This window comes from Phacochoerus africanus, chromosome 7, assembly GCF_016906955.1.
Source record: "Phacochoerus africanus isolate WHEZ1 chromosome 7, ROS_Pafr_v1, whole genome shotgun sequence".
Classification (NCBI taxonomy): Eukaryota; Metazoa; Chordata; class Mammalia; order Artiodactyla; family Suidae; genus Phacochoerus; species Phacochoerus africanus.
In genome coordinates, this window is record NC_062550.1 from 55,813,449 (window position 1) to 56,019,236 (window position 205,788).

Sequence of the window (205,788 nt, forward strand, 5' to 3'; positions counted from 1 at the left end):
AGAATAAATGAACTGCTCTGAAGTTCTCACTGTTGGTTCCTGCGGGAGGTTAAACATAGTTCAACTCTTAAAACTCACTGGTAGAAGGAACATCATCCTTCCCTATCCTTAACCAAGCAATCTAAGATTTTACCTTTTGGAAGCAAATTATTCATAGACACATGAATCAAGGCAAAGCAATACTATGGATTGTTCTCTAAGAAGTTGTTCCCGTTGACAATTTTGATCTCAACGATAAATTTCTACAGTATATAGAGTTGCTCGCCACTTTGTAAAAATAAACCACCATTTTCTCCCCAGTTTCCAGCAAATAACATCTGTGAAGACTGAATTAAATATTCCCAATCTAATTTGTAAAAATTATTTTTACGATATTCAAATTATTGCAGTATATACTATTTTACATTATTTTACTATTTACTATTACCTTCGCTGTCTAATATAATCCTTCCCCCGGGGGTTGTATTATAATATTAAGAAGGTGCTATTTCTCTAAATGGCTCATTCCAAAACTGGGAATTATCAGTCCCCCTTTAATTCTTTAAATTCTGGAAATAACCAGGCTGTATAACAGGAAAACCTAATACATCTAATTACAGATATTTACTGATATCCCTAATAATGATTGTGTTTTGATTTAATAAGTTAAATAGTAGGCAGTTAAATAAGCAACTCTAATTCCTGTTACTAGCTTAGGCAACCAAACAATGCATTTCTAGGAGGAGGAGAATGTACTTTAAACCTGTATAGATTGAGTCTTGTTTACTTCTCTTACCTCTGTTTTCACTGGATCCCATTCATCTCACTGTGCTTTAGCTAGAACCATGCTTGCAGCTTCCAGGATACGGTATGTTCTTTCTTTTCTGAGCATTTGCACATAACTCTTTCTTTAATGCTCTTTCCCAATGGGTTTTCCCTAGCTAATTCCCCGCTGACCTTTGGTTCAACCAGCCATGACCTCCCTTAAGAAGCTTTATCTAATGTCTTTAAGACTGAGGCAGGTATCCTCTCTGTGTTCCAATAGTCCCTTGTCATCCCCTGAATTCAGAGTTAAAACACTTTTTTTTAATCTGTTGTGGGTCTGATTCCCCCCCCCCAACCACAAACTCCTTAATCTCAGGGATTATTACTTTTCCCTCTCTGTATCTTCAGACCAGTTTGTTGCTAAATATTATGGTGTATGCCTTTGGAGTCTGGAGTAGACAAGGTCAGCTTCAGAGAAGGCAGGATTTATACTGAATCTCCAAGGCCCAGTAGCCTTTGGATGGGTTCAGAGGAGCGATCTGGCCACCCAACAGGAAATATCTCAACTACCAAAAGTTTCATGGCAGAAGTGAGTACAGGAAATATAGGAGATGGCAAAAAGAAAGAGGGAAAAAAAAGTAGTTTAGGAATAATCTGGAAAAATTGAAGGGAATTAAACTCTCTTTGTCTTGCTACTTCTACTTAACTTTTTTTTTTAAAAAAGGTCATCTCTGACTTTTAAACTATTAAGTGAAAACCTAGCTTCCAATTCTTTACCAAGCTGATTACAGAAATATCTAAAATAAGAGAATTTAGATTAATTTATGGAGCTGACTGAAAATTGGGAAAGAACAATGAAATTTCATGCAATAGTTAATGATTTAGAATCAGATGACCTGTAGTCAAGTATGGTGCTAGCATTTCCTTAATTATGTGATCTTTAGTGAGTTACTTCCCCACCTAAGCCTTAGTTTCCTTGTTTGCAAAGTGGCTGTAAGATCTACTTTGTGGAGTTGTTTTGAGGTATAGATGAGATAACGTATTTAAGCTTTCTAGCTGGGTGGGGTCAATGGCTAAGGTGTCTGCTCCTGGGAGGTTGAACAGTCTGTATATCTTGGAGTAAAATATTTTATAGACATTCCTTTTATTTTTTTTTTATTTTATTTTTTTTAGGGCCACACCCGGGGCATATGGAGGTTCCCGGTCTAGGGGTCCAATCAGAGCTGTAGCCGCCGGCCTACGCCACAGCCATGGCAACATGGGATCCAAGCCATTTCTGCGATCTACACCACAGCTCATGGCAGCGCCAGATCCTTAACCCACTGAGCTCAGGGAGGCCAGGGATTGAACCTGAGTCCTCCTGGATGCTAGTCAGGTTCATTAATTGCTGAGCCACAACAGGAACTCCTTTATTGACATTCTTAACTGAAATGAGTGTAAAATGCTTTTCACTCTCAGATGTCTGTTTTTCATATCATTACTCTGACTCTTCGAACATGAAATTTCTGAAGCTTCCTGGATATCTTCCAAGGTTACCCAAGTCTCCACAAATTCATCATGAATCTAAACCAAATTTATCTTCCTCCCAAATCTCTTCTTTGTTTTTGTTTTATTGAACAAGCTGAAGTAGGGAACAAGCAAAAGAGAAGTCTTCTTTCTCAGCACTTGTCCTGTGAACATATTTTTCTCATCCTTTAAATTAAATCTTTGTTTGGCCTCAAAGCTTCTGATCATTCCTGGGTGATTAAAAACAAAGTCCAGTGCTGCTTGTTATTAAAACTCCAGATTCTCATCCAATTACAACTTTTTTTTTTTTTATTTTATTTTTTTAGGGCCACACCCGGGGCATATGGAGGTTCCCGGTCTAGGGGTCCAATCAGAGCTGTAGCCGCCGGCCTACGCCACAGCCATGGCAACATGGGATCCAAGCCATTTCTGCAGGCAGTCAAGGTTGGCAGCTCTTCTCCCACCTGGTAGCTGATGTTTTAAGCTGCTTTAAAATTGGAAGGTGGGCAAGGAATGAGGGAAGGAAAGATCTTACTTTACTGGTTTAGCTATGAATCAGTGGTGTGCTAGAGCCACTGTCCTATGAGAGCTGACTTTTACATTACAGGAATTGTATGAGCTGACTGCTAACTCACCCACTGTTAAATGCTAAATTATATAAGTGTATAATTAAATAAACTCTATTAAAACAAAGGTAATAAATGCTCAAAGCTCATCATTTCCTAATTATTTTACTATTACATATTTTTGAGGTTATTCACATCTCTTTTATCCATATGGTGAAAATATCGTGTAATGCTGTACTACTGCCCATTCGGTGATGTCACATCGATTGCTTCAAACTGGCCCTAATGGGAGTTATTTACACCATGGAAAATGGCAATATATCCAAATCAGGGATTGTTTTAGTGCATTGTTTGATTGTCTAGACTTAAGAAAGTCGGAGTTCCCTTCCCTGGCACAGCGGAAATGAATCCGACTAGGAACGATAAGGTTGTGGGATCGATCCCTGGCCTCGCTCAGTGGGTTAAGGATCCGGCGTTGCCGTGAGCTGTGGTGTAAGCTGGCGGCTGTAGCTCAGATTGGACCTCTAGCCTGGGAACCTCCATGTACTCAGAGTGTGGCCCTAATAAGCAAAAAAAAAAAAAAAAAAGTGAGGGGGAAAAAGTATTAATAATGCAATTAAATGAAAAATGAGTTGTGTCTATTGGGATAGATTGTGGTATATTGTGAGTAGCACAGAAAATCAAGAAAAAATATTATTTTGGTAGTTCAAAACCTACTATTCAATTCAGCAAAGACATCATTGATGTCATAGATAAACAAGTGGAGTTTGACCTACATCTTTGTTGTTCATTTTCACCTTACCAGTTAACTTAAATGGAAATATCAACTGAAGTTAAATTACACTCATTAGGGAGTTCTCATCATGGCGCAGTGGTTAATGAATCCGAGTAGGAACCATGAGGTTGCGGGTTCGATCCCTGCCCTTGCTCAGTGGGTTAACAATCCGGCATTGCTGTGAGCTGTGGTGTAGATCACAAATGTGGCTCGGATCCTGCGTTGCTGTGGCTTTGGCGTAGGCTGGCAGCTACAGCTCCGATTAGACCCCTAGCCTGGGAACCTCCATATGCCGTGAGAGCGGCCCAAGAAATGGCAAAAAGACAAAAAATAAATAAATAAATAAATTACACTCATTAATCAATTGGTATTATAAATTGACTTGGGAGCAAGAATTCTGCAAAAATTGATGAAAGTATTCTGAGAGGATCAGTTGGCTATATGGAATTTACAGTTGAGAGTATTGCATATTTATTATATTTTTAAAATTTAAAATATGTGCTATTCATCTTTATATCAGTAAAATTTACTTCACATATATATATAAACTTTCTTAGATATATGTGTATGTGTATGTGTGTGTGTGTGTGTGTTTTTCCGAGAGCCAGTTGTTAAACAGTGACAAGCACACCACTGGCTATAATCTAGCACTGGCACCTTTCTGGTGACACTGATGATTATGAATGCTGATTCTATCTCTTTCTGGCTGCTTTATGGGCCTGTCAAAATTCCCACATCACTGGGGATCTTTCACCTGCATTTTCGGTGTCATCCCTTTTCCAGATTCACTCCTTCTTGAGATGACATAGGGTTTACAGTGGGCTCTTGGGAAATGCACTCTTTTTTTTCCAGCAAACCCTGAAAGTACACACTAACCCATCACAGAATCTCTCCTCTCTCTGCTCTCAGACCATCTAGGTAGCCACACCTCCTCTCTTTTAGATAATGAAATGCCAGATCCAATGTCCTTCAGATTGTGGGGGATACCTGTAAAGCCCTCGAAACAGCTCTTTTGAAGACTTTCTTATGCCTGGGACAGGGAATGGAGGGTGAGGTTAAGCATCCTCACTTCCGCTTCTGTGTGTGCAGTGGGCTGGAGCTGAGGTGGGGGTTGTTGTTTCCCACAGGATCCCTACAACTCACTTCAAAAGAAATCTTATTGTAGCCTTCTGCAAGTCATCAAAGAATTTTTTACATTCTCTTACATAGCCTCAAGCAATATGACGGGCTAATGCTAGCAATCCCAATTTTACCATCTTTTTAGCATGCTCCTACTTTATAAACTTTAACATGGTCATGTACCTTAAAGGCATTGGGATACTTGGTACCTACTATATTGTCCTTTAGCTCTGGGAGTTGAATTAACCAAAAAAAAAATTTGCATTTAACTCCATGAGATGCTAACTTTGTTTTTATAAATATCAGAATCATGTCTTTAGAGACATAAATTGGAGGCATTTCTTACATTATCCTTCTTGAGCCTGCACATTCAGTTTATCAAGTCCAGCCAACTTGATTGTAACCACCCTGTCTTAGGCCTTCTTCTCCCACTTTTAAAAGAGGCTCCTCAGGGGTCTTTCTTCCTCCATTTCTGCTTCTAACTGATCCTCTCTGCTGCCATAAGAGTTATCTTACTAAAAGGAAATGTGGCTGCTCTCTCTCTCCCCACCACCTATCTTCAGGCCCATTCCAAGATTTTCTTTCTCCTCCATCCCAGGCTTCCTTGTCCCACTGATAGAAATCTGTGAATCTATGAAGGGCAGCCTCAAATGCTACCTTCCCCACCATACAAAGGCAGAAATAGCCATGCCTATAGTACTTTATTGCATTTGACAATGTTTATTGTGTTAGAGTTGGGTGTGTGCCTATTGGACTTACTCTTTGAGGAAAGGGAGTATATTTTACACACTTTTGATTTTCTTGCCTGTGCTCCTAATCCTAGCACTTAGCATAATGACCTGGGTATCGTGTACTCAGTAACTGTTTTTTGAGGAGTCAGAATTAGCAGTGTAGACCTGCTCTTATAAAGACTGAGCCCTCATAGTATGGTTAGACTCCTCCACTGTGAGGGATGAATCTGCCTTATGAATTATTACTATTCTTTCTTAAATAGTTGGCTGTAGTATTTTTAGATCAAGTTGTTCTGGGTAGTTAGGTTGTGATGGTCATCCTACAGTATCAGGATGGAACCTCCACCCCAAATTTGTCAAGATTTGGTGATCACACACACACACACACACACACACACACACACACACACACACACCATGACTAAATGAAAGGGTTTATTACTCCCATAATGAGGTTTTCTGGACTTTTTGGGGAGGCCAGGGCAGGCTCTATATGATAGATTTTTAAAATTTCCAAGTTCTTCTCAAGCTGTGCAATGGAGTTTCATAGTTCAATTTCAATTTCATTCTACATCACCAGAAATATTCCCATTAAATTTATAAGCACAAGGAAATATCTAAGTCAAATGTAAATTTGTTATTCACCTTTTTTTCTACTATAGAAAATTAGGAATTTTTTTTAGTCTTTTAAACTTTTTGAGTCATGATTAAAATTTCTAAAAGATGGAGTACCCATTATGTCTCAGCAGGTTAAGGACCCGACGTTGTCTCTGTGAGGATGTGGCTTCAATCCCTGGCCTTGCTCAGTGGGTTAAGGATCTAGTATTGCCACAAGTTGTGGTGTAGGTCACAGATGCGGCTCGGATCTGGTGTTGTGGTGGCTGTGGTGTAGGCCCCAGTTCAGCTCTGATTCGACCCCTGGCCTGGGAACTTCTGTATGCACATGTGCGGCCATAAAAAGAAAAACAAAAATAAAAAGCCACTTCTAAAAGATGTCCTTCATAGTGTGAAAAATGTTGTTATAACACAATTTGCTTATCCTTTTCTGTATACTATATAAATAAAGAATATTAGGTTTGGACCTTAGAGCTTTCATGCTATTTTTGAATAAAACATTTCTATTTACATTTCATAGCATTTAATTGTTTATTTCTATGTTTTCCACATATTAAATTTCTGTGACAGCACTTGAAAGAATTATTATTTAATTATCTTGATGTTTAATTATTTTCCATTTTAATATGTAAGGCAACATTTTAACATTAGCTACAGTGAAGATAAGAGAAATACTGATTGCTTTCTCAAAAATCAATGGGTCACTTTGCCGTACAGCAGAAATTGACAGAACATTGTAAATCAACTGTAAGAAAAAAAAGTCTTAAACATGAAAATACAATAAAATACTTTCTACAGCCAATTGTTAAACTAAGGGAATAAAACTTTATATTTATACTTTTTGTTTACTGAAACCACCTGTATTTCCCATAAATAAATGAAGTTATAAAGAAGGTAAAGCATATTTTTTCCTCCAAATGAGAAAAAAAAATGTTAAATTATGCTAGCAAATGGATGTGACTAATTTACTTCAGCTGATATTATACTGAAATTGGAAATTAGGATATATCTCTTAATAAATTTTTTTTTTTGGTCTTTTTTCCTTTTAGGGCCGCACCCGTGCCATATGGAGGTTCCCAGGGTCCAACTGGAGCTACAGCTGCCAGCCTAACGCCAGAGCCACAAGAATGCCAGATCCCAGCCGCACATGCGACCTACACCACAGCTCAAGGCAACGCCGGGTCCTTAACCCACTGAGCAAGGCCAGGGATCAAACTTGAAACCTCATGGTTCCTAGTGGAATTCATTTCCACTGTGCCACGATGGAAACTCCTTTCAATAAATTTTATCTGTTTTTAAAAGGAAAAGAAAAAAATCTTCTGTTGTTTAAATGATACTGCAAATACCACATTATCCATTTATAATTTTGTTTTGTTTTGTTTTGCTTTGCTTTTTAGGGCTGCACTTATGGCATGTGGAAATTCCCAGGCTAGGGGTCAAAATGGAGCTACAGCTGCTGTCCTAAGCCACAGCCACAGCAACATGGGATCTCAGCCGTGTCTGCAACCTACATCACACACAGCTCACAGCACTGCCAGATCTTGGACCTACTGAATGAGGCCAGGGATCGAACACACATCCTCATGGATACTTGTTGGATTCTTTTCTGGTGCACCACAATGGGAACTCCCTCCATTCATAATATTATCCCAAGATGGATTTATGTGAAGTTTAAATAAATTTCTCCTTTTTAGTCTTGGACTTATTTTCAGGTTTATATGAGACTAGGATTTTAGCTGTCAGGATGATCTTTAATAGAATTCATATGTGGTAACAACAATGATCACGCTGGGCATGCTTGCCTCCGTACATCAGGCTGACAATGGAAAGGAATTCTCATCATGAGACTTTGGAGATATAAACCAACGAGGTTTTGGTTTGGTTATAAAGGACATTTTAAGAACAGTTGTATTAAAAATATTTTATAACACCAAAAATTGTTCTTATTGTGGCTGTGAAATGTACTCATAGAGGAAAAACGTTTTTCCTCAAGAAGATGAAGCATTTGTTTAAAGAGACACATCAACTGGCTGCACATAATTCATTTTTGCCACCTTTGAAGTAATCTAAAGTTTTATCAGTTGGAATAGGTACAGCATCTGGTGTTTGCAGAGATAAATTGGACACCCATTTATTCCCTCCTTTCTTTTGCCCTAGGAACCTATACTACCTTTTTCTGTATTTGTCAATGCTCCCATTGAAAAGGAATGTTAATGTCCATTGTCAGATGGCCATGACTTATGGAATCATAATGTAACTACCTTCCTCACATTCCAAGGTAGTTTAGAAATGTGTCAAAACATTTTACAAATGTAATAAATTTGCAAAACTCCAATAACTCTTTTAACAATATTCCTATTTTCCTTTTACTCCTCTAAGTCCTTTTTCCCTCTTTACTATGATGATCCACGTTCTTTTGCCTACCCCTAAATGCACTGTTTCTGAGAACTCTATACACTATGAAGTTCTCTCCCCTTTCTAAACTGCCTTTATCAGCACATCTGTTCCTAGTTGCCTTTGGAATATACATTCTTTCTTAGGAACAGAACCTCAATTAGTTTGAATTGACAATGTGCTACCAGACTCTCTTGTAGCTGATTAGTGGGGAGCACAGTTCTGAACAATGAGTAAGTGGAAGTCAGCCAAGGATGTTGGGAAAGCCTTTGTTCTCCTGAAACAGGTATGACTAGTTTCTTCTTTCCTCTTCGTCCTTGTTCCTATCTGTATCATTTGCCAAGCCAAATAAATTGCTTTTAGTTCAAAAGAGTTCACTGATTTACTGTGACATTCCTCACTATGATTTATCTCCAAAATTTTGCTGTAGGCATGATGTAATTTATAACTGGGGGACCTTGCTGACAGTTTGATTTCCATACACCATTCCTGACCACACTGATGTCAATTCATGTTAATCACTCCTGCAAATCCGGTCTAAATTAACCTTTTTGTAACTTTACTTTGAGAGAGGACATGGCATATTTTATCAAACCTGGATTTCTGTTTGTTACCCTTTCTACACTGAGACTGATTAGCAGGGAGCAGGGAGCAGGGAGCAGGCACCGAACAGACTAACTTACATCTAGATCTATATCTGCATATCTCTATGTACATCTAGAACTGATTGGGATATCAAAGAGTTATATAAATATAACTGTTTCCAAGACAGTGGCTTTGTTTACTTCCCAATGATTGTGAATTTGATTTAATGATTTAATGTGGTAAATTTCTAAATCTGAGTCTATGTCTTCAGTTCCATAAATTTGTATTAACCAAAATTACCCAAATATGCTCAATAAGTATGGTCTATTTTTGTAATAAAAACATAATAAAATGAATTAAGAGAAGTGGATTATGGTACACAAATGCTAATCAGTATGACCATTCTAGTGTCCTTTGAAAGTCTTTCAACTTCTACATTTATTCATTCATCAGATATTTACTGGGCACCTGCTACATGTCAGACGTTGTTCCAGGCACTCAGGATATATCAGTGAATAAAAGACAAAAACTTCTGTCCCACCATGAAAAGACAGATAATAAAATAAATTTTAAAAAGAGAATAAATAGGTCTGTATATTTTAAAGTGCTAATTGTATTGGGAATAATTAGATCAAGCAAAGTGAGATGATAATCTGTGTGGAGGTGCGCTGTTTAGAATTTTAATGAAGGTCAATAGGTAGGTCTCATTGAAAAGATATTTGAAATTCCCATTGTGGCTCAGTGGGTTAAGAAGCTGACTAGTATCCATGAGGATGCAGGTTTGAGCCCTGGCCTCTATCAGTGGGTTAAGGATCTGGCATTGCTGTAAGCTGCTGTGTAGATCTCAGTTGTGGCTTATATCCCACTTTGCTGTGGCTGTAGCATAGACTGACAGCTGCAGCTCCAAGTAGACCCCTATCCCAGGAACTTCCATATGCCACAGATTTGGCCCTAAAAATACAGAAAGAAGAAGAAGAAAAATACAGAGAGAAAGAGAGAGAGAGAGAGAGAGAGAGAGAGAGAGAGAGAGAGAGAGAGAGAGAGAGAGAGAGAAAGAAAGAAAGAAAGAAAGAAAGAAAGAAAGAAAGAAAGAAAGAAAGAAAGAAAGAAAGAAAAAAGAAAAGAAAAGAAAGGGAAGGAAAGGGAAGGAAAGGAAAGAAGATATTTGCACTAAGACATGAGGAGGTGAGAGGACCAGGTGGATGCCTGGGAGAAGAGCATCATAAACAATGGGGCAATAAGTGTGAAGACCCTAAAATGAACTCTCAATGTCTGGCATGAACAGAACATTTCCAGGAGGCCAATCTGGCTGGAGCAAAGTACTCGAGGGGTAAAGAGGTAAGATTGAAGGAGAGAGAGGATCAGGGAAGGGGTGGACAGATTAAGTGGAGCTTTCCGTATTGTTCTAACCATGTTGCAAACGTAAGAATTCTGTCCGCACTTTTCTCAACCTGATTGATATCCGTTGATGTGGAAGCAACACTAGGTATTAATTGAGGACTCTCCCTTCAACAAGGAGGAAGTCCCTTCAACAAGGAGGACTCTCTTCTTCAGCAAGGAGGAAGTCCAGTGCCACTCAGTTGTTAAGTACCATATGGGCAAGTCTATCCAGTGATTTCCTTAATAAAGTCCTGTCCAGATTCCTTGGCCATAGTTGTAAGAGTAGTGATAATGTTTTTTTGCTACCGCCTTTTTATAGATCCTGTGACACCTTCTCAGGTTTGATTAATTTTCTAGAGTGGCTTATTGAACTCAAGAACTTATTTTTACCACTTTATTAAAGGATAAGATAAAGGACACAGATGCTAACAACCAGAGCAAGAGATACATAGGGTGAGATCTGGGAGAGTCTCAAGTATAGGAAGCTTCTGATCTCTTGGGATTGGGGTGTGTCATCCTCCTGGTGTGATGTGTTCCCCAACTTGGAAGTTCTTGGGACCCCTGCTACTGGGCTTTTATGAAGGTTTCCCCGGGTAGGCACGATCAGTTAATAAGTCCACTCTAGCCCATCTCTCTACTCTGGAAGGTGAAGGGTAGGGGTAAAAATTCTGAGCTTCTCCTCATGTGTTGGTATTTCAGGTGACCAGTGCCCATGTAGGAGCCCTCCCAGAGTCGCCTCAATAGAATAAAGATGCTCCTAGTGCTCTTATCATTTCGGGAGCTCTTTGCCATGAACCGGGGGCAGAATCAATATATATTTTTTATTGTCTCATAAATCCATATGCTTATCAAAGGGAAAGTAGATGACTTAACTGTGGTACATTCACCCAATGGAGTTTTATGCAGCCATAAAAACAAATTAACTTTGATGATAAAGTATGCAACAAAATGGATGAACCATAGCAATAGGGAAAAGGACCAGTGGATAAATGTTGCTGTCATTATTATCAGATGATAGAAAACAGGGGGGCTTCTTAAGAGAAAAGAAATGTTGGAATTTCCATTTCCACTCTGGATGAGGGGACAGGAAGGATCAGAGATTTCCTGTCCCCCCACCCTGTGCCCCCTGCCCCCGTTCCTTCTTTTGAGGAAGTTACCAGATTTTTCCCACAGGAGGGCAGACATTTTTGTTTCCATCCTGCCTCAAACGACTTAAACAAGACAGAAATCTCACTTTCAGAGCCTGAGAAGCAGTTCAAGTAATATCCAAGGATTACTAAATAATTATTTGGATAGAAAAAATGTTCTAACAGATCCGGTCATTCAGTATTCACACACACACACACACCCCCACACCCCTTACACCTTTTACAATATATTTATTAAATAGGCCTAGTTAAGGGAAAAGTTTTCCTCTTTGTCTTATATGTTGACTTATTTATTTTCTTCCTTCCTTTAATCCAAACTAACAAAGTAGAAATCTCAGCAACTCTGTGTGATAGGTGCTGTAATTATCCCATAGCAGAGATTAAAAGACTGAGGCTAATGGACTTGTCCAGGATCAGGACTCCTCAGCAGCACTTTTAAGCATTCCAGAGCATTCATATCAATGAATGCTGTTTCCCCTGTTAACATATCAATCCAAACGCTGCTTTGCTTGTCAACTCCAATTCCACCTGGATATGACCACCTCAGCGCCTGACACAGTCTCATTTTACTCATTCAATCCAGCTAGCATATTGCTGATAGATTAATTGGTAAACATTGATTTTCTGACATCAGCCCACTGTTCAAACTTGTTGGTACCACTCTGTAGAAATGCATATTCCTGTCTACAGCAACTCTAGATTTCCAAGTTTAGTCCTGTTTTGGTATCATCTTTTCTTACTTTATCCAGTCACACAGGAAATTGAACTCATTGTGTTCTATTGATAAGCATATAAGTTTACTGAAGGAGTAAATCAGTAATTCTTTGATTTACAGACTTGTTAAAGCACAAAAGAGAAAACTGAGAACATTGAGACTCAGCAAGTTAAGTAACTCGAACTCATTCACCATACTTGCTGAGTTTTTCTGTGGTCTCTCAACACAATGTCACAGTCAGAGCCCTGGCCACAGAAGGGTTAAGTGTTAAGAAGGCAAAACAAAACCAAAAAAAAAAAAAACAGTAAGGAGGAGCCTCTGGTTCCAAGTGACTAATCTTTTCTGTAACCTGTTTTATTGCCACCCTCAGAGCCAAAGAAACTTTATCAAAGGATTAAAACTTACGTAAACAAAGATCCCTTTATTTACAACTCTCATTCTCTGGAGAGCAAGAAGTTCCAGCTCACATGTGTGCAGAGATTGATTCATACAAACCTCAGTACGTAAGTTTTTAAAAAATCTGGTTATCTTACAGTATAGAAGCAGCAATGAATGAAGATGATGGTGAACGCTAAGGTAAAAGGAGTTCATTTCTTTGGGTTGTGGTGGGTGGCAATTCAGTCACTTCTACATGGGAAAAAAATGAAATAGATTTAATACTCAGAAATATAAGACTCTTTTAGGTTTTCTAATTACCTTGTCTATAGTTTCCTGATAGTGACAATAATTCTATTTAATGCAAGGTCATGTAATCTATTGCTTAGTCACAGAAAAACATCTATTTTGATTTTGACACATTTTGATTTTTTTTTTTTTCAATATGTAGTTGCTAGTGGTTTGGAATATTCGAAGTGAGTCTAAATGTTCCAGATAAAGTTTCCCTTCTGCATTCTCCATGGCCTGAAAAGCCTCCCTTTGTGTATCCAGTTCTTCCAAGTCTATCCCTCAAGTTTTGATCAAGCCCCGTGTTCTCCATATCCCTCTCTCCCTCCCCTGAAATCATAGAGCAGTATTTGCTACAACACACACTTCATTGGAGTGTTCTTTCAAATTCAAAAGCGAAGATTTTTTCTTAAAAAACAGATTGCACAAAAGTATGAAAAGACAAAGTCAACTTGGTGCATATTCTTTTTCCTTTCCATGCTCATGTAAACAAATATATAGAACATATATAATTGTTTGTATATATTTACATAAGCTCTCCCCTACTGTTATTCATGGGAATGGGATCGTCATTATGTAACTGACTTGACTTGTTGCTATGTTCACTTAACTGTGTACCATGTCTGTTCCTCTAGGTCAGCACATATATTTTAATCATTCTTGGTGTATTTTTTCTTAGAAAGGAGTATGTCTATTTCTATAGAATAGATTTCCAAAAGTGAAATGATAAAAACAATGTGTACTGGAGTTCACAGCCCTACCATTTCTCTATCCCATTCCATTGACTATTATAAATTTTAAAATTTTGTTAATTTGTTATATAAAAAATTTTCAGTATAATATTCAACAGTATTCAACACTATTGTGTTGTTTTGAATTGCATCTCCCTGGGTGCTAGTGAGACTTTGCGTCTTTTATAAAAACGTTTTAATAATTTTTTTGTTTATTTGAAATTCTTCTTTTATAAACTCCTGTTCATACCCATATTTATTTTTCTCTTATCTATTTATAGGAGTCTGTTATTTTTTTTACATTGGATATATAAATCCCTGCCTCATATATATTTTAAACATTTTCTGCTTTTTTATCTTACTCTTTTTTATTTTATTTATATATTTTTTGCCTTTGTATAATTTGTATTATGGTGAAATCAATGCTGCAAATTTTTTCTATTATAGTTTCTTTCTTTCTTTCTTGGTGTTTCTGAAGAAGTTTTTCTTGGCACTAACATTTTTCTAAGTGTTTTCAAATATATATATATATAAAATAAATATATATATATTTTACATTAAAATCTTTAATCCATTGCTCTTTTAATTTTACGTGATATTAGGCAGGGCTAGTTTTCTTTCCAGATGGAAATTGAATTATAATATCAATATAATTTATTAAATAAACTCTATTTTTTCCTGATTAACTATTATTAAAATGTTTTATCATATGTAACATTTTCATTTTTCCTGGGTCTAACAATGGACTCAGTTTTGTACCAGTGAACTATTTGCTTTTTTTTTTTTTTGCTCAGGACATGCTGTTTTAATCAGACTAGTGTTATAGAAGGTTTTAGCATCTCTCCTGGCAGGTGCCTACCACCTTTTTATTTAAAAAAAATTATTATGGTTGATTTACACTGTTCTGTCAATTTCTGCTGTACAGCAAAGTGACCCAGTTATACATATATATACATTCCTTTTCTCATATTGTCTTCTATCATGTTCTATCACCAATGATTGGATACAGTTCCCTGTGCTATACAGCAGGACAGCCACCTTTTTCAATTTCAGGGGAGGTTGGGGTGGTCTTTCGACCTCAAGCCCAGCCAACGCCACTTTAAGAAGTTGGCTCAGAGTACTTTATATTTGTCCCTGGCAGTTTGAAGGACACAGGGGACTGCTGTTGGACTCCTGCTTAAGAAGCTTAAAAGGCAAAAGACTGTGGGTGGATCTGCCTGCCAGGAGGTGAAAAGAAGGGAGGGCTACGTTTGGAAAGAAGCAGCATCCCAGTCAATGGTGGGTCAACCAGAGCTACTCTGGGGGTAACTTAGGTCTGAACTGATGGATTATATGGAGTAGTGATGAGACCTCAGTAGTAAGAGGCTAAAAATGTCTGCCTTACATCTAAATTTGAAGGAGAAATTGTGCCTGACCAGTCGGAGGAGGTGCATTTCCCCTGCCAAGGACACTGCAGGTGAGAGATGGTGAATGAAGGGTGGGAGGTCCCTACACCCCAAATGTGGCCTGGAGAGAGAGTCAGTCTATATATCTGTCCTGGCCAAAGGAGGCAGGGATGACATTTCCTGCATGGTTAACTCCTCCCCCACGATTTTAACTCTGGAGGAGGCAGAAGCAGCCTTGTTCTACTCTGGAGGAGGAGATGAGTATGTGGGGGCAGGAAGAGGTCAGGAGCAGATGGTATAGAAAAGAGAAACAACCTGGACCCTTTTCCCTAATGGTGGGATTGGGTTATGTTGTAGTGGGAGGAAAGAAGCTTTAATGTAAATGAAATTCAAAGTGAACTAGATATATTCAATCAGTACTGAGCCTTTCTTGGGGACTAAACATGGCCAGAGGGCTTTATATAAATATATATTTGTAAGTTACCAGAAAGTAGCCTGACTGGTCTCAGATTCCACTTAGTGTCTAGAAAAGAACTGACCCAGTGAAAACAATCTGATAAGCATTGGAGGGGAAAAGACTAAGGCTGCTTTCTGCTATTACCACATAAATCCCATTTGTTCAAGGCTCTTGCTTTTGGAGTCCATTTCTAATGTAAATATTGTTTGGGAGCTCAAGAGTGGATTATTTTAATTTTAAAGTCTTTTTTTCAGTAATGCATCCTTTTGGGAAACAACAGCTTTCTCATAAAGACACCAGAATATTGTTTCTAGTTTTTCTACTTGAATATTTTCTGCAAATGCGTGATATTTTTCCATTTAACCTAATAGATTTAGCTTTAGAAGCATGTTATCCATTCCATAGGACAGAAATTGGTAAGGAACGTCAAAGCATGGAAGTCTAATCTGGGCCACTCTATGAAAGGAAATTTTTAGAGTAGAAGTTATTTGCAATAATGATAAGCATTTCAGAAGTGTGCATAACATTTTCAATCTTCAAAATAGCCATTTATTTCTTATTAAGTCAGAAAATAAATAAGATTACAGATCTCATATTTGAAATGAGGACAAAAAGCAGAAAATGTCTTAGGAGTTAAAACAGCTGCATAGAGGCAGGATGAGGATAAAATGAAACTCAAGCTTGATAACTTTTCAGTTATTTTGTCTAAAAATAGAGGCAGCGGGAGACACCAATTGTTGAAACTTACAATACATCAGTTTCTCAGACAGGCATTTTACATCAATTACCTCATTTTTTGCTGTATTACCTCCTTGTGGAAGTCTAATAATTTTAGGATCCAGCAAGAAAAGATTTAGATATATCCTATGTAGTTAATTCTAGGAAGATGAACAAGATAGATCATTTGGGTTTCAATGTTATAATTAATTCAGATGTGGCAGCAACACCTGGGATGTTCTCAAATGTCATCCAAAGATATATGAATGGTCAATCAGGAAAAAAGTGTGGGAGAACTCAGCTTGGTTCACCAACATTTTTGTCTTACAATGAGAAATTTTTTGACAGTAGCAATCTGTGATTTCACCTACTTTTATGAGAATGTAATATAGTGATCCAGTAAAACAGTATAAATTTTATTTGCATTCTAAAATGGAAAAACAGGATATGAAACAGGACTCTGAAAAGGGTCTTTTTTATGTTCAGATACACTCTAGAAGACGATTCCTGCACTTGCAGATTTTACCAGTTGTAGCTATTAGATATTCCTATACATCTTGACCTGGGTTTCATTTTTTCTTATTTTTTACTCAGAAGTCTGAGAATCAAAACAGGGCCAAATGTGAAAGTAATGAAGTTGTATAGTTTTTTTTTTATAATACCACATACTTTGGTCAAAATCAAATCCTAGGATTTAGTTAATAATAATCACAGCTAGTATGTGCTAAATGTGGGGGAACCAGGTATGATTAATTATATTTTGAGTGCTCTTCATGTGTTATCTTATCCTGATATTTCTGCCAAGAAGATATGTGTGTGTGTGTGTGTGTGTGTTTTGAAAAAGAGCCCAGATCTAACAAGGTTGGTTGTCCTGATTCCCAAAACCCTGGTGCTCCCATTATATCTGTGGCCTGACTATATAGTACCTTTCAGTGTCCTATTGGTTTTTTGCTCTTCAGTATCACAGTAGGCAATTTTTAAAATGCTTAACGTTAGTATTATGATATTTGAACACATTTTGACAATTTCTTCTGATACAGATAATAACCCCAAACTTAAATAAAACCCCAGAAACTCAGTTTGAATTTCTTGGAACTCAAAAGGTTTGGTTCTGCCTCATAGCATCTTTACTTTCCAATGTCCGTTCTGCATGATGGGTTCTGGAAGTAGAGAGTTCCTAAGGATCCAGTACTGTCTGAGGAAGCGTGATGAAGTTTCAGAGAAACACTTGGTTTCCACTGTTGTTGTTTTGTGTGTGTGTGTGTGTGTGTGTGTGTGTGTTTTGTCCTGCTAGCCTTTTCTAACTGGTCGACCCAGGTTAACGTTTAGAATCTTTATAACCAGACTACAATTGGTGATTTAAATCCTAATCCTAGCTGTTTGCAGGAAAATGGTTGCAAATATGAGTAGGCCCCAAAATTTGAACACCGAAATTGTAAGGAGATTAAGACTCCTTTAAGCTCCCCACCATTCTCCTACTTCCTCTCTCTTTTCCTTACAGCTCACCTTCCCTCTTTTCTCATCATTTTTCCTGTCTCCAGGTGCCTATTCCATCCTCCCAGGCCTTTGTTTTCAGCCCACTGTAAGTAGCTTTAACTGGGGTGTCAGTGATAGCCATGAGGATTTCCCCATCAAGAGTGATTTATCTGTTTTTAATGAGGGGCTCTTGAACTGAAAAGTTTTTAAAATGCGAAAGGATGAATTTTGAATTATAGAACGTTTGGGAGCTTCACTGGAGACAGGAGTTCTGCTCAAGGCCTGTAGCTTGTTCAAATAATCCATATTTCAAAAGTAGAGGCACATATTCAATAAATGTTGGGGAAAAGTGACTCTGGCTCAGAGCATCAATGTCGGAAAATAAGGCGCATGAACACAGGGAGATCTTGACAAGGCTCTCTACTTCTGCAGATGGATGCGAGTACTCAAAAAATGTGTGGGAAAGAGGGAAGACCTCCTCCCCCCATATATCCCTAATGCAGGTGGCATATCTTTCCCCTTCCCATTGGCCAGGTCAGGGTGAACATTCTTCTTGGTTGGCTAATTTGAAAGAAATTGTTACTGGGAGAAGAGGGAAAGAGGGGGGTGGAGGAGGGTGTCTCAGACGAAGCAGGAACAAAATGGAGTAACCAAGACTTTCTTTGATAGAAAAGACATATGTTAATTCTCACATAAAGGAAGCGAAATATCACGAACCCGAATTCACTTGTATCACAGTTATAGCTTGTGTGGGACTACAGCCTCCTAGCCTTCATGTGGACTCACAGTAATTATTTCATCATTTCAGTTACATAGGCTTCGTGTTCACATGTTTATAGGATAATCAGGGCATTATACCCCCTTGTGGCTCAGCGGGTTAAGAACCTGACATAGTATCTAAGATGTGGGTTTGATCCCTGGCCTCACTCAGTGGGTTAAAGATCCTGCTTTGTGAAAGCTGTGGTGTAGTCTGGCAGCTGTAGCTACTATTTGACCCCTAGCCTGGGAACTTACATATGCCATGGTGCAGCCGTTAAAAAAAAAAAAAACAAAAAAAAAAACAAAAAAAACAACTAAACTAAATAAATAAAATAAAATAAATCTCCAAATTTTAGCTCAGTTCAATCACAATAGTTTTTGTTTTAATTGAAACGTAGTTGATTTACAATATCATATTAGTTTCAGGTGTATAGCACAGTGATTCAGTTATATGCATTTTTTCAGATTATTTTCCATTACAGGTTATTACAAGACATTGAATATAATTTCCTGTGCTATACAGTAAATCCTTATTGCTTCAGAAGAGATTTTTTTCACGTAAGTCTACCATTTTTGATTAATTTTCCTTCTTATAATGCCTGTCTATGACTTTAATTTTTAAAATATTGAATTTGACATATAATTTATTATATGAGTGGTGACATTTCCAGCTACATAAATTCTATCCTTTTAGAAATATTAAAATTTGCTCTCACTCTTCTAGTTTTCTTGCAACTCAGGTGAACTTTAGCAGATGTGCTATTACCTGCTATTTCATCTTTAGAATTTGTATGCCACTTCTTACTGATCCTAACATTGTTCTAAATAACAAAAGGAATGTTCCCACAAGGAAGAAAGGGGGTGGATTTTCAGAATCTGCATCTTGTATGGTTCTGTCAAAATGCTGGTAATTCTAGATGTGATTGTACAGGACATGTGCATTTGCACCATTGGTTATTGGAGCAGGAAAGGTATCCAGTGATACAAATCCTCTTTAGGGTTGGAGTAGATTGTTGTCATTATCCAATTTCTCCTTTTGTTTCCTTGAACCTTTTCCCACATTGCTTTGCACCCACTTTTGTCACACCTTTATCTTCCCTCCCTTTTTAAATCCTTCTGATTTACTATTAATAACAAAAGTACCCAATGTAATACCAGATAACTCCTTTGTTCAAGTACAATTATCATGGCTATAATAACTACTACTGACTGACCACCAAAGATGTGCCATGTACTTTGCCTATTTCCTCCCTGGTCTTTAATAAAACCCTATCACTATTATCCTTGTTTTAGAAAGGGAGTGTAAGATGTCAGACTCTATCAACTTCATCACACTCTAGGATATGACTTTGTATTAAAGTTTACTCCTTCATTTGCTTCCTCATTATTCATAGAAGACATTTGTGAACTTCCTGCCGTGGTGTAGCAGGATGGATGATGTCTCTGCAGCGGCAAGGACTTGAGTTCAATCCCTCTCCCGTTGCAGAGGGATAAGGATCCAGCATTGCCACAGCTGCAGTGTAGGTTGCAATTACAGCTCAGATCTGATCCTTGGGCCAAGAACTCCTATGCTGCGGAGTGGCCAAAAAAAAAAAAAAAAATTTTTTTCACCCAGTACTTACTGAGCACCTGTTATGTGCAAGGACTGGATTTAAACATTGTTGAGTATTACAGAGGTAGCACACACATCCTTGTCCTGGATTACAGGCTAGATAAGGACATGATACCTGTGCATACACAACCAAATTACAGGGTAAATCTATAAACTTCTTCATGTTGTACTCTAAATCCCACCCACTAAAATAGTATCAGATACCAGTGTGAGCTCAATAGACATTTGTTGAATGTCTGAATAAACTGGTGTCAGAAAATATAGATAAAAATCTATGTAAGTTCAGACAAGTTCCTTGCAGAATGTGGCATTTGAGTAGAACCTGGGTGTAGATGCCCAGAGGGTGAGGGGCTAATGGGTAGAAAAAGAAAATATTCTCCTACTTTACATGAAAAGCTCTCTCTGCACTCAGCCTAAGGAGCTTTAGACTCACAGGCTTTTCTACTCTTAACCAAAAGGTATTCTTTATCTAAGCATATTTCATGAAGTAATGATATTCAACCCTTCAGCGAAGTATGAGGCTTATTGCAGAATGTCGTCTCACAATGATCAGGAGAATTTCTAGTTGTTTTCTTTTCTTTTTTTTTAAGGGCCACACCCATGGCATATGGTGGTTCCCAGGCTAGGGGTCAAATCAGAGCTGTACCGCCAGCCTACACCACAGCCACAGCAATGTCAGATCTGAGCCATGTCTGCAATCTACCCAACAGCAATGCCAGATCCTGAACCCACTGAGCAAAGCCAGGGATGGAACCTGCATCTTCACGGATGCCAGTCTGATTCGTTTCCGCTGAGCCATGATGGGAACTCCCTTTGTCTTTTTTTTTTAAGGGCCCTAGAAATTTTAAACACAGTATTAATTAATAAATTATTTGTCCTGAGTCTGTATTGCAACATGGGAGATAGAAGAATCATTTGTGTTTCTAAAACTTCAATAAAATATAATTTGTAGCATGTACATAAGTATTTGGAAGATTATCCAAGGGTTCCTATGATTTCATGCATGGTAGATACAATGAGAAAAGATGGGATGAAATTAGCCACCAAAACTTACTGTTGCTATCTCCAGTTATATCAATAAAGAAAAGCTCATTATTATTTCACAAGGTAATTATGAGAAACCAGGGAAAGTATTTGGGGCACTCCATGGCAGTCTCGCATTCCCAAGGTTCATATACTTAGATTCCTACTGGCCTAGGAATATCAACTGAGAAAATAATTCTGATTTTGTTTACGTTTCACTTTGATAATAAGTTTAATGAATAAACTTTAGAATAATATCTACTATTAATACCTATTTTATCAAGGTAATAACTTCTTTCCTTCTCAAGTCTCCTGGTTGGAATAAGTTTCATAGTAACAGGAAATCACTAGGGTATTTATGTATAAATACATAAAAATTTCCCCTTATGAAGTATGCCTTAAGATTACCAAATTATAAAGTTTGTTGTTTTTGCTTTTTTGCTGTACTTGCTGGTACAGCACTCTGTATAAGAATATGACAAAGATTTGCTGAAAGCCACTTAAATAGAATAAAAGGCATATACATTTAATAAAAGCTCACTGTTGATGAAACACAGTGAAATCCTCATGGACACAAATTGGGTTTTATATTTTTAAGTAAACTCTTAGTATCAGCAAGTACAACAAAAACCAGAGTTTTAAAAAATATTTTGACTGAGTCAGGAGCAGTCTTTATTTTTTTTTAAACAACATTTTATCTCATTTCATAAATTGAATGCAAAAGAGATTGCTTATCAAGGATACTAATAATTGCTGATTTTCTAATGTTCAGCATCATAACTTTACTATTAGCTGTTTACAGTTTACCAAGTTGCCAACGACCATTTCCTCTTTTGTTGGAAAACTCAGGTCATAAATACACAGGCAAAAATAAATGACTTTTAAAAATTTTTTTTTTAAATAAAAAACTACAGGAAGAATATTTCATTTGTAAAGACTTTGCCTTTTTATTAAGGGATCTTGATTAAGTATTAAATTTAAAACAATTCTCAGCACAGCAGTTTATATGTACTGGCAGCAAACATGGGACACACAGATTCACATATTCACTTTAGAAATGAAAAAGGTACTGTTAAATTATACAGGAAATCACTAGGGTATTTATACATAAAGCAATAAGAACTTTAGAGGTGCGTTGACCTCTAAAGGGGTAAGTAATTCAATGGTTCTTTCATTAAAATCTCAACTGTATCCCTCTTGCCATATGCGTTGGGTCCCACCTTGGTAGGTGAGAAAATGGTGCCAAGGTTGTTCCTAGAACGATCTAAAAAATTTGCCAGGTGTTGGGTCGCACAAGTGGCCATGTTGCATTTCTGTTTTTCCATCTGATGACTGGGAACATCGAACAAATATGAAAGGTTAGAAACTTAGACTCAGGATTGGATACAACTATCTATATGACCCCAAATATCTCATATTGATGAAAACTAAAGGAAACATCTTCCTATCAGTAACACAGTGTTTTGGTTTGCTTGGAAATCATACAGCAAACCCTTTATTATAGTCAATGTTGAATTTCCCCGTACCATCCTTTCTTTGGAAATTCAGAATATATTCCAGAAAATAATAATTAAAAATATCTTTGTCTTCTATTTTTTTAAAATATTTGTGAATCTATTTCCCAATTTTTTTAAAAAGGGATTTAGAATGTAAACTAATAAGTAACCTGGAACTTGTTGAATTAAAAACATAGATATTCACTTCCTACACATTTCACACAAGAATGAAGCAATGTTAATTTTTGTTAAGTTCTCAGAGATCATTGAATCAAGAGTGTTAAGAGAAATGTCAGATATTATAAATTCTCAAGGGAATCAATTCCTGTTCAGGTACTCTGACTATTGTAGGGTGGGAATTCTATTACTCTTTCATAAATACATGAAGATTACCATGTTCTTACCCCCTATTTGGTTCCTATGCTTTCAGCAGTTTTACTGATAGGATTGGGTTAGGTGTTAAAACCAAAAGGCTTTTTATGTCAATGGTATTAATAGTCACCATATTACTCAGCCACCTGGAATAACTGCATAGAAATATTATGGATAAGTCAGAAGTGATAGCCAGGTTAAATAATTCATTTCAATTGTAACATCTCAGAATTTATTTGCGTTAATTTATTTATGTTAATTCCGTATGTTTTTATGACCTTTTGTTTCAGTGCGCTCTCACAATAGCGCTGGAAATTGATACAGAATTGTAACATTGCCTTTGGCAGATTATTAGGAACTCTAGGGAAATGTTTTCATTTTCAGCTCTACAGGAACCAAAATATTAGTTAAACTTAGTTTAATTATAAAGTGGACAAGAGGTATGAAGCTTCATTCAACGTCCAGGTGCCAGTGGATATAGGTAATTTGAGGCAAAATGCAGTAGATTTTATCTCAATATATTTATTTTGTATGGGGAGTACTTCATTATCTGTACTTTTGCTAAGAGTAAGTATTTTAAGAATTCATGTGAAACCTTATGGTATATACTCTTATATCTTGTCCTGCACAGAAATTTTTCATACAGCATTATGAAAAATACATGTATGACTGCGTCACTTTGCTGTACAGCAGAAATTGATGGAACATTATAAATTAACTATAATAGAAAAAATGAAAATCTTTTAAAAAAATGAATTCTGCCACTATCTTTAAAAAAAAAAGACCAAACACAGCAGTTTCAAGGAATTCAATTTCCTGAAAAAAAAATTGGTGAATGTTCTGTAAATATTTCTAATAATAATTTAAAGTAAGAGATTGTGAGACTAGCATGAAAATGTAATTTGTTAATAAGCAATGTTATATTTCTAAGTAATGTTCACCTCACAATAAACAAACATACTTAAAAAGATACTGGGTAGAGATACTTGGCAAATGAGTATATGTAATGTAAGAAAAGATCAAGATATAGACACAAATGCTAGGTAATATTACTTATTTTCCTGTCATCCTTCAATTGTTCTACTAGCTTACCAGAAACTTCATGTCGGTTTTAAAGTTATTTTTATCCAGGAGAAAACCAACTGAAAATTACAGTCAGTTCTGAGAAGAACATCCTGTAAATTAGATAAGCCCTGAAACAAAAAGAAAAATCTTTCCATGATTCTTATTATTAATTATATGTAGGTGCTTTGGAAATCTTTACATATCACCAAAAACCTACCCCTCAACAAAAAAATACCCAGAAGGAAAATAGGTAAGATGCTGGTAATTCTATGAGAAGTAAACCTATTCTTCTTGGTCTTTAAGAGAGTACAAGTTCAATTCGGCAAAACTATGCAGTCAGAACCAAGTAGGCACAAACTATATGCAGTCAAAACCAACTAGGTTCCTTATATTACCTACGACATGTGCATGAATTTGGACTTAAGAATCTTTTAAATAAATGGAGAATTTCAGTTTTAAAGGCTTTCAACATGAAAATTGTAATTACTGCTAACATATTTTCACCCCACATAATTTTTGGACTTCCTTACAATTGCCATTCAAGTGAAATGACACCTTTCAAAATGTTTTTTAAAAAAGAAATTCTGGTGTGCATGCTACCTATTGAAAACATTTTCAAGAGTTATTAATGTACGTTTAGAGCAGCTTGCAAGTAAACTCATGAGGAATTTTTATTTTAACTTTTTATGATAATTCTGTTTCATTAACAGAATAGTTAAAACTATAGAAATATATTTTGACAATATAGAACAATTTAGAAAGAATCCCCCTAAGGACAATTGGCTTTTTGACTAGATCTTCTAAAGTTAACTTCTTGACAATTTTAATTTGTCCCCTCATTATTTCTATATATTTCAGTTCCAGAAGGAGATGCAAAAGTTTTGGATCTTGCCAGAACCATCTGAGAAAAAAAAAAAAATCCATATAAATACACAGTAAAATTCCACCTCATATAAAATACAGGCCTTAATTAAGTTTCTCCAGGTTGTTTGAGTAGCAGGTTAGTATCGTAGAAATTATTACCTTTTGGATTTTCTTATTTCAGATTCTGTCTTTGCTCCTTTAAGTTCCAACAGCATATTTCTTGGCAAAACCGGAACTAGCCATTCCTGTCTATTAGAAGTTTCATTTGAGAGATTTCTCACACTGATATAATTCTTCAAACAACACAGAATTTAAGGAACAGTTGAATAGATTAATGTATGATTCTTAAATATAATTTAGTCGGAAATCAAATGGCACAAGGGCTGTTAATTATGTAGCTATGTTTAATTCTAATTTTCTCATACTTTGCAAAGAAAGCAGGATTTTTAAAATTACTTACTTTTCAATGGATGTAGCTTCCAGATGGTTTAATGTCACAGAGAACACAATGAGAATCACTGGCAGCTTTAGGATGCTCATTGCCTCTTAAATTTTCTGAAAAGAATAATTCAGCACTGAAATCAGGACATTTATTTTAGCTCTGATTAATGGAATATTAAACTAGAGCCTACTTCAAAAATTTTTTTTAAAACATCATTTTCAGGATCATCATTTTATTGATACAGTCTCTTAATACTATTGAAACAATTTTCAAATATTTGCTCAAAATTTTCATTTACCCAATTTCTTTCTCGAAACAATCTGGAAAATGGATGCTATAGAACATTATACCTTTAATATTTCTTTGAAATAAGCCCTATATTTGATCCCAAATTTGTTCTCATGTTAAATCAATAATATTTTCCCAGAAACAGAAAATTCCTCACCTTTTAATGTCTCAGTGTCAGCTCTATCAGAAAATGCCTTTGATAGCAAAGAAGCTCCATGAAAAATCCCAAGCTTGCATCCACGGGAACATTTACCCCAGACTTGCTAACCAGTAATCTAGCTCGTGTATACCTTTCACACCTTTCCCAGCTCTGACATCAGGCAGCTCAGAGAGACTGCCATGAATTTCTATCCCTCTAGACAGAAAGTGCCTATGACAGCAGAAGCAGATGGGTCATTATTCATTAACAATCTGTAAATATTAACATGTCAGATACAGTGTCTTGGTGGAGTTAACGGTGTGTCACACACAGCAGAGATTTAAATTTCCCGTCTTTGTAGAATACCAGAGTGGATTTTCAAGGATTAAATAGAAATTTATAATAAGGAATTGGTAAAGTGATTAGGAGTATCAACAAATGTGTTGATATGCAAAGAGTGAAGCCATGGACCTTGAAGAGTCTATCTAAATTCAAATGCCCCCTGGCCTTAGTCCCAAGAGTAATCAGTTGTAGATTAAGAGATGAAGGTAAAATGTTTAAAAAAGTACTCTGAGGAGATCAAAAGCCTACTTTTGAACCTTAAGTTCATTTGTCAGAATTTAAGTAGGAACACAATTTCACAACTGTAGTCAAGCAGGTTTTTTTTTTTCCCTATTATTTAACAACTTTTTTTTTTCATTTTTACAGAGAAACATCACAATTATTTTGAAGGAACAGATTTATTTTTTATTTTCTCCAAATTACTCTTTTTTCTTCCTGTATTTTAAGTCATATTTAAGTTAATATTCTAAGTTATAACAACTTAAGGTCATATATAGAAACTAAACAAATTCCAGCTGTCAGTGAAAACATGCAAATCTAAAAAAGATGGTTATTCTCCAAGTAAAAGATTTAAGTTCTCTGATTTCATGTATTTCTTTAAAGCTTAGTAATATAGTTTGAGGTTGTTTAGTAGAGGTTTTAGGAAGAAAGAAACAAACTGTTTTCTAGTCCTGGTTCTAATTACCAATGGTTCTGAAATTTTAGTATTTCTGTGAAAATTACTGATAGTCTAAAAAGAAATATAAAAATCATATGATTTGCTCCATCATAAGTGATTGTACAGTAGAAAAAAAATTGTATTAAGCAAATAACAGTTAAAATAAAAAATGAATTAAAAAATAATGTGATTTGGTAGAATAATGTTTTCCTATAAGAAGGTATTTGATGAACTTAACAAAGTGTATGCAATGATTTAGAAATAATACAGAGGCCCAGAAATGTTAAATAATATGTCTGACGTCATACAGACATATTATCAGTTGAATCCTGGACCAGAACTTAGCTTTTCTGATTCATCATCTAGTGTTCATTGACTAGGCTATTTTTAAAATGACTGCTTTTAATCTATATATTTATTTATTTTCCTAACCTTTTTTTCCCTCTGATATGTTAAAGGAGTTTGGCAAATACCTTTAACACCAAAAATTGATTCTCAGGAGTTCCCCTCATGGTTCAGTGGTAACAAACCCTACTAGGATCCATGAGGATACGAGTTTGATCCCTGGCCTCGTTAGTGGGTTAAGGATCCAGTGTTGCTGTGAGCTGTGGTGTAGGTCGAAGACGTGGCTCAGACGATGCATTGCTGTGGCTATGGCATAAGCTGTCAGACTTAGCCTGGGAACTTGCAGATGCCGCGGATGCAGCCCTAAAAAACAAAAATAAATAAATAAATCCTTGTGGTCATTTCAGAAAGAGTTGATTCTCTCTCACCCTATGGAAAATTAATGTTGTAAGGAAAATGTTCTACCCAAGAAAGGAACAGGAGGATCTGATATTGTTTAAGGACTACCTTATACCAGGTACAGTTATTTAACTGATAATGTGAAACCTCACTTTATCTTCACACTTCTGAGGTGGGTATCATTTACCCCAACTGACAAATGATGAAATCGAAATTCAGAAAAAATGTAAATTTCTTGCTTAAGGTTGCATCGCTAATCAAGGTCAGAGTGAAATTCAAATTGTCATCTCTCTGCCCCATGATATTTATTGCTTTGTTTAAAAGGATCTGTATTCCCATAGACTGAATTACCAATTGCTTCTTGTAAATTTTATATTTTATTATAACTCTTTGAAAGATTTTGTTATAGCTAGAGATAGCCTTCTATTGTTCTTACATAATATTTGGTAAGGTCAACATTACCCCACTCAAATAGTTTTAGATCTTGCATGCTTCCCAGACCAGTGAAAGTGATGGTGGTTGTGGTGATTTAGATCATCTTTATGAGGCAACCCTATTACCAGAACATGAGCTCCTTCCTCCAGGACAAACATCAATGTCATTCATCTTTGTACTCCTTCTAGCCTGCTGTCAAAAGTGTGACTAGGACACTGGCAACTTTGACATCACCCAAGGGCTTGCCAGAAACACTGAATCTCAAGCCCCATCCCAGATCTCCTGAATCAGAATGTGTTTAAAAGCAGATCTCCTCAGTGGTTATAGCAGGCTTTTGAGAAAAACTGTCCTCTTGTACATTCCATTTATTCATTGATTCAGTAAGTATTGATTAAGGACCTACTCTGCGACAGGGTATGTTCTATGTGTTAGAGATGCAGCAGTGAGCAAAGCAAAGTTCCTAGTCTCATGCAGCTTAGAGCCTGTGGAGGAAACAAAAACTAGCAAGTGAATAAGTAAATACACAATTACAAATGATAAGCACTGTAGAAAGAGCTGACAAAGTGGTGAGAGAAAGAAAAAATGGAGGCACTTAAGTTGAATCCTAAACATGGGAGATAACTAGGGAAAGAGTGCAGGGAAAATGTTTAAGATCAGAGGAGCAGCATGTGCAAAGTGATGGAAGGAGAAAGCGATGGAAAGATGGTATGGGAGAGGTAAGCAGGAGCCTGAAGGTGCAGGGCTGAGTTAAGGACCTTGGATTTCTTCAGAGGGACATAAGAAGCTATTGAAGGGGTCCAAGTAGGGGTATGACATGTTTTCTCTTGCATCTTTAAAACATCAGCCCGACTGCTGTATGTTGAATGGATCATAGGGTTGGCAAGAGTGAAAACAGGATGTCTGTTGGGAGACAGTCTTCCAGATGAAAGATGAGGAAGTCTTAGACTGGAGTGATGGCAGAGGAGCCGGAAAAGTAAACAAGTTCAGATCATATTCAGAGGCACGACATGATTTGGAAGGGACTAGTTATGGGGAACAAATGAGAGGGCACTGGGATCAGAAATCTCCAAGGGTCCAAGGTAAGATAGGACACTCACATTAGCTCCCCAATCTTGAGACAGACCCAAAGTTTAGGACTTGAGGATCTCAATACTCCTATCATTATTTGTTCCCAGAGTGACTTCCTTTTACTTACTGTTTACTCATGGCTCTGTTCAGATTTCATTTCCTTGCCACCCTCCTCACACTCTGAGATTTCCTTTCCTTCTTGTGAGCTTAGCCATGTCTTAAAAATATGTTTGTCTTAATTTTTCCAGGTTCTGGTTGTCTTTTAGTGGAAAGATCCTTCACTGCATACTTCATACTATAGAAGCAGAAGTGTGTATACATATTTTAAGGACTTCCAAGCTATATAGCTGAATTCCCTTCTAGAAAGGTTTAATTATCTACACTTCATTAGCAATGCACTAGCATACACTTTATTCTTAAATTTGTCAACACAGGATATTGTTCAGAAAAAAAAAATGCCCAGAAATCATAAGAAAAAGGAAAGTAGTATCTTTATACTAGCTTGATTTTTTTGCTTATTAGTGAAGTTTAAACACTTTAAGTATGTTTCTGGAGACTTATGCAATTTATTTTTTAATCATCTAGAAATATGGTTTTGGACATCAGGATAGGTCTGACCTAGAGATGTGAAAAGATTTATACATAGGTTATATAATCTAAGGAGATCATGTACAGGAAGAATAAATTAAGACAAAGTGTGTCTGAGGAAACATTAAAATTTGTGAGTCATTCTGAGGAGCAGGAGCCAGAGGAAGAGATAGGAAGTCTCAAATGTGACTGATTGGGAGATGAAAGTGATGTCAGGGATCAGTGAAAGTCCAAGAAGGCGAATATTGGTTTGAATGTCACATTAAATAAATAACAGGGTGAAGACTAAAAAAAAATACAAATTTTCACTGCTGACTATAGGCAGGATGATGTCAGTGCTTTGTACAGACAGGCACGTGTAATGGGAAAGTGTGACAGTCCTGAAATGTTACTAATAGAGATCATTGGATCTTAACATATTGAGAATCAAATGTCCTTTTAAGACTCTGATGGGATAAATGAGCTTTTTTTTTTTTCCCCCTAGTAAATGTGGACTTGAACATACAATGTAATTTTTGTAATCTGAAGAACAAAGACCAATAGCTTTGGGAGAGGGTAGGGTTAGGTTAAGATAACATGTGAAAAATGCCTGGCACTTACTAATTACATATTCAATGAATGTTTATTGACTTTTAAACAGGAAAGGAGAATTTGGTGAGGCAAGAGAGGGAAAAAATATTTGTTGGCATAGTGTCCCCAAAGACCTTGGAGCCAATGGGATTGTGAATATAGTAGAGAGGTTAGTGTATAGGAGGGAGGGAAGTAGACATTAAAACAGTGTGTTTTTCAGAATCTGCTTTGTGTCACACATTGTGTTGTACATTTTTGTACAACACCTTGCTTAATCTTTAAAAAACTCTGGGAAGTAGGAAATGTTAATTTTTACAGATGACCATTTGATTATTCAGAGAGATGACACAACTTTTTCAAATTCATTTTACAAAGTGGCAAGGAGAAGAGTCTAACTTCCATGTGTCACACAGCAAAGCTGCCACTCCTGGAACAGTTAAACAGAGGGTAAGGAATTACGATAGCAAAGACTGGAGTTTGAGGGAGGGAAATTTGGGAAATTTGACCTTCCATTTTTGCTCTTGAATTGTTGCTGAACTCAGGTTTTGCTGCTTGCAGCTAGAAAGTCAATATTTGAGAGACAAGTATTGGTTGGAAAAAGAACAATTGGTTGCTTTATTCAGGAGGCAGGCAACCTGGGGAGAAGGCATCCTTGTGTCCCAGAGCCAACTTCAAGGATTCTGCTCGGCCAAGAATGTTTTTAAAGGAAAAAAAGGGAAATAATCTCAGTTAGTCCTTGAGGTAAGGGGTCAGATTCTTCACTGCCTTTCATTGTGTGCATGCTTGTTGACTTCTTGTGATCTTTCTTTAGATGCTGTCTTATTCAGGCAGCGGGCTCACAAGATTACTGAAGGAGAAGCTGGGGAAAAGATCTAGTCATCTGTTAATTACTTATTCTTCATTTCCATTTCAATCTAGGGAAAAAAAATCACCAGCTTAGACAAGCTTTGTGTGATCAAAAGATTTGAGAGGTGTGCTTGACTGGTGAAGCATGCGGGCACCCAGTATAAAGTTAAGTATAGCTTTTTGGAGTTCCCTTTGTGGCTCAGCAGTAATGAACCTGACTAGTATCCATGAGGACTAGGGTTTGACCCCTGGCTTCACTCAGTTGGTTAAGGATCCAGCATTGACACAAACTGTGGTATAGGTCACAGACACAGCTTGGATCTGGCACTGCTGTGGCTGTGGCATAGGCTAGTAGCTGCAGCTCCGGTTGGACCCCTAGCCTGGGAACTTCCATATGCCTTGGGTGTGGCCCTAGGAAAGCAAAGCAAATTATAGGTTTGCTAAAGTGACAAGACAAAGGCCTCCTGCAAAGAGCTGCTTCCTGCAAGGAGCTACTTACAAAATGACAGAACAATCCACTGAGAATGATCATTCTCCTGGCCTACTCTTCTCTACTGACTCGACAGCAGTGTCCCTTCGACACCTGGAAGGATGTCACACAGACTTGCACCACCTGGTTCTGCACCCTGCACTCCTCCAGCTCTGACAGTATTGAAAGCGGGTATTGACCCAAACCTATGGGAAAGAGCTGAATTGTCCACAGGAGATTTTCAAATATGAGCCAAATGACAAGGGAGAACAAAAGGAACATAACCAGTGATCCATCAGAGCAATCAAGTGTTATTTCCTACCAAAGCCACTGAGCTTCTTTAATTTTTTTTTTTTTAAAGGGCCAAAGGTGTAGCATATGGAAGGTTCCAGGCTTGGGGTTGAATCGGAGCTGCTGACCTATGCCACAGCCACAGCAATGAGGGATCTGAGCCATGTCTGTGAACTACGTCATGGCTTACAACAATGCCGGATCCTTAACCCACTGAATGAGGCCAGGGGTTGAAGCCAAGTCCTCACAGATACTAATTGGGTTCATTTCTACTGTGCCACAACAGGAACTCCCTGATCTTTATTTTATATCTGCTCTTTGTTTTTTTTTTTGTTTGTTTGTTTTCCTGAGCACCACACCAGTGAGTACAGAAAGAGGCTTCCATGTTGCAGAAACCTTGGGACTAACCTTTTTTTCCTCTATATGACATTACTGTCCATCTTGGTTCAGAAGGTTATTAGCTCTTAGAAACCTTATTTACATTATTTGTTTTGTTTTATATTTAGGAATACTTCACAAATAATATTACTTTATGTTGTTTATACTTTTTACTCACTCTAATGCTAAGTAACTTCCATGCTAAGTAGATATGTAATAAAATTAACTGCTTCCAAATAGTCATTTTTTGGTTGTGTTTGTGAATGCTGTGGTTGGATATAATTATAGAGCTGAGTTTTAAGGGATAATGTGTATAATCAAAAGACCCCTGGTTTGGATTCAGTTGTTTAAGCAGATTTTATAATCATTTAAGAGGGAATCCTGTGACTAAGTTGTATCATGGCTGAGAGAAGCAGCATATAATTAAGGTTGAGATCTAGCTAATTATATTCACTGTTAAAAAAGTCTAATATGCCAAAAATTCCTTTAAAGATGAGTGATTTCCCTTTAAGTATACATTGATTAATTGACAAAATTTCCAAGCTCAGTGAGATATTTTTGCCTACATCCATGCATACTCCTCCCATCCCCCAACCCATGGAAATAATCAAACAGCTAATGAACCAACCAAACATGCAGAAGAATAGGGAAAGAGTGTTTTTATTTTAATGTGTTTCAGCCTGTATGGATTGAAGGTATTTGGCTGTGGGTGAAAGAACAAACGCCTGTGGATTCTGAAGAGATAAGTTGAGTTTCAGAGGCCCACCACAACCAAGTGCTATCTGTAAACCACGGATGACAGGCAAAAAGGAGTGTTTCTATGCAGGCAGCCATGAAGGACTCAGTGACAATGAATGATGTTTTTGGACACACACAGCCATATTAGCCCCTTTAATAGGAAGACTCAAAATGTTCACTTTAGAAAGTCCCTTGGTTAGATGATCTAACTGAAATCAGCTGAAGGGAAACAAATAGGGTAATGATCCAGCTACTGGAAGATAGGATAGGGTTAGTTGGGATTTTACTGACACTGTGAAATTGGAGCTACCCTTAGGGCTTAGAATTTTCTCTAATTGCTACCATCCATTCCTCCTAGTCTTTCCTCTCTTTGCATTTCCAGAGATGAATTCAGTTTTGCAGATGTAGGTCTGGACCGAAGTGCATGGGGAAGTATAGTTCTAAGCTGTCTATCTTTGAAACAAAACATCAAACCTTCCTTTGAAAGGCTACGCTTAAATGCAAATGGAGTAAAGACCAGGAGAGGTGAATGGTGGCTGCACAGGAAACCACGTGAATGAAACTGGAGGAGATTATGCCCCATGAAATCAGCCAGAAGGACAAATACTGCATGATTCCACTTATATGAGGTACCTAAAATAGTTAAACTCCTAGAAACAAGGCAGAATGATGGTTTCTTGGGGCTGGGAGCAGGGTTCTTCTGTACTAAAACCATGAAATACACATTGCTTTGGTTTTAGAATCAGTTGTCAAGAACTACATGTGAACTGGAAAAATAGTGACCCCTGTTATGTGGTAGTGAAACATTTGGTCAGCTGGTCGGCAAAAACCTAGAAAACAAAACAAGAGAAGTACTCAGTGTACTTGAAGCAAAGAGGTTTTGAGGCAGAAATGTTGAGAGTGTGAGCTGGTTGTTGCTAACTACAATGGATAAGGCACTCCAAAAAGAATATGCTCAGAAAATGGCTTGTTTGCAAGCAGAATTGGAAGAGATTGTAGGGGGCCTAGAAACCTGAGATTGCAAAGTAAAATAGTTTCTCAGCAAACCGAAGATGTATGGGCCATTAGGCACACGCTCAGGGCAAAAACCATATCTAAGAACTGTTTTCTAAGTACAGCTGCAGAGCAAAGATCTGATCTTTACAAAGACTTGTGAAAGGATGAAAGCATGCCTAGTGGATTCTTTCATTTAGACAAAATGGGAATTAAGATCACAAACCCATAGTTAGCCTGGTTTGGTGTACTCCAGTATGAGCATTAAATCCACAGAGATAGAGGCATGTCTCAAAATAAATTCTAAGTGTGTCTTTGACCATATATTATTGATTGTAATCAAATTCTTAGAAAACTAGCAGTTTTTGAGTGTATTGCCACTTGCACTGCTAAGCTATATTAAAGAAATAATGGCTGAGAGATGTTAAAGGTCTTTGGGTTCCCAAATTCCTATACACAAGAATAGCTAACGAAGATCCTCATTGTCAGAGAAGCGTATTCTTTAACATTCTGATGTAAATCAGGAGAATGTATCCATGGAGGAAGAGACACTCATTTGGGGGTGGGGTAACTCAGCCACAATTAATGCTGGGATCTAGTCCAGGATAATTTGCTCCAATGGGATTTTGAAAATTGGAATGAACTCGGAATTGCTATGCATGTTCCATGTTCTGTCTTTTTGAACAGCAACATTTAATGTGGTTATCCTGTTCCTGTTCTTTGATAGTGTGGTGGGTGTGTGAAGGGCAGATCATCTGTTTTTTAGAACTCTGGATCAAAATGACCTACTTGTGGAGCTATATGGATCATGAGTTATGGGTCAAGAGTGTATTTTGTGAGTGAGTGGGAATAACTGTAATCAAGAAGGAAGACCAGGAGATTACAATATTTTTCCCCATTCTTCAATGCTTCCTCTGATAAAACATGCAGGTACAATTTTTGTCATGTGACTTTTCAGCACTTCTCATCATGGGTGGCTATACTTCCAGACCTCCTGATGTTGAGCTTGGCCACAAGAATTTACTGGCCAATGCAATGTGGAGAGAAGTGACAGTGTTCCAGTTTGAGTTCAAGGTGCCAAGAAGTATCACATGTTTATGCATGTCCTTTTATGTAATGAACTGTTATGGGAAGAGCATGATCCGGGTACATACTGTGTCTTCAGCCTGGAATTCATATGAAAACCAGAAGTCTAGAATCTACCCTAGTTGAGCAGCGATAATCCTAGTTCAACTGTACTGTAGCCAGCCAGCAGACACATGGGCATAAAAATAAATGTTTGCTGTGGTTGTTAGGCAGAATTTGCAAAGCAAAAATTGATGAATATGTCAAATGTCGACTGTTGGTACCACTAAAGGGTTTCGAGGTAGAGACATAATATTATATGACCTGGTTTGGTTTTAGAGAAATATTCTAAAGTCTTGTTTGTAATGGTTCTATTGGCAGACTGGGCTCAACTGGGAAGTTCTTGCTTATCTCTCATGAAGTTACAATCAGGTAACTAGGTCATTGGAGGGCTCCACTGGGCTGAATATGAAGATGGTTTATTCACCTGGTTAGCATTTGAGACTGTCAGAGGTTAGCTCCACTGGGGCTGAAACCAGAGCACCCATGCATGACCTTTCTGTGTGGCTTCAGTTTTTCACAGCATGGCAACTGGTTTCTGAGAAGAAAAATCCCAATATTTCAAGAAGTAGGAAGGAGGAGGTAACCACCTAGCCAGTTAGGGCTGTCATGGGCTGAATGGAACCTTTGGGATGTAATTAGGTAAAATGGGGTCATGAGGGAAGGTCCCTGGTCTGCTGGGATTAGCCCCTTTAAAAGAGAGACATCAGAGTGTTTGCTCTCTCTCTCCACGTGTGCACAAAGAAGTCATGTGAGCACATAGTGAGATGACAGCCACCAACAAGCAAAGGTTGAAGAAGCCTCAGGATAAAAACTGTTTTGTCAGCCTCTTAATCTTGGGCTTTCCAAGCTCAAGAACTGTAAGAAGAAAATTTCTGTTTAACTCACCAAGTCTACGGTATTTTGTTTTGGCAGCATGAGAGACCAATACAATTGCTACGCTCAGAACTGACAGTGTCACTTCTGTTATATTCTATTGATCAAAGCAATCAGAGTCTTCTCAGATATAGACTTCATCTCTTGATCAGGGATAGAGGGAAAGTCATATCATAGAGCATATAAAGTGGGAGACATTGTTGCAGCCATCTTTGGAAAATGTACTGTTGCTCAGTTGCGATGGAGTCCTTGACTCATCCCATGGAGAGCCTTGAAACAAGGATGATCCTTTGGAGACGTCAAAAATAGGCAGGGGCCTCTGATTTTGTACCTATCCATTTGTGGCAATGAATGCACCTTACACTTGAGAAAGGGGCATATATTTGAGTGAGGCAACTGCCTTTGGCCAAGAGCCATGTCTAAGGAGGAATTCAGGTGCGGTCAAAATTCTAGGCAGCTAGGGGAATCAGTGTGTTCTGGAAAATAGGCAAGAATAAGATTAATAGGATAATTGAGGCCAAAGAGAGTGCTCATTTTTTCCCTTTCCTACTACTTGTTTTAGGTTTTTGTACCTAGGCCAGCACCTCTGATTATATTTAGTGGCTTCTCTGGTGGGGTGATCCAGACTGGTTCTTGAAGATGTGAGCCATGGCCTTCTCAGACTGTGGCTGCTACATTTGTCCATTTATCATCAAAAATGGGCAAGAGAGCACCAAGAGATGCCCCAGTAATTCACCTTAATTCCAAATACATACTTTTTGCTCCCATTGTGTAATTGTAGCCATTACCCCTCCAGACAACCAAGCTCAATTACTTCTTCTCTGCTGGTCTCTTGCCACAAAGGATTTGAAATTCCCAAATGGTAGGCTTGACTTAACATTTAGTGAAACTCCTACTTTACTCTCTAATGAAAGCTGTCTTCCCCTGGGACCCATCCAGTACCTGTAAGGCCTACTCAGCTGATAACTTCAGGGGTGGGAAACACAAATTCTACAAGGGAGCCACTGGGTGTGATGATAAGTGACATCATTCCTGCCTCTACCCCTGGGTTCACAGATCATTTTTTTCTATTTATTGTTACACAGAACTACATAATGATCATTTAGATATACTGAATTCTAGACATTTTGAGCTCATCTTTGTAGGGTATTACCTCTCAATTGGCTCCTCAACTGTGCCTTCAATAACTCACTTCATTGATTTATCAGATTCGTCACTTCAGAATAATACAGTATTTGTTGGGACCAGTGGATCCCATGGTGATTTGTCCATTACTGAACTTCTTTCATCATAAAGTAGGTCCCTTGGTCCATGTAATGTTTTGCAGGATCTTAGGTTGGTAGAACAAACATTCTGTAAAAAACACTTAGATGAAGATCCAGACTTAAGAAAAGCATTTCCATACACAGAATATGTATCAGTCTCAGTTTAGATGAATTAATACTCCTTTCACAGGGGAAGAGGGTCCAATGTAATCAATTGGCTACCTCATGGCTGATTAATTTTCTCAAGCGCACCATAATAAAGGCTCAGAGTTGGCTTCCGTTCTTGGCAAATTCGATGTTCACCAGTGACTATAGCTAGATCAGCCTTGGTTTGTGGGGATCTATTCCATGGGTCCCATGCGTTACCTCTATACTTCTGTATGATTATTCTTGTCATGTGCCTATAACGTCAGCTCTGTGACAGTCAATGACGGAAGTTGAGTAACACCCATTGGAAGAATTGTTCTGTTGAATGTTTTGATTACTTAGTGCCTGTTCTATGGTGGATGGAGGCTGTCTGGTAGGCATACATACATAGCATGGCATACATACATAGCATGCCATACAAAGATTTTCACACTCATATTAATTCCTATAAATCCATCCACATACCTCATCTTTAGACCTCCTCTAACTCTACCTTGTAGGTCTCTAACTAACCAGCTAATCCACTTGCCATTGCCTCTGAGTTTGCATAAATTTTCACATTGGGCAAATTTATCTTTCCATGCAGAGTGGATGATCAGGGATACCTTCTAAAGGTCTACTAACTGGGAGAATTACTTGTTATCTGTTTTTCTGGCAAGCCCTGAAAGAGGTTCTAGTTCAGCAGAAATTCGTTTTTGGTTTACATCCACGTATTGAGATCACCTATCTGTAAACCAAACTCAATCTTTTTCTGCCTCTGTCAGCTGATTTAAAAAAAAAATGCTGATAGTGTAGGTATAATCTGATGGGGAGATGCAGGTGCCATCCTGCTCATGCAGTTACTCATGCCCTCTGAATCTGCTTGCATCTGATACTGAATGTGTCACTTTGATTTGATGATAGATTTCTTGGTACTACCTCATTCTCTGATTTGGTGAGTCTGACAGAACCCAGCTCATCCTGGGCAGCTCTGGCCTCATGGTCACTTGATGTGTCCTTGGGAGTCACTCTACCATTTTCAAGACCTGGTAGCTGCAGCCTTGATTTAGAAACCCAGGGGGTCTTTTGTTGTGATTTTTATACTAGCGCTTGCTGTAATCTTTACACATTGTTTTTTTTTCCATCATGGCTATCTCTATAAATGTATATATTTCCCTTCCCACATAAATATGAGAAATTTCTGATTCTTTTCTCTGATTGAGATTAGAAAAGAATCCATTTTACAGATCAGTGGTTGTATAGCCCATATGGGTAACATGCAGTCAAGACCATGTTAATCTACCCTAGAGGAGACATCACATCTTGGACAGCAAGTATAACTGGAGCTATTGATAGTTTGCATTTGTGAGCATCTCCTGTCATCTTTCATGACTTCTCTATTTATTGCAGAGCCAGAGTGGTGTGTTACGTGGGGGATAGGAAAGGAATCCTGCATCTTTTGATCCTCCGTAGATGACTATGATAATTCTTGCACCATAAGCCCAGGAACAAATGTAGAGATTCTTCCATTACCAAGAATGTCTGTGCTAGTTATGGGAGACCACCAAAAATGACCATGAGTGTGTCTATGGACCCACTATGTGCTAGACCTGGACTAGGACTATTTATTTATTATCTTCCCATATGTGCCCCCAGACTAACAGAAGGTCTACAGTGACTACTATGGTCTCTAGGTATTAATGAAAAATCAGATCCTATATATTAGTCCTTGAACTATTTGCATATATTCCTTTCTTCAGGGTAAGATTACCCTAGTAAATGACCACATGGGTTTTTGAGGAAGGGCCAGTGGAAACTATAAATACTTGTGAAGACACCATGTTCCTTTCCTCCTGGAGACTTGGTCTCTCCTTCCATCAAGGTTTCCAATCTGAAAAATGGTTCAGGTAGTGAAAATAAATCAGGTATTATAACATCTTCTTAGAGATGGCTGATCTCAGCCTTCTGACACTCCTCCCTTGATTTCTTTTGGTTGTGTAGATTGAGTTATATCCTTGTTGTTACCTACCCATCTTGTACCTAGGTTTGTTATGTTCTACCACTGGTTACTACCCTAACCTTGATGCTTGTTGCAATAATTGTACACAAAGGGACCTCCAATTGTACCTGTTTTGCTACTGATGTTTCAATGCTACCCACTGGCTTCTACTGTTTCATCATCTTATCATTCTTTTTGTTCTCAGAGAGCCCTATTTTACAGTAACATCTCCTAATGTTAGCCCTGGCCTGAAGAGGGCAGCCATCCCTGAAGTTCTCAACAATGCTCACCAGGGAATTCTGCATTGGTTGGGCAAATGGAGTTTCCTCTGGACCCTCACATGAATCACAGAGGACTGGTAGGGGTTTTGGCATTATGTCATACAGCCACTCTAGCATGCCCACTTCTTCAACCTTTTTGATCCCTTCTCCTACCATCTGCCATGAAAGTTCTGGAATTTCAACTTCACTTAGTGTGGATTGTCAATTTTCTAAGCTTTCAAGGGACATTCTAGAAGCATGCTTGCTTAACCCGTGCCAAATATTAAACCTTGATGAAACTTTGTAAGGAGTGTGTCATAAAATAGAAGATGAAAACAGATTATTTTGAATCAGTTATGGAATTTTTTTTAAATAGCAGAAGAACTCACAGTCTTGCCAAATACTAATTATAAAATGTATTGGAAACTTTTAGAAACAATGTATCTGAAAAATTTTTGCTTAGCCTGAGTAAATTTCATACCCCATGAGGATCAACTATTGGCACCCTGGCATTGCCTAGTATTCTGTTTCAGTTACTTTTACTTCCAGCCTTAGATCAATAACCCACACATTTGGCTATTCTTTAGCTTTGTCACCTCAAAAAAAACCAAAAAAACAAAAAACTACTCCTCATCTGATACCATCCACCAGGATGTTTTATTTGTCTAACTCTCTAACCTTTTCAATGAATCAACTTTTCACCTGTATCGTATTAACACAATATTCTCTGTGGTTTTAGCCTGTCACTTCCTTCATTCTTCCTTTTCCTCTGTATTCAAACTTGACTTCATGGGACATGATTTCACTTTTATACTTACTGGCCATTTAGACTCCTTTACTTCCTTAACCCGTTGCTGAATTAAACTAGCCAATTCCAAATCCTAAGTAAATGCATACATCTATTTATCTCCCTCCTTTTCTCGTTCCATCTAATATTTCTGGCCTAAAAATCACATAATTATATTGATGATTTTCTGTACAAAGCCATATCACCTAATTTGACTCAGTTTAGCAATCAATGCTATTTACCAATCCCTGCATTTGCTTCCATTTAACTTCCTGTTTTAATATCCTTCCTAACCATTTTAAACTTTTTTCATTTTATTAAGGTCTTCTACCACATCTCTGACACTCAGCTTTCTGCTGAAGAATGTGATTTTCTCTTGAGAATGTGTTAGTCATTATGCACATATTCTCTTAACTTCCTCTTACCTCAGAATTCCCTCAGATTTTAATCAACTTTGCTTTCTCTAATGCACCTTACAGATCCTTCCTTCTACAAAGAATAGCTGTATGGGAGTTCTCATTCCATGGCACAGTGGAAACGAATCCGATGAGGAGCCATGATATTGTGGGTTTGATCCCTGGCCTTGCTTAGTGGGTTAAGGATCCAGCGTTGCTGTGAACTGTGGTATAGGCATTGCTGTGGCTGTGGTGGAGGCCGGCAGCTATAGTTCCTATTTGACTGCTACCCTGGGAGCCTCCATAATCTGTGAGGCTGTGAGTGTGGCCCTAAAAAGCGGAAAAAAAAAAAAAAAGAATAGCTGCATGGACATATAAAGATTTGTATAAATATGTGTAGCCAATCTCAATAATAAGTGAGGAAGATTTAAATAGCAAAGCCATTAACTCCTGTCTCTGGGAAGAGTGTTTAATAGCAGAAGGGAGAATTATAACAGATTTCATGTTTCTGCTGAATAGAGGGAGAATGTCTTAGACCCAATCTAGAAGCTAACCTTACAGCAAAAAACAAATAGAAAAATATAAAAACATATGAGACAGATACAAAAAATACAAAAACAAACAAAATAACAACAACCCAAAACAAGTACAATAAAGAGTTTCATTGCTTCTGCTTAGTAGAGAACCCAGAGGCAATTAGCCAAAGGACAAAGGGGTGCTCAGAATAGAACAGATAGGCTTGAGCAAATCACAAGGTAGCTGCAAATAGAGACACTTGCCGCCCCTGAATAATGATTAAAAATGTGGCATGCACTTTTTGAAGTTTTATTTTGAATTAGTAAACTAAGAAGGGGAATGAATTTATTGACAACTACATCCAAAGACAACATGACATTATATTAGATTTGGAAGTCAAATATATTTGGGAAAAAAATCTCCATGAAGAACATGAGATAAAAAAATTTTGTGAAATCAACAATAGACAGGAAAATTTTTTTCCAAGAGAAAAAATAAATGATTATTTCAGTTCAGATAAGTGTGGACCATAGAGGAAGATGGTATTGGATTGGAAGGGGAGGTATCAGTATGAATCCATATTGATATTATACACTTACTTATATTATTTTCCTGTGTTTATCGATACAGACATGTATTTCTTAGGTGTACCTATGTATATGTCTCTATCTTAATTTCTAAATATTATTTTCCACAAAAGGAACCAGGGTTTCATGGAGAAAGGGTTAATTTGAGAGCTGAGCTAAGGAAAGTGGAAAACAAGCTGGGAACACCTTTGGGAGCAAGAAAGTAAGGATGTGGCTAAATGACGAGGAAATACCAAGAGGATACATGAACCCATTTTAAGGGACTTCTACTAGACACAGAGGTATATCAGAAGGATAGAGGAACAAGCTATATAGACTGCTATGGGAAAATTGACACATGAATGTAAATAATAAGGGCAATAATTTGTAACCCATTGAATAAGACTGTTTCTGTCCATACTGTACCAAATGAGTTACTAAATATTGAGAGAAAGGGAAGTTTTTTTTAATAGTAGAATGCTGATTAATCAATATAACATGACTAATGAGATTAGAAAATCATCAATGGATACTAATACTAGAGGATTAAAATCTGATGAGAAATAAAATAGAGGCTCAAAATATCTCCACAAAAATTACTTATTAATTACAAAGGGAAAATAGTAACTCCAACAACAACAAAAAACCTGATAGCTATTCTTTAACCATGTGAGCAAGGCTAACATTTCTCAATATTGGAACAAACTGACATGTATCTGAAGATAGAATTCACTGAGGAGGACATAGTATCACTTCAGTGGTTTTCCAGTCCATGAAGAAACATCAGACAAACTCATACTGAGGGGGATTTTTGTAAGATGACTAACTTATACTCTTAAAAAATGTTAATTTTATTTTATATCTAGAAGTTTGTACCTATTAATCCTCTTCCCCTATCTTCCCCTTCCCCTTACCCCTCTCCACAGGTAACCCTAGTTTGTTCTCTGTATCTGTGAGTCTGTTTCTGCTTTGTTGTATTTATTCATTTGTTTTTTGATTCCACATATAACTTAAAACATATGGTATTTGTTTTTCTCTGTCTGCCTTACTTCACTAAGCGTAATACCCTCCATGTTGTTGCAAATGGCAAAATTTCATTCTTTTTTATGGCTGAATAATATCCCACTGTATATATATATCACATCTGCTTTATCTATTCATATGTTGCCACTTGGATTGCTTCCCTATCTTGGCTTTGTGTAACTAAAGTTTCTATGAACATCGAGGTGCCTATATCTTTTCAAATTAGTGTTTTTGTTTTCTTCAATCATATATCCAGGAGTGGAATTGCTAGATCGTATGGTGATATGGTGATTCTTTTTTTTTTTTTTTTTAACTCTGAGGAAACTCCATACTGTTTTTCATAGTGGCTGTATAAATTTACATTCCCACTAACAGTGTCCAGGGGTTCCCTTTTCTCTGCATCCACACCAGCATTTATTATTTGTTGTCATTTTGGTGATAGCTTTCTGACATATGTGAGGTAATATCTCATTATGGCTTTGATTTGCTTTTTCCTGATGATTATTGATGTTGAGCTTCTTTTCATCTGACTGTTGGCCATCTGTGTGTCTTCTTTGGAAAAGAAGTTTGGGTTTTGTGCCCATTTTTTAATGTAGTTGTTTGGTTATTATTTTTTTGTTATCCAGTTGTATGAGCGCTTTAAATATTTCGGATAGTTACCCATTGGCAGACATTTCATTTGTAAATGTATTCTCCCATTCAGTAGGTTGTATTTTTGTTTTCTTGATGTTTTCCTTCCCTGTGCAAAAGCTTTTTACTTTGAAATAATCCCATTTTAAAATTTTTGCTTTCGATTTCTTTGCCTGAGGAAACAGATTAAAAACTGTATTGCTAAAATTTATGTTCTGCCTATGTTTTCTTCTAGGAGTTTTATGGTTTCTAGATTACATTTAAGTCTTTAATACAGTTTCAGTTTATTTTTTATTTTTATTTAGTTATTTATTTTTGTTGTTGTTGTTGTTATTGTTGTTGTTGCTATTTCTTGGGCCGCTCCCGCAGCATATGGAGGTTCCCCGGCTAGGGGTTGAATCGGAGCTGTAGCCACCGGCCTACGCCAGAGCCACAGCCACGCAGGATCCGAGCCGCGTCTGCAACCTACACCACAGCTCACGGCAACGCCGGATCCTTAACCCACTGAGCAAGGGCAGGGACCGAACCCGCAACCTCATGGTTCCTAGTCGGATTCGTTAACCACTGCGCCACGACGGGAACTCCTTCAGTTTATTTTTATATGCAGTGTGCAAGTGTTCTAATTTCATTCTTTCTTCTGTACCTGTCCAGTTTTACCAGTATCACTTTTTGAAGAAACTCTTCTCTTCATTGTATGTTTCTGCCTTTTTTTGGTTGTAAATTAATTAATTATATATGCATAGGTTTATTTCTGAGCTCTTTATTCTGTTTCATTGATCTAAGTGTCTGGTTTTGTGCCAATACCATATTATTTCTGTAACTTTGTATAGCCTGAAGTCAGAGAGTGCAATATCTCCAGCTTTGTTCTTTTTTTCTCAAATTTCTTTGTCTATTTAGGATCTTCTGTGGTTCCATGAAATTTTTAGGATTATTTGTTCTAGTTCTGAAAAAAGTATCATGAGTATTTGATGGGGATTGTATTAAATCTGTAGAATGCTTTTGGCAATGTGGAAATGTTAGCAATACTAATTCTTCCAATCCATGAGTGTGAGACATTTTTTCTTTTTATTAGTATCATTTTCAATTTTTCTTCATCGAAGTTTTTAGTTTTCAGAGTATAGGTGTTTTACCTCCTTGGTTAAGTTTATTTATTATTAGGTATTGTATTTTTTGTGCTGTGATTCTAAACGGGATCATTTTCTTGCTTTCTCTTTCTGATAGTTCATTATTAGTGTATAAGAAAGTAATAGATTTCAGTATGTTAATCATGTATCTCATAATTTGACTGAATTTATTTCTTGTTCTAGCAGTCTTTTGGTGGAAACTAGGGTTTTGTATTATATTATATGTATTATATATATTATATATATTGAGTATCATATCAACTGCAGATAGTGATAATTTTACTTCTTCCCTTCCAATTTGGATGCCTTTTTTTCTTTTCTTGTATGATTGCTATGACTAGGACTTCCAGTGAAGTGGTAAGAGTGGGCATCCTTATCTTGTTCCTGATTTTAGAGGAAAAGCTTTTAATTTTTCACCATTGAGTATTATGTTAGCTGTGGGTGTGAAAATAAATGGGCTTTATTATGTTAGATATCTTCCTTCTATACCAGCTTTGTTGCTAAATAGTTTTTATCATAAATGAATGTTGAATTTTGTCAAATAATTTTTCTTCATCTATTGAGATGATTATATGATTTTTATCCTTTGTTTTATTAATATGATGTATCACACTAATTGATTTGCAGATACTAATCATCCTTGCCTCACTGGAATAAATCCCATTTGATCAGGGATTTTTTTTTTATATATACTGTTAAATTTGGTTTGCTGATATTTTGTTGAGGATTTTTGTTTGCATCTATATTTATCAGAGCTATTGGCCTATAATTTTAATTTTCTTTTTTTTTAGTTTCTTTGGTTTTGGTACTGGGGTAATGGTGGCCTTATAGGATGAATTTTGGAGATTTTCAGATTTTTTAGAGTAATTTGAGAGGACAGGTATTGGCACTTCTTTACTTGTGTAGCAGAATTACCTGTGAGGCTGTCTAGTCTTAGACTGTTGTTTGCTGGGAGTTTTTAAATCACAAATTTGATTTTAATACTAACAATTTGTTTAGATTATCTATTTTTTCCTTTTCATTCTTGGAAGATTGTATGTTTCTAGGAATTTATTGATTTCTTCTAGGTTGTCCAATTTGTACATATAACTGTATTATTCTCATTATTTTTTGTATCTGTAATATTGGTTATAATTTCTTCTCTTTCATATTTTATTTTGTTTATTTGTGGTATCTTTCTTTTTTCTTAATAAGTCTGCTAAAAGCTTATCAATTTAATTTATCTTTTCAAAAAAACAGCTCTTAGCTTTTATTGTTCTTTTTTTTGTCTCTATTTTATATATTTCTATAGTATATATTATTTCCTCCCTTCTATTGACTTTGCACTTTATTCTTTTTTAACATTCCTTTAGATGGTAGGTTAGGTAGTTTATTTCATATTCTTAAGGTAAGCTTGCATTACTGTAAACTTCTTTCATAGAACTGCCTTCATTGTGTCCCACAGATTTTGAAAAGTTGAGTTTCTATTTTCATTTGTCTCAAGGTATTTTCTCTTTAATTTCTTCATTGACCATTGGATATTTAGTAGTGTGTTGTTTAGTCTCCATGTGTTTTTGTATTTCCAATTTTTCTTCTTATAATGATTTCTACTCTGACACTATAGTGGTCAGAAAATTGCTTATTATAAATTGTATCTTCTTAAATTTGTTGAGATCTGTCTGCTTTGTGGCCTAGCATGTTATCAATCCTGGAGAACTTTCATGTACACTTGGAAAGAATGTGGATTCTGGTTGTTTTGGATGGAGTGTTCTGTAGACAATAGTTAAATTTAACTGGTCTAATGTGTCATTTAAGGCCACTGTTGCCTTACTGATTTTCTGTCTTGATGATCTGCCCATTGATGTCATTGGTGTGTTAAAGTCTCCTGCTATAATTGTATTATTATCAGTTTCTCCCTTTACATCTGTTAAAATTGGCTTTATTTACTCTAGGTGCTCCTGTATTAGGTGCATATATGTTTATTGATCCATTTATCATTGTATAATGCCCTTGTCTTTTATTATACACTTTGTTTTAAAGTCTACTTTTTTTTTTTGCTATGAGTATTGCTATCCCAACTTTCTTTTTGTTTTCATTTTCATGGAATATCTTTTTATATTCCCTCACTTTTAGTCTGTGTGTGTCTCTTGTAGGCAGCATATAGATGGATTTTTTTTTAATTCAATCAGCCACCCTATGTCTTTTGATTGGAGCATTTGATCCACTTACATTTAAAGTGATTATTACATTTTAAGAGAAAAAAATTTAATGTTCAAACTCTCATATGTTATTGGAAAAAAAAAATCAAGAGAGACAGGTGGGGGTGGAGTGGGAGGAATGTACCAGGGATTTGGGACTGACATATGCTCACTGAGGTATATGGAATGATTAGCCATTATGGGAACTTGCTGTGTAGCACAGAGAACTCTATCCAGTAGTCTGTGATAATCTATGTGGGAAAAGAATCTGAAAGAGAATGGGTATGTGTATATGTATGACTGGGTCACTTTGTTGTACGCAGAAATTATCACAACCTTGTAAATTAACTATATTTTAATAAAACAAAAAAGTCATTATTGATAGCCATGTAGTTATTGCCATTTTGTTACTGGTTTTCTTGTTGTTTTTGTAGCTCTTCTCTCTTCCTTTCTTCTTCATTTAATCCCTTTTCTTGTGGTTTGATAATTTTCATTAGTGTTTTTTTCTAATTTTCGTTAGTGTTATATTTGGTTTTTGTGTATCTATTGTAGATTTTTGATTTGTAATTACCATAGAGTTCATAAATGTTGACCTATAATTATATCTACTTTTTTTATCTGATAGGCATTAAGTTTAAATATATTCTAAAAGCTCTCCATTTCCTACCCCACCTCCATTCTGTATTTTTGATGTCATCATTTTACATTTTCATGTCTATTCTTTAACTGATGTTACAGATTTGTCTTTTACCTTCAAACTAGCTTATTGAAGTGGTTGATCCACAACCTTTAATATATATTTGCCTTTACCGATGGTATTTTTTTCCTTCACATACTTTCTTATTTCTTGTTTTAACCTCTTTTTTTTTTTTAACTTAAAGAAGATCCCTTGCAACTTCTTGTAGATTTGGCTCAGTATTGATGTATTTAGTATTAATTGATTTTGCTTGTCTCAGCAGCTCTTTATCTGTCCTTCAATTCTGAATTACAACCTTGATGGGTAGAGTGTCCTAGGTTGTAGGTTTTTTTCTTTTTAGCGCTTTAAATATATCATGTTACTTCCTTCTGGCCTGCAAATTTCAGGAGAAAACTCTACTGCTGGCTTTCTGGGGGTTCCCTTGAGCCCTCCTCTCTGTGTGCGCTGTTAGGCGTATAGGACCTGACCAGAATACTTCTTCCTTCTTACCAGACTTTATGTGGTTCTTTCTTTATAGCCTTGGTTATAGAAGAGCCATCTTACTACAGATCTATTTTAGCAAGAGTTGCTCTATAGGTAGCTGTAATTTTGATGTGTTTGTGATAGAAGGTGAGCCCAGTGTCCACCTACTCTTCTATCTTGATCTATCTTTTGAAAATTTTTACAAATTAAAAAAAGTTATTTAGAAATAGACAATTCTTCCTAAAATATTTTGTTTTGGATCAATATATTTGTAGCCAATTATAAACTATATGATGTTTGGTAATAGTAAGTAGAAAGACAATAGATGAGTGTATTATAGGGTGAGATCTCTTGGGATCCGGCGACAAGGATCTGGAAGCACTGACATTCTGCATTCTGCATCACTGAGGGACCATGGGCACAATCTCATGGTTAACCTGGGTAATGGGGCAAGTGCTTGGAGACAGGACATGCATGCCTAAGCCAGATTTGTGTTCAGGTAAGTAGGCTCATGGGCTCCAAGAATGTGTCAATGAAGGTTTTCATTATTGTTTAGGGACTAACAGAGCATAGAGTCCTAATGATTATTAAACAGTAACTGTTAACCACAAATCCATAGATGGCAGAGAAGTGGTTTACTGCACAGTACAGTCTTGGTTAGAGTCAGTGGAAGGACAGAAGAAACTCTAAGGGCTCAAGATGCATCAGTTATTCTCACAGCCATTCATAGGCTAAAATGGATGAATGAAACTTAGTAATCAGATGAAGGTAATCTTGAGGGACATTTATAACATTTTTAATTAATTAATTCTTTGCTTTTTAGGGCTACACCTGAGGCATATGGACATTCCCAGGCTAGGGGTCAAATCAGAGCCATAGCTATTGGCCTATGCCACAGCCACGGCAATGTGGGATCCAGGCCGCATCTGTGACTAGAACCACAGCACACAGCAACACCGATCCTTAGCCCACTGAGCAAGGCCAGTGATCAAACCTGCATCCTCATGGACACTAGTCAGATTCATTTCCACTAAGCCACAATGGAAACTCCAACATTATTTTTTTAATGCCCCCCATTGGTTATATTAAAACATCAGTGTTCTTCATGCTTCCTGCCTTTATCCAATGGTCAGAGATATAAATAAAATTGTATATGACCACGAAATGAAGATACTTTTGAACTGTTTAATGCTGACAATTGGTACTCTGCTGAGCAGTAAACAGAGGAGAGCTGAATTCTGCACACTCATCTGATTCACACTAGTTCTCCTTCTTTTTTTTCTTAGGGCCGCACCTGTGGCATATGGAAATTCCCAGACCAGGGATTGAGTTGGAACTGCAGCTTCCAGCCTTTGTCACAGTCACAGCAACACCAGATCTGAGGCACATCTGCGACCTTTGCCCCACTGAACAAGGCCAGGGATCCACCAGCATCCACCATGTTGATTTCTTAACATGCTGAACCACAGTGGAAACTCCAATTCATACTAGTTCTGAGCATCTCATTTAGTATTTATTCAGAGTTACAGACAGTTCCCTTTATATAATTTACATAATTTAAACAGTTGTTTTGTTTACTAATCCCAAAGTAGAAATGAAAACTGATACCATTATGGCTGGAACCACACATAGCCAAGGGAAAAAATAATTCAGAAAGTAGTTAAGAACACAGCATTAACATTGATTAGAAATGTGCTGCATTCTTACCATGTTTTTAAAGAATCAATTTCAATGATGCTTATTTCAATGATGTTATTTTTCCCTGTATTTGTGTTATTGAAAAAATATATAATGATCCTTGTTGAAAATAGCACATAAATTTCTAATGGAAAAACAAAACAAAATCAATCATGATCCTATCCAGATGTAGCCACTTTTAAGATTCTAGTTTCAAAAAAAAGAAGAGTTCCCATCAAGGCTTGGTGGTCATCTAGCCTGAGTAGGATCCATGAGGATATGGGTTCGATCCCTGGCCTTCCTCAGTGGGTTAAGGATCCAGCGTTGCTGTGAGCTTTGGTGTAGGTCGAAGATAAGGCTTGGATCTGGTGTTGCTGTGGCTGTGGCATAGCCTGGCAGCTACAACTCTGATTCAACCTCTAGCCTGGGAACTTCCATATGCTGACAGTGCAGCCCTAAAAAAAAAAAAAAAAAAAAGATTCAAGTTTCAGTCCTTCAGCATTTTATCTAAATGAATACAACAGTAAACATACACTCCACATCAGTGGAGAGGCAGCCTAAGGTAGTGGTTAATAAGTTTCTAGGGCCAGACAGCCTGGATCTGAATCCTAGCTCTGACACAAGCTGTGTGATCTTGCACAAGTTACTTGACCTCTCTGTGCTTTAATTCCCACATCTTCAAACTTCAGATAATATAACTCAGGTCATAAATTTTTATGATAACTAAATGAATGACCAGTTATAAAGCTTCTAACACTGAGCCTGGAATATAGAAAGTAGTATATAATATTTATATTTTTTAATTATCTTCAATTATATATAGTTTTACAAAAATGATGTCACATTATATACACTATATTAGAGCTTGTATTTTTCCAATATGATTGTAACCCTTGAGGACAATCTGCTTCTTCATGATTTTCTTGTGTGTTGGGATCTTTGAAAGTGTCCAATAAATAGATAGCAATAAATACCAGTCCAGCCCCAATCCGTCATGACTATGAATCAACTGAAAAATAAGTCAGAGAAGTATGACACACAGAATCCAAAATATCACTCTTAGCACTGAACAAGTGGACATGAGGGAATGTGGCCGATTTCCATTGGCAAGCAGGCTTTCTTAGAGTTAACCTCCAGATAGACTTCCCACCTAGTCATGGCACCTTCTCCTCCTGGAGTGAGCGAGAGTATGAAAAGGAAAGATATGCTATGCTCACAGAATTCCATCTATATAGAAGGAAATAATAAAAATGAGGGCTAATAATAATTATCCTTTTCCCTTTTTCTCCCTCTATCATGGAAAAGTTTTCCTTCTGAGTTTAGTGTACTATTTTTACTCCAGCAAAGCAGGTAAGGTAATTAAGACTTTTTATCTTGAATTTGGGCATTCTCCCCACACATAACTTAAATAAGAAACCTGGATATACCTTGCTGAGTGAAGACTTGGTGAGGATGGCTGTGTTTACCTGATACAAAAGTAGTTGGTTAAAAATCAGTTGATTTGATGACAAAATCTCCTTTGGTGTCACATAGAAATCACAGGATCTACATATGTAATGTTGAGAGCTGGCCAATTATGTGAACCAGTTAAATCCCCTGAATCTTCTGTTTTTGAGAATAAGAAGAGCACTAAGGATTGAAGGTATAATACCTAATAACATCCATCTAATATCTATAACATCCATCCAATCTGAGTGTTGATTGTGTGCTAGCATCATATTACACATTTACTATGTATTATCGTATTTAATTTTATTGCAACTGGTGGTGGTTGTGTTGGTCATTTGTGTTGGTCCTTCCCATCTTCTGATCCTTTCTGTCCTCCATGGGACTGACTTCAGAGAACTATCATTCCCAGGTTCCCTTGCTTCAGATTTTCAGTTAGGTAGTCACTGGGAGGTATTGGTGAGAGACTGGGGTGGCAGAGGGGAAAAGCCATTTCTCCTGCTCTCTGCTCGAAGCAGTGCCTCTGGCAGTGCCTGTGCATCCCTACAGGCCAGCTCTTGTAGTCCAGCCCTTTTCCCTTTCTGTTCGTCTCAGGAGTGGGAAAGACTTGCCACTGACATCAGTCTCTGGGTTTGCTCACTCTCTGCCCAGTTAGGCCTTTGACTCTTTAGAACTAGTTTCCCATAATTACTTCTTCTATTGAAATACCCGTCATAGATTCTATTTTCTTGTCTGAACCTTGACATATATAAACATAGAGAAGATCTTCATGGTATGGGTAGATGAAGTGACTTGTGTAAAAATCACACAGCAAGTTTAAAAACAGCCTCTCAAACCAGGAGTGCTTCCTTTCAAAGTTCAAGTACTTTAACTCCTATGCTCCGTCTAAATGATATTCTGAATGAATATCCGAATAAACAGTCTTCATGAATTGCTTCCTTTTATTACTTAGCTCATATTGCATAATGGCACTAACCAGCTATTATTAGCATTGAATTGTCTTTCTCTCCTATTAGCCAGTGAGACTGCTTGAGAGCAGAGCACATATGTTATTCATCTTTGTATTCCTAGAACCAACTACTGTGCTTGGAATGTGGTAGAGCCTTAACAAATATTTGTGGAATGAGTGAATAATAATCACGGTCAATTACAGAGTGACTATTTCATTCCAGCATGGATGCTAGGGGTGTTATGTAAATTTTATAACTCAATCTTCATAACCATTCGGCAAGGTAGGCATAAATATCCCAACATCATAGATGAGGAAAAATAAGCTCAGAATTTTAAAAATGCACAACTAAACTAGAGTTAAATCCAGGCTAACTGGGCTTTAAAGTCTGACCTTTTCACTCTATCTAGCTGCCTCCCTATATTCCTTAATGTGAAGGAATGAATACATAAATAATTGTGTTGGGGAAAAATTGAAACATCTTACTGCATTTTTAGTTATTACAGGAGCTTCCTAAACAGATAAAGCCTTATCTCTATGAGAAAAAGGAAGAGTTTAGCATTTCCTTGCCATCATTAAATGAAGGAACGAGTTTTTGTATCTAAAACTATGCCTATGCAGGCAGAAGGAAGAGAAATTGGGATAATAATCTGAAAAATGAAACAATTTAAATTGCAAATTTGAAAAACATTGGCTACTCCCATAATTATCTAATCATTCTCTGGAGTTACTTGGCATGAGATGTAACACTGATGATATTCAGAACCAGCTCTCCTGAAGACTTAGAAGTCAGGTTTTAGCTCTGCTTTTCATGTTTTCATCTATTTTCCAGAGCTAGGAAGTAAGTAATCCAAAGTAACTGGGTAGGTATTTTTCTTGCTGGATTGCTGCTGATGGGTTTTGCCTGTGTTTCTCTGTGTTGCATTCTTTGCTTTGCATGGTAAAATCATATGTATGAGTCTATAGCCCAGTTAAGTTTCTTCCTTAGTTTTGCCGAGTGATGCATATCCGGTAACTACTCTTAGCTTGGACTTAAAACTAATAGCTATCTTCCTAAGACGGATTTGCAGAATTCATTGTCTTAGTCTTTAATTTCCGATAAATAAAGGACTAGTAGAAGCAAAGTAATTTGGTAGGCATCATACAAAGAGTCATTGTGGATTTCCCATGTCCTTCTTAGGCACATATTTGCTTGGTTTGGTGTGGGTTGAAATTATTTCAGCTGGATGCTGCCAAGAGGCTGTTCTCTTCTTGCAGAGCTAGGAGCCATTTAAAGATTCTGGAAAGAAACAGTTTTCATAAGATTTTTGCTGATGCGACCCTGTCTTTTTTCCCAGGGGCAGGATGTTCTCCTACATCTTCTCCATGTAGGTACTTACTGCTAGTTTTGCCACATTCAAGTAAAGCCTTTATTTTGTTAGTTCAGTTGTGTAGAATAATATAAAATTAAATATATGTCTTTTCTCCGGTGATTTATAATAATAAAAGCTATGTATATGTTTATGTATTTAACACCAGAAGAAGAACACAACAAGACCATTTATTTGTTTTATAAAAAACTGTATTCTCTTCTGGTTAAGACATGTCAATAGGGGTTGGAAGCAAGGGGTGTCAAAGCCCCCAGAGTATTGCTGTTCCATGGGTATGGAGGTAAGGTGACTTGGAATTTTATGTGAGGGATTTCAGCATGAGTTCATCTGTATTGTCATTCAGAATTGCCAAGAGTTGTCTCTAATCATTTTCATTTGTGACCTATGGATTGTTTTGCCACTTACATACCAAACATAAATTTGTATTTGATCATGCGAGAAGCAATTTGTGGTCATTCAAGAGGAAAAATTCTAGAAATCCATGAACCAAAAATGTGCAGCATTAACAATCCTGTGATGGGCTTTTGACGCAATTAAAACAAAAAATAAAAACAAAACCAATACCAGCGTTATGACCAGTAGACATTGAAGAAAGGCAGCTACATTTGTGCTGAAGAATTACTTGCTGCCATTTGGATGCCGAGGAGTTTAGAGGAATAACATGATGCTGCACTTTATAAAACTTCAGTAAGGCATTTTCATTAGCAGTGATGATTGATAGGGATTTGTCCATGATCCTGTGGGCCCAGGAGCCGATGTCACTGTGTAAACAATGCTGTTCTAACAAAAGGGGACTGTTCGCATGGCTGGCACTAGCCTGGCCTTGAGTATATGAAGAAAGAACACGTGTATTCTCTGATTTGGGGCCAAAGAGTTTAACAGTGATTGTGACATTAACTATTGGAATTTAGAAGTTTTGTTAAATAAAAATAAGTCTTATTAATTCATTTTTTCCCCCATGAAAAGTTTTTGAATGTGTCTGAAAAGCTGAAATATTTTCATTGAATAAGTTGGCAAATTAGGAACATCGAGTGTTAATTGAATCACATTTAATTCTTACCAAGTCCTTGGCTTTAAACACACAGTTTGCCTCAGTTAGGACAATTGTTTAAAAACTTCTTTCAAGGCTGGAAGTACTTGCTGAGGCATGGTGATAAAACCTGCACGGTATCACAGTGCTCAAAAGGGAAACCAGAATCTTCTGACCTGGTAATTGTGTTACCAACTCCATCCTCGATGTGTCCTTAGCTATATCGGAAAAATAGCCACTAAGAAGAGTGGAGACAACTTGATACCAAGAGGAATAAGTTCTCTCCCTGTCTTGTTGTCTGTTTGGGTGGCTCTATAGCACTCTAATATATCGAAATATAAAAAAGGAGGAATAAAAGGAAAAAAAGTAGGGAAGATTGGGTTCTAAATGTATGAACATGAAGGAATGACAGTTGAGAAGTTTATGATAAAAGCAGATGTATTACAGATGAAAATCAAAGAAGAGCAGTTCCCACTCTTTTGAAAAATTATCCCATTCTATGGGTTTTTCTAAAATTAGTGTCATATAGTTGCACTGTAGTTAAGATGACTTGGAATTTTACCACAGGGATTTCAGCATGAGTTCATTTGTACTGTCATTTAGAAAGGCCAAATATGGTTTCTAATAATTTTCACCCATGACCTATGGATTTTTTTTTACCACCTACTTTCCAAACAATTTGTGTTTGATCATATGCTGCCTAGTTCTATTCCAATGTTTTGTTTGTTTGTTTTGTTTTTTTCTTTTTAGGGCTGTATACATGACACATGGAAGTTCCTAGGCTAGGGGTTGAATTGAAGCTGCAGCTGCTGGCCTATACCACAGCCACAGCAACGCAGGATCTGAGCCACGTCTGCAAATTATACCACAGCTGATGGCAAAGCTGGATCCTTAACCCACTGAGCAAGATCAGGGATCAAACCCGCATCCTCATGGACACTAGTCGGGTTTATTTCTCCTGCACCACAATGGGAACTCCTCCAATGTGTTTTACTGAAAAGTTTTACCTTTCCCAATAAAAGTATGGATTCCTTGGGCTCTGGGTCCAAGTACCTTCCACAAAACCTTATACATCTTTAACTAGTTTATATTGTCTTTAGGACAATTTGTCTGTCTTGCTCACTGCTGAAATCTTGTGCTTAGCACAATGACTTTTGATAGATATTTATTGTCTTCATGAGAGAATGAATAAAGAAAACTAAGCTCATACACAATTGTTCAGTGGCTGTTGCCTTAATCTGTGTAGGGGAGTGGGATTCAGGTTTTAAAAAATTAGTGCCATTTAGGATATTGTTAAATGGATACTGTTCAAAGGATTTTAATAAATTAAAACAGGGAATATTGTTAAGATAGCATCTGGCAACTTGAAGTAGATTTAGTAAAATAGATATTATCAGAGTGAAATATTTTGGTTTTTGGTGCTAAATATTGTCCTAGTTTCAAGATATAGAATAGACAAAATCTTTGACAATGGATTAGTAGAATTTAATAGTTTGTCATCTTTTTGTTTTACATATAAAACATTTTATATACAAACATGTGTGCCTATATATTATATATACACAGGTACACATATATCTGTATTTATTATATTTGTATACATATGGATCTCCACTTATATGTTTGATCTAATGCTAAACCTCATGTCTTAACTTGCAATTGTCAGATTTTTTTCCAGATCGTAGAATTATTTGTTATTTTTACTTAGGCTACTTCCACTATTAAAATTCCATGTCTCCCCAGGTTTCTGTGAATCGGCAGTGCCCTAGAGAATGTTTCCCTTCCTGAGACTCCAGGGAAGTCTTGGAACGCAAAGAACTTGAAGAGGGCACCTGGCCAAACAGAGATTTTTGAGATTTGGTAGGCTTGCTAAAGCAGGTTTTTTTTTTTTTTTTTTAAGTACAAACGCAAATAAAAGTCTGTGTGTTCCTAAAAGCAGCAGCAGCATGTAAGTCCAAGGAGCTCACTGGTTTTATTTGTTTTGGCTAAAGAAATGAAAAACTTTGTCTTAACCACATGGTCATTATTTTGCAAGAGGACCATAACAAATTATTCTAATCTTTGATCTCACTAAAGAGTAACTAAAGTGATTTGATGCAACTTTTTAAATGGAAAATTAACAGCTAAATCTTCTCCAGTGGCATTGTTTTCTGGATCTGAATCAGAAGCTTGTTTTTTTTTTTTTTGTCTTTTTACCTTTTCTAGGGCCGCTCCTGCGGCATATGGATGTTCCCAGGCTAGAGGTCTAATTGGAGCTGTAGCCGCCGGCCTACATCAGAGCCACAGCAACACGGGATCCAAGCCACATCTGCAACCTACACCACAGCTCACAGCAATGCCGGATCCTTAACCCACTGAGCAAAGCCAGGGATTGAAACCCGCAACCTCATGTTTCCTAGTCGGATTCGTTAACCACTGAGCCACGACCAGAACTCCCTCAATCAGAAGCTTCCTAGGTATTTTCATAACACAGTGGATTCTGATTCTTTTTTTCAGTGTCAGAGTTTTCTTCTAAAGAATGACAATTTATGATTTTGTCAATAGTTTAATAGATTTTTGTCTTCTTAAAAGAATAGAACTAAGAAATATCAAGATTTAAAACATACATACCTTGGAACACTCAGAAGGAGCAACATGGGAGAAACTGAGAAAACCATTGAAACTCATAGAATAAGATGTCTTTCCAAGTTGAAGGTATGGACTTGCTTTATATGGATATGTGTATATGCACTGCATTTTTAAAAAAACTTAGACCTTGTAAACGTGCTTATATTTTTGTGTAGTGATCTAATATAAATGTCATAGTATCTGATATATTGATAATTTCTTGCTTTAATGAATTTGACTTGTAACTGAGAGTATGTATAAATAGGATTATTGATTCAGGCAACTTAATCAGAAGTAGTTTTGGGGATTTAAATGGAAGACAGGGTCTTAAACATCTTCAACACACATTATATTACAGTGCAATTTACTTTCTTGGATCCAAAGCCAATTTAATGCTAACCCTTCTGGGGTTTCTAAGTCAGAGGAGTTTGGAGGGTGCTTCTGGCAAATAGTTCATTGAACAGAAATACTTAGTTGATTTAAATTCAGTGATGACTTCACAATGACCCACTGAAACAAACGTTTACTTCAAGCTTTGGCAACACATCAACCATTCTCTATAAGAAGAATGACCATTTTGTTAGCTGTTTCTGATACTCTTGACTATTTCAGAGCAAATTCTTGTTGCATAGCCTCAAAGCCATTTTGCCTTCAAAAACTTTTGCATTTATTCTAAACCAAGGGATCTGGATAATTGTTTTAGTTCTATAGCTAATGCCTGCAAGTGGTTTCCAAACTGTGATACTGCTGCTAATTTTCTTCCCGTCAAAAGTTGTTTTTTTCTCTTCATACTGTATAGGAAAAAATCCACTCATGTACATAAAAATGGAGAATCATGATGTAGATCTAGAAAACCACTTTTGCTTAAAATGCCATGTTAATTTTATATTTTAAAAATCTTCTTAAATTTTTCCTTAATTCTCATGTCCGTCTCCTAAGATTGAGGGTTTAAAAATAGAGATTGAAACCCAGGCTTACCTCGGTTTCTATTGAGTTCAACTGCTTACTTGCTGTGTGACCTTGGTCAGGTTGTTTAACTTCTTCGTGCTTCGGTTTTCTTCTCTAAAAAGAGTAATTATAATACTCTTACCTCATAGAATTTTTTCTTTTTACCTTCTTTGAACGATGATTGGAATATGGTAAACATTCAACAAATATTAGCCAATATTATTAATAGCTTTTGTGGATAAAAGTTAAATTGGTATTATTTACAAACAATTGGTCTTTAATTTTTTATTATTTTGGAGTTTGCCAGGGATAGATATTGATGTGAATGTTACAGAAAAATATTGCAAGTACAAGTTTATCAGGTAAAAGTGAGAGACAATTGCTTAATAGCTTGCTGGGTTTTTCTGTTTCTCTGACCTTAGAAATACACTCATTAAGCAAAAATTTTTGGAAAGTATTAAAGGACTGTCTTCAACAAATTTGTTTCAAACTCTGGGATATTATTAAAAACTGGTAATATAGCACTGAGGACTATATCTAGTCACTTATGATGGAGCATAATGGAGGATAATGTGAGAAAAAGAATGTGTATGTGTATGTGTGACTGGGTCACCTTGCTGTACAGAATGGACAGAATTAATTAACCAGCTATAATGGAAAAAATAAAAATCACTAAACATTTTTTTTAAAAAAGCTGGTAGGACTAGCTTTACAAACATAGAGGTTATTTTGTACTAGACGTGAGTCATAGTAGCCACTAGTTGCTTTCTATCTATGAAAGCAACTGGGTTAGGCAGCCCATTTGGTGTTTCAGGAAAAGAGCATTAGGATCATGATTTCTCTAGTCTCCTTTCTCAAAATGTAAGATAAAATAACTTCTTCTCTCCAATATGACTTGTACTTTATTTGGTAGAGTTTGCTTGCATTTAAATATAAAATCTGAATTATAAAGCCATGTGAAAATTGTTTACTATCAACAATGTGCTCTGCAAAGATTTACAGTGTGAGGAGAGACAGAGTTTCTACAAGTGGTATTTAATATAAAAGGACAAATAGCCAGAGATATAGCTCTGCTGTCTTGTCAGCCATTTAACAATGTGAGTTTTGACTCATATTGAGCTTGATATTTAAATTTCCCAGGTATTTTTCACATATATTTCTATTGAGATTTCTCCAAACTAATTGGTGCAGATAAGTTTTGGCTTAGGTGTATTTAATCCTATTGAATTTCATGCTCCATTCGGCTTACTTTCAGCTCTGGCTACCTCTTCAATATGTTTTTGGATACTCATTCAGTCATTAATTCAATGAACTTGTACTGGGTGCCTATTACTTGTGAGGCTTTTGCTAGACACCAAAGATGCAAAGGTAAATAATACATGGCTCCTATCTTTGAAAATTGCTCACAGTGTAGTGAGGAAGGAGGTTATAAACATCCAAACACAAAAAGTGCACTGTGCTGAGGGCTGTAATAGAGGCGGACGCACAGCAGGGTAGGAAGATAAGGAGTGCGTGGTTAAGGCTACCTGGGAGGTGGAAAGACAAGGAAGATTTCACAATAGAAATAATGATAGAGTTGAGTTTTAAATATTGAGCATATATTATCCGATGTGCAAAGTGTAGAAAGTCATTACAAGTGGAGGAACACCTATAAAAGGCACTGAGATGTAGAGTGGCATGGTGAATTAAAGGAACTATAAATAGAACATTCTCTCTAGGGAAAAGTAGCAGGAGGTCATAGTGAGGTATAGAGAAATCTTTGGTTGTCACTTAAAAAGTAGGAAGTTTTGTTTATGGGAAGCCACTAAAAAGTCTCTAGAAATGGATTCACATGCTAACTATGCATTTTATTAATTCATTTGACAATTAATTACCAAGCTCCAAATTAGTGGTGGTGGCAGGTGGAAGAGATATTGGAAGTGGGAAAGACTATAGAGGAGACTAAAAAAATGATTGCAACTGTCTAGGCTAAGCTATGTATACATTTGAGAGATTTCAGCATATGGGTGGTAATTAAAGCCATGGAAATAGTGAGATTGCCTAGGGAGAGCATATATAGCAAAAGTAGCGGGGGGCAGAGATGGGGGGGTTTCCTGGTAGCCTAGTGGTTAATGATTTGGTGTTGTCGCCTCTGTGGCTCAGGTTTGATCCTTGGCCTTGGAACTTCTGCATGCTTTGGGCATGGTCATATATAAATTATATATGCAGAGGGTACAAGACAAAAGCCTGAAGAAGTTGGCCAAAGAAGAGAAGACCGAATACAAAGAGTCTTGCAGATAGGTGGAGATATAGTTATACATGAGGTGGGTAGGGAATTTCAGGAAGAAGAGAGACTAATGATGTTAAATGACCCTGAGATAGCTAGTTTACTGAGGACTGAGAATTGTTTATTAGATCTGGAAATCAGAAAGTCGTCTGTGAGTAGCTTCAGGAAAGGCTAGACTGTAATAGACTGAAAGGTGAATGCAGGTAATGAATCTGGACTGTTCTTCTGAACAGCTTGATGATAGCTGGAACTGCTATGAGGGATGAAGGAAGATTTTATAAGACAGAAATACCTTAGATATATTTCTATGTTAATAGAGAGAGAGGGAGTAAAGAATATGAGTTTGAAAGAGAGGAAGGGGTTAATAACTGATGAATCAGGATCTCAGCAACAGGGAGAATGGATTCTGGAGCCTGAGTGAAGGGATTTTCTCTTACCGGGAGGAGCGGGAGGACCCATCCTGTTAAGATGGGAGGGAAAGGGACAGGGAGAGGTACATTTGAAAGTGCAGTTGCTGAGATCATCTGCTGGTCAAGAAGAACATATAGTGGAGTGGGAGACTGAGAAAAAGAAAAGACTGCGAATAATCCTGAAGGGAGAACAAGGTGCAGTATAAACTGTGGGGTGGCTTAATTTTGAGAGACTGAAAGTTGGAGGGGTGAGGATTTTAAAGGTTTAAATGCACTGGCAAGAGAGTAAATTTTTAAAAATTTATTTATTTTTTATTTTTTATGACTGCAACAGCAGCATATGGAGGTTCCTGGGTCAGGGATGGAATCTGAGCCGCAGCTGTGATCTGAGCTGCAGCTGCAGCAACACTAGATCCTTTAACCCACTGTTCCAGGCTGGGGATGGAACCTGAGTCCCATAGGGACCTGAGCTGCTGCAGTCAGATTCCCAATCCACTGTGCCATAGTGGGAATTCTCACAAGAGAGTAAATTGAATGGTCTCATGGAAATGGAAATGTTATCAGGAAATATTTTAAGTAGGGCCAAGAAAAAAGCCCTGTGTCATGGGGGTTGGAGACCACCATTCAGGCTGGACATAAATTTATTTATCTACAATTTGTTGATTTTGAAGCAACCTACCTAAATTATTATTACCCAGTACACAATGCTCCTTTTTCAAATCCCTTACTAAAACCTAAATCTTTTCACTTCCGATTTAATTCAAACTATCAAAATTTTAACTTTTCACATTTTTAGTAAAACCACACTAGTTTCTGCTGATAACGGTGGTTCTATTTGTTAAGTTGTCCTTGATTTTTGTTATTGTCTGTGTTGGCCTGACTGCTGTCTGGAGTTATATCAGTACATAGGAAATATAATTCAATATGTGGAAATTTATTGTATTCAAATTCATTATCACAGAAAGTACCTGTTCAGTTTAGAAACATTTTTGTTATGGCTTACAATTAAAATATTGCTTTAACTAAATTAGCTGGAAATGAGTAGCAATATAATGTATGATTGCATATTACCTTGTATAAGAGAGAACTTAAGGAAAATTGCTGAAGAAATAATGCCTAATTAATGTCACATTCCTTTTAAAAAACCAGCATACATATATTCTTTTGTACTATAGATAGCATCATAGTACTGAAAATCTATTTAAATCATTTGCTATGTCTTAACTTAGAATGACTACTTGTTTCTATGTATAAGACATGCCCATAAAATAATGAGGCTGCAAATGACCTACAAAATTCATTATAACTAATCAATTAATCCAACTGAGAATTTTCAGTGAAAAGAACAGCATTGAAAAAGACCAGGAGAAGAGATCACTTTAAAAGTTCCTTCCAAATACAAGAGTTACTGGAGCTGGAGACAATCAGTCTTTTGGTGGAAGGTGTTTCATCAGTAGGTGGCAAATGTACAATTAAAAAATAATAGTTTCATGTGTTTTCTTGTACTTTTCTTCTCTCTAGATGTTTCTGTTGGCAATAACATGTGCATATGTAGCCAAAACACAATCTGGATCTTATATGAATTCCATGCTCACACAATTAGAGAGACAATTCAATATCCCGACATCTCTAGTTGGATTTATTAACGGAAGCTTTGAGATTGGTAATGAATTATTTTTGCTTTAAATTATTATTATTATTGAACTTTACATAATTAGCTGTTATTTAAGTTTTTATTTTAAAATTATTTTAAAGGTTTAAATAATAAGCTTTAAATTATTATTTAAATTATTATTAAATTATTACTCCTTTTTATATATTATTTTATCTGTGGAACTAGTCTGATTTTCATTCTCCTTATTGATGCTTAATGACATTTAATCTGACTGAATATGTTTTCTAAAGTAGCTTAAATAGCTTAGCTCACTTTGGAATATTCATAGACATACTTCATTCAAGGGCTATTCCTGAATAACGCTTAAACATTGCCGTGTGTCCCATTGCAGGACTATTCTAGTAGTTCAAAGCATTTATTTATTCTAATAGATTTTTATCAGGTAGCATGAGTAGCAGAGTATCTAGAATACTTATATTTAATCTATCATTTGATAATCCTTAGGGCTTTATCTTCATTTTAGAAGGTATCATGGAAAACAAAGGAATATGTGTTTAAAAAGCAAATATTTTTCTTCTCCTTCTGTTTCTGGAGGTTTGACAATTCTCTAAGTACAGAGGGAAGAAGAAACTGCTTTTACATCTGCTGTGTTTATTTTGGAAACAGCCCTTTGGGAAGAATAAAGTCTATTCCTAGGCCCTGACTTTTGTGGCTGATTGGGAAGATGTGAGGAGAGAAAGAAAGGATGAGGAAGGGAAAGATTTCTCTTGTGAACAAAACTGCATAGAAATATGCATGCCATTCCTTTATAGTTTTGTGATGGCTTTTACTTCCTTCAAGATGAAAGTTGTCTTTAATATTTTTAGTCAGTATCTGAAAGTAAAATCAGGATTGAGGAGAGGGCAAAACTGAAACCAGTGATGCTGGATCTTGTCTTCTAGTGTTCAACACTCTGAGACCTCATTCTGTACTACTTGTTTGCTAGATCCTGGCCATGAGTTAGAAGTAATTCCTCTGCTGGTCCCTGTGTAAACTCAGCTCACAGTCTAATGGAGGGCATAGATGCAAAATAATTTTAACTGAATGCAGTAAACTTGGTGATATAGGTATGCAAGGTCCAATGGGAACACAGGGGAGGGGCACAACCTTACTTAAGGAAGATAGGTTCTTGAAGTAAAAAGATTTGAGATGAAAGAACAGGGTTGGATAAGTATGAAGAGAATTCCAACAGAAGAAGCATGAAGGTGCATAAACACACAGCAAAATTATCTTGTGTGGGGAGTGATATTCAGTCCAATATTATGAACTGACTAAGCTTAAGGTGGAATTGATTAGGATATGAACCTGGAGAAATGGACAGGGGTGAGAAATAGGCTATGGAGAACTTTGTGTGCTCCCTAGAACTTACCTTTTATCCTCTAGGTATCAGGGAGTCACTAGGAGACTGGCAAGGTAATTAATATTTCTCGGTCAAGGACCTCTTTGGAAATCTGGTGAAATATGAGCTCAGAATAATATTTTAAAATTATTTTTTATTAAAGTATAGTTGTTTTGCAATGTTGTGCTAATTTCTACTGTACAGGAAAGTGACCAAGTTATACATGTATATACATTCTTTTTTATATTTTCTATTTTTTTTAGTGCTGCACCATGGCATATGGAAGTTCCCAGGCTAGGGGTCCAATCGGAGCTGTAGCCGTAGGCCTACACCACAGCCATAGCAACACAGGATCTGAGCCACGTCTGCAACCTACATCACAGCTCACGGCAATGCCAGATCCTTAACTCACTGAGCAAGGCCAGGGATCGGAACTTGCACCCTCATGGTCCCTAGTTGGATTCTGCTGTGCCACAACTGGAACTTCCATTTTTTAATATTTTCTATCATAGTTATCCCAGGAGATTGGATATAGTTCTCTGTGCTGTACAGTAGGCCCTTGTTGTTTATCCATTCTAAATGTAATAGTTTACATCTACTAACCCCAAACTCCTAGTGCATCTGTCTCTCCCTCTCCCCTTCCCCTTAGCAACCACTAGTCAGTTCTCTATGTCTATGAGTCTGTTTCTGTTTCATGAATAGGTTCATTTGTGCCATATTTCAGATTCTGCATATAAGTGATATCATATGATATTTGTCTTTTTCTGACTTTCTTCACTTAGTGTGATAATTTCTAGTTGCATCCATGTTGCTGTGAATGGCATTATTTTGTTCTTTTTTATGGCCAAATAGTATTCCATTGTATATATGTACCACATCTTATTAATCCATTGATCCACTGATGTACATTTAGGTTGTTTCCATGTCTTGGCTGTTGTGAATAGTACTACTACGAGTATAAGGGTGCATATATCTTTTTGAATTATAGTTTTATCTGGATATATGCCCAGGATTGGGATTGCTTTTAAACACATATTCTTTTGTTTTCCATTATGAAGATAAAGCCCCAAGGATTATCAAATGATAGATTAAATATAAGTACTCTTAGTATCAGAATAATCTTTTAATTACATAAAATAAAAACCATAGGGGTACAAGGAAGATAATTATGTTGAAATAAAATTGTCAAAATATTAAAAACAACTTGTCATATAATAACACTTGTACTTTTTACCAACATTAAATAACAATGTCTACACTAATTTCGAAGTACTCATTGTCAATAATATTTTGAGGTATTTTCACAACTGTAATATAATATGTAAATACATGTAACTTCTGCTGTTGATTATTGGTGACAAAATTGTAGGTACTGTTAATACTACTATAGTTTATGTCTACGTTCACTGTCAAAGGAAATACTAATACTTAGTGAAAATAAAGATACATTTTTTTTCTCGCTTGAGTTCATGAACACCTGATTTCTATCCACGGACTCCTTTGAGGTTTATAGATTGCAGGTGAAGAATCTCAGTTAAAAGAGAATATGAAGTAAAGACCTCCTTCAGGAAAGGGGTTGTGTCTTATTTATTATTTTGTACACCCCAGCACCAATCCCGGAATTTGAAATATTTATTATGCGACAAATGCTAGATAGTAAATGATTGAGTGAGGCTTTTAATTCAGATATTGTTCATATTTTTTGAAATATTCATTTTTTCATCTTTTTTTTTCTAGGAAATCTTTTATTGATTATATTTGTGAGTTATTTTGGAACTAAACTGCATAGACCTATAATGATTGGGGTTGGATGTGTGGTTATGGGCCTAGGGTGTTTCTTACAATCACTACCTCATTTCCTCATGAACCGGTAAGTACTGCAGTCTCTGATGATTTTTTTTTTTTTTTTGCCTGTGATATGTGAAAGTTCCTGGGCCAGGGATTGAATCCATGCCATAGCAGTAACAACGCCAGATCCTTAACTGCTAGGCCACCAGGAAACACCTGCGATGATTTTTTTTAGGTTCAACTTCCAACTGCAGAAAATGAAGCTTGGATTTCCTTTCTAGAAACAATAATTCCTAAAAGCATAGAGCACTGTGATAGGAACTGCAAGGTATATATTCTGTTCCACTCACCTGTTTTGTGCTCCTGCCTGCCTGGCTTCCACTTACATGTCAATTTATGAAACAGAGATTTGGGACAACTCTTATGGAGTTAAGTCTGATGAAAAGGTTCTTAGGACCTGGCAAAATTTGGGATTACTCCTTTCTAGAGACTTCTAGACACTTCTAATAACAGTTGAGTTTCTGTTTGATTATAGGTCATCAAGAGACCAGTCCGAAGCTTGATTTTTATTTTAGTTTACCAACGTAATATGTATGCAAAGTTGTAATCAATGAAATTACATTGAAAAACTTATCCTGAAAGAGGGGTTGTCCCTGCCCCTTCGACATTGCTCATATTATTATTATTGCTTATATTATCACCCTCTAGAGGTGACCACCCTCAACTCTTTTAACTCTTTTTCTGCTCTTTGCCTCCATATTTTTCTTTTTTTTTTACATTTCATTCATTATATATATATATATATGCATATTTTAATTGTATTCAATTGTTATTTCCCCAATACATTTTTTTTTCTACTGTACAGCATGGTGACCCAGTTACACGTACATGTATACATTCTTTTTTCTTGCATTATCATGTTCCATAAGTGACTAGATATAGTTCCCAGTGCTACACAGCCTGATCTCATTGCTAATCCATTCCAAAGGCAATAGTCTGCATCTATTAACCTCAAGCTTATGGGTATGCTGGATCCTTAACCTACTGAGCAAGGCCAGGGATTGAACCCACAACCTCATGGTTCCTAGTCAGATTCACTTCTGCTGCGCCACGACGGGAACTCCCCAGATTCAGTTTTACTCTTACTACTTTTCATGGAAAACATAGTTAATAGATTTCTGAGCAAGTGTGTAAGGGAAGTAAAATGTTTAAGACCTGGAACATATGAAAATATTCCTATTCTAGTCCCACACTTGGTTGATAGTTTGTCTGGTATAAAATTCTGGCTTGAAGTTTTTTTCCCTAGCGATTTTGAAGACATTGTTTCCAATGTTTTCTAGCCTCTGGTGTTGCTATGGAGAATGCCATGCCACTCTAAACCCTGTGGCCAGTTTCTTTTCTCTGGAAGCTATTGGAATTTTCTTTTAAACTCCAGAGCTAGAATTCATGACAATTGTCTTGGTAATTACCTTGTCTTAATAATGATTTTCCTTTATCATGCCTTTAATCTGGACATTTATTTAAAGTTACTTGTATTATTTCTTTGATAATATCCCCCTGACCTACACTCCTCTACTTTCTCTTTCTAGAACTTCTACTCATTTTTAAATATGGTTGCATCCTGAATTAAGCTTGTATTTTTCTCATCTTTTTTCTCCAATTTTCTATCTCTTTGCCATCTTGTTACTTTTTGGGGAGAGTTCTTTATCTTCCAAGACTTTGAATGGACTTCAGAATTTCACTATCATGTTTTTAATTTTCAAGGACTCTTGTTCTTTGAATGCATCTCTTTAAGGAACTTCTTGTTCTGAATTCAAGAATGCAATGTCTTTTTCTATCTGCATTTTCTTGATCTGTCTTCATATCTCTGTCTCTTTCAAGTGAATGTTTTTGAAATTTGTTTTGTCTCTATCTTTATGTTATAGGCTTCCTTCATCTAGCTGATGGTTCTTGGTTAGCTATTCTTATTTGAGAGTGAGGAATAACAACACATGCTAACTGGAAGTTCTGTGCACTTTGTAGGACGTGGTTAATGGAGGACTTTTTCACAGCTCCAGGACTGGTTGTTTTAGAGATGGCTCAGAAAACTATCTAACAGCAGGATCTCATTGCTAATCCATTCCAAAGGCAATAGTCTATAAACAAACTATCTATCACTTATCCTAGGCAGGGATTCTCTGATCTGTTGCCTGAGATGTGGCAGCTTGGCAACCAGCTGGATGGGAGTAAAAGCCTTGCTTTTTAGGATGTAGATTTTTCTTTTACTTAAAATCACCAGATTTTAGTATGGCCTTCTATCCTCAATATTCCTGTTCTGAGTATCTACATTCAAAGGTCATTTTCATTGGGATGGTGGAGGATGTCTATCAGGGTCTAACTGTTCCTTAGACACATGTTAAACCAATCATCTGGTTTTTTGGATCACGCCTACTCTTGCCTTTAGAAGTATTTTGTACCCTGCCTGAAACTTTCCAGGGATGTATGACATATGTTTGCCTACTCCTCTGCAGGTCCTTAGTTGTGTTTGTGTTTTTACATTTTCTTCTTCTTCTTTTTTTTTTTGTCTTTTTTTAGGGCCACACCCACTGCATATGGATGTTCCTAGGCTAGGGGTCAAACAGGGCATGTAACAACTGGCCTACGCCACGACCACAGCCATGCCAAATCCAAGCCTCATCTGTGACCAACGCCACAGCTCATGGCAACACCAGATCCTTAACCCACTGAAAGGCCAGGGATTGAACCTGCATCCTCATGGATACTAGTCAGATTCGTTTCTGCTGAGCCACTAGGTGAACTCCATGTTTTTCTTATTTTCTAAATCAGTGACCACTCGCTTATCTGCTTTCCCCTTTTCAAAATCTTATCTTATTAAATGTTCATTATCTCCTTTTTTTTCAAATCTTCCATTGTTTTTATCCTTTACCCATTATGCCTTTTCCTTTTCCATTTTGTAACTGTCTGTCATTTTGCTGAAGTTTGGAGGATGAATGGACTTTGAATGAGTTGTTGGGTTTTAATGGATAAGATGAATGAAAAAGATATGCTATCTTCTCTGGCGTTTCTGAAAGGGTCAGAAGTTTTCAGGCAAAGAGTTTTTTTTTTTTTTTTTAATTATCCTTTTATTTCCTTTCTGGTCCAAGTCAACATCAAGTAATATTCAGCTATTATTTACATTTCTACCCTATGCCAAAGGTGCTATTTTTTTTTTTTTGTCTGACGCTGGCATATCTCGTAGGAACATGAGCATGGAGACAGACAGAAGTCTTTGTCCACAGTTCACAGCCAGACTTTATGTGCATGACTAGATAATTGTTCTAAGAGGAAGGTATTTTGACTCTTTTTATTATGTTCTATAGCACAGAAATTAGAACTGCCAGTGACCACCAAGCATAACAGTGTAGCTCATTTGGAACTCAGAAGGGCAAAAGTTGTTGGTTTTTTCTTTTTGGCTTTCCCTTATCTAATAAAAATACAGAAACCAGTCCAGCATAATTTCTAACAAAGAGGCCCTCAGCTGGATGTATTTTCTTTCATTATTGAAGATTACAAGTTTCTTTCTCAGAAAGGGCATGGAGATCTTGTGGTAATTTGCCTAAGGTATATGGTCACAGTCTATTAACTCTTTTTTTCTCATGAGAAGAGAAAAAGTCACTGCATTGCGCTGTCACATTGTTTGACTTTCCAAAGATCTCTCATTATGATGGCCAAATGTTTTGTTTTTCTTGGGGATTGATGAATGCATGAAGGAATTGTTGTTTGAATTCTCAGAAAGTGGGGGTATATTTCCTATGAGCAAATCTCAGAGAATTCAAAATTGGAGATGTTTTTCCCAAAGGCTTTATATTCCTAATTATACTTTGTAGTGTCTATTATTTTCTCTTAGTTTTTGTTCCTTACCCCACAGAATTATTTCCAGGAAACTACCTAAAACCCAGAGAAGGCTGTTAGATAATCTATAAGGTAGATCACACACATGCAGATAATTGCAAGCAAGCTGTCCATAAATTGCACATTTACAGCGAGTGGCAAGGTCTTGATATTATCGATTTCTGATGTTTAGGTGGCAAAGATAAGGAGACATTTGCTTTCCTGGGTATGGAGGTTGTATCTGAAGAGAAGCAAGAGTGAGTAATCGTCCACAGTGCTCACATTGTCCTGACTGGCTTCTTAACACAAACGTATTTTCCCTGTGTTCATACAGATATGAATATGAATCTACAGTTTCAGTTTCAGGCAATTTGTCCTCAAACAGTTTCTTGTGTATGGAAAATGGAACCCAGATTTTCAAACCAACAGAAGATCCATCAGGTTATCTACTTCATTTTATTGCTTTAGCTAATTTGTAATGAATACTTTCTATGGAGGGGCTTTGCCTGAGTTTTGGGTTTTGGTGAAGTGAGGTAAACGAATGAAAAGATATTTCTTTTCCAGGATCTTGAAGGGGAGCACAGAGGGGAACTGGAATGGTTAATAATTGAGAACATTGGAAGTTCCCCTCATGGCACAGCAGAGACGAATCCCTGGTATCCATGAGGATGCAGGTTTGATCCCTAGCCTCGATCAGTGGGTTTGGGATCTGGTGTTACTGTGAGCTGTGGTGTAGGCTGGCAGCTGTAACTCCAATTTGACCTCTAGCCTGGGGACTACCATATGCCATGGGTGCAGCCCTAAAAAGAAAAAAAAAATAGAGACTATTATTCTTCTTATATTTGAATATATTTCTTAAGACATCCTTGTCTATTTTTATTTTCATATTTATTTATTTATTTATTTATTTGTCTTTTTAGGGCCTCACCTGTGGTGTATAGAAGTTACCAGGCTAAGGGTCCAATTGGAGCTGTAGCCACCGGTCTACTCCACAGCCATAGCAACTCAGAATCTGAGCTGTGTCTGCAACCTACACCACAGCTCATGGCAATGCTGGATCTTAACTTACTACCTACTCAGCAAGGCCAGGGATTGAACCCACCTCCTTACGGACACTAGTCGGGTTCGTTAACCACTGAGCCATGATGGGAACTCCAACCTTGTCTATTTTGGAAAAATGTTTATTTAAAAATAAGTCAGAGAAACCCACCCAAAGACTACTGTAGATATAATTCCACAGAGGAAAAAGTCTTAGAAGGATGGGTTTATACTGACGATTAGGTCTATACAATTATCTAAATAGGAAATAGTAGTAGGAAGAAAGTTCAAAACATTTGTGTTAGATCACTGATATTCCATGGCAGAGAAAGCAGGCAAGTGTACTATAGTTTTGATTTACTCGATTCTCTTTCTGCTAAACTAGGGATTTATCTTTCTGCCCTAGTTCTCCCTCTTTACCAGAAGGACCACTCCTCAATCCAGCACAATAATAGTGCTTCTTCCAGCTTCTTGCAGTACCAGGCACCAGTATACCTGCCTCTGCCCCTTCATATGTGGAGGCACCTATATAATCTTGTGATACTTAGTCTGGAGGTGACCCTGTTGCTTTACCTCAGACCAGAACTTTTCCTTGGAAGGGGATGTTTTCATGCTGGATTCATATTGGTGGAAGTTACAGTGGCCCCAAAGGATGGGAATTTCTCTGCTGGCATGAAACCAGTGGGAACCAAAATAGTTTAAAGGAGTATAAGAATAGCTGTTCTCAGAACCTCTAAACCAAAGGAACCCCCTGGGGAAACAAAGAAAAGCAGTGACATCAACAGTGGCCTCTGTTCTTTCCTTGAGCTGGCTTCTGCCAAAGACTGACTCAGGTACTATTTCCTATTTTTTTTAATGTGCATTGTAGTAGATAAACAAAACTTTCCCTGTGTGATGTCTCTCCAGGGGAGTGTGTTGATTCCTTTTTATCTTGATATTTTCGGTTATGCCCTAGAGGAAAACTAGAGTTTGCCTATGATCTATAGACACAAATCATTGTGTTCCTTATAGATAAAAATATGAATACCCCGACATGGAGCCTATGACTTTCTGGATTGGCAATGGCTAAGAGATAGCTTTGCAAAAATTTTCTAAACCCGTCTTGCTCAGAACCCCCACATCTTTGGGTGGCATAATTTATCAATCATCAGGAAAAAGGAAAGAAAAAACCACAATGAGATATCATCTCACACCTGCCAGAATGGCTGCCCTCAAAAAGATAAATAACAAATGCTGGTGAAAGAGAAGTGTACCCCTGTGCACTGCTGGTGGGAATGTAAACTGGTTCAGCCACGGTGGAAGAGAATATGGAGGTTCCTCAAAAAATTAAATAGATCTACCAGAGGATCCAGCATTTTTACTCCTGGATGTATATCTGAAAAATCAAAATTAAAAAAGATACATGCACCCTGTTGTTCAGAGTAGCATTATTTACAATGCTAAGGTATGGAAGCAACCTAAGTGTCCATCATCAGATTAATGGATAAAGAAGATGTGGTTGGTACATCTATCTATCAACTGACTGATCAAGTGCTCAATAGAAAGATACAGTGGAATATTACTCAGCCACAAAAAAGAGTGAAAATTTGCCATTTATAACAATATGGATGGACCTGGAGAGTATTATGCATAGTGAAATAAGTCAGAAAAAAGTGAAATACTATATATTTTCACTTATATATGGAATCTAAAAAGTAAAACGAATGAATATAACAAAAAATAGAAACAGATCATAGATGCAGGGAACAAATAGTGGTTACCAGTGGGGAGAAAGGTGGGAGAAGGGAAAAAATAGGAGAAGGATATTCAGAGGTACAAACTACTAGGTATAAAATAAATCAGATAAAAGGATGTAATATACAACACAGGGAGTATTGCAAATATTTTATAATAACTTTCTATGGAGTATAATCTATAAAAATATTGAATTACTATGTTGTACATCTGAAATTAATATAAAATTGTTAGGTCATGGTGCTTCAATTAAAAAAGAAGTTATTTGGGAGTTCCCATTGTGGCACAGCAGAAATGAATCTGGCTAGTAACCATGAGGATGTGGGTTTGATCCTTGGCCTTGCTCAGTGGGTTGGGGTTCTGGCGTTGCCGTGAGCTGTGGTGTAGGTCACAGATGTGGCTTAGATCCTACATTGCTGTGGCCAGCAGCGGCAGCTCCGATAAAAAAAAAAAGTTTTTTGATAGTAACAGTATATAGTTGGCTCTATAGAGACAATGTGATTACTACCCAGTTAAATATTTTTAGTTTCTGGAGTTCCCATCATGGCTCAGTTGTTAACGAATCGGACTAGGAATGATGAGGTTGAGGGTTCGATCCCTGGCCTTGTTCAATGGGTTAGGGATCTGCCACTAGCTATGTCACAGACGTGGCTCGGATCCCCCATTGCTGTGGCTGTGGCGTGGGCTGGCGGCTGCAGCTCCGATTAGACCTCTAGCCTGGGAACCTCCATGTGCCATGGGTGCAGTCCTAGAAAAGAAAAAAAAATTTTTTTTAATTTCTATAAAGTTAATTAGAACTGTAGAGAATTCAAAATTCTGTTAAGACTCTTAGTTAAGTCTTATTAATAAAGTATCAATTCTAGGGAGAGATATTTGTGGCTTTGTTCCCTCTCCTAAACTAGTATATCAACTGGGTAGACTTATAGGACTTAACTTTAGAAATTGATGGTAAACTAGCTCTCTGGAGGGAAAAAAATCCTGATTTTTTGTGTTTGTTAATTTCTGTAGTGTAAATACCCCCATCGAACTACTAATATGTTATCACTAAATACTGAATTGGGAAGAGATGAGTATACTCATCTCTCCCAACCCAATAGGAATTGGTTCCAACATAACACTTACAGGTGGCCATACTTAAGTAATCGGTCAGAAAATGCAAGTGTGATGGCTCAGTGAGTCATTGTTGGCATAGTAAATTGTTGGCAATGTGCCACAGTCATGTAAGGACTGTGAAATGCTTACCAAAAACTTAGAATTAATTATTGTTAATATGTCATTATCAAAACACTAATGTAATGTCTTCTTTCTTTTAATGCAGAATGTGTGAAGGAAGTTAAATCATTAATGTGGGTGTATGTACTAGTTGGAAATATTATACGTGGAATTGGTGAAACTCCCATCATGCCTTTAGGTATTTCCTACATAGAAGATTTTGCCAAATCTGAAAACTCTCCTTTATATATTGGTGAGTTGCAAAAATCTGCCTTAGCTTCTTTTCAAGATAGTAAGTTCCTTGAGGGTAGATAGTAGTTATTTATGTGGATGCTTAGTGATTTCCAGAAGGATGAACAGAGTGCTTTGGCACAGTTGGCCATCTTTTCAAGTTTGTCGAATGGAACAATTACGGGCTAACTCCAAATAAGCCACTTTGCTACATCTGCTTTTTACTATTGCAAATACCATGGAGCACTCTTCGATGCCTCCATTTCCTTGGCACCACTCTATATCCAATCTGTTAAGAGATTTACCAATGTTTGCTCTAAACTGTCTCTTACATGCAAAACTTTTTCTCCCTATTTTCATTATTTGTGTTCAGGTCTTCGTTACCTCACTTGTAGGTTATTATGACTTCTTCAGTGGTCATTTTATCTCTGGTATTTTAAAATCGTCTTCTTATAAAACTTCTTGCAGTATAATTTTCCCCCAAGTTTTAAATATCTTCTCTCATGTTTATGAAAATACTGGCTCTTTGCTTATTAAATATGAGCTCTCCACTTGTATATCTCTGCAGTCAATTTATTTAGTTTCCTATGGAGTTTCTCTTTATCACAACCTCTCAATGATGGGCTATTTCATATTTTTCACAAATATCTGTCTTCATATTTTGGTTGTGTTTCCTGAAATTTCCTTTTCTAAAAAGTATCAGTACCTCCCACAACAGCTAACTTAAGATCCATCTTTGGATGTTGTCTTACAATCTCCTACATATTCTTAATTTTTTATGATTATCTTGTTTATATTCCTTAGTTACTCCATATATTTTTGGTTATAAAATCATAACTTTGAGTACAGGGACATTTTGCTGTTAATGTAGTAATATACTTTTAAAACCAGAAAAGTCAAAAAGAATGAGAGAAGATAGGAACAGAGTCACACATAATGAAGAGATTAAATATTTAGTAACCTGGAATTCCCATTGTGGCACAGCTGAAATGAATCTGACTAGAAACCATGAGGTTGAGGGTTCAATCCCTGGCCTTGCTAGTGGGTTAAGGATCCGGCATTGCTGTGAGCTGTAGTGTACGTTGCAGACATGGCTCAGATCTCATGTTGCTGTAGCTGTAGTGTAGGATGGCAGCTGTAGCTCTGATTTGACCCCTAGCCTGGGAACCTTCATATGCTACAGGTGCAGCCCTAAAAAGAAAAAAAAAAAATTAGGAGCCATTATCCCAAGCAATATTAGATGATTTTGCAATAATTTTTTCCATTGTTTTTCTATTCAGTCTCTTTAAGTCCTTCATATATCTGTATTGAAAGAATGCAAAATACTCACCTGCAATAAATTCACAAACACCCTTTCGTAATATGTATTTCTTTCTTCAACAGATATTAGGGGGTGTAATATATAGAAACAACTGTTATAATTTCTATATGTATTAAGATGAATAAGACATGGTCCATATAAATTTAGTACATAAATAACTACATAATTATAAATCAATAAAATGTAATAAATATGTGTATAACTAAATTTCAAAAATAACATGAAATTAGGAAAAAAATGAAATAAATGTCTGTGCCTAATTAAATAATTATAAATCAATTAGCTATACATTAAGAAAATAGTTATATATATGGCTCTGGAGTTTAGGAGCAAACATACCAGCTAGACATAAAATTTTAGAATCATCTATCAGTGACAATAAATAAAATCAAGAGAAAGAAGTAAGTTTGCCATGGGAAGCTACATACTATATAGTGAGAGTTCCAAGAATAAAATGCTAGGGAACAATTCTACTTGAGTAGAATAGGAAGAAGAAAATTCAAAGAAAGGGTAGTCATAGGGGAAAAAGTAAACAATAAATGAACATATAGTTTTGTGAGTCTCAGGACAAAAACGTCAAAAGATAGTTGGCCAGTTAAGAGGATGAAGACCAGAAAAGACACAGGATAAGTGGCAAAGAGGTCCCTGGGGCTGCCTGAGAGTATTCTGAGTGAAAGGACTGAGGTAGAGTGAGTGGTGAGGAAGTAGAAACAGAGTGCAGTGACAGGAAAAAAATCAGTATGGATTTGAGATATTGTAGAAATCAGTGGATCAGGGAGCCAACATGTTCACAAAAGGGAGCGTTTTGTTGAGCAGGACTTTAGAGAAGATAGGGTTAGTATCAAGAAGTTAGGTGTATACTGGGTGGACTGGCCTATAGAATCATGGAGAAGGCAGAGGCAATAGGAGAAGACATATTTGGAAGTAAAGAGGAAGAAAGTTGCAGAAACTCGTGCCTGGATTTTCAGTAAGCAGGGAGGGCACAGCATACACTCAGAAGTGTGGGCAAGTCATGAGATAGCTGATGATAATGGTCCAGATGTGTAAAATGCCAAGTGAGGACAGAGGGGACTGATGGAAATGGAAGATAAGAATGTGGAGGGTGGAGTTCCACTGTGACTCAGCAGTAATGAACCTGACTAGTAACCATGAGTTTGTGGATTTGATCCCTGGCCTCACTTAGTGGGTTAAGGGTCTGGCGTTGCCGTGAGCTGCGGTATAAGTTGCAGATGTGGCTTGGATCCTGCATTGCTGTGTCTGTGGCTGGCAACTGTAGCTCCTGTGAGACTCCTAGCCGGGGAACTTCTATATGCCACAGGTACCCTTAAAAAAAATATGGAGGAGATATGGTAAGAAGACAGAGCCAGAGCAAGTTTCATGTTGTAGAATTGGGAGAGAAGCTTTTCTGAGGAACATGCCACAAGAAACTTATCATAACATGGTATTGCTTGAAAATGCCTTTAAAAATACGGCAATGGAAAGCATCAAAAGAATCCTGCTCTACAGTGTGCCATTGACGATAGCAAGATTCCAGCTGTAATACTGAAGGAACCATGGAATCAAAATGTCCATCCATGATATGGAAGGGATAATTCCATTCCAATACCAGACACAGTGATGATATACTCATAAAACACAACAAGACTCACCAAAAAAGGCCATTACTTTCACCAATCTGTAACAGCACATGAGAAAATGGTTTAGAATGATAAAATGGACAGTCCCACTAATCTCATCTTTGTCTTATTAATTTATCAGGTCAATTTGAGATTGTGGAGACATGCTGTTGTAGAATTTAAAGATTACTATTTCCTTGGTTTTATTATTAAGGAATGAAGTTGGACACACTGATAATTTTAAGTAAGTTAGTCTTTCATAAGAGAAAAGGAATATTTTCCTCCTGGAGAAGGGCATTTGTATGCAATATGATCTACTTGCTGCAGCTGGTCTCCTCTTTCTGCAAGTCTTTATCTGTAACCCAGCATAATACAGAATTTGGAGGCCTTGAGAAAGTGGCTCCAAATATGAAGCTCTTTTTTTCTACACTGAAAAATAAAATAAAACAACCGTGTTACTTATATGTACACCAAGCTTAATTTTCCTACAGATTGAATATGTAAGGAAAAATATCTGAAGTAAAAACAATTCAACCTTCAGACTCTTCATGGGATTGGCATTGGGTGTAAAATTGTGCTATAACTTCATATTCTCCTTTGTTTTTAGGGTTTATCGAAACAGGAGCCATCATTGGTCCATTGATTGGACTTTCGTTAGCGTCATTCTGTGCAAATATTTATGTTGACACTGGATCGGTGAACACAGGTAACTCTATAAAATCTATTTTTACAGTGTCTAGAGTACACAAAGCATCTTCAGGTATGTTATCACATTTAGTTTTTGCTTTACCTGACCTTAGAATCTCCACTTTTCAGGTGATCAAATTGAAGTAGAGGAGTTTGGAGTGTCCATCGTGGCTCAGTGGTTAACGAATCCAACTAGGAACGATGAGGCTGCGGGTTTGATCCCTGGCCTCGTTCAGTGGGTTAAGGATCCGTCATTGCCATGAACTGTGGTGTAGGTCACAGATGCGGCTCAGATCCTGCGTTGCTTGTGGCTGTGGTGTAGGCTGGCGGCTACAGCTCTGATTAGACCCCTAGCTTGGGAACCTCCATATGCCACGGGTGCGGACCTAGAAAAAAAACAAAACAAACAAACAAAAAATTAAAAAATAGAAAAGAAAATTAAAAAATGAAGTAGAGGGGTTTAATTTTTCAAGTATTTCAACCAGTGAGGAAGAGAGCAAGATAAAATGCTGATCTTCCAACTCAAAATCCATTGTTCTTCTACTGCACCAAAATCATATTTCTTGTTTTCAAAAGATTTAAACACATAGGTTTGAATTTTTGTACATTAAGCATTAATCTTTTGTGCATAATGAAATAGACTTTATAGTTATTTAATAAGTACCTATTTATAAATTCCTTACATGATAGGGCAGATAGTCAGACTGGTTTATTGCTAGACATTATTGTAACACCACATATTGTCAGACAATTCTTATCAATGTGTGAATTATATACAAATTCTGTACTTGGATAGAACCTGACAATTATAATTTTAATAATTTTCTATAGTTTATACAGGAAATAATGATTTAAGCTAATATAAAATGTGTATATCTCTTTACAGATGATCTGACCATAACTCCCACTGATACTCGTTGGGTTGGTGCATGGTGGTTTGGCTTTTTGGTTTGTGCAGGAGTGAATGTGCTCACTGCCATTCCTTTTTTCTTTTTGCCCAAAACGCTTCCAAAGGAAGGACTGGAGGATAATGCTGAGACCATTACAAACGTCAAGGAAGAGAAACAAAGAGAAGGCAACAAGAAAAGGGATAGAATCACTAAAGGCAAATATAAACATTTTAAATTCTATATAATTTACTATTTATTATCTATAGTTGTGTCTGTATTTTCGTCTAACATTACAATGCACTGGGCTGCATGAAGACAACTTATCAGCATAATAATACAATAATGTCTAGCTGGCGTGATTCTTCCTATGCTACTACATGGAAATATTATCATTTAAAAGCTGAATTATCTCAGGTCAACATTTATATAAAACTTTATATCAGTCTGGGCACTAAATAAATAAATAAATAAATAAATAAATTTGGTGCCATTTGCCTTAAAAAATCTATTTACAGAGAGCATAGAGTTAGTTAAAAAAGAAATTCAAACCAAGAAGAAAAGGGGGAAAAATATACACTAAGCAAAATAAGTACTATATAGTTCTGAAATCAAAAATGTCAGCTTGACTGTGAGCTCCTTGGAAGTTAAAGCAACCAAAGAAAACATTATAGGTCAAATAATTCTCCATAATCAATGGAGGAAAGACTAACAATTTTTTTTAACATTCAATATGTTTATTTTTTTATTTTTTGTGTTTTTTATCTTTCTTTCTTTCTATTTACCCAATAAATTATTTTTTTTTCTAATGTACAGCATGGTGACCCAGTTACACATACATGTATACTTTCTTTTTTCTCACATTATCATTCTCCATCATAAATGACTAGACATAGTTCTCAGTGCTACACAGCAGGATCTCATTGTTAATCCATTCCAAAGGCAATAGTCTGGATCTATTAACCTCAAGCTCCCCAACCACCCCATTCTCTCCCCTCCCTCTTGGCAACCACAAGTCTATTCTCCAAGTCCATGATTTCTTTTCTGCAGAAAGGTTCATTTGTGCTGTATATTAGATTCCAGATATAAGTGATATCATATGGTATTTGTCTTTCTCTTTCTGACTTACTTCACTCAGTATGAGAGTCTCTAGTTCCATCCATGTTGCTGCAAATAGCATTATTTTGTTCTTTTTCATGGCTGAGTAGTATTCCATTGTGTATACATACGACATCTTCCTAATCCACTCATCTGTTGATGGACATTTGGGTTGTTTCCATGTCTTGGCTATTGTGAATAGTGCTGCAATGAACATAGAGGTGCATGTGTCTTTTTTAAGGCAAGTTTTGTCAGGATATATGCCCAAGAGTGGGGTTGCTAGATCATATGGTAGTTCTATGTATAGACTTCTAAGGTACCTCCATACTGTTCTTCCTAGTGGTTATACCAGCTTACATTCCCACCAATAGTGCAGGAGGGTTCCCTTTTCTCCACACCCCCTCCAGCATTTGTTATTTGTGGACTTATTAATGATGGCCATTTTACCTGGTGTGAGGTGGGCTCTCATGGTAGTTTTGATTTGCATTTCTCTAATAATCAGGATGTTGAGAATTTTTTTTAATGCGATTGTTGGCCATCTGTATATGTTTCTTGGAGAAATGTCTATTCAGATCTTTTGCCCATTTTTCCATTGGGTTGTTGGCTTTTTTGCTGTTGCTTATATATTTTAGAGATTAATCTCTTGTCTGATGCATCATTTGAAAATATTTTCTCCCATTCTGTAAGCTTTTTGTTTTCTTTTTGGTTTCCTTTGCTGTGTAAAAGCTTGTCAGTTTGATTAGGTCCCATTGGTTTAATTTGCTTTTATTTCTGTTGCTTTGGGAGACTGACCTGAGAAAACATTTGTAAGGTTGATGTCAGAGAATGTTTTGCCTATGTTCTCTTCCAGGAGTTTGGTGGTGTCTTCAGCCATTTTGAGTTTATTTTTGTGCATGGCGTGAGGGTGTGTTCTAGTTTCATTGATTTGCATGCAGCTGTCCAGGTTTCTCAGCAATGCTCCCTGAAAAGACTGTCTTTTCTCATTTTATGTTCTTGCCTCCTTTGTCAAAGATTAATTGACCATAGGTGTCTGGGTTTATTTCTGGGTTCTCTATTCTGTTCCATTGGTCTGTATAAGACTAACAATTCTTAAAGAGAAACTGTTCCCCCTGTAAGAAATTGTAAATAGAGAAAAAAATCATATGATGTATGATGTAGGTAATACTGAGTCACATAGTTGTATTCCGGTAAAGGCAGAAGCATATTTCATGTGACAGGTGTTTTGTGTAGATCCTCAATAAAAGCTCAAAGCATAATTTATAGAAGATGTATCTATGGCAGACTAAGCTAAGGCAATCCATGTATTTAGTAATCAAGAACACTCATTCTCAAACTTGGTCACATATTGGAATCTCCTGGGAAAATTTTAAAATTACTGATACCTGCAAATTCTGTAGTATTCCCCAGAGGTTTGATTTCATTAGTATAAGGTATGATCTGAGCCTTGGAATTCTTAAAGAGTGTTTGTTTGTAAGGTGGGTACAGACTCAGTTTCCTGACCTACAAGATGGGGATAATAATAGTATTTATTATTAGAGAGTTATTGTGTGAGGGTAAGAGGAGTTCTATTACTATTATTACTGTCTACTGGTATTGGTATCATTGTTGATATTGCTACTTCTACCATCACCCATAAATTATACCAATGTGCACAGTATTGTTAACAATTACGAATTCACTTAGACCACAATTGAACATAATTTAATACTTCTCAGGTCATTAGGAGCTAGTTCATAATGTTGAAAATTCTGTCATTATAATGACATTAATAAGTCTTATCAAAGGGCTGGTATGAACTTATAGAAGATGTTAACACAGAATATTGTTTATAGTCTGGAAGATCAAAACTAGGAAAGGGCTTAGCTTAGTATGAGACATATATATATATATATATATATATATATATATATATATATATGGAATTCCCATTGTGGCTCAGCGGGTTAAGAATCCGACTAGCATCTATGAGGATGTGGGTTCAATCCCTGGCCTCGCTCTGTGGGTTAAAGATCCGGCTTTGCTATGAGCTCTTGTGTAGGTTACAGAGGTAGCTCGCATCTGGCGCTGCTTGTTGCTATGATGTAGGCTGGCAGCTGTAGCTCCAATTTGACCCCTAGCCTGGGAACTTCCATATGGCACAGATACGGCCCTAAGAAGCTAAAAGCAAAAAAAAAAAGTTGAAACTACTGAGTTTCATCTCTTAGGACATGATGTCAATAAACGTGGATGATTTAAAAAGCTCCGAAGTACTCTCAACACAACTTTTTCCCTTGCCATGTACTTTATTCATAGAAATGATTTCTACAACTAGAATTCATTTCTTAGCATGAAGCTATGCTTTTCCTCTTCCAGTTTGTTTATTAATTGATACTTTGTTCTAGAATGGATGTTAGGCAGTTTATGAATTCAGCAAACTAGGATAATGATACACAGTAAGTAAGGAAATCAAGACCAAGAACATGAAGATAGGAAAAGAGAAAAGAAAGTGTAAGTGAGATTTTGACCCCAAATTGAGGCAGTGTGAATATTTTCTAGAGCTGAGCCACAAATTTGGCTCTGAGCTTTGTCAGTCCACACAAGCAGGAAGATGCTTTGGTTAAATCATTTACATAGATCTTAGTATATACTAAATGAATCAGGATCTCAGCGAGTGGGACCTGGGGCTTGGTATTTTAAAAGATTATTTGTAAACTATTGGCAGAACCACTAAATCTCTTGTTCTGAAAAAGCAGAGATATACCTAGTACTTGAGAAGATTCAGTCCCAAGAATTTCCACATGTATCTTCATTTTAAATTTTCAGGAATTATATTATCAATATTTGAATATGAACTTCTTTATCAAATTGAATTCCTTCCTGACTTTAAAGAACAGAACAAGAGAACAGGCATCTTTCATTCTAGATGATCTCTAGATTAGAGAGGATACAAGTAGAAGGAAAAGAGAAGGATAAAAAGGAAATGGTGTGAAATTGGACAGTATTTTGGTCATGTTAACTTTTTCCTTAGGACATAAAGATAACTAAAAAGAAGGCAGAATGTATTATTTTGATCTCTATCCAGTCAGCTGCATCTTTGACTTGCAGAAGTTACTAAAACAGTGTTACAGCTTTAGCTTTCAATGGGTAAAAACAACAAACACACATGCATTACAAAACACAAAAACATAATTTAGAAGGGAGGTTGATGTTTCAGGAAAAATCCATTATAAAATGAAAAAAGTTGCATTAGTTTGACACTGTTGTCATTCTTTCCTTTCAGATTTTTTGCCGTTCATGAAAAGTCTTTTATGCAACCCAATTTACATGCTTTTCATACTAATAAGTGTGCTACAGTTCAATGCATTTGCCAGTATGTTCTCCTTCATGCCTAAATATCTGGAACAGCACTATGGAAAATCCACTTCAGATGCAATCTTTCTCATTGGTATGTTTGTTCCTTACATCAATTGCCCACTCCCCCCACCCCACACCCAATGGTGAACAGTGTGTAGATGGATCTAGGGAACTCAGTTGAAATCTGTTAAAATGTTTCTATATCCAATATATCTCCCCCTTCCGCTCTCTGGGAAAATCAAGAGAGGATAGGGAAGAAAGAAGCTGGAAAATCCTAGTTTTCTTCTTTCTTTGGCTCTTTCCACTCAGAAGGCAAATTTGAATTATTTGTGGAAATCCTGGTGAATACACAAGTTAGATACAATTTTTCAGATTGGTGATTCATTCATGTAAAAAAGACAGTGTTAACTCATTAAGAGTTTTGTTTCATACCCAGATTTTACCTTTTCAGCTCCAGTTCATGAATTCCATGGTTTCTAACTTAGTTCCCTGGCTGCCCTGGTGTTTTGAGATGTCTTTGCAGCCCATTCTGATTTTTCTGCAACCATGCTAATCCTGGTGGTTCTACTCCAACCTGAGTTTCTCCTGGGATCCTTTTACTGCTTTGAAATGAGAATTCCCAAATTACATGTATCCATCCACATAATGTAGAGTGTTTATTGCAATTTAGATACCTGAGGCCCACCTCAGATGTACTAAGTTAGACTTTCTGGTGTGGGACTTAAGAACAATTATTAAACCAGCTTTCCCAAGAATGTGATTTGGTGAACAGACTCTGGCATTGTAAAGATGCAACCTAGCGTGGTCTTTTCCCCTTTTCCCCTCTTTTTTGGGGGGAGGATTGGAGGAAGAAGAGTATTAGTCAGTAGCAGCAAGACATGAAATAATAAAGATACTTAACAACCACAGGCTGAGCAAAGTACCTCTAAAGTACCTTGAGCCAAGTATTCTAAACCAGAGTGGGAATAAACACCTGCAGAATCATAAAAATCCTACTACATATGATTATATAATATACATTATATACAAATCATTATACATATAATCCCACCCCAAAGAACAGAAAGTAATAAATAACTGGTCAGCCTTGACTTGTCACTGCTACTTGGATGGTAAGAAAAGAGATATAGACCATGATCCCTGCATACAAGAAATTTACAGCCTTCTGCTATTAATTAAATGCACAGTAATTTAACAAATCTTCCAAAGTATACTTAAGTGTTGTGGAGTATTCTAAAATCTCTCTGTATGTAATATGAAACTAAGTGGGGATACATTTAAGTTAGTCTTTCATTGTGAGTTGAACCTAAATGTTTTTTTATGTAAGACATATTAGATAAATGTGTTTTATCTAATGTTTGTTCCTTTGCTAAGTCACTTTGTATGTAATATTTTACTTGCATTTATAGGTATTTATAACTTACCTCCAATATGCATTGGATATATAGTTGGCGGTTTAATTATGAAGAAATTCAAGATTACTGTCAAACAAGCTGCCCATATAGGATGTTGGTTTTCCTTAACTGAGTATCTTCTCTATTTTTCGTGTTTTTTCATGATCTGTGATAATTCTTCAGTTGCTGGAATAACTGCCTCTTATGAAGGGTATGTTGTTTTCTAATGAATGCTATAATCTTTCAACAATTAATGACATATTTTCTACAATGACTATCCATGAACAGATCATTTGCTAATTGGAGTTAATGACGGTGGCCTGTGATCTTTCTTCATCTTATTAAAGAGTTTGGGAAGATATCACAGAGTTAGTGAGTTTATGATTGTATGTGTGTGTTTGTCTTTGTGATACCCTAGATGATAGTAAAATGAATATCAGAGAAACTACCTATGGTTTTAGTATATGTTATTCATACATTTTATACTCTCATTAATGGGTAAAATTAAGAGTTGACTGTATAGTCTCAATCACCTTTATATGTTTCCATAATGGGACTAAATGTGATATAACTGAATGCTAATATATTATATTTTAATTATTATATTCATATATATATTATATTTGTATAGCTATGTCTATCTTGCTGAAAGGTTTTAGATTTTCATTTTGAGTGTTAACTAGGATCACAGGAAGGTCTTGTATAGTGATGTCAATTTTAAAAATTCATTGGTAGGACATATCTAGATAATGGAGTAAACAGTTAAATGAAAGCCATCCTGATAAGTTCCCATTAAAATTATTAAAGACTACATGATTGGAGTAATATTAAATATATAACCATAAAAGTAATTTTATATATTATCTTATTTGAATTTTTCAAATTCCCCTCAAGATAGCTGTTATTTTCATTTTACAGAAGAAAAGTTGAGATTCAGAAGAATTTGATGACAAAGGGAGGTAAAGAAAAAACCTCTTCAATTCCATCAATACAGAACAATAGAATTTAAAATTAGCAAAATCTTAAAGATTACCTCCATCTCCAATTATCTTGATTCTCAGAGCAAATGTGAGGCATAATCTAGTCATGATAAGGATTTTAATTCAGTCTTTAGACATCCATACTAGTTTTCTTTCCATCATATTACATTGAACATAGGAAAGTTTTGCTGTTAGACCTTTAGATCTTTTTAAAAAAATATTGTTGATTTACAATGTTGTTAGTTTCAGTTGTACAAGTGTACATATATATATATTCTTCCTCAGATCCTTTTCTACTGCAGATTATAAGATATTGAATATAGTTCCCTGTTCTATACAGTATGTCTTTGTTTTTTATTTTATATATACTACTGTGTACCTGATAATCCCAAACCCCTAATTTATCCCTCCTTCCTTTCCCTTTGGTCTGTGAGTCTCTTTCTGTTTAGCAAATAAATTCAGTGAAATAATTTTATTTAGATTCCACATATAAGTTATATCATGTGATATTTTTCTTTCTCTGTGTTAGATGCTTTAAAAAATTTTTTGTTATCATTGATTTACAATGTTCTGGTTTTATTGAGGTATAATTGACATAAAACATTGTATAGTTTTTTTTTCTTTCTTTTTTTTTTTTGTCTTTTTAGGGTGGCACCTGCAGCATATGGAGGTTCCCAGGCTAGGGGTCTAATAGGAGCTGTAGCTGCCACCTAACACCAGATCCACAGCAACGCCAGATCCAAGCTGTGTCTGCGAACTAAATCACAGCTCACGGCAACGCCAGATCCTTAACTCACTGAGCAAGGCCAGGGATCGAACCCGCAACCTCATGGTTCCTAGTTGGATTCATTTCTGCTGCACCAAGATGGGAACTCCAAAACATCATATAGTTTTAAAGTGTATAATCTCATGATTTGGTGTATTGTATATTGCAAAGTGACTATCACAATAAGGTTAGTTAACACATCCATCACCTCACATATTTACAATTGTGTGTGTGTGCGTGTGTGTGTAAGGTGGTAACTTTTGAGGTCTATTCTCTTGGCAACTTTAAAACATACAGTATTATTGTCTCCATTTTTTGTTTGTTTGTTTGTTTGTTTTAGGGCTGCACCTGCAGCATATGGAGGTTCCCAGGCTAGGGGTCAAATCAGAGCTACAGCTGCTGGCCTATGCCACAGGCACACAACACAGGATCCAAGCCATGTCTGCAACCTGTACCACAGCTCATGGCAACGCCAGATCCTTAACCCAGTGAGTGAGGCCAGGGCTTGAACCCAAGTCCTTACAGATACTAGTCAGGTTCATTTCCACTGAGCCACAGTGGGAACTCCCTGAGCTTTATTTTATATCTGCTTTTTTTTTTTTTCCTGAGCACCACACCAGAGAGTACAGAAAGAGGCTTCCATGTTGCAGAAACCTTAGGACTAACATTTTCTTCCTCTATACATTACTGTCGATCTTGGTTCAGAGGTTATTAGCTCTTTGAAACCTTATTACATTCTTTGTTTTGCTTTATATTTAGGAACACTTTCAAAGATAATATCACTTTATGTTATCTATATTTTTTATTCTCTCTAATACTAAGTAACTTCCATGCTAAGTAGGTATGTGATAAAATTGACTGTTTCCAAATAGTCATTTTTTACCAACACCAGCTTGTTTTGATGGCTATAGCTTTGTAATATGGTTTGAAACTAGGAAGTGTGATATCTACAGCTTTATTCTTCTTTCTTGAGATTACTTTGTCAATTTGAGTATTCAGGGTCTTTTATGGCTGTACTATGGGCTCCATGGCTGCCCAGGTTCTCTGTCTAGGCTGTTTGGATGGGTAGGACTAGAGGCTATGCTTAGCATTTGGGCAGAGCTTCATGGTCTATTGCCTGGGTGCCCCAATCAGGCAGAACCGCCAACCAAGCAGAACAGCCAACCAAGCTCTCTGCCAAACAGTATCACCACTTAGCTATGCAGATGATCAGATGCACTAGCTTGGATCTCTGCTTGAGCACAGCTGCAAGCAGGAATGCAGTGTGCCAAGATCTGAGTGCTGGTTTCTATAAGTCCTGCCCTCCCCCTCCCACCCCCGCCTTCTCCATCTGATCCTCAGTGGTCAAACCCATTAGATTTTCCCAGTGATTCTCTTTTGGAAAGATAGGAGTGGGCCTCCTGGGAAGGATCCCACGACCCAGGGGGCATCCACCTTAGGCTCTCTTTTCCCACTGGACAAATGATAGGCCTAGCAGAGCTCTCTTGATGTGGTGTTGTGCTGGTCTTGGGGGAGGGTAATTTGATCATAGTGTTACTGCTCCTGTTATCCTTCTCAGGTCATTATTCTAGGTCTCTGTGGTTCAGAGGGGTGCTTCAGCCCCACCACTGGGTTCTGGGACTTTCATAATAGTGTCTTATTTGTGGATATTTGCTAATTGGTCTTCTTGAGGATCACTGAACACTTTATTTTTATTTATTTATATTTTGGCTGCACCCACTGCATGCAGAAGTTACCGGACCAGGGACAGAACCTGTGCCACAGCAGCGACCTATGCCATAGCAGTGGCCCGAGCCACTACAGTGACAAAGCTGGATCCTCCTATTGAACACTTTCATACTGGAAGAATGTTTTTGCTTACTCAAATAGTTACATTTCTGGAGCTAAATGTACTATCTACATTATAGACTGAACTTCCAGGTTTTGCTCCTACAGATTTTGAGCACTTGAGGTTGCTTTTATAAAATATGATCTCTTGTTATTTTCCACCATATGGAAACCCAGGGATCTGTTCATCTTCATTTTGGGTTTCTAAAATACCTGGAAAAACACTTCTCATATAGTAGGTATTCAGTTAAAGCTTGTTTATTGGTTTTTGTCTACCTGAAAGAAATCATTGAAAAAGTGGCTAAGGTCACCAAAGCCCTTATCTTTTATGCCAGAACTATAGTATGCAGAGCATACATTAACATTTGGAAAATTTTTGTTTCTATTTGGGGGAGCAGAGGAAATGTAATTGTGAATTGAGATGAAAAGAAAAAGAAACTGCTCTAATATTCTTTCAATACCCATGGCATTATTTGAAATCATTTCAGACTGCAGCAAGATTTACATGTGGGAAATATTCATGCTGACTGCAACAAAGATTGCAACTGTCCATCTAAAATATGGGATCCTGTATGTGGAAACAATGGCTTGTCATACATGTCAGCCTGTCTTGCTGGTTGTGAGGCATCCTCTGGAACAGGAATAAACATGGTAATAAATCCTATTAGCCTATTTTTTTAATGGAACTTTTGTTTTATGCACTGCATTGGCACATTCCAACTATGAACTGGGTCCACATTTGACAAAAGTAAAATTAAAGTTCCTCCTCAAAATTAAATTTTTTTTGTGGGGAAAAATAAGTTACTTTCTATATGCTTACCTGATTTATCTTTTATTTCCTTGATGTTACTTTAAACTTCATCATATCTGAGCACTGATCTTTAATTTCATAGCAGTTGACATTATTGCTTAATAATTTCATTTAAAAATATTCTAGACCGAGATAAAGTTGGCAGTTTTGATCTCGGTTATCCAACTAATTTCTTTGTTGTTTCTTTTTTTCTTCCCTGTGTATATCTACACACATGCTTTCTGCGCATTTCACAATCTGATAAGTTTGTAAAAAGATGGAATTGGGCATATTTTCATGCCTAACAAATCTCAGTTATAATGTTGGTTGGTGATATGAATTTAATTTGATTCTTATGGGAACATGAAAATTCAAAAAGGGTTGACTTTGTTTTTAAAATAAATTATATTTTGAAACAAAGCTTTGTTTATTGGTATCTAAAAATTTCTACTGAGCATTCTGAAAAAAATTTGTCATATTTAGCATATGGTAAAACAATATGTATTTTTAAAAAGCATGACCTTAGGATAGCTGACCTATTGTGAATTTACTTAATAAATTAGAAGGAGCCATCATTTTTCAGAAACCACCCTTCTGTGTTTTGTTTCAAACTATAATACTGAGAGACACCATAAAGAATATGAAAGTAAAGAGAATAAAGTCTCCATTTTGACCTAGCTGGTATATAGAAAATATTTGAGATTTGTATTCAAGAGTTTCCTTCCTAAAATAAGATAATGTATTATTATTTGATAGGTATTCCAAAATTGTAGCTGCATTCAAACACCAGGAAATTCATCTGCAGTTCTTGGATTATGTGACAAAGGACGGGACTGTTCTATGATGCTCCAATACTTTTTAATCTTGTCAGTGATCAGCAGTTTCATCTATTCCTTATCTGCCATACCTGGGTATATGGTACTCCTGAGGTACAAGAATTATTTTCTTTATTTAGATTTATTTCTGGTTATTTAGTAAGAGAGCTTTTTCTAAGAAAGCCACTCAGAGTCCACGATACGTAAGAACTCAGTGCTCTAATATAACATTTATTAAGATTTTCCTAAGTAAGCATTGTTGAATTTTACCAAACTTTAAAGTTAGGAATATAAATGTTCATCTGTTGTTATTCCCCTCCCTATTATCCCTTCTTTATTTCTTGAAGTTAAATTGGCAAGCCTTTCATTGTAACGCAAGAAGAGACATTTATATTTATATTTTAGACACATTATATTTTGGGTAAACCATATGAAACAGTCATCTTCCTAGGTACAGAGTGGTCCCCTAGAGTCATTTCCTATGGTTCAACCAATAGGACAGTGGAGTTTAGAGCTGTCGGAAGTCCTAGATTCACGTATTACTATCCACAAGGCAAAGGGCAGGCCAATTGATCTTTCTGAACTTCTTTTTTCTTTCATAAAAAATGGATATAATAATAAATGCTCAGTTGTCTATAAAGCTCTTATGAGACATGAATAATGAAGGGCTTATGAGATTGCAGAACTAGAATTCAAACAGGTTTATTACAAGTGTTCTTTCAATTACATCATTCTTCATGATTTATAAACAATTCTAAACATGCCTAGTAAAAAAATGCATTGTTTTCTCTTTTCTTCATCTTGAAGCAGATTTAAGTTCATTATAATTCTCAATTCATAGCCCATTATCATCATAGGTTGGGGTAAGTTTTCTGTCTTGCTTTATTTTTGTTTATTTTAATTTTTATTTTTCATTCCATTCCCTACTTCTTCTCACCATAGGCATCCCTTTTAGTATGATATATATATGTTCTTCTTTTAAAAAAAATTTTATTGGAGTATAGTTGACATAGAAAGTTGTGTTCATTTCGAGTGTACAGCAAAGAAAATCAGTTATACATAGATATACATCCATTCCTTTTCGGTTTCTTTCCCCATATAGGTTATTACACAGTCTTAAGTAGATTACCTTGTGCTATGCAGTAGGTCCTTGTTACCTATCCACTTTATATATAGTAATGTGTATATGTCAATCCCAACCCCATAACTTATCCTTCCTGCCCCACATTTCTTCTTTGGTAACCAGGACTTTGGTGTCAAAATCTTTGAGTCTATTTCTGTCTTGTACATTGTAAGTTCTTTTGTATCATTTTTTTATTAGATTCCACATATTAGTGATCTCATATATTTGTTTTGCTCTGTCTGAATTACTTCATTTAGTATGATAATTTCTATGTCCATCCACATTGCTGCAAATGACATTATTTCATTCTTTTTATGGCTAATATTACATTGCTTAGATGTACCACATACCCTTTTTTCACTTTTTAAAATTTTATTGAAGTGTAGTTGATTTACAGTGTTGTGATAAATTCTGCTGTACACACAGTGACTCAGTTATACATGTACAAACATCCATTCTCTTTCGGATTCTTTTCCCACATAGATTATCCCATAATATTGGGTAGAGTTCTCTGCTATACAGCAGGTCCCTGATGGTCACTCATCCCATATACCACAGTATGCATATACCAATCCCAAACCCTGGATCCATCCCTCCTGCTGCCCCCTGACCTGTTCTCTTTGGTGACTATAAGTTGGTTTTCAAAGTCTGTGAGTCTACTTCTGTTCTACAGATAAATTCATTTGTAGCCCCCCTTTTTTAGATTCCACATATAAGTGATATAAGATGTTGTCTCTCACTGTCTAACTTCACTTAATGTGATAATCTCTAAGTCCATCCGTGTTCCTGTAAATGGCATTATTTCATTCTTTTTTGTGGCTGAGTAATACTCCATTGTATATTATATCACATCTTCTTGATCCAACCTTCTGTAATGGACAGTTAGATTGCTGCATTGTCATAGCAATTGTAGTATTGTAAATAGTACTACAGTGAACATTCAGGTGTACGTATCTTTTGATATTATGGTTTTCTCCAGATATATACACCCTGGAGTGGGATTACTTGACCATATGGTAGTTCTATATTTAGTTTTTTAAGGAACCTCCATGCTGTTCTCCATAGTGGTTGCACCAATTTGCATTTCCACTAACATATATTCTTCAATATGTATTTTCCTTTGAAAGATATTAAGAATTTGCATATTTTTGCTTCATATTCACACAAACAGTATTGTGCTATAGATTTGTTTTGGTTCATAAGTCGCATGTGTACATAAATTCACCAAATACTGCTAGCACTTATTTATTTTCATACCATCAATACACAGGAATTTCTTCTGCCTTGAAGCCTCACTAGCATTTGGAATTAGGGAACTTTCTGACTTCAGCTATTCCAATGGGTGTAAAATGGTAGCTTACTGATGTTTTAATATGTGACTTCCTAATTCAGTGAGCTGAAGCTTCAAAAGTTCAAACTTTTTTCTAGCTATTAACACTTCTGCTCAAAGACACTTATTCAGGGTTTTTTTGTTTGTTTGTTTGTTTTTTGCCCATTTTCCATTATAATTCCTATACTTTTTCTTGGTGAATTATATATATTAATATAATATTTATTTGATACAATTATCTTTTCCTGTTCTCTCATCTTTTTTTTTTTGAATTTTTTCATAGTATTTCTAATGAAATAAAATTTTAAATTTTGTACTGAAATCTAACAATTTTCCTGCCTCAGAGTTTGTGTATGGAGGAGTCACATTTAAAAAGGGTTTCCTGGAGTTCCCATCGTGGCACAGTGGTTAACGAATCTAAGAACCATGAGGTGGCAGGTTCGATCCCTGGCTCAGTGGGTTAAGGATCTGGCGTTGCTGTGAGCTGTGGTGTAGGTTGCAGCCGTGGCTCAGATCCCATGTTGCTGTGGCTCTGGCATAGGCCAGTTGCTACAGCTCCCATTAGACCCCTAGCCTGGGAACCTCCATGTGCTGTGGGAGCAGCCCTAGAAAATGCAAAAATATGTAAAATAAAATAAAGTAAAATAAATAAAAAGCGTTTCCATGTTCCTAGTTTATAAAAGTATTCCCCTGAATTTTAATCCAACTAACTTTACAGCTTTACTTAGTTCTTTAAGCCATCGTGAGTCTATCTTTATTTATGGTGCATGGGAGAGAGAGGCTTATTTTCTCCCAAAAATAGTTTTCCCAACTTCATAACATATGTAAGAGGTCCCTTTTCCATTGGTTTGTGGTGCCACCTTTATCATACTTCAAATTTTTATATAATGTGGGCCTAATTTTTACTCTTACTCTGTTCTACAATTTTGTCTATTCTTATGCCAGTGCCATATTGATTTTACCACTTTGCCATTGCATATGTCATTGTCTCATAACAGTAATTCTTCCTCACCCACCAAACACTTTCACCTTTACTCTTTTTTTTAGTCCTTTCTTCCCAAATTGATTTTGCTATGAATACATGAATCTGTATACTCACACACAAATTTTGATAGTATGGATTCCATATATTAATTGGAGAAACTGATCTTTTTGTTCTTTTTAGGGATGCACCCACGGCATATGGAGGTTCCCAGACTAGGTGTCTAATCAGAGCTGTAGCCACTAGCCTATGCCACAGCCACAGCAACACGGGATCCGAGCTGTGTCTGCTATCTATACCACAGCTCACGGCAACACCAGATCCTTAACCCTCTGAGTGAGGCCAGGAAATCGAACCCACGTCCTCATGGATGCTAGTTGAATTCCTTAACCACTAAGCCACAACAGGAACTCTTTAATTGGAGAAACTCTGACATCAAATATTTGTGAACATGGAATATCCCTCCATTTATTTAAATTTTCATTTATATATACTACACATACACACACATACAGTGGTACCATGTACAACTGCAAATATACATTTATCCATATTATCGCAGTCATACTAATATGGATATGTACATATTTATAATTCTACATGGTACCATTTTCTCTTATATTTTCTAGTTGGTTATTATTGGTATAGAGGAGTGATATTGATTTTTTTAGTTTATTTTTTATCCAGCATCTTTTCTTGTTTGTTCTATTAACTTCTTGATTTTGTTAGGTTTTCTTTGTTGATTTGTTAGATAGAAATATATGCACATATTGAGAGTTTTGCCTCTTCACATCCAAACTTTACACATCTTAGGTTTTTAAAGTTTTCTTGTAGCATCAACGTGGACCTCTAAAACTGTGTTAAACTATAATGGTAATAGTGAGTTTCTTGTTCTTTTATAATTTAATGGAAATCACAGAAATTTTCCATTAAAAGTGATGGTTTGTATGGATTTTTAGTATATAGTTTTCATCTAGTTTCTGAGTATTTAATAATGGAACTAGTACTAAACTGTTAAACATACTTTTCTTCACCTAGGAAAAAATTTACATATAATTTTCCAACTCAATACTTTTAGTATAGTGAAATAAAGTGATAGGTTTTATTATGTTGTACTCTTTGCATATTTAAGAAAACTTGTGCTTAATTAGAATAATTTTTTATATATATGATTTGATTTGTTTAAATAATAATCTAAATTGTTATATCCATGTTGTTAAGTAAAACATACCTATTATTTTCTCTTGCTTTTCTTTTTTTGTTTTGGAAACATTCTAGGCTCATGAAATGGATTGGTAAATTTTCTACTTTTTAATGTTTGAAATGACTTGCATTAAATATCTGTTTGTCAAATATTTTATGAAATCAGCTGTGAAATTATTTGTACTTTGGGCTTGTTGGACTGTGATACTTTTTTATTATTTTCATTTGTTTAGTGTGAGAGTCTATTCACACATTTTCCAATTCTGTTTATACCAGTTATATACTTGTTAGTATATAGGTGTTTATAATATTCTTTTATCATTTTGATATTCTCTGATGTAGCTGAAGGATTTTCCATTTTTTCTTCTGTATTGTTTACGCACCTTTTTTTATTTCTCTCTCTATTTTTATTTATTTATTTATTTTATAAGCTTTATTAAAGTGTAGTTCATTTACATGTTTGTGATAATTTCTGCTGTACAGCAAAGTGACCCAGTCATACGTATACACATATCCATTGTCTTTCAGATTTTTTTTCCATATATATTATCAGATACTGGGTAAAGTTCTCTATGCTATAGAGCAGGTCCCTATTGGCCAATCATTCCATATACCTCAGTGTGCATATGCCAATCCCAAACCCCCAGTCCATCCCTTCTACCCTTGCATCTGTCCCCTTTGGTAACCATAAGTTTTCCAATGTCTGTGAGTCTGATTCTGTTCTGCAAATAAGTACATTTGTATCCTTTTTTAAGATCCCACATATAAGTGATATCATATGATGTTTGTCTTTCACTATCTAACTTCAATTAGTATGATCATCTTTAGGTCCATCCATGTTGCTGCAAATGGCATTATTTCATTTTTTTAAGGCTGAGTAATGTTCTACTCTCTCTCTATATATGTACTACATTTTCATTATCTATTCCTCTGTTAATGGACATTTTCCATGTGTTAGCTATTGCAAATAATGTAATTGACCTTTTAAATGGTAACCATAGGACCAAGAGGGGTGTGCTAGTTTTCCTGGCTTTGCTTACTTCCTTCTGAGTAAAATCATTGATGTTGTCTAAATAACTTAGGTGTTAGGTAGATAATGTCCAGATTAACTGTGTCTCAGTCTATGATACTGAAAAGTTATTAAAATTGGTAAAATATTTATACCAAGTCATTTAAAATATGTTTGTTTTGGATTTTTCATCAATTTCCTTTGAAATTTTTTATTTTTGCTTTCTTTTCTTCTTACATTTACTTATGTAAATTCTTGGCTTTCCTGTATTTTGTTACTACAAGTAATTAAAACACACCTATGGTTGCACTGTTCTTGTTTTAGGCTAAAGGTTTAAGCATTAGAATCAAGAACTACTATTCAAGAAGAGGATACTGAGGTAGAAATTGATTGATATGAAAGATTTTATTCTTTGATAACTTTATGATAGAAATGAATGAGATAAAAGTGATGGACAAAATGCCAAGGACCAGAGGTGGGGCTCCTGTGTAGGTTATGAACTGGATAATCAGGCCTTGAATAACCAAGACCTGAGCATGCAAGAAAAATTTCTAGTGCTCAGTGTGTTACTAGCACACAAAAAGTCCTTTTTAAGAAACTATAGTCATTTTTACATCTCCATTTTTTCTTCTTGCTTTTTGGGGTCATACCTGCGGCATACAGAGGTTCTCAGGCTAGGGGTCAAATTGGAGCTACAGCTGCCGGCCTACACCACAGCCATAGCAATGCCAGATCTGAGCCACATCTGTGACCTATATCACAGCTCAAAGCAGCGCTGTATCCTTAACCCTCTGAGCAAGGCTAGGGATCGAACCTATAACCTCATGGTTGCTAGTCGGATTCATTTCTGCTGCACCACAACGGGAACTCCTATTTTTTTAATTTATAAATTTATTCATTTTTTTTAGGAGCATTAAGCCTGAAGAGAAGTCCCTTGGTGTGGGATTACATGCATTTTGCACAAGAGTTTTCGGTAAAAATTTCACTATTTTTCCCAATATCACATCAGACCACTACTTAATACTAAGTAAATGAAATCGCTCTCTTAGAATAACAAACTAGCAAATATTCTGGGCTTCTTATAAACAGCACTTTGTAATTAGTATGAAAATGAAGAACAGGAAGAAATGGAGAACTTCTTTTTACTTGAAAAAGACTTATCTGATTTTAATTCTACTTTTCATCAATGCAATCTGAAAAGCAAAGGAATAGGAAATGCTTTGTTAAAATGTGCCTGTGATTGGCCCAAAACATTGAAGAAAAAAAAAATACAAAGAATTGATAATTCAATGTTTTTCTCTATGGATAATTTTTATTTTTCATTTTTCAGTTAGATTACTTATCGTTTATTATCTAAAAACTTTGCAGTAAAAGTAACTTCTAGTTTCTAAAGGTAAAATTTAAAACAGTAGTTTAAATTTTGTTATTCTTTATTTGTTCTACACAGAAAATGTAAATGTTTCCAAAGAAAATAACGTATCATTTTACCTTGCTAACAGATTTTTCTTTCTCCCTTTTAATTGAAGCCGGAATTCCTGCACCTATATATTTTGGTGCTTTAGTGGACTCCACATGTTTACACTGGGGAACTTTGAAATGTGGTGAGTCAGGGGCATGCAGGATATATGATTCCACCAACTTCAGGTAAATAATAGAATATTTTTTAGAAATGCTTCCTAAGAATCGATAGTGCATGAGATGGTGCCATTCATGTCTAACATTTTTCTTTCTTTTCTTTTTTTTTTCTGTCTGTCAAATGACTAGACTACTTTTGGCTTTGTTTCCAGAGTAGATATGGATAGTCTGTCTCTATTTCTTATTTATTTACTAGAATTTTATTTCTCAATATTTTCAAAGTACTTGGTAAATATAAGCATGAGTGACTTTCAAAAGATTGTTAAATTGGTTGCAATCAATATATTATTGAAGGTCATAGCTATACATATCTATATTACTCTTTCAAGTATTCCCATTTCATCCTACATCATTTTAGCATCTTACTAGCCTAAATCCTTACTTCCTATTGTCATCCATTTCTGATCTCCAAAATGGTATTTATTCTCCCTTAATAAATTTCACTGACACAATATTCTTTATGTCTTTTAAAGGCTTATTTTCTGCTAATATAGATCTTATTTTCAACAAAAGACATATGATACTGTTAACCTGCTTTTGAACAAAATTCTTGCATTGTCTCTATTTTCACATTCCTTTCCATTTGGAAAGCAGAATTTTGTTTAAATTTGTATTAATATTTATGGGGCAGTAAGAAAACTCTTTCATTTGCTAAAAAATTGATATTAGCTTTTTAAAAAATATCTAAGATCATTTCTTGATCGGTAAAAGGATATATATCAAGAACTGTGAAGGGAGCAGACAGAATTGTTAAGGCTCTGCGTTATTTCCTCAATCCCACCCACAGGGCAACAAAGAATTGACGTGGTGGGTGTTAGGGATGCAGGCAAGCTCTCTAGGCTGGAGCTTAAATTGGGACCCAAGTGGCGGCCTGCGTAACTGAAGAGAACCCCCTTAAAGCAACTGCGTCTCGGGTGGAGTTACCATTCTTGTTGGGGTGCTTTAAGGGGGCGTAACCGTCGCCTGAACGAAAACACTGCCGCTGAGGGTTGCTTTGGAGACTGCAATCAAGTCGAATCAAGTTTGCAGCAATGGAAGTATGCAGCAGATTTATTTAAATACGTTCTGAGAGTGAGCGAGCCCTGTGCCCTGTGAATTGGGATTGGCCTTCACAATTGGGTTTTCCTTTATTTCCCCATGTTGCAGACCTGATTGGGAACCTAATTTCTCCCACCCCAGGCCCACTAATTTTTCTTTCCCCAGCCACTGCATGTGTGAGGGATGAATGTGGATTGATCTCTGTATGGGATGCATTTGGTTTCAGGCAGGATGGCTTATCTGCACGGGGGTGGGGACAGGTTAAGGGGAAGTGCCCTGAAGAGTTGCCTGGTGTTGTGTCTGTGAGTGTTCTTATTGTTTGATTGCAGCCCTCCTGTTTTTTGGTAATGATTATGGGCCCGCTCAGACTCACCTTGGTCCGATTCCTTCTCCTATCCTATCTAACAGAATAATATTTGTGATTTCATTAATTCTCCTTCCTCCTGAAGTTCCTTAGAGGTAAAGTGGAGGCAGACCCAAGTTGACGAACAGCAGGGATCTTTAGTGTAAGTTGGCCTCATCCTGCTGCTTGGATTCCAGTTGACAGTAGCCTTGATTACAATGCTATTTCAGACAAAGCTATTATATTTGGTACCATCCTCTGTCAGTTAGATTAATTAGAGTGGCCAATGAAGTGTCATAAGAAAATTCACCAGAAACAAATACAATGTAGAAACAAGAATTAGATGTTGCTAGACAATTCTTTTTTTTTTTTTCTTTGCTTTTTATGGCCACACCCACGGCATATAATGGTTCCCAGACTAGGGATTGAATCGGAGCTATAGCTGCCAGCCTATGCCACAGCCACAACACCACCAGAGCCAGGTCCGAGCCACGTCTGTGACCTACACCACAGGTCATGGCAATGCCAGATCCTTCACCCACTGAACGAGGCCAGGGATCGAACCCACAACCTCATGGTTCTTAGTTGGAAAAAACTCTTCCTGTGCCACGACAGGAACTCCCACCCAGTTCTTGATGGGTTCCTTGAGTTTCTGCCTATCTTGTTAGCAGAGGCTTTTGTTCTAACTATCTGTGCAAAAATGTTTGAATGATAAGTGACCTTAGAAGATAAACATGGTCTTTCCTTCTGGAGCAGAGTTTTCTGCCCAAGATAATAAAGGTAATATCTCCCTCTTGGGCAAAGTTTGGAAGATTTGCTTTCAGCTCCTTTGAAAGTTTGGAATTTCCTAAACTCAGAATTGCTTATCTATGATCCAAACCCAGTGTGTGTAGAACATCCATTTGAGTCTCCTGCATCCCCACTTTGGACTTGGGAGGGTAAAAACCAGCCTGAAATGAAACTTGTGCTGATTGCTGTGTTGTGAATAAAAAGTCCTTCATCTCTGCCAAGGGATCTTGTATCCACACCAGCATCCATACAGCTATGGCAGGCTAATCTGTTAGCTTAAAATCCAGGTAAGATCTAGGACTCTTTTACAGTTCTTAAGAACAGAAGTAGTGCTTAACTTTAAATTTTGCCAAAAATATAAGAATGGACACTTACATTTATTACTATCTAATAGAAAGGGGAGAAAGGATTAAGGAAAAGTAGATCAAAGTAAGAAACAGGAAATAAAAGCACACAAAATAATTGAAAATATAAGCCTAAATATACCAGGTTTCATAGTAGATGTAAACCAGTTGAATTTGCTTCTTAAAAGATAGTGCCTTTCATATTGGGGTTTTCGAAATTCCAACTGTATGTGTTTATAAGAGATAGACTAAGAAAATATAATGCAAAGAAATTTTGAAGATATAGATCAGAAGAGACATACCAGACATATTAAATCAAGTTTCTGTGGTTATATTAATGACTATAAGACAGAATTTAAATAGAAAGGATTAACTGAGTTAAAGAAGGTATTGCTTAATAATAAAAGAAATACTTTACCAAGAATATATGCAATCGGAGTTCCTGCTGTGGTGTAGTGGGTGAAGAATCTGACTACAGTGGCTGGGGTTGCTGTGGAGGTGTAGGTTCAATCTCCACCTAATGCAGTGGGTTAAAAGATCTAGCACTGCCGCAGCTTCAGCTCATGCCATTGCTACCACTTGGATTCAGTCCTTGGCCCAGGAACATCAAGGGTTTGAATGCCATGGGTGCAGCCATAAAAAAAAAATTATAACAATCATGAACACATATAAATCTATCAACATAATTTCAAATATATAAAACAAAAATCCACGAAGTTATAAGAAATCCACAATTGGAGTGGAAAATTTTAACACACTTCTACAGGTGACTATAAAATACTGACAAAAGATTAGTGATGATATAGAAGATGTGAACCACCAAACTATGCAAGAATTGTCTAATAGATATATAGCAATTTTTTTAATCCAGTCAACAGCTAATGTAGGAAACTAATACAAACCTCATTGTAAAAGACATTTTTTTTAAAAAACCTTTTGTACATTATTGTTGTGTTACTAAGGAAGAAGATACAGATACACACAAGAACTAGATCAAGTGATCTGTTCCCTCTGAGATTATTCCCAGTATCACTGTGAAAACCACTATGAAAAAAACTAGGAGAACCTGGGGGATTGGGAAAAGCAAAGGGAAAAATATCAGAGTTGAAGGAGTAAATATAGAGAAACAGCAAGAAAAGATAACCAAAATGAACAAAGAACAACAAAATACTCAAAAGGAGATTGTAAACCAAAACTTTAAAAAAAATACATAAATCCAGTAGTAAAAAAGAAAAGCACATGAATTACCAATTGAAGCATGACTTCATTCTAGATTAAATCATTAGAAAACTAAAAAAAAAAAATTAATTTAATGTAAGAGTCTGGCAAAGACTTTAAAATAAGTATGCTTTACTAGCACAATAGGATTAAAACTAGTAAATGGATGGCATAATATCTATTAAATATGAACAAGAAATTATGAAAAAATTGTAGAAGCAATAAGAATATCAAAAGAACTCTTGGAAATATTAGAGATTAATAGAAAGGAAATAAATGAAAGGAATCCTAAATACATGATGATTTTCAAGTCAACATAGTTAAAATGAGAGTTGGTAAGCTGGAAGAGAGTACAGAAGAATCTATATAGAATGTAAATCAATGACTTGAACCGATTAAACAAAAATGAACTACCTAAGTAATGTTAAATACCAAATTACAACTAAAGGATATATCTCAGAAATTTTCCAGAAGAGAAAATAGAGGAAATGGCAGAGATAATTTAAATAATTAATGCCTTAGAATTTTCTAGCATTTAAGAGACATACATTTTCAGATCAGTGCACTTCAAATGCCTTGCAGAGTAAATATAAATAGACATGGTAGAGTGAAATTGCAAACCCTCAAGATAAAGAAAAGCATAAATGTTATCCAAATAAATAAACGTGTGGCTTTTATAAAGAAATAACAATTAGGCTCATAGCAGATAGGTCATCAACAATTATAGATCTTAATACCTTTATGATCCTTATTGTCTTGGGTTGAAACAAAAACAGAAATTGGAGAGCAAGAAATGTGACTGCATATAAAGCCTTAAATTTCTTTGCAACAGATGATACTATAGACAATGAAGGAAGATAAAACACAAATTAGGAGCATCAGAAAGTCTCAAATACTTCTGGTGGTAAATAAAAATGAGAACTTTTGAGCAATATTTACTAAATTGTGTAACAGAAGCCTCATAGATATATTTTAGAGAAACTCTTGCTCATATGTACAAGCAGACATGTAAACGAAGGTTTATTACAGTAGTGTTGCTATTAGAAAAAAATTGGAACAATTTAAGTGTCCAATAAAAAAATGGATAGTAAGTAAGCTGTGGTATGTTTATACCTTGCAATGTAGTGCAATAGTTAAAAATAAATGAAGTAGGAGTTCCCATCATGGCTCAGTGGTTAATGAATCTGACTAGGAGCCATGAGGTTGCAGGTTTGATCCTTGGCCTTGCTCAGTGGGTTAAGGATCCGGTGTTGCCATGAGCTGTGGTGTAGGTCGCAGATGTGGCTCGGATCTGGTGTTGGTGTGGCTCTGGAGTAGGCCAGCGGCTACAGCTCTGATTGGACCCCTGGCCTGGGAACCTTCACCCTTAGCCTGGGAACCTCTGCAGGACCGTCCCTAGAAAAGGCAAAAAGACAAAAGAAAAAAAAATAGAAGTAGAACTATATTTATGAGCCTAGTTTTAAAATAGTGGGCCTTGCTTAGGGGCTTAAGGATCTGGCGTTGCCTGGGCTGTGGTGTAGGTCGCAGATGTGGCTTGGATCTGACATTGCTGTGGTTGTGGTATAGGCTGGTGGCTACAGATCCAATTTGACCCCTAGCCTGGAAACTTCCATATGCCATGGGTGTGGCCTTAAAATGATAAAAGACAAATAAAAAAGATTAAAATATAATACTAAGAATAATCTGGAAAGGCAGATAAAGAAAGAAGAGGCACAAATAAATTCTATTAAGAATGAAAAAGGAACTATAAATACAGATATTAGGAATTTTAGACAAAATAATTTGGAAACATATTAAACAGAGAGTTTTCTAGACAAGTATATATTTCCAATTTTTACTATAAATATATAGAAAACATGAATTTTTCATAGCTATTTTAAAATGTGAGTCAGTCAAAAACTCTCATCTTCCAAAGTCATCCAAATCCAGAAGCTATTAAGGCAAGTCTTACAAACCTTCAATGAACTGTTGATTCCTGAATTATGCAAGTTATTCCCAGAAATGTAAAAGAGAAAATGCCAAAACGCATTTTAAAAAACTAGTATAGTCTTGATATTGACATTAGACTAGTTCAGCACAAGGAAAAAAGTGTAAGCTGATTTTACATAAACATGTAAAAATTAGCAAATTGAATCCAATAATGTATATAAACTAACAAAGAGTTTGTTATGCAACAACAATAATAATATTGGACATTCTAACTACATGTATTAAAATGATTTGGTGATAGTTTACAAATTCACAACTAAAACTCTGAGCAAACTCAGAAGAGAGGAACTTCCTTAATCCAATTAAGAGCACCTGAAAAACTCAGAAGTAAATATCATAATGGTGATTTTTTTGAAACTTCTCATTAATACTAAAATAAAACTGCCAGGAGTTCTCGTTGTGGCACAGTGGTTGATGAATCTGACTAGGAACATGAGGTTGTGGGTTCGATCCCTGGTCTTTCTCAGTGGGTCAAGGATCCAGTGTTGCCATGAGCTGTGGTGTAGGTTGCAGATGCGGCTCGGATCCTGAGTTGCTGTGGCTCTGGCATAGGCTGGTGGCTAGACTCCGACTGGACCCCTAGCCTGAGAATCTCCATATGCTGCGGGAGCAGCCCTAGAAAAGGCAAAAAAAGACAAAAATAAATAAATAAATAAGTAAAAATAAAAATAAAACTGCTATCACTTTCAGTAGTAAATTTAAGTTGGAGATTCTGAATATGTAAAAAGATGATGATAAAAGATTAGGAAAGAGGAAAATAAATTTGGATTTTCTGGGTTAAAAATTCCAAATATCAGAGTTCCCATTGTGGCTCAGAGTGTTAAGAATCCAACTAGTATCCATGAGGATGTGGGTTCCATCCCTGGCCTTGCTCAGTGGGTTAAGGATCAAGATTGCTGCAAGCTGCAGCGGTTGGTCCCAGATTGCTGTGGCTGTGCTAAGATTTGACACCTAGCCTAGGAACTTCCATATGCTGCAGGTGCAGCCATAAAAAGAAAAAAAAATTCCAAATATCATTTTAACATTAGAATAAATAAGCCAGTTCAGCAAAGTTGCTTATATATGATTGGCATGCAAAACAATTTGCTTCTGTTGTTCTTATGGGAATAAAATAGCAATTAAAAATATGTAAAGCTCATTTGTGTTCACCACATTGTAACTGTAAGACTTAATGTGGTTTATTTATTTATTTATTTTTTGGACAGATACATCTACCTTGGATTGCCAGCAGCACTAAGAGGATCAAGTTATATTCCAGCCTTTTTGATCCTAATTATTTTGAGGAAGTATCATCTCCCTAAGGAAAATGCCTCTTCAGAAACTACGCTTGCGGCAAAGTTTACAGAGAAGGAAAATGAGGGCAAAGAGTTGGACCAAAATTCCAAAGTTCTGAATAATGAGGAATTGAAAACTAAACTGTAATATACTTCATGCTTCCCAGACTGGAGGGCATACTACAACATAATTTTTGTTTGTTTAAATCAGTAGAGGTATTGCGGGTAACTTTTCCTTGTCTTTAAGACCCTCAAATTTTTTTTTTTTTTTAAAACTCAAGTTAAAAAAATGTTCACTGATGGTATTTCTGAGGGAACAGTGATGCTTGAGATTTTCCTCAGAGCGACTCTTATCACAACCTTCAAAACAGGACATAAAAACCAACTTTACTTTTATGTTAAAACAGCAATTTCTCTTTTAACTCATGCAATATAAGTTTATATTTTCCATATCTCCATTTACAAATGATTCTAAGAATTTCCTATTATGAAAATCTATTTAACTCCATTGAATTTCTGCTTTGATATCAGGATTATTTAGAGACTGAAATTCCTGTCTTCTTAGGTGAATATTGAAGCATTTTATTTAAAATGATCACTTCAAGTGAAAGAAGCTGAAATCTTTTAATTCTATTTTCAGTTAAATAGTTGTTCTTTTACTTTCCCTTTTCACTCCAGACATGATTTTTTAAAAAAATAGATTAGGCAGTAATGTGCCACCACCTGCTTTCAATTAATCCTCTACTTTATTACTGACATCATGGATCTGCTCATTTTGTTGAGATTTCTGACAAGCTTAAATGGGTAATTAAAAATTATGTAGCAAAGGTTGTTGGAATTTTTTTTTTTTTTAGCAATTCAAACCTGATACTAAACTCTCTTAAAAACAAATGTCTAAGTCAGAGGATGAAAGGACAGGATCAGAAAAACACTAATCCTTAAAGGCTGTTCATGGTGCCAGATGTTGTCCAAAGAAATCATTTTCCTGGATACAAGAGGCCTCCTCAGTCAGATGATCATGTCACACATAGTGTCTTGAGTTAGACCACAAACCCCAATTGTCCACATATTGTCTTAGAGAAAAAGGACACTTTTAAAAGGTAGCTTCTGTTATGGAACTGGGGTTAGTCAAATTCAAGCTGCACATTTAAAACTAAATCTACTCATCATTATTTAGTACCTGAGGGATACGATAAAGGTGTGAACGGATTTTAGAGATGCGAGAGGTCTTCTGGACTCTATGGAGTTTCTGGTGCAAGAGAGAAGAATGAACAATATGTTTACTCCTTATTCTTCCTCCCACTGAAAGGACAGTCAGTGTAGGTATAATGATAGAACTTGCTTATTGGTGAGGAGACTGCAGGGAGGGAGGATTGGAGAGGTGGGTGTCAATATATTCTGGTTGTTTATGTGTCATATGAAGGGAATGGGAGTGTCTCTAGGGACAGAACAGGGTGGAAGAAGCTGTCATCCAGGATGATCTTAGAAGGAGACTGGAATGTAGGTAGGAGACTGAGTTGAAAGTTAAAAGAACACGAGTTAGACAGAAAATAGGCCACAAGCTGGACACGAGACAGGCAGTTCCTGGATGAATTGTGTATGTATATTTTGCGGAGCAATATAATTTCCTGAAAATTGGATGTGCCACTTAAGAAGAAAGCAGTGGAGGAGTTCCTGTTGTGGCTCAGCAGAAATGAACCCAACTAGTATCCATGAGGATGTGAGTTTGATCCTTGACTTCGCTCAGTGGGTTAAGGATCTGGAGTTGCCATGAGCTGCAGTGTAGGTCACAGTTTTGGCTTAGATCCCTCATGGCTGTGGTGTGGTGCAGGCTGGCAACTGCATCTCCTATTTGACCCCTAGCCTGGAAATTTCCATGTGCAGCAGGTGTGGCCCTAAAAAGAAAAAAGAAAGCAAGCAGCAGAGAGGAGAATGACATGGTAGAATATAGAACAGGTTTGGGGGTAGCATGAAGAGTTAAATTTTAGACTCATGATGAATTTTGAGGCTTTGTCTCTGGGCGTATTAAAAATAATCATGGGCGTTCTCGTTATGGCTCAGTGGAAAGGAATCCAACTAGGAATCATGAGGTTGTGGGTTCAATCCCTGGCCTTGCTCAGCGAGTTAAGGATCCGTTGTTGCCTGAGCTGTGGTGTAGGTTGCAGACACGGCTCAGATCCTCCATTGCTGTGGCTGTGATGCAGGCCATCAGCTACAACTCCGATTAGACTCCTAGGCTGGGAACCTCCATATGCTGTGGGTGAGGGCCTAAAAAGAAAAAAAATTTAAAAAAACCAAACAAACTATGATTCAAGACCAAATTTATTTCCGAAATCCAGAGACAAAGCTTTCTGGGAAGACATTTTACCCTTTCTCTCCCTTCCTGAACTATGGATATTAGGCCTCAAGGGGCACCAAGCACCAAGAGGCAAGAAGCACAGGGAGAAAGGATGACACTGTGAAGCCGGGGCTGCAGGATGACAGGGAAGAGCCTGTGTACCTGATTCCACACTGAGTACACTCAACAGTGGGGATGTGGGGGGGGGGGGACGGGGGGGGCGGGGCTTGTAAGCTTAGCAAGTTTGAAAGGGCTATTAAAAAAATTCAAAATGTATATAACATGAGGTTAAAAGTGAATATTTACTTAGAATGGGAAAAAATCACATCGAATTCCATGTACTATGCTTCAGGATATGATCATGATTAAAAAAAAACCCTACTGCAAACTTTATAGTTAAACAGGAAATATTAAAAGCTTTCCTGCTGACGTTGGGAGTGAGAAGAAAATGGCTGCTATCACCATTTCTATCCAACAGAATGTCCTAGCCAGAGAAATGGGAAGAAAAAGAGTTAAAATTTTAAGCATGAGAAAAGAGAAAAAAAAAAAAAACTATCAGTGACTGGTTTTGTATTGAAAAAAATCCAAAAGTTGCTACAGAAAAACTATCAAAATGATTAAGTGAATTTGACAAAGTTCACTGGTTATAAGAGCAATCTACAAAATCAAATGTAGCTTTTCATATATCAATAGCAATTAGGAAGTGATATTAGTAAAGCATAGTACTTAGTGTAGCATCAAAAAAAACCACATTGAAGTCCTAATAATAAATCTCACAACAGGTGTCTAAGACTTCTACTCGCCCCCCACCCCCCAAACTACAAAGCAGTTGTTTGGAGAAATTAGGACCTATGTTATGTTCATTTGTTGAAGATTTATATCATAAGGATGTCAGTTCTCCCAAAATTTATCTATAGGTTCAGTGAAATCTCAAACAAAATTCCAGAACTTTTTGAAATGTGGAGACTAAGATTAATTTGGCCTTTACATGGAAATGTTTAAAGCCAAGAAAAACCAAAGCAATCTTGAAGAATAATGAAGTTGGAGAAGGTCACCATCAGATAGTAAGACCTATGATGCTAAAGTAATTCAGATACTGATATTGACAACCCGTTTGCCATCCATAGTGCCACTAATCTGCCATTACAGGTGCCCCTTTCTCTTTCTTGCTGAGACCCTCTTCACCCCACTCAGAATCCAACACCATTGGTACTGGGCTACTGCTCTCCTACCTGGCAACCCTTCTCACCCTTCTCAGGCATCAACACCTCACATCAGACCTTCACTCTGCATCCCCCTACAGGGATGTCTTCCTTACCCTATCAGGTTCTGACATCCATGCCAGGGTGCCCTTTGTCAAGGGTTAGGTTAGTAAATGCTGTTACACAACATGGTGATCTTGAAACCTACATTGATTTCTTCTTACCTCCTGCTGTAGGATGTCTAGAAACAATGAGTTTATTTTACCCATTGTATATTTAAAATGTTTTTCCATTTATTCAACCACATAGTAGGTGTAGGAAATTTTGGAAGTGATTTTAAAATTTATGACTCATGTACCTAATTTTAAAATATATTACTCAAAAAAATCTGTGAATTCAACAAACAACTGCCTGAGTAGACTATTTTTAAGTTTTTAAACAATGCACTGTTTCTTTTTAACCTTTCTCAGTGTAATAGCCTGATATATATGATTTATATATGTGACTCATATAGAAAACAAATTATAGAAATGGACTAAGTAGTACTCAGGGCTCTACTTACAACAAAGCTATTGAAAAAAAGACTGGTGTGTAATAAAATCAAAATACAATTTTTTTTTTTGCTATCAACCCTAAGAAAAACTTAAGCAAATGTTACTTTAAAATAAAATGAAATAAAATGGAAATTACAAGACTCTTCAAGCCCTCAGATGTCTATAATTTCTGTTTGTATGGTTATTAGAATAACTGATGCCATCTTGGGCCCTTAGAGTTTCTTCTGTCCTTCCACTGAACCTACCCAGGACTTTACTGTGCAGTAAATCACTTCTCTGTCATCAAGGACTTTGCACTTAATAGGTACTGTTTAATAATAATTAGGAACAGGTAGCTTGTATGCTCTGTTAGTCCCCAAACAATGATGAAAATGTATTCCTAGCATCCACCGGGCTGGTTACCCCGTCATAAATCTTGACTTAGGAATGTCTGCCCTATTTCCAAGCACCTATCCCATTCCCTAGGTTAACTATAATATTGTCCCAATGGCCCCTCAACAATGTGAATGCAGGTGTGAATGCTTCTGGATCATCGCCTGCCTGATCCCACCATGTGAATAGGTTACTATAATAAACTGATCCATTGATTACATGGAGCTGTCTGCCTTGTTTTTTGGTCTCAAGATGCCTTCACAGTTCAGTAAGTACTTTTCATTCCCTCTATCTTCCAACACTGTTGAAGTCAATTCCTAAATAATAATGTAATGTATCCTAATGATATGTAAATCTTGGTAAATTCAGAAGTCATCCATCCATTATTATTCAAAAAGAAATATGTAACCCAATGTCCATAGTAGCATTATTCACAATAGCCAATATGTGGAAACAATATATATGCTTATGAATGGATAAATGGATAAAGAAGATACACACACACACACACACACACACACAAAATGGACTATTAGTCAGTCATAAACAAGAATGAAATCTTGGCATTTGTGACAGAATGGATGGAACTGGAAAGAATATCATGTTTAGTTAAGTAAATCAGGGACAGAGAGATAGATATTGTATGTTTTTACTTATATGTGGAATCTAAAAAAAGTGAATGAATATAACAAAACAGAAACAGACTCACAAATACAGAGAACAAATTAGTGGTTGCCAGAGGGGAGAAAGGTGGAAGGAGGGGCAAAATAGGTGAAAGGAATTAAGAGGTTGCAGACTGCCTGTTATAAAATAAATAAGTCACAGGGATACAATCTATAGCATAGGGAATATAGTCAGTATTTTATAATAAGTTTGTATGGTGTGTAATCTATAAAAATACCTAATCACTATGCTGTACACCTGAAATAACATTTAAGTTAACTGTATTTCAATAAAAATACATCCTTCACCAATGTCATTTTTGATAACTAAATGAAATGATGTAATATAAATTATGAAGGGAGGGCAAAAAGATATATTCTTCCCAGCAGTATAGATACACTGTGCTGAATTTCTTAGAATGGCTAATATGGGAGAAAAGATATTTAGGTGGCATTAATATGTATGGAAAACTTCACTGTTTTCATAAATCTGTATGTTTCCTTAAGACCTGGGAGAAAAAAAATCATTTTCAAGTCCAGCATAATATACTTCTAATAAATTCTAACAACTTTACTGAATTGAAAATATTCTTGTAGTCATTCCAAATATGACATGTATTTGCAAGATACACCTTTTCTTCCATCTTCATTCTTAATGGCATTATTTGCTATTTTCTTTATCAACTGTTTAGAGACTTTATATTAATGAAAAGATCATAAGAGTATGGGAGGTATTGCTGGGAGAACATCACTAGAACTCTTTATGTGAAGGTGCTAGGGATAAATCTTTGGGCAAAAAATCCAGAGTAACAATACAAGACCTACTATTTAAAAAAAATTTCCAGTCCTTAAAAATAATCAACTGAGAAGATAGAAGGAACTCAACAGAAACAAAATTAAAGTCTTCTAGCTTGATGACTTGGGTCTGCGGAATGAGTAACTTTAGGAAGGATATATTTAAGAATGGCTAAGAATTGTTTACTATGGCTAGTTTTTGGAGAATGTATTAGCTAGAATCAGGAGAAGGAAAGGAAAAGTGGTACTCTCAAATTGGTCTTGAGAATTCATGAAGTTAACTGAAACACACTTTCCTTTACATCAGAGGAATGAAAATGAGACTTCTGGTTTTAGCTCGGACATGCAGACAGCAGAAAAGAGTGTTGCACCCACAGCCTTATGATAAGAAAAAACTGATAAAAATGCAAATTACAACTCTTCTCTAGTGGATTAGCGAACTGAGGTTAGTGGGTAAACAACTGGAAAGTTGGAGTCAGTCTCCTGCAGGGAGAAGCACGATTTGAACATTTACTGAATTGGGAAAGAAAACACCTAATGCCAAACAAGTCAGTAAAATGATTCAGATAGAAATGTTTAATGAATTGCTAAAGACCAAGTGTGGGTTGGCATTAGAAAGTGGAGCCCCCGAAGGCAGCTTATTTCTCCAGGATCCCCACCAGCCACCCTCAGGGGAAGTTAGAGCACCATCAGTCCTGACTAGGGTAGAACAGCAGCTCCTTCTTACATTCTGCTTGGCCCACTCTTTGCTTTTTCCTCTAAGGAACTAATCTTTCTTTTCAGTGGGGAAGGGCTATAAAAACTGTACCTTGAGGGCACTGATGAAAACTTCTGTAGCTGCGAAGGGAAGAGAAGGAAAAGCTCCACTCCTGGGGGAGGGGCAGTTCACTCCCAAGACCTGGTTAACACACCCTGCCTCAGTCTTGCTCCTCGTCCACCCATGGTAACAACCATCTAGTAAAAATGAGTTGGATATATTTGGGAGAATTGCAAAAGACAGACTGTTTGTGGGTGATGGGTGTGGAAAATAACTTGATGTCTTTTCTATCAAAGGAAATCTTGGTTACTCCATTTTGCCCCAGTTTCTGCTGAAATGGCTTCCTGTGACCCCTCCCCCTCCCTCTTTTCCAGTAACAATTTGTTTCAAATTAGCCAACCGAGAAGAATGTGTGCCCTGACCTGACCAATGGAAAGGGGACAGGTACATCGCCTGCATTAGGAATAAATAGGGAGGGTCTTTTCTTCTTTGTGCATGCTTTTTGAGCACCCATGCCCTTCTGCAGAAGAGCCTTGTCGATATCTCCCCATGTTCATGTGTCTCATTTTTTGATACAGACCATCCGAGCCATGTCCCCAACACAGGGCACAGGGAGAACCTAATCCACATAGTGAGTAGACTCTAAATAGGCAGTTTCCCTAGAGGAATGGGAAGCCCTTGGAGCACTGAGGGTAACCATATCAACAAGAAACTTCAAACCCAGCCCTGCTCTTGATACAAACCCTATCTACAGGCCAAGTAGAAGGAAAAGATGTACTCATTTCCAAGTATGAAAAAATTTTAGCTCTGTATCAACTATCCTCTGGTACATTTATAGCCTTCAACTGAAAATAAGGTATTGAAAAGTAATAAGAAACACAGTCTAAATAGACAAAGTAATCATCTGAACCAAATTCAGATACAAAATAGATTATCAGATAAATTATTAGAATTTTGATACACAGGAAGACTTTCAAAAAATGAATGTGACTCAAAGGAATATTTTAGGAGGGTTTAAATGAATAGAAACATTATTGGTAAGATCAGTCTTAAGCATAGACTTAAGTCTATGGTGGATAGACTAAGTATTTTGGGTGCTTGTCTTACTTTTCTGTTACCCTTTCTCTTGCTTTCTGAAAATCTTCATGTTTTCCACTTCCACTCTTTTCAAAAACCTCTTGCTTAAAAATGATTGGACTCTTACCTCATTGTGAAGTGCCTGGTAAATACATGATCTCTCCCATTTAATTCGAAGGCATAAGCTTTTCAGGATAGAACTAGAAACTGCCTCAAGTTTAGCAGTGGAGATTGGTTGGGAGTCAGAGGTGTGTCTGTAGGTTTTTTTGGGTGATCATTTTGTAATTTCTACTTCTCATCTACTTCTAAGGACACTCCCTTTTCCAAACCTTTTAGTTATATACTATGATAGTCAGGTTTAGAGTGGGTGTTGCTGTAATCATCTTCTCATCAGGCTAGTTCTTGGCTTCCAGGTGGTGAGCAAGTCTATTTAGGAAGAGTAAAAGACACACAAGAGGAAAGTGACAATGGCCACAGCCAAATATGTTGCGATTCATTCTCAATACTTTTTTGTGTGTAAAATCTTCAGAAATACAGTTGTCATAATTAGAACAAAGAGATTAGCATGGTCTCTATGACTGAGACACATGAACATTTTAATTCTATTCCAGTATTTATTCCAGTAAATATTACCATATGTTTGCATGCCTATTCCTCCACCTTGTTTGTGGGCTCCCAAAGAGCAAGGCTCCGTCTTGTAAATGTTCTCATTCCCTGTGCATAGTAAGTAGATGGCAGTCAAAAAACATTTTTTAGACATTTTAAAATTTATTTTTTCATTTAAAGATATTAAAGAAAATCTTCAAAACATCTGAAAACATCCCTTCCTATCCAATGACTTAACATAGCTATTTTAATTTTTTCCTGGTGTTTTAAATTCTTATTTAAAACATTCACATTTCATATGACTGACATATTTAAAGTTCATTTATTCATTCACTCATTCATTCTTTCAAAAATAATTGATAAAGCACCTATGTGTCAGACACCAAGCTAGATGATGGGAATAAAATGAGTGGGTAAAACAAGTTCACTTCCAAACTTTCCTAGAGCTTATGATTCGTAGAGGAGACAGACTGTTATCAAATAACCATAAAAACATAAAATTTGCATTTTGATAAGTGATATATTGCTATAGATATGTTGGAAGATTTTTTTGGAGGGTGGGGGGCTCCCCATGGCATATGGAGCTCCTTGGGGCAGGGATCAGATCCAAGACCCATGATGGAACCCATGTGCTAGAGCTCCAGAGATGCTGCTGATCCCACTGGGCCACAGTGAGAGCTCCTGTTGGAAGATTTTTAACCAATGAAAAAGCCAGAGACGTTGAAGGAATGGTGATTGCGCTTAGATCTGAATGCTGAGAAACAGTTACATGGGAGAAAAGAGCATATGTTAAGAGAGAGAAACATCACATTCAAAGCCCAATGGCATGAAAATGGAAGGAAGTATGAGAATGGGGTATAAATAAAGAGACAGGGTGGACACAAGTCTTCAGAGCAGAAATGCATTCTCCCATGAAGTCTCTGATTAGTGCTTTTTTCCAACTCTGATTTCTTCCTCAAAAATAGATTTCTTAGGTTGGTGCTTTAGTTTGTCCTCTAAGCCACCTACCTTCTTTTGCAAATTGCTTCTTCATCTTTTTCTTTCAGATTTTCACAGATTTTTCAAACATATCTTCTTTATCATGGATTTGGGTCTGGGGCCATTGTCTTCTTTCAACTTAGCCAATGCATATATTTTAACTTCACTCTTGCATTATTTTGTTTCCTTGAAAACTTTTACAAATTCTTATCTCTGTTGTATTTTTTCCTTAGAATCTGTAGTTGTGTTTAATAAATGCCACTGAATTAAGGATTAATATTTATTCCGTATGTTTGGATTCTGAAATAGATTAAATCATCTGAGGCTTTTTTTACTGCCATGCCCACCCCACATGTGGAAGTTCCCAGGCCACAGATTGAACTCTTGCCACAGCAGTGACTTGAGCCGCTGCAGTGGCAATGCCAGGTCCTTAGCCCACTGTACCACCAGGGAACTCTCTGAGGTGCATGTTTTAATACTCCTTTCCCTCACTGTTCATATTGCATATAAATATAAATTTATTCTTTTAATTTATATAATTTTATAACATTTTGTAACTTAATTTTGTTAATGTTCTTCCCTTTTAAAGTGTAAGCTCCACAAGTTAGTGTTCTTTGTTTTTGTTCACTATTATGTTTCGTTTTGCCTGTTAGATTTTTGACACTAAATAATTGTTCAAGAAATAAATATTCAAGATGTTTCCTTTATTTTCCTTGCTTTAAAAAACAATTTCCATAATTTTCTCTTTATTTTTTAATGAAACAAGATCCCATCAGACTTATCACGTAGTAACCAAGCATGTGGGTGGCTTTTCCAAATTTGTGCTTTTGTGAATAATGAATCTTTTTTCAAGTTTACTATCTGAGAAAAGGTTAATCTATAGGACTTCCAATCTAAGTTCCAGATTTTAGCAAGCGATCATGTTGTGTGACTGGTATAACCAGGAATATTCTCTCCTATCCTGTGGCTTGATTTTCTATAACTCTATCAAGGGTTGCATGTGGATTTTTTTTTTTTTTTTTTTGAAGGAGATGTTCAGACTGTATCACAAATGTTTAGAAACAGAATCTCTAGGGTGGGTGCATGCCTGTAGTTTCTTTAAAAAAATTTTTTTTCACAGGTGATTCTGATGCCAAAATTTCTTTCTTTTAGCCTACTGAGAATAAAAACTACAATTTCTAGCATTCACTATAATAAAGCTGTCCTCACTTAACAAACGCATTGCTCAAATATTTTGTTCTTTTTCACTCTACTTCTTGTCCTCCTTGTGGGGATGTGAAAAATGTGTCTTTGTGCATAAAACACACAAAGTAAAACACAAAAAACCATGTGATTGTGAGGCAGCTGATAAATGATCCAGTGTAGCTTCCACTTCTTCTGGAGAACAGACAAATAGGATGAAGTTGCTTTTAATGGGCTTTTGCTTTCTCAAATTAATGTCAGTGTTTCTTAATCCATTTTCATGGGCCTGGAAGAAACTTAACACATTCCGTAATAGGTTGTCTGATGGTCACAGCTTGCAAATTTTCTATTTCTTCAGCAGTATTTTAATAAGAGGGTAGAGGAAGACATATCAGGGATTGCTACTTAAACACAATTTTAGATTAGAAATTAGGAGTTCTCATTATGGCTCAGTGGGTTAAGTAGCCAACATTGTCTCTGGTTTTCTTCAGTGAGTTAAGGATCCTGCATTCCCTGTTGCCCCAAGCTGTGACATAGGTCACAAATGTGGCTTGGATCTGGTGTTACCATGGCTGTGGTGTAGGCCTCAGCTGCAGCTCTGATTCAACCCCTGGCCCAGGAACATCCATATGTTGGCCATAAAAAGAAAATAAATTAATAAGGTTTGGGAAATATATAACGTAATACAGAATGACTTAAGTTGTGATCACATAAACCTTCTATCATAGTAGACTTTAGTCTGGAGTAATATGGTCCAATCTGGTTTTAAAAGAAAAAGGTATCAAGTTTTTCTCCTTATTTAGACTATTAATTTCTCTATTCCCTTTTCACTTCTACCTGCTTTCTAGTCACTGGTTTCATTGTGTTACAGTTACCTGAGCAAATACTTTTTCTCCTATTACTTATTCACCATACTTTTCACCTTAAATTTGTATGGATCTTATATTCTAATCTTAACCGCAAGTGCTAGCCACACCTTATGAGTACTCCCCTTTCCCATTTATAGTGTGTTTCATTGTCATAGATTTGTATGCGATTCATTATTCCATCATTAGTAAAGAATATGGAAATTGCCAGTGAAAGGACCAGGAACTACTCAAAAATAACATCCTACTCAATTAATGCAAGGTGAGTTGAAAACACAACAGCAGAAGAAATTTTTTTTTCTCCCCTTAAATATGTGTTTCCCGGTCCACTCTGTCATCACCTCTTATTGGCTCTAAGTTTGCTTCATTCATGGCTTTTATTTCATTTTCTGATGCCTTGTTATCTTTTCCTTGATATTTTTTCTTCATAGCAGAAATTAATACAACATATAAAACAAGGGCTGGGAGTTTTAAGCATGTACTCAAGCCAAAGAAGGTATTGCTGTAAAAAAGAGAAAAAAGTCCGTTTCATTTGGAATTGTATGAAGCACTGTACACTGTTATTCTCTAGTATGCAGACGACCTTAAAAATAAAAAAAAAATGATGTTTGGAAATCTTACGTACAAATATTGAGGTAGCAATTCCAGAGATTCTTTGGGTTGGAGCCTAAGGAGTTTGTGATTATTTTTAAAAAGAATATTAACCCACAGAAACTAAGGGTGGTTAATGATCCGCCCAAGTGCTCTCCATAAAGTAAGGTATATTCAGAATACTTAACTTTCTCAAAGACAGGTTAGGTCATGTGTAATGAGAACAAATTATAAAAGGAAATGAACTGACTGTGAGATAATCAAACTGAATCCACTTAAACTGAGCTGAGAACCAATGTTTTACCTTATAGGCTTGCAGTCCACAAGGCCCTGAAAATTTTTAACAAAACCAGAAAAAATTACCTAGCGCACATGGTCTATCCCTGTGAATCTTAACTTTGGTTATACATTAGAATCACTTGAGATTTTTGAAACTCCCATACCTGGGCCACACCCCCCAACCAATTAAATCAAAATTACTGAAAGAGGGACATAAAAATTAGTATTTTTTAAAGCTCCTCAGGTGATTTAATGAACAAGAAAGACTGATAGCTACTGAACTAGTAAGTTAGGAAGCCCTCACCTCCTAACATTGTTAACTAAATGTTGACAGGCTTTATTCAAAAGATTCTTTGAACAATAAGTTTAATGGAAGATGAATGGAATCATTTATATAACTTTTGGCTGTTTAATCTTAAGTTTATTAAAATTACAATAGGATGTCATAATGTACCAAATTTGATGAAACAAACATTTTAAAAGTCCTCAAATATATTTGCCTCATGATTGGGTTATGTCAAATAATTATACTCTAACGTTAAACTTTTCAAAATTTCCATTGCTACCAAGAAAAACTAATATGGCTTTCTGGTTATGTGACTATTGTTGGGAAAACTTGAATAAATTTGGTTTAGATTCAGGATAGGTATCATAATGTAGATTTTTTTCTCCATGAATTGTGAAGTATTGATGATATTTATCTTTGCTAGATAAAATCAATGAATAACTGATTATTTCAAATTATTTAATCAAAAAAAGTCATAAGGCTTCTATTTAGCTTTTTTGTATGTATTCATTGGTGAATGTCCTGTTCTTTTATGCAAATTATTACATTTATAATGGATAAACAATGAGGTCCTACTGTACAGCAGAGGGAACTATATCCTATCTCCTGGGATAGACCATGATGGAAAATAACATTAAAAAAGGAAGGTATATGTATATATGGCTGAGAAACTTTGCCGTACAACAGAAATTGGCAGAGCATTGCAAATTAACTATATTTTAATTTTTTTAAAAATGCTCTGTTCTTTTAAAAAATTCCACTTTAGACAATCTTTAGGCAATTATTCTGCAAAGTACTTTAGGCAATGTACACAACTAACCAAAAGGAAAATGATAACGACCATGAATGAGCTACAGCGTGCTAAGAGTTCTAAAGAGGATAGTTATTTCCAGTTGGCAGGAATAGTGCAAACTTTATGAAAGACGATCATATAGTTGGAATCATACAGGACAGTTTTTTTATTTTCACACTGCTTGCTTTCTCTTGACTATATGTGTTTTAAGAGTCCACCTTATTTTTTGTAGCTTGATAGCACAATTTTTTCTTTACTGCTGAATAGTGTTCTGCTGTATGAATGTACTGTTTTGTTTATCCATTCACCTATTGAAGAAATTTTGGTTGCTTTCATTCTTTAGCAATTATGACTAAAGCTGCTATAAACATTCATGCGTACATTTTTGTGTGGGTATAAGTTTCCACCTCATTTGAGTAAATACCTAGGAGCACAACTGCTTGATCACACAATATGCCTATGTTTAGCTTTGTAAGAAACTGTCAGATGATTTTTCAAAGTGGCTGTACCATTTTGTTTCCCACCAGCAATGAAAGTGAGTTCCTACTGTTCCACATCCTTGCCAGCTTCTAATATTGTTTATTCTTGGTTTTTAACAGCTCTTTTTTTTTGTTTTTTTGGTCTTTTTGCCATTTCTAGGGCCGCTCTAGCGGCATATGGAGGTTCCCAGGCTAGGGGTCGAATCGGAGCTGTAGCTGCTGGCCTACGCCAGAGCCACAGCAATGCAGGACCCAAGCAGTGTCTGCAACCTACACCACAGCTCACGGCAACTCCGGATCCTTAACCCACTGAGCAAAAGCAGGGACCGAACCTGCAACCTCATGGTTCCTAGTCGGATTCGTTAACCACTGCGCCACGACGGGAACTCCTAAGAGCTCTTTTTATATTTAAGTCATTTGCCTTGTATCAATGTTATAAGTTACAATTTTTTTTTTTTACATTTAATCTTTTGTCTTTGAATTATAAGATCAGTTTGGACAAAAAAAGGAGTTCCCATTGTGGCTCAGCAGTAAGGAACCTGTCTAGTATCCATGAGGATGTGGGTTTGATCTTTGGCCCCTCTCAATGGGTTAAGGATTCAGCACTGCTGTGAGCTGTGGAATAGGTCACAGATGTTGCTTGGATATGGAGTTATTTGTGGCTATGGCATAGGTTGGCAGCTGTAGCTCCAGTTCGAACCTAGCCTAGGAACTTCCACATGCATTGAGTGTGGCTTTAAAAAGACCAAAAAAAAAATTTTTGTTGGTTAAAAATTTTAAAAATATCTTGGAATTCCCATTGTGGCTCAGTGGTTAAAGTATCCAACTAGGAACCATGAGGTTGCAGGTTCAAATCCCTGGCCTCTCTCAGTGGGTTAAAGATCCTGCGTTGCTATAAGCTGTGGTGTAGGCTGCAGATGCAGCTTGGATCCTGTGTTGCTGTGGCTCTGGCTTAGGCTGGCGGCTATAGCTCCGACTGGACGATTGGATCCCTAGCCTGGGAACCTCCATATGCCATGGGTGCGGCCCCAGAAAAGACAAAAAAAAAAAAGGGAGACAAAAAATATCTTTTTTTTTTCTATTATCGTTTTGGATGTCTAAGATAGACTGATTGATTAATTTGCAAATAATTTTTATTTAAGGTCAAGGTATTCAACTATTTTTTTTTTCCTACATGGCCATCCAGTTGTTACTCTATGAATAGAAGAGTATAGAAACATTTTTTCCCCATTAATCTATGGCCAGAGCCCCAGCTGGTGATTTTGTGTCTTCCTAGAAGATGAAGATGAAAAGAAGGAGGCGGACGAGGAGGAGGAGGAGCAGGGGAGGTCAGAGGCCATTGGCTATAGGAATTTTTGTTTGTTTGTTTTTTAGTATTAGGAGAGTTTTTGGAAACAAAAAAGATTTGAATAAAAATCCCAGATCATTTTGTTATTAGTTGTGTAATTTTGAACAAGTTATTCATTCTCTTTGAATCTTAGTTTCTTCCTGTTTAAGGAAAAAAAACAAAAATTATCTTTCTTCTATAGTTTCTGAGTATATAAAATTAGATTGCCTGATACAGCACTGAATACAAAGTCTATTAAATGGTGGCTATAATTATTAATATTATTATTATAGTGAAAATGGCATCTCATTCCTTAAGAATTAACATAGTCAAAGGAAAAATTAATTAATGAAATATATTTATGACAACTTACCCATATAATGTGGAATTATATATCCTACAAGATCCTTGTTTTCCAGAGTTATTGATGGACCACTTCATACAAGTTCTGTCAATCAAAGCCCCAAAATATATAGGAGCTGGAATTCCTCCTGCAACATGAGATAAGAAGATGGCAATCCAAGGAACATGTTTCAGACGAAATTGCTATTACACATTGACACATTTTGGACTACTTAGAAGTTAACATTATTGAAGAACTCTTCCTTTGATTTGGACTTGGCCTAACTCTACTCAAGAATCAAGATTATTAGGAATCTAAAAAGCTCAAGTCACAGATATAATAGCATCAACATCTTTTATCTACCCTTACCATGCCAACACACATAGGGAAGAAGGAAGATTATAGGCCTGTACATTGTTCTTCTTGTAATGTCAATTAATTTAAGCCTGGTTGGTAAAAAGGAGAATTTGTCAGTAAAACATAGAAGTTATATTGGCTCATATGCAATTTTTATTAGGGAAGCACAGCTGGAATAGTGGGAGTAGAGTTATAACTTTATAGGGAAAGGAAAAAACTCTCAGATCAACTGCTGCAAAGGCAGGAGATAATTCAAATTTACATTTAAAAAAATTAAAAGGTGATTGCTAACTCTAGGACTCCTCCCCCAGAGAAACACAGGCCCAACCTCACAAAGTGCTAGGCTCCTGGTAGGTTGTTCTTTTTTCTTGCCTCAGAGCTCTGCTCCCACCTTCTTGGAGTCATTAGCACCTGTAATCATGCATTTTTCTCTCCATTGATTGTGTTCATTTTTTATACCTCCTGAAGCAGCTTGGGCTGTCCAAGTTAGGGCCTGTGATGCTAAATTTTGTTTCTGTTGATGCTGTGATGATAATGAAGTTTAGGTCTCCATTGGTCTGTGTGTAACCCAGGTTTTGTTTTGTTTTTGTTTTTGTTTTTGATTTTGTTTGCCACACCTGTGGCATATGGAGGTTCCCAGGCTAGGGGTCAATTCAGAGCTACAGCTACCAGGCTATGTCACAGCCACAGCAACGAGGCACCCACTGAGCGAGGCCAGGGATGGAAACCACATCTTCATGGATACAAGTTGGATTCGTTTCCACTGTGCCACAATGGGTGGTCCCTCTAACCCAGCTTCCATCTGTAATATGTGGTTTTGCAGAATTTGAGGCTTGTCAGGACACATGTTGTCTTATAGCAGAAGAGCTCATCCGCTCTTACTGCTATTTTAGTAAACTCTGAGATTGACTCCTAGTTCTAAACATTGATAATTTGACCAAAGTTTTAGGGATAGGCTAATTTTCAAACTTTATATTATTGCACAAAAGGAGAGTGATTCATAGTTTATGATTTTGCCAATTCCATTTACTTTTAATCAGTATCAATTTTTTAAGAGTGAGAAAGCTTAGAATGTTAAGGAACTGGTGTCTGAGGCAGATATATCCGAAGAAAACTGGGGTTGAGAATCTGGGTTAGGAATTCACAAGTTTCCACATAACAAAGCCATGCTTTGAAAAATGAAAAATATATGCCAGCAATTTATTTTCCCCCTAAAATGGCGCTGGTATGATGAGACTTAATGAGTTAAATGTTTCAGGTAACAAACTTGGTATTACAATAGTAAAATTTTAAAACTTCAAAGAACCTATTTTCCAAATATCTTTTTCAGTTTAATATACCTTCTACAAATCACACATACACTGTATTCAGACAGTTTTTTGTGATTTTGGTGTTTGGTCCTTTTAGTCTCCCCTAGAAGCAGTTAGATTCCAAGGGGCCATATGTTGGACATATAAAAATAGGATGCTCACAATCAGGATAAACAAAAATCCCTTCGTTTCTATTTGAGGTCACTAGAGGAAATTCCTTTATTCTGTCTCATTTCAGCATATCAGAAGGAGTCCTAGCTCTCCAGATGCTATTTCCATATGCTAACTTCTACTTAAATTCCAGGAGTAAGGCATCTCCATTGGATTTAGAGGAATCACCAGGATTGGACAGAGAGCTACAAAAAGACCAGGTGGAAACTTAAATGCACATAACATAGTTACGTGAAAGAAGGTGGTTTGAAAAAACTACTTACTGTAGGGTTCCAACTATATGATCTTCTTCCTAAAGTTTGCACCATTCCTATAAGCTGGAAATAACTAGCCTCCTTAGGACTCTTAGAATTTGTAGCTCACTAGTAGCCCTTATCAACCTGCAGTTCCTCCATCTTCTTCTCTTTCATGCTCTTTCTATTTCCTCTTTTTATCTTTGAGGTTCTGTGACATTCTCTCTAAATATACTTTTTAGACAACTTTTTCATTGCAATTTGGCTAGAGTTGTGCTTCTTTCTTTTGTTTGCAAGGGTCCCAGGGATTGACATCTTCCCATTTCCTTTTCCTTCTGCCACCCAGGCCATGATCAGCTTTATACTCTAATCCTTAGAGCAATCATGTCCTATTTCCACTTCCCAGGAATAAGAATACAATGTTAATAATAGGTTTTAAAAAATAATAGGTCTTACAAAGGGGTATCACAAAGGTTAGAAGTTGTTAAGCTAAGAACAGGAATCTGGGTGGTAAAAATTACAAATGGCAACAAGGGGAAAAGGATAATTGCTTAAATCTTGTATAAATCTCTCCATTTGAATATTTAGAAATAGGCCTTTAACCTCTGGATCCTATAGCTTTAACTCTTTGACAACAAAATACACGATTTCCTGAACTTTCTTTCATTAAGAGCTCTCCCTCTTTCAAGATGTTCAGTTCTAGAGTTTTAGTTCCTATGAAACCAAGCAGAACCCTGTGGGGACCCCAAGTACAAAGGTCCCTCCAAGTCTCCTGCCTCTTGTTTGTACAAAAGCTGAAGGCTCCCAGGCCTCTCAGTCACAAAAGAGCAGGCTCAAGCTGTTAATCATTAGGACAATAGAGTCACAGAATCTTTCAGTGTCTGATACATATTCCTAAGTTGTTTACAAGTACTATAAATACCACCAGGGAGAAAAAGCTAACTGCATAATTACCAGACTGTAGCCATGACGTAAGCCACTCCATCTATGGCTAGCACAATTCCAAGAACTGGCCTCAGGAGAATGCCATTAACATTACTGCTCATAATAGTCTCTTATCTTTGTGGGCATCAAAATAATTGTAGCTTGCTCTGCTTGTATACGTAAGCACATAACTAAAATTGTCAGCTAAGAGATATTGCAGACCCATGTCGACATCTTCCACTCTAAAAATTTGGTGTCCCATGTCAGCATGAAAGAAATGGAATGATGTCTCCCAAGGAGGGGTTTGTAAGTAGCTCTGTTGCTTCTCCTGTTTGTCTATTTCTGTTCCCCTTAAACCTTAATTATAAAAATGAGATCACTAGGTAACATTTAACCTAACTCCTGACTTGTGCTCTCCTGAATGTATATGCCTTGCCTAACATGTTATTTCCCCAGACTAAAAGAAGTAAGGATGAAAAATTAGGTATTTAAAAAATCATTGACTCTCTACCCTCACCTTCCCCCTTAGCAAATTTGTAGGCAGACCACATGGGCAAGGTAGCATCCAAAGGAAGATCAGAAGTCAGCAGATCTTTACACAGTGGAAAAATGACAAAGAATCTGACCTCTTACCTTAATAATTAACTGAAATCATTTCCCCTTTTTCCTTTTCAAAACTGTAGCAGTGCAGCAGAATCTTCACAGTTGGATTTGGGACATGAGCCTACCTTCTCTCCAGATGCTGACTTCTCTGATTAGAGCAACTTTCCTTTTTACTTACACTTGCCTCTCTCATATTGGTTTTTGAGTGTGAACAGCCAAACCTGTGTTTGCTAATACCCATTCTCTTTTGCATTTTGAATTTCTAATAAAGCTTAGCTGTCCTGGCCTTAGAGAACTAAATGGTGGGACTAGTTCTCTAAATCCACACCTGTGTTTTGCATAATCTCCTGGCCCTCCTGAGCTGTTTTGGGCATTTATCCCCTTAGTGTAGAAGGAAGGTCCTCCATTCTGCCTAAGGGAATAAATATTCCTAAGTCTTAAATTAAGAATCATTGAAAACCACCTATCTTTATTTCAGAAAGGATTTAATACAAATACAATGATGCCTTGTTCTTACAGATTGACTTATAGAATTGACAACCAAATTCTATTTGAGGTCATCCAATTCTCTCTCTCTTATTACTTTTCACTTACCATGAAAATAAAAATGACTTTTACTTATACCATTTTTAAACAAAAACCTCATTATAACTGGAAATTAATTACATTCAGTCTTTGAGATTTGACATGAAAATTTATATCTGGGAATTAATCATCTACATATTTATCATACCTAGTGTTCGAATAGTTAGTGAATGGAAACCCACAGCAAGAGATTTCATTTCAGGTTGAACATTTCTGAAATAAGATAAAAGTAAAGCAATATTAAACATCTCTAAAATACCAAACTGAGCTAAATATTAAAGCATTTCTCACTGTTGTTTTTCATGATCAAATGAAAACACTCAAGTGAAGAGTTGACATTATTTAAAATTACATTTTTTGTTGTTTTAGAAGACAAATATCTGAATGATATTAATAGTTATTATTCCTTTAATTAAACCTCTCTTAGCCTCAGTTTCCTTGTCTGATAAATAGGGATAATAAGATTTATCTTGTATGTTATGAAGATCCAAACCTCAGTTTTCTTTACACAAAATTGCCCCTGAAGCTTTGTAGGAGAGCTACCACTGAGTGAGACTCTAAAAAGTACTCAAGAAAGTTTATAAAAACAAACAGGGTAAAAGGCAACTTAAACACAGCATAGTTAGGTATTAAGAGAGAAAATGAATAAAAGGGTTTTGGTTCTGCTTTTGCAAAAGATGAGGATATTTCCACTAGCTGAGCTGAGGACACACAACCCTATGATTGAGGACAGTGCACCCATGGCAGTAAGTAGATGAAGTTACGTTATTCAAGGAGGTGAGGTGGTTTCACCTCTAACTGTTATGAGGGAACAAGCAGGCAGAGGAAACTTGTCCTTTTGGCTCTCTCTCTCTCTCAAATACCAGATTTCTTAAAGGGCCTTTTGGGAAGAGAGAGAATGCAGTTTGTTCCTGGTTGAATCCTCTGTGACAAGTGGCTGAAGTGTCACTTTTCATTGCTGTTGATTTGTTAAAGGATGCATTTGGTTTACATGCAAGATGCAATGGAGACAAAATTGAGATTTTTTTTTTTTTATCAACTTGTATTTACCCAGGGAGATGGCTCGTGTGCAGGAGAATTGAGAGGACTTGGGGATAGAGATACTGTCTTCTCGAAAGTGAACTCGAAAACTTAGGCGTTCCTGTTGTGGCTCAGTGGTAGCAAAACTGACTAGCATCCAAAAGGATGCAGGTTTGATTCCTGGCCCCATTCAGTAGGTTAGGGATCTGGTGTTGCTATGAGCTGTGGTATAGGTCACAGACATGGCTTGGATCCCATGTTGCTGTGGCTGTGGCTGTGGCTGTGGCTGACAGATACGGTTCTGATTCAACCCCTAGTCTGGGAACTTCCATATGCCACACCTACAGCCCTAAAAAAAGCAGAAAAAAAAAAGGAGATAGAGATAAAAAGAGAAAAATAAATCTTAGACAATTCAGTGGAAATGATAGATTTACGTGATACAATGACATACAATGACATACACATACTTACACATATATACAATGACAATCACACACATCCCTACATTCACAGACAGGCACATCCACAGCTATCCCGACCTATATTTATATATACACTCTCATGTACACACAAGCATCACTGCCATGTAAAATACTGTTCACTGCAGTTATAGTTCTATTTCACATCTGATATTGATCAGCTCCGTGTTTTTATTACCTATCTCAGGATTAATTCTCCACAGAAGCCACCTCCTATCATAGTCTTCTGTTTTCTCTGATTCTGATCTTATCTCCCAGAGACATATTTTCCACACAACAGCCAGAGTGACCTTCTAATTGGAAGAGATAATTGTGTAATTCTTATGTTCAAATCTCTCTGTTGGCTTCTCAAATTCTATTTACAAGTAGAATAAATTCCAAAGTCTTTACTGTGATCCATACTAAAGGGTCTGTGTTACCTGGACCATGCTTGTCCTCTCATTGTAGTTCCTTTTTTTTTTTCTCTTTTTGTCTTTTTTGTTGTTGTTGCTGTTGTTGTTGCTATTTCTTGGGCTGCTCCCGCAGCATATGGAGGTTCCCAGGCTAGGGGTTGAATCGGAGCTGTAGCCACCGGCCTACGCCAGAGCCACAGCAACGTGGGATCCGAGCCGCATCTGCAACCTACACCACAGCTCACGGCAACGCCAGATCGTTAACCCACTGAGCAAGGGCAGGGACAGAACCCGCAACCTCATGGTTCCTAGTCGGATTCGTTAACCACTACGCCACGATGGGAACTCCTCCTTTTTCTTTTTTTTAACTCAATGAATTTAATTATATTTAAATAAACCATCATCACAACCCAAATTTAAAACATGTTCCTAGTCAGATTCGTTTCTGCTGCGCCATGACAGGAACACCCAAAAAATTTGAAATTATTTCAGACTAGCAGAAAAGTTGCAGGTTCAATCCCTGGCCTTGCTCAGTAGGTTAAGGAACCGGCATTGCCATGAGCTATGGTGTAGGTTGCAGGTGCGTCTTGGATCTGGCATTGCTGTGGCTCTGGCATAGGCTGGAGTTGCAAGAATAATACAAAGAATTCCTTCCCCATTCCATTCACCCATATTTCCAAACATTAAAACTTTATTACCTTTTCTATATTCTAACTCTGATTTATTTTACTTCTTAATACTTCTCTTTTATGTATTTACTTGCTTATTAATTTATTGTTTCTTCTCCTACACCCATCTACTCCCCTATCCCTCACCCCTACTGGAAACTAATCAAAGCAGGGCCTTTACCAGTTTTGTTCCCAGTTCCATCCTTGGCCTCTAGAACTGTGCCTGACACTCATCCTGAATATATACTGAATGTGTAGACATTATCACTCCTGCTTAGTCTACTTTTAATAATATCTTTATTAGGTAAGCATTGTAAAATCATTAATAAACTGAAGTTTACATTTTTATTCTACAGTCTGCCTGACAAAAGTTCTCTTCAACAAAATTAAATATTGGTGAGAGATGAATACATGTTTTTGATAAATGGTAATGTTGATCTTAACCACTTTCTTGATAAGACAAAGCTATCATCACTGTTGGAACAGTGATCCCTGAAACTCTTTCTCCTCATAAAAAATTTTAAATTAAGAAGTCAAGACTTGTTGAGACACAAGCTAATTTGGAGTTTTGAGACAACTTCCTGTAAATTAATGAACCTGTAATTTGGCAACTATGGAAAGCTTCTCCTTTTGAGTAGACAGTATTTAATTTAATTAAGTTAATGAATTTATTTATTTTTGGCCACCCCATGACATGCAGAATTTCCCTGGGGCCAGGGATCAATCCCGTGTCACAACAGTGACCCAAGCCACGGCAGTGATTATGCCAGATCCTTAACCCACTGTGCCATTAGGAAACTCTGGGTAGACAGTATTTTATATTAAAGGAAGAGCTTTATTTGTGGAGTAAGTTAGAAGAGATAATTTGACAAGATTTAGGGTCATTGTGGAATTTAAACAACTGTAGTGTCCATTTACAGGTAGACTCAGTTTACAGGTTTATACTCATTTTAACAAATGCTAATACATTTGTTCCCTTTCTCTTCTATTTCATGCTGTTGGCTGACAGAGAACCTGTGGCTAACCAGCCAGGTTTTAAAAGAATAATTAGATGTTAATCCAGGTCACTATATTTACACACACACACACACACACACACACAAAGACTTACATGCAAGTCTTCATATATTTTATTAAGTGATGGATGATTAACTTCAAGAGCACTTGTATTATTTACTCCCTCCCTAACCCTCTGATCTTAACTGTGCACCATATCTCTCTCAGTCAGTATGTTCCAACCAACTGGCTTTTTTCACTCCTCAAACACATCTGCTCCTTCCTGCCTTGAGACACTGGCTTCCAGCCCCTCTCTCTGTAAAGTTCTTCATTTGACTAACTTTAACATACCCTTTAGACTTTTAGGTTAGACCTAACTTTCTTCTTTTTTCTTTTTTGGCCATACCCACAGCATGTGGAATTTCCCCAACCAGGGATCAAACTCCCACCACAGCAGTAATCTGAGCCACTGCAGTGACAACACCAGATCCTTAACCTACTGCCCTGGTTACAAAATTACAAAAAAAGAGCAATTTTTCGAGAGGTGCTCTCTGATTCCTCTTCCTCACAGGTCCTCATCTCAATCCTAAATTTGTTTTCCCTTTTTGTTCCCTTTAATGGCATTCTTTCCCCTCAGCAGTACTAATGACAATTTGTAATTATGTATTTTAAGCTTATTTGTCTTAGGTAAATCTTTCCTGTCATATTCTAAACTGTATAAGAACAGTTACTTTATCTGTTTATTCACCATGGAGTATTCATTAAGTGTGGTCTAAATATTTGCCCAATCAATGAAGAAAGGAATGAATTCTGCTCATACATTTTTCTTTCTCTATGAGGATATTTGAGAGACTAGGTCAAAAGCCATTCTGAGGGTAGATTAAAAGCTTTGGAATATCATAGATTGCTACTATTATGTGGTCTGGTTCCCAAATATTTTCTTTCAATGAAATCAATAGATGATGCACTCGGAAAAGCCCACCAGGGCATCTCAAAATTAGAAGTTCTTTTAGAATCACAACAGGGATTCTTTCATATTGAGGTAGTTGTCAATCAGTCTGTCTTAAAATTCTTATTAAGAGGAGAAAGTATGGAATATAGATTTTGCAGTGGAAGAATCCAAGGCAAAATTATTATTAATGATGGCAGTGAAGTATTACAGTAATCCTAAGAAAATGTACTCTTAGAAAATTAAAATGTAACAAAACATGAATTTGGTTTCCAAATATACTATGGAAAAATATGTATATTATTAGGTGTGTTTATGGTCTAATATACATAAAATGCTTTTAAAAAGTTATACTCACTTGAAAATCAGCATCATATTTGAGATGGTTCCCAATGAAGAGGAAAAAATAATTAATATTTGCACTACTATATAAATATAAAATTTTCTTCTACATTGATCATTTCTTGGGCATTCGCCCAACTTCACCGAGTTATTTCTGGTCTGGAAATCATTTACTTCCACACAACTACAGTTATGAAACACCTAAAAAATAGTTTTTGAAATATTACAGAATATTTGCAAAATGGGACTGGGACATACATACATTTCATTATATTTAAAGACATATCATTCAAGCTAAAACATTTATAATTTTTGAAGAAAACATTCTAAAAATACAACTGCTTAAGAGCTAAAAGGCAAAATAGTTTCCCGTATTCCTTTCCAGACAAGAAAATGTAATTTACTCTTAACTATTCATTCATCTCTAAATAAAGATAAGGAAAGAATAGGAAAAATTAATGCCAAATTCTATATATATTTTCTCATTAATATGAATTTAAAAAATATCTCTCTACCACTCACTTTTATTTTCATTAACATACCTACTTATTCTCTTTAACATCTCTACAGACTCAGGGGCATTTCCTGAGTAGGGACTGCCTAGGGAATCCAGAAAATATAGTCGTTTTGGAGGGGTCAAACCTGGGACTAGGGCCATCCACTGGACTGGGGCAGAGTCCAAGGTTAAAGGGACCAGCCAGGGATGCTGGAATTCTACTTTGGCCTGCAAACATAACATCAGGGAGCATAATGACAGATTAGAGGACAGATGCTGCCACTACCAGAGACATTCAACACAACAGAATACCTTAATAGAGCACAGAGGAGGAAATTTAGGAACCAATGATTTTAGGGATTTACCTTGGCAAGCAGTTTATGTAGTCAGGTGGTTTTATTTTTTTATGTTGTATTTTATTTTATTTTATTTTATTTTGTCTTTTTAGGGCTTCACTTGTGGCACATGGAGGTTTCCAGGCTAGGGGTTGAATTGAAGCTGTAGCTGTTGGCCTATGCCACAGCCACAGCAACACAAGATCCAAGCTGCATCTGTGACCACAGCTCTCAGCAACACCAGATCCTTAACCCACTGAGTGAGGCCAGGGATCGAACTTGCATCCTTGTGGATGCTAGTCAGGTTAGTTAACTGCTGAGAGATGATGGGAACTCTCGCTCTCTCTCTCTCTCTTTTTTTTTTTTTTTTTGGTATTCAGGTGGGTTTTTGTTTGTTTGTTTGTTTGTTTGTTTTTGTCTTTTTTGACATTTCTTGGGCTGCTTCTGTGGCATATGGAGGTTCCCAGGCTAGGGGTTGAATCTGAGCTGTAGCCACCGGCCTACATCAAAGCCACAACAATGCAGGATCCTAGCCACGTCTGCGACCTACACCACAGCTCACGGCAATGCCAGATCCTTAACCCCTGAGCAAGGCCAGGGATCGAACCCGCAATCTCATGGTTCCTAGTCAGATTTGTTAACCACTGAGCCATGACAGGAACTCCGGTAGTCAGGTGGTTTTAATAAATTCGGTTCTGAGTCTAGGGTGAACTAAGGTTTAAGGGAAGTTTGAACTTATTAATGCCGAAGACCAATTACTGAAGGAGAAATTGAGGACGAATTGAATCCATATTTATCTGATGATCAAGTTTTACTTTTTCACTAGGAAGAGTATGGAGAAATTCTTTATGTAGCAAGCCTATTGGCCAGTAAAACCTAACTTAGGCAAAAAAAATATTATTTTCAGTGACTGAGAAAGAATGATTTATTCCTAAGAATTTAGTAACAGCCCCCAGGAAGCCCGCAAATGATAGAGTCATTGCCAGTATTAAGATGATGATGTCTCCATAGGATACAGAGCTCTCTTTAGGTTTCTAACATCATGATCGTTCCAGCCCTTCAATCACAGGCAAAGTGGGCCCTGGATTAAATGGGGCACTTTAAGAGAATGGCACTATAGCCATGAATATGAGATGTGGGTTTTTATTTGGGCCATATTTATGCAAGTTTATGACTCAGCTTCAAAGAATCTAGGTTCTTCAAAGTTCTTGGTGCTTACATTAATAGAATTGGCAGGACTATTGGCAAGAAAATAATGGGAAAAAGTTTGAAAATAAAAGACAGAAGGATATGGTAGAGAGCAATGATTGTAGCTGATGATATTGCTAATACTGGTGATAGGATAAGGGCCCAGGATTGGGCTCCCCAACTTTGTGAGATATTCGGTGGATTGGAAGTGGAAGAAAGAATGCAATGCCTGATGCCAAGCTATTGAAATTTACTCAGTAAATTGAAGTGAACCCATAATTTGCATGGAAGGAGATATTTTGAGTGAAGAAGGCAATGGCATTTCTATAGGAGATGTTAGCAGTAGATAAGTAGAATACCAAGTTATCCTGGGTTGGAGAAGTGTCAACTTTGAAAAATAAAATAAAAATTGGAAACAAAAAAGGACAGCCAAGGGAGTGTGAAGCCTTGATTAAGTTCTTAGAAAGTTGAAAGTGTAGTGAGCCTAGAGATGAACTTGCCAGAATCTATAGGCAAGATTGTACATAGGTGGTTGTCCTGGGAAAGTACCTAAGTTGCCAAGGGGTTGGATCAGGACTTTCCCCTAACTTCTGGAGAGGAAAGCACCTCCAACTGATTGGAAATCATACCCTTTAGTCAAGTAAGTTGTTTCTTAGAGCTCCTAAATGCTCTTAAATTTCAAAAGGTCATATTCTTATAAATAGAAGGCAAAAGGTGGGAATAATCTCATGAGAATTCAAGCAGCAAAAAAAACCAGTTTGTGTTCCAAGCAGGATTTTATGTGAAGCTTTGTTTGTCCATCACTACCATCACAATGACAGACCATAATGAGACTCTTTTTCTAATGGGACCTTAGTTGTAGAAAGATTTGATAAGTAATTATCAAAATTTAAGTATGTTAAATCAAATCTGAAATTTTGAATAAAGAGAAGAAAATAAGAACTAATACTCACCATAGACTTTTTACTGCCACTTGAAGATTTGCATCCTGCTAAACAAGGTGATAGGTAAGTTATTCCATTGTCTGCACAGACTGGTTCCCATTGACTTTTATCACAGTTGCAGTCTGAGTTGCAATAAGAAAGTGGTGCATTTATATGAGATGACAGGGGATTGTTTCTGGAAATATACGATAGACATATATCAGAAAAAGTGACAAAAGAAGAAGGAAAAGGAGAAGAATAGGAGGAGGAGGAAGAATCAGGAGGAGGGGGAGGGGGAGGGGGAGGAGGAGAAAGGAGAAATAGGAGGAGGGAGGAGGAGGAGAGAAAAAAAGAAAAGATGGGAAGGAAAGGAAAAGAAGAGGAAGAGAGAGGAAAAGGAGAGGAGAAATAAGGGAAAGGGTTATCTTTAAATTAGATAGAAAAATTTGGTGAGCCACGACTCTAAAATGGCAAAATTTATTTTTAGTGCTTATTAAATTTTTTACCTTTTACCTTTACCCAGACATGAATTATGACCTAGAAAAAGTAAAACATAAAAAAGAAACCAAAGAATATAGATAAGACAAAGACAACATGTGGTCTTTGTGATGCTATCAAATAATTACTGGTTAAAGTCACTTCATTTTTCTGAGAATTGATTTCTCTTCAATAGAGTAATCGCATTAGACTAAGGTTACACTCAGCTCACTGTAAAGTCCCATGAATTTCTTTTTTTTCTTTTCTTTCTTTTTTTTTTTTCCTTTTTTTGGCCATTTCTTGGGCCACTCCCGCGGCATATGGAGTTTCCCAGGCTAGGGGTCGAATCGGAGCTGTAGCCGATGGCGCCAAAGCCACAGGAACGTGGGATCCAAGCCGAGTCTGTGACCTATGCCACAGCTCACGGCAACGCGGGATCGTTAACCCACTGAGCAAGGGCAGGGACCGAACCCTCAACCTCATGGTTCCTAGTCGGATTCATTAACCACTGAGCCACGTCGGGAACTCCGCCCATGAATTTCTGAATGCAATTTAACAGTTTGAATATTAAAATCTATATTTTAACTACACAAGAAAAAATTCAAAATGGTCAAAGCAGAATCCCTAGGGATCATTTTTTTTTTTTTAAATCAAGAATAATAAAATCAGTGTAAAAAGAGTAGAGAAACTTCATATGCTTTCTAAACGAAACCACAACAAACATAATAATGATTTACTATAAAATCATTTATAGTATTTGTATTTATAAAATACAATCATCTAACATGGCTAAAATCACAAAATGGATTATTTGTATAGTTAATTTTCTGCTTACAGATTTTAAAAATTACTCTATGTTTTGGTAAAAAAAATCGATAAATTATTTTTGAATGAGAAAACAATTTTTATGAAAGAAAAATTTAATACATGAGACTGCACATCTATCCATAGCCATCAGACGGAGATCATTACGTATCTTGTAAGACTTAGAAAATATCACTATACACTCATGAGAAAAATGAGAATAAAAAAGAAAATACTATCTTGGTATTAATATAAAAATAGTTTATAATTTGTTGACCCTCTGAAAAAGTCTCAGGGACCCGTATAGATTCTCAGACCACATTCTGAGAACCTCTGCACTAATCTATACTTTAAAAATTTACATCCAGTGACTATCATTTCATAAAGATAGAATACATTGCTTTTGTTAATAGTCATCATTAGACTATGAGTTCCATCAGGGCACTGATGTATTGTATAAATCTTCTTGACCTTTAAGAAGGCACTCAGTGAAATTTGGCTGAATAAAAAAAAAAAATCCCATAGAACTCTAGCTACATTTTTTAAAATAGACAGCACCGTTCCTGTACTTATTTTCAGGGAACTGACTTTAGATTTAAAGCTTATATGCCTGTGATGTGAAGTAGCATCATTCTGGAGTCATTGTATAATCTCAAACAAGTCACATTTTCTCTGGGTCTCAACTAGCAAAGGAAGAGGATATAAGAGGTTCTTTTACCTCCAAGGTTCTTTTCCCTTTAAAGTTCAATGTTCTAGGTACTTTTTATTTTGATTAACTGGAGTGAGGGATGGTGGATAGGAATATTCAACAACAAACAGGATTGGGCAGGAGTGGGGAGATAATTCAAGATGAAGTTGGCAAGAATCCAAGAATAGAATGATGTTTAGGTAGGGGAATGTGGGAAGGCTCAAAAGGTTCAGACTGACACCTCAGGAGTTTCTGTTGTGGTGCAGCAGAAGCAAATCTGACTAGTATCCATGAGGATGCGGGTTCAATCCCTGGCCTCACTCAGTGGATCGGGGTTTGGGAATTGCCGTGAGCTGTGGTGTAAGTCACAGATGTGGCTTGCATCCTACATTGCTGTGGCTGTGGTGTAGACCAGCAGATGTAGCTCCAATTCAACCCCTAGGCTGGGAACTTCAATATGCCATGGGGTGGCCCTAAAAAGAAAAAAAAAAAAATGATACTTCTTAGGATCCCGAGTTTCAAAGCTCAAAGCCAACAATAAATAGTGCTATGGAGTATGGTTACTAAACTGTGATCCAAGGATCTTTGCTTATTGCTGGAATGGGAAGCTTCCTAAGCTTAAATTATTGGCTATATTCAAGAGATGATAAGAGATCCGCAAAGGAATCTTACCCTTGATTTGGGGTAGAGACTGTATTACTAGGTACACTTCACAATATGTGATAATAATGAAGAGTAAAGTTTTCTAGGTCTAGTACATGATTATATATGGAGTATTAATTCTACTGCTAATGAAGACAATGCCAGATAACATTAATTTGCAGAAAAGGAGAATTCAGTGTAATGTAACAGTTTTCTTACTAAACATCAAAATTAACTAGATAAAGATTGTTCGGTCTCTTTTGGAAAATGTCATTTATTTTTCTCTTGTGATCCATCCAAGATTTTAGTGGTTAGGGCTAAGAGTTTTGGAGTCAAAACCTTCATATTTGAGTCCGAATCTCAACATTATTAGCCATGTAATCTATGTGTCTCTCTAAGCCTGGCTTTCTTTATCTATAAAATGGGGATAAAATTACCCATCACACATTGTAAGTACCCATAAATGATAACTATTACTATTACAACGTAAATAGCTTTTCTTTAAGAAAAAAAAATACTTTTTGAGATCTTAAGAAGTGAATATTTTAAGAATTTATAAATTGAAATTTTGCTCAGTTAAAAGTTTAAATTGCTACCTGCCTGTTTTCCTTATATTCTTTCACAATGGCTAGTTTATACATTGTGCAATTAATATATTGATATATACAAACCCATCATAGGTCAAGGTTAAGCCAGCAACTGATTTGTTTTCACAGATTAGCGCAAAATTTAATAGATGAAATAGGAAGGCCAATGCACTGGTATAAAATGACAATTTGGCAATTCCAACCAAGGTCAATTTGAATTTTCTAACAATATATCCTCCTGAAAATATTCCAGTTGCAAAAGTTGGTATGGTTATGAATCCTAGAAATAAGAAGAAAAATGTAATTATATAAACATGGTTATTCTGAATGTAGTTACACATGAAATACTATAGATTAATCAAATTCATCCAGTATTATTACTTCTTAAATAGAGGGCTGGCAGTCCAGGATGGAGGTAGAAGGCCACCATACCACATGTGAGAGACAAAAATTATTTCTTCCTGTCAATGTTGAAGGTTTAGTTTCCTCAGCAGCAAAAATCAGTGACTGAGAATATCAATATGTCTGAACATATGGTTTCTATAAGGTGTTTTTGTACCCCCACATCTGGGAAAACAACAAAACAATACCATCTTCCTGCCTATGAGATATTTATCCTATCATCTCAGATCCTTTGGGGAGTTCACTGGTGGCCTAGAGGTTAAGGATTTGGTGTTGTCACTGCTGTGGCTCCAGTTTGATCCTTGGCTTGGGAAATTCCACATGTCGCAGGTGGCCAAAAAAATCCTTTATGTCTCCTTAAAATGAAGAACTCCCATTCTTAAACATTCCTACAAGTTTGCCCAGTAGTTAAGAATTAAATACTTAAAATCTCTTCTTTATTCATCTAAACATACATATACCCCAAGATGATAAGCAGGCCTATACATGATATTAAAAATAATTGATTCCTTTTATAGCTTTTCCATTTCATTGTCCTGCAAGATGTATTAGAGATAAAGATCCCTCTAATAGAAAAATTTAGGCTAAGAACCTTAGTAGGAGTTAAATTTATGGTTTTAACTGTTATCTTAAATTTAATGAGACTATAATACAGAATTATTTTCTTGTTTACTTATGGACTGTTCATATACCCCTTTATAAGTTCAGCTTAATTTATCAAATGTTGAATTTCTACAATGTGCTGGGCACTGTACTGGGTATTGCACTGCTCCTAAGAATCTTATATTACCCTGGGGGTAAGGAAAGAATGATATGAGAAAATCTTGCCTTTATAACAAGTCTTCATGTGTTATTGGAAATAGATATAACATTTATTAGCAAAAAACCTAATCAATGATATTTGTTTTGAATGATGTAGATACCAGTGATAGGTTTAAGTTGATTTTTCTTTTGGAAGTATCAATGTCCTTTTTTTTTAAGTATCTGGATCCTGATCCAAAGCCCATGAATTATAAAGTTAAGATTATTACATTACAGAAGTATTTGCCTCAGGATCTTAGCACTAGATTGTAAGAGACAGTTATACAGATATCATATCTAAATGTTCCACCCATGTGTAACTTTTCCTCCAGGAAAAATAATATGAAAAATAAAGAAAAAAAAAAGAGCTGCAACTTCAAATGCAATACAATGATTATCTCATGAGTACAATGGATTTGATGACATTTGAAAAAGAATAAAGGGAAATTATATTTACTAAAATATGAAATCGCTTTTACAACCAAATATTACTTGGAATGCAATTATGTGGTAGTATATCATTTATCAAGCAAGTGTAAACAATGGGTCTTACCAAATAAAATGTTTGTCTCAGATGCTGACTGACCATACTGTTGTTCTACATATTTAAAGACATAAGTAAAGGAACCAATATAGCTGCTGACTTGTATCAGTGTCAAAAATAATGTTATAACATACAGGGGATTGGTAAGGATGCTTTTCAAGGACTGGATAAAACCTATAAAAACATGACAATAAATAAGATATTATAATACAGATTAAATATGTATTAATATCTTAATTGTCTAAATAAAATTTATATAAAATTTAAAATTTCATAAACGCAAAGCACAGAAAGTCCAAGTGTCCTGAAATCCAAGTCAATAGTTTTTCAAATACATTCCTTTAATTTTTTCCAAATGTGCATTAATATTTATTTATTTAGTTCACTTTACTCTGAAATGGGATCAAACATACATACTGGTTAGCAAATGCATTACTACTTCATAGTTGGTTATTTTCAGCATTCTACCATACAACTTCATACATCATTATCTCATTTATTAATTCATTTAACAAACATCTGGTTTTCAAGTTGGGTACTAGGCAATATGCTAGGTACTCAAGAAATAAAAGTGAATGAAATGCAATGTGTCTTATTTATTAGCACTAATAATGTAATTATTACATTAATAATATAGTTATTAAGTAGAAGTTTATCTTAAGGATTGTATAATCCAAAGCTCACAGAAATAAGAAGACTAAGTTTCAAAAATCATAAAGTTCAATTTAATACTAGGCCCAGATCTCTGGTTTCCTAGTATACATCTTTTCTACCATAAAATACAGCCTCGCTAAATCTGCAATATTTTCAATCATCTTTCTTCAAGAAATATTGTGTCTCAAGTGACATTATGACAATAATAGAGCAAAAACCCATGACTACAAATAGGTGTGTAACAAGTCTGTAACTTCCTTACCTATAGCAAAAACTATGTGATCTGGGTCTATGATCACCAGGTTAACCAGCAGCAATGGGAATTAAAAGTGGAAGGAACTACTCAGAAAAAAAGTGGGAAGTATCAGAGTCTAGCAAGACAGAACCAGATATGGTTATTGAGGAATGGATGGCGTGGACTTTTAAAGATCTTGTGCTGTAGATCTCTAAATGTTTCCATTAGATATGGTCAGAACCAAACCTTCTATCCAATGGTAACTAAGAAATAGTTTCAACTGCTTATAATAAAAAGAAAAAAGATCAGGGAAAAAGGCATAAAAGAAAAAAAGGACAAAATTTAAAAAGGAAAAAAGAAGATGTAAAGAAAGGTATAGTGGGAATTAATAATGTTTAAAATTGTTAGGTCAAAATGCTAAGCTTTTCATGGAACTCTCCGATCAGGAAGGACTGTTGACTTGTGAGACATTCTAAGTGAGTTGCGACATTTGATCAAAACAAAAAAGGCACATAAACTCACCAAATCATTGAATTTTTGCAGTGGGTGAGAACTTGGATGTCATCTAGTCTGAATTTCTGTACAAGTACGATCTATGATATGTCCTCAATAATTGGATCAATAAACAACTCAAATGACATTAGGCTGATTACCTCAGAAGGTAAGTGCTCTGTTTTAGGACAATTCTCCTTCCTTGCAAATTGTTTTGTAATGAACTGAAATCTTTATAACAATTGGTCTTATTTCTACTCGAATTAGATGTTTTTTCTCTGACTAAAGGTTCTTAGTTATTTCATCCATTCATAATAGCACATAATTAAGGACCTCTTTACTATTTATTTTGGTCAGTATCTTACAAATACAGTTGATAATACAGTTATATTTACAATTGCCCTATTTTTACATCTTCATTATCCTCTCCATTCTTTTTGGGTTCACAGTCAACCATATTCTTTATGGGTTTAGATAATCCAGTACTTTTTATAGATTTAATTTTCTACAATGGAAACAGCATATACTAAATGAAAATTCATTGGAAAGCTACTTTTAGTGTGCACGCTAAATTTCAAAAACTAGCTCAGTGGTGTGCTGGTTAACATTTAACAACTGATTCTTGGGAAATCAATGCCTGATTTGAATAATTCTCAATATCCATAAGAAGTGATAGTTAATTCTCCCATCATGGCCAATTTCAAGCTACCAGTGTAGCTGAAAAATTAAGTCTTCTCTTATGAATCAATAGAAGACACATCACTGCTTTCAGATTAGCGGAGTAGAGCAGAGAAAGTAACAATGAAAAGAGTGAATGGAAGAACTGATGAGAGGGAGAACTTGGGCTACACCTGAGAATCTGTAATGTCACTTCAATTTCAACTGGAAAATGTTGACAAGCGTTCAGACACTGTTCTGATTTGACTTTTACTATTCCACCACTTGCAATCTGAAAACTGTGCTGCTAAAACCTCACTGTTGCAACTATATTGCTCTGATTTTGGCTGGATCATTCCCCAGGTTACTAGTCATTAAATTGGTCTCCATTAGATTTCAGGGCTTATGTTTGAAAGGAAAAGCTCTATCAAATGGTGGGGGATTCTTATTCACATGAATGACTCCGATATTATTAACTACTATTGCTGCTTCTATTTCATTTCTGAATATTTAGGTAAGCAATTTTTCCCTATATAATTATGAAGAAAATAATCTTACTCTAATTATCTAGAGAGAAACCCACTCTGATTTTCTTCTCCTTATTCTATCACTTCACCTAAGAAGAGTTAAGTTGCCCAATTTATAGGCACTCTTAATTCTTCATATAGGCACTATATGGCAATTGGTCTATATACTTCTCAGTACAGCTCCATTATATTGTAAATACTTAAAAACAAAGACAATATTTTGTTACCAGGGCATAGTAATGTTCCTGGTACTATTAGTGAAAGAAAGAAAGAAAGAAAAGGAAGAAGGAAGGAAGAGAAAGAATTACAGTCCTTTTCATAGTTTACACTATATAATTTGGAAATGAATATATAACTCATAGATTTACAAATAACAAGTATTTTTAGGCCTTTGATTGGTTTCTACCTCCTAAAGACCATAAACCTAATCCTCTTCTCTTCAGAGAGTTGATGTGTGTTCAGAAAATATTTACAAATTTTGGTAGGAATCTTTGAAGAACAATTCAGCCAAATTTAGTTCAGAAGACAGGTAACTTTAGATGTTTTGAGTATGACTTGATATTCTGGAATATTCACCCCTCCCTTTCACTGGGATTAACAATTCCTAAATGGCTATAAATACGAAATACTTACGAAGTTCCCATAGTGACTCAGCAGTAACGAACTTGACTAGTAGGACACTGTTTCAATCCCTGGCCTCACTCATCGGGTTAAGGATTAGTGTTGCAGTGAGCTGTGGTGTAGGTCACAGATTCAGCTTGAATCTGGCATTGCTGTAGCTGTGGGGTAGGCTGGCAGCTGCAGCTCCAATTCGACCCCTAGCCTGGAAACTTCCATATGCTGTGGGTATGACCATAAAAAGACCAAAAAAAAAAAAAAGTGAGATACTTACCATTTACAGTTTTGGTAACATTTTGTCTATCCTTGGTCAAATTAACCATTTGACTCCTTTCCTCCTTTTGCACAGGCAAAGGTACTGAAGCTTTTCTTTCTTTTTGTGGTTTATCCAGACTTTTGGGCAAGAAAAAGAATGGTATGGAAGAAATAATGGATATCAGTCCAGCCACAAGGAAACCAAGCCACCAAGCACCAACCCAACGAGAGTCCTTGGGAGTTATTCTGATAGTGCCTAGAATAAAGAATTAGAAGAAATCTGTCAAAAATAATTTTGAAATGCCAGAATTTTGGGGCAGAAATGGTAGTAATTGTCACCCCCCCATAGATGAAGAAAGTAAATGATGTTTCATCAATTTTGAGACACTATTTCCTTTTTTTTTTTTTACATTTTTCATCTTTGAAATAAAGGTGAATCTAACATTTAATGACATCTTAAAATTGCTTTTGTCAAGGAATCAGTCATGACATCAGTGTCATTGCCTGAGCCTGTGTGAACTTGGTGGCTTTTCTGGGGACATGACTGGACAGTTATAGTTATTGAACACTGAAGTCTTTAAACTACTTAAAGACCAATTATGGAAGGCATGCATCCTTGTTACTGTCTGAAAACTTCTATTGGCACCATCTCTTGAAGTCAAGAAAGTTTTAGCAATGAAATTTAGAGCAGTTTGCAAGACATTCTCAGAGCCAACAGTGGGGCTTTCCCCCTCCTAGTAACAGCATTTCCAATACTTCGACAACACAGAAAAGGAAAATGGCGAAAATATACATACAACGAAAATCTGAGTTTAAAAGTGAGTGGGAGAAGTTAGATTCTAAATTTCAGGGATAATTTAGCTATTTCATTTCAATAATACTTCCATTTAAAGCTGCATGAGTGATATGTATGTGCTATCTGTAAGCGAGTAGAAATGAGCTATTTCAGTTGGTATAAACATTCTATTAAGAAAGCACAACACACACACATACATACACACAAACACACACACTGTAACTGTTTGAAGCACAATGACAGTGTCATTACACTTTGATCTGTAAGAAAACTCTTTGACATGAGAAAACACTGACTTGATACATAGCAATAAATTATTCTATTTATTGAAGTGGCTTTCAAGTATGTACAGATCTGTGTTTCAAACTGGTTTACCTAATCATATTACTCCATAATCAGCAACTCAGATTTTAGGAATGACTGGTAAAATCAGGGACTCCATCTCATGCTAAATATTTATTCATTATTTGTCAGAAATGTCATTTTGATAACATCTTTTTGTGTTTTATTACTCGTCTATACATAGGAACTGGAAATCATAACCTGGCTAGACATAGTCTGCCAAAATATTTAAGATAGTGGCTCACACTCCATCTTAAAAACTGGAAAATTGTACATGAAGATCTGGATTTCTGGATTTTCTCAAAAACCAATCAAAAAATTTTGTCAATGCAGGATCTAAATTTCTGCATGAAAATAATAAATTGAGACTGAGAACCATATGCACTTTCAAATGTTTGCCGAGGGCAGTTCACCACCAACAATTCTTCCTAGTTTAATCACCACACTGGATACTTTTTACTCACTTATGTTATCTTGTCGGCTCCTTCGGCATTGGGGTTTGCCAAAATGTACCTCACAATATGTTTACATCAGACCCATGACTGAATAAGAGAAGATGTAATAAGGTCTAGACATTCCATTGTAGAAATGGAATCACCACAGATCTAAAATACTGTGAGTAGTGATTTCTGACTATAGAAAAGAGGTTACAAAACTATCATTCGAAAGAATTTAACCATTTATTTCTGGGTTCTTAGTGATTAAAAACAATGATGAACCTGGAAATGAATGAGTAGAAACCTACAGAATGTGAATCTACTCTAATCGTAATCCAAAATGGAAGACATAAAGTATTTCATCAGGTCCATGTTTTAGCTTTAGATTATAAAATACTTTCAAGTGTGTGGTTATTATAGGCCTTCTAAGAGGTCTACTTTATGTAAGTCCTGGTGAAACAGAAAATCAGATTTGCTTATTCATAAGCTAATTCACAAATTAGCTTATACACTAATTGCTTGTTATATGTTAAGACAGATATCGTACAATTTTGTTCTAAAAGAGATGGCAGGTCAGTGCACAGATATTTATGGCTCATTGTGATAAGGGCTACAATAATGGCATGCTGTTGGTGATTAATAGCGACACTTGGGGTCAGTGGGAGATGGTAAAGTAAGGCTTCTCTGAAGAGGAGCCCCATTTTAGAAGAGACTTTAAGAATTATGCAAATAGAGAAGGGAGAGGTTTTTCTAAGGGGAAATGCAGGAGAGTGACACTAGGGGGCACATTGGGAGAACTGCAGTTAGTTTGCAATTACTTTGGGAGGAAGTAATCTAAGCAAGTTTGTTTTCTTATTTTGTGCTTAGTTGTAAGAGCCTTTGAAGATAGCAACTCAATTTTGTTTTTATTCTGGTTACTAGCATATTTCCTATTTGTAACTCTTTTTCGTTTGTTGGTTTTTTTGTTTTTTATGGCCTCACCTGCAGCAAGTTCCCTGGGCCAGGGATTGGATCCAAGCCATGGGTGCAACCTACACCACAGCTGTTGGCAATGCAGGATCTTTAACCTGCTGCACCACAGGGGAAATTCCTCTATTTGTAACTTTTGACAGGTAGTTAGCAAAGTACCACTGAAAGAGTGAATTCAGTTATTTGGAACAATGGAGTTATGTACTTGAAAAGCATTATCATGTTACCTTGTTCTGATTGTACTTACTAAGATCTACGAATCCAATATCCACATACATTTTAGAAAACAGAGATCCCAGTGAAAAGCCAAGGATCGGACCAATCATTCCTACTGCATACAAATTACCTAAAAATATTATTGAAACATTTTTATCAGATGTCAAGAAAACATGGTTCTTATTCAATACTTTTTTTTTTAAGTAACACCACACAATATATTTCTCCATATACTTTTTTTTAATAGGTAAAAGAAGGAATTTAGGAACACTATTATTTCAAGGTACACCCAGGGAAAGTCACCAAAAAATCTAATATTTTCTGTACATTACCTAAATAAAAAGACGAATGTCCTTCCTTAGCAAAATCGTCAAGGTAAGAAATCCCCAAGGGCATAATGGGAGTTTCCCCAATTCCACGAAGCATATTACCCATTAAAACATATATCCACATATATGACCCAGATTCCTTTTCCCAACCTATGTAGATAAGAGAGTGTTTTAAACATTAATTTTAGCATTCCTGTTAAAAACTCAACTATTTTAACCCTTTAATTTTCACATTTGAGAATTTTTTTGCTTTTTTTCTAAATATAAGCATGATTTACAGTCATGTTAAAAAATTTGAAAATATAGGGAAACATGAAGAAAACAAGTAAAAAAAATCTGTAATCACACAATACAGAGAGAACCACCTCTAATGTCTGTATCTTTCACATTTTTATTGAGCAGAAAAATATGCACAGTATTCTTTATGTTCTAATGTCAGAATTTTAATGACTGCATAATAGTGTGCTGAATAAACTATCAGCATTTATTTAATCAATGTCTTTCTTTGTACTCACAAAATATTTCTGATTTTTCATTCTGTTAACACGTATGCCATAGCTATAACTATAAATAAATCCTTTTTCACATTCCTGAGTATTTCCTTAAGACAAAGCAATAAAAGCAGAATTGATGATTTAAACAGATAAGCATACTTTCATTCTTTGCCATATTGAAAATTAACTTCCCAAAGGAGGAATTTATACACTCCCCAGAATATATAAAATATGTATTTTTTCTCTACTTCATTTAAAAAAACTTGTTAATCTTTTCATATTGAATAGGTATAAAATCTTTAATTAGTATTATAGGTTATAATTAAAATTTATGATCTGTGTTATAATAAGTAAAAATCTTTATTTGTTGTAATAATTTGCATTTTTCATAAAGAGTAAGATTATATTTTTATATATTTATGTCACCTTATTTTGTATGTAATCTATATTAAAATCTTGATTTTTGTCTTATATGCATACAATATAAATGTTTTTCCTATTCTTTAATCAATTTTGTTAATGGATGTAACGATCATTTTTTACAGATGTAATTATTAAATTTTAGACTATTACTGACACTGATATTCATTAGTGTCAATTCAGTTCTTACCTTTTCCCACCATTTCTGGTGATGTTCCATTGAGTAACAAATTTTGATTATTTGAACAAGTTGATAAGCCTGATGTTGAATTCTCTAATGGACTAATAAAGGTGTCTTTAGAATACCTGTAACTGTAAGAACACCACTATATTAAAAATTTTGTTTATCTACTATTTTCACTTTACCAAAAACCACAGAGGAGTATTCTGGTATTTGGGAAGGTGATGAGAAAAAGTAAAAGTAAGAAATAGCATGCACTACTCCTCAGGCAGGGTAGAGTATCATGTTGCTATCAACCTAGGAGTGCTTATATTCTGGTCAATATATAAAATATCTTGGTTTCATGCTGTTTAAAAAACTGCTAACTATATTCATCCATCCTCTTTGAATTATCTTTAAAGACGGTAACCATCTAAACTTTCAAAATCAATTTACAATCACACTGAGTCATCTGCATTTTCCATTAATAACCTGATTATCTTTCATGTACACATACACACACACACACAGAGTTATATGCTTGACTTTCCAACAATTAGTTTAAGAAGTTCTAATCCATTTCTATTTTATAAGGAAGAACTTAATAAGAACAACAGAGATGGAGCTGGAATAGGGACAGATGCTGATATCCAAAAACACATGGAGGGACTTAGAGGTATTATGTTTAGTAAAATAAGTCAGGCAGAGAAAGACAAATACTATATGTTTTTACTTATATGTGAAATCTAAACAAAAGCAAGAACGAATATAATAAAACAGAAACAGACTCACAGATACAGAGAACAAACTAATGGTTAGAGTGGAAAGAGGAAAGGTGGGAAGAGGAAGACAAGGGAAGGGCATTAAGAGTTACAAACTTCCACGTATAAGATAAATAAGATACAGTGATGTAATGTTCAGCACAAAGAATATATCCAATATTTCATAACTATAAATGGAGTATACACTACAAAAATAATGCATCACTATGTTGTACACCTGATACTAGTATAATTTAAGCCAATTGTACTTCAATAAAAAATAAAAATAAAAAATACTGAGGTACCCTATGAGCTCCAAGATCAAGCTACTGTATGCTAGGCATTGTTCTCAGCTCCAAATCACTAGAAATAAAACAGAATTTTTAATACTTAAAATATCTTACACCCTTTAAGATAAATGTATGATCAATGATGTGATATGGTTCATATATCAGGTCCTGAGTTGTCACAAAGGGAAAAGGAATGCGCAGCTTTGCTTGGAGGTTGGGAAAGGTGTAGATTAGAGAAGACTTCACAGTGACGATGCCATATGAGATGAATCTTTAAAATGGGTTGGAGTTTAACAGGAAGGCAAAAGAAGGAAAAGTATTCAAGGCTGTAGAAACACTATGAGCAAATGTAGGAGATATTACGGTATATTTGGAAAACTGAAGGCCTAGCATGTGGTCCTCAATTATGGGAAGCAGTGTAAGATGAAGCTAGGAACATAGTCAAGGACTAAATCAATGAGCAACCTATATGTGTAAATGAGTTTAGGTATTAATCCATAGGTAAGAGACTTTCAACTCTTTGTTACCAACAGTGAGAAATACATTTTGCATCATAACCACAATACATCCACATCTACACACATACTCACAAATTTAAAAGCTTTTTAGAGTAATATCTATCCCCACTCACATTGTGTTTTTGTAGTCTATTCTATCCTACCATATCCTATCCTTTGAAAGGGAAAAAGGAAGTAATCTCAATGAATCATTGAGAAAGGGTGTCAGTATCGTCATCATCACCCACTGCTTATAGGCTTGTTTACTTCTCTTCATCTTTCTTCAGAAAGATGGGGGATGGTACCTTTTCCCCTTTGATAGCCCAACAGAATCTCTGAAGCTGGGTTTTGTAAGACACTGAGATCATTGTCTCCTCAATTGCTGGCATTCTGATTAAAAGCAACTTTCCCTTCTACCAAGAATTGCCTTTTGGATTTTTTTTTCTTTTTACTTTTTAGGGCCACACCCATGGCATATGGAAGTTCCCAGGCTAGGGGTTCAATCAGAGCTGCAGCGTTGGCTTATGCTATAGCCACAGCAACTTAGGATCCAAGCCAGGTCTGTGACCTACGCCACAGCTCGTGGCAATGCCAGATCCTCAACCCACTGAGTGAGGTCAGGGATGGAACCCACATAATCATAGGTACTAGTCAGATTTGTTTCTGCTGAGCCACAATGGGAAGTCCTTGGTTATTGATTTTTGAGTGACAAGCAGTCAGACTTGAATTAGGCAATAAAGTCTTACTGAATATTATCAAAATCTTAAAGACAGACATAAAATGTATATTATACTAAAAAGTCACAAAAAGCGTATTTATTTCCCATAAAATATACCTTATTTACTGCTATTCATATTTCAATATCAATGAGCGTCATGGTGGATAAAGCAATGAGTTAATTATTACATAGCAAATATACTCCATTTCTACACATACTTAGTGGATAGTCTTCTTAAGGGAGAACTGCTTATTTAAAAGGGAAAACAATAAAATTCTACCATTAATTTACAAGAAAACCATCATTGATGGCACAGAGCCTCTTACTATCCCATGAAGAAGTGCGGTAAAGCAGTCAAAATACTTCCAAGTCCCATTATGAAGCAACCAATTCCAATTAGCTTCGGTCTGTGAAGTTTGGCACCAAAGTAACTCACAAATACAATCACAAGCAAATTTCCTAGAAAGAGAACAAAAATTGTTTTGATATGATTTATTATAGCAAACAGTGACTGAGTCCAATTTGGCATCCAGTATAATTGAAGGTCCCATAATGGATACAAATAGAACATAAGACAGCACCTTTCCTCAAAGATCAGGTAATTTAAAAAGATGAAACTCACTAACTTTAAGCCACTCACTATAAGGTTGTATGGTATTCATAATAATTATAGTTGACTTTATATAAGAAAGAAAGCACTTGAATTACTTGTGGGTATTGGTGAAGCAAAATTTTATTGAAGAATTTAGAGTAAGCGGATTGTTTGGAATGGAAAAAAAAAAAAAAGACAAAAATACCCTGGGGAAAGGTATTTATTCATTCCTCACTTTTTAATTCACTTAGCATTCTTTAAATTCCTATTAAGTACTTGCCATAGTATTAAAAGCTAGAAATATAAGAAAAGAATAAACCATTCATGGTATTTACTTTTAAAAAACTTATATGCCAGTTACAAAAATAGATAAATGGACAGAGGTGCTAGTAAACCACAGAAAGAGGGAGCTTAAATTAATTAGGAGTTTCAGTAATGTTTCCTGGAAGATATGTCACTTGAGATTTAATGTTGAGTATAAGTTATTCAGATTAAAAAGTGGAAAAAGAATATGGATGGAGTCACAACAAATTTCAATGCATCTGGAGCTACAAGTATAGTCATGAATGGATAACGACCAAGAATTTCATAATATTTTATGGAAAAAAATAGCACAAAGTAAAAGTACAAAACTGAACTGGCAGATAAAGTAACCCATGAAGAACAATTACATAAGGAAACTAAAAAGAGAAGAAACTTCAAAAAAAATCCAGTATCTTGAGAGGTATTAAAGGTAAGTTGCATCCATAAAATAAGAATTGGCAGACTAAACATAATAAGAGAACAATAAAGTATTGTTGAAAGTTAAAAATATTATACAGAAATGTGCATATTGGGACCTTATATGATAAGTTGGAAGGTGGCACCAGAGATGATTAATGGTGTCTCAAGAAAAAAAGTTAGAATTTTAGAAAGGAAAACTTAAAGGGAAAAAAACCAGAAAATTTAATATTCATCTTATAAATATTTTAGAAGAAAACAGAGGAGAAGAAACAAATTTAAATATAGAAAATAAATTTCCTGAGCGAAAGGAAGGCTTAAGTCTTCAGATGAAAATGTCTACATTTCTCCAGAATAAATAATGTAACATAGACAATCCTAGCTATATGCTGGTAAAATGTCTGAAATTCAAGCATAAGGAGGAGGTGCCCACCAGTGCATGGCAATGATACTGGTAATGATTTCTTACATATAGCATTGTTTGTCATAATACAATAAATAAATGTTTTAAATGTTCTGAGAAAAAAGTTTTGAACTTTTAATTTCATATTCAGACAATTTATCACTTGACTGTGATAATAAAATATATTTTCCAACTAGCAAAGGCTCAGAAAAATATGTCATATGTTCAGTTATTTCTGGAAAATATAAATGCTTGAAGATATACTTTGGAAAAACTAAAAATTAGACTCGAAATCATAAGGCTCAAGAAAACAGTGATAAGGGAATCAATAAAACTTATATATTCATGTCCAAATAATTGCTGTTAAATAGCTGTAAAATTTAACAAACCTAAGAATCAGTTCATCAATAAAAAGAAACATACAGTAAATTAGAATTTAAAACTAATGACAGTCTAATATTAAAGTTCTAGATGGTTTTATTAAACTGGGAGGTGGGAGAGTGAAAGCTATGTATGGCGTAATAGCCTCTGAATCATGAAAACGCAGAATTCATAACAAAAAGATAGATGAGTCTTCCCTTATAAATTATTTTTTAAATATTCAATAGCCAAGTATATTTTAAATAAAGTTATAAGACAAATAGTAAGCTTGTAAACATATGTATAATCTATAAAACAGGCATAATTTTTGAGTCCCTTCAAATCATTAAAAAGTGAGAAAAAAGGAAAATGGGCAGAGTTAATTAGCTACCAGTTCATAAAATAAGAGAAAAAGATGTCAGACAATCATAAAACTTCACTATTGGAGAAATTCAAACTAAAATGAAGACAGCAAAGCAATATACTCAATGTTGTCCAAAAAAGGACTCTTACTCCCAAATTTTATACCCTGTTAAACAGTAAGATCTAACAAAGATTGCTTCCAAACTGTTTTTCCATCCTCAAATCATCAGAATCATAATGCTCTCTCCAAATTTTTTCTTGCATTAGTGCATCTTCAGAGAGGTGCAAAGTGTTAGTTTGCAGGCAACGAGTTTGTGTAAATCAAGGTTTTTTTTAACCTCTATACCTTTTACATTCTTGGCTAGATAATTCTTCACTTTGGATGCTGTCCTATGCATTGTGGGATGTTTCAAGGCATCACAGGCCTCTACCTCTAGAAGCCACTAGCAACCCCAACCCTCAGTTATGTCAACCAAAAATATCTCCAGATATTACCAAACTCCTCCTGGGGGGCATGCTTCCTCCTTGTTAAGAATCAGTGGTGTAGTCCACAGCCATACCACATGGAACATGCCCGATCTCATCCGATCTTGGAAGAATCAGTGGTATAGAGCCTGTATGAACAGTTTTTAACTCTACAAATCTGATTACTAAGCAATAACCAAAATAGAAATAGAAATTACCAATTTCAAAGCTTCCATCAATTAAGCCAACAGTAGAAGATGATATATCAAATCTCCTTTCTATCTGAGTGAGGGAACTTTTCATAAGGACTGCACTTAGTGCCTTAGAAATAAAGCTTAATGACAGGGCTGCCAAGAACATCTAAGAAAAAATCAGAAGGAAAGGGAAAAATGGTTAATCCAAAGGACTACATAACGTTTATATACACGTAGAATTAAAATGGCTTTTCTTCCTTATGTCATATTTTTATTATAAAAAGCATACCTACCTTTCTTCCATTCCAACTGGAAATTCTTATTCTTTCTAACATTTACATTACATATTATTAGAGCAGGACAAAGTTACACAGGGCTGCTCTTGAGGCTTATGGAGGTTCCCAGGCTAGGGGTCTAATCAGAGCTACAACAGCTGGCCTATGCCACAGCCACAGAAATGCCAGATTCGGGCCGCATTTGCAACCTACACCACAGATCATGGCAACGCACGATCCTTAACCCATCCAGTGAGGCCAGAGATTGAACCCATGACCTCATGGTTCTTAGTCGGATTCGTTTCCACTGTGCCACAATGGGAACTCTCAAAGTTGTTATGTTTTAATTAGCGTCATTAGCTGATTTCTTAGATGCTAGAGAATAATGTGAGAGGACCAAGATGACAAGCTATTCTTTATTCCTAAGTGAATAGCAAAGGCCAACTGTGAGGGGAGTGGCTAGACATTCTCAAAGGTAGCATTTCCAGGAAGCCAGCTGAATAACAGAACTTTTTCATTTATAAAACCTCATGGATATTGGAGAAACCCAAATTAAAATGAATACAAAAAAATATAGCCAGTGTTCTAAAAATAATAATAAAGACTTTTAACCCCAATGGTTATAGATGTTTAATTTGATTAAAAAAATTTATTGACTTGTCTTTTTTATAAACCCACTTTTATAGTTATTTAAATTCATTTTACATCTAGTATTAAAGTTTATCCTGTTATGAACTTCATATTTGAGTCTCCGCCACATTCACTTTTTTTTTTTTTTCACGTTCATTTGTTGAAACACTAAATGCAAAGTGATGATGTTTGAAGATGGGTCCTTTGGGTAGGAGTACAGGTTTCCCCTACTATCTGAAAGTAGAGCATTCCTCTGACATTTTCATAAGCCAAAGTGGCAGAAAAAAATTACTTTAGGGTACATCTTTCTAATAAATGCACAAAATAAATCAAGATAAAATACAAATGCTCAAAGACACAGTTCAAAGCTATGGCAGCTTGATGCTGAGTGTAGTTCCTGGGGAAGGAGTTTGGAGTCCCACAGTCACTTCCAGAGTTGCCCACTGCCTCTAGAATGGCTTGCTGTAAAACAAACACTAAATGCTATTTTCATTTTTGCCATTTCTTGTAAAGGCAAAAATTTCCTTTGAGTTTCTTTCCGTTAATAAAAACAGGTACTAATGGAGGTCTTTTGTTAAAGTGAATGTTGCAGAGTTTTGAAAAGCCAGCAGTACAATAATTAGGTCATGAGGGTGGAGCTCTCATGAAAGAATTTGTGTTGCCTCTTCTGCCATGTGAGGACACAGCAAGAAGACAGCCATCTGAAAACAAGAAAGAGGGTTCTCACCAGAACCCAACCAGGTTGGTACACCGATCTCAGACATCTGGCCCCTAGAACTGTGAGAAATTACTGTTTTTAAACCACCTCATCTGTGCTATTCTGTTACAGCAATCCAATCTGACTAAGATGGCCTGTCCCTCTCACTCTACCAGTGGTAACCACCATCATGTATAGATTAAATCATTGCATTAGCCTCCTAATAGACCTTCCTGTTTCTGCTTTTGAGAAAACAAAACAATAGGTAGGAAGATTCTTTCAAAATGAAAAGTAGATCATGCCAGCACTCCCCATTTTTTGCATGTCATTCATAGTAATATCAGGTCTTCCCAAAGTCCTCCAAGGCCCCAAATGATCTCTACTCTCCACTGATTCCTTTTATCTTTGAATCTCATCATCTGTTACTCTAGTCCTTTCTCACTCCCCTGCTGGTACTGTAGCCTTCTTACTGTACTTACAGCATTTCATGTTTATTGTATTCCCTCAGGTTCTTTATTTTTGCTTTTTTTTCTTCAGGGAAAGCTCTTACCTGAAGTCATATTCCCACCATTCATTTCCTCATATCCTTGAGGTTTTTGCTCAGTGCAACTTTCACAATGAGGCTTTCCTTGACTAGTCTATAAAATTATACCACTTTCCCCTTATATTACATTTTATTTCTTTATTTGTCCAGTACACATTGCCTTCAATTAAATATAACCTTCATCATAGAAGGGTTTTTTTGTTTACCACTATATTCCCAGTGCTTCAAAAAATGCCTGCCACAAAGATGTTCAAAAAATATTTGTCAATTTTTTGTCTAATCAGAACGTATTATGTGTTTTACATGAGGCCATTCTTGGAGAAAAGAAATAAAAGACCCGGTACAGCTCAGCTGGCAAAATGTGTGTACTTTCCTTCTTATATATAGGGAATTTTCAATGAAGTTGAAAGGACTTGAGAAAAGTTGTGAATGATACAACTTATTAGAAATAATTAAGAATTCTTGGAGTTCCTGTTGTGGCACAGCAGAAATGAATCCAACTAGGAACCATGAGGTTGCAGGTTCAATCCCTGGCCTTGCTCAGTGGGTTAAGGATCCGGCGTTGCCGTGAGCTGTGGTGTAGGCTGCAGACATGGCTCGGATCTGGCATTGCTGTGGCTCTGGCAAGTCTGGCAGCAACAGCTCCAGTTGGACCCCTAGCCTGATTCTTATGTAAGATAAAGAAAGTCATCTAAGAATGAAACACAAAAGGTGGAAGGGAATCAAAATCAGTTTTACCTGAGGTGGTGAAGTGAAGAACAAGACACATAGGAAAAAGATATTAATATTTGTCCAACAGAGTTAGACAAAAATTATAAGGATTTTCTCCAAGGAGAGTCAATTCTGAAATTTTGTAGAATCATATATGGTCTTTACATCATAAAACAGAAATTAAAAATTTCAGGTTCTAAATATTTAAAAATTATGTTATTGACATTGGAAATGAAGACATATGGTTGGCACTATGGAAAACAGTATGGCAGTACCTCAGAAAACTAAATATAAAACTACCATGTGACCCAGCAATCCCATTCTTGGGCATATATCCAGACAAAACTTTCCTTGAAAAAGATACATGCACTCACATGTTCACTGCAGTACTGTTCACAATAGCCAAGACATGGAAACAACCCAAATGTCCATCAACAGATGAATGGATTAAGATGTGGTATATATACACAATGGAATACTACTCAGCTATAAAAAAGTACAAAATAATGCCATTTGCAGCAACATGGATAGAACTAGAGACTCTCATACTAAGTGAGGTAAGTCAGAAAGAGAAAGACAAATACCATATGATATCACTTATATCTGGAATCTAATATACGGCACAAATGAACCTTTCCACAGAAAAGAAACTCATGGACCTTGTTGCCAAGGGAGAGAGGGAGGGAGTAGGATGGACTGGGATCCTGGGGTTAATAGATGCAAATTATTGCATTTGGAGTGGATAAGCAATGAGATCCTTCTGTATAGCACAGGGAACTATATCTAGTCACTTATGATGGAAAATGATGGAGGATAATGTGAGAAAAAGAATGTATATAAATATGTGTGACTGGGTCACTTTGCTGTAGAAATTGACAGAACACTATAAACCAACTATAGTGGAAAATATTTAAATCCTTTAAAAAATGAAAAAACTAAAAAGATCAAGTTAGGTATAAACTAAAAAAAAGAAAAAAAAAAGAAATGTGGTTGGGAGTGATATCAGCAAGATAACAGATTAGGAAGCCCTCAATTCTCCTTCCCCCAAGAAGACATGGATTTAACAACAAAAAACTGAACAAATGCTTCTGTGATAAATCCAGAGACTAGTTAAAATATTCCTGCATCCTGGGCAGTGTAAAGATAACCACATGGAAGTCAATAGGAAAATGTGTAACCCCCTTCACTATCTTTCTAGAGCATTCCCTAGGGGGAAAAAACCCAACTCCCATCTTCTCCCTTGAGATAGAAGAGTAGAATTATGCCCAACATTCTGACTTTTAGGGAAGCTGTCTGTGGGACCAGTCTGTATCCAAGTACTGACAAGAGTAGGTGGCCAGATTGAGTGTTTCAGAACAAAGACAAGAAGCCACGCACTGTGATTTACTACACCACCAGAGAGGCTGCAGTATCTCAGACACCAGGGGGAGCTCCTAAGTAGAAACCAACGAACCTCTTCAAATAGCTCTGAGAACATACTCCCCGAAAATGCTTGAGAAATCTCCAGAATCTCTAGCCTGGCTGAGTAGTAAAAATCATCCCTGTATAAAATCATACCACAAAGTCTGAAGTGGCTGATTAAATATTCAAAGTACTAGAAGAAAAGGCTGCCAACCAAGAATATATCTAGCAAAACTATTCTTCAAAAACAAAATTAAAAATTTCCCAGATAAGCAAAAGCTGAAGGAACACATCACCACTAAATTTACCCTACAAGAAAAAATGAAGAAAGTCCTATCAGGTGTAGTGAATGAATGATAAACAGCACACTAAACAAACCTAAATATGAAATTCCCCAGTCAAGAAAAGTAAAATCCTGTATTATTATAATGTAATTACATTAAACAATAATGTAATGTATATCACTTGTAAGTGTGATTTAGAATTTTTAAAGCATAAAAAGTAATTAAAAATCTATGTAGTAAATATGCAATATTAGGTGGTAATATGTATCATCAAAGACATGAAGTATGAGAGGCATATATGTGAAAGAATTTTTATACATGAGTAAAATTAAGTTGTTATCAGTTTAAAATATATAGTTACAATTCATTTTACATAATTATGATAGTACCCATAAGGAACAATGAGACTAAGAGAGTTTTGAAAAGATTTTTCAATTTTCAAGAAAATTGACAAAACCCTTAGCTAGATTAAGAAACAAAGACCCAATTAACTAAAATTAGAAATGAAAGAGGAGACATTACAAATGATGTCACAGAAATAAAATGAACTATAAGAGACTACAACGAATAATTATAAATTGGATAACCTAAAAGTGGATAAGTTACTAGAAACATACAACCTATCAAGATTTAATCATAAAGAAACTTAAAATTGGAGTAGTGAGGAGATTGAAGCAGTAATCAAAACCTCCCAACGAAGAAAGTCCAGCACAAGATGGCTTCACTGGAGAATTCTACCAAACATTTAAAGAAGAATTAATGTTAATTCTTCTCAAATTCTTCCAAAGTATTGAAGAGGAATGAACACTCTCAAACTCGCTCAATGAGGCCACATTACCCTGATATCAAAGCCAGACATAGACATCACAAGAAAGGAAACTTAAACCAATATTTCTAGTGAATGTTGATGCAAAAATCCTCAACAAAATACTAGCAAACAGTGTCCAACGGTACATTAAAAAATCATGCATCATGACCATGTGGAATTTAAATGCGAAATGTACATTAAAATCAATGTTATACACTACATTCACAAAATGAAGGACACAACTATATACTCATCTCAATAGATGCATAAAAGCATTTGACAAAACTCAACACCCTGTCATGATAAAAAACATTCAAAAAACTAGGAATGAAAGGAATCTATCTCAATATAATAAAGGCCATATGTGAAAGCCCATACCTAACATCATATTCAACAGGGAAAGATTGAAAACTTGTCCCCTGAGAACAGGAATAAGACATGGATGTCCAATCTAGCCACTGCTATTAAACACAGTACTGGAAGTTTTAGCCAGGGCAATGAGATAAGAAAAAGAAATGAAAAATATATGAATTGGAACAAAAAATAAAATTATATTTTTAGGGAGTTCCCATTTCAGTGCAACGGAAATGAATCTGACTGAGGATTCAGGTTCAATCCCTGGCCTTCCTCAGTGGGCCGGGGATCTAGCTTTGCCATGAGCTATGGTGTAGGTCCCAGATGTGGCTTGGATCTTGCATTACTGTGGCTGTGGCATTGGCTGGCAGCTACAGCTCCGATTCGACCCCTAGGCTGGGAACTTCCATATGCCTGTGGGTATGGCCCTAAAAGTAAAATATTTGCTTTTTAGTTATATGTATATTTGTGACAATTATAAATATTTATTTATAAATTGTTATTTTACTATTCACAGGTAACATGAAACTCATAAAGCTTCCACACACAAAACCCACTAAAACCAATGAACAAATTCAGTAAAGATGAAGGATACAACATCAACACGCAAAAATCAGTTGTGTTTCTTTACACCAACAGCAAGCAGCACAAAAAGGAAATTTTCAAAAATTACATTTAGTATAGCATCAAAAGGGATAAAATACTTATGAATAAACTAAACCAAGGAGGTGAAAGAGTTGTACACTGAAAACTATGAAATATTGCTAAGGAAATCAAAGATACAAACAGATGATAAAACATTTGTGCTAGTAACTTGAAAGTCTTACAATTGTTAAAAAGTCCATACTACCCAATGCAATCCACAGAGTCAATACCGCCACTATCAAAATCCCAATGTCATCTTTTTGCATAAATAGAAAAAAAATTCTAAAATTCATATGGAATCTCAAGGGACCCAAATAACCAAAACAATCTTGAAAAAAAACATAGTTGAAGAGCTCATACATCCTGAATTACTATCAAGCAATGGTAATTAAGATGGTGTGGTATTGGCATAAAGACAGATGGAACAGAATAAGGAATCCAGAAATAAACCCTTGCATATATGGCCAAATTATTTTTAACAAGTATGCCAAGATTACATAATAATGAATGATCTCTTTAACAAATGATGTTGGGAAATGGGATAACCATATATAAAAGAATGAAATTGGATTCTTACACTGTATACAGAAATTAACTCAAAATAGGTTGAAGACCTAAATGTAAGCCCTAAAACTGTTAAATTTCTAGAAGAAAACATAGGGAAACTCTACAGGATATTGAATTTGGAATGATTTGTTATATATATCAAAAGCGCAGGCAACAGAAGCAAAAGTAAGCAATTGGGACTACATCAATCTTTAAAATTTCTGCATGTCAAAAGAAACAACAGAGTGCAAAGGCAATCTGTAATGAGAGAAAATAATTGCAAACTTATATTGATAAAAGAGTTTGTATCCACACTGCATAATAAATGTCTTCAACTCAACAATAACAATACAAATAACCTGATCTTTAAAAAAAGACCCAAAGAGACATTTCCCTAAAGAAGATATACAAATTACCAATAGGCACATGAAAAGATGTTCAACATCACTAATCATTAGGAAAACGCAAATCAAAGCACAATGGATATCACCTCACACCCATCAGGATGGCCAACATTAAAAGAACAGAAAAGTTTTGGCAAGTATGCACAGAATTTGGAAGCATTAGAATATTGATGGGAATGCAAAACGGTGCAGCTACTATGAAAAACAATATGGGGATTATCCCAAAATTTGAAAAGGAGATTATCACATGATTCAGCCATCTCATTTCTGGATATATATCCAAAAGAATTAAAAGAAGGATCCCTAAGTGATATCTGCACACCTGTATTTATCACGGCATTATTAAAAATATCCAGGAGGTGGAAGCAATCTAAATGTTCAAAAACAGATGAATGGTTGAGGAAAATGTTGTATATACATATAATGAAATATTATTCAGTCTTAAAAGGAAGGAAATCCTATCATTGTGCTACAACATTTATGAACCTTGAAAACATGTTAAGCAAAATAAACCAGCCATAAAAAGAAAAATAGTGTATAATTCCCTTCATGAAGTATTTAAAGTAGTCAAAATCATAGAAACAGAAAGTAAAAATACAGCCCCCAAAACTGTGGGAAGAGAAGAGAATATTAGTATTCAGTATGTCTAGAAGCTCAGTGTTGCAAGGTGAAACATTTCTAGAGATATCTTGCACAACAATGTGAATATACCTAACACAACTAAACTGTACCTTCAAAAAATGGTTAAGAGAGTAAATTTTTTTTTCTTTTTTATGGCCACACCTGCAGCATATGGAAATTCCCAGCCTAGGGGTCCAATCGGAGCTGCAGCTGAGGCCTACTCCACAGCCACAGCAATGCAGGATCTGACCTGCATCTGTGGCAGATGCCACAGCTTACGGCAATGCTGGGTCCTTAACCCACTGAGTGAGGCCAGTGATGCACCTGCATCCTCAGGGAGATTATGTTGGATTCTTAACCCACCAAGCCACAATGTTTCTGCCACAATAAAAAGATGCCTTTTCCATTGGAAAAAAAATATGGGTGGCCTTCTGCCTAGAGAAGTAACATGTCCCACTGGATATGTTCAAAATGCAACTGTGGCGGAAGGATCATGGTACATTATTACAATCTTTTCATTTTTCCCCATACTTCACTGTGCTGTCATCTTCAAAATCTGTGAAGTTTCATATAGATGTAGAACTTCTTGATAAACATTCCCCCCTTCATTCCTCTCCCCTTTTACTAATTTTGAAATTATGTTCTTTTATATAAATATCTATATATACACATTATAGATTTAGATAGATACGGGTGAATTATTCTTTAACTTATTGAGTTTGTTGCCTCTTTTTTTTTTTTTTTTTTTGTCTTTTTGCCATTTCTTGGGCTGCTCCTGCAGTATATGGAGGTTACCAGGCTAGGGGTCCAATCAGAGCTATAGCCACCAGCCTACACCAGGGCCACAGCAACGCGGGATCCACGCCACATCTGCAATCTACACCACAGCTCACGGCAACACCGGATCTTTAACCCACTGAGCAAGGGCAGGGATCGAACCCGCAACCTCATGTTTCCTAGTCGGATTCATTAACCACTGCGCCACGACGGGAACTCCGTGTTGCCTCTTTTTAAGAGTGGTGAATTAAAAGATGTGGTGATTCTTGACTGTCTTCTTTGTTTACATATGGATGGTCCTGTTTTCTTGTCTCTGATATTCAGTCCTTATGAAGCCTACCTAGGAAGGAGAGGCAGCAATCATTAGCAGTAGGGTAAGTTAATAGTTAATCTTCTGCATGTGGGCACTTCACTTCTTCCAGGATGTTACCAGCTACCTGAGACACTGTTCTGCTCCATATGCCCAGGCATCTGCCCACATTCATTAGTCATGCACAGGGTAGATGCCTCTGCAGTTGGCGGCTTGGACCAAGTGGGTGTATTTTGATGATCAGAGGATCAGGGGAGTTGTTAAACAATGAAAGAGGCATGTTTTCTCTGATTGAGTGAGTGGAATATTCTATATAACTGCTTGTCGTTTGTTCCTGGGACCTCTCTTGATCCCATTATCAGTAGCTTTTTGCTTTGAAGCACCCTTGGAACCACATTTTTTTTGTTTTGTCCTGCACTTGTCATGGACTGTGATGTCCTTCTTTAGCCTAATTCTTTCTACTTCTTAATTTTTAGAAAACTCATGGCTTTCGATTTACAGAATATATCTTTTCTTGTTTTCTAGCAGATGTGAAAGTTACTCTTAATATCTTTTAAATTATTTAATAAAATTGGAAGGGGAGGAAGTGGCTTCAGCCTTATTATTCTCAGGCTGCCATACAATACTGGAAATCTTCAAGTTCTGCCTTTCCTTCTCTAATAGATAAATAGGCAAATTTGTTATTAGGCTCCCCATCAAACTCATATGCCTGGCACATAATGAGTAAATAATAAATGTTTTTTGGCTGTTGAATAAATTGTTTTCTTCCAGTTTAGGTTATAAATCTGGAACAGAACTTACATGTAGTGAAACTTCTCATTTCTTAGTTTCCTCAGCTTTTAGGTAGAGATAACTGTAGTAAAATTGTTATCATATTAATGAAAATAACATACATAAAATTTTTGGCACATAATAAGCATTGATAAATGTCTGTTTTTATTACCACTGTGAGCTACTATCATCCAGATTTTGGCTATCAGTTCACTCAGATAAAGATAAGACTCTGATCATTTAGCCAAACAAACACATATTTTTGTCATGCAGTATTTCAGGTGCTGTAGAATCAGTAATGAGCATACTGACAATATGATTTATTGGTTATTAAAGAAATACAGAGGAAAACTCTTATCTAAATCCTGATCATCAAAGCACTAATGGGTGAAATCGAAGGAGAAAGTAACACGACATCTTACTAAAACAAATACAAGCATAACCAGATGTAAAGCCTGCCCAATATCAGAGCAGCTTTCTAAAAGTTCAGAGAAAGATTATGTAATGCCCTTGTCTTCAGTCTTTAAAAAATGATTAGCTCAAGGCAAAAGAGCAACTCAATAAAGTCAAAATTCACACTATATAATCCTATACTGATCTTACAAAGAAGAAAAGGGAGCAGATGTATACAATGGCCACAACAAGATTCCTCCTATAAGCTGGGATTTAAATATAAGGACATGTAATGAGTTAATACAGATAGATTTATAAATATGCTTTCTTTTACTCTAACCCTGAGAGATGGGTATTTTATTTTATTTTATTTGAACATAGTTGACTTACAAAGTTATGTTAATTTCAGGCATACAGCAAAGTAAATCAGTAATAAACACGCCTTTGGCTCTTCCTTTTCAGATTCTTTTCTCATATGGGTTACCACATAGAACTGAGTATATTTCCCTGTGCTGTATAATAGGTCCCCATTACACATCTATATATAGCAGTGTGTATATATCAATCTCAACCCTCTAATTTATCCCCCCCCACCATTTCCCCTTTGGCATACATAAGTTTGATTTAGAAATCTTTGAGCTTGTTTCTGTTTTATAAGTTTTATTGCATCATTTCTCTTAGATTCCACATAATAGTGGTCTCCTATGATATTTGTTTAGAGAGAGATGGGCATTTTAAGCCATGTTCCTAATGTAGGACTGAAGTTCAGAGAAAAAATATGATTTTTTTCAGAACGTAAAATTATTAAATCATCGTAAAGCTAAAATCTCCAATGGAAAATATTTAAAAAATCATGCCACAAGGATACAGAATTTAAGATTGAGAGATTTCAAAACAGAGTTACAAATATTTTCGAACATCAAATGGTTTTTAACATATTACCGGCAGAAAGAGACAACTAGCATTGAGATAAGAGGTAAAGTCTGTATTTATCTGCAATCGTGGCAGGTCAGACTTTTGTTGATTATGGCAAAAGTCCTAGAACTGAAGTCAGAAGACCAAGTTTCCACATTGCCATATGTACAGCCATGATTAACTAGTTAACTCATTTGAACCTCAATCTGTTTACTCAGCAAACATTTATTGAGCAACAACAATGTGGCAATTAGTCAGCTAAGTCTTGGAGTTGAGACAGGTATGAAAAAGTAAAAGCAATTAAGACACAATAAATGCACTAAAAGAACTAATATTTTCCTGAGCCAGTAAACAATAAACAAATAATGCCAGTATAATAATGCAATGAGTACTATAATTTCTATACATTTATAATTTTATGAGTATGCAGGAAAGAGTGATTAATTCTGTCTACACAGATCAAAGTTCCTATAGATGTGGCAACATTTGAACTAAGTCTTTAGGGGATAATATAAGCTTAGAAATTGAAGAAAAACTAAATATTTAAAACAAAATAGAAAACAAAAGAATAGCCCCAAAGTAATAAAAGAACACAGATCATTTGAAAAATAAAAAAGAATATCTGTAGGTGGAACATAAAGAGAAATATGCCAAACACTGAGGTTCAATCTGCATTTAAAAACAAGGAGATTAAATTTTAGAGGGCTAATTCTTGCAGCTATGAGGGAGATCGATTTATGGCAAAGAAATTAGTTAGAAAGCTGATTTTAGGAAAAAAGAAGAGCAGAGATGGGAGGAAGAGGACATACAAGGTTACATACATGCTTGGTAGAAATTTAAGAGGAGAACAAGTAAGATGTGGGAATAATAAGTAGTCTGATTTTGTTTTCTAGGTTTTTCATTTGTATAATTATATGCAATAATGCCATCATTTGGGATGAGAAAAGATAGATCTTGGAGTTAATTTAAGACAATGAAATCATCCTTTCACAAATCAAATTTGAGGTGTTCCCCTGGTGGCCTAGCAGTTAGGTATTTCGTGTTACTGTTATAGCTCAGGTTTGATCCCTGGCTTGGGAAGTTCTGCATGCCACAAATACGAGTAGAATTTGAGGTGATGAAAAATAAACATCTACCCAATAGACACAACTAAGGTAGGTTTTGTGCTCAAGAAAGTTTTGTCTGGAAATAATTTTGAGATTTATCAGGAGATAACCATATAATTAGTCCATATTCAAACTTATTCCATTAAAAAATCCCCTCCTGCTCCACTACATCCTCAGTTTTCCATAACTCTCTGCCATCTTTTCCAGTAAAACAAAGAGTTGTTTACATTTGCATGAACTGAATCTTATTTTTTGCATCATTCTTTTTAGGTATTTTAAATGCAAGCTTGTGATATTCTGACTATTCCAAACCTTTTTTCAGCGTTTTATTTCAGACTCTGTTCTCTTTTAATTACATGTACTTTTTCTGGGAAAACAACTATCTTTGTTTTTATTGCCACCTAAATGCTGATAATTGCCAAATCTGTGTTTTGAGCCAAGCTTACGTCAGATGGGGTTTAGACTGCTTTTCCACAGTGCCTACATGAGAGCCGCATTTTGGTTTTTATGTCCGGATTGCCTTCTCCTCTTCCTCCCTTTTCACTTCCTTGTCTTGTATTGCCACTTGCCACCTGCTGCCGGGCTAGAACATACTCTCTTTTAGATCCCATCTTATCAGTCCCCTAAAGTTAACATTTTAATCCTATAAACATATCTCTTTTCAATATGCTTCACTTAATAGCTCTACCTCAAATGACCATCATCTTCCACCCAGAATACTACTATTTTTAACTGGTATTTCCTACCTCAGTGTTAGACTTTTTCATATCATAGCCAAGGTGATTTTTAAATATTTATAATAATTTCCACATCCAATGTAGCTGAATAAGTTCCCATGGACTGATCCTGAAGCAAATAATTATAAAGTCGGAGGGGAAAACGAAAACACCCACAAGTATGGGAAAACAAGCAAAAGTAGTCAGATTCTGGATAGTCCTTATTGCTTAAGAGGTTAGTTTCTCATTCTTATGGCTTTAAGGTGAGGCCAGAGTTAGCATTATTCAGAAAAGCTAAAATTCTGTTAGAAACCCACTGTCCTTTTGGCCTGAAGAATGGGAAAGTAAAATTTAGGTTAACCACGGCCACCTAAAAATTAGGAGAGAATCTCATAAAGGAGAAATTCAGAGAAGCCGGGCCTAAGTTCTATATATAAACTGTCCAAATCTTTGACTTCTGAACCATGCATGAGCAGGTCAACTCGAGTTAGTCCAACTAAGGATAAAGTAATTGAACTGAGATTTGAACTATTGCCTAAGAGATAGAGTTTGCAGTTTCAGGTGAACAAACTTAATTACCTTATAAAACAAACAAAAAATATCAACACCCTTTGAAAGAATATAGCAATGTCCAAAATTACTAACACACAAAGAGCCAAGAAAATGTGACCCATTCTCAAGAAGAATAACAGTCAACAAGACGAACACTTAGATTTCCATATGTTGTAAGAATTTTAAAGGAGGGAATCTAATTGGGCTCTTTGATGTAAAGGAAAGTAATCACGCAATGAACTAAAAGAAATAGAAAATTTCACACAAAACTATAAGAAGCAGCTATAAGAATGAGAAAAATGAAATCAATAATCAAGATGTTAGTTTATACCACGTCTTCTGATTAGATGTGTTTGTATTCTGTGTAATCTATGCTTTCCTGTGACATAGATCTTAATATCTCTCCAAATTTTCCTAAACAGAAGCTATCAACACTCAATACAGTTTTTGAAAAATGTTTGATAGCAGAGATAAAGATGAAGGTTTGCGTCAGATAACTCCCCATTCGCTGGATATTTCTCTTTCCAGTTAATACAGAAAGAACATGAATATAAATTATGTTATTAGCTGGAAGCTTATATTTGCTAGGACATGTTCCAGGTATTCTACAAATACTATTTCTGATACTTACAGAATCCTTGCATGACATGCATTACTCTCTTCATTTTACAGGCAAGAATAAGAAAGTTTAGAGATACAAAGCTATTTAACTAACTAGGGGAATAAAGCTAAAAATGTAGCAGAACTGTGATTTGAACACAAGTATTTCACACAGGAAAAAGCAAAACAGGTCTTGGATCTAATATCCTAACCTGCTTTTCCTTCATCTCTTTATTATCCTAAGTCTGACCCTTGTTATCTCTCACTTGGTTTATTTGTAGTAGTCTGTCTGCTTTCCTCCATCTGCAGAAATGGGAATACTGCATGAGGCTATACGTTTCCAGCTTTATTGAGGTATGCTTTACAAATAAATGTGTGTAAATTTAATTGTACAACATCATGTACAAGCGTATACTGTGGAACGATTAGAACAATAAAGTTAATGTTTTCATCACATCATATAGTTACTTTTTTTTTTTTTGGTAGTGAGAACATTTAAGATATAAGCTCCTAGGAAATTTTAAGCATATAATACAGCATTGTTAACTATAGTCACCATGCTATATGTTAGATCCCCAGAACTTATTCATCTTATAAATGAAATTTTGTATTCTTTCACCAAAATCACCCAATTTCCACCACTCTTTTCCCGTAGTAACCACCACTTTATGCTCTGTTTCTACAAATTTAACTTTTCTTTCTTTTTTCATTTTCTTCTTCTTTTTTTTTTCTTTTTTTTTTTTAGGGCCACACATGCAGCATATGGAAGTTCCCAGCATAGGGGTCAAATCAGAGCTGCAGCTTCAGGCCACGGTCACAACCATGCCAGATCCGCCAGATCCAAGTTGCATCTGAGAACTACAACACAGCTCAAGACAACGCCAGCTTCTTAACCCACTGAGTGAGGCCAAGTTTCTAACTCTCATCCTCACGGATACTAGTTGGGTTCTTTACTGCTGAGCCACAATGGGAACTCCTTAAATTCAGTTTTTAATACCCACCTCAGTAACATCTTTTTAGTGAAGCTTTATTTAGTGAAGCTTTAGTGAAGCTTTATTTCCCCAAGTAGAGATTTGGTTTGTATTTACTTTATACTTAGGGTAAACATATAATTTATCATATAAACTGAAATAGTTTTTAGAACAAAATGGGTAATAAAAAAATTAAGCTTAAAACATTTTGAAATGTTACTGATCAATGAATTGCTTGTTATTGTTCTAATTTTTTTCAAATAAAAATATATATCCAAGGAAACACTAAAATTGAAGGAAACATTAAAATTTTCTTTTAATTGCTTACTTTAATTATAAAATAATACACAGTATAAGTATTCCTGGTGAATATATTAGTATGTTTATGTATATCAGTATGTAGCTATGTTTATTCATGTACTTTATGTAGTTTCCTGTGAGTATCCATCTCTATTATTATGTCACTGTTATTTTTCTGTAGGATATCTTTCAAATTGCTCATAAACATTTTAGTCTCAACAAATTTATGTGCAATCTTCATCAACTGACTGTAAATCATAATATTTTAATGAGAAAATATTCTTTTAATAAGTACATGGCAAATTGTGCTAAGTATATTCTTAATTTTTTAAAAAATTTACCTGTGTACATTTTTTTATTAAATATCACATGTACTACATTTTTGCTTCTCTTTACATTATGTTTCTTGAAAAATATTTATATAAGAAATTCATATAAATCATATTGATTTCTTTTTTAACATTTGATAATTTCTGTTGCTGGAAAACTATAGGTGTTTTCAGTTATTTTTAATTCAGGTATAGAACATAAGTTTACCTATTTCAAATAGGATCTGTATTAAAATAAATTTTCCACATGTCAAGTTAGTCTAAAACACAATTTTATTTTATTTTTTTTGTTTTTTGCCTTTTCTAGGGCCGCTTCTACAGCATATGGAGGTTCCCAGGCTAGGGCTCTAATCGGACCTCTACGCCCCAGCCACAGCAATGCATAGCCACAGAGCTGTGTCTGTGACCTAAACCACAGCTCACGGCAAAGCCGGATCCTTAACTCACTGAGTGAGACCAAGGATTGAACCCGCAACTTCATGGTTCCTAGTCATATTCATTAACCACTGAGCCACGATGGGGACTCCTAAAACACAATTTTAGAACTACAAAATTTCATTTTGTACATTGTATGTCCTTTAATCAATTACTTTGATCAGCTCTTTTCCTTACATTCTGTTTATAAATTGTGTTTTAAATAACTACATGCAAAAGTGTTAAAAATAGAAGTTTAGGACTATTCATTAAATGTTTTTATTAAAGAATTCAAATTTATTCTGGGAAAAGTAAAAGAAAGTTTGAGACACAAAGTTATTTAACTAGGGGAATAAAGCTAAAAATGTAGCAGAACATAGAATTAATTTGTAAATATGTCCAATATTATTAAAAGATATTTCCTTCACAAAACTTTTGCATTCATTTATTCACATACATATGTGACAGTTGATAATGATAGGTTCAATTTAATTGGTAAAATATATCAGACTGGGCAACAATTATGGATTATTATGGATTGTATATGTATTATAATCAATTCTAAAAACATTTTGTGCCCTTTTTTTGTTTTAATAAATTATTTTTTATTACAACATTCATGGTCCAATAAAACTTGTATCTGTATAAGCACAAGAAAACATATTAACATTGAATTTTTAAACCTACAATAGTGTTTATAGTAATATCAGAAATTTCGCCTCTGAAGGATAAACTTTCAAAGCTTTACTTTGATCCTATGAATTGAGTTAAAAACAAAATCAAATGATTATCAATTAACTGATTTTCTGTTGGAAAAATCTAGTAACACTGATATAAAACTGTCATAACTTGATTGTTTGCAGAGTTATTTTGTTGCTAATGAACCCAGAACATTCATAGCAATCACTATTAATAAGATAGTATTCTGGAGTTCCCATCGTGGCACAGTGGTTAACGAATCCGACTAGGAACCATGAGGTTGCGGGTTCGGTCCCTACCCTTGCTCAGTGGGTTAAGGATCCGGCATTGCTGTGAGCTGTGGTGTAGGTTGCAGACGTGGCTCGGATCCCGTGTTGCTGTGGCTCTGGCGTAGGCCGGATGCTACAGCTCTGATTCGACCCCTAGCCTGGGAACCTCCATATGCCGCAGGAGTGGCCCTAGAAATGGCAAAAAGACCAAAAAAAAAAAAAAAGATAGTATTCTTAGGAATGCTAAGAAGTTGGTCAACTGAACATACAATAAGTGTATACACTCATTAAATGTATGTTGAAAATTTAATTAATCCTTCATTGTTTTCACATTATTATTCTTAGAGTTTATTTTTTCTTTTCTTTGTTTTTTTTTTTTTTTAGGGCTACACCTGCAGCATATGGAGGTTCCCAGGCTAGGGGTTGAATCAGAGCTACAGCTGCCAGCCTATGCCACAGCCACAGCCACAGCAACACAGGATCCGAGCTGCATCTGTGACCTACATCACAGCTCACAGAAACCTCAGATCCCCCACCCATTGAGCAAGGCCAGGGATTGAACCTTCATCCTCATGGATGCTAGTCGGATTCATTTTCACTGTGCCATGAAGGGAACTCCTGAGTTTTTACTTTTTAAAACAAGTTTACTGTTCATGTCAATTTGATGATATAGGGAGTTCTTTTAGCTTATTTTACTGGAACACAAAATTTTGTTAAGTTCTATGAGTTCTTTATATATTTTGAATATTAACCCTTTATCAGACTTATGATTTGCAAATATCTTCTATTTTGTAGGTTTTTTTGTTTTGTTGATGGTTTTCTTTGTTGTGCAGAAGCTCTTTAGTTTGATGTAGTCACATTTATTTATTTTTATTTGCATTTCCCTTGCCTGAGGAGACATTCAGGAAGATTTTGGTAACACCAATGTCAGAGCGTACTGCCTACCTTTTCTTATAGGAGCTTTAGGGTTTTAGGTCTTACTTTCAAGTCTAATCCACTTTGAGTTGATTTTGTGTATGGTGTGAGATAGTGGTCTAGTTTTATTTTTTGCGCATGGCTGTCCAGTTCTTCCAAAAACATTTACTTAAGAAATTATCCTTTCTCTGTTGTATATTTTTTCTTCTTTATTATAAGTTAATTGTCCATATATGTGTGGGTTTACTTCTGAGGTCTGTATTCTGTTATATTGATCTATGTATCTTTTTTGGGGGGGAAATACCATGCTGTTTTGGCTACTATAGCTTTGTAATATAGTTTGAAATTGGGGACTGTGATCCCTCAAACTTTGTTCTTTTTTCTCAGGAGTGCTGGCTATTCAGGGTCTTTTGTGGTCCCATGTAGATTTAAAAAATTTTTTTATATTTCTGTAACAGATACTATTTTTTTTCTTTCTTTTTCCCTAGGGTTGCACCCATGGTGTGTGGAAGTTCCTGGACTAGGGGTCGAATTGGAACTGTAGCTGCCGGCATACACCACAGCCACAACAATGCGGGATCTGAGCCATGTCTGCAATCTACACCACAGCTCATGGCAATGCCAGATCCTTAACCCGTTGAGTGAGGTTAAGGAGTTATCATACCCTTAAGGATCAAACCCACAACCTCAAGGATACTAGTTGGGTTTGTTACCACTGAGTCATGATGGGAACTCCCATCACTAGGATTTTGATAGGGATTACACTCATTATGTTTTAGGTAATACAGACATATTAACTATGTTAATTCTTCAATCCATGAGCACGAAGTATCTTTCCATTTTTTTGTTTCATCTTCAATTTAATTCAACAATATTTTACAGCTTTCAGTGTACAGTCTTTAGCATCCTTGGTTAAATTATTCCTAGATATTTTCTTCTTTTTGTTGCAATTGTAAATGGTATTGTTTTCACAATTTCTCTCTGTTAGCTCATTGTTAACATATAGAAACATAACAGATTTTTCTGTATTAATTTGTATCCTGCAACTTCACTTCATTGTATTGTTTATTATTTTAGTAACTTTTTGGAGGAGTCTTTAAGGTTTTCTATATACAAATTATATCATCCACAAATGGTGGCAGTTTTATTTCTTCCTTTTTGTTTTGAATCCCTTTTATTTCTTTAATTTTTTTCTAATTTCTCTGGCTAGGACTTCCAATACTATGTTGAATAAATGGTAAAAGTAGGCATTATTGTCTAATTCCTGATCTTAGCGAGATAACTTTCAACTTTTCACTGCTGAGTATGATGTTAGCTGTGAGTTTGTTGTTTATGCCTTTTATTATTCTGAGGTACATTTCTTCTATGCCCATTTTATTGAGTTTTTTTTAATCATAAGTGGGTGTTGAATCTTGTCAAATTATTTTTTGCATCTATTGAAATAATCATATAATTTTTATTATTTATTTTTTAATATCATATATCATGCTGGTTGATTTATGTATGTCAAATAATACTGGCATCCCTGGAATAAATTCCACTCGATCATAATATATAACCCTTTTAGTGTATTGTTGTATTCAGTTACTAAAATTTTGTTGAAGATTTTTGCATCTACGTTCATCAGGGATATTGCCCTGCAATTTTCTTTTTTGTGTCATCCTTGCAGGTTTTGGTATCAGAGTAATTTTGGTATCATAAATGAGTTAGTAAGTATTCACTCCTCTTCAATTTTTTGGAAGTGTTTGAAACGAATAAGACTATCTCTTGAATTCTTGAGAGAATTCATTTGTGAGGCTGTCTTGTCCTGGACTTTTGTTTTTTGGAGGTTTTTTATTACTGTTTCCATCTCTTTACTAGTGATCAACCTGTTCAGAATTTGTTTCTTCATGATGCAGTCTGGAAAGGTTGTATGATTCTAAGAATTTATTAATGTTTTTATAGGTTGCCCAATTTGTTGGCAAATAGGTGTTCATAATATTCTCTTAAAATCCTTATTTCTGTGATATGTTATTTCTCCTCTGATTCATTTTTGGTTTTATTTATCAGAGCCTTCTCTCTTTTTTTTTTCTTAGTGAGTCACACTAAAGGTTTGTCAATTTAGTTTATCTTTTCAAAAAACTTAGTTTTATTGATCTATTGTTTATATTTCATTTATTTCCACTCTACTACTGGTTTTTATTATTTCATCCCTTCTACTGACTTTAGGATTCATTTATTCTTCCCTTTCTAGTTTCTTTCGGTATAAGGTTATATTATTTGAGATTTTTCTTATTCCTTGAGGTAGGTCTCTTTTGCTAAAAACTTCCCTCTTAATAAAGCTTTTACTGCATCCCATAAATTTTGGTATGTTATATTTTTATTTTCATTTGTCTTCAGGTATTTTTAAAAATTTCTTCTTTTAATTCATTACTGACTCGATAGTTGTTTAATAGCATGTTGTTTAGTCACCAATATTTATGATTTTTCCAGGTTTTTTTTTTCATGGCCACTTGCATGGCCTATGGAAGTTACCAGGCTAGGGATCGAATCTGAGCTGTAGCTACTGGCCTGTGCCACAGCCACAGAAACACCAGATCCAAGCCACATCTGTTACCTATGCCACAGCTTGTTGCAATGCTGGATCCTTAACCCACTGAGTAAGGCCAGGTATTGAGCCCACATCCCCATGGACAATATGACAGGTTCTTAACCCACTAAGCCACAATGGAAACTCCTCCAGATTTGTTCTTGTTGACTCATAGTTTCATGCCATTTTAATTGGAAAAGATATTTGATATGAATTTAGTCTTTTTAAATTTAATGAGACTTATTTTATGTCCAAATATATGGTTTGTCCATGAGAACATTCCATGTGCACTTGATAAGAATGTGTATTCTGGTATATTTTAATGGAATGTTCAATACATATCCATTAAATGCATCTGGTCTAATATTTCATTTAAGGCTGCTGTTTCTTTGTTAACATTCTGTCTGGGATGGTATATCTATTGATGTAAATGGGGTGGTAGCGTTCTCTACTATTACTATGTTGCTTTTCTTACTTTAACAATTTTCATAATTGCTTTATATGTTTTGGTGCTCATATGTTAGGTAGATATACATTAATAATTGTTATATCTCCTTGTTGAATTGTCTCTTTTATGTCCATTGATAATGTCTGTCTTAGTCTCTTATTACCTTATTTGGCTTGAAATCCATGCTGTCTGCTCTGATATGAGTATGTCTATACTCACTTTCTTCTGGTTGCCATCTTCCATCCCTTCACTTTGGGCCTAGGTTTGTCTTAAGAGCTGAGTCTGCTGGAGCTAGTACAGAGTTGGGTCTTGCTTTTGAATTCATCCAACCACTCTGTTTTTGTTTTATTTTATTTTTTTTTTTGATTGGAAATCCAATCCATTTTGTTTCCTGGTTGCTCTATGTCTCCATTTTTTCTTTTTGTGTGTGTTTTATGTAAACCATTTTAGATTGGTAGTTTTTTGTTATGTTTTTTCCCAGGTTCTTCTTTTCTATGTTTTGTGTCTCTGCTCTAGATTTATGTTTCATGGTTATCATGAGGTTTATATAAAATATCTCATAGTTAAAATAGTCCTTTTTCTGTTATTATCTTATCTTCCTTCACTTATATAAGTTCTGTCATTTTCTTCTTCAATTTTTATGTTTTTGTTGATTCAGATTATTATATGTTATGTAGTTGTTACCAAATTGAAGTAGCTATCTACAGTTATTTTACTACTTTTTCTCCTTAACTTTGATGCTATAATAAAGTATTTAAAAACTATACTGATATATAGTTTTGATTTTCTGATTCTGTTTATCACCTTACTCAATATTTTGTGTACTTTTTCCCTCTTGTTTCCAGTAAAAGAGCTCCTTTCAATATTTCTTATAAGGTGGGTCGAGGTGGGTCAAAAGGATCAATTGAAAAGATATATGCACCCTAATGTTCTAGCAGCGCTATTTACAATAACCAAGATACTGAAGCCCAAGTGTCCACCAACAGATAAAAGATGAAGTAACATATATATATGTGTACACACACACACACACCCCACACACAAATGAATGTAATTCGGTCATAAAAAGAATGAAAATTTGCCATTTTCAGCAATGTGGATAGACCTAGAGAATATTACACCTAGTTAAATAAGTCAGACAGAGGAAGACAAATATTGTATGCTATCACTATGTGGAATTTAAAACATAATAAAAACAAATGTGTATAACAAAGCAGAAACAGACTCACAGGTAAGAAAACAAACTAGTGGTTATCATGGCGGGGGGAAGGGAGGAAGTGCACATTCAGTGTATGGAATTAAAAGATACAAATGGCTATGTATAAAATGGAGAAGCACCATGAGTTCTCCTGTGGCATAGTGGGTTAAGGATCTGGGATTGTCATTGCAGTGGCTTAGGTGACTGCTGTGGTGCAATTTCAATCCCTGGCCTAGAAAATTCCACATGCAAAGGTCTCAGCTAAAAAAAAAAAAAAAAGATGAGCAACAAAGATATATGATATAGCATAGGGAATCATAGCCATTATCTTGTAATAACTTCTAGTGTAGTCTAATCTGTAAAAAAAGTGAATCTCTGTCACTTAAAACTAATGTAATATTGTAAGTCAATCATACTTTAATTAAAGATATAATAATTAAAAAGAAATAAGACTCGACTATGCCCTAAATATAAGAAACTCACTTTAGAGAGTTTCCCATTGTGGTACAGAGGAAACAAAGTTCCCACTGTGGCTCAGCGGTAATGAACCCAACTAGCATCCATGAGGATGGGGGTTTGACCCCTGGCCTTGCTCAGTGGGTTAAGGATCCAGCATTGCCATAAACTGTGGCGTAGGTTGCAGATACAGCTCCGATCTGGCGTTGTCGTGGCTGTGGTGTAGGCTAGCAGCCTGATTCGACCCTTAGTCTGGGAACTTGCATATGCTGCAGTTGCAGCCCTAGAAAAAAAAAAAAAAAAAGAAAGAAAGAAACTCATTTTAGATCTAAAGAAACCTGAAGACTGAAAATGAAGTGATGGGAAAGATATTCCATGCAATTGGTAACCAAAAGAGAACAGGGGTGGCTATACTTTTATGAGCCAAAATAGACTTTTAGTAAAAAATGTGACAAGAGATTAAAAAAAGGACATTAAACAATGATAAAAGTGTCAGTTTACCAAGAAGATTTAACAAACATCTCTATCATCTATCTATCTATCCATCTATCACCTATCTATCTATCTATTCCCAACATCAGAGTACATAAATGCATAAAGAAAACACTAATCCAACAGAAAGGAAAAATGGAAAGCAATACAATAAGAGTAGAAGATTTGGGAGTTCCCTGATATGGCTCAGTGGTTAACAAACCCTATGAGGATCCATGAGGACGTGGGTTCAATCCCTGGCCTTGCTCAATGGGTTAAGATCTGGTGTTGCCCTGAGCTATGGTTTAGGTTGCAGATGTGGCTCAGATCCAGCATTGCTGTGGCTGTAGTGTAGGGCAGCGGCCTGCAGCTCTGATTTGACACCTAGCCTGGGAACTCCCATAGGCCTGTGGTGTGGCCCTAAAAAGACAAAAAAAAATAAAAAAGGTAGAAGATTTTGAGACCTCATCTTACATAATGGATAGAATTAATAAGGAAATTGATAAATTGAACTACACTATAAATGAAGTTGACCTAAAATACATGCACAAAACTTTCCACCCAACAACAGCACAGTATACACTCTCTTAGGTTGTACACATATCTTTCTCCATGATATACCCCATGTTAGGCCACAAAATAAGTTCTAAGAAATTTAAGACAATTGATATATCCCAAGTATTTTTTCCTTTCCACAGTGGAACGAAACTAGAAGTCAATAGCAGAAGAAAAACTGGAAAATTCACAAATATGTGAAAATTAAGCAACACCCTCTTAAAAAATAGGTCAAGAACTCAAAAAGGAATTTAGAGAATACCACAAGACAAACGAAAATGCAATCACAACACACCAAAACATATGGGATATACAAAAACAGTATTAAGAAAGAATTTCATAGTGATTAACACCTACATAATAAAAGATCTCAAATCAATCACACACCTTTACTTCTCAACAAACTGGACAGAGATTTCATTCACACATGCACAGCAAGGTGACAACAACCTGGCTGAAGCTGTTCCTTGCAGCATATTTGGAGAACAGCTTCAAGTTAACAAGCTGACAGTATGTATAAAGTATATTAATTGCTGCCCAGACGAGAGAGGCAATAAAAATAATAGTAGCTAGCATTTATTGAGTTTTTACTATATGCCAGGCATTGTTCTAGTATTTTACTTCTAGTAGTGGGTTTATTCCTTACCATAATTCTGTCATCCAGATGCTATTATTTGCCTTTCACAGATGAAAAAACTTAGATACAGAGAGGGCAAATGACATCCTCTAGGAAAAAAAAATGTATTTTTACAGGTTTTGGAGATTAGGGCTTGGATGTCTTTAAGCACCATTACTCTGCCTACCTATGAATGTATTAGGCCACATGGCAAGGGAGTATTAAGGTTGCAAATGGAATTAAGGTTGCTAATCAGGTGACCTTAAAGAGGTTATCCAGAATTATTCTAGTTAACTCAATGTAATCCCAAGGGTCCTTTAAGTATGGAAGAGGGAGGCAGACGAGTAAGTGTTAATGTGAGGCAGTGTGAGAAATATTGGACTGGCCATTGCCAGCTTTCAATATGGAAAAGAGTAAATTAGCCAAGAACTTTGAGCAGTTTGGAAAAGACAGGGGAATGAATTGTCCCCTAGAGTCTCCAGAAAGGAGACTCCTGCCAAAACCGTGATTTTAGCCAGTGAACCCCATTTCAGAGTTCTCAACAACAGAACTCTATGATAATTACAGAACTTTAATAAATTTATGTTGTTTTAATCCATTAAGGGCATATTATACACATATACCTAAATATATGGATGCATTGGTGTGTCAGTGTCAGATGGTGATAAATGCTATGGAAAAAGTCAATTTGGTTCAAGAATTATGGATAGGAAATATTATTTTATATGGGGTGGTCAGGGATAAGGTAATGTTTAAACAAAGCTTTCAATGAAATGAAAGAGCAAGATATCTGGGAGTAGAACATTTCAGATGAGGAAAGATCAAGTACAAGTTTTTTCATGTCAGAAGTGCACTTGGCATTCTTAAGAAACAGCAAAAAGGCTAGAATGGCTGGAAAAAGGTGAGTCAGAGGAAAATTGTGGGGCAGTGTTGGGGTTACAAATGGGATGAGTATCCTAAACATTTCTGGAAGGAGAATGGGATGAAGGTAGAATGGAGAAATTTTACTTTTGCCCTACTATTTAGTTTTTTTGATGACAATGCATTACTTTTGTGTTTTTAAAGAAATTTCCATCACAATACAGTTGTTTAAGAAATCTGAAGCCCAGAAATGACAAGCGTAAAGATGAATGATGTACTGTCAGGGCTTAAATAACCTACTTAATTCACTTTCAAAAATTAGGAAAGAGGTAAGAAAGACTCAAAGTATGTTGTTGTTATTCAACATTCTTATCTATTTGCACTTTTACTCATTTCCACCTGCTGAGTCTGTGTACACACATTGGCAACATGCGTACTCGCGTGTGCGCAGGCACATATGTTTGCTTGAAACTGAATTAGGTGGTATGAAGTTTTAAAAGTATAATAAGGAAGATTATTAAATAGCTCACTTATAAATCCATGCTTACCAGAATATCTTGAGGATACTAACGTGGAAACCCACAGTTACTTTAGCAATATGGAATACAATTCAGATCATGGGATTGGGATTAAGACTGCTTGAATTTAGAGCTTGGCTCCATCATTTACCAGTTTAAGGGCTTAAAGGAAGTCATTTGCCCTCTAAGTTTTTGTTGTTATTGTTGCTGTTGTTTTTATCTGCAAAAAAGAGATAATAACAACTGGCTGGCTGAATTATGGTAAGGAATAAATCCACTGGTAGAAGTAAAACACTAAGACAGTGTCTTGCATATGGTAAGTGCTAAATATATTATTATTATTGCTTCTCTGGTATATTATTGGGCTGCAATTAAAATGCTTTAGAAACAGTGACAACTTGCTAACTCAAAGCTCTTCTCCAGATAGGGGACAAGAGACCACTCAGGCCTTCTTACCTACTTCAGCTAGTTTGCTGTCACCTTGCATGCGTGTACAAATGAAATCCCTGGAATACCCAATGTTTAAATGTGAAATAATCCAGCATACCATATTCCCTCTTGGCAATAAAATGTGGTACAATTGCGTTAGCCAGTACCTTCTCCTGGTGATTGCTTTTCTGCTTAAATATTATTTAAATATTTCATCAGAATAGACTTTACCAGGAATCTCTGAAAAACAAACAGACTTCCTGTTCCCTGGACAAAGTTAAAAGACTTTATATAACATGATTGCAATTGACTCTGATCTCTGGTCTTTATTCAGCTGAATAAAACTACAACTTTGAGGAAAACACTTAAAATATTGATCAAGTCAGCCCTGATGGATTTTTTTTTAAAAATTTCCTCTAGTCATCCCCATGGGGGTTTAAAGAATTTGACTTGGGTTCAAGAGTTTTCCATTTACAACCTAGGTGACTTCAATCAAACCTCTCAGTTTCCCTGAGTCTTGGTTTCCTTAACACTGTGTTCAAGGAGTGCTTTCTGATGTCTGTGAAAAATCCCAATATAGTCTATATCACTTAGTGTCACACCATTTTGTGACAAAATCAAGAGACAGGATTGTTACTTTTACCAACTTTCATATGGAAAAATTAAATGACTTTCCTTGGTCATCAACCAGGTCATCGAACTGGATCTTTTAATTGTTATTACAGATTTCTTTTCCATCAGATTAGATTTTTATTAAGTTAATAGAATAAAAATGCTGCTCTCTAAAAAAGATTAAATAGGTCAATATCACAAAGTTATTCACCAGACTGATTAATCTTCTCTGTCTATAGGTCAAAATTAAGAATATATATTATTTTACATATAGTTCATTACACAGAGACTATTTTTTATTTTAATCACATTTGTATTTAACTTTTGGTCTATCAAGAACCAAAGCGAAGATATCAAAATATTTCTAAATTTTCAACATTAATAAACTCTTAACCAGGAATCTCACCAAAGAAATACTTTTTTTCATAAAGACTGATTTAAACAAAGATATAGATCATTCTGCTAATATTTTAATGTATAATTTAGCTGAAAACTCTAATTTGAAATATCATGTTCTTTCTAAAAACTGGCTGCCTTTTCTTTAAATAAAAATTCTCTCTTTACTTATTTTAGGTTGAAAGCATGAAACTCACTCCACCTTGAATCCATCACACCATCTAGTTTTCTTTTTCTCTGAAGGTTGTGCCTCTGTTGTCTTATTCAAATGTTGATTCTGGGCCATCATTGAACTGCAGATGGTATGCGAACGTTTTCAGTTGTTGCTGATGTTTGATGTTTGGTTTGAAATGATAACCTTTTTGGGGAGAAAAAGTGTAATTTATTTCACTTTAATGATATACAATTCAGAAATGAGAAAAGCCACAGATTAACATCAATCAATAATTCCACTAACATTCATCCAGGGCCTGCTATGTCTTGAGAACTGGGCTAGGTAAGTGCTGGACACAGAAGGAGAGTGGAAGAATACACACACACACACACACACACACACACACACACACTCCTAGCTTTAGGTAGACTATAATTTAGGGAGATAAATTTATGGAGAAAAAGTTGGAAAACAAATAAATAAGGTAATGTAGGATCACATACTAGATTAGATTAAAAATTATTAGCAGTTATTTATTAGAAGCAAAATGTTATGTTTTCTGCATATCTACATTATAAGATTTAGGAAGGCAAATATATGTTTAATTCATCTTTATGGTTTACAAAGTGTCAAACTGCCTTGGCATATAGTAGATAATCAAAATGGGTAGAAAAGTAATGTAATGAATTGTAATTAGTGTGACCTAGAAGAGTTTCATAGAAGAAATACCTCTGAAACTAGGCTCAAAAAGTTGGTAGAGTTTGGATTTGTTAAAAAGAGCTTAGTATTCTCTAATTAACTCTCATAGACTCTGGCCATGCTTGATCATCATGATTAAATCACCATGATTCTACTTTAATTTTGTTCATTTCTTTTGAAGAAAATTATGCATGTAGTTGAAAGCACAGATCGAAAAGACATATAAGAATGATTCTTCCTCTAGCCTTCATCCCCCAGCATTGTTTTTCCTTTTTAGGAGCAGGGTTAGGTTTTAGTGATACCCAAAAATATGATATGCACTTTTAATTAAAAACACAATATTTTCCTTTTTAACACAAATAGCAGCATAATATCACTACTGCTATAAATTTTTTGCTCTCCTTTATATACCTAACTTTATATTAATACATAGCTTATTCAGTTTTGTTAAGGTTGCAGTGTATTCATTGTCCATGGTATATCTACTTAGTTGCATATGATAAATATTTAGGTTGCACCAAATTATTTCACATTAGAAAATTTTATTAAAATTTTTAAATTTATGTGATTTAAAATTTGTGTGATCATTTCTGTAGGATAAATTCCTACAAGTGGAGTTTTGAGGTCAAATGTAAAAGGAATTATAATTTCGAGAGTTAAGCCCCTACTTTATTTATTTTATTTTATTTTATCTGGGGGGAGTGGGGTGATCTTGGTTTATTCAAGGAATTGGCATCGGAGCAGAGTGAATGGGGAAACAGTAGTATAAGATGAGGTTGGAGAAATGCTAGGAGACCTAAATTTCTTCTGTTCCATCTCCTACATATTTGTTCTCAGTTTCTCCATCTGTAAATTGGAGTTGCTAATCATTAACGGCTTTTATAAAATGAATAAACCTATTTCTTAGATTTTCTCCTTTTGGTAGAATAGTGAGTTCTTCACTGAAGTTTAGAAAATGTATTCTTATTCATTCATATGTACATAATATGTATTAATGTATCTAAAATATTTATATATAGACACATAAGCATAAATATATGATTATTAATCAGGCACTAATCTTATAAAATACTTAACGTATGTGTACAGTTGATTCTAATTTTTGCAGTATTTGTTTTCTGTAAAGTCCCTGCAAACATTGAATTAGCAAATACTAAACATTGCTCCTTGGGGAAATAGAATTTAGTTCTGTATCCCTGTGGTCACATTTTTGCCAACCAATAAATCCATAACCTTGTTTTATGTCCACCTCTTTTTAAAGACACCTTAATTTGTATCATTGACCCATTAACAATGAATTCAGTGGCAAATAATACTCTGTAGTTTATGCCTGAGGGAAGCTTATGGAATTCATGTGTTTTTCCATGAGGCACATCACAGCTTTCTTGAACCTAGAAACACTTCAGCACTATGCTTGAGAGTTGTCTAAAGAGCAAAATCACCAACAAAGAGCACAAAAACGAAAAAAAAAAAGAAGAAGAAAAATAAGACACTAATTAGACTCTGAAAGGTCCCTTGTTTATAATGTAAGAGTTGAAATAAGAAAGTAGAATCATGGGAGTTTCTGCTGTGGCTCACCTAGTTACGAACCTGACTAGTATTCATGAGGATGTGAGTTGGATTCCTGGCCTGGCTCAGTGGGTTAAGGATCTGGCGAAGCCGTGAGCTGTGGTGTAGGTCACAGATGTGGCTTGAATCTGCTGGTGTTGTGGCTGTGGCATAGGCTAGCAGACACAGCTCTGATTTGACTCCTAGCCTGGGAACTTCCATATGCCGCAGGTGCAGCTCTAAAAGGAAGAAAGAAAGAAGGAAGGAAGGAAGGAAGGAAGGAAGGAAGGAAGGAAGAAAGAAAGAAAGGAAGGACGGACGGGAAAGAAAGCAAGTAAGCAAGCAGATTTAATGGCTAATGTATAAATATAGAAAGTGATAAATATCTGAAGATATTGTGTATATATGAGTGCATATAAACATATGCATGGATGCAGAAACCCACACCCATGTACATCTAAGTAAATCCCAGTTATTCTACTTCTGACCTGTTCAGTTACCAAGTGAAGTGGAGTGAAGAGGGAATCAGTAGTTTTTTGGTCCCGAAGTCTATCACCAGTTCTTTAATAAATTACATGTCATTTTTACATGGATACCCTTTTACCTTTCTTTGGAACACAATGTTAGGAATTATTTTTTTTAACCACTTAATCCTATCATTGCAAATCTCTCTGAAATATTTGAAAGGTGGATAGTCACCCTTTAGCTCTAATTTTCTGTTTGTTTGGTTGGTTTGGCTACTGAATATTCTTGAAGGTGATTATCTCTCCACTTCTATCCTTGTTTGTTGCAACTGAGTAAATTATGATTATCCCATTTCCCAGCCTTCTCCCTTTCCTATGTGTCTCATATCCATCCTCAGAATCTTTCAGAGGTCCCTTATACCACACAAAATAAAATTCACACTTTGTATTTGACATTTCTCAAAAACTAAACCCACACCTAGTTTTCAGTTTCATTTCCCAGTACATCCATAAGCACTTTCCACCATATGGAACAATTGTCCCCGTCTCTATGTTTCTTCTTAACCTGTAATTTTCTTCCTCATCTCTTATAATTCTGCCCCAATTCACCCCTTTGAAATATATTCCCAGTTACTCCCAGTTGAAATAATCTTTCCCTCCCTGCTGCTCCACCAAGGAATAGCCCTTCTAACATAGTCATTACTTTTCCTTGTATTCCTACTACTTCCCATATCTCCCTTCTACATATTGGGGGAAAATATCCAGAAAAAAATTGGAAATTATGCGCTTTTACCTTATTTCCTAAAAATAATTAAATTGTAACAAATCACCACAAAGTAAATACAAGGTTAGAATATCAATTTAGTATTAACTTAAAACACCATACAGTCCACCTCATGATGGCATTTTAAGCCTGACTTAATACAGGCATTTATCATTTTTTTCCCCCCAGAGTTCTTAATAACTAACCTGTAAATGAATTTTGGGAACACAGTATGTTTATAAGACATAAACTGTAATATTTTATAAGACAGGCAGTCAGATGTGGCATTGCAACTTTCCCCTGAATAGAAGAGCCCAGTTCTGCCCCTTTTGATTGGGGTGGAGTGGAGGGCAGAAGAAAATTAACTACTTATCTCACCAGCCTCTGCTTATCCGTGCAAGCTTTTTTTTTTTTTTTTTTTTTTGAGTGACCATAGAAAAGTAGTGCAAGCCAAGTGAACCAGTACCTCTGGTACTGGGGAGGAAAAAAGGGAAAAGAGTATTTACCAACTTCTTAGACCTTTCACAGGTCTGCAAATAATTTAATAGTTTTTAACTAAATAAGATTAATAATAATTATAAGAGCAGCCACCTTTCTGAATTGGGGAATGGAACTAATATTTAATGTCTTTAGTTGGTGCAAAGAAATGTGCTGAGCAGAATTTTTTCTCATTTAATCCAATAAATGTCTGATTTTCTGTATTTTATTTTTAAAAGCACATCAACCTGAGGCTCATCTACGTTTAAAGTGTGAAGAACACACACAGTATCCAATGTGTAATATTTATCATGTTCATCAAAACAATCTTTTTCTTTGAAATCTGTGCAAGTTTCTCACATAGAAGATACAGTGAAATCCGAGAATCTCAAAGGTTCTTACCTGGACTTATGCTCCTACAGCAACAAAAACATGTCCATCACTTTATCTGTTAGAGTCTCTTGTTAAATAGTTGGCTATTTTTTTTTAACAGTCCAATGATGATTAACTACTTTATTAGGTCATTGTCCCAGGCAAAAAGAAGAAAATTAACTATTTATTCTAAGAATCTGCTCTGCACTCCTATATTTGGATTTTGTTAAGAATTTCTCAGAATTTATAAATTATTTGTATGCAAAAGTTCAAAAAAGCTTTATTTCTGAGAATAATTTATATTTGCTTACTTAAATTGGTTGCATAAAATATTTTTCTTTAAAAATACAAATACAATAGATTATACAAAGTATTTAAAATGCTTACAGATAGAAAAGATTTCAAATTAATTTAAAAATCTATACAAAAGTAAATTTAACATTCAAAAGATAAATATACTCTTCTGCTTGATACTGGGGTGCAATTTTAATATGATGTGTCTGGATATCAGATATTCCATGTGGAATAATAAAATGTCAATTCATTACAAGATAGGTCATTCTTTTTAAAGATGACAAAAATCAAGACTACTTTGCATGATAGATTCTATTCCCATAATAGATATCAGAGTCTGAAGAAAGATAGGTTACATAAATTCTATTAACTTGGTTTTCAGGGAAGGGGAGAGCTTGACCCAACTGAAAGTTTTCTTGAGGAAGGATGGCATTTCACTCATTCATTCACTAGCTCCAACATTTTTGACTCCCTACTATACCTCGATACCTCTAACACAATGGGCTCTGTTCTGGAGGTGTATTAATGCAAATAATATTCAGACCCTTCTTCTCTCACATGAGTAAGTAATGCAGGTTATATATGTTTTACCTACAATATTTTTATTATATTCATGTATAGTATATGTACAACATTATATATGGCTGTGATATATAGAAAGAAATGTGAATGTATATGTATGTACATATATGTGACTATATGCATATAAATAGCAATGTGAGAATGCATATATGAAAATATTGTTACCCCTTATCATTCTGCAGGACAATTGTTAATACAGTTGCAATGATATATTTTTTCTTTTATTCAAGCTTTTTAAATGATTTTTATTTTTTTCTATTATAGCTGGTTTACAGTGTTCTGCCAATTTTCTATTGTACAGTAAGGTGACCCAGTCACACATACACATGTACATTCCTAAATTTATTGAAGTTCCGTGTCTCAATTATTTGATAGATTAGTTCTATCCTAGCTTATTCTTGGAACTATTAGAATCATGCGAAGGATCCGAGAGTGTGGAGGGTAAAGGTTAGGAAATCTTAAATTTCTCAGGTAAAGGGAGCTAAGAAATGTAGAGACCTGGAGCTGGAAAGATTAGGGTCCATGTACCCAAATACTTGTCTACTGAATCAGAATCTATAGTGATCTGGGCCCCCCACCCAAGAGATTCTGATTCAGGTGACCAAAGATTTTGATTCCTTTATAAGCACTTCAGTTAATTGTTATGTGACTCCAGAGTTTGAGAACCACTGTAGAACTAGAGAACATTTTCCGTTGGCTTTGTGTATTTCCCTTTCATTCAGAGGCGGGATACAGTTTAGGTACTAATGATTTTCTCTTCAAATTTTTATTCCACCCAAGGCACATCACCTTGTTTTGATGAAATTGTGTAGGAAGAATGAAGGTTAAACAATTCTAGTTAACTAGACATCTTCTAATCCCTAAACTAAAGCTGTCTGGTGAAATTCTAGAGTGTTTCCAGAGGTCAAAGAGCATTTGCCCCTTTGCATGACTGTTTAAGTGCAAAGGCTGTTTAAGTGCATTTACCCCTTTGCAAAGGCTGTTTAAGTGCATAGACTGTTATTTTTATGTGACCCGTGGAAGAACAAAAGTGGTGAGAGGAAAGGCATTGCAACAGTTCTTTCAAGATCAATATTATGCTAACATCCATGGGTCAATGGAATTGCAAAATTTGTTAAAAATAATCTTATTGGTATTACTTCAGAGATAATCATCACAGTTCTGATGATGCATCATAGTCTTTGAAATCTGTTAGACTCTGACACCAGTTTGACTCTGCTACTTGCTAGAACTTAAGTAGATTATCCAAATTTTTCTGAGCATTAATATCCCTATCTGTAAATAAGGAAGACAATACTTGGGGTATGGATGAAACAGTGTATTTAAAGTGCTTCACACAGTACCTGACAAATTATAAATTCAATACCTAATACCTGATAAGATTCAGTGCATGACATTAGTGTATTATAAATATTCAAAGCAATTGATTCATATGAAATGAGTAAAAATAAAATTTCTAAGACATGTACCCAGCAGTTTTTTTTCCAGCAGTTTTTATTTTCAGAGAGCTCAGATGGGTGCCACAGGTCTTGAAGAGGAAGCCTTCAGGCTCAAAGCCAACCTGCAGCTGCCTCCTACCACAGCTCTCTTGGCAATGGTCAAGAAGCAGCTCCATGAGGTTGCATACTCCTAGAAAGAACCCCACATCTTCCTACTCACTAAAGCCCTGACAGCATCATGACTGATCTTATCATGGCCATCCTTTCCTACATTAGTCACCACCATAAGAAGGCAGGGGGATTCCCTGATCACTCCCATCACTCCTGTCCAATCTCCATATGGCTCTACACACTCCCATATTTGCCCTTTATTGCCTATCCGCTCATCTTCCAATCCTGAACTGAGATCCTCCTCTTGAGATTTTTGGAACTCATAGTTAGTCACAAGTAGAATTCTCTTTATCTTCAGCCTCTTTCCTGTCCTTCTTTTGCTTTAAACCTTCTTGCTCTAAGCTTGTCCCTTGCTCTCCTTAAACTTGTACCTTCCCTGAAGACAATGCCCCTCTAGCTTCTGTAATCAATGGCAGCTACATTGTTCTCCATTTTGCTCACCCCGAATGTACCTGTTTCCAATTTGCCTCACTTTGCTGCTCCTTTCTGTTTGCATGCTCTCTTCTCTCAGAATCCATCATTACAAATCTCCTAGCTAAAGACCCTATCACTTCTTCTTGGTGGAATCATCTACCAGTCCTTGAGGCTCTCCCACATCTTCCATGAGTTTTAGCACTTCTTGGTTCAAAGCAGTCTCTCAGAACATCCCTACTGTCCTAATTATTGGTGATTTCAATGACTGTGAAGAGAATCTTTCTAATTCTTAGCTTTAGTTTTTTTTCTTTTTAACTTTCTCTTCTGTAATGGTTTTGTGTCTACCCACTCCAGTGGACATAGCTTGGACTTTGCCGTATCAAAACTGCAATTTCCCCAAAATATCAGTTTCAAGGATTGGATTTCCACTGTCTCTCCTGCCAGCTCACACTCTATAGTACCTGAGACACAACAATGCTTCCACTGACCAGAGATTTCACTGTGCCTTATTTCATATCCTAATTTCCCTCCATATTGAGGTTAAATTTAATGGGTATGATAATCACTTTCTTCTCTCTATCCTCAAGTCATCTGTGACCCTTGCATCTTTTTAATTTCTCAACAAAACTACAACCTGGATTAAATCCAATTCTCAGACTACTCTGCTCATTAATCTGCATTGCTGATATGGTTGAAGAAAAACCCTCTACCATGTTGGCTTTATGATCAGGAAGCTGAAATGGGCCTTTCTTTTGGTTAGGTATCTTGTTGCATTTTCCCAATCCAAGTCATCTTGCTTTCTGAGTAACTATTTTTTGCTTTCATTTCTCTCCTCAAAACTGTAGCATATCCTTTCCTATCCCCACATGCACTGACAAAAATGAAGAACAAAATTTCCAAAACTCCTTACACCTATCTACCTATAGCACCTATCTACCTAGGCACCTATCTACCTATCTGCCTTGATGAACTGTCTATGCTCTAGCTGAAGCTAGCATCTACTTGTGCACCAGACTGCTACCTTTTGTGTTCCAAAGATAGCAATTTTTCCTTTCTAAAATATATTCTCCTCACATGTAAACACACCATCACTTTTCCATCTTCAAAAATCTTTCTTTTTTGTTGATCCTATTCCCCTCCCAGGTATTACTCTATCTGTGCTGTTTCTGCATTTAAAAAATCTTCTCAAAAGGCTTATCTGTAAATATTGTTTTCCATTCCTTTCCTCACATTCTCCATTGAGCACACATCAATCAAGTTTTTGCCCCCAACCCTTCAACTCAAACTACTCTTGCTTAAGTCATCAATTACCTAAATGCTACATATAATGGTCTTTATCTGATCTGACCCATTTGCAGCATTTTTCAGAGCTGATTATTCCTTCCTCCTAAAAATACTTTCCAGGACATCATCTTTTGTGGTTTCTCCTCTTAACTCACTGGCTACTCCATTTCCACATCATTTATTAAATCTATCTACTTTGGCCTTAATTAAAGTGCCTCATGATTTAACTGTTGCTAAATTTTCTTCATGTCTTTAATGCTATCTGTATGTTTTTAATTCTCAAATTTTCGTCTCAGATCAAGACTTCACTTCTGAGCTCTACATTTTTCCATTGCCTGCTCACCATCTGCCTTTATTTATTTATTTATTTTTGCTTTTTAGGGCCGCACTTGCGGCATATGGAAGTTCCCAGGCTAGGGGCCCAATCAGAGCTGCAGCAGATGGCCTACGCCACAGCCACAGCAACACAGGATCTGAACTGTGTCTGTGTCTGTGACCTACACCAAGCTCATGGCAACACCAGAACCTTAACCCACTGAGCGAGGCCAGGGATCCAACCCACACCCTCACAAACACTATGTCAGGTTCTTAATCTGCTGAGCCAAAATGGGAACATCCCTAAATATCCTAATCACTTTTCTGTCTCAAGGCCTTTGCACTTACTCTTCCCTCTGCCTGGAAAACTTTGCCTCTGGATGTCCATTTTTCACTTCAATCATTTTCTGCTCAACTGTTTCTGCCTTATAGACACTTGCTCTGACCTATTTAAAAATGTAACATTTGTAATGCTCTATGCCCTTGCCCTAATTTCCCTTGCCCCGTATTCCTTAAAACAGCATAATTTTATAAAGAATGTTTGTATATTGTCTTCTCCCCACTAAAATATGAACAACAAAAGGGGGGACTTGTTCTTTTGTTCAGTCAAAGTCTAGTACAGTGCTTGGTCCAAAGTAGGTATGCAACAAATATTTTGGATTAATGTATCAATCATACCTTCAAGAACTCTCTGTGCCAATGGTATAAATCCTGAAAGTGTTTGATATACAGAATGAGATCTAGCATCTGTCTTTCCACCTTATTTTTTAATGCTCTGACCCAGTGGTCTACGCTCTGGGATATCATTCTCTTGAAGAAATGAGGAGGCTTTCCAAAGGTTCTGCAATCACAGACAGTGTTTTGAAAAAAATCAACAGCTTTGTTTAAGAATAATGGGTGCATAGTACACTATACATATGAAAATACAATTTAATGTTTTGATATATGTGTTCACTGATGAGACCAAAATGATGAATATGAAAATCACTCTCAGAAGTTTTCCTCCTGCCTTCTCTATTATTCCCCACCCTAGACCAAGCTGTTATCTGCTTTCCAATGTAATTAACTGCAGGTTAATTTATATTTTATAGAAATGTATACTGATGTGGCCAAATAGTATGTACTCCTTTATGTTTGACATCTTTCATTGGACATAATTATTTTAAAATACAACCATGTTACATATATCAATAGTTCATTCCTCTCTGTGTTGATTAGTATTCCATTATATGAATATGTCACAATCTACTCAACTGTTATAGAAATTTGAGTTGTTTTCAGTTTTTGGCCGTTACAAATAAAAGTCTTAGGAACATTGGTTTATAAGTATTTTTGTATACATATACTTTCATTTTTCCTAAAAAATACCTAGTAGTGGAATGCTTGGCTCCTATGAAAGGTGTGTGTTTAAGTTTTTAAGAAATAGGCAAAATGTTTTCCAACATAGTTGTATCATTTTACTTTCCCATCCAGAGTGTATAAGGTTTCAGTTCCTCACATCCTCACTAGCAATTGGTATAAACAGTCTTTTTATTTATTTATTTATTTTTAGGGCCAGGGATCAAATCCACATCCTCATGGATACTAGTCAGTTTTGTTAACCACTGAGCCACAATAGCAACTCTGGTGTGAATAGTCTTTTTAATGTTAGTCCTTCTAGTACATGTGTAGTGATATCTAACTGTAGTTTTATTTTTTATTTTATTTTATTTTATTTTATTTTATTTTATTTTATTTTATTTTATTTTTTTGTCTTTTCTAGGGCTGCACCCATGGCATATGGAGGTTCTCAGGCTAGGGGGTCTAATCGGAGCTATATCTGCCAGCCTACACCAGAGCCAAAGCAATGCAGGATGTGAGCTGAGTCTGCGACCTACACCATAGCTGACGGCAACACCAGATCCTTAACCCACTGAGCGAGGCCAGTGGGTTAAGCAACCTCATGGTTCCTACTCGGATTCGATAACCACTGAGACACAACGGGAACTCCTAACTGTAGTTTTCATTTGCATTTCCCTAATAAACAATGTTGAGCATCTTGTCAGGTTCTTTTTGCTGTCCATCTCCCTATATTTATTGTTTAAGGGCAACTTTTTTGGGTGAAATGTCTGCTCAAATCTGTTGTCCAATTTTTATTGGAATGTTTGTCCTCTGATTATTGAAATGTAAGAGGTTTTTAGATATCTTCAAAGAAGGTCTTTGTTGGATAATTGCTTTCAAAGATTTATAAGAGCAAAAGTTTAATTTTTTGATAGAGTCTAATTTATTTTTTCTTTACAGTTTCTGCTTTTTGTGTCCTAAGTGAAAAATCTTGCCAAAATCAAGGCCAATGAAATTTTCTCTTTTTGGTCCAAAGATTTAATATTTTTAGCAACTACATTTAGGTATACACTCCATTTTGAATTAATTTTGGTATAAGGTGTGAATTCAGGGGCAAGGTTCATTATTTTGCCTATTATTATCTAATTTATATAGCAACATTCGCTTAAAAGATTATTCTTTTCCTATTAATTTGATTGGAATCTTTGTAGAGTATTGATTAAACATAAATATGTTGGTCTCTTCCCAGACTCTTTATTATATTCCATTGATCAATATGTCTATCTATACATCAGTACAACAGTGTCTTAATTACTATAGCTTCATAAGTTCTGACATAAGATAGTGTAAATCTTTTTTTTCAAGGACATTGTGGCTATTCTAGGTCCTTAGTACTTCCATATAAAATTTGTAATCTTGTTGTCGATTTCTGAAAAAAAAAAAAAAAACACTGCTGGAATTTTGGTGGGGATTGAAATTACTCTGTAGATCAATTTGGTATAATTAGCATCTTAGCAAAATTGAATCATACAATTCATGAACATGGTATATCTCTTCCCTTTTGAGGTTTTGTTTGTTTGTTTGTTTGTTTTTTAGGGCTGCAGAGGTGCAGCATATGGCATACAGATGTTCCCAGGCTAGGGGTGAAATTGGAGCTACAGCTGCTGGCCTACACCACAGCCACAGTAATGCCAGATATAGCCGTGTCTGTGACCTGCACTGTAGCTTGCTTCAACACCAGACCTTAACCCAATGAGAGGGGCCAGGGATCAAACTTACATCCTCATGGATACTAGACAGGCTTGTTTCTGCTGAGCCACAATGTGAACTCCTATTTAAGTCTTTAATTTCAGCACAGTTTGTGTTTTCAGTGTGCAGGTCTTTCACATCTTTTGTCAAATTTGTTAAGCATTTTATATTTTATACTATTATTAATAGCTTTATTTTAATTTAAATTTGACAGTTCAGGGCTAGTATATAGGCATAAAACTGATTTCTGCATATTGGACTTATATCCTGCAATGTTGCAAAACTCACATTGTAGTTCTAATGGGTTTTTAAAATATATGTTTCTTAGGAATTTTAATATAGGTTACCATGTTCTGTGCAAATAAAAACACTTTTACTTCTTTCTTTCCAATTTGGATTCCTCCCGACACCCCCAAACCCCCTCACCTTAGTATACTGACTAGGGCCTCTAGCACCCTCTTTAGACTATCATAGCACAAAATGAAATTGGTGAGATTAAGTATCCTTGTTTGTGCTCAAAGTTCGGCGATAGAGTTTACATTCTTTCACAATTACGTAAGATGCTAGCTATAGGATTTTGCAGATGTAGGTTTAAAAACTTTGCTGTTATTTTTATTTTTCTGAGGTCTTAAAAATCATTAATGAATAGTTGTTCAAAAGTTAATCAAGGTAATTCACTGCATCAGTTGAATAATGAGGGATAAAATGTCTTAAACTTTTACCATCTCAAAAGATTCAGAAAAGAAATTTGATAAAAATCTTCATTCACTTATGATAAAAAAAAACACTTAGTATTCTATGACTAGAACTTCCTTAAGGCAATAAAGAATATTCTACTATCATAGCTATAATATTATAAGTGTTCTATCAGAATACCTGTATAATCATTATATTTCATTATAATATTTTCATTATATTTTTATTGGACATCAATATATTGATGAGTAGGGGGAAAAGAGAGTGTCTAATGCATTGGGGGGTCCAATGAATTAGGGGAAAGTGTATCTGAAAGAAAATGAGAGAATGAAATGAAGGAAAAAAAGTGGAAATTTAAATACATATTTTTTTTTCTTTTAGGGCCACACCAGTGGCATATGGAAGTTCCCAGCCTAGACGTAAAAATGGAGTCGCAACTGCTGGCCTACACCACAGCCACAGCAACATCAGACTGGAGCCGAATCTATGATCTACACCACATCTCATGCAATGCCAGATCCTTAACCCACTGAGCGGGACCAGGAATCAAAACCACATCCTCATAGATACTAATTCGGTTTGTAACCCACTGAGCCACAATGGGAATCCTAATAATTTTGGAGCAGTTCCAGGTGATGACAAATACCAGAAAATGGCTACAGGATGGGGTGATCAAAGTGCAACAGAGGTGTGCATTTTCCTATGTCTCAAAAAGGCATGGAGATTCTACTCAAGGCTGTCTGTGCTGAGCCTTCAGGGCAATGCTGTAAAAATGCACCTTCTTTGATGATGAAAATGTTCTATCAGTGCATTCTTAAATGTAGTAGCAACTAGGTACACATGGCTTTTGAGCACTTCAAATGTGGCTGGTAAGATCAAGACATTGATTCTTTAATTTTATTTAATTCAGATTTAAGAAGTCACATGTATCTAGTGACTACATCATTGGAGAGCATAACTTCAAGGTATTAATCTATACCCTGGTGGAGGAGGGGAAGAATGGTCTTCCCTGGAGTTCCCATTGTGGCTCAGTGATGAAAAACCCAACTAGTATCCATGAGGATGCAGGTTTGATCCCTGGCCTCCCTCAGTGGGTTAAGGATCTGGCATTGCCCTCAGCTGTGTTGTAGGTCATAGATGTGGCTTGGAACTGGTGTTGTGGTGTAGGCTGGCAGCTACAGCTCTAATTCGATACCTAGCCTGGTAACTTCCATATACCATGCATGCAGCCAAGAAAGAAAGAAAGAAAGAAAGAAAGAAAGAAAGAAAGAAAGAAAGAAAGAAAGAAAGAAAGAAAGAAAGAAAGAAAGAAAGAAAGAAGGAGAAAGAAGGAAGGAAGGAAGGAAGGAAGGAAGGAAGGAAGGAAGGAAGGAAGGAAGAAAGGAAGGAAGGAAGAAAGGAAATAAAGAAAAGAATAGCCTTTTCCAAGATTGTCACAAAATCTCATTGACCAGGGATCAACCTGCTTCCTCATGGATACTAGTCAGGTTCTTAACCAGCTGAGCCACAATGGGGATTCTATCACTTAAACCATTCTTAAGGCTTTTATCTTCAACCTAACTCTTTCCAAAGACTGAAATACTAAATCATTAAGCTGTTAAGAAACAGAAGGGATAGACAATGCTCTATTACTCCTGCTTTCATGTATGATTTCCCCCTTTCTCCTCTTTTCGATATATCCCTTTCATTTCCTGCTATCTCTCAGGATCAAGGATTGAGTACAACGTCATATATTATAATCACTCAATATATGGTAGCTATTATGATAGGCTTCTTCTAATTATAAACAATGCTGTGATGAACATCTTTTAATGTAAGTATTTAAATACATCTATGATCATTTCTATAGTATGTTATCAGCACCAAAATTACTGATTCAAAGAATGTAAGCTTTTAAAAACTCACTTTTCAATTTGCTTTACAGAAAGATTCTAACAATAACAATCCCTCCAAATATATTGCATTGCTCAATTTACACTCATCTGTCATATTGGTTTTTTGTTTGTTTGTTTGTTTTTGGCTTCACTCTCAGCATGAGGAAGTTCTCAGGCTAGGGACTGAACCCATGCCACAGCAGCAACCTGAGCTACAGCAGTGATAACACCAGACTCTTAACTCACTAATCCCCCAAGGAACTCCAAGTCATATCTTTTTTTTTCAATCTTGGGTAATTAGTTGCAAAGTGGAAACACACTGTTGTTTCATTTTGCATTTATTTGATTATAGAGCTCATTTATGCTAATTGCATAGGACCCACAATAAAACCCTCTACTATATTTCATATGGAACAGATATTATTTCCTTCATTTCTTTCTACTTATCTTTGGCTCAAACTCAGAATAATATTTTTTCATCCTCAAATGGCAGAAATGTTTGTTCTCTTGAACAGCACCAATATAGCCTTTGGTTCTTTGTAACAGACCTCCTAATTAGCCCTATTTTCTGATATATTTTTAACACTACAGGCCACAAAATAAACTTTTTTTCCTGGATATTCTAACTTTCCTAGAAAATTCTCAAGCTTTTTGCTGTCACATGTTATAACAAAGAGTGGTCAAAACCCCCAGCATTGTCTTTGGAGCAACAGAATTATCCTCTTCTCAGTTACTGATAATCAAATGTCCCCTGAAATTCCAGTTATGACTGACTTCCTTGGATCATCCTGTCCATTTTCCTCAGGCCTCTCCAAAGGTGTTGTGTCCTATGGGCCTCAATGGTCTCCAATGTCCTTGCGGATATCTGTAATTGTATAACAATTTTCATAACACAGCACACTGACTGGTTTAATCAATTTCTCCAGAAGCCTGGACGAGAGAGAGCTGGTAGGTTTTGGAGTAAAGAAGTCCTAGGTACACAGGAGCTGACATTATGGCTAAAAACCAGAGGCAAATATAAAGACCCAAGTGGAAATTACCTGTGTAATACTGATGATTGTGAAATTCTCCAGCCAGCAGGTGGAAGCAGACTCCTATCGGTAAAGAGGGAAAGAATTAAACAGTTCTCATAGCTGAGCAGTCATTTAGCACTTTGCAGTAAAAGCAGATTTCAGTCTCCAGGAATCAGCTCTTTCCATATTTATGTAGTCACTAATCCCTATTCTAAGGAGATGAAGAGGCTTTGTAAGTTTAACCCATGCCTAGGATATTACAATATTTTTGCATGCAACTTCAGGTTAGGTGTAGTAAACATAAGGATTCCTACAAAGACAGTGCTACTTGGTTTAGAGTCAGGAAGGCAGGATTGAACTAGGAAGCACAAATCTGTAGAGAGGGGAGTAAGGGGAGGTCAAACAAGATTTAGCAATGGGGATAGTGTGACCTGTGAGCTTCCTGATGGCAGGTATCTATCTACAATATTTATTTCAAAGTCTAACACAGTTTCAGGTACTTTGTGGATACCAATTAAACATCTGTTAATAAAATGCTGAGGGATTAAATAGAAGTTTTAATGGTGTCTCTTCTCAGTATCTGGCATCTCAGTAGTATAAGTTGTAAAATGTGTTTAATGTATAAAAGAGAGTTGAAGTGCCAGGGAGAACAATGATGTGGGAGGCTGGGTAATGGTTCCAAAAGACATCCACATCCTGACCCCTGGGATCTGTGAAAGTTAACTCATATGGCAAAAGGGAGGAGAGCATCCTACATAATCTGAGTGGGTCATAAATGACCTAAAAGTGTCATTGAAGAGGTGGGTAGAGGGAGTTTTGACTACTGACCGAGGAGAAGGTGGTGTTAGGAGAGAAACAGAGGTTGGATCTATACACTTCAAACATGGTGGAAAGAGGCCATAAGCCAAGAAATATGAGGTCACTAGGAGCTCAAAAAGCAAGGAAACAGAGTGTCTCCCCTTAGAGCTTCCAAGAGAAACCAGCCCTGCTAACATCATCCCTGTGAAACTAATTTCCGACTTGCAACTCCAGAGCTGTAAGCACATACATTTGTGTTAAGTCAGTAGGTTTGTGATACTTTGTATTGCAGCAATAGGAAAATAATACGGTGGTAACTGCCTTCTACATCTTTCATCTCTTTTCCTTTGCTGGCCCCCAGGGTTGGATATAACCAATAGAATATTAAGTCAAGACTATCAAGTTGACATTATCTGTCCTAAGAGGAAAGATGTGGCCGTTGCAGTAGACAAGGTCAAAGAAGTCTCTAACATTGGAATCCCAGCCAAGTCAGCCTCAGGGTAAAGGAGAAGAGTCCTTCAACATAGTGCTAAATTTTGGAAGACAATTACTTATACATTAGTGAGTTAAAGACTGGGGAAAGTCAACTTTATTTTCCTATGTTGAGAAATACAGACTTGAGCTGATCTCCAATTACTTGTGTCATATGCCTTAGGAACTTTCACGTTAGTCTTGAAATTATGGAAAGTAGCTGAAAACTGGAGACTGAGTACAACCTATGAATGCTGAAGACTCAACTGATTCATTTGACACAAGTTTATCGAGCAGCATTAATAAGCCAACCAATGTGCTCAGAGCTGGACATCTACACAAGTTATGCTCATGTCCTCAAGACCCTCACAAACTGTTTGTAGGTAAAATGAATGACCTTGAGGTGTGCTACTTCCTCAGTAATACCTGGATAGAATATTGCTCATGTCTGGATAGAATATCAAATCCTGAAATTTCTTTAACTAGAGCTGAAGAATCAGTAAAATGTTCAAACTGGATGCTAGGGGATTAAGAAAAGCAAGAGCTGGGAGTACTTTTATGGTAATAGCTTACTGATCTTTACTTTCTGTTTTTCTAGATCAATGGCCAGCAAATTATGTACTGAGGACTAACAATTACTTCTCCCTCAATGGTTTTTGTGAAAAATGATTTATGGGTACATAACAATGCTCAGTCTTTTCTGCATTATCTTCAGTTGCTTTCACGCTACAGTGGCAGAGTTAAGTGGTTGTGAAAGAGATCACACACCCTACATTGAATGTATACTGCTTCTCCCTTTTTAGAAAAAGTTTTCTAACCCCTGCCTTTGAGAATTTTATCCCTTTCTAGCTATTTGTCTTACTTTCCATGGGGGGCTCCATATTAAAATCCGTAATGAGTCAAAGCCTGTAATATCAATATTTGGTGACTATACTCAGAGTGGAGCCTGAGTCTTCTCTCTCACTGGCCTGTATCCCCCTTTCTCAGCACAAGTTTCCATCTAAGGAATCCCTCTTTCCCAAGTTAATGACATTAAAACCTATCCTAAGATTACATGACCCCATATAATAACAAGCATGGGAGTCTTTCCTTTGTCAGTCTTTCCACACTTGCAAAAGCTACATGTACATAAAGTAATATCAGGGTAATTTCCTCCCAAGCAAATTTAGTTTGAGATATCTTTGGTTAAGTAGAAATGTGTCTGTGAGACAGCTTTAGAGACATTCACTTTTATGGGACATGGTAGAAAAAACTCTTTGAATACGAATGAAATCATTCAGGGGAGATTACAAGTAGGAATATTAAAGAAAAAACTTGGAATTCAGAAGAAATATAAATGAAGGAAAGCTGAGAGGAAGTGGTACAAATAGGAGGGTGTCCAAATGAGAATGCAGACATGGAAGCCTAGAGGGCAGACAAGCATCAAGGCAAAAGAGTGAAAAGTATTGAATGCTGAAGAAAGATGGAAAAAATGGCTAAAATTCATGTATCAAGTTGGAAACTTCGTTATTTGGAAACCAGATTATAGTGTAATGTAGAATAAATATGTGTTGAGCCTGGGCAGATAGCATATCTTGGCCATCTTAGAACACAGCGACATTATAGCAAGAGAGTGGAGTAAAAAAATTATTATAGTTGATTTACAATGTTCTGTCAAATTCTGCTGTATAGCAAAGTGACCCAGTCGTGTGTGTATATATATATATATATACATGTATATATATATATACACACATTCTTTTTCTCATATTATCCCCATCATGTTCCATCAATAAGTGAAGAGAGTAGATCTGAATCCCACCTTTGCTGTACACATTTCCGCATGACTTTGTAGAAATGAGTTAACCTCTCCTCATCTGGAACATAGGGGTAAGAATTGTACACACATATAGATTGTTCTGTTAAGTAAATGAGGTGATATATTTACAGCATTATTACAAGGCCTGCACAAAGTTAGTGATTAATAAGCAATACTTATAAAGATTCTACAGAAATATTTTTGATACCCTAGTTATAATAAAAGAGAAGGGATAATATAGAAACTAGAGGGAGCTTTAGAATCAAGAGAGAGTTGTTTCACTTCTTTCTTTTGTCTTTTTTTTTTTAATATTTAACAGCTGGAGAGAAGAACTTGGGAATGTAATACAGGATAGAAGGCGAAAACTGGAGCAGTACTTTATTTCAGATCTGGAACTTAGATAAATTCCTTGTGTCAATTCCTTGAGCCATCCACAAGTCAGAGGAATGGGAAGCAAAGAAACAGTAGGAAAGAGGAAGAAGGCAGATACAGGGACACGTTAGTGGTAATGGGTGTCTCTGGCTATTTGAAATTCCTGGGGACCACAGAATGTTTGCATGAAGGAAAGGAATCAGGGCACCCCTCTTAGATTCCCTGAGGTTGGGTGAAGTGGGGAGAAGAGCAGGTGATGTCTAAGTACAGATATGGCACTTTGCCAACTCTCAGGTAACCCAGGCTCAGATTTAAAATGGCTAAGACTCCGTTTCAGAATGGCAGTCAGCTATGTACTTCAAAATGGCTAGGGTTCTGGCAGAGAGTATTTTTTTTTTCCAATATGTGTATCTGCATAAGGCAAAACAGATGCACTTGTTAGCCTTCTGAATACTTTTCTGTTTTGGGATTGGAATCTTTCGCTACTTTGGATTTTGCTTATGAAACATGGAGTATCTTCCAATCACACTGGCCTTAGGCATGAAATAAATCAATGCCTGGATTTTTAAAATATGGACTTAATCCAAGCCAGACTTGGCCTAAAACACTGTATAACCTAAGATTTGGTTGTACTGATGTTAGAGGCTAAATGTTAGAAAATGCAATTTATTAAAGGGTCTTACGTATAGAGGCACCTGAGTAATCTCAGTAGTAAAGTCCAATTAATTGTAAGTTACACCTTAATAAAGCCTTTCTCTGAAGAGTAACTCCTATAAAGATTTCAGTAAAAATTTGTTAGCTTCTAGTATGTGACATTTATTTACACAAGTTTCAGGAGCAAATGCATTCTTCTATGATGGAGAAGAAGCTTTCTACATCTCTAGATTTCTACCTCTTTCAAATCTGGGATGTTTTATTCCTTCAGTCATTTGGTGCTTACTCTGTTCCAAATTCATCAGAGTGGAGAATAACAACCATTCCTTGATACATTGTGGAGCTTGTAGACAATAAATACATTAGCAAGAAAACCTATATTAAGGAGTGATAAGTGCTATCAGGAGAAATAAGGTTAATGGAATAGAGAGGGCTAACACATGCTGTGTTAGAGAGGGTGATCAGGGAAGGCCCCCAAGAGGCTAGCAATGGAACAGAGGAGGAGTGAGGGATCAAGTCCTAGGGGGCAAACGCTGCAGGCAGAGGGTCCAGGACCTAAGGGCTGCTTGATGTATTGGGGGAACAGAGGGGGGGGTCCTGGGTAAAGCAGAGTGAGTGTGACTAGAAGGAGAGGAAATGAGATTTGAAAGGCAGCTATGCTTATTTTGTGGAAGGTCATGGTAACATTAAATATATATAACCAAAAATTATATGCTATATTAGTATGAGTGTTTTATTTACAGAGTTATCAGGGTGTCTCAGACCAGTTTTTATCTCAGGTTAGTCTATCCTGAATTTCAACATCCTTGATTTTCAACTCAGGTTGATCAATGGCAGGTCTGGATGAGAGGTCTCAGGATGTCAGGCATCTTGCCAGAAAGCTCAGCATAGCTAGCAAGTAACTGGATGCTTTTTGACCATGAGAACTTTCACTTCCATGGCCCTGATCCTCCTAGCTGTTCACTAACAATGTCTGAGATGCCCTCCATTGCCTATACTCTGATCACCATGGTGATAGGTGCTCTGTGTTCATTAGTCTGCCCCAGTGCTATTACGGGGTTCTTTGAAGGGTGTGAGCTACCAAACATTTATTCCCCCAATAATCAATCATTTAAGCCAGGCCAGAAATCTAGGCTAGAAAGAAAAAGGAAGAAAGAAGACAATGGGAGAGGAAAACTAATTTTGTTATTTAAATACAGGGAAAGGAGTTTCCATTGTGGTGCAGAGGAAAAGAATCCAATTAGTATCCATGAGGATATGAGTTTGATCCCTGCCCTTGCTCAGTGGGTTAAGGATCTCGTGTTGACATAAGTTGTGGTGTAGGTCATAGATATGGCTTGGATCCCATATTGTTTGTGCCTGTGGCTGGGTCTGGGGTGGGCAGGAGTAGCTAGGATTCAACTCCTAGCCTGGGAACTTCCATATACCACAGATGTAGACCTAAAAAGCACACACACGCACACACACACACACACACACACACACACACACACAAAGATACAAGGAAAAATTTATGGAATAGGGGTGAAATTTGATTTTATAACAATCAAAACAGAGTATCAGGACTTTGATAGCATATCAAGGTCTCTGCAGTTTAGGGATTTTGAAAAAGTTTCAACCGGGTATGGTTAAGTATCTAGAACACTGGACAAGGCATCAGAAGATAGGGAGTTAAGCTTTCCTTCTGCTAATACCTCACTCTATGATGTTAGCAAGATAGGTCAGCTCATATAATCCTCTTCTAGTCAGATTTTTCATCTATAATGGGAAGGAGTATTATCAATATTTATGTGAAATTAAGAGAAAAGTATATGCTAAAATGCTTTACAGACTTTAAAGAAATAGGCAAAAATTGAGAATTATGTGGAAGGAGTTCCCACTGCGGCTCAGCAGAAACAAACCAACCAGTATCCATGAGGATGCAGGTTCAATTCCTGGCCTTGCTCAGTGGGTTGAGGATCTGGCATTGCCATGAACTGTGGTGTAAGTCACAGACATCGCTTGGATCTGGCATTGCTGTGGCTATGGCATAGGCTGGTGGCTACAGGTCCAATTTGACCCTAGCCTGGAAACTTCTATATGCCTCAGGTACAGCCCTAAAAAGACAAAAAAGCAAATCACGTAGAAATGTTTCCAGATAAATACATATCTAAATTGAAATTGAGTCTTTTCTGAGGAAAACATTATTGGTAGAGTTCAACAAATACCTACCTGCTAGGTAATGGAAAATAGTACTTCACTGTTGGTATTTTTTTTTTTTTTAGTATGGTCACAATTTCAAAGATCCAGAAAAACTTTAGGGCTCTTAACCCAGTTCTATTTCTTTATTCTATTCTTACCACATTCTCCCCACAGTGAATTCAGTAAAGAACATAGAAACCTCAGGAAGAATTATGCAAGGTGTGATTTTATTAATCCTGTTCTCAACTCCTAAAGGAAGTTAATTTTTCCTATAACCACTAGTTCATTCTTTATTCAATATTGAGTTTGTAGCATGTGTCCAGTAATGTAATGTTTGTAGCATTTTCCAGTAATGAAAGGGTCTCTACCACTAGTCTGTGCTGGGCTGCCACCAGGTACTTTGAGGAGGCTGTGAAGCTGAGGTCCAAGAAAAGCTAAACTAGAGGTGACTGAACTAAATTGTCACAGAGGAGAAGTTAGCTGTGTCCTTGCTAAGAATGTGATGCTGCTCGTCTATGGAGCTAGTTAGAAGCAGAATCTCAGGTCTTGCCCCAGAACTACTAAATTGCACCTGCATTTCTAACAAGATCCCCAGGTGATTCATAGACATGATAAAATCTGAGAGGCCCTGAGCTGGGTGTAAAGGTTGAAAAAAGAAAAAGGATAAAGTGTGATCTGGGTGAAGAAAGTAGCAGGTCTCAATTGCACAGTTAGGAAACTACATGTAGACTGTGGCCAGGAAATCTAAGTGAAGAATTTGAGTTAGGGGCTTTGTGCGAGATGGAATGAGGTTGTCAGGGACCAGACCCAAAAAGCCATGCTTTACCAAAGATGTCTGAAGTTTCATGAAAATGTTGGAAAGCCATGGATTATTTTGAATAGCAGACTATTATAACCAGATTTAAATTTTAGATATAGGAACATATATATATATATATATATCTCAATCACTGGGTTTTCTATCAGACAAGAAAAAAGTAGCATAAGAAGTATCAGCTTGGAAGAGTCAAAATAACACACTTTAGAAATACCTAGAGAGTCAATTGAGCAAACTAAACCAATAATGGACTTTGGTAAAGAAGGCTAGTTAAAATATAACCAGGAAGCGCCTAATAACTTTGCTAAATCTGTTATACACAAAATAGAATAAAAGATCTTAAATAATCTTTTAGAAAATAAAATAGAATAAAATATTCCAAATCATATTAACAACATAAATGTTGAAGACTATGAATAAATTTAGTATGGAAAATTTGGTATGGATTTTTTTTAAAGTATAAATTTGTATTGAGAAACATAAACCATGGTTCCTGATGTGAAGACTCAATATTATAAAAGGTCCGTTTCTAAAGCTGGTGCTATGATATTATGTGATATTCTAATTTATAATAAGAACAGAGCTCTTAAAACCATTGGAGTTTCCTGAGTGATGAAAGTTATAAAGTTGAAAGGAGCTTCTTTTGTTCTTCATAACAGGCCCCTTTTAACCACCTGAGTTTATGTTAATGAGGTAATTTTAGGAACATCTCTAAGGTGGAGGGGCTTGTTGCCAGGAGAACCAACTACTTTAACCACTGAGATCTTCAGCCCTCCACCCCTCTCCGGGAATGGGAGAGGGCTGGAGGTTAAGTTAATCACTAATGCCCAGTGACTTAATCAATCTTGCTTACTTAATGAAACCTCCATAAAACCCCCCAAAAGATATGTGGTTTCAGAAAACTTCCAGGTTGGTAAACACTTGTAAGAAAGGGTTGGGAGGATGATGTACCTTGAAAGGATGTGAAAGCTTCCTGCTCCTTCCTGCATACCTTGCCCAATGCATCACTTCCATGTGGCTTTACCTGAGTTGTATCCTCTCATAATAAATCAGTAATCTAGTAGGAAGTCTTCCTGAATTCTGTGAGCTGTCTAGGACATTCCTCTCTTTATTGTGTGTATGGTCAGGCCACTCAAGGAGGCTGTTTTCTTGCTCTTGGTATATCCTCTGCTGCTTCACCTAAACTCTCCTCACCTGACTGACATTCCTACATACTTGTCCCCAGCTGGTAGTTGCTCTTATCAAAGAGTCTGTGAGGGGCATGCCTCTCTGCTTGTTTCCCTGGTAACCAATGAACCAACATGACACCAATTCCTCCCATAACTGGCAATCTCCCCTTCCATGATGAAAGATGGATGTGGGAAGCAAAAGCCTGATGGTCAAATGTTATATATTTACTTTTTAAATTCTTTTCTGTGACATTTAGAGTGAGAACTGAAATATGCACTATGAACTTGTATAATCCGGCCAGGCAAGATGGCTGTTCTCTTACTTTCTCTACCCCTTCTGCTTGACCACTGCCTGCTTCATCTACACTCTGTCACATGACTATTCCTACAGAATTGCCCCAGCCCCAGCTAATGATTGTTCTAATATTTCAATCAGAACATCTCCACTATGATAGCTAATCAAAGGGATAGTGAGGGGCATGCCCCTCTACTGGTTTCCCTGGTAACCCATAAGCCAACCTGAAGTCAATTCCCCTTATAACTGGTAACCTCCTCTTCCCTCCAGGACCGGAAGTGAAAGCTGCTGCCATGTTCTGCCCTAGGCGGTGGAGTGTTGCTGCAGGACCTTGCTTCAGACAAGTAAGTTCCCTTTATCCGTTAAAGCACAGAAGTCTGTGTTGCTGAATCCAGGCTTTTCCTTCAGTCTTGAAGCCAAGCAATAAGGGCTTGCAGGTTTGCACAGGGCAATTCCATATGTGCTTCACAGATAGTTGCGTTTTTTACAAATTGGAGGTTTGTGGCAATCCTGGGTCAAACAAGTCTGTTGGCTCTGTTTTACCAACAGCTTTTCTCACTTTGTTTCTTTGTGTCACACTTTGGTAAATCTCAAAACATTTCAAACGTTTTCATTGTTATTATATTTGTGTAATAAACTGTGATCAGTAATCTTTGATGTTACTACTATGTATGACTTGCTGAAGGCTCAGATGATGATTAACAAGTTTTTTTGTTTTTGTTAGCAATATAAAACATTTTTAAATTAAGGTATGTACATTGTTTTCTTCAACATAATACTGTTAAACACATAATAGGCTATATTTGCTTGGTTATGTTGGTCTGGAACCAAACCTGCAGTATCTCTGAGGTTTGCCTGTATTGAACCTGAAGAGGTGGTTGTGGTTATCTTTGATTTGTAGCCAGGTGGTTAGAAGCACAGGTGATAACTTGGATTTGTGATTGGCATTTGAAGGGGCCAGTCTTTTTGGACCGAGCTCTTAATCTGCAGGATCTGATACTTACTCCAGGTAGATAGTAGTAGAATTTAGTTAAATTGTAGGACACTCAGCTGGTATTGGAGAATTGGTGTGTGCGTGTGGGTGGAAGAACTCTGAGGAAAATTGGGCTTTTCTTTTAAGTGTAATCTATAGTACAGAGAAGGAACAGGTAGCTTTTTTTTTTCTTTTAAATTAATAGTCCCAATTGGATATTTTTGGAATCTGACAAAATAATTCTGAATTTATCCAGAAAAAATGAACATATTAAGGAACTTTTGAAAATAAATCATATGAAGACATGAGTTGTCAGAAATTAAAATGCATTTTTACATTTATGTAGAGTGATCCTAGACAGAAAAAGCCATATTAATGAGACTAGAAAGTTCTTAAACACCCATGATTTAATAAGTTTTAAAGGAGGAGAATATAAATTATCAAATTAACAGTATTGGGGCAAGTGTCTGATCGTTTGACCATTTGTCAAAATAATAGGGTTCCTTATCTCAAAATATTACACCAAAATCCAGATATTTTAAATATCTCAGTTTTAGAAATTAAATCATAAAGTATAGATAAGCGTAAGTAATCATATCTTAAAGCAAGAAAAGTATTTTAAGCACACATATAAATGTAGAATCTAGAGAAAGGAGTTATTTGACTATATAAATTTTAAATAATATATAAATTTAAAAAATAACCTTAAACAAAATTTAAAATTACCCTCTTTTATGAGTTAAATTGTATTTTCCCCAGATTCGTATGTTACAGTCCTAATACCCAGCACCTGAGTGTATTTGAAGATTAAAGTCTTTAAAGAGGTGATTCAGTTGAAACAAGGCCATTAGAATGGGCCTGAACCCAATTTGTCTGGTCCTTTATAACAAAAGGTGATTAGGACAGAGACACCAAGGATTCATATACACAGAGAAAAGACCATGTGAGCAAAATAAGAAGACAGCCATTCTGCAAGCCAATACCAGAGCCATCAGAAGAAACAAAACCTTCAAAACCTTGACCTTGAACTTTCTGGCTCTAGAGTGTGAGAAAATAAATTTCTGTTTGAGCCACCCAGTGGGGCATTTTGTTACAGCAGTTCTAGCAAACTAATATAGCTCCCAAATTAGAAAAATATGGGAGTTCCCTTCGTGGCTCAGTGGTTAACAAACCCGACTAAGATCCATGAGGATGCTGGTTCAATCCCTTTGCCTCACTCAGTGGGTTAAGGATCCAGCGTTGCTGTGAGCTGTGGTGTAGGCTGGCAGCAGCAGCTCTGATTCAACCCCTAGCCTGGGAATTTTCATATGCTGCAAGTGTGGCCTTAAAAAGCAAAAAAAAAAAAAAAAAAAAGAAAAAAAGGACATGGGATACACTAATAGTTAATATCACTTATTAGATTACCAAAATAAACATATAATCAAGGATATGAACACAATCTATAGAAGAGGTGTGACCAGAACATATATAAATGCTTTAACTTGCTAGTAAAGACATGAAAATCAAAACATAGAGATGCTATTTTTAATGTATAAAGTTGATAAATTAAAGATGTTTGAGGAGAGCTAATCTTTCAAAAGCTGTTTGTATAAGTTTCTGCTGCCTTTCCCTTTTGGAATGCCATTGGTAAATATGTGGGAAACATTCTATCTCTAGGAATCTATTTTAAGAAATGATTAAAGCTAAGGAAAGGATGCATGCATGAAATTTTCCTAGTAGATTTGTTTTTATAGCAGAAAGATTTATTAAATGAAAATAATTGGTAACTTTTAAGTCTTAAATCCTTGATTGCATTAGTAAAAAACATTGAACTTGGGAGTAGGAGAGGAGATAGGGAATTAAAACCTTTTTTGAATTTTTAAAAAAATTTTAGCTTTATTGAAGTGTAACTGATGTATAAAATTGTAAGATATTTAATTGCATATCAAGGTGATTGGATAGATGCATACATTATGAAAGGATTCCCTTCCAAATAGTTAATTAACACATTGATCCCTTCACATATCTTTTGTGTGTGTGTGTGTATGTTTGAAAACATTTAAGTTTTAAAATTTCAGTCCTGTATGTAGTGTTATAGTCGCTATGTTATACATCAGATACTCAGAACTTATTCTTCTTATAGCTGGAATTTTGTACTATTTTATCAAAACTCCCTATTCCCCCCCACTTCAGCCCCTGATAACCACTTTTCTACTATTTCTATGAGTTTGATTTTTTTTTTTGATTCCACATATGTGATGCCATTCAGTATTTGTCTCTGGCTTATTTCACTTAGCATAATGCCCTCAACTTCCAGCCATTTATCACAAAATAACAGGATTCCCTTTTTAAAAAATGGCTGAATAATATCCTATTTTACATACATATCCATTCATCTGTTGACAGAACCTTAATTGTTTTCAGATCTTGTCTGTTGTGAATAATGCTGCAATAAATATGGGAGGGTAGATATCTGAAACCTTGTTTTCGTTTCCTTTGGATGTTTGCCCTGAAGTTGAAATTGCTGGCTCATGTGGTAGTTCTAGTTTTGATTTTTTTAGGACTCTCCAAACTGTTTTCTATAGTGGCCACACCAATTACATTTCCATCAACATCACTAATCATTAGGGAAATGCAAATTATTACATTTCCATCAGCAGTGTACAAGGCTTTCCTCTTTTCTCCACATCCCTGCCGACTCTTTGTTATGTCTTATCTTTTTGATAGCCATTCTAACAAGTGTGAGATGATATCTTAGCATGGTTTTGATTTGCATTTCCCTAATGATTAGTGATGCTGAGCACCTTTTCATGTATTTGTTAACCATTTGTATATCTTCTTTGGAAAATGCCTATTTTTTAATTGAATTGTTTGTGTTTTGCTATTGTATGAATTCTTTAATATTTTGGATATTTACCACTTATAAGATTGGCAAATAATTTCTTCCATTCCGTAGTTTGCCTTTTCATTTTGTTGAGGCTTTTCTTTGCTGTGCAGAAGCTTTTTAGTTTGATGCAGTCTCATTTATCTACTTTTGCTATTGTTGCTTTTACTTTTGGTGCAAGTCTTAAAAAAAAAAAAATGCCATGGCTGATGTCAAGGAGTTTTAAGGCTTTGGGTCTTACATGTATGTCTTTTAAATTTAACATTTTAAATGTTTAATCTTAGAGTCAATAGACAGGATTTATTATCTGATTCTTGGAATTTTTAAAAGAAGGGATATTATCTACATATATTTTTATAATTTGGGGATAACCAATTGCAGAATATTTTTGAGATTGAAAAAGAAGTGGTTATAACTTCTGTATCACTAGGAAATAAAGCAAAAATGAAGAATATAGCATATGGAAGAATGAAAGGAAAACATAAGGGAACAATTTAATGAACAATATAACAAAAAACCAAATAGTACATGTGATAATTAAATATTAATAGACAAAGTTTTAGATAAAGTAAAAATGAAATCCAATTTTGTACTGTTAACGAATATCTAACCTTAAACAAAACAAAGGAAATTAAAAAAAATAAAGACAGAACCAAAGGTACAACAGATAAACACAATAAAGAAAGCAGAAATGGCAATATTAATTAGGATAATTAATTAATTTAGAATGAAATAAAAAAGTTAACCATGACAAAATTTTTAAAAATGTATGCATTATAAAGGTTATGAAATACAACACTCAATTCTACAAGTAAAAACATTTTTTTGAGTAGAAGCAATTCATAAAAACTCATTCAATCATAATTGTGAGATTTTGACATATTTTTACTCTCAATTCTTGAAAGAGGAAACAAGAAAGAAAATAAATATCAAAAGATATGAATGGTATAATCGGTTTGATTTGGTAAATATATATCAAGTATTCTCTATAATCCATGGACATACTTTATTTTCAAAATCTGAACATTTCCACAAATTGATGACTCAGCTTAAACCCTCAAATTTCCAAAATGATAAATTGAATAGGCTACATTCCCTAATTATAAATGTAATTAATCTAAAAATTAAAGTTTAAACTGAAATATGCAAACATGGGGAAATGTTAACTCATTCCTTTATAGCAACTAAGAATATTGAATCATAGAAAATTAATAATACATTTGTAAACAGGAAAACATCATTGGTACTGCAGCATGGCCAACGTTTTGTATTATGAACAAAGCTGTACACTAAGGCATATTAAAGTTTTCATTAATCACCTAGAGCATATAGTTATAAGCATACAAGTCAAATATTTAGATAAAAAGGCTTTCTTTTTTAAAGCATACAGCAGAAGGAAAAAAATAACTAAACCAAAGCAAAAAATTAATTGGGTAGCAGTGAAACAGAATCCATATTCCACTTCTCTGAAAAAGTCCAAAGAAATAAGTTCCTGACCAGCCTGATATGCAAAAAGAGGACAAACCCAAATACATAAAATTAGGAATGTGAAAAGAGTATAATAATTGTCCTAATTGCTCTTAAGTTTATAATATTAAAAATGGCTTTTAAAAATCTGGAAGATTTTTCTAGAAAAAATACAAATGTTGAAAGTTGAATCAAGATTTTTTGAAAAACGATCAACAACTTTTCTAGGTATTATTTCTCAAAAAAGCTAAAAGTATTCTTTTAAATGTAAAAGGACTAGAAAATTCCTATGCCATAAAATATTTTCCAGGCATTTCAAAATGAAGTCGTTTTCTAGTTAATTTTATAAAATTGCATGATTCTAATACCAAAAACCGACAAAGATAGCAAAAAAAAGAAAAAGAAGAATAAAATTGTGTTTTCCAAAAGTATTGTACTGAAAATTAGCTTATGTCCAAGACTTGATGTATCTTTCCCTCTTTTTCATTTTTTTTCTAATGGTGAGATTTCAGGACTTCAACAGAGATGGCACAGTTTTGATCGTAACCTTTCCTAGATTTAATGGTTGCAAAGT

At 35.9% G+C, this 205,788-nt stretch overlaps 3 protein-coding genes across 9 annotated transcripts; 1 reads left to right on the top strand and 2 right to left on the bottom strand.

Annotated features, from left to right (window-relative positions):
- Nucleotides 1-12,623: 12,623 nt before the first annotated feature.
- SLCO1A2 (solute carrier organic anion transporter family member 1A2) lies at nt 12,624-104,102 on the top strand. 6 transcript variants are annotated; one of them, XM_047787441.1, is made up of 16 exons: nt 12,624-12,777; nt 56,131-56,247; nt 56,959-57,081; nt 62,140-62,281; nt 65,349-65,481; nt 69,604-69,710; nt 73,360-73,506; nt 77,029-77,127; nt 77,995-78,213; nt 82,353-82,517; nt 83,836-84,031; nt 87,882-88,044; nt 88,940-89,112; nt 95,554-95,618; nt 96,172-96,289; nt 103,207-104,102. In XM_047787441.1, the coding sequence occupies exons 3-16, from the start codon at nt 57,022-57,024 to the stop codon at nt 103,421-103,423; spliced, it is 2,004 nt and encodes a 667-aa protein (XP_047643397.1). In that variant the 5' UTR covers nt 12,624-12,777; nt 56,131-56,247; nt 56,959-57,021; the 3' UTR covers nt 103,424-104,102. The 6 variants fall into 6 exon arrangements, with proteins under 6 accessions (XP_047643397.1, XP_047643400.1, XP_047643399.1 ...); XM_047787444.1 differs by having other exon boundaries at nt 56,964-57,081; XM_047787443.1 differs by lacking the exons at nt 12,624-12,777; nt 56,131-56,247 and adding an exon at nt 56,778-56,843.
- On the bottom strand, nt 22,103-25,986 carry IAPP (islet amyloid polypeptide). Of its 2 annotated transcripts, XR_007135866.1 has the most exons (4): nt 25,786-25,986; nt 25,359-25,453; nt 25,058-25,147; nt 24,068-24,162 (listed from the first exon to the last, which is right to left on the bottom strand). XR_007135866.1 is itself a non-coding variant. In XM_047787447.1 (3 exons), exons 2-3 carry the CDS (start codon nt 25,436-25,438, stop codon nt 22,244-22,246), a joined length of 270 nt encoding a protein of 89 aa, XP_047643403.1. In that variant the 5' UTR covers nt 25,439-25,453; nt 25,786-25,986; the 3' UTR covers nt 22,103-22,243. The 2 variants fall into 2 exon arrangements, 1 of the variants encoding a protein (XP_047643403.1); XM_047787447.1 differs by lacking the exons at nt 24,068-24,162; nt 25,058-25,147 and adding an exon at nt 22,103-22,433.
- Nucleotides 104,103-114,503: 10,401 nt separating the features above from the next.
- SLCO1B3 (solute carrier organic anion transporter family member 1B3) lies at nt 114,504-180,292 on the bottom strand. Its single transcript, XM_047788545.1, has 15 exons — nt 180,236-180,292; nt 175,931-176,086; nt 148,667-148,808; nt 145,872-146,004; nt 143,310-143,431; nt 142,209-142,355; nt 141,908-142,006; nt 139,136-139,372; nt 135,688-135,852; nt 134,016-134,211; nt 130,764-130,929; nt 127,808-127,992; nt 123,094-123,158; nt 118,793-118,910; nt 114,504-115,166 (listed from the first exon to the last, which is right to left on the bottom strand). Exons 2-15 carry the CDS (start codon nt 176,015-176,017, stop codon nt 114,971-114,973), a joined length of 2,058 nt encoding a protein of 685 aa, XP_047644501.1. The 5' UTR covers nt 176,018-176,086; nt 180,236-180,292; the 3' UTR covers nt 114,504-114,970.
- Nucleotides 180,293-205,788: the final 25,496 nt, after the last annotated feature.

What these genes read in the sequence shown, in the direction of transcription:
- SLCO1A2 (XM_047787441.1), top strand. Translation starts at nt 57,022, where the DNA reads ATGGGAGAAACTGAGAAAACCATTGAAACTCATAGAATAAGATGTCTT. An exon ending in ACCAACAGAAGATCCATCAG is followed by an intron (nt 69,711 to 73,359) that starts GTTATCTACTTC and finishes CTTTTAATGCAG; the next exon opens with AATGTGTGAAGGAAGTTAAA. An exon ending in ATTTTGCACAAGAGTTTTCG is followed by an intron (nt 95,619 to 96,171) that starts GTAAAAATTTCA and finishes TTTTAATTGAAG; the next exon opens with CCGGAATTCCTGCACCTATA.
- IAPP (XM_047787447.1), bottom strand. Translation starts at nt 25,438, where the DNA reads ATGAGCATCCTAAAGCTGCCAGTGATTCTCATTGTGTTCTCTGTGACA. An exon ending in GAAGCTACATCCATTGAAAA is followed by an intron (nt 22,434 to 25,358) that starts GTAAGTAATTTT and finishes CGATGTTCCCAG; the next exon opens with TCATCAGATGGAAAAACAGA.
- SLCO1B3 (XM_047788545.1), bottom strand. Translation starts at nt 176,017, where the DNA reads ATGATGGCCCAGAATCAACATTTGAATAAGACAACAGAGGCACAACCT. An exon ending in TATTGGATTCGTAGATCTTA is followed by an intron (nt 139,373 to 141,907) that starts GTAAGTACAATC and finishes TCTTTATTCTAG; the next exon opens with GCACTATCAGAATAACTCCC. An exon ending in TGAGACAAACATTTTATTTG is followed by an intron (nt 134,212 to 135,687) that starts GTAAGACCCATT and finishes TCTTATTTCTAG; the next exon opens with GATTCATAACCATACCAACT.